Below are 288,358 nucleotides of genomic sequence, written 5' to 3'. Positions count from 1 at the left end.
ATTCCCGGGTCAGGAAGATCCCCTGGAGAAGGGAATGGCAACCCACTCCAGTATTCTTGCCGGGAGAATTCCACGGACAGAGGAACTTGGTGGGCTACAGTCCTTGGGGTCGAGAAGAGATGGACGTGACTGACTAACACTTTCACTTTTTTCGTCACTTACATGTGGAATCTAAAATATGAGACAAGTGAACATATCTATGACACAGAGACCCACAGACACAGAGAACAGACTTGTGCCAGGGGAGGAGGCATGGGGGAGAGAAGGATTCCAGATGCAAACTAGTATGTATAGGGTGGATAAACAAGATCCTACTGTACAGCATGGGGAACTAGGTTCAATATCCTGTGATAAATCGTAATGAAAAAGAATACAAAAAGTAATATATATGAGTGAGTTACTTTGTTGTGCAGCCAAAATTAACACGACATTGTAAATCAACTACACTTCAATAAAATTAAAAACATTTTTTTATGAGGTTATACTGGAGAAAAATGGGCCCCAATCCAACGTGACTGATGTCCTTATAGCAGCAGGAAACACAGAGACAGAGAGAGCTGCAGAGCAAATGTCATGTGACAATGGAGGTAGAGATTGCTGCTGTGAGCTAAGGGCCACCAAGGATTGCCACAAGCCCCCAGAAGCTAGGAGAGAGGCAAGAAGCCTCCCCTGAGGTTTCGGAGTGAACATGGCCCTGCTGACAGCTTAATTTCAGACTTGTAGCCTCCAGAATCATGAGGCATACACTGCTGTTGTTTCATTTTTGTTTTTTTAAATTTCTGTTGACTTCTCTTCCTGTTCTCCTAAAAACTAGCCTGACCCTCCTAAAGATTTTACCTTTTTTCCACTCTGGGAAAATGGACAGAGGTATAAAACAAAGGTACATTTGTAGAAGTTGTTGTTGTTAATTGCTCATTCATGTCTGCCTCTTTTGTGACCCCATGGACTGTAGCCCACTGCCAGGCTCCTCTGTCCATGGAATTCTCCAGGCAACACTGGAGTGGGTGGCCATCCCATTCTCCAGGGGATCTTTCCGATCCAGGGATGGAACCCAGGTCTCCTGCATGGCAGGCAGATTCTTTACTGTCTGAGCCTCCAGGTAGCCCAGAGATTTAAAAAGCTGTCTTCTCTGACCACTCAGAGTTAAGTAGCCATCTAGCTCTCTGACATAATTCCTGTTTTCTCATTTACTTTGTATCCTTCACTAGAATATAAACTGCATGACAGCAGGGACCCATTCTTTTTTCTTCACGACTATATCCTGAGGACACACTGGACACGTGAATGATCAATGCTCTTTGTACAATGATTGAATAAGATTCTTACAGAATTCTAGCTGATTACCAGCTGTGTCCTAGGGCATGTCATATAACTGTCCCAGCTCTCAGTGTTTTCATCTGTAAAATGGGGAGAAGTATATACGACAAGAGTTAGGAGGAAAAAGTGACCAGTGCTATGGGGCTGTGTGTGCTTAGTTGCTCAGTCGTGTCCGACTCTTTGTCACCCCGTGGACTGCAGCCTGCCAGGCTCCTCTGTCCATGGGGATTCTTCAGGCAAGAATACTGGAGTGGGTTGTCATGCCCTCCTCTAGGGGATCCTCGCAACCTAGGGATTGAACCCGGGTCTCCTGCATTGTGGGTGGATTTTGCGCTCTCTTTACCAGCTTCCCTGGTGGCTCAGAGGGTAAAGCAGCTGCCCACAATTTGGGAGACCCGGGTTCGATCCCTGGGTCAGGAAGATCCTCTGGAGAAGGAAATGGCAACCCACTCCTGTACTCTTGCCTGGAAAATCCTATGGACGGAGAAGCCTGGTAGGCTACCATCCATGGGGTCACGAAGAGTCGGACACGACTGAGCGACTTCACTTACCAGCTGAGCTACCAGGGGAGCCCAGGCCAGCTATGGGGAGGTGGCCTAGTTTTTTGGTTTAGTCGGGGAGGAATCAACCAGACTAGAAGCTCTCCTGGTTCTCCACTAGCCTCTTTTTAGTGCTGTACCCTCAGTCACTAGCAGATCATGGCACACAGTAGATGATCAATAAATTTGTTGAATAAATGAATGGAAAACAAGGGTTTTGAGAGAGATTTCACAGGTAAAACCTGGTAAAAAAACCAAAACTGGATACTGGGGAGAGGAAGAATATCTGAGATGAAAACAAATGTTTTGTTCATATAGGTGGGGCTCCTTTGACCTGGCCTTCATACTTTAAAACTTTTCTCTGGGAGGGCAATTCTAAAGTCTAGAGGCAGGCTTCTTAGGAGAAGAGTAATAGATCTGACCCTACCCCAATTTTTCATTTTTAATTTGGCTGTGCTGGGCCACATGCGAGATCTTAGTTCCCTAATCAGGGATTGAACCCATGCCTCCTACATGGGGAACACAGAGTCCTAACCGCTGGATCAGCAGGGAAGCCCCCCCCAGTTTTTTTAATTTAAAGGAGTAATTAACTTTTCCAATGCACTCTCCTCTTTCAGTATTTCTTTGGAATTAAGACCGAGTCATTTCTTGGGAAGGGACATCCCAGAGTGAACAGGGAAGAGAAAAGGTGAAGTCAGTGACTGTAAGCCAGCTAGAAATAAATAAAGATTACATGAGGGAAGATAGAGCATTGGTCAATAATATTCTTTGAAACTGAGAGTCACAAAGCCACAGATTCTTTGCCTTCCCCACTCTCAGATTTAAAATATCAACGAATTCAGTCCAGGACTTCCATTGATGTGGTCCTGCCTCCAGCGTCACCAAAAGCCACATCCTCTCCCCACCCTTGGGGACTGGCCACAGGCATCCACAGCTTTTATACGTGTGAAGAAAAGGAAGTAACACCCCTCCGGTTCTTTTGAACTGGTGGGCCATCCCCTCCTTTTTCCACCCCCCCTCCCACTCAGACCCTTAGAAAAGAAAAAGTAAACGTTCAAAGCTGGCAAAGTAACAAAGTTTGGTTTTTAAAATGGAAACAAAAACAAACATTTATAGCCCTTTTCCCACTTCTCAGCCTCCTCTAGGCAAAAATTTAATTAAAAAAAAATTACCCTTTGCCCTCTCCCATTTTTCTTTTTTTTAAAAAAATATTTATTTATTTTGTTATGCCCAAGTCTTGAAATCTCCCAATGACCACCAGGGAGCTGATATCCGATGCAAAAGCAAGAGAGTTTTTATTACCAAGCTGAGCTGGGGCTCCCACCGATACCGTCGAAGGGGCTATAGGAAGGAGCCTCGGGTTTTGGATTACATTGCTTATATAGGGAGTATACATGGAAAAAAGGATTTTTAGGTAGGGGGACGTCTCATTGGTCCCTTTCTTTCGAAGGGTTGTGTGTTGGTTTCTGATTGGTCCCTATTACCTAGGTAGACCACAAGTTCCTGAATCTTAAGTCAGGAGATTCTGGTCTGGGGTCCGATTGGCTCGTGGGTGGTGGGGTGAGGTCAGGGGATTTCCAAAGGCTCTTTTCCCGGAACCTTACAAAATGGAGTTTTTCTGTTAACAAAATGGAGTAGCTTAGGTTCTTCAATTTGACTGCACAGGGTCTTCGTTGCAGCATATGAGATCTTGTTTCCTGAGCAGGGATTAAACTTGGGGCCCCTGTATTGGAAGCTTAGCCACTGGACCACCAGGGAAGTTCCCCCATTTTTCAACAAGAAAAAACTCATTACTACTTTTCTCAATTAAATTATAAGACTGCCCTGGCTATCCAATGTTTAAGACTTTGCCTTCCAATTCAGGGGGTGCTGGTTCAATGCCTGGTTGGGGAGCTAAGATCCCACATTCCTCAGGGCCAAAAAATCAAAAGACATAAAACAGAAGCAATATTGTAACAAACTCAATAAAGACTTTAAAAATGGTCCACATCAAAATAAATCTTAAAATTAACTAATTTAATGTATATTTTTATATCTACACACAGATACATGATTTTAAATATATGATATGATTTAGGTCCTTCTTTAAACCTTCTTTAAATAGATTAATAAAACCTAGAAAAAATTTAAAAGTTATTTATTCATTCATATTATTTTAAAAACTTTTAAACTGGTTTTGGTAGAATTTGGTAGAATTTTTAAATAGTTTTGAATATATACCAAATAATAATGATGAACTAAATTTTCTGGGGCTCCAAAATCACTTCAGATGGTGACTGCAGCCATGAAATTAAAAGACGCTTACTCCTTGGAAGGAAAGTTATGACCAACTTAAATAGCATATTCAAAAGCAGAGACATTACTTTGTCAACAAAGGTCTGTCTAGTCAAGGCTATGGTTTTTCCAGTGGTCATGTATGGATGTGAGAGTTGGACTGTGAAGAAAGCTGAGTGCCGAAGAATTGATGCTTTTGAACTGTGGTGTTGGAGAAGACTCTTGAGAGTCCCTTGGACTGCAAGGAGATCCAGCCAGTCCATTCTGAAGGAGATCAGCCCTGGGTGTTCTTTGGAAGGAATGATGCTAAAGCTGAAACTCCAGTACTTTGGCCACCTCACACGAAGAGTTGACTCATTGGAAGAGACTCTGATGCTGGGAGGGATTGGGGGCAGGAGGAGAAGGGGATGACAGAGGATGAGATGGCTGGATGGCATCACCGACTCGATGGAAGTGAGTTTGAGTGAACTCCGGGAGTTGGTGATGGACAGGGAGGCCTGGCATGCTGCGATTCATGGGGTCGCAAGGAGTCAGACATGACTACGTGACTGAACTGAACTGAACTGAAGAAGATTTAAAATAGTTTAAATTAGATACAACCAATTTTGTGTTGCTAATTTGAGAAGGTCAATTTTTTTTGTTAGTATGGGGCTTCAATTATTTATAATGTTCATATAATTATCTCAGTTATCTCAATTATTTAACTTATATGCAGTGTACATCATGAGAAATGCTGGGCTGGAGGAAGCACAAGCTGGAATCAAGGTTGCCAGGAGAAATATCAATAACCTCAGCTATGCAGATGACACCACCCTTATGGCAGAAAGTGAAGAAGAATTAAAGGATCTCTTATTGAAAGTGAAAGAGGAGAGTGAAAAAGTTGGCTTAAAGCTCAACATTCACAAAAATAAGATCATGGCATCTGGTCCCATCACTTCATGGGAAATAGATGGGGAAACAGTGGAAACAGTGGCTGACTTTATTTTTCTGGGCTCCAAAATCACTGCAGATGGTGACTGCAGCCATGAAATTAAAAGATACTTACTCCTTGGAAGCAAAGTTATAACCAACGTAGACAGCATATTAAAAATCAGAGACATTACTTTGTCAACAAAGGTCCATCTAGTCAAGGCTATGGTTTTTCCAGTAGTCATGTATGGATATGACAGTTGGACTATAAAGAAAGCTGAGCACCAAATAATTGATGCTTTTGAACTGTGGTGTTGGAGAAAACTCTTGAGAGTCCCTGGACTGCAAGGAGATCCAACCAGTCCATCCTAAAGGAGATCAGTCCTGGGTGTTCATTGGAAGGACTGATGCTGAAGCTGAAACTCCAATATTTTGGCCACCTGATGTGAAGAGCTGACTCATTGGAAAAGACCCTGATGTTGGGAAAGTTTGAGGCAGGAGGAGAAGGGGACGACAGAGGATGAGATGGCTGGATGGCATCACCGACTCGATGGACATGAGTCTGGGTAAACTCTGGGAGTTGGTGATGGACAGTGAGGCCTGGCGTGCTGTGGTTCATGTGGTTGCAAAGAGTTGGACACGACTGAGCGACTGAACTGACCTGAATTATCTCAAAACTTAAATTCTTTTATCCTTTTGTCTTTAGTCAAAAGGCTTAAACTAAACTACAAACAAGGTAAAGGTTCAGTTCAGTAGTTCAGTCGCTCAGTCACGTCTGACTCTTTGCGACCCCATGAATTGCAGCACGCCAGGCCTCCCTGTCCATCACCAACTCCCAGAGTTCATTCAAACTCACGTCCATCGAGTCGGTGATGCCATCCCGCCATCTCATCCTCTGTCATCCCCTTCTCCTCCTGCCCCCAATCCCTCCCAGCATCAGAGTCTCTTCCAATGAGTCAACTCTTTGCATGAGGTGGCCAAAGTACTGGAGTTTCAGCTTCAGCATCATTCCCTCCAAAGAAATCCCAGGGCTGATCTCCTTCAGAATGGACTGGTTGGATCTTCTCGTAGTCCAAGGAACTCTCAAGAGTCTTCTCCAACACCACAGTTCAAAAGCATCAATTCTTTGGTGCTCAGCTTTCTTTATAGTCCAACTCTCACATCCATACATGACCACTGGGAAAACCATAGCCTTGACTAGACCGACCTTTGTTGGCAAAGTAATGTCTCTGCTTTTGAGTATGCTATCTAGGTTGGTCATAACTTTTCTTCCAAGGAGTAAAAGTCTTTTTCTTTCATGGCTGCAATCACCATCTGCAGTAATTTTGGAGCCCAGAAAAATAAAGTCAGCCACTGTTTCCACTGTTTCCCCATCTATTTCCCATGAAGTGATGGGACCAGATGCCATGAATAGCAAGAAGAGATAAGAAAGCCTTCTTCAGCGATCAATGCAAAGAAATAGAGGAAAACAACTGAATGAGAAAGACTAGAGATCTCTTCAAGAAAATTAGAGATACCAAGGGAACATTTCATGTATAGATGGGCTCGATAAAGGACAGAAATGGTCTGGACCTAACAGAAGCAGAAGATATTAAGAATAGGTGGCAAGAATACACAGAACTGTACAAAAAAGATCTTCATGACCAAGATAATCATGATGGTGTGATCACTCACCTAGAGCCGGACATCCTGGAATGTGAAGTCAAATGTGCCTTAGAAAGCATCACTACAAACAAAGCTAGTAGAGTGATGGAATTCCAGTTGAGCTCTTTCAAATCCTGAAAGATGATGCTGTGAAAGTGCTGCACTCAATATGCCAACAAATTTGGAAAACTCAGCAGTAGCCACAGGACTGGAAAATGTCAGTTTTCATTCCAATCCCAAAGAAAGGCAATGCCAAAGAATGCTCAAACTACCGCACAATTGCACTCATCTCACATGCTAGTAAAGCAATTCTCAAAATTCTCCAAGCCAGGCTTCAGCAATATGTGAACCGTGAACTTCCAAATGTTCAAGCTGGTTTTAGAAAAGGCAGAGGAACCAGAGATCAAATTGCCAACATCTGCTGGATCATGGAAAAAGCAAGAGAGTTCCAAAAAAACATCTATTTATGCTTTATTGACTATGCCAAAGCCTTTGACTGTGTGGACCACAACAAGCTGTGGAAAATTCTTCAAGAGATGGGAATACCAGACCACCTGACCTGCCTCTTGAGAAACCTATATGCAGGTCAGGAAGCAACAGTTAGAACTGGACATGGAACAACAGACTGGTTCCAAATAGGAAAAGGAGTACGTCAAGGCTGTATATTGTCACCCTGCTTATTTAACTTCTATGCAGAGTACATCATGAGAAACGCTGGGCTGGAAGAAGCACGAGCTGGAATCAAGATTGCCGGGAGAAATATCAATAACCTCGGATATGCAGATGACACTACCGTTATGGCAGAAAGTGAAGAGGAACTAAAGAGCCTCTTGGTGAAAGTGAAAGAGGAGAGTGAAAAAGTTGGCTTAAAGCTCAACATTCAGAAGGTAAAGGTTATAGCATGAAAATAAACATTTACATTGTCTTTTAAACTAAGTCTTGCCAGCTGCCTGTTGTGAAAGTGAAAGTTGCTTGGTCGTGTCCAACTCTTTGTGCCGCCATGTAGTCCATGGAATTCTCCGGGCCAGAATACTGGAGTGGGTAGCCTTCCCTTGTCTGGGGGATCCCAACCCAGGCATCGAACCCAGGTCTCCTGCATTGCAGGCAGATTCTTTACCAGCTGAGACACAAGGGAAGCCCAAGAATACTGGAGTTGGGTAGCCTATCTGTTCTCCAGCAGATCTTCCCAACCCAGGAATCGAACCAGGGTCTCTTGCATTGCAGGAGGATTCTTTACCTACTGAGCTATCAGGGAAGATTCAGCTTCCTGTTAAAGTAACTTTATTCCCATAAAATAATGTTTTTGAAACCACATCTGGGGATGAAAAGCATAATTGGGTGGTTAGTTTTAATTTTAAAATCCCGGCCCCAAATGCTTACTTCTGAATTAACTGCTTTCATATTCTCTCACTCACTATTGATATTTAATGCCCAATCTTTCAATGTCTCTGAAACTGCTCCCCCATAATGTACTTTTAATTTCATTTCTCTGTCTCACCAAGTATATATTCCACTTTCTTCACAATCTTTTGGCTTAGAAGTTCCTGAATGATTCACTCAAGTATTCCTTCCCTCACTACAAGCAAAACACACTTCAGAAATGTGTCCCCTCCACTTCCCACCAGTTCATGGACACTCAGACTGGAGGAGAAGGCAACAGCAGGCTTGGGTACCAGGTGACACAGCAAACATAGGAAGGAAAGGAGTCTTGGCTTTTGTTGTTTGACGTTCACTTTTTGGTGACCTAAAGAGTCGGACATGACTGAAGCGACTTTGAATGTTGTCTTTAAGATTACTGGCCAGCCCAGCCAACAGTCCAGAAGTAATGTTTGACCAATTTTTGTGTTAAGTTCTCTCCAACACCATTAAGTTCCCACCAGATTATATTATTTTTTATATTTTTCTTCTAAAGATAATCTAGTTAAGAATATTTTTTGGAGTCTATAAGTCTCCTGGTACACAGACAATTTAATCCAGTTCAAAATAAACCAAATCCAGGGTATATACAGATCTATAATTCAACAACAACAAAAAACACCCAATTAAAAATGGTCAAAGAACTTGAATAGATATTTCTCTACAGAAGATACAGCGAGGTAACACAGACGCTATTTGTCTTCCTTTAAACTCACTCTCCACCCTTCTCCACTCTGACCCCAGAGGCTGACCCAGGTACAGCACATCATCAGACTCCTTGCCTCTGCCTTCTGGTTGGGTGAGTGGGAGAAACCAGCAGGACATGGGAGGAAGAGAAACATCAAGCTGGAGTTTTTGCTCCCTGGGTCTCTGCCCTGGGTATCTCTCATAATACATACTAAGCACAAAAACACAACAAATACAAATCCTGGACCCAACTCTGGACCGGTCAGAAAATGCCAGAGAGGGAAGTAGGAACGCACACTAGTAACCGCATGCTGGGTGATTTGGATAATCAGACCAACCACTTCAAGCAGAGGCCCTCAGATGCTGGAGTCATGGTCCCCGTCTCTGGGAGGTGAAGTAACTTGCCTCAGGTTACACAGCTAGTAAGGGGTAGCGTCAGGTTTTGAGCCCAGCCTTCTGTTTCCAGAGTCAGCACACTTAAACAAACACACAAACATATTATTATGATTTTTAATCCTGGAAGGTCAGCGAGTCTTATTTATTCATTTATTTATTCGGTTGTGTCTGATCTTAGCTGCATCATGAGGGATCTTTCACTGTAGTGTGTGGACTCTCTGGTTGTGATGCACGGGTTTAGCTGCTCTGTGGCATGTTTTTAGTTCTCCAACCAGTGATTAAACCCTTGTACCCTGCATTGGAAGGCAGATTCTTCACCAGCGAAGTCCCCCAGAGCCAGGACTCTTAACCACTCTACAGCTTCTAGCATAGTTCATGGGCCTACGGTATATGCCAATGACTGCTATGAAAGGAAAAACCATGGTTAAGTCTCATGAGTAGCACTATAAGCAAAGCATCTGCTTTGTACAGGGAGAAGCTCAATTCCTGTTCAACTAACACCACAATATGGAGATGGGAAGACCCCGAAGGTGGCTCTTCCAGCCTAGAGGCACCAATTTCAGTACCAATTTCTCATCAAGGGAATAGGAGAAAACCAAGGAGCAGCCTGTGGGGAAACAGTGAAACTATGAAAGTGACTCATGAAGAGTTACTCACTGACACACGGCATGCTGACATCAGACACCTACCACAACATTCTTGCAGTACGTAATCTCTCTGTAGTCTCTGATTTCAAATGCTTAATCTCAAGGGTTTCTAAGAAAATCCTGGATATTACCAGTAATTATATGAAGAGCAGCAGCTTGTTTCCACCACCCTGTTGCATCTGGGTGGCTGAATCACACAACAGGCACCTCCAAATACTTAGATGGTGGTTGGGCATAACTTTGTCCCACGGTTTAAACTGCATTTGCCCTTCGGCAAAAACAATCCCCAGAGTACCCTTGAATATTAACAACATTGGCAGGTTTCCTGATCACAAACAAGGTTTAAATAGGGAAGGGCTGCATTTTTTCACACATTACTAACAAACAGTATTTTCCTTACCTGTCATATAACCATCAGCCTCCTGCCCTATGTACAAGAGAATTAATAATCATGAATTCAGTGTTAGAATGAAAGCATTGAAAACAGGTATAAATAATCTTCAGGTTCATTCATGTGTAGATTGTTTTTGGACAGCTCATAGAGGAAAAAAAGGAAGAAAATAGTTATAGTCTGCCACCTCTGATAGGAAGTTGGTTCAAAGTCTCAAACACACACAACCCTGGGTTTCAGATATAACTCATTATATCAATAGTTGTAAGACTGTTGTGTTGCCTTAGCTATAACTGTAGAGTTCTCCAAAGACCACTAGGACACTAGGCAGTTCACAATTTATGAATGGATTGTGTTCCCAAATTTATCTAGATTGTTTTAAACTGGGAATATGCTTTTCTTCAAATGTAAATTATTGTTAAAAATTGAGGTATTACATATGTGCAGTAAAAGGCATTAATTTTAAGTCTTCAGCTTGATTAATTTTTATGTAATTTATATACCCAGGTATATATCCTGATGCTGGGAGAGATTGAAGGCAAAAGGAGAAAGGGCAGCAGAGAATGAGATGGTTGGACAGCATCACCAACTCAATGGACATGAACTTGGGCAAACTTCAGGATATAGTGAGGGACAGGGAGGCCTGGCGTGCTGCAGTCCATGGGGTCGCCAAGAGTCGGACAGGACTTAGCACCTGAACAACAACAACTACATACCTCAGTAACCAACCAGATCAAGTAATAGCACCTGGAAGGCTCCCTCATGCCACCATTCCCAGCTAATAACCATCTTTCAGAGGTATCCTCTATTCTGACTTCTACCACCAGAGATTAGATTTTTATAACACAGTAGCTTTTTTATTGATATAGAACAGACATATGTTAAGTGTATAGAATAAACTCAAGGGCAAAGGGAAATTAATATTTAAATATGTATATAGCCTTGTAGGGGTTTCCCTGGTGACTCAACTGGTAAAGAATCTGCCTGCAGTGCAGAAGACCTGGGTTCGATCCCTGGGCTGGGAAGATCCCCTGAAGGAGGAACTGACGACCCATTCCAGTATCCTTGCCTGGGAAATCTTGTGGACAGGGGAGTCTGGCGGACTACAGTCCCTGGCTGCAAAGAGTTGGACATGACTTAGCAACTAAACAACAACAAATTCTATGACCATACCATAATTTCTCATTTCTATTACTCTCCTGTTGATGGACATTTGAGTTGTTGCCAGTTCAGGGCTTCTGTGAGCAATGTTGCTATAACATTCTTGTTTGGTAAACACTTGTGCTCATTTCAATAAGAGGTACAGATGTAATATAGTATTCAGTAGGAGGATGTGACCTACTCTGGAAAGGCCAGGAAATAACTTCACTATAGTACTCTCTGGCAATAATGTTTTTCTGAATCTCAAACCTGGAGGCCAGGGACTTCCCTGGTGGTCCTGTGGCAAAGACTCTAAGTCCCCAAAGCAGGGGGCCCAGATTCGATTCCTGGTTAGAGAACTAGATCCGGCATGCCACCGTCAAGAGTTCACTCTTTGCCTGTCCAACTCTTTGCAACCCCATGGACTGTGTAGTCCCTGGGATTCTCCAGGCCAGAATACTGGAGTGGGTAGCTGCTCCCTTCTCCAGGAGATCTTCCCAACCCAGGAATTGAACCCAGGTCTCCTGCATTGCAGGCAGATTCTTGACCAGCTGAGCTACCAGGGAAGCCCAAGTATTCACAGGCTGCAACTAAAGATCCTGTGTGCCGCACTAAGACTCGGCACAGCCAACTAAATAAATTTCCTGGCTTTACCAATAATGCAAAAAAAACCCACAAAAAACCTGGAGGCCAGGGATTCATCTCCTGTGTGTCCATAGTGGGGACACTTTCTGTCTTTTCCCTCAGCTCTGGAAGCATTAAGATTAAGGGTATTCTGGCATTGGCTATAATGTGTGTATCTGGCCTGTTCATATATGAGTAAGATAAATCCCTGACTATACTCCCAATGAGGAGAGCAATTAATCTGTAGGTAATATTTGTTTTGTTTTTTGGCTGTCAACATCCAAATCCCTTCATTCTTTGGGGAATTCTCTAAGTGATAAATCTCAGTAGGAGGCTGGATCTTCCTGCTGAAGCTCAAAAGGCCCTTCCCACCCCAGTCTTCTTTGCAATTAGAGCATGGCAAAGGACCTAGCTCCCACCAATTCGTTTCTCACTCTGAGTCATCTGAATCTGAGTCATGTATCCAAAGATGGCAGGGTTGGCAATGCATTTGCCACACAGAGGGCACCAGGAGCAGGAGAGCTGTTTGCACGAGATTGAATTTTAGGTGTGATTTCTTCCTGCTGTAGAGCCTCCAACTCAGTTCTCCATGTCTCCCAACAGCTCTGTAAGCTAGACAGTACATGCGTGCGTGCCAAGTTGCTTAAGTTGTGTCAGACTCTTAGCGACCCCGTGGCCCATAGCCCGCCAGGCTCCTCCGTCCATGGGATTCTCCAGGCAAGAATACTGGAGTGGGCTGCCATGCCCTCCTCCAGGAGATCTTCTTAACCCAGGGATCGAACCTGTGTCTCATGTCTCCTGCATTGGCAGATTGGTTCTTTACCACTAGTGCCACCTGGGAAGCCCAAGCTAGACAGTAGATGGTAATAAATCCCTCTTCTACTTCAACCGGCCAGCTTTGTTTTCTGTTGTTTATAACTAAGAACATTGACAGTTAAATCCTCCTACCAAAACTGCCCCATAAATAATGAGTATGACTATTCACTGTTTGAACTGGTAGAACAAAATGCTGCTTTATGTAAAAAGCAAAACCTTGTACACTACTTACAATTCAAACTGTCTTGATAAATGCCTTTTATGGGTCTAACATCTTATAATAACTTTAGTTTCTCCAAATCTATTAAATGGTAGAGTTATCCGTTAAACAAACCACAAGGCAAACAGAATTGTCTTTAAATACATATCCGGAGGTAGGGTGATGAGCCTCTTAGGTCTGAGGGCTCCTCTTCCCTCTCTATAAATAAAAAAGGAAGGTGCCAAATCTGTACTCTATTAATTGGAAAGTCAGCTCAGTTCAGTCGCTCAGTCATGTCCGACTCTTTGCGACCCTATGAATTGCAGCACACTGGGCCTCCCTGTCCATCACCAACTCCCGGAGTTTACCCAAACTCATGTCCATCGAGTTGGTGATACCATCCAGCTGTCTCATCCTGTCATGCCCTTCTCCTGCCCCCAATCCCTCCCAGCATCAGGGTCTTTTCCAATGAGTCAACTCTTCGCAGGAGGTGGCCAAAGTACTGGAGTTTCAGCTTTAGCATCAGTCCTTCCAATGAACAGTCCACTGGTCTCCTTCAGAATGGACTGGTTGGATCTCCTTGCACTCCAAGGGACTCTCAAGAGTCTTCTCCAACACCACAGTTCAAAAGTATCAATTCTTCGGCGTTCAGCTTTCTTCACAGTTCAACTCTCACATCCATACATGACCACCGGAAAAACCATAGCTTTGACTAGACGGACCTTTGTTGGTAAAGTAATATCTCTGCTTTTTAATATGCTATCTAGGTTGGTCATAACTTTCCTTCCAAGGAATAAGCGTCTTTTAATTTCATGGCTGCTATCACCATCTGCAGTGATTTTGGAGCCCCCCAAAATAAAGTCTGACACTGTTTCCCCATCTATTTCCCATGAAGTGATGGGACCAGATGCCATGATCTGTTTTCTGAATGTTGAGCTTTAAGCCAACCTTTTCACTTTCCTCTTTCACTTTCATCAAGAGGCTTTTCAGTTCCTCCTCACTTTTTAATTGGAAAATGCCTCCTCAATTCCCTACCTTTTGCCTACTCGGCATGCACTGTGGCTTCAAACAGTTGAAATGGAAATGTTCTTTGTATATGTGAAGGACATTCTGGCTGTACCAGAATATATAGATCTCCGAAGAAGTCCTGATTATATAATAAATATGGTTATCGGGCTTCCCAAGGTGGCTCCTGCCCATGCAGGGAGTGCAGGAGGCGTGGGTTCAATTCCTGGGCTGGGAAGATCCCCTGGAGAAGGGAATGGCAACCTACTCCAGTCTTCTTGCCTGGAGAACCCCACGGACAGAGGAGTCTAGTGGGCTACACGGTCCATGAGATTATGGAGTCTGACACGATCGAGCACGTGTGCACTGCAGACCACTAATGCAAAGCTCTTATTGATAACATTATCAGAACAAAAAATATAGGAAAATAAATTAAGGATTTTCACAGAGATCTATGGTTTACAAAATTATTTCAGGTACTTTTGTCTCATCTAATGCCATTGCTCAGAGTTTAGTGACTTGCCTGAGGCCACGCAGCTTGAATCTAGAACTAATGCCCATTCTTTATTTTCCCATATTTTCCCACATTTTCCCACAATATGAACATTAATCACTTTGAAACAATGATAACTGCATTGCATTAAAATAAAACAGAAAACACAAAACTCTAAATTCAGAAAAATTACGTTTTATTAAGTAAAATGCAAAACACAGCACGCTATTTGTAATAAACTTGTTTTGTAAATAGCACAATTCTTTCTTTACATGCTTATACATACACTTGTGTAAGATGAGAATGGAAGGATATGACCTCAAATGTAAACAGTGACTATCTTTAGGGGTCAAAATTATGGGCAGTTTTATTTGTGTGAGCTTGGGAGGAAGTGCATAAGCTTATTAAAATTTTCTAAATTTTCTACAGTTAACACATTACCTATACTTCCTGAAAAAACTTTTTATCATTATTATTAAATAGTCATTTTTGATATTCTATCTTTAAAACAGACAGCTCATTATCTAACTCCATGAAAAGTATAGTTTGAGTATCTAGCCACCACTAATTGAAGAAGCATCTTCTTGAAATTTTACAAACAGTATTTCATTAATTCTGATAGCAGTATCATCAGGTAGTAATATCCCATCACAGGTAAGGACGCTCATGTTCAGGTTCCTTCAGCGTGATCACACAGGAAATAACGGAGCCTTGGTTGCTGCCAGCTCGAAGCGCACCTTCCCCTTCTGCTGGGCTCTTCTTGCCTTCCTTCTGCCTCAGCATATCTTCTCTAGCTAGGAGAGCTGCTTTACCACACGCTGGTGCAGCCTTCCAGATTCACTTCTTTAAACACAGACTTAATATGGTATTAAAGGAGACCACTTAAAAGGATTATATGTATTATCAAAAGACTAGAAGAATATATTCCAAACAGCATGATAGGACTTCCATTTTCTAAGCTTTTGTATCTATTAGTTTTTTTCCTTTAAAATTTTTTAATTTTAAAAAATATGAGTCAGAAAAAACTATATTTTTTCCCTATATTATCTATCTTTTAAACAGTGGGGCATCTCAGTATCAGGCTATACAGACCATTTCTAGAAATGCACATAAGAAAAATGCATACTTCATCACCATCTCTTTGTCTTCTCATTCGTATCTCCTGTTAAGACAGGGTCCTCCTGTTTTACTGACTACCAAATCTTCAGTACTAGAACATCTGGCCACTGAAGGCACTTGGCATATAACTGGCAAATGAATGAGTGAAGGATATATACTTTTCTACTTCCAAATTTTAGATATACTGATACGCTCTCATACTGTTTCAAAATAGAATACATGTCAAAAGTCAGCTAAAATAAATAATAGGGAACTCTTTTTCTGAATCTCACAGCTTGCTCAAGGTGGCTGTTATGTGTTGAACTGTGTCCCCTCCAAAAAGGATAGGTTGATGTCCTAATCTCTGGGACCTCAGAATGTGACAGTATTTGGACACAGGGTCTTTGCAGGTATAATTAGTTAAGATGAGGAGACTAGAGAGTGTGGGTCCCTGATCCAATATGATGGCCGTGTGAAGACAGGCACAGGGAGAAGGACACGTGAAGACAGAGGATTGAGGGGATATGTACAAAGACAGCCAGCCAAAAGCATCCGAAGCTGGAAGGATTCCCCTACGCGCTTCACGGGAGCTTGGTCATGCTGACACCCTGAGTGCAACTTCTAGCCTGCAGAACTGTGAGACAACACACTTCTGTGGTTTTAAGCTTGTGGTACTTGGTTAAGGCAGGCAGTCTAAAGAAACCAACAGCGGCCTTGACTTTGAATTCCTGTAAGTAGTGGGGGAGAAGTAAATGGTCACCTGAGCGTTATGACCTACAAGCTTTCAATGACTTTCCAGTTTATTTTCTGATAATGGAAAATATTTTCAAGAACATGCCCAGTCAACTCAGGAATGCTAGCAAAGTAAACAATAAAGGGCACACACAAAACAACAGGTAACTGAAATTTTAATAAACCTACGTATTTACATAAAAACTGCAAAAATCAACATTACAACGTGGGTTTTCAAAGATTAACATTTATAATTATAGTAAAATATAGTTTCACAAAGTTAAATTTCCTTGACACTTCATTTCAGTATTAATCTAACTCTTTATAGTTTATCAAAGTGGTATTATTTCATCTTTTTTTTTTTAAGCATAGGTGTTTTTCTTACGTGAAATGTTAACATGGGACCCCAGTATATAACACAGAAAGTGAAGCTGTTCTAGTTCATGAGGAGGGTTGCAGAGGGGGCCTCACACTTCCCTCAGTATCACCTCTTAAGACTCGTAGCACCCTAAGCATTGTCTGAGAACTGAGGACTGAAAATATTAATAATATACACTAAATGAGATGTCACTGACAAAGAAGAACTAGAAAGCTTATTCGGTAACCAATTTGTTTTTTCACGTGCTCTTCTTTCATTTTATCACCTTAGAAAATCCCTCAAGTATTAATTATTTGAATGGCAGCTATATGAAGCAAACATTGTGTTTCTGATTTGCTGCATTCTCCCACCTGGTCTCCTTTTTTCTAAACATTTTTGCTGCTCCTTAATTTTATCTTTCCAAAGCATTGGTTTTCTGTCTTACAACTTCTTACTTCCTACTACTTCCTTCCTACTACTTCCTTACTTCTTTCTCACCAGGAGAAGAAAATGGCAACCCATTCCAGTATTCTTGGGGAGAATTCCATGGACAGAAGAGCCTGGTGGGCTACAGTCCATGGGGTCAAAAGAGTCAGGCACGACTCAGTGACTTGTACTTCTACACCTGGGCAATTATCTACAAGACAGATGCTGCTGAATAGGATCCAATAACAATGATTTTTTAAAAAACATTTTTAAGGCAGTCTCTTGTTCACATTAACAAAAATAAAACATTTCTCATGAATAAAGCCTTAAAGTCAAGCTAATTCTTGGGATGATGAAGCATTCCAATAAAGCGAAGGGAGATTCTAAGTAAGATGTAACATCACGGGGCCTTAGGATGGACGTCTAAACAGGACAGAAAAAGAAATAGTATACGCTCAGTCTTTCTATTTGAGGTTTAGAGGAATGGCTGGGCTGTGGGAACATGAAGGTGTGGACACAGTGATGTTGATTAAAGAAAGGTAAGGTTGCTTTGGACCCCAGTAGGCACAGGGCCACAGGGAAGCATCTATTTAAGGCAACGTGTGTAAGAGTTACTTACAGGCCACGGCCTTGGGTTAGCTGGCTGGACTTGTTCATTAAGGTCCTTTCTTTGAGACTTATTCTGGGTAGATTATTCACTCCACAAACACGTCTGTATTTCACAAACACTGGTGCAGTGCTTACAGTGTGCTCTAAGTGCTCACAAACAGTAACTCATTTAATCCGCATGACAACCCTGTGAGGTAGGTACTATAATTTGCCCCACTGTACAGACAAGGAAATGGACACAGGCAGGTTAAGCAACTTGCCCATGGTCATAAGGCTTGAAAATGCTGATCTCGGATTCAAACCCCTTTCCAGGGAAGAAATGACATCTTTGGCTAGGATGAGACATTTGTCCTAAAAAGTCCCAGGAACCGGCCTAAGTAAAAAAGGAAAGGGCAGCACCAGGACTGATGATTTCACTCGATCGTCACACCACAAAGACACAATATCTGAATCAATTTTAACAACATAAATATCACTTGCACACAGATGAATCCAGAATTTCTTCCACTCTCAGTAAAGGCCCTTAGTAAATTTGAATTTGTTTTGAAATGTATGAAAAGCAATTGCAAACTGTCTTAACGTGACATACCAGCTAAACCAACCAGAAGCCTATTCATGAGGCATTTGCTTCTCTATCACAGACATCAGCATAAAAAAGATAGTAAATAAATATTAAGCATGATATAAAAAAGTGGTTTCAAATAAGTTTTAAGAATAATCCTGTACATCCCAATTCATTACTTTATCATATTCTTGAATCCTTTGCTTTATGTGAGAAAGTTTATTCTTCAGATAATCACAGCGTTCTTTTTTTTCTAGAAATGTAGGATCCTGGAAAAGAAACATAGCTGTTATCCCAGCCACTGGCTTCCTCAGTGAAACCCTGAAAATGGCCTTTCATAGATTTCAAAATCTGCCCAACTAGAATAATAGGAAGTTCTCTACATGTACTTCAGTATATTTTATTTTTTAGAACAGCTTTTGGTTCACAGCAAAATTGAGTCAGTAGAGAGCTGACGTGCCCTTAACCTGAGTAGTTTAGAATACATTAAAGAGTAAACCATGGATTAATAAAAGCACTCCCCAGCCTCTACTGATTTGTGCAATTAAGTTAGGGATGGAATTAGAAACCTGTAGAAGAACTTAAATCTTTGTGAATGAATGTGGGTGGAGAGCTCCGTCCGGGGGCTCATTTCCTTGGGTTCCTAAAGCAGGACACAGCAGAATGTATCAGGACAGAGAGAACAGAGGGCACCCAGCAGCCATCTGCGGTTCCTAACAAGTAGCATCTTAAGAATCACAAAACGAGAATTACATTAGCTACAACAATCTGAAGTCTGTCAGTTGTCACCACTGTTCCTGGATAAGGCTACACCATAAGAACGAAATGGTTTTACTCACATTCTTTTTTTTCTTAAACTCTTGGTGGATTCTTGAAATTCTCTCGTGTTCCTAAAAGTAATATATCGTATACGTGAATGAAAATACTTGCAGTTACTCAGATCATATCTCAAGAGGACTTCCCTGGTGGTCTAGTGGTTAAGACTCTGCCTACCAAAGCAGGGGGACATGGGTTCAATCCCTGGTGTGGGAAGATCCCACATGCCGCAAAGAGCAACTAAGCCCATGTGCCACAACTACTGAGCCTGAGTGCTGTAACTACTGAAGCCCGGTGCCCTAGAGCCCAGGCTCTGCAACAAGAGAAGCCACTGAAATGAGAAGCCAGGGCATCGCAGCTAGAGAGGAAGCCCCCGCTCGCTGGAACTAGAGAAAGCCCGCAGGCAACAACCAAGATCCAGCACAGCGAGGGGAAAAAAAAAAGTATGTCTCAATAGTACACTGGCCACTGAGTTCTGAGTACACACTGGGAGATGAATAAGCCTGGCTGGCAGACTCCTGTCCATGCAAAATTCAGCCTGTGGACCAGAGGCTCACTTTTGTGATACAGTTAGTATCTCCACTTTGGATAAGGCCTGGAGGAGACTCCGAGACTAACGGCAGCTCTGTCGTTTGGCTACTTACTTGCCAAGCTGTGGTAAAAACCAGAGGAAATGACTCCTGTCGATACCCTGTGGGATTTTCATTGGAGGACTCAGTTTCTCTGTGCCTGCTGTAATGAGGACCCTCCCACCCCGCCAACTGCAGACCCACCTGCCTGAGCCCTGTTCACTCATACAAAGCCTACAAACCTGAGACCACCAGGCCTGGGCTTCGAGACTACACAAGACGGTCAGGTTTCTCGACATCTGTCTGTCAACCAGCCTGCTGTTCCCAACCTGCGCTGATCTAGATGCTCGGCGCCTGCTCCTCCCTTCCTCATCAAAACTTGGTCACCCTTCTTGGAACTGTGGACCTTGTCTGTTCACCAAATGGTACTAACTGATCCTGGACCTGCCTTACGTGCTGGACCCCTCCTGGTTCCTGGTACAGGTGTCTCTTAGCCAACACCTTTCTATCACTCCAAGACTGGGAAAATGTCACTACTACACATTTGGCTTGGAGAGCTCATAATTATAACTCATTTAAATGTATGTGTAAAAGTCTGGTCAAAACAAAGATGCCCAACTAACAGAGGTCTCAGGAGAAGAATATGCATATCTACATATAAAATATGCATGTGTGTGCCAAGTCGCTTCAGTCGTGTCCAGCTCTTTGCAAACCTACGGACTACAGCCCTCCAGGCTCCTCTGTCCATGGGATTCTCCAGGCAAGAATACTGGCGTGGGCTGCCATGCCCTCCTCCAGGGGATCTTCCGGACCCAGGGGTTGAAGCTGCGACTCTTATGTCTCCTCCTTTGGCAGGCAGGTTCTTTACCACTAGTGCCACCAGCGAAACCCCATATAATATGGATATATACTCTATACATACATACATTTGACATTTATTTAAAACTGCTGTATGAGTTTTAAAAATTTCAGTGACACAAGTGGTAGATTAAATCAATACATTCTTTTTATAAAGGATAAATGTTCCTTTACATGTGTGTGCTCCTTTACATACAAATGTTCATAGCAGCATTATTTATGATCGCCAAAACATGGAAACAATCCATTGTCCATTGTCGGATAAATGGATAAAGAAATTCATACCGAGGAATATTATTATTCTACCACAAAAAATAATGAAATATTGACTTCTGACACAACACTGATGAACCTTGAACACACGAGGCTAAACAAAAGAAGCCAGACATTCGAGGCCAATTCCCAGGTGCCGCACTGGTAAAGGACCTGCCAGTGCAGGAGCTGTGTATTTGATCCCTGGGTTGGGAAGAGCCCCTGGAGGAGGAAATGGCAACCCACTTCAGCAAAGCTGCCTGAAAAATTCTGCGGACAGAGGAGCCTGGTGGGCTACAGTCCATGGGGTTGCCAAGAGTTCGACACGACTGGGTGCCAGAGCATGCACACACATTATATTACCGCATTTACGTGAAGTGTTCAAAACAGGCAAATTCATACAGACAGAAAGCAGTAGTAGTTGTTGGTGGCTGGAGAGAGGGGAAATGGGGAATTAGTACTAAGGGGTACGGGTTATTTTTTTTGGAGGAGGTTGATAAAAATGTTCTGGAATTAGACTGGTAATGGTTATACAACTTTGTGAATATATTAAAGCCAACCAGGGAGTTTCCTGACAGTCCAGTGGTTAGGACTCTGGGCTTTCACTGCTGAGGGAGTGGGTTCAATCCCTGATCAGGGAAACTGGGATCTCGCAGGTTGTATGGCATAGCCGAAACACCCCACAAACACCCAAAACAAACAAACAAAAAACATGAAAAAAAAACAAACAACATAAAACCACTGAATTGACACTTAAAAGCAATGAATTTATGTTACGCGAATTATATTTCAATGAAAGAAATGCATGTCAGGTAAAAAAATGCCATTGATTATGAGGGCATCCAGATTTCCCAGATATTAAAATGTGAAAAAGACAAAACATTAGAGAAAAAGCATGAGTCTCCATGACTGCCGTCTCCACCTTGGTTTTCCTTTCTGCCATAACCACGGTCATTGGTCTGAAGCACAGGCCCTGCAGCTCACATGTGCAGCCTCAGACCCACTTTCCACCCTTACCCGCTGTGCTCTCTGGGTCTGGGGTGCTAGCTGCTCAGCTGTGACTTGCCCTGGAGAATGCATGGCCACTGGCGGCTCCTCCACACCCCGTCCACCATCTGTGAATAAACCCTCCTCAAATTATCTTAGTTTGAGTGTGCTGTCTGTCTCCTTTGGGACCCTAATTTACTCAGTGTGTACCTTAGGCAAATTTATATTTTGCTTAAGTAGGAAAATAAAATACTGTTTAACAATTAAAGCAAAAGACATTAAATGATATATTTTGAATTGTCACCCTGAAGATCTCAAGTGACTTGCCCAGACAGCAGATATATATGGTTATGCCTTCTCTACATTTCGGACAAAGTCAGAATTCATCCTTCCTCTATCAGAGCTCCTCCCCAACAGTGCAGGCCCTCACCTGCTGGTTTTCTGAACGACGAGGCAATCTGCTCATCACGGCATCCAGCTCATCAAACTTCCTCAGGACGGCCTGAACTTCTGCGGAGAGCTCTTTGTACTCAGCAAACTGGTCCTGGAACACAGCTTTATAGCGTTCTCGCTCATCACCTGTCTGAATCATAGGGTACTTCCTGATGAAAAAAAATAAACCAAAGTTGAAGTGCGGCCAAGATGGTGGAGTAGGAAGATCCTGAGCTCACCTCCTTCCATGGCCACAGCAAAATTACAACTATTTATAGAGCAACTATTGATGAGAGAGACCAGAAGACTAGCAGAAGATATCTTCTACAACTAAAGATGTTTACTAAAGGAGCAACCACAACAAGATGGGTAGGAGGGCAGAGATACAGTAAAGTCAAGACCTATACTCCTGGATGGGCAACCCACAAATGGGAGGATTAACTACAATTGCAGAAGGTCTGCTCAAGGAGTGAGGTGTCTGAGCCCCACACTGGCTCCTCAGCACTGGGAAGACAAGGCCCCAGAATATTTGGTGTTGAAGGTCAGGAAGCCTTACTTTCAGGAGACTCTGAGGACTGTGGCAAATAGACTCTACCCTTAAAAGACGCACACAAAATCTCACACACTCCAGGATCCAGAGCAGAAGCAGTTATTTGAAAGACGTCTGGGTCAGACCCACTGCTGATCCTGGAGAGCCTCCTAGAGAGGCAAGAGGCAACTGGAACTCGCCCTGAGGCCACAGACACTGACAGCAGCTATTCTGTGGAGCTCATTCTACCACGAGCGCCATTCTGGAGCCCTCCCTCTGGCTTACTGGCACAGGGACCAGGCCCTGCCCACCAGCCTGTGAGCACCAGTACTGGGATGCCTCAGGCCCAGTAGCTAGCCAGGTGGGGTCACAATACCACTCACAAGGGGGCCAGGTGGGCCCATCCATCAGAAGGCCAACACCAGCTCTGGGACCCCTAGACCCTGTAGCCAGAGACCCCAGGACCCAGCTCTGCCTACCTGTGGCCAGCACTAGCCCCAGCACCTCGCCCTACTAGTGGGCACACACCAACTCCAGGACCCCAGGACCTGGCACCACCCTGCCAGCTGACTGGCACTACCCTTGGGATTCCTTGGGTCCCAGCTTTCCCATCGACAGGCTGAAGTCACGGGACTAACCCTCCCCTCCACCCCTGCCGCAACCTTTCCCCTGGCCAGACCCTGGCATACCCACCAGCACCAGAAGACCAAGCTCAGCTCTGAGATACTTTGGGCCCCAAAGCAGCTGCCCTGGGACCAGATACAAGCTTTGAGACACCCTGGACCCCACAGCCAGCCATGCCAGGAACTGGCCTCACTCAAGCAGGCTAACCCTAGATCTGGGCTCCCCAGGCCTGCAACCACCAACGCTGGAAACCAGCTCTGCCCACCTGTGGAGCAACACTAGCCCCAGGACCCCCCGGGACTTCACAGGCATCGACCTTATGACCCAGCTCCACCCACCGTGGCCAGCAACCTCCACACACGGCCGGCCTGGCAGCAGGACTAGGAGGCAGCCACGCCTATCAGACATCCACGGTCGTCAGCCTGCCGTAACAGCAGGACCCGTGCAGCCCTCACAGGGGACACTGTTAGAGCACGCAGCTCTGGTGACGAGAAGGGAGTGTGCTGCAGGGACACACAGGACATCTTATACAAAAAGCCACTACTTCAAGGCCAAGAGACAAAACCAACCAACCAAATACACAGAAATAAAAACAGCAAATTAGGCAAAATTAAGCTACAGGAAATTATGTTCCAAATGAAGAAACAAGATAAAACTCCAGAAAACCAAGTAAACTGGAAATAAGCAAACTACCTGATTATACTCATAAAGATGTTCAAAGAACTCAGGAGAAGAGTGGATGGACAGGGTGAGAAGTTAGAACTTTTAAACAAAGAGTGAAAAAATAAAAAGGATGCCAAGCACAGCTGAAGAATACAAGAACTGAAATGAAAACTCTACCAAAAAGGAATCAACAGTAGATAAGATGATACACAGCAACAGATCAGCAAACTGGAGGACAGAGCAATGGAAATCGCTCACTTGAACTGAAAAAAGATTTAACAAAAAAATGTGAGAACAGTTTAGGAGACCTCTGGGGCAACATCATGAATACTAACAATCACATTATAGGGGTCCCAGAAGGAGAACAGACAGAGAAAGGGACAGAGAAAATATTTAGACACATTAATAGCTAAAAACCTCCCTAGCCTGGGCAACAAAGGAGAAGCAACAATTTATCACAAGGGAACTGGCATAAGGCTGTCACAGGACATTTCAGTAGAAACTCTATAGGCCAGGAGAGAGTGATAGAATATATTCCAAGCGATGACAGAGGAACATCTACAAAGAAATAGTCTACCTGGTAAGGCTTTCATTCAGATATGATGGAGAGATCAAAAATTTTACAGACAAAAACAAAAACCAAACAAAAAATTTTACAGACAAGCAGAAGGTAAGATTTAGTACCACCAAACTAGCTTTATAAGAAATGTTAAAGGAACTTCTTTAAGTAGAAAAGGCCATAACTAGAAACCTGAAAATTAAAAAAAGAAAAATCTTAAAGGTAGTAAATCAGCCCTGTATAAAGCTAGTCAAAGTGAAATCACTTAGTTGTGTCCGACTCTTTGCGACCCCATGGACTGTAGCCTACCAGGCTTCTCCGTCCAGGGGATTCTCCAGGCAAGAGTACTGGAGTGGGGTGCCATTGCCTTCTCCAGGAGATCTCCCCAACCCAGGAATTGAACCCGGGTCTCCTGCATTGCAGACAGACGCTTTAACCTGAGCCACCAGGGAAGCCCGTAGCAAGGTTAAAAGACAAAAGCTGTAAAACCATTTATGTCACCTATAAGTAGTGGTTGCCAGAGAGGAGAGAGGTGAGGGAAACAAAGAAACTGGTAAAGGAGATTAACAGGTAAAAACTTTCAGCTGCAAAATAAATGAGTCACAGGTACCACACGTCCAGTGCAGGGAATATAGTCAATAACTACGTAGTATCTTTGTATGATGACAGATGATAACAGACTTATCCTGGGGATGATTTTGAAAAGTATAGAAATATTGTATCATTATGTTGTGTACTAGCAACTAACATACTGTTGTAGGTCAATTATGCTTCAAAAACAAACTCACAGAAAAAGAGATCAGATTTGTGGTTACCAGAGGCGGGGGTAGGGGAAGACAAGTTTAGGGAGAGAAAATTGGATGAAGGTCATCAAAACCTACAAACTTCCAGCTATAAGTAAGTATTAGAGATGCAATGTACAACATGATAAACACAATTAACACCGCTGTATGTTATATATGAAAATTATTAAAAGAGTAAATCCTAAGAGTTCTTATCACAAGGAAAAATTTTTTTCCATTTCTTTAATTTTGTATCTATATGAGATGATGGCTGTTCACTAACCTACTGTGATAATCATTTTATGATGCATGTAAGTTCATGATTTCATTACACTGAACACACGAAACATAAACAGTGCTGTAGGTCACTTATATCTCAAAACTGGAAGAAAAGAAACACAAAGTGATAACTTTTTCATTAAAACAAGAGGAATAGGAAATCAGCTTATTACTTTATTCCTCAGTGAGCATACTGTACCTTCCATTCAATATACTACCTCTCAGGAAACAAACAACTGTTCAAATATAATTGACTTTAAGCAGAGCATTAACTTGAAGACGAACAGAAAAATGAAATTCCAAATGGAACCTCGCTATCTCTACCTTGAAGAAAGGTAGATACTCACGCCACGTAGTCTGGCATCACGATCGGCTTTGGGATGTGGCCTGGGGGAATATGTCCACTCAGAAGTTCAGGTTTCATTTTTGTTGCCCTCAGTTCTTTAAAATTAACTTCTTGGTCTCTCTGTCTCTCACAACTGGTGGCCATGTCACACTACAGTTAGAGGGAAAAGGAGGATTTATTTATAAACAAAAGCAAAAAACAAAGCAAAAAAACCTCAACTTTATTCTTAGAGGAATAAAGACCCAGCACAGTCAAAAATAAATAAATAATAATTTAAAAAAAATCTAGTCTCATTAAAAAAAAAAAAAAAGGAACAGAGTGCTTGGGGGCCCCACTGGGCAGTGCCCAGAATACGAAGCAGGCTGGAGAGGCTGGTGGATTCCAGGAGAGGGGTTTCCACATTACAAACAAAGGAGTAAGGTTCAGAGAGATTCAGTGAATTCAAGGTCTCACAGCTATGAAGTGAAAAGCAACGATGAAAACCCGGCCCTTTCTAGTTAAGACTGCGCTCTCACTGCTGAAAGCCTGGGTCCTGTGAGCTGCATGGCACAGCCAAGGAAAAAAAAAACCCAAAGCCCCTGAAAAACAGCACTTTTTGACTTTGGGGCTCTTTAAATGAATAACAGGAGGAAATCAGCTTACTTAAATGTATATCGCTCAATCCTGAAGTTCCCGAAGTTCTGGTTGCAGTGCTCTGCTTCGTTGCTCAGTTGTGTCCAACTCTGCGACCCCACGGACTGTAGCCCACCAGGCTCCTCTGCCCATGGGGATTCTCCAGGCAATAACACTGGAGTGGGTTGCCTTTTCCTACTCCAGAGGATCTTTCCAATCCAGGGATCGAACCCAGCTCTCCCACATCGTGGGCGTATTCTTTAATTACTGAGCCACCAGGGAAGGCCAAGTAGCACACTAGAAATGAGGCTGTGATGGGCAGAGGTGGGCAAAGGCATACTGCTTTCCGTGACGTGGAAGAAAGCTCCCTCCACTCCACCCTTGGGTCTTTAGCCTGTGCTTGCTGAATAAAACTCCATCAACTAATTGAGAGTGGCTGGGGAGAGACCCTAGTCTATTGCAAACAAAATATAAAACAGGAATTTAAAACCTTGCTCTTTACCTGGTCAGACAGCTTTGCAAATTCTTTGTTTCCTGATTTCTCTATCTCTCAGAGGCTGCCTTTGAGGTCTCATTTAGCATTAGCTCAGGCTAAAAACCTCCAATTGTTAACTCACCAAATAGTGCAACCCATGGATAAGCCCAGATTAGACGTGGAGGCTGCTGACTCGCCCTGGGGGAGGGCTACCGAGAGGGGAAGCCTGCACCCGGGCAGGCGGAAGGGGAACCAGGGCTCCTCCGCAGAAACGATGCCCAGCCACGGCCCCAAACAGCAGGAACGCGAGTGGAGAGCAGAAAACCCAGAGGAAACGAGATCAAACAAGAGTATTTTAGGAAATATATTCTGAGGTTAGCATCTATTGCGCTTTGTTCCTCACTGGTCAGAACCAGAATAGCTTCTTCATTCTATTGAATTCTTTAATGCTTAATCTTGAAAATCCAACATGGTATTAAAATCAGGGGAAATTTTTTGGCTTAAGTAAGTGAATTTCCATTTCACAGCATCCCTTCTTAGCTTCTAAATATTTAACAAACTGTTTTCCCCCACAGCTGCCTGAGAAGTGTCCAGGGAGCACACTGACCCTCTTGGTCAGCAGCCCTGGGGCAGGCTCAGATTGCATGGTCAAAATCACAAATTCTACCCAGGTAGTCACATTGGACAGGAGAGTCCATGTGAGGCTCCCCCCTCCGTCAGGGTCAGTTCAGTCGCTCAGTCGTTTCCGACTCTTTTCGACCCCATGAATCATAGCACGCCAGGCCTCCCTGTCCATCACCAACTGCCGGAGCTTGCTCAAACTCATGTCCATCGAGTCGGTGATGCCGTCCAGCCTTCTCATCCTCTGCCATCCCCTTCTCCTCCTGCCTTCAATCTTTCCCAGCATCAGGGTCTTTGGCAGTGAGTCGGTTCTTTGCATCAGGTGGCCAAAGTATTGGAGTTTCAATTTCACCATCAGTCCTTCCAATGAATATTCAGGACTGATTTCCTTTATGATGGACTGGTTGGATCTTCTTGCAGCCCAGTGGATTCTCAAGAATCTCCAACACCACAGTTCAAAAGCATCAGTTCTTCAGTGTTCAGCTTTCTTTATAGTCCAACTCTCACATCCATACATGACTACTGGAAAAACTTTGACTAGACAGACCTTTGTTGGCAAAGTTATGTCTCTGCTTTTTAATATGCTATCTAGGTTGGTCGTAGCTTTTCTTCCAAGGAGCAAGTGTCTCTTAATTTCATGGCTGCAGTCACCAAGTTTTTTTCAAGCCAAAGCTATTCATTTTCCTTCCTTGCCCATCCCTAATTCCAAGATTCACCTTTTAATATAAAAAGGAGTTCTAAGAAATCATAATATTTCCACACAGACTGTTTCACCTGCTTTACATTTTTCCCCCTGTCTTTATGCTCTTAACATTTTCTTTCACTTGTTTTGGGTGAACCATACTGATCATCAGTTCAGAAAATCTCCTGGGGAAAAAAATCTAGAACTAGACATGACACAAAAATGAAAACCTCTTCAGGCTTTCACAGGAAGGAAGTTAGTTGGGCTCCAGTGCTGGGACACACCACTCTCAAACAGTACTCCAGATTACAAACACAAGGCCCCAGATTTCATGACCTTCCTCTGCATCTAGCAAAAACTAGTCTTGTCACAGAAAAGCTTTGCTGTGAGGGAAGAGAAAGCGATTAAGCCTGGGGTAAGTAATGTTATGGATATAATTACTAAGCTTTTCAAATAAAAAATGGGCTGGAGGAATACATTGTCAAGTTAGAAATGGGGAGAGTCAGACATGTGTTTCAGGGTGCTTTTGTTCAATTTCTGACTGTCCCTCGCTATAAGTGTATTTGATGTTATGATGCACAGACCCCAATCCCAAACCCACACTATTACTTTCTATGCCCAGATTAGATCAGAACAAATTATTTATTTATTTGGCTGCATCAGATCTTAGTTGCAGCATGTGGGATCTAGTTCTCTGACCACAAATTGAACCCAGACCCCCTGCATTGGGAATATGGAGTCTTAGCCACTGGATCACCAGGGAACTTCTCCAGGTTAGATTTTGACTTTTCTAGTTTAGAAATCTGCTCAACACTTAAGGACTTAGAACTTCTTTCTGTAGAAAACTGATGATCCTATTTAGCTTACTCTGATTATTAGCCACTGAGTTGGTCATAAATCTAACTGAAATGTATATCCTGACGCAATTAATGTTGAACAAATAAACGAACATTTAAAATGAACACAAGGGAATCAGGAAGTTAAAACAAAGTACAATTAAAAAACAACCCAAATGCCGCCCACCACACACAAAGCAGTATTGCTCTAATTCTACGAACAATGTTTAAACTGTAGAGGTTTGTAACATTAGGTCCACACTGTCCTGTGAGAGAAAAACTCTTCAATATTCTTTAGATCAGCTATTAATACCAGTCTCACTTATCCCCATGCATGGTTAGTCAGGACTGGTCAGATATCCCTTGATTTCTAAAGATTTATGGATCTCCAAGAAACCCACAGCAAGGCTCAGCTGTAATTCAGATGACTTCATATACATGTCAATCATTTAATGCAACTGACTCTTTAAAAACCACGGCTAATTACAGATCCTCAAAGTTGCTTTGATCAATGAATAATGTTGAATTTGAGATATTATCATTCATAAATTGCTTTCCCGAGATGATACAGAAACACAAATCTGTAAGTGAGTTATTTAGTTTTGTACTTCTTGCTTGCTTGTTCTCACACTCACACACAATCACTCTACTAATCTTTTGTCTGTGTTTTTCACTAGATTTGTAAGCCCCTGAGAAATGGAGATAATGTTCCTTGTATCCATATCACTGGCCCACAACCTGTCACATGTTTGTTCAATGAATGAATTAATGATGACACCTATGTTTTAATCATGATTGCTAAGACAGGCTGTTGCTCATCCACTTAATAATGTCCTTATTTCAGCATGAACAAAATGTTTTCAAATAGTATTAATAATGGTATGTTACAACATAATTGAGAACAAAGTGAAAAAGAACCTCATCAAAGGTATTTTCAAGATGAATGCACTTAACAAAAAAGAACTTAAAGAAATTAGCAACCCAGTTAAAAAAAACTGGACAAGATATAAACAGACAGTTAATAGGGAAGAAAATGCAAACATATGAAAAAGGCTCAACCTCACTCCTGATACGAGAAATGCAAATTTCTACGTTAGTGATATTTTTCACCTACCAGGTTGACGGATGTTAACAAATTTCCTAACACTGTATGGTGAGGGTGTGAGGAAGCCTGTAGTGTGTTGGGGATAGAAATTGGTAGACCTTCTATTGGGCAATCTGGCAGTCAAAACAAAAATGTACATGCCTTTTGATCCAGAAACTCACTTCTCAGAATTTCAGTGTCCTTGTACATATATGAAAGGAAGTCTGTATAAGTATGTAGTCGTATGTACAAGGTTATTCACTGTAGCACTATTTTTAATAGTGAGAGGCTGGAAACAACTTACATGTTAATATCTGACTAAATGAATTACAGCCTAACCACAAAATGCAATACTCCGTAGTTAGAAACCAAGAACGCAGAAGTTTTCTATGTACTAATAAGGAAAAATCTTAGAAATACATTGTTAAGTGAAAAAATAAGGGATATAACAGTAGGTATGGTAATGCTACCATTTGTGTAAAAGAAGGAGTAAAGCAAATAGATATCTATCTAGCACACTTCTGAAAGGAAACACAGGATACTGGTAACACTGGTTGCCTCCACGGGAGAACTGGGGAGCCACCGTACAGGGACGAGAGAAGACTTCGTGAGAGATCCTTTCGCATTTTGAATTAACGGAATACACTTCCTTTCTAAAGAAACAAACAAATCCAAAGGTTGGATTCTTAACTTTTTGCTTAGAAATAATGCCCAGGGACTTTCCTAGTAGTCCAATGATTAGGACTCCATGCTTCCACTATAGGGGCATGGGTTCAGTTTCTAGTCCAGGAACTAAAATCCCGCACCCCATGTGGTACCCCCCCTCCAAAGAAAAGGAAAAGAAATAATGCCCAATATCTTAAGAACTTTTCAATGAGGTAAAATTATGATTAAAATATATTACATTATTCTATATATACAATAATTATAATAACAGCATCTCAGTTAATCCTCTCAAGCAAACTTGTGAGGTAGAAATTATTACTATCTCAATTTTACAGATGAAGAAACTGAGGCCTGGGAAGGTAAGTATCTTGTCTACCGTCACAGTAAATTGTGGAATAGGGATTTCTTTCCCAACACGACAAAATTTGGCATCTGAAAGCAACATGACAAGAATAGGAAAGAATGAGAAGAACTGAAGACAGTGAAAAAAAACTGGGGAGGATTGCCTTCATTAAAAAAAAAAAATTAAATATATAACTATGTTCACTTGCAGAAGCTTTCATCTAACAAAATTAAAAGATACTACAAATAGCCTTGTCTGATTTGGCCCTCTTAGTATTAGAAAAAAACTAAAAAGTCCTATTACAAACTTAATGCAATAGATACACTTTTACAGACAGGTGATCTACAAACAGACAAGAGAGAAAACTGGCAAATCCAGAGACAAAATATGCTGTGGACTTTGTTCTTACCATTTTCCTTTTCGATGCCAATGATGGCTCACTTCTCTGGAACAGAAAGAGTTAAAATGACTTTTTAGAGGTGTGTGAAGCTACTGAGCAAATAGTTTCATCCCTTTGTATTTATAGCCCAATTTCAATTTTATAGATACCGATTCTCTACAGATGCATTCCCAACTCTTCTGGCCACGTTTTGATGGACCAGTGGAGAATCAGAGGAGGAGGAATAATTGCGACTCCCTGTCAATCAGGAGCAGAGAGCAGAGCCAGCAATAAGGCGATGGTAGCGACAATTATGGAGTTGCCTTGAACTACCTAGAGACTTTATTTATTCTTGATTCCCACTACCCAACACAATTAAAGAGTTTGGGATGGTTACATTATTAATTTTATAATTCAAAAAGCTACACGCCAGTATGTCTTAACATTTAGGAAGTTACAGCAACGCAAACAGGAATCAGAAGTGATTCAAGTTTAATCAACCATTATGCAAAGTCTTATAAAAACAAGCTTCTGTTAAGAAAAGGAAAAGAAATAAAAGAATTATATGAATGATAGCCATTATAACGTAGAATTTGAAGTGATATTAAGAACGCCATTATTATTAAATTACATAAAATTATAAGGATGTGTCTCACTATCTGATTTCACACTGATTAGAATTTAAAATTCTGTACTTTGAATACACAGATGTAAAACTTAAAAATATGCTTACAATACTGAGATAAATTTATAAACTCCAAGAAAAGTGGGTTTCAGATTTCATTACAGATTTAAATGAACACTTTCCTCTTGCAACTGAACAATTATGCTTTTTATTAAGTCTTACCATACTAAGGAATCAAGATTGTTCTTAAACTTAATGATGGGCCATTTACTTTACTGAATATGTTATTATTCTTCTTTATAGAAATTCAGTAGCTGTGTCTTCTCTTACGTATTGGACAGACAATAGTGCAACCAATGAACTATATATTACATTACACATCTGGCGTCTACTTGCAATGTTACACAACAGTGACACGCCAGAGTGGGCTATCTGGTCAGAGCATGTCAGATACTGAGTGAGGCCTTTGGAACTTCAGACCATTAAAAACGACGACGATAGCTTTGTTTGGAGAACTACAGGTATTTAAGGAAGGAGCTAATAGCAGAAAGAACAAAGATGGTGAAATCCCTTACCTCCTGTTGCTCAACGTATTCCCTGTGTCTCCGAGCCGCCTCGTGCCTCCACAACTTTAGGCAAACCAAAGCACCAAGGAGATAAACAATCATGGTGACAAAGAGGAAGACCATGGCTGCTATCTGCCCTCCTTCCACCCGGCAGAATCCTGCGTTCATTGGTGTGTTAAATAATGGATAGTAGCAGAGTCCCCCTCGGTTGGTATCATTCACGTAGACTATGGCTGCGGCCATGTACAAAATGAACAAGGAGACATTGATTCCAAATTCAGTGAGGGGCCACCAATTTGAGTCTAAGAGGATGGTCCGATAATACATGGACATGCCAAGCACCAGGATGATGATGGTGGCCACCCAGGCCAAGCCACCAACCACAAGGACAAAAGCAGTTTTGGGGCCACTGTAGTAATAGCCCCCATAGGTACTGCCCAGGCCACCCACGCCTCCTATGCCGTAGGGCTGTGAATATCCAAACATGTTATACCACTCGCTGTCCTTGTGAATGTACGCTGTGACACAAGCCAAAACGCCGGCCCCCAGCAGCAGCTCGGCCACCCCCAGGATCCGCAGCAGGCCTGCCCACGACTTCATGTAGGAATACCTAAGGTGATACTCCTCTACCTTCTCGCTGTAGGTTCGGGCTGTGTGCGTCTGTTGGCCTAGGGATCCACAGGGATCGTGAGGAAACATGGCCTCAGTCTCTTTCTGGGAATGCCAGCTGCCTTTGGACCCGCCGTGAGGATCTTGGCAGGAGTTTGGGGGTGAACGATGGTTTGATCTTGTGGGCGAGGCTGGAGGTGAACACTCCACTCCATCGGAGATGTATCTGATGTCTGATACCGGCTTATCCCACTCCGGATCCTTTTTCTTCCCTCTGAAGAAGTTCTTCCAGGACTCTGGGACAAAGCGTCTTACAGGCTTGAGATCCGGCGCGACGGCCGGTTCCTCTGTGTCACTTGAGTAGAATTCCGGGCCGAAGGGCGGCTGTAATGGGAGAGGGGGTGGTGGCAATGGATCAGCGCTCACGGCCAGCTCACTGTCTCGAAGAGTCTGGAAGGTTCTTACGGTGCCATCTGGATAGTCTGAGTCCCTTGGGACCTCATCATAGTGTCTGTCCCGATTCCTGGATCTTCTGTCACTGGACGACATTTGTGATGTTCACACCTGGGGTCAGGATTAAAGTTATCTCTTATGCTTAGCTATGTATCCCTTCAATAATGCTGGTTTTAGTCACTTATTATCAAATGATCATATTCAGGAAACCAATATGATCACACCTAATCATTATGATATAGAAAATGACAAAGCATGTGTAACAATTACGTTAGCCAGGGATACAGAATCATTCTATGAGATTTTAAGGGCAATTAAAATCTTAAACCTTAGAGATTACCACATTTATAAGTCAAATTTACCTATGAACCCTATAAACAACAAAATGTAAAAAAAACAAAAATGAGACTAAATTTTAATGCAGGGTGCTAACACATTTCAAGCAGAGTCCTTTCCTCAAATATCTAAATAAACATATTTAAGAGTTTGAGCGTACCAAAATTTGATGGGTCAACAAATACTCTTCACTTTCATTAACTCAAGTCTGTTTTGGAACAGCCCACGAGAATCAGTCTGGTAAACACATGGAGTGGACAGCTCCTTTCCTTCCTAACTTGGGAAGTCATGTTTTGGGAGTCGCTTCTTCCACTCTAATGGGATAATGCTCTACACTAGAAAATTGACTTCTCAGAGCCATAGCAATGCCCATGGACATCACTCTTTCCAGAGCAGTTATTTAAAGATGATTTGCTGCAGCCATGGAAAGACTCATAAAGTATCTCAGAAGACTTGTCTGGTGGTCCAGTGATTAAGGATTTGCATGCCAGTGCAGGGGACATGCGTTCAATCCCTGGTCCGTGAAGATTCCATCTGCCTTGGGGCCACTAAGCCTGTGGACCACAACTATTGCACCCAAAGCTTTAACCCTGTGAGCCGCAACTACTGAGCCCAAGCGCCTAGAGGCCGTGCTCTGCAATAAGAAAAGTCACACACCATTAACTAGAGAGCAGCCCTGTTCACTGCAACCAGAGAAAGCCTGTGCGTAGCAACAAAGACCCAATGTAGCCATAAACAAATAAAAAATCTTTCTAGAAGGTGGTTTCTGACTCTTTGCGACCCTATGGACGATACAGTCCATGGAATTCTCCAGGCCAGAATACTGGAGTAGGTAGCCTTTCCCTTCTCCAGGGCATCTTCCCAACCCAGGGATCAAACCCAGGTTTCCTGCCATTGCAGGTGGATTATTTCCCAGCTGAGCCACAAAGGTAGCCCAAAAAGCTATCTTAGAGAGTATTTAATCCATCTGAAAAGTTGAAAATATACTTTTTAACTTGAGGATTTCCTTCAAGAAACCAATGACCTGAACACATATGCAAAAAGGAAACTATTTGCTATTATAACTACTACGTTTAAGGTACAATGCTTTTCTCCCTCAAACTGCTCATGAGTATTTATTGAAGGCTCACTGGGCACATGGTATTGTATTTGGCATTGTAAAGGGCTCAGAATTAAAGCTGGTAATCCCACCTTTACCATGTTGAACAATTTAGAAATTCCTAAGGTTTTGTTTTTACTTTGTCAAACAGAGATCTATCACTCAAAGAATTATTTACCAAGTACTCGTCATGCACAAGGTTTGCTGAAGATGTATCGGTGAAAACAGTTGATGGAAATCCTTGCCTTCATGCAGCTTAAATTCTGGGGGTGGGGAGCAGTGATGACAGATGATAGATAAGGCAAGTGAAATAGACGCCAACGAACAAAGTTAGGAAAGAGGGTAAGAAGTGCAGTGTGGATAGGATGCTATAATTTTAAAGAGTGGCCAGGGAATTCTTCAGAGAGAACAAGACATCTGAATATAGAAACGAAGGAGATGAGAAAAGATGCCAGGCAGGTATCAGGGGAAGTGCTTCGGGCAGCTGGAACAGCTAGTGTAAAAGCCTTAAAGTGGGAGTGCCTAGCATTGTTGAGGCATGGAGGCAGCAACAGCATGAGAGGGTGTGTAGTAGAATTGAGGCTGCCTGAATCCTTAGGACTTAAAAATCATTAGAAAGGATTCAGGCTTCTATTGAGAGTGACGTGAGAAGCCACTGGAAAATTTTCAGTAGAGGTCTGACATGATGTTACTATTTTTTTAAACAGGATCACTCTGGATGCTGTGTCAATAGTACATTCCAGGAGAAAAGAGTGAAAAGAGGGAGACTGGCTAGGAGGTCACTGAAATACAGTTGACCCTTGACCAACACAAGGAGTTGGTAATGTGTAGTTGTGATTCCAAATCCAGGGATTCAACCAACTGCAAACCACTCAGTACTGTATACATATTTATTGGAGAAAAAAAAAAAAAGTATCTCAGCAGACCCTCACAGTTCAAAGCTGTGTTGTTCAAGGGTCTACTGTACTCCAGTGGGCCATGGTGGTGGCAACAAAGATAGCAAGAAGAGGTCAAACTCTCTGTACAGGGAATTAAAATTTTTAATAAAGAAATTTCCAAACACCATAAAAAGTGGAAAGAATAGTATTACGAGCCCTTATGTGCCCATTAGCAACTTTCAATAATTATCACCTTATCAATTCTATTTCATCTATACCTTCCCTTTTATTTGTCAATAGATTAAAGCAAATCCCAGACATCAGATCTTTTTATCTACAACATTTCTACACTGCTCCAGCTTAGTCCTTGGAGGAGCAGCCTAAAGAGAGTCTGAGATACCTGTTAAGAGTTCAGGCAAAGCTAACATGTAGGTAGGCTGCCCACAGAAGGCTATATACTACCTCAGACTAAATACAATCACCTGGGTATTGAGTGGAGCTGGAGAGGTCTAAATTCTGGGGTTTTCTAAAGGGGCACCCCAATTTTAAAGAACTCACTGTGAGTCCCAACATGGTGCCCACTGAAAAGAAGGAGAAAAAATTTAGTATAGAAAATAATTTATATAAATGATAGCAATTAGCAGTATTTTTATGGTCTTTTGTCTCTTTATCTGTTGTCTAAAAGTACTTAAATTCTAAGAATGCGTAGTACTAGTATAATTCTTGAAATACATTTTCCTAAAAAAAGTAGAGGCAAAAGCACAACAAATAACTTTAACAAGTTTTACATATCGTTCAATATCTTTGATATACAGGCATTTAAGAGATACCAGTTTGGCAAACGGAGAAGGCAATGGCAACCCACTCCAGTACTCTTGCCTGGCAAATCTCATGCACGGAGAAGCCTGGTAGGCTGCAGTCCATGGGGTCCCTAGGAGTCAGACACGACTGAGCAACTTCACTTTTCACTTTCATGCACTGGAGAAGGCAATGGCAACCCATTCCAGTGTTCTTGCCTGGAGAATCCCAGGGACGGGGGAGCCTGGTGGGCTGCCGTCTCTGGGGTCGCACAGAGTTGGACACGACTGAAGTGACTCAGCAGCAGCAGCAGCAGCAGCAGCAATTTGGCAAAAGGAAACGGCAATCCACTCCAGTACTATTGCCTGGAAAATCCCATGGACAGAGGAGCCTGGTAGGCTACAGTCCATGGGGTCCCAAAGAGTTGGACTCAACTAAAGCTACTTCACTCACTCATAATGGATCTAATTTATGCTCACTTCTAATGGCATCACCGACTCAATGGACGTGAGTTTCAGCAAACTAAGAGATAGTGAGGAACAGGCAAGGCTACCTACATGGGGTTGCAAAGAGTGCGATGCGACTTAGGGACTGAACAACAGAAAGACTTGTGGAAAGTAGCTTATTTGAATTAGATCACCTTGGTGGTGGTTTGGTTAAGTCGCTAAGTCGTGTCTGACTCTTGTGGCCCTATGGACTGTAGCCCGCCAGGCTCCTCTGTTCCTGGGATTCTCCAGGCAAGAATACTAGAGTGGGTTGCCATTTCCTTCTCCAGGGGATCTTTCCGACCCAGGAATCGAACCCGGGTCTCCTGCATTGCAGGCATATTCTTTACTGATTGAGCTACAAGGGAAGCCTAAGATCACCTTAAAAAGTCAAAATTCCAAATTTGAAGAAATGTGTAATAGCAAATTATGTGATTTTAGAAGGGTCCAGTCAGTTGTATTTTTACATTTCAATATCTGGATACCCCTACCATCTTTCAAGGTCTCATAGAGCGTCCAGTTAGAATTAGCACGCTGAGGCAGAGTTCAAGGCAGAGGGTTTTGTTCAAGACCCCGGGCGGTGGCTCAGAGGTTAAAGCATCTGCCCGCAATGAAGGAGACCCGGGTTCGATCCCTGGGTCGGGAAGATTCCCCCGGAGAAGATGGTAATCCCCTCCAGTATTCTTGCCTGGAGAATCCCATGGACGGAGGAGCCTGGTAGGCTACAGTCCACGGGGTCGCAAGAGTCGGACACGACTGCGCGACTTCACCTTCCCGGGCCCTGACTTCATTCGGGCCCTGATTTCTTTCGGTCTGCACACACCATAGCGGTGATTAGAAGAAACGGTCTCCCCAGGAAAGTGTTACAGGAGTCCAGTTGGTCACCTTTACACCACAGAATCACCACTTAGCTGGCTTTTAAAGTTACGGTGGGCCCCAGACACAGGCAGATTTTACACACTACTGGTTTCCAAGCAAAGGGAACTGCGCTTTGAACCGGGAACAGTTGCACGCATCCTCGTCGGGGTCTCTGCCCAGGCCGCGGCTCGTCGCTCCGCCCCCGCCCCACCTATCTCGTTCGGTCTTTAGCTCTGCCCCCCCAGGTACGCGTCTCCGAGTCGGAGTGAAAAGGCATTTTCAGTCTTTCAAGATTCCGGCCCAAAGCGGCCGGAACTAAGTTGGGCTGGACGAGCCCAGGTCGGAATAACCCTGCGCCCGGAAGCGCCGCGGCTGCCCGGCCCGGGGTGGGGCGCGTCTCGCCCGGCACCTGTGTCCGCCGCGTGAAACCTGGCTGGCCGAGGGGCCCTCCTGCTCCCCAGGCCCCAGCTCTTCCCGGGGCCCGCACCCCTTACCGCGCCGGCGGCCGGCCTCGGCCGAAGGTACTGGCGGGCGGCGCAGCCAGCGCGCGCGCCCAGGACGCTCCGAGGGGCCTACCCACCCCACCGCGCACCTGCCTGGGGTCCGCCGGCCCCTCCCCGCCTGCGTCCCGGTCACGTGGGCCCCACCCCTTGGGCCCAGCTCACCTGAGCGGCCACCTGCCAAAGCGCCCTCGCCGCCCGCGGCTCTGAAACCCAGATCGGGCTCCAGGGGCGGGGCCGGGCCGCTCTCCGCCCCGCCCGGCTTTGTCAGGCCCGGACTCCCGCCTGGGGCTTGGGCGGGTCGGTGTCCCCCCACCCCCGCCAACCACACCTTATAGCAATAGCTTCGGATCAGGCTCCGCTGGGAGAGCTCTGGAAAGGTCTTTAAAAGAAAAAGAAAGTGAAGTCGCTCAGTCGTGTCCTACTCTTTGCGACCCCAAGGACTGTAGCCTACCAGGCTCCTCCGTCTATGAGATTTTCCAGGCAAGAATACTGGAGTGGGTTGCCACTGGATTAAACCCTCAGTAGAGTTTTCTTCGCAAGGCTGCCATTCCCTTCCTTCCCTATTGAAAAAGTTTGGCACTGGATGAAGGAGACTTGTGTCCTATGTCCAGTGATACATGGCAGACAGTGCATGTTAGGAAACATTGAAATACAAAAGAAACAAATTCAATATTTTAATTTTTATATAAATTATGTAAATAGTTTCCAGAGAGTTATCTAAAATATTCCACTGTACAACATATAAAAATGGCATCTGAGAAGCTAGAGACCAGAGAAAAATTGTGAATAAGGCACAAAGTTTATTTACACTCATAATTGCATCCTAAGCTGTTTTATAATTCTTATTTACAGCCCATAGAATTTCTGTGTTCTGAATTATTCCTTCACATTTTCTGGTATTTGGCATAACGTTCAAATGCACTTCATACACACTGACCTCCTCTCCCAACACTACTCACAAGACTAAATAAATACTAGATGAAAAAACAGATTATTTCAAGGTTTGAGCTTCTATTTACTTCAACATAACAGAGGTCAGCTCTCTGTGCTGAAATACTAGAAGAATTAAACTAATTCAGCTGAAGTCTATTATCACTGTTCAAGTGCCACTGAATGGCATGAGTGTGAATCTGTCAGTTAATCTCGTGGGTAGGCTGCTTTCTATGTCCCATCGCTCTCATAGTCTTCTATTATGATGTCTTCTTCGTCCACGTCTCCCTGGGCTGAAAAGGGCTGAGGCTGGCTGGCCGGGAGTTCATTCCCACTGTTCTGACTCAAAGGAAGAGACCAGGTTTCAGGTTCAGCGCTTTGAATGGGTTCACCCGATGCTTCCTCTGCAGACTGCCCTCCAGTAAGCTGGGCTTCATCTCCGCTGTCCGCCTCTATCATTCCATCCTCCCTGTCAGTCAGGGCTTCCATTTTCAACCTGCCAGATTCATAACACAGGCACTAATAATAATCAAAGGAGAGGATTCTTTTAAATTACATCAAGAGTTTGAAGATTATAAAGCCATCTCCCATGGACTCTCATTTACCTTCCTTGTGCTTTTTAACCAGGCACTCCAGTTTATTTAATAATATAAACAAAACTAAAAGGTAAATGACAAACTGAATAAATTATTACAACTTATAACACAAGTTAATGTCTTTAGTAAACAGTTCTTATGAAAAGAAAAAATTAAATGAAATAAAAAAACATATAAAACATGAACAGAGAGCTTATGGAGATGAATGGTTACTAAATAAATTGCTTAACCTAATTTGTAATTTAAAAATGGAAATTAAAATAACATTGTCATCTTTCAAACTGGAAAAGATCTTTTAAGATAATAAAACCCAGTGGTGGAAAGCATTAGGAGAAAAGAACATGCTGAAATGCTGTAAGTGGGCATTGCTACTGCTGCTGCTAAGTCACTTCAGTCGTGTCCGACTCTGTGCGACCCCAGAGACGGCAGCCCACCAGGCTCCCCTGTCCCTGGGATTCTCCAGGCAAGAACACTGGAGTGGGCTGCATTAAGAGTGGCAAAATATTCTTGGAAACAATCTGGCAATATAGAGCAAAGGTGTATATTCATTGATCCAGCAATTTTATTTCACAGAATTCATCTTACATAAATTGTATTTGATATACGTGACAATTTAGCTTCAAGGAAGGCTGTAATAATAAAAGCTGGAAACAAGCTAAATGTATTAATATAAAACAAGGTGTAGGTTCAATTAAAGGAAACTATGCAGCTATTAAATAGAAACATTAAATATCAAGTTTAAGTATCAGAATATTCAACATTATCAATATAAATCAGATAATGTTAAATATGGTCACTGTAAGTGAAAGACAACAGTACCAGTCATTGTGATAACTAGCACTGACAAATCCTGCCTCTCAATCAAGTACCTGAACCAATAATAAAATAGTGACTCTCGTTCTTTTAATAATATCTTAGGAGGAAAAAGACAACAGAAGACAACTGTCTTCCCTTGATTTTGATGTCATAATCTTGGAGGGAAGGGAGCCAGTGAGAATAGCTGGTCCTTCTTTGATTAAGAGAGAAGTGAGGAAAAAAGGGAAGTTTATAAAAGGTTTGAGCCCTGATCATATCCCACTGGGATGATGCTCTAAAATCCATCCATTACTATCTTTCCATAAAAGGAAAGATGCGCTCCCCATAGCTAAGTCACTGTACAGAAGAAACCATTAAACAGAGGCCTTTATTGAATCTATGGAGGTAGAGGGAAGAAAATCCCAGTTAAGCAAGTCTTCCATTTGGGACCAGGAATAGGAGAACTAGTAGAAGGGGTAATAGGTGCCATTTCTATCATTTACTTTTATCCTTAAAACCAGTATGCGACGACTTTCTAAACCTTTTTTAGAATGCCTGAATGCATAATTTGATCTTATAAATAAGCCAAGTAGAAATCAACTACAAGCACTGTGTTAATCACTGATATTAGCCTAGAAGCTATTTTGCAATAGAATGAACAGTAAAGATGGAGATTTATCCCTATATTTATATATTTTTTCACTTGTCTGAATTTTCAATGATAAAGAAATAAAAAGTTCCTGACAATCATACACTCCAAATATATGAAAGAACACATTAAGCAAAGGGGTTTTCAGTTATGCAAAATTTGCTGAACTCAAGGATTTTAAAGATTCCACTGACTTTGTAATCCAATGATTCTATCTAACCTGATTCTGAACTGATGAAAAATGCTGTTATATGTAATAAATATAACAGATAGGTCTACAGTGAGATCATATAGTCTTTGATCACTGGTACAACATATATTTCTTAACCTTTACAGATAACATTTATTGACTGTATAATGAATAAATAGATAAAGTATTTGGTCTTTATTTAGGTAACAGCTCTTTGAAAATGAAAACGATCAGCTTACCTTCCAAAATGTCGCTTTAGAGGAAGCCTTCCAATATCTTGGATAAATGAAATCTGAGCTAAAACAGAAATTTAAAAAAAGTTTTAAACAGACATTTCTCCAAAGAAGAATGGCCAGAAAGCACATGAAAAAATGCTTCAAGTCACAAATAGTTAGGAGAATGCAAATCAAAACCATGAGATACTACATCACACCCCTTAGGATGACTATTAACAAAAAAGACTCAGAAACCATCAAGGTGACAAGGATGTGGATGAAGCTGTAGGAATATAAAATGGTGTGACTACTGTGGAAAATGGTAAGGTAGTTCCTCAAAAACGTAAAAACAGAGTAACTATATGATCTAGCGATTCCACTTCTGGCTGTACGCCCAGGGAAGAAAGAAACTGAAAGCAAGGTCTTGAAGAAACACCTGTATACCCATTTTTATAACAGCAGCATTATTGGTGATAGTCAAAAAGTGGAAGCAACTTGTGTCCATCCAAGGTGAATGGATAAACAAAATGTGGTAAATATATATACAATGTCCTATTACCCAGCTTCAAAAAGGAAGGAAATTCTGACACATGCTATAATGTGGATAAACCCTGATGACATGCTAAGTGAAATAAGCCAGTCATAAAAAGACAAATATGGTATGATTGCACTACAGTGGGGTACTGAGGGTGGTCAAATTCATAGAGAGTAGGCAGTGTTTTCAGCAGGTAGCTAGCATGGGGGTGGAAGGGAGGTGGTTAGTGTTTTAATGTGGGTAGTTTCAATTTTTTCAAGATGAAAAAGTTCTGGAGATTGGCTGCCCAACAAAGTAAATATACTTAAGACTACTGAAAAGTGAAAGTCGCTCAGTCGTGTCCAACTCTTTGTGACCCCAGGGACTATACAGTTCACGGAATTCTCCAGGCCAGAATACTGGGTTGGGTAGCCTTTCCCTTCTCCAGGGGATGGTTATACTTAAAGATAGTTTAGGATGGGTGCTTCCCTACTAAGGGAATCCACCTGCCAGTGCAGGAGACAGGTTTGATCCCTGGTCCAGGACGATCATACATGCCATGGAACAACTAAGCCGGTGTGCCACAACTACTGAGCCTGTGCTCTAGAGCCCGGGAGCTCCAACTACTGAAGCCTGAACACTCCAGAGACTGTGCTCCACAACAAGAGAAGCCGCTGCAATGAGAAGCTTACGCACTGCAACAAGAGAGTAGCCCCTGCTTGCCACAGCTAGAGAAAAGCCTGTGCAGTCTTTACCCAGCACAGCCAAATCAATAAACAAATAAAATAGTTTAAGATGGTACATGTTATGTTACAAGGAACCATTTACTCAAGAAAATCTAACAGCAAAGAGTCTCGCATTTGAGTCATGATCTGCTCTTCCCCTCCCTCAACTTGAGAGATACTTCACTCCAGGTGGATGCAGCCAAGAAAAGAGAGCTTCCCCTAGAGAGTGTCGCCAGCCGAGAGTTTGGGGCTCCCTTTCTCCACGCAGCCCCGAGCAAAGGATGGAGGCTCTACCCCAGGGCACAGTAGTGCAAGAACACTGCCTCCTCTTTGAACTGCAGTCACCCTCGCGCCAACTCATTTGTAGGGCAGAATGTCCACACTGGGAGAGCCCAAGCCAAGATCATCAGCGGCTCCCTTCAGCTGAGCACACACGCAGAAGAGTGGCTCAGATTTTGCCCAGAGGCATTCTATAGGAAAACAGAGCTCTAAAGCTCTGCCCAAAGTAACTGGCTTTATAAGAAACAGAATGTTGGGAAGATCAAGCCAAGGGGCTCTCTTGAAACCAATAGCTCCTCTTAATTAAGACTAACAAGCTGAGCAAAAGCCGGCTAGTTTACCAGAAAAGAACCAGGAAAGAGACAAAGAAGAAGACCACCCCCTCCCCTGGGTCAGAACAAACCTGACCCTGGCTTCAAGGTCTACACCTGCCCACATTTAACTGGATCAGGCTGTGGAATAATTTATGCCCCTTGACACTACTTAAAACAATGGAGCAATCTGCCAGTAATGTGAAATGGAACAGGTGGGTGTGATATCAAGTAAGGCAGACAATTTAACAAAAATAAGGGAAAGAGACATTTGCAAAGAGCCCTCCTGAAACCACTTCATCTCATGGTGATTGTGGGCATGTCCAAAGCTGAGCTCACTCAGGAGTGACAGAAGCTTCATACTGTAGGGGGAAACAGACTTCATCAATAGTTTAGCCAAATCACTAAACAATTAATTGACAGACAACAGAAAAAACAAGCCCCAGAGAGTGGAGGTGACTCAGTATCTAGAGGAGCTACAATATATTACCCAAATTAGCCCAGTTTCAACAAAACATTGTGAGATGATACAAAGAAACAAGAAATTTGATCCATACACAGGAGAAGGGTAGGTAACAGAACCTCTGAGAGGGACCAGACATTAAACTCAACAGAAAAAGGCTGCATAGAAAGGAGCCATTATAAAGATTTTCAAAGAACAAAAGGAAGCCTTACTTAAAGAAGGGATGAGAGCTATGATGACAATGGTTCATAAGATAGGGACTATCAATGAAGAGAACTGTGTTAGTCACTCAACTGCGTCCAACTCTGCGACACCATAGGCTGTATCTCGCCAGGATCGTCTGTCCGTGGAATTCTCTAGGCAAGAATATTAGAGTGGGTTGCTATTCCCTTCTCCAGGGGATCTCCTGACCCAGGGATTGAACCCAGGTCTCAAGTACTGCAGGCAGATTCTTGACCAAGTGAGCCACCAAGGAAGCTCTTAATAGAGAAGGAAATTGCAAAAAGAACCAAATGGAAATCTGGACTTGAAGAGTACAATAATCAAAATGAAAAATCCATTAGAGGGGTTCAATAGTAAGTTTTGAATAAGGAGAAGAAACATTCTGTAACCTTGAACACAGACTGACAGAGATTATGCAATGAAAGAGAAAACAGAATGCTTTTTTAAGGCCTTCCAACAAACACTAACGGAGAACTAGAAAAGAGGATGGAGAGAAAGAAGAAACATAAAGTGATAATGTCTGAAATGACACAATAAATCAAGTGAAAGAAATGGGATAAAATTTGATGAATAAAAAGAAAAAAAATTGATGAATAAAAAGAAAAGCCAAAACATCCTATTTTTGACTACATTTTATGAACCTTCTAAAGTTTGCAAAATAAACTCTATGAGAGCTCTTGGAAACTTACCTTTTTAAAAATCCAATATACAACATCATTAGGATTTTCAAAAACAGCTTTTTGATATGGAAAACCTGAGTTGTGATCCTGGAATCTGAACTTGTAACTAGTGGATATAATGATTCTCCAGATGCTTCCAGCGAGTAATCCAAACCAATACTTCTCAAACATCTGCATAAGAATCACCTGGAGAATCTCATTAAAATGCAGGTCAATTCAGCAGGTCTTGACTGAGGCCTGAGATTCTGCATTTTTCTCAAGCTTCCAGGTGATGCTGACGAGTCTTGCCCAAGGGGACTCTTATTAAATCAAACCAATTCACTGTCCCACAGCTGGGAGTGGGACAAAGAATGTGGCCAGCTGAGCCAACATGAGTTGGTGGCAACAGGGCTGGAGCTGAAGGAACAGCCTGCATTGTTAGGAGATAGGTTATAGACAGAGGAATTAAGTAAATATATTTAGCAAAGTGGGAGACGGGTCCATATCCACTAAAAGGAACCAGAACTCCTGGAGATTCTAAGACCAAAAATAGGATTTTTTTTTGCAGCGAAGTATGAAATAATTCTGGAACATTTTGTATCAGAAACTACTCTAAGAGTAAAGGCAGAGTCACCCTAAAGCAGTTTGCATTGGCCAAATCTGGACCAAAATAAATAATGATAGTGAGAAACAACAGCTGACAAAATAAGAATCCAGACTCCATACTAATATAAACGAACGGGGAAGAGGGTGAAGCGATACTTTACAGCAGAATGTACTAACAGGAATGTAGAAGGAATAATGCCATTAGAAAATCATGACTTGCCAACTCTCACAGATTCAGGAAATAACTATCAAAAGATGCTGTGACCAGTGGGTGAAATTTTAATGAGAAACAGGATATTTACATAGTCTCAAAGTGTCTCCCCACAAAACACTTAATAACTTTACATTAAAGAACCTCAGAGATAATTACCTTACAAAATAATTAAAGTTAACTTTACCAGCATGGTATAAACAGACACTGTATTCTCCTGATGTGATGCACTGAGAAGAACATGGCATCACTTCTGTGATATTCCTGACAAAAATACATACCCTGTATCCACTCAGACAGATAAACCCAAATCCTCAGCTAAACCGAAACTGAGGGACAGTCCATTCTGTAACGATCTTACATGTTTCAAAAATGTAATGGACAGGGGTGGGCCAGTGGTTAAGAATCTGCCTTCCAATGCAGAGGACGTAAGTTTGATCCCTGGTCAAGACCTAGGGTCCTACATACCACGGAATAACTAAGTTCAGGCGCCACAATTACAGAAACCCATGTGCTGCAGCTACTGAGTCTGCGTGCCTAGAGCCAATGCTCCGCAGCCAGAAGCCAGAGTGCCCAGCACGAGCAGCCCGTGAGCCGCAACTAGAGAAGCCCCTGTGTGCCACAAGCAGGGAAAAGCCTGCACGCTGCAAGGCAGACCCAGTGCAGCCAAAAGAAAGACACAGTGGACAAAGAAACAACAAGGTACTATTCTAAATCAAGGAGACTAAAGAGATAGCAACTGAATAGCTAAGTGAATCATCTGATCTTGCACTGGATTTTTGGACAAGAAAGAGAACAAGTTTTTGTTGTTATTTTGCAAAGGGCATTATTAGGACAATTGGCAAAATTTGAATGGGGTCCATAAATTATAAATGGGGTCTAATAATTCAACTATGAATTAGCAGTAATGTATCAAAGTTAATTTCCTGATTTTGATGTATATATTGTTGTGATGTGGGAGAATATCCTTGGTTTCCAGAAGTACATGCTGTATGTTTAAGAATAATGGGCATCATGTCTGTACTATCCTCAAACATGGTTCAGAAAAAATACATATATTTGTGTACATGTGTGTATAAAGACAAAGAAAAAAAGGTAAATATGGTAAAAATGAAACACTAAGGAATCTTGGTGAAGGATATACAAGAATTTCCTTTGTACCATTCTTGTAATTTCTAAGTTTAAAAGCTACCGTAATCTGAGAATTCCCTGGTGATGCAGTGGTTAGGACTTCACATTTTCACTGCTAAAGGCCCAGGTCTAATCCCTGGTCAGGGAACTATGATCCCATAAGCCACACAGCACAGCCAAATAAATAAATATGAGTATAATCTAAAATTAATAGGCAAGCACAGAGAACTCTCTGGATTCTGACTCACAGATTAAACTTGCATACTATTCAAAAGTCATCTCACTTCTGCCTATAAATATAGAATATTTAATATTTTTAAGTATCGATATTCTTAAAAGATGAAACTCTTGTATGAAGGTAGACATTTACTCAATAATCCTCTCTTCTGATCATTCATAAGACAAACTATCTTTGAAATTTATGAGAAGTTTTGGGACTTCTAGCAGTCTAGTGGTTAAGATTCTGCCTTCCAATGCAGGGGGCGTGGGTTCATTTCTTGATCAGGGATCTAAGGTCCCACATACCATGGGATGTGCCAAACAATAAAAAGAAATAAAACTTATGAGAAGTTTGATGAGTTATGTAGTAGATTATATTTTCAATATTACACAAATTCTCTGTTCTACCTTGAAGATCAGCACCACAGACATGTGACCTAAGACTGTTAATGAAATATGGCCCTTAAGATACATGTTAAAAAAGAGAAACAACGGATGGAAAATTGGTCCTCCTCAAGAAAGGCAAACCTCAGTAGACACCTATCGGGCAAGTGGGTATCACACGGGTTTTGGCCACACCGAGTCTCTGTGCAGCGTGTAGGCTTTCTCGAGGTGCAGCGGGTGGGCTCAGTTGCTTCACAGTGGGTGAGATCTTTGAACCCACATCGCCTGCATTGGACGGTGGATTCTTAACCACTGGACCACCAGAGAAGTCTCTCACTTTTTTTTAAAGCATTACTTATAATTTCAAAATTAGGAAAAACAACGTAAATATACTATTAATGGACACTATTTGTAATACTGAATCAACCAAAATACATTATCAGCAAGGTTGAATGAGTTAGATCTGAATATACTTCAGCATTGCTGCTATTACGGACTAAATCTTTCTGTCACCTCAAAGTCATATTTTGAAATCCTAACCCCTTTAGGAGATGGGGCTTTGGGAGGTGCTTAGGTCATGAGGGTAGAGCCCTCATGAATGGGATTAGTGTCTTTATATAAGAGACCCCAGAGAGAGCTTTCTTCCTCCTCTCTTTACTATGTCAGAATACAACAGGATGGCCATCTGCAAGATACAAAGTAGGCCTCACCAGACACTGGATGTGCTGGCACCTGATTCTGGACTTCCCAGCCTCCAGAGCTCCTTTGTGCTAATTTATAAAATATGGAGCTCTTGTATGGTAAGCGACAAAAGCAAATTAAAGCTCACTTTCATTATTATATCTGCATAGAAAAAAGTCTAGAAGAATTTACACCAATCTGTGAAAAGGAATTACCCATGGTTTATAGGGGACTTTTGATTTTTACTTTATATACTTTTTTTCTTTTTTTAAATCAAAAAGCAGTATTAATTCTGATTCAAGAAACAAAGGGGAGAAAACTGAGTGTCAGTGGTACACAGAAATGACTTGATAAACAAAAATATAATGTTATAAAACACTACTTCTTGGGAATAATAAAAATCCGTTATTACCTTGATTTCTCATTGGAATGGTCAGCAAAGCAAGGTATGGCAATAGCTGAGTCTGGAGGCACAAAGCTGGTAAGCAGAAGTCAGAAAAAAGTGCTTTTGCTGCCAGGCAATTTTCCCGATACTGTAGAGAAGAAAAAAAAGGTGAAATGAAAAATTAAAATTTAAATATGGATATTTATTCCTACCCATAAGTTTATTGTGTCACAATATATGTGGGTTTCTACACTAGATACTGTAAGAGTTTATCTCATCAGTCTTCTTCTCTGGCCGCATCAAGCAGCTTGATTAGTCCTTTCTAACTGTCCTGCTGTTGTTGTTCAGCTGCTAAGTTGTGTCTGACTCTTTGTGACCTCATGGACCCCAGTCACTGTCTCCCAGAGTTTGCTCAAACTCGTGGCCATTGAGCAGGTGATGCCATCCAACCATCTCATCCTCTGTCTCCTCCTTCTCCTCCTGCCCTCAGTCTTTCCCAGCATCAGGGTCTTTTCAAGTAAGTCCTAGTATTATCTAACAAAGCACTTTATCCGTACAGCTAATTCACATTTGATATAATAGCAGAAAGAACAAGACCTTAGGTAGAAGGTCTTTAAAAAAATTAAAGGATTTCTGTTTATGAACATACACATATCACAAATTATGTGAAGATGCTGTTTCTCAATAAAAGAATGTATTTTCTTCAGTTAAGAGAGGTGCAGTGTTATGGTGATGGCAAGAGAAATATAATCTCCAGTGTTTCAGGAGCTCACAGTTGTAGATCACTTTTATGTAAGAAATGCAAAAATAATACACATGCTATAAAGAGCAAAGCAAGTCAATAAGGGACACAAATTGCTTAAAAATTGCTCCAAGAAATCCACTGAAAGATTTTTCTTAGGTAATGAATGATACTTTCATATTTTAGCTACATGAATTTAGAACTGGAAGACATCTTAGAGATGACCTAGTTCAGGGGTCACAAAGTCAGATGCTATAGGAGTCAGGCAGGTAATAGAAATCAGTGCAGCAGAACAGCTGGGGACAGCGGCACCGATCACTCCCACCACCAAGGGGCAGGTTATACTTGGCTTGAGCCAATTATGGCCATGTAAAATACGGACCAGTGTTGCCCTCTTTTTTTTTTTTTTCAGGACACTCAAGAAATTCTGAAGCCAGAATTTCTTATGAGCTTTAACTATTAAACTAGTTTTTAAACATGGGCAATTCATTACAAAAAATCTGTTTGTATTGTGTGTTGTATTCAAATTGTGAGCCACCTGTTTTTGACTTCTAAATAATCCAATCTTATACATTTATAGCTGTGGAATCAGAATCTAGAGGCATACTAGGTGAAATAACTTGTCCAGATGGTTAGAGGTAAAGCCAGGATTTATTTTCAACTGAAACAAAAATATAACTACAGGCATACTTTAGAGTATTGTGGGTTCAGTTCTAGACCACTTCAATCAAGTGAATATCACAATAAAGCAAGTCACACAAATGCTGTGGTTTTCCAGTGCATATAACAGTTATGCTCATACTAGACTACAGTCTATTAAAGTGTGCAACATACTTCAATGAAAAATTTCTGTTGCTGTTTAGTCGTTAAGTTGTGTCTGGTTCTTTGTGACCCTAAGGACTGTAGCCTACCAGGCTCCTCTGTTCATGGCATTTCTCAGGTAAGAATACTGGAGTGGGTTGCCATTTCCTTCTCCAGGGGATCTTCCCCACCTAGGGATTGACCCATGTCTCCTGCTTAGCAGGTGGATTCTTTACAACTGAGCCACCTGGGAAGCCCACTAATTAAAAAATTGATTGCTTAAAAAATGCTAACCATCACCTGAGCCTTCATCCAGTCATGATTTTTTTTTTTTTTTTGCTGGTGAAGAGTTTAAAATATTGCATCAAAGTATGACACTGAGACATAAAATAAGCAGTGCTACTGGGAAAATGGTTCTGACAGACTTGCGTGATGCAGGATTGTCACAAACCTTCAATTTGTAAGAAATGCATTATCTGCAAAGCACCTTAATAAAGTGCAATGAAACAAAGCAGGCCTGTATACTTTGATTCCAATAAAACAGGCATATGCTTTCAAATTTTGAGTGCTTTTTCTTGGAAAAAAAAAAAAAGCATTTAAGACTGTCCTTTTAATGCTTTATCATAATGCTAAGAAAACTATAAGCCTTAGCCACTATTTCTCATTAAGAATGAAAGATCATTTTTCTCTTAAATAAAAAAATATATTTATTGGGATATAAGTCACACATCATAAGGAGTTCACTTATTGAAAATGCACAATTCTCTTTTTTACCTTTTTATTTATTAGAAACCACTGGGGTTTGTGCAAGGGTCGAAAACTTGATCCCCCTCCTTGGCAATGAGCAAATCCTCGGGCTTTGTTGGAATGTATCACACCTCTTGTAGCTATAGATGTACTATATTCCCTGAGTGAAGAGCGTGTCTAAAAAAGGAGACAAGAGGTGAAATAAAGAAAATAAGAGATTTGTAAGATAGTACTTATCGGTACTATTGAGTCCCCAAAAAGGCTAACCATATTTATTTACTACATAGTCATTTTTTTCACATTCACCATAGCCCTAAACATAATAGTGCCACAAAATTATGTCAAGAAAATTCAGCAGAGACATAACCACCAAATGCTATGTGTGACTATTAACTGTGTATCAGATGCGGGTGGTAGGAATAACTTTAAATACATTTTTGAAGTAACTGGGAAACAGGAAGAAGGATAGTATCCTTATTGAATTTATGTTAATCATAATACACACTGATTATGTTAATTCTCTTTAGGTGTGATAATGCTATTGTGGTTGTAATAGAGCAATGTCCTTATACAAGCTTATGTAAGTGCTGTGATGCTCCAATTACTTTCCAAGTATTCAGCCAAAACAAGTGTGTAAAAATACAGACTAAGCAAATGTGGAAAAATGTGAAAACTGATGAACAAAAGTTAAAGGTATTCAGATATTCATTGTATGTTCTATTTGTCAATAGAGTTATAAAATTTCAAAATAAAAAAAAGCAATATAAAATAATTAAGCAAATGCAACTGCTAAATAATGAAACTCTAAGTATATAACAGAAACTGTATCATAAATGTTTAAATGCTGAAAATATGGCTAGCATGACCAGGGAACTGAATTTTTAATTTCACTTAAATAGCCATATGTGTCTAGTGACTACTATACCAGTCAGAGCAAAGTTAAAATGCTAAGAAAAATTACAACCTTTATAATGAATAATTTCAAATTTTAAATAAATAAATTTAAAAACTATCAGAAAGCAAAGAAAGTAGTACAGGGCATTCCCTGGTCAGGGGACTAAGATCCCACGTCACATGGTATGGCCAAAAGAAAAAATGAAAAGAAAGTAGCACATTCCTTCCCTTCGATCTACTTTTCAATTTGTCAAATTTTCCAACTATGTATTAATTTCATTATCAGAAAATAACTTTAGAAAACATTAGTGCTATATTAACATAGAAAAAGCAGATTCACTGCAGAAATTTCACTGCAAACACTGGTTATTAAAAAGTTAATTAAAATAATGTCACATAAGTATGAATAAAAGTAGACTTTCTTTCTCAGTTCTGAGGAAATAGTCATAAACAAAAACACTTAAGTCTTACACTCCAGTCACCACTGAGGATATCCGCAAAACTCAGAAATTCACTGGCTCTCACAAGATCATCCACTTCCGTGAAGAAATCTACATAGTTCTGGTGAAGATATAAATTAAATAACTCTCCTGGCATGTGTGACATTTCTACTACTTCCTATTAAAAAAAAAGTTTATATAATTTTAGTAAAAATTCACTGGTCAAATTTATATGGACACAAATGTAAATAGAATGTATTGTGTAAATAGTACTAGGTGTTATTAAAGTCTTTACCTCAGGTTGAACAAGCAGTGTATCCCGGTCATACTCTGATAAATGAGAAGGTAATCGAGGTGAGTCTACTTCTGTTACAGGTGCTCCTACAAAAAAAAGTCTGGAATTATTAAAAAATACCACCATCTTTATATAGCACCTCTCATTTGAAAATTTTTCAACAGCTGATTTTTTTTTCAATAGTTGATTTTTATGTTTAATTCCACTTATAATCCAAAAATACTGTAAGTACATTTTCCTGCTGTGTCTTTCTTACATCATGCCAAAATCTTAGCTCTTTCTTGAAACTGAACCAAATACATGACATTCTGAAAAATGGGGTTTTAAAATTTTAATTGTAAGATAATAAGATATTTTTAAAAAATGAATAATGTCTCCTTACGTTTACAATATAGTATTTTCCCCAAAGCTCTGAAGAGAAAGAGGGAAACATCTTTGCCACCAATAGCTTGGACCTCCTGATTTTCAAATATCCTATCAGTTTTTTGTCTTCGTTTTGATTTTGACAGCACAGCATCTGATTTTAAGGAAGACATTCCTTTTTTCCTTGGCCGTAAATTGTTCTTTCCTAAATAATATACACCAAAGAAACAATATTTAAAATAAAATTAAAACATGAAAAGTAAAACAGAACATTTCAGGTATAGTTACACTAAGTATTCTAGTTTAAATGCTTTTCTAATAATGAGGTATACGAACTGACTCAAGAGTCCTCTTTCAGTTACTAAACTACTAAAATGTCATCTAAAAGTATGTCATGAGCTAGATTTAATCTTCAGTGACTGAAATTATGTAGTCCCACCAGAACTATTTACTCGAGTAAGCTAGATCTATACAATTAATTTTTCTCCTTAGGTTTTGTGTATGTGTGTCAAATACATAATAAACATTGCAACAATTAAAATAAATATGACTTGACACATTTCAAATTTTCACATACATAAGGAAATGGCACCCCACTCCAGTACTCTTGCCTGGAAAATCCCATGGACGGAGGAGCCTGGAAGACTGCAGTCCATGGGGTCACTGAGGGTCGGACACAACTGAGAGACTTCACTTTCACTTTTCACTTTCATGCATTGGAGAAGGAAATGGCAACCCACTCCAGTGTTCTTGCCTGGAGAATCCCAGGGACGGGGGAGCCTGGTGGGCTGCCGTCTCTGGGGTCGCACAGAGTCGGACACGACTGAAGTGACTTAGCAGCAGCAATGACATACTCTCTAATATAGTTATATTACCTTGGTTTCTCACAAAGGCAAGGTACTATTCTTGGTGCATGGTATGTACTAGCCAATTCAGTCCTCACAATAACTCTATGAAGGGAAGAACGATTACTATATAGAGTAAAGAAATGAGAGTAAAGAAATGAGACGAAGAGGTTAAGTAAATGGCTAAGGTCATCAGCTAGCAAGTGATTTGAATCTGGGCAGGCTGGTTCTGCAAACCCTGCTTAACAATGATTCTATATTACTTCTTTACTGATTTGGGCAGTCTCCAACTTCTGAATATGCCCATGTTCAAATTTCATTGGGAAATCTACTTTTAAAAATTCAGAATGCATGATTTTAGAAAACCAGCCTGGAAGAGCAGAAACACAGGATCTGGGTTTGAATCCTAGTACTAACTCATTAGGCTGGTCTGAGAATTAGATGAAAAAACATACAACTGCTAATACAGTTTCTAACCCACCCCAAAATTATTATTTTCTTCCTTCTGAAATATTATAAATGGTAGTCAGGATCTCAAACTGACCCATCCCTAATTCTAGTAGTGAACCTAAGGATAATTTACATTTATGTTTCTATAGGAAGAAGCAGAATTTTGGTTTTGGTTGAGTTAAAATGTCTAATTCTTTACAGTTATTTTGAAAAACAAAGATGTAACTAAGTGAACAGGTTACACTTGTGGATAGAAACTAGATTTCAGGTGGATTTGAGAGCACCAAAGAGCTATTAATTTTTTAAGGTCAATTTCTCAATGTTAAGCATTGAGTAGGTTACCTGTTAAAAGTTTTCTGATGATGACTGTGTACAGTAAATTATGGTCATTAAGAATAAAAATTAATTCATTGCCATTAGTGGGGCTATCTCTTTACTTCAGCATGGCTAGGCATTCCTTTTGTATCTTAATAAGTGGAAATATATTTGTTATATGTATCATATATAAACCAATATTAAACTGATTAACAGCTGGCCATTTGAGAACTCAATATGTGTCAAGCCCTGGAATAAACACTCTGTATTACCTCAGTTACTCTTCACACAGTTTGATGAGACAGGTGCTCATATAAGAGGTGAAAAAATAAAGGCATGTAAAGACTAAGTAACTTGCATGATTAAGTCACTAAAAAGTGGCAGAGCCAGAATTTTTTCCCAGAAAGTCTCATTCCAAATTAACTTTGAAAGGTAAAGTGGCAAACTATGTAAATAAATAAGCTCTTATCTCAGGTATGCAAATATATGTGGTGACACCTTCATAGGGGTGTGTCTACGTACACATACATACATAATTATTTTGTCTCAATAAAAAATACAAGTGGGCTTTTTCGGCCGGAACCGCCATCTTCCAGTGATTCGCCAAGATGACCAACACAAAGGGAAAGAGGCGGACACCCGCTACATGTTCTCCAGGCCTTTCAGAAAACATGGAGTTGTTCCTTTGGCCACATACATGCGAATCTACAGGAAGGGTGATATTGTAGATATCAAGGGAATGGGTACTGTTCAAAAAGGAATGCCCCACAAATGTTACCATGGCAAAACTGGGAGAGTCTACAATGTTACCCAGCATGCTGTTGGCATCATTGTAAACAAACAAGTTAAGGGCAAGATTCTTGCCAAGAGAATTAATGTGCGTATCGAGCATATTAAGCACTCTAAGAGCCGAGATAGCTTCCTGAAACGTGTGAAGGAAAATGATCAGAAAAAAAAGGAATCCAAAGAGAAAGGGACTTGGGTTCAGCTGAAGCGCCAGCCTGCTCCACCTAGAGAAGCACACTTTGTGAGGACCAATGGAAAGGCACCCAAACTGTTGGAGCCCATCCCCTATGAATTCATGGCCTGATGGGTGTAAAAATAAAGACCTGGACTGTAAAAAACAAAACAAAACAAAAAATACAAGTGGGTATATATCAATTTCAAGTTAAAGTATGTTTAATTTAATTTAATTTCATGAACAAGAAAAAGTTAGTCACCTATATAATACTATGAGTGTATCTTTCCCAATTACCTGTTGAGGAAGAAAACTGGAGGCTATTTATTGCACTTCTGATATCACCAGAGCATCCTTGACAGAGAAACTCTAGAGAAGTTTTATCAGGGACAACAATTTTTCCTCCATTCTAAAATGAAATAATTAAAATTTTAAAAATATATGTTTTCTAAAACAAAAACCAAACCTATTTTCTAAATTTAATGGAAGTGTATCAGAATCTTTCAAATTTGCATGCCAAAAAGCCTACATGTTAAATAATAGTCTGCTTATGAAGGTACAAGTGTCAATGACACCATAAAGTAAAACCTCAAGATTATAAAACAGTTTTACTTTTTTACTTGGACTAGGCTATATAATATTTTGAAGTTCTCTCTCTCTTTCACTATATATATATATATATATATACACACACACACACATACACATATACACAGAGAGAGAGAGACACCTCAAAATATAATATAATGCAATAAAACTAAATACACTAGAAAAATTGAAATTTACATGAAAATCCCTACACTGGAGTCTTCACCATATTAGTACAGTCTGTTGAGTATTAAAAAACCACAACTGCATCAACTCATATTTAAAGCCTAAATTTCATAGTTCTTTAAGGTATATGATATATCACATTTCACATCCTTGGTAGATCAAGTATAAGGCAAGAGAAATTTATCCTCTCTTTTCCTTCAGAAATTCTTAGTTTACTGACAATATGACTTTAGCTGGATTCATGTTACTGGTCAAAGGTAAACCCATTTCAGGTCCTGTAAAAACTGCTTAAAACAGAAAAACAGTACTGTGCTATGATTTTCAATATATTTTTAACTGTATTAATGAAAGTTGTCTAAAAAGTTCTTTATGCAACTTAGTATATTTTTAGTCTTCACAATTTCAACTTTGTCACAACTGCTAACATTTTGGCAGGAACCTTTCCAGACCATTTTTTGTGCTCATATATCTGTAAGTATATATAGTATCTATAAGTATATACAAAGAGTTAATTTTTTAAACACAAGTGGGGATCATATGTAATATTCCATTCTTTATGATCTATGTTAGTTCCTTTAAATCTATATAATTAAAAAAAAATTATGGGTATACAGTAATTAAACTAATACTTCTATCAGTGGAGGGATTTACATGTTTCCTTTTTTTTTTTCAACCATTCCAGACCTCTATATATAGATACACACATACTATATATATAGTTGATCCTTGTATAGTGTGGGGTTAGTGACAGGAGCCCCTCTCAGAGATAAAAATCCAAGTATAACTTATAGTTGACCCTCTGCAGCTGTAGTTCTGATTCTTTGGATTCAACCAATCATGGGTCATGTAGTACTGTAGTATTCACTACTGAAAAAAATGCACATATATATGTGGACCCATGTAGTTCAAGAGTCAACTGTATATACCTTTGCCAACGTGCATGAATACTTCTGTAGAGTGTCGTGCAAAGTGTTTGTAACATTTACCAGTTTTATTTTTCCCAGCAATGGTAGGTGAAAGTGTCCATTTTTCCTTATCTTCGGCAACGCTGTTGATCAATCTTTTTCTCTAATTACTAGTAAGCCTGAATACCTCTCAGGTATTACTATCCATTTGTCTTTCATTCCCATGTTTATCTTTTATCTTTGTTTACCATGTCTTCCTAAGTTTTCCATTTTTTTGAAGTAAATCCATGGCTCTCAGGTTTTTTTGGTTTGTTTGTTTAGGAAGACTTTCCCCCAACTCAAAGTATTTTTTCCTAATACTCTTCTAATTTTTGTATTTAAATTTTAAATCAAGGTTTAAATTATTTTTCTGCATAGTATGAACCAAAGAGACAATCTTATGTTCTTCTCTTTGAATATGCAATCGTTCCAATACCACTTATTAACCATAACAGTCTACTCTCTTTCCCTCATGACGTAAAATGCCACTTTCCTTGTATTAAAAAAATTCCATTTACACATACTGATCTAGTTCTGTGCTGTCTTATTTTATTCTTCCATTTGTCTATTCCTACACTGATATCACACTGCTGTACTCTACAGTCTCATATTATGTTCCAATATTTAGACAGCAGGTCTCTATCACTCACAAAATTTTCTTGCTCATGCCTTCTCTTCCAGATTAACTCTAGCATTTTTATTGTGAACACATTTACTTTAAAAATTGTTTTGGGAGGAGTAGCTTGTTTTTGAAAAAATTTAGATAGGATTACTTGCCAGCAAGGAAATATAATTTGAAATCATGATTCTTAGAGCTGAAGAAACTACTACAGATATTAACTACAGTGAATATAGCAAATGTGGCTGACATGTGTGATCAGCAGTTCCTTCCACACTTTATATACCTAATGACATCAGAAAAGACTAAAGATCTTTTTTCCTATAAATACACAGAAACATTTATTTAAACTTAAACACTTAAGATAGTTAACACTCTTTATTGTAACTCATTCACATAAGATGTTTATACTCTTTCTTAAGATAATTAACTATTAAAGCTATGGAATAAAAGAGATTAAACTCACTTAAATCTTCTTATACTATTGTTATCATCCTTGGCGACCCTAGACAGTATCATAACATTTGATTTTATATTTACATTTGATTTATATTTAAATATTGGGCTTACTGCTGCTCCTGTGATGTAACATATCAATGATGATTTCAAAAGTATACCAGTTCTAACATTCTTAGATGTTACCTCAACTATTTAAGGTAAAGCACATTTACTATGGGCTTCCCTGGTAGCTCAGTAGGTAATAACTCCACGTGCAATGTAGGAGGCTCTGGTTTGATGCTGGGTCGAGAAGATTCACTGGAGAAGAGATAGCCTACCCATTCCAGTATTTTGGGGCTTCCCTGGTGGCTCAGATGGTAAAGAATGTGCATGCAATGCAGGAGACCTGGGTTCGATCCCTGGGTTGGGAAGATCCTGTGGAGTGGGGCATGGCAACCCACTCTAGTATTCTTGCCTGGAGAAGCCCATGGACAGAGGAGCCTGGTGGGTTGTAGTCCATGGGGTGGCAGAGAGTCCGACATGGCTCAGTGACTAAACACAGCACATTAAATAAGTAACAAAGACGTTACAGTAATCTTTTCACTAGTATAAAACAACTTGCTAGAGTAAATGCCATTTGCAGTTTAATGACTTAGTCTTAAAAAAAATTGTGAGTCACATGATAAAGTAACATGAGGCTGACTTTTTATTATTTCTTCAACTTTTTAATAAATATTTAAAACTATAGTTTATAGTTATCATGCTTATAATAGAGAATGTAGAAAAAAATCGTAAGTAATTCAACCACCCAGAATCACACTTAGCATTTTTATGTTATTTCTTTTAGTATATATAGGTTTATGTATATGTGTGCATTGGGCTGTCACTAACAAATCTATGTTTCATTTTAGCACAGTAATTTGGAGTCAGAACAAAACTTCCAACTCATCTGACACTTAATAGTCATGGAATATTATTCAAGTTATTTCCTTCCAAAGTTCAGTTTCTTTACCATAAAATGGAGATAATTTTGTATAGTTGTAGTAAGGGTTTAATAAGCTTAGGTATGTAAAAATACCTTGCATAGGGCCTGACATATATCAAAGGCTGAAACATCATTTCTATTAGCCTTATCATGTAACTTTGCATCCTGTTATTTTTAACTTGACATTAAACTGTATTTCCCTTTATCACCAAATGGGACTTCCCAGGTGGCGCTAGTGGTAAAGAACCTGCCTGCCAATGCAGGAGGCATAAGAGATCACATTCTTACAGGTCAGCTATTTAAGGTAAAGCACATTTACTATGGGCTTCCCTGGTAGCTCAGCAGGTAAAAACTCCACGGGTCATGGGTTCAATCACTGGGTCAGGAAGATCCCTTACAGGAGGACACAGCAACACTTCGGCATTCTAGCCTGGAGAATCCCATGGACAGAGGAGCCTGTGTGCTACTGTCCATAGGGTCACAAGGAGTCAGACACAACTGAGGCGACTTAGCACACACACATACCACTAAATATTTTCAAAATATGAATTAAGGACATAATAGTTCACCACAGCGGCTGCTCCCTCTATTACTGGATTCACTGTGCTTCTAATGTTTCACTAGTAATAGTTGTATTTATTCAGCTAAGTGCTCCACATACATGCGCTATTTTGTTTAATCCTCAACATAACCTCTCCCCTGGAGATTTCCCTCAGTTCCTGTGATCCAGCATTGCAAAACAAATTATGTTTTATGTAAAATCCAGTTGATTGATAGCAGTTGGTCCACCTAGAACCATGCTGCAGAGAGGAGAAGTTTTATCAATTTAACTTTAACACCATCTTGATTTGAAAGATTAAAAAAAAACGATGCATTAAACATAACAGCTATTTCAGAACAACGATAGTATACTCAACACTACTGAACTGGATGGCTAAAAATGGTTAAGATATTTCAAATATAAAATACAGTTAATAGTACTGTGTATATTATATATTTGAAAATTGCTAAGAGAAAAAAAATCTTAAATGTTCTCATCACAAAAAAGAAAAGGTAATTTACGTGACATGATAAAGGTATTAGAAAATGCTATGGTGGCGATCATTTTACATTATATAAGTTTTATCAAGTCAATGTGTCATACACTTTAAACTTATATGACATTATATGTCAGTTATATCTCAATAAAGCTGGAAAAAAAAAGTCTAAGATGGTAAATCTTATGATGTATTTTTTCCATAATTTAAAAAAATTATTAAATCTTTAAAAGTGACAGAGGACAAAAGTAGAGTTGGATTATAACTGATTAATGAACCAAGATGGCAGGAAATAGTTTCTTAACAATAGACACAAATTAGAACACTAAGCCAAGCAAAGGAAAATTAAAGGTTAAGGATGTTCACATTTTTTATTTTTTGGCCACGCTGCATGGTATGTAGGCTCTTGGTTCCCCAACCAGGGATCAAACCTGTACTCCCCGCATTGGAAGCATGGAGTCTTAACCACTGCACTGCCTGGAAAGTCCAGGTTAAGGGTTTTTAAAAGCAGTCTTTCCTACATTTTCTAAAATGACATGCTTTAGGAGTGTAATTAAATTTTTTTAATTTTAAAAACTGAGATAATTCATGTCTCTAATTCTTCAAGTTTATATAATACCACTTAAGTTTGGCTTTCTATAATGACAATGTAAAGTTCAAGAAAATCAGTTAAGAAACTTACCTTATTAGCTTCTACTGTCACTATTCGATTAAGAAACTTCATCATAATTGTTGGTGCCACAGGGTTGAAACTGTCAAAGTTTTATAAAGAAAGACAGTGGTTATGTGATTAAAAATACAGTATGTACGTGAAATTTTAAGCAGAAATTTCATTCTTACCTAATATTTGAAATAGCACACTCTTCTTGGATTTCTTTGGGAAACAGTAACCTTTGACTATTATCACCACTGAGACTGTCAGAGATTATAAATATTAGAGGACACCGACCAATCTGCACATACTTCCTAAAATAACAAAGATAGCAAGCAAGGCTGAAATTTAAACCTCCTGTCATTTAATTTGGAGTTTTAGAAGACTTCACTGAAACTCACCTCAGAACTTCATGTAAAGTATGAGAATCCCGATAAAACTGGTTAGGTAAGTCCTACCAAAAACAAAGGATAAACACTAGCTCAGTTTTATTCCCATGTAAATTTATTTTCAGACTTATATTTACCAAAATGGGGAAAAATGTTATGTATTCAATGTACTATAATCAGAACTTCTGTAGAAATTAAACATCAACTAGCTGATTCCCTAAATAGTAATAAGCTTCTATGGAACTTTCAGATCAAATTTCTTCAGGTCACTACAAGTTATAATATTCTAAGACATCATTTTCCAAATATTTTTTTGCCTTTCTACATTTAGGCCATTAAATTTTTAAAGTTCACTAACCTATAATATATATACACATGCAACCTATAGTTACTCTATCCAGGTTTAATGCAAGAAACTTTAGGTTTATTCTACTGCACAAAGACTTTATATTTTACCACTACTAGTACCATGGACAGAGCTAATGCCACTATCACATAAGATATACCTTGCGATTGTTTATTCAATAGTTACAGCAGAATTTCAAAAGTTATCCTTACTTCAACTAGAATTATCTTCTTATCAGTTCTCAGATCATCTCCAAGCATTTGTAGCTGGTTATATTTTGTTGCTCTTAGTAGAAACTCTTTAAAAACTGCTATCTGAGACTGGTAGGGAAATATATGGAAGCTTGATTCTGAAAAGAAACATACTTAACACTTATTTTCCACAAACTATGTATATATCAATATTACATATATGTACGTAACATTGGAGAAGGCAATGGCAACCCACTCCAGTACTCTTGCCTGGAAAATCCCATGGACGGAGGAGCCTGGTAGGCTGCAGTCCATGGGGTCGCTAGGAGCCAGACGTAACAGTGATTTCACTTTCACTTTTCACTTTCATGCATTGGAGAAGGAAATGGCAACCCACTCCAGTGTTCTTGCCTGGAGAATCCCAGGGACGGGGGAGCCTGGTGGGTTGCCGTCTATGGGGTCGCACAGAGTCGGACACGACTGAAGTGACTTAGCAGCAGCAGTACATAACATACATGAATATTACTAAATATATTTACATATACATAAAGATAATGTAGCACACAATACTGTAGACTGTTTTTTAATTTAAAACTGTTCAAATTTAAAACAGAATATTCATTTTAAAAGACAAACTCACTATGAACAACAGTATAATGCTTCTGTACCAAGAAATGTAATATGGAGTTAACTTGATTTCAGAACACAGCTGTTAGTATAAAAATCATTAAAGTGGTACAAAAATTTATGACTTTGTCTACACAAAGAAGACTCTCCCAGTAAGTGTGTGATCATAAATGAGCTATTTTCAATAATAGTAAGTTTTACCTTAATAAGTTTTAATGACAAAAACAGAATGACTGGTTAGTAAACTTATTAGGACTACAAGCAGTAATATTTTATACAGAAGATCGTAAATAAAGACTTTCCAGATTGTCAAAAGTCACATTACTACTAGAAAGTAGTAAAAATTCCAGGAGTAGCAGCAAAAGGGTGTGCATATACACAGATGTTATAAAAGAACCTAAAAATAGAATTTTAAAGAATACCCCACATTAAAATACTAATTGTCCTTCTACAGAAACCCTTGCACTTCGAAATGGCCTAGGTGATTTGTATATGCTTAGCCTAGTTACTCTAAAGCAGCAATAAAGAAAGCTATGCAAGTTAAAAATGATCATGCTGGAGTTTATGAGCATATATGTGAAGTTATATTACATTATATTACATTACACAGGGCTTTCCCTGGTGGCTTAGACGGTGAAGAATCTGCCTGCAATGTGGGAGACCTGGGTTCGATCCCTGGGTCAGGAAGATCCCCTGGAGGAGAGCATGGCAACCCACTCCAGTATTCTTATCTGGAGAATCCCCCTGGACAGAGGAGCCTGGCGGGCTACAGTCCATGGGGTCGCACTGAGTCAGACATGACTGGGCAACTGAGCACCACCTCTGTTATTGGAGGGGCGCTTTCCTTCCTTCTCCTCAAGTTACTTCTCTCTGAACCTAAATGCACGCCTACAGTTTCATGTGATTGCTTCTCTGACTGTGAAGCAGCTGGTAGTGGGCAGATGCTGATCAAGTACAGGAGGAGCAATACATACCTGCCTCTCAAAAACATACCCAGTAGGGTCTGAGGGGCTTGTTTCAAATCTTCTGTAAACATAGACTTTCCCACTATTTCCACTACCTTCACAACAAACCTTACCAGGATTCAGTATCTCCTTGAAATCATCTTTTTGGAATTCTGGTAAAACTGGATTAATCCATTCTTGTACTTGAATACCATGCTCCTTTGCTAGTATTTTTATAGTTGTTGTTTTTCCACATCCAGGAGGTCCTGTTATTAATAAAATAGATCCACCCTAAAACCAAATATAAACATCAATAAAAAATCAAAATCATTGGAATGTTAGAATATTGTTTTAATACTCTTCTTAAATATTATCTCTAGAAATATTTAGTCATAAAAGCAGACTTAACTGCACAATGTTAGCTGGAATTAACCAGCTATAGATAAAAGAATCTTATTTCCTGAACTTCTAAGCACAGCTTCTGATAATTTCTCATTCTTTTTTGGGGGGTAGGGGGACTTCATGTTTTCTTAACATCTCTATAAAAATTTTTTTAATTAGAGGACAATTGCTTGACAATATTCTGTTGGCTTCTGCCACATGTCAACATCAGTCAGCCATAGGTATACATATGCCCCCTCCCTGCTGCCCCTCCCTCCCACCTCCCAGCACCTTCTATCCTTCTAGGTTGTCTCAGAGCACTGGATTTGAACTCCTTGTGCCGTACAGCAAATTTCCACTGGCTATCTAATTTTACATATGGTACTGTTTATATGTCAATGCTATTCTCTCAGCTAGTCCCACGCTCTTCTTCCCCTGCTGTGCTCACAAGTCTGTTCTCTGTCTGCATCTCCACCGCTGTCCCTCAGATACATTCATCAGTACCATCTTTCTAGATCCTATAAATATGCACTAACATATGGTATTTTTCTCTGACTTACTTCACTGTGTGTAACAGGCTCTAGTTCATTCACCTCATTAGAACAGGAATGATTCAAATGCATCCGTTCTTACGGCTGAGTAATAGTCCACTATGTATATGTACCGCGGCTTCTTTATGCATATTCATCTGTCAATGGCCACCTGGGCTGCTTCCATGTCATAGCTATTGCAACTAGTGCTGTCATCAACAATGGGGTACATGTGTCTTTTCCAATTATGGTTTTCTCAGGGTGGGCTGCCGCCTATGGGGTCACACAGAGTCGGACACGACTGAAGTGACTTAGCAGCAGAGTATGTGCCTAGTAGTGGGACTGTTGGGTCATATGGTAGTTTATATGATCATAAAATCATATGGTCATACGGTACAGTTGGACACAACTGAGCAACTGAACAACGGTAGTTTTATTCCTAATTTTTTAAGCAGTCTCCATACTGTCCTAAATGGTGACTGTATCCTCAATTCTTGCACTATGTTCCTCCCAAGGACTATTCAGCAGCCAAATTAAAACACCTTCAGCTAGATTAAAGAGGTCATGTCTGACACAAGTATTTTTAAGAGGTTACCTGAACTCAGAATATTCAATCTTAATATCAACCTCTCTTTGGATTATATAGTTCAATATTATACAAGTATAATATTCTTATGGAATGACCTCAGTTTGGATATCAGATTTTTTAAGAAATGTATACTAAGAAATGTATTTACCAGAGACAGGACTCTAGAGATAGACTAAACGTTATAGGTCCCAGTAACATTCCCTCACACATTGAAAAAAAAGTTTAAAAATTTAAAACTGAAAAATTATCAGGGGAAGATATCTTACATGTAACAGTAGGCTGTAATCCTTGCTTGCTTGTTTACCTTTATTAACTATGATAAATAAGGGCATGTGTACTTGTACCCAGAGAAGAGCCAGTTACACTATTCATTTTAATTCTATTTCTTTTTTTTTTTTTGCCATGCCATGCAGCTTATTGAATTTTAGTTTCCCCACCAGTGACTGAACCTGGACACTGGCAGTGAAAACACTAAATCTTAACTTAGTGGACCACCAGGGGATTCCCCTGTTCCACTTTTTAAAATGAAAGACCTTATGAGTTAAAAAAAAAAAAAAAAAAAAAGACCTTATGAGTTATAGTTCTATAGGCCATGAGTTTAATGTTAATGATGTAATAATACATATTAAATAAGGTATCTTGAAGACTTCCCTGGCGGTCGAGTGGATAAGACTCTGTGTATCCACTGCAGGGGGATGGATGCTGATTGGATCCCTGGGCAGGGAACTAAGATCCTGCATGCCAAAAAATAAGTAAATAAATAAAATTTTCCAGTGGTCATGTATGGATGTGAGAGTTGGACTATACAGAAAGCTGAGTGCCGAAGAATTGATGCTTTTGAACTGTGGTGTTAGAGAAGACTCCTGAGAGTCCCTTGGACTGCAAGGACATCTAACCAGTCCATCCTAAAAGAGATCAGTCCTGGGTGTTCATTGAAAGGACTCATGCTGAAGCTGAAACTCCAATACTTTGGCCACCTGATGAGAAGAGCTGACTCATTGGAAAAGACCCTGATGCTGGGAAAGATTGAGGGCAGAAGGAGAAGGGGACGACAGAGGATGAGATGGTTGGATGGCATCACCAACTCAATGGACATGAGTTTGAGTAAACTCCGGGAGTTGGTGGTGGACAGAGAGGCCTGGTGTGCTGCAGTCCGTGGGGTCACAAAGAGTAGGACATGACTGAGCAACTGAACTGAACTGAAATAAACAAACAAGGTATTTTTACACAGAAACATATAAAACAAGGTTATGTATTGATGGAGAAGTGATGAAAATGTGACCAGAGCAATATTAGGTTTTTCGTTTTCTTTCAACATTAGGTTTTGAAGGAACCAATCTTGCATTTCCCATAGGAACAATGGTTCAGGACTTGCTAATTCTTTACTTGCAGCGACTTTAACATAACATAACTAATGCAATTAATGAGAACTGATTACTTCTAAGGAAACTACTTCTTTTCAAAAGAAGAGAAAGCTTAAACACAGGCAGCCCTGCATTTTTCTTATGGAACAAAGTTGCATATGTTTTCTGACACATGATACAGCCACACACCAGGTTTTGCTTCTAGCAACAGAATTGGGAGCTAGTCTCCTATCAGAACGCTAAATACTTTTTTAATCCCCCCAATGCCTACATTGTAATAGATTTACTATATTTTGAAGGAAAGAAGTCGACCTCCAAAATTAAACTCAGCAAATAAACAATTTTTTAGCTTTTCCATAGAGAAATCTAGAAATTATCCAGGATTTGAAAAATCAAAATGTCTTATAATTACTGACATTTGAAAGTTTTGTATAATAAAGAGTATATGGCTGGTTAAAGTACAACTTCTTAGAGGGAAGAAGCTTTTCAAACTGTAGAGGAAATACTTTCGCTAATACCTCTATACATGCACATATACCTAAGTCATCCTACTGGTAAAACAATAACAATAACACTTGTGCAGGTTTAAGACACAATAATGCTTATACTAAAAAAAAAAAAAAAAGGACTGATAAGTGATAAAACACAGTGGTCACTGAAAAATAAAGACTATTTAGTTGAGATGACCAAACCACACAATGAGAAAAAGCTTTCTGAGAAAGTACCCAAGAGTTGGTACTCGGAGAAACAAGAGATTTCTATGAGCCAGCAGAGGAATACCAATGCTGAAAATGAAGATTGATTTTGAGTACATTTTCTTAACTCTACACCAAAGGTTAGATCGACACACCAGACAGAAAGAATCTTGATTCAAAAAAGAACCTGTTTACCACTGGAGGTAATTAAAACACCAACTCTTCATCTCAAAGTAATTTATCCTGTCTTTCCAGTTGGAAATGTATTTAAAGGTATTAATAACTAAGCAAATCCAGTTAGTGATGAGGAAATCTATTTTTATAGAAAAATGCCAGCTAACAATTATAGAAATAACAATATGGAGAAGGAAATGGCAATCCACTCCAGCACTCTTGCCTGGAAAATTCCATGGACAGAAGAGCCTGATGGGCTACAGTCTATGGGGTCGCAAAGAGTCGGATACGACTGAGCAACTTCACTTCACTTAAAAAAACAAACAAACAAACAAACAAAAAGAAATAACAATAATAGAAGTAGAAAATACACCATTTCACAATCTTAACAAAATTACTAATCAGACAAGGACTGAAAATGGAAACTAAATCTCTTAGGCGAAAGACTGTCAGAAAATCCTATATGCTGCCAAAGCATCTTCCAATAGATTATGTGCCAAATGCAAAAGGAAGTTACAATGAAGAGTTTCGACTATCACCTCCGTAATCTGCCGATCAAATTTCACCTCAAACAGCAGGATCACAAGACCCTGGTCTCTTCAATAAGTCAATGTCAGGGAGAGAAAGAGAAGGTGAAGGGAACTGTTCTAGATTTTAAAGCCCTAAGAGATATAATAATCAAATGTAATGGATGGTCCTTGATCATGCACTGGTTGTAACAAACCAGATATAAAAGATATTTTGAGGACAACTGGAAAAATGTGAATATGAATGAATCACTAGATCATATTAGGGAATTAAATGTCAAATGTTTACATTTTATGTTAAAATACTCATGGGGGAAACTGATGGCTATATTACAGGTTTGTGAATATTCATTTACTATTCTATTTTTCTTTATGTTTGCAGAATCTCAAAATTTTAAAAGTTTAAAAAGAAAGAGAGAAAGAATATTCTAGCTTGGGAGTCAAGGGCAATTATGGAATTAGGAAGTGAAAGAAAAAACATTTTACTGGGTAAAATAAATGATGATTAATTTAGGTTATATTTAGTAAAAACTACAATGTAATTTGCCTACTTGCTTCAGTGTGAGATAACCTGATATGCTAAATACATTAGCAGCCAAATGGTTTACTATGCTTTATACATAAGAAGGAAAAAGAGATAAAAGTAAAGGAGAAAACTCAAAGTCTCTTGAGTCTTTTAATGAGGCAGAAGTAGTAGCTTTCTACCACAGGTGAGATGGACTCATGAGTACAAGTCAACATGAAAGTTTTTAACTTCCTACAGCCAACTATAAGGCAGAGAAACATCTGAGGTCAAGTATTTCTAACATTTCTTGGGGCTTCCCTGGTGGCTCAGTGGTAGAGAATCCACCTGCCAATGCAGGAGGCACAGATTTGATCCCTGGGTTGGGAAGACCCCATATGCTTCAGAGAAACCAAGCCCATGCACCACTACGACCGAGCTTGTGCTCTGTCTACAGCCTAGGAGCCACAACTACTGAGGTCTGAAGCCCACAGGCCCTACACATAGCCTGTGCTCTGCAACAAGAGGCGGCACTGCAATGAGAAGCCCTCTCACCACAACTAGAAAGCAGCCCTGCTCGCTGCAACTAGAGAAACACCCACACAGCCACAAAGACTCAGCATGGCCCCCCAAAACACTAATAAACATAGAAACAAAAATAAATAAACAAAAACTGCTTAAAGAAAACAAAAACATTTCTTATTTAGTTACCTGTTTTGGCTGCCTTTCTAAGACTTCAGCTTTTAACCAGGCTTCAACTTCTTCAATTTTCTTTTTATGCACAGCAAGTTCATGCTAAAATTTCCAAGTTTAAAATAAAAACACTTTAACTCAAAAATTTTTGATACATCGCACAGATTATTCTACACATTTTTAATGAAAAAATTAGCAAATGAGTAACATAATAAAAAAGTCTTTTTGATTATACTTAACTCTTTATATTCATATGGAAAAATTGTATTGTTAAAGTGACCACAACATATGAATATCTGAAGCACATCTGAAATTATAAAATATTTTAAAATCCTAAAATACATTTTAATAAGGTAATAAATAGGAAGGGACTTTACATTTTGCAAAAAATTAAATGGATTAAGTCAATGTTAGGGGTTGATTAAATTAAACTAAATCATAGGGTTAAATTAAATCAAAGACAAATAAGCAATGGTATTATCTTCAAAATAACTGTTGGGAAAATTCAAGACTGGAAATATAAAAAAACTTAGAAGTTATTATTTTTTTCTAATTAATTTAGGCAAAAAGGTTTTTATGAATAATAACAAAAATGCACATCCCTCTCCTTCCTGAAACTAAATTATGAAGACTTCTTTGTATGCTAATTATTACCTGAGTTTCTGGTTTGTATTTATCCACCCATGGTTCATTTTCTGACAGATATTCTTTTGAATTGTCTAGACCACAGATCTGTTTAGAGGAAGATAGGTTTCCTCCTTTGCTAGCCGGATTTCTGCTACTTTCTAATGTGGAAGGCACCTTTTTTCTTTGAAGACTTGCAGTATTCACACTTAATGATGTGGCAGTAATAGTAGAAATGCTTGTAGTCTCTGAAAAACCATCAAATGATGGGTCTACCCAGTTTGTCACCTGAAAAAAAGAAACCATATAAACACTGTTATATTTTTTTGCATCTATTCCCTATGTAACTAAACTACTCTATTAAAAACATTCTTGTATTAGCAACATTGACAATAAATCTCACAAATCAGCTCTTTAAATAAAACGGACTCTGTGTATGTCATTTTTCTACTTTACCGTAAGTATAAAGGCATGCTTATCTACTTGGGCCTGGCCGTGACAAATGCCATATAAATGAACACAGAGCACAAACAGTTATTTTTATAAACAATAATCTTTCCAGGGTAAAGATCGGTGGCTTCCCTGGTGGCTCAGACAGTAAAGAATCTGCCTGCAATGCAGGAGACCCAGGTTCAATCCCTGGGTTGGAAGAACCCTGGAGGAGGAAATGGCAATCTACTTCAGTATTTTTGCCTGGTGAATCCCATGGACAGAGAAGCCTGGTGGCTACAGTCCATGGGGTTGCAAAGAGCTGGATACAACTGAGTGACTTTTACTTTCAGGGTAAAGATGAGGCTGATTCTTTTAAAACTCATTTGTAGCCTTGAAACACAAATATTAAAATCACCTGTCGAAAAAGAAATAAAACAGAATAAAGAAAAAGGCAACCATGCAGAGCAGTAAGGAAAGTAACACTTCTGCCTTGACCAGATTAATATATTTACAAACTAAGAACCATTTCATACATTGAAATAATCCCTATCAACCTTAAGATTTGTAAGGATAAAGTCTAAGAATACCAATGCTATGAATAATCTGTATTTGTGACTTGATTATATTTTTCTTCAGCTCATGAAGCAACTTGTACGTTTCTGAAAGGAAAGCAGGCTTTCCAGAGAGTGATCTGTCACATTTGTTCAGGAAAAAGAATACTAGATTAACAGAGCAGGAAAGTCAGTAAGTTCTACTTCATGGTCCTCTGGTCTATAGAGACTCCTGACCTGTTTCCCTCCACCATTTCCTTTTCTTTAAAATCCTTCATAATGATACAAGAGGTGGCAAGAATACACAGAAGAACTGTCCAAAAAAGATCTTCACAACCCAGATAATCACGATGGTGTGATCACTCACCCAGAGCCAGATATCCTGGAATGTGAAGTCAAGTGGGCCTTAGAAAGTATCACTATGAACAAAACTAGTAGAGGTGATGGAATTCCAGTTGAGCTATTTCAAATCCTGAAAGATGATGCTGTGAAAGTGCTGCACTTAATATGCCAGCAAACTGGGAAAACTCAGCAGTGGCCACAGGACTGTAAAAGGTTAGTTTTCATTCCAATCCCAAAGAAAGGCAATGCCAAAAAATGCTCAAACTACCGCACAATTGCACTCATCTCACACGCTAGTAAAGTAATGCTCAAAATTCTCCAAGCCAGGCTTCAGCAATATGTGAACCATGAACTTCCAGGTGTTCAAGCTGGTTTTAGAAAAGCCAGAGGAACCAGAGATCAAATTGCCAACATCCGTTGGATCATCAAAAAAGCAAGAGAGTTCCAAAAAAACATCTATTTCTGCTTTATTGACTATGCCAAAGCCTTGGACTGTGTGGATCACAATAAACTGTGGAAAATTCTTCAAGAGATGGGAATACCAGACCACCTGACCTGCCTCTCGAGAAACCTATATGCAGGTCAGGAAGCAACAGTTAGAACTGGACACGGAACAACTGACTGATTCTAAATAGGAAAAGGAGTACGTCAAGGCTATATATTGTCACCCTGCTTATTTAACTTATATGCAGAGTACATCCTGAGAAACGCTGGGCTGGAAGAAACACAAGCTGGAATCAAGATTGCCAGGAGAAATATCAACAACCTCAGATATGCAGATGACACCACCCCTATGGCAGAAAGTGAAGAGGAACTAAAAAGCCTCTTGATCAAAGTGAAAGGGGAGAATGAAAAAGTTGGCTTAAAGCTCAACATTCAGAAAACGAAGATCATGGCATCTGGTCCCATCACTTCATGGGAAACAGTAGAAACAGCATCAGACTTTATTTTGGGGGGCTCCAAAATCACTGCAGATGGTGACTGCAGCCGTGAAATTAAAAGACGCTTACTCCTTGGAAGGAAAGTTATGACCAACCTAGATAGCATGTTCAAAAGCAGAGACATTACTTTTCCAACAAAGATCTGTCTAGTCAAGGCTATGGTTTTTTCAGTGGTCATGTATGGATGTGAGAGTTGGACTGTGAAGAAAGCTGAGCGCCGAAGAATTGATGCTTTTGAACTGTGGTGTTGGAGAAGACTCTTGAGAGTCCCTGGGACTGCAAGGAGATCCAACCAGTCCATTCTGAAGGAGATCAGCCCTGGGATTTCTTTAGAGGGAATGATGCTAAAGCTGAAACTCCAGTACTTTGGCCACCTCATGCGAAGAGTTGACTCACTGGAAAAGACTCGGATGCTGGGAGGGATTGGGGGTAGGAGGAGAAGGGGATGACAGAGGATGAGATGGCTAGATGGCATCACGGACTCGATGGACGTGAGTCTGAGTGAACCCTGGGAGTTGGTGATGGACAGGGAAGCCTGGCATGCTGCGATTCACGGGGTCGCAAAGAGTCGGACACGACTGAGCGACTGAACTGAACTGAATGTAAAAACAAAATGTTTTAACCTAAAAATATTTAGGAGTATTACGAATTCTCCCACGTTGTAGGCAGACACTTTACCGTCTGAGCCACCAGGGAAGTCTTTTTTAATTATTAAAAAATATTTAATAATTTTAATTTTAAAAGTGAACTTTTTCTTAACATTCCAACAATATAAATCTAGAAAAATCTAGTTCAGTGCCTGACTTTTGGAATTCCCTGCCTGGCTAACAAGGGGGAACCAAGATATATTTTCCGTGAAGAATGCTCAGCCACAGTTGTGAACCATTTACTACACAATGCTTCTTGCTGGGAAGGAAAGAAAACAAACAAACAAACAGAGATTGGCACCGCAAGTAGGCTCAGGAGAAGGAAGTTAGAGCTTACAGGTATTTTATGAATGCAAAATCACACTTCATTCCTCTTATAAAGGCAGAGGTTAGGATTATGATCAGCAGAGGGTAAAGGAAGGAATACCTCTGGGGAAAACAATTTCAGTCATAGCTACTCCTCTCATTTCGTCCTCTTTAAAAGACTGTCACTGGTAATATAATTTTGGCCCTTTTCCTTTATAAAAATAGAGTACATGAAAATATGAGTAGTAGTAAAACTCTTAATAGCAATTCTGATCTAGCAACTTCAATATGCATGTTACTCATACATTTTAAAGTTTTATTTCTTACATAAATGTGAATTTAACTTCCTCAAAAAAAAAAGAAAAAGAAACAGCAAAGTTAAATAATTTACTTACAGTCAGAGGACAATCAGATACACCACTAGAAAAATGGATAACTTCCAGTACACTGTCTGACACCCATCCCACCCACCCAACAGCTTTACTGAGAACTGGTACACTGAACCACATAACTTCTAAGAGGTGGGGCTTTTCAAGTTATAATACCATATACAACATATTTCTTTCTCTTCGATTGCTCTTTCATTCCCAATGTTCATCACAGCACTGTTTACAATAGCTAGGACTTGGAAGCAACCTAGATGTCCATCGGCAGATGAATGAATAAGAAAGCTCTGGGACATATACACAATGGAATATTACTCAGCTATTAAAAAGAATACATTTGAATTTGTTCTAATAAGGTGGATGAAACTGGAGCCTATTACACAGAGTGAAGTAAGTCAGAAAGAAAAACACCAATACAGTATATTAATGCATATATATGGATTTTAGAAAGATGGTAACGATGACCCTATATGTGAGACAGCAAAAGAGACACAGATATAAAGAACAGACTTTTGGACTCTGTGGGAGAAGGCGAGGGTAGGATGATCTGAGAGAAGAGCATTGAAATATGTATATTACCATATGTGAAATAGATCACCAGTCCAGGTTTAACGTGTGAAACAGGGCACTCAAAGCTGGTGTATTGGGACAACCCCGGGGGATGGGATGGGGAGGGAGGTGGGAGTGGGGTTCAGGATGGGGGACACATGTACACCCATGGCTGATTCATGTCAATGTATGGCAAAAACGACTACAAAATTGTAAAGTAATTAGCCTCCAATTTAAATAAATAAATTAAAAAAAAATTAAGGTTGTGTTTTCAGTGCACAGTTGTTTCACAATTTATTATTAAAGTCTTTAAATCACTAATTATAATAAATACAGGGCACTGTTACTTTGATTGCAGTAACAAGTCATTAGGAACATATTCAAAAATTCATAACTCCTTTTGGGCAACTATCACATGGCCATTTTAGTGTATCATACCTTTGTGGAAGATACCTTTGGTCTAAAAAAAGTTTTTGACATTATAAACTTCAATAGTTCCCATCCGTAGTATACAACCTGTAGTACATTAAAGTATAATTCACCTAGGGGCAAAAAAAGAAAAAAAATCTCAAATTCAGAAAATTGTAAAACAGAAATACAGTAATATATATTGCTAAAATCAAGAACATAATAAAGGCTCAAGAGTTAGTGAAAGAGAATACAGTAAATATACATGCAGTAAGAAATCAAAATGGTAAAGTGAATTTTATTTTTAATGACTATAATTATCTACATAGATACATTTTTCACATGAACTCGGTACTGCATTAGATAACAAAGAAAAATCAGACATTTGTGTACTTCTGTTTTGTTGTTAAGAAAAATTAAACAATTCTCTTTGTGCAGTTTTTATACTGAAAATTAAAATTTTCCACACTTCAGGGCTTCCCTGGTAGTCCAGTGGTTAAGAACTGTGCCCTGCAATGGAGGGGACATCAGTTCCACTCTTGGTCTGGAAAGATCCCCCATGCCAGAGCAACTAAGCCCCGGAACTGCAACTACTGAGCTCACACACTCTAAAGGAGGGGAGTACCCAACAAGAAGTTCACACACTGCCACCAGAGCGCAGCTCCTACTCACCGCAACTACAGAAAGCCTGCATGCAGCAAGGAAGACCCAGGGCAGCCAAAAATAAATAAACCAATTTTTTCCCCACACTTTAAATTTCAAAAATTTTCCTAAAATTTCAAATAACCAAAAAAGCACCTTACAATGAATTCAGACTTATCACTGACTTTAGACAAGGCTTGATATTTTACTGTAAAGTTTTTCTGTAACTGTTTGTTCATTTTTGAACACGTCATCAAGACATTTTTTTGGCAACACTCTTCTGAATTTCATAGTTCTTCAATGTTTATATAAACTGGCAAACTCAGCAATTTTAAGTTTGCCAGAAGGAAAGTTTTTTAAAGTCTAAAAACCTGTAAACTGAGCTTTATAGTTTGGAGACACACGTAATTTATGTGTAAACACTTCCACACACTAGAAAGCAAATCATACACTCACAAATTTTTCAAGACTGGGAACGTCTTTGCTCTGCAGTTTCAAAGAGGTAGATAGGTGGAAAAAGCACCTCTTTGAGTGAACATAAGAGGTCGAAATAAGAGAGACAGACTTGTTCTGGTCAGAATTCTAGTTGCTCTTTGAAAACAAGGCTGACAGTTACCTCCTTTAAAAATTAGGCAACTGTCCTTGAGGATACCAGGTTCCTGAAATGAGATGTCAGCGGCAGAAGAGACCTTGAAGAGTATTTCTAGCACACCCACCACCACCCTACACACTGCACTGGAGATAACTAAGCTGAAATATTTGTCCAAGGTCAGGCTGCTAGTCAGGCAAGAGTCCAGACGAACTCCCGTGCCTCTGCTCCAGGCCAGAGCTCAGCCCCCCCACCCTCTCACCCCCAGATGGGATGGGCAGCTCGGGAGGAGGAGCCACGAGAGCCCGGGAGGCGTGAAGGCAGACAGGGATTCGCGTCTCGAGGACATATATACACCACAGCCGCAGCAACGACAGCCTTACTTTCGGGTAGCTGCATCCCCTCGCGGGCCGAGGGGAGCGGTGGAGCCCAGGCTCTGCTCCAGGTGGAAGGCAAGCCACCCGGCCCTGCCCGAGCTCAGCGCGGAAGCCTCTCAGAGGCCCCGCCCCCCGGGGACCTTCCAGATCTGTCGGCGCTTCCGCGACCCAGTCCGGAGGGCGGGGCCGCCAACAGAGCGACTGTCTTAGGCATCCAGCGCATTGCCTGACTCGAAGCGCCGGCCCGACCGGTGCCGGTATCTCGGACCCTGCGATTGAAGCGTCTCCTCGAGGGCCGGGTAACCAACTGTGGGTGACGAGGCGACGGACGTGGTCTCGAGCGCCCCTCCAGGCCTCGAGTACCCCGGGCCGCTGGCGCTTGCCGTTGCCCGCCCCAGCCGACCCCTCCCAGGAGAGTGTAGGGCGCGTGTGCAGAGGCGTACGGAGCCAGCGCCGCGAGGACCATGTTGCTTCCGAACATCCTGCTCACCGGTCAGGGCGCGCGGTGGGGTGCTGTCGAGGGGCTGGGCTGGCCCGGCACGCCGAGTGCTCTGGGGCCTGGCCCGGAGGGGCTCGCTTAGTGTTCTGTGGCGAGGCTCGGCGAGGGTCGCGTGGCGGGGTTGTCGTCGTCAGGGCCTCTGGACCCGGCCCTCGCGGCGGTTTTGCGGGAGGCGGGGGGAGGGGACGACGAACGTTAATTCTGTTGGCGAGAGGTGGCCTTCTCGGTGAGGCGGAGAGAGGTAGATGGATCCAGCTCCCTTTTCTGGCAAGCTGCCTAGTCTTTCTTAATCACGTTTTTGTTTGTAAAATGGCGGTTGCTTTACTTGGTAGGGTTGTCTTTGGGTTGTTAGCTAAATAGCATAAAGCAGTATCTGGCCCCTAGTAGATCTGTTAATGGTGGATGCCATCATTAGGTCTTGAGGCTTCTTGAGCTGCCTCTCATTTTTCCTTTGTATCTGAGAGTCAGGTGAAAGGAGTCGGATGTTTGTGCTGTGGGTGATTCATTTGTCATACACGCTAGCTGAGGTTGCTTCAGGTGCTTTTTAAATTTTAAGAATAGAAGGCATCGACTGAGCATCTCTGGTCGTTTCTCGTCCAGAGATGCTGTAAAATTCCCGGGATGATGGTGGGGTTTCTTCTGGGTCTTTGGATCCATGCTCAAGGCGCCTGTTATATATGAGGGGCCCTAAAATGCCGCATAGTGACTTTAAGAATATTATTTCTAATTTGTTTAACTCTGAAAATGTTTAACTGTTAAATTGTAGTAGGTGATAGCACCACGGGACATTCATGTCAAAATCTAATGGGTGTAGATGCTGTTGCAATACAAAATTGAGGCGCTCTTTGTGGAAACAAAGCAGGTGTATCTTTTAACAAAACAAGCATACTGGCAGCACATAAGTCTTGTCTGTTTCTGAGAGCAGCAGATTAACGTCAACAAATTAACATTTAGCCTGCCCTTTAAGAGGAAGGTTTTACAACATTTTGTTTGTGTCAGACAGTATCTTAGTTTTTTAATATTAAACCATATCGTCAAAAATATAAACGTGAGCATTTTATTGAAAACATGGTGAATTTAGGATTCAAACTTGGTGTATTATAGTGGACTGGAGGTAAAATGTTATTTTCCTTACAGGTTGACCTGAATTTATTCCTTTTATCTTTAATTATAATAACCAGATTTTATAATTTCGGCGGCATTAAATCTGAACAGCTGAAAATTAAGGGTATGATTATTTGTCTTGAAGCAATATGAAAAAGGGAAGGTGAAGAACAATGTATAGTATTGCCATTTATGTAGGAGAAGGAAATACATGCTATGTGGATGTATTGATATATTTGCATGCAATGTGTATGTATGTATACACATTAAAACAAATAAATGGTGGCAGTTTATTTGAGGTGGCTAATTTTACTCTGGGAATTTCCATGATGGCAAACAGTCTGTGATTGGCATCAGATTCTCCCAAGCCCCACTTGCTCTGGTAAAATCAGATACACTGGGTGAAATTCTGATAGCCAGCAGGCTTTGGGTAGTTCATTAGATTATGGTGTGTGTTCGTATAGGATTGCTAATTAGGAAACTTTTCATTTCCGTTGTTGAGAACCTTAAGGGCAGATCAGTGGCTAAAGTCTAATGAGTATTTCATGAACAGTATTTTTCTGTGGCTTGTCTTACAGGTACACCAGGGGTTGGAAAAACTACATTAGGCAAAGAACTTGCATCAAGATCAGGACTGAAATACGTTAATGTGGGTGATTTAGCTCGAGAAGGTAAGGGATACTTTGGTGTTAGGTTTGTTTATTTAAAAAGTGAGAGACAAATAATGAAGTATTAGCACTGTATTTATTTGTGAGAAAGAGAAAATTTTCCATGAAGGAATTTATGCTCCGTTGGGGACATAGAAATAGAACATATTGTCTCATGCTGTGTCCTGGTTATTTTGACCGCTGCATCCCCTCTGCAATTGGCTAGCAGTTTTTGTGGACACTAATAACTGGAACAGCTTCCATGAAGATAGGACTGTTTGAATGTGAGGAAGAGAATTGTGAGTTGTGCTAAGCATATATGTATAGAGAGAAAGATAGCCTATGAGCTTACTGGAAGGACAGAATTTTGAATTCAGGCAGTAGGATACGGCTGTACTACGGTCTTAGATTAGTTTGATAGATGCATGCCTGCAAGCACCTGCACATATTTTTAAAGTATATGTTTTTACCTTTTTTCCCTGATTTTTCCCAGTCTTTGATTACTTCCATTATTTGTGTCTTCATCTTTTTATATTCTCTAATGGGTAGAAACTCCATAAATTTAAGTAAAGGGAACTTTAAATGTGCCTCATTAAAATTGAAAAGATGTAACATTTTTTAATTTCTATTTTTAAAAACTTGTATTTAAAATTTTTAAAGTTCCTGACAGTTGCTAGTATAGTAACTATTTCACATTTGATCTAATGTACATATTTTTTCCAAATGATGTAAAGTTTGATCACCGGATATCATGGAGTCTGGCAAGATGGCTTCTCCCAAGAGCATGCCGAAAGATGCACAGATGATGGCACAAATCCTGAAGGATATGGGGATTACAGAATATGAACCAAGAGTTATAAATCAGATGTTGGAGTTTGCCTTCCGATATGTGACCACAATTCTAGATGATGCAAAAATTTATTCAAGTCATGCTAAGAAAGCTACTGTTGATGCAGATGATGTGCGATTGGCAATCCAGTGTCGTGCTGACCAGGCTTTTACCTCTCCTCCCCCAAGAGATTTTTTATTAGATATTGCAAGGCAAAGAAATCAAACCCCTTTGCCATTGATCAAGCCATACTCAGGTCCTAGATTGCCGCCTGATAGATATTGCTTGACTGCTCCAAATTACAGACTTAAGTCTTTACAAAAAAAGGCATCTACTTCTGCAGGAAGAATAACAGTTCCACGGTTAAGTGTTGGTTCCGTTACTAGCAGACCAAGTACTCCCACGCTTGGCACACCAACCCCACAAGCTATGTCCGTTTCAACTAAAGTAGGGACTCCAGTGTCCCTCACAGGGCAAAGGTTCACAGTACAGATGCCCACTTCACAGTCCCCAGCTGTAAAAGCATCAATTCCTGCAACATCAGCAGTTCAGAATGTTCTAATTAACCCATCATTAATTGGGTCCAAAAATATTCTTATTACCACTAACATGGTCTCATCACAAAATACTGCCAATGAAGCATCAAATGCATTGAAAAGGAAACATGATGATGATGATGACGATGATGACGACGACGATGACTATGATAATTTGTAATCTAGCCTTGACGCATGTAACATGTATACTTGGTTTTGAATCTATTGTACTGAGATTAAACATGCATGCTAGATATTTCCATGTTGTGTTCTAGAAAGAATAGTATTTAATGAGTAAATATGCTTACCATACTTTTCGATTGAGCTGTTGTGTTAGATTTTGTTTAATAGGATTAGTAATGGTTTCTCGTCACCCTTTAAGTGTAAAAAATAAAGTTGCAATTCGTGCATTTAATTGTTGGTACTTTGGCAATTATGTTCTTAGTTTTTTTTTTTTTTTTTAATTTAAATGCAGTTTTCCACCTCATCACCAACAGAAATAGCAGTTGGAAAAACTTGAAGTTGTTGTAGTCTACTCCTTACCATTATAGACACTTCTAGTGTTTTCACATGTTTAGATCATAGTATGATCTCTGGTGTTGGGTCACTCTTACGGGCCATTCTTTCAGATTGCTGAGGTATAACCATGTCTGCTTTTTAGAGAGACCACTTGGTCAGGATTTTTATTTATAGTGAACCTTATCCATTTGGGCTTCCCTGGCGGCTCAGATGGTAAAGAATCTGCCTGCAGTGTAGGAGACCTGGGTTTGATCTCTGGGTCGGGAAGATCCCCTGGAGAAGGGAATGGGTACCCACTCCAGTGTGTTTGCCTGGAGAATGCCATGGACAGAGGAGCCTGCCCGGCTGCAGTCCACAGCGTTGCAAAAAGTCAGACATGACTGAGTGACTAACACTCATCCATTTTTCTATTCCTTTGCTTATATTCAAGGATCCTTGGTGTGTCTCTCAGTATCTCACTACTTAAAAATTTTAAGTTTTTTCCCAGCTTCCCTTTTTGCAGGTCAGTTATGTATCTTTGCTCATCGTATTCTTGATACTATAAGCTAGTATCATGCTTATATTTTTAACCCAGGTTTGGTGTTCCAATTATAGTTGATAAAACTTAGGTCTTTATTTGCTACTGTGTGTAGCTCGTCATTCTGCATTTTATAACCATATGAAATCTGGTTTGTTCCTTTGCCTGTGCAACTTTACTATTTTTGATAAGTGATTTCAGAGTCATACGTGTGCTTGTCGCTAAGTCATGTCTGACTTTTGTGACCCAATAGACTGTAGCCTGCCAGGCTCTTCTGTCCAGCACAAATACTGGAGTGGGTTGCCATTTCCTCCTCTCAGAGTTACATACAGTAGTCAGTTTCAGTCATGTCTTCCGGTTCTCACCCAATTTAATGTTCCTAAACTTAATGAAATTATAATCTGTCATGAATAACATTGAGAGCAAGGATAATCCACAATAAGACACTCTCCTCTTCATTGAGTCTCTGCTTACACGCAAACCATTTTAGTTGTGTGCCTTGATGGTGCATGGTCTTGACCATTCTGTTTGTATTTTATTGATGAGTTATTTAATGAGATGGAATCTTCCTTATAAATGGGGCATTTTTCCTCCTATTATGCCAGATAAAGGATTTCTGGTCTGATTTAACATTAGATGATGTGCTTTATTAGATTTTTCAAAATGTACAAGATTTTTTTCCCCCACAGATGCCATTTGAATATATCTGAAAATCTAACTAGGAGATAGTCTGAGACATTCAGCTGCCTCATTTTTTCCCAAATGGTAATATGTTTTAAGGGAAACCACTCAATCTTCTACAAAGCACTGTTTCTCAATGGGGTGATTTTGTCCTTTAGGGGATATTCTGAGACATTTTTGCTTGTCACAACTGGAGTGGGAGGTTTTCTTCTGATCTCTAATGGGTCGATGCCAAGGATTCTGCTGAACATCCTGCAATTCACAGGACAGTCCTCTGTCTGCATAACGAATTCAGTTCAGTCGCTCGTCGTGTCCAACTCTGCGACCCCATGGACTGCAACACCCCAGGCTTCCCTGTCCATCACCAACTCTAGGAGCTTACTCAAACTCATGTCCATTGAGTCAGTGACACCATCCACCCATCTCATCCTCTGTCGTCCCCTTCTCCTCCCTCCTTCAATCTTTACCAGCATCAGGGTCTTTTCCAATGAGTCAGTTCTTTGCATCAGGTGGCCAAAGTGTTGGACTTTGAGCTTCAGCATCAGTCCTTCCAATGAATATTCAGGACTGATTTCCTTTAGGATTGACTGGCTGGATCTCCTTGCATTCCAAGGGACTCTCAAGAGTCTTCTCCAATACCACTCTTCAAAAGCATCAGTTATTCTGCACTCAGCTTTCTTTATAGTCCAACTCTCACATCTGTATATGAATACTGGAAAAACCATAGCTTTGACTAGATGGACCTTTGTTGGCAAAGTAATGTCTCTGCTTTTTAATAGGCTGTCTAGGTTGGTCACAGCTTTTCTTCCAAGGAGCAAGTGTCTTAATTTCATGGCCAAGCTCAAAATGTCCCATAGTATTTCAGGTTTAGAAACCTGCTGTAAGTCATGAGACCAAAACAAAACTGGTTTAAAATGAATGTGCCTAAATGGAGTTTATTGCCATCCTGGTAATCATGTTAAATTTCTGTATTATTTATTTGTAAGAGACCATCTATGTTGCTTAGAACTAAAGCAGGAAAAATTAGGTGGGGAATTAAGCTTAATAAAACTAGAGAGAGTCCTGACTGTGGAGGGACCAAGGCTGCTTCTCTTATCCCTGTTCATTCAGTCTGCGTTCCTCACTGTCCTTTCCCATGTGCAGTCATTTAATTACACTTGTTATCAGCATCCTTACTTTTTCTGCCACTAGTTTATCAATCTTCAGCCTCTGTCCCTAAACCCAGCATGCTCATGGATCTAGACATTAGATGCATTTCAAATATCTGGCTCACAACACTTAAAATCTTGATGTGTTTCTAACCCAAGGGTTGGCAAGCTGCTCCTGGTTTTGTAGGAGCCACTAGCTAAAGAGTAAGCTGTAAATTCCGAAATATTTACTGTCTGGCCCTTTATAGAAAAAGCTTGCCGTTCCCACTTTAACCTTTGTGTATCTCATTTTTCCCCTCACTTTAATCACCTAGCACTAGAAGACTTTGAAACTAACTTATTCCTTGTCCTCTCACCAACACTGCTATCCCAATCCTTTCATCTGATTCTCACTTTCCCACCATGTATCTCTTTTCCTCTGTGGTCTTGTAATCCTGCCTCTCCATCTAGTGATCTCATTGACTCATACTGATCAGTTCTTTTTGCTGGTGACTCTTAGATTTATAATTAAAACTTAAGCCTAATTTCTAGACATCTACTAGATGTAACCATCTGGATAGTTCCTGGACATTTCCAAATTAATGTTTAGATGCTCTGTAGTCCTCCCTGACTGTTCACTCCTGATTCCTGTCCCACCACACTTAAAAATGCATTCACATGCTACCCAGATGCACTTGGCTTCTAATCTTGATAGTTTAAAAAATCCGTTTGAAACCCCTCTTCCATTCATAAGACCATTGATGCTGTGTCCCTGGTACCACTGAACTATCCTCAAGACCATTAGTGCTGAATCTGAGTATCTCATTGTTTAGTTGCCAAGTCGTGTCTGACTCTTTTTTGTGACCCTGCGGACTGGAGCCCACCAGGCTCCTCTGTCCTTAGGATTTTCCAGGCAAGAATACTAGAGTGAGTTGCCATTTCCTACTGCAGGGGATCTTCCCAACCCAGGGACTGAACCCGTGTCTCCTGAGTCTCCTGCATTGGCAGGCTGATTCTTTACATATTGAGCCACCTGGGAATGAAGGGTCATCTTACCTACCTTTTTTTCCTTAGCTTCAAGTTTCTATTTAGAAGTTACCTCCTCCAGGGAGCTTCCCCAAATATCCTGCTTATGTTCCTCACCTAAAAGATGCCCATCTTATTGCCCAAAGCACCATGATCCACAGCATTAAATATTACGATTTCCAGGTTACTTGTCTATCATCTCTCATATTACTGTAAACTGTTGACGGGAAGGACTATAAGTTGGTGTTCAATTTGTTCACTATTATATCTTCATTTCCTCTGTAATTACTAGACATGGTGTTTGATAAATGTTTTTTGAAATGAATGTTTGAAAGCTTGGGTTACACTATTAAAATGTATTAACATGATTTTAAGAAATCCTGCATTTCAGCATTGCAATACATAAAGACTTTTAATAATAAAGTTAATACTGCTATAGTTTTATTTTAGACAACATATATTAAAAGTTGTATATTAGACAACATATACTAGTTTGGACTTATATGAAGGAACATTTATCTACCCCAGATTCCCACATAGTACAAAATCAGCGGTAGGTATTCTTCATTTTGTGGCATTGTGAAATATATATATATATATATAGTAATGTAAAAATAATGGAGAAATTTAATAACCTAATTTACTTAAGTTTAATTACATACTTCAGCCAGTTAGTAAACAAGATTTAACTAATTCACTGTTGTTGAATATTTTAAAGCATCTTTTATACTTTTTTCTGGTTAGAAATTCAGAGGTCAAAGAAATCTCTGGACAGGACATTTTTCTTGAAAAAATTACAGATTTCCAGGGCCGGCCGGGTGTGGTGTTGCGGTAAGCCGGTTCCCGTGGGTGCAGCGGTGCAACGACCTGTTTTGCTTCAACAGCATTTAACTTGGATCCACTTAGAGAAACTTACGGGATTCCTTTTTACTTAGAGTGCCTGGCTAGAGTCCTTCGTCGTTGCAGAGGCCCCTGGTGGAGAGTTAATGGGTTATACCACGGGCAAAGCAGAGGCTCAGTGGCCAGGGAAGAATGGCGCGGGCACGTCACAGCTCTGCCGTTGCCCCGGAATTTCGGCGCCGTGGTTTGCCTGCTAAACTTATGGAGTTACTAGAGATTGCAGAAAGAAAGGGTGGGTTTTTTGTTGATCTCTTTGTAAGAGTGTCTAACCCAGTTGCTGTCAAGATGTACAAGCAGCTAGGCTACAGCATGTACACAAAATCGAGAGTACTATTCAGCGCGCAATGGGGAGCCAGATAAGAACTCTTTACAATATGAGGAAAGCACTATCCAAGGAAACTGAGAAATCCATCATACCATTACCTCTTCCTGTGAAGCCAGAAGGACAGTGAATAACCATGAACAGTGGTTCTTAGGCTGATGATGCTCCAGATAGTTTATGGACAATATTATTTTCATTAAGACGATCTTAGAGCTCTATTAGGAGAAAAGGGGGTCATTTAGCTCTTAAAGACTTCAAGAAAATACAGGTGGTTAACTTATTTTAAGTCTTCTTTTCTACTAGCAATATTACACCTTCTAAAGCTGTTCACTGTAATAAAATCCAATAAAAAAAGGCATTTAGGTCAGAAGGAAACATTCCACTGGCATGGCTCATAACATACTGTTCACAGTGTGCTCGGGAAAAAGCCTGCTCCAGTCTCCTAAATTCTGTGCCCGAGAGCCGCTGCTATATATACATTTTTTATCTTGTATTGAACTTAAGCTTTAAAAGCATATTTGAAATGTATGAATCTAAAATGTATAATAAAAATGCACTGTTCACTCTAAAAAATAATTACACATTTTCAGTCAATTTACTAAATACATAATATAACAGTTATAAAAAGACTCATTTAAATTTGCATCTCTTTAGTAGCTGGGAAAGTCCAACATTTTTTTCATGGATAGTTTACTGATTTTTCCATTATGTGTGAATTGTTTTCTTATTATTAGGTTACTGTTTTTTGAGAAATTTATATAATCTACATTTCAGTCCTTTGTCCTAGTATAAATATTTCTCCCTGCTATTTAAAAAAAAAAATTCTTCAGAGATTTAACATTTTATTTATTTGAATCAGTTATTTTTTCCACAAACTCAAATGAATCATTCCTTTGTAAAGTTTAGTTTAGTAATTAACTTTTTAATCCACCTAGAACTTGTGATGTAAAGTAAGGGTTTAGATTATTTTCTATATTGTTAACCAGTTTTCCCCATACCAAGACAGTTTAACTTTTTAGCAGGAAAGAGTCTCTGATAGCTGAACAGTAACCCAAGAAGTCAGAGGTCACACTAGGGTGCTAGAGAAGTGGTTCGTGTGCTCAGAATCAGTCCACAGACCCTGCAGAGAAGACAGTTAAAATTGCCTCTGCCTTCCACTGACCCTCGGGACTACCCTTTTGTCACTTCAGAACTTATGCTCATTTTAAGCTGATTTCAACCTGTGCCACATTGTTGAGGGGAAGAGGTAGAAGACTATAGCATGTGTTTTGAGATGGCTAAAAGGATGATCTAAGTCTGCCTCCTGGGGACATGCCTATTCAGGCTGAGGGTGGGATTGGTATGTCTCACCTCCTTACGACACACTTCATTTGAAAGAAAACGAATTTATTGGAAAGTTTTTATGTTAGATTTAAATTTGCCTTCTTTATGTCTGCCCCCATCATTCTTGTTTTATCTTCTGAAATTTAACCCTTGGCTTTTGGGGATGCTGGAAATCTAGACGTTCAGGAGCATCTGTATACTGACTTTCCTTCCCCAAACCCCATGAATGTGACCTCAGTGGCAAAGGGTTCATTCATGGAATCAAGCACCAGTTGTTGCTTTTAATAAGTTTCATATCCTTGGCCTAATAAGTTTGGAACTTAATCTGCTGTTAATGTATGTGAGTGTTTGTATCCCTCTCACCACCAATCTGAGACTCAACAAAACTAATGTTTTCTTCTTATAGCACCACAAATACTGAAGTTGGTTCTCTGTAGATGGTTTCAGTTTTGAAACTGTTATCCAAATTTCCTTCTAGACAAAATTCTAATTTATCAGCATTGCTCATTATATTTGGTGTCTGTGTGACACTGTTGTATTAGTGCCCTCTTTTATCTCTAAAAAAGTAATTGAAAATTACTGAAAGTTACCAAGAAGACTACTTTAATACTCCAATGTAAATCTCTTTTAGGGCAGTTATATGATGGCTATGATGAAGAGTATGACTGTCCCATTTTAGATGAAGATAGAGTAAGTACAATTTTTTAAATAAAGTATACATTAAAAAAAATTTTAATAGGAAAGTTGACCTTAGGTATTTTTTTTAATTGAATACTGAGGCGATAATATTTTTTTAGCTTATTTATTTATTTTTTTGACCTCAGTTTTTAAAAGAGTATTTATCTTTATTTTTTCCCTTTCTTACAGGTAGTTGATGAGCTAGAAAACCAAATGAGTGAAGGTGGAGTTATTGTTGATTACCATGGTTGTGATTTCTTCCCTGAACGCTGGTTTCATATAGTATTTGTCCTGAAAACAGATAACAGTATTTTGTACAAAAGACTTGAAAATAGGTAAGAAAGGAAAAACATTAAATTCTTGAAGTATTATATAAACTTTTATTCAGATTCCTGAAGTTGGCAACTACTAACATCAAAAAGGTTCTATTTGAAAATGTGACTACTTTATATTTTGTTCTCATTATAAGGGGCTTCCCTGGTGGCTCAGAGGTTAAAGCATCTGCCTGGAATGCTGGAGACCCGGCTTCGATCCCTGAGTCAGGAAGATCCCCTGGAGAAGGAAATGGCACCCCACTCCAGTACTCTTGCCTGGAGAATCCCATGGAGGGAGGAGCCTGGTGGGCTACAGTCCATGGGGTCGAAAAGAGTCCGACACAACTGAGCGACTTCACTCACTCACTCTCATTATAAACCAAGTCTGTATAGTACCAACATTCTGAACCTAAGAGAAAAAGATGCATTTATAAAACACAAGCAGTAGTTTCTGAGTAAATGAAGACCCTAACTGACAGTCTGATTCAGTAAAATGTACTATATAGCAACGGTGTTTAGTCATGCTTTTTCCCAAATGTAAAACTTCTCTAGGAAAACAGCCAAGACAATAGCATATTCTTTGCTATGGAATGAAAATTACCCACTTAAATCATCCTCACAACAGAAATGAGAAAACTTATGAAAAACTAACAAGATAAATTAACATTTCACAATATATTTGAGTTCATCCTTTCCAGGAGAGCATCAGGCTTAATCTAGAATAACCAAAAAAGCAAAGTTTTATGGAAAACATTTCCCCACTGTCTTTTGATTCAAGCTGTGGCAAAAGGGGAATTTTAAAGGAATTTAGAGAGAAGTTTCTGGAAGGAAAATTCCAGAAGTTTGCCTAACTAAGTTCAGGTTCAGAATTTGTGTTCTCAGTGATCATAGTCAGCTCTGACTAAACACCGTTGAATTGTGTGTGTGTGTGTGTGTGTGTGAGTCGCACTCTGCAACCCCATGGACTGTAGCCTGCCAGGCTCCCTCTGTCCATGGAATTCTCCAGAGAAGAAGACAGGAGTGGGTTGACATTTCCTTCTCCAGGGGATCTTCCCAACCCAGGGATCAAACCTGGGTCTCCTGCATTGCAGGCAGATTCTTTACCATCTGAGCTACAAGGGAAGTCAATCCTTGCACAAAAAAGTATAGTATGAAATATACAGAAACGTTAGGTGGGAATAATACCTGAAGCTTTCATCATCTTTCTTTAAGCAGGAAAAGCCATTAAAAATATTTGAACAGAGAAGTAACAGAGACAATATGGTACATATGCCTTTTCTCAAAAACCACTTAACATTTTTATTAAAAATTAAATTTTATGTAAATAAAGATTAAAGTATGAGGAAAGCAGTCTTTTTTTTTCAGTCTTGTTTTTAAACACTGAAAAAATTAATCACCTATTTAATTTTTTTTAATGAGTAATCACCTATTTAAAGAAAACTTACTGAAATAAATTTACATACCATATGAATTGTACAACCCATTTGAAGCATACACTTCAGTGGTTTTCAGTGTATTCACAGAGTTGTATATCCATCATTATAACCAATTTTTAAAAATGTTCACCACCTCCCCCCTCAAAAAAACCCATACCCATTAGCGGTCACTGCCCATCTCCCCTTAGTCCCCAGTCCCAGCTTTACTTTCTATCTCTGTGGATTTGCCTATTCAGGATTTTTTATATGAATGAAATCATATAAAATGTGATCTTTTGTGTTTGGCTTCTTTTATTTAACATAATGTTTTCAAGGTGCATCTGTGTTGTAGCATGTACCGGTACTTCTTTTCTTTTTATTGCCAAATAATATTCCATTATATGGATATACCATATTTTATTTACCTGTTTATCAGATTATAGACACTTGGGTTGTATAATGCTGCTATAAACATTCATGCATGTGTTTTTCTGTGAATATTATGCATTCATTTATTTATCTTGGGTATTGAAGTTTCTCTAGGAATAGGATTTCTGGGTCATGTGTTAAATAGCTATGTATAACCTTCTGAGAAACTGTCAGACATTTTCCACAGTGACTGCACTATATATTCCCGAGAGTAGTGTATGAAGCCTCCAGCATTTTCACATCCTTGCTATTGTCTTTTAGATTGTAGCCATCCTAGTGGATATGGAGTAGTATCGCATTGTACTTTTCATTTGCATTTCCTTAATGGCTAATGATACTGAGTGCCTTTTCATGTGCTTATGGGCCATTTGTATATCTTTTGGAAAAATATCTATTTAGACCTTTTGCCCAATTTTTAATTGGATTATTTGGCCTTGTTTATTAAGTTGTAAGATTTCTTTATGTATTTAAAAAAAAAGTTCCTTGTGAGATATAAGATTTGCAGAAATTTTCTCCCGTTCTGTGAGCTGTCTTTTCATAAAGTTAATCACTTTTTGAGTAGTTCAATCTAATTTTGATTGTTACAAAATTGAATTAATTTGAATCTGAATTTTCCTTACTCATTTCACTAACTAGCTGGCTAATTTACATCTTCCTAAAGATTATACAAGTTAATTTTTTCAGTGTCTTTGGAACTGGTAAACTACAGATATATCTGTGTGATCTAGTACCCAGTTAGTATATGATATTTTTTATCATGTACATTTTATTATATGCCATTTATTTATCTGTCTATATCTTAATTCCTCTAACTTTTAAAATTTAGAACCATAACTACAGACTGTGTAATCTCATAGCTGGGCATCTGGCTTGAAGTAAGTAGATGTTTGCTAATTGAATGACAAATTGTAGGAGGAATGCCAACCTATTATTTCTAGGTAAAGAGACTAAGAACTATTTTTGTGTGATTCTTCATGTGTTCAAAAAGTGTGTAGATTCTGAAGTGTCCAATTTCTAATTTGTTCCTAAAACTTTAGTTAATGCCATTCAGATTATTTCCTCTTTGCCTTCTAGGGGTTATAATGAGAAGAAACTAAAAGATAATGTTCAGTGTGAAATTTTTCAAGTTCTTCATGAAGAAGCCTTAGCATCCTACAAGGAGGAAATAGTGCATCAACTGCCGAGCAATAAACCAGAAGATCTAGAGGATAATATCAGTCAGATACTGAAATGGATTGAGCACTGGGTCAAAGATCACAGTTCTTAACAAGAATGGCCACTGCACAGTCACTCTTGACATCTCTCTGCCGATGTCACATAAATTATTGTTATCAAGAAAACTTTCTTATTGAAATTGTGCTGTTAGACTAGGAGGTGGATAGTATAAAGGTTTATATTTGGGTTTTTTTCTCTATGAGAAAGCTAAACTCAAATATAATGAATAGTACTATTAAGGATTGAGAGTTAAAACTTTAAAAGTTTATTACAGAAGAAAATCAAGATGATCTCTTAAAATAAAACACAGGTTAAAGATAAAACATCAATTTTCCATTTTTCTTTCTTTAAAAAAAAAAATGGTAATACTTGGACTCTGTATATAATTCAAAATGTACAAAAGCATATACATATGGTACCCAACTTAAAATGGTTCAGCTTAGGATGTTTTGACTTTATGATGGAGCAAAAGCGAGAACATACACACTAGAAATTGATAGCTTATGGTGAATGGTGTCTGATTTGTGACATCTGAAGAAGATTTAGCTTCGGGACCAGGAACCAGGCTTGATCACTCAAGAGCTTTTGTGTAGCAGAGTGTTATTAAAGTATAAAAAGGACAGAGAAAGCTTCTGACACGGACATCAGAAGGGGGACGGAGAGTGCCCCCCTTGCTAGTCTAAGCAAGGGAGTTATATCCTTTTTTTAATTAGTTATTACAATAAATCAAAGAATGTCTCAAGGTTGTAAAGATCTTACTAGACCCCTCCCATAATTTACATTTTAAGGTAACAGGATTAGCCAGAAGGTTTTCAAGAAGTAACTGTCCTCAAGCTGGATACATTGTTATTATATAATCCTTGCTAAGGAATGTAGAAAAAAAGTTTGTCCTTTCCTCCTCCTTGAGAATTCCAGACCCTTATCTCCTCTTTGAGAGCCCCAGATCCCTCTTTTCCTCAGGGACCCCGGGCTTGCTATCAACCTGCCTAGGAATCGACTCTCTCAAAATCATGCTTTGAATTTTGATCTTTTCCTGGGCTAGCGATCTGCATGCAGCATGTTACCTGTGATGGTGGGCAGCGAGGGTGGCTGCAGCTCCCAGTCAGCCAGGTGATAACAAGGGTAAACAGCCGATAAAACTCACCACCACTCTGTACCATGCAACCACTCTACTCTTAACTTTCAGTTCAGTGGTCAATAACTTACGAGACAGTTAACACATTATTATAAAATAGGCTTTATGTTAAGATGATTTTGCCCAATTGTAAATTAATGTAAGTATTCTTACATTTAAGGTAGCATATTTAAGGTAGGCTAGGATGGGAGCTTCCCTGGTCGTCCAGTGGTTAGGACTCCGAGCTTCCACTGCTAGGCGTGTTGGTTCATCCCTGGTAGCAGAACTAGGATCTCAAGTTCCACAGTGTGTGGGGGGGGGCGGGGGGGGAAGGTAGGCTAGGCTAAGCTGTGATGTTTGGTAGGTCAGGCCTATTAAGCACATTTTTGACTTAGGATATTTTCAACTTATGATGGATTCATCAGGCTGTAACCCCAACATAAGGAAGATCTGTACTGGAAAGGTAGGCTTCCCTTTCAGGCCACCTGTTCTTCAGTCACTGCTAGATTCCTTCCCTTTAGGAAAGAATGTTACTGGTTTAGATGTGTGTGTGCTTTTTTAAGCATATGGTAGCATGTGTGTGCTTCCTTTTTTTCTTTTAAGCATATGGTAGCATAACATGCAAACTGTTCTGTCATCTTTTTTTTTTCCATTTAATGTATTTTGGATATTATACCATCTTAGAACATACAGACCTTCCTATTCTGTATTAAGCTAAACTCACATATCATAAAATCCACTATTTTAAAGTGTACAGTCCATTTAAAATATGTTCACAAGATTGTGCAACTACCCCATTCTGTAACACTTTCATCACCCCAACCAAAAGACATCCCATACCTATTAGTAGTCACTGCCCATTCTTCCCTTCTCCTAGCCCCTTGCTATTACTAGTCTACTTTGTTGCTATAGATTTGCATATTCTGGAGATTTTCTATAAATAAATCATATAATATGTGGTTTTTCGTACCTGGCTTCTTTCACTTAGCATAGTGTTTTCATGATCATCCATGTTGAAGCCTTAATGAGTACCTCATTCCTTAATATGGTTGAATAATATTCCACTGTATGGCTGTTCCACATTTTGTTTATCCATTACATCAGCAGCATAGTTGGATTGTATCCATTTTGGGTATTAGGTTTTATGAACAGTGCACAAGTTTTTGTGTGGATGTATGTTTTTAACTCTCTTGGATAATAGCAAAGAGGGAGATTGCTAGGTCATATTGCAACTGAGTTTAGCATTTTGAGGATATGCAAAAATGGTTTCCAAAGTGGTTGCATTACTTTCTATTCTCACCATCCATGTATTGGGGATCTAATTCTCCATATCCTTGCCAACACTTGCTACTGTTCACCTAATAGCCATCCTGTAGACACATAGTCGTAGCTTCATTTTGGTTTTACACATTTCTCTAACGACCAATGATGTTGAGCATCTTCCATCTGTGTATCTTCTTTTGGATCCCTAATACTTTGTTGTTTGTTTGTTTTGGCCAATCCATGTGGCTTGTGGGATCTTAGTTCCCTGACCAGGGATCAAACCATGCTCATGCCCTGTGCAGTGGAAGCATGGAGTCCTAACCATTGGAGCACCAGGGAATTCCCACTAATCTGTTTTGAAAAGACTTTTTTTCACTAAGATTCACTAAATCCTCTTGTCAAGTGATTGCTACTACTTATCCATCCTAACACTGACATTGTCTCATAATGATGTTCCTTCAACAAAGGAAATAATGGAATCTAATACCAAACTGTATGCATTGTAAGACTCGTAAAAATATAAATATGCTAGTTAATTTTAGGCCAAGGTTTTCATGTAATGCTTTCATCACAATGCTTTAACATTTATAGTTGGGAAAAAAAAAGTCTTAAACCTACTTATTGTTTGTCTCAGTTTTATCCAAACCTACTTGTAAACTTTTTGTTTAAATAGGCAGTGTGATGTAAACCAAACTTAAGGAGATAAAAGTGTGGCAAATTTTTAATCATTTTGTATTTCTGTGAATGAGAGTTCTTAACATGATTTATTCAGTTTCTCAAAAGGGTCCTGGGACTTCCCTTGTGGTCCAGTAATTAAGACTCTGTGCTTCCACTGTAGGGAGCATAGGTTTGAAAGTGTCTTAATAAGCTTTGACATGTGCATAAACAGTCATTTTTCCCCCTTATGCCCTTCTTGGTATATTTTTATTTTTGTGGGCTTTGAAATAAGGTATTGGCCTTAGTGGGGCTATATTTCTTCTGCATTCTAAGCATGTCCTACCACCAGTGCCTAACAACATTTGAATTTGTGTTTATCTTTAACAAGAGTCAAATCTGCAGAGAACTATTTATTCTTTCCAGTTGAGCGGGGAGAGGGCAAGGTGGAAAAAACACTTGTCTTGGGGGACTTCCCTGCCAGTCCAGTGGTTAAAACTCTGAGCTGCCACCACAGGGGCCATGTGTTTGATCCTTGGTTGTGGAACTAAGATCCCACATGGCACAGCCAAAAAACAAAACCCTGTTCTTAATAACTCTGGTTGCTGCATATGTGAAAAACAAGATCATGGAAATTATACCTGTGCTTTTACTAAAGGTTTATTTTAGTTCCTTAATCCTTTCGATGATATAAATTCCTTTGACAGTCATGTAAGCTATGAACCCACTTCCTTCAAGGAAATACAGATCTAAATACTAACATAAAATGTTATATTTTAAAAAGATTTACAGATCCCTAAAATCCATCCAGAGGTTTATTTTTTAAGGAGTTTATTTTTATGGAAGGGGAGATTAGAAAACTATAATTTGTTAAGTGAGACTAGTGAATAAAAAGCAAGTTGGTCATCCTGGAAGTCCTAGGCCGTTCATTAAGCAAGAAAATAAAAGACGTACAGAGCTAAAAGAAATAAATCAGCTATTCTCAGTTAACATTGTTTATGCAGAAATTCCAAAGAGAATCCACACAGAAGCTACTTGAATAGGTCACATTAGTAAAGTCACAGGATACAAGGCCAATACAGAAAAGACAATGTATTTCCATACAGTAATGACAAATTAAAACAACAATACTATTTTAAATGGTACCAAAAATCTAACAAAATATGTGCAAACTGCATGAAGAAAAATGAGAAATCAAAAGATCCAAATAGGTGGATATACCACGTCTGTGGACTTCCCATGTGGTGTTAGTGGTAAAGAACCCACCTGCCAACGCAGGAGATGCGCCCAGATGTCCTGGAGGAGGTATGGAAACCCACTCTAGTATTCTTGCCTGGAGGATCCCATGAAGAGAGGAGCCTGGGAGGGCTATGGTCCACAGGGTTGTAAAGAGTTAGACACCACTAAACCAACTTAGCATGCACACACCGCGTTCATGAATTTCAAGACTCAATATTATTGTCAGCTTTCTCCAAATTGATGTATAAATTCCAACATACTCTTTTAAAATAAAAATGGATAAGTTGAATGTAACATTTATATTCTAGAAACTAGAATAACCAGACGATGAAGAAGAACCAAGTTAGAAGACTTAAAGTAACTGATTTCAAGATTTGCCGTAAAGAGTAAAGTCAGTCAGTGTGGTATTAGTGGAAGGATGAACACAAACAATGTGATCTCAGGTGGCCTGGGACTGCAGCAGCTTGACGCAGGATTTCGATTCCCTGGCCAGAGACGGAAAGTCAGGCTCTGGGATTGAGAGTACTGAATCCTAGTCACTAGGCCACCAGGAGCCTGTGACTAGTGACAAGGCCCTGGCCCCTCACCTGTGTAGAAATGAATTCCTACAGAGAGACGTAAAGTAGTGAAACAATTAAGTGTTTATAGGAGAAAGGTATGTGTGAATAGACACATGGGAGGGCTCAGAGAGAGTCTTGCCCTCCTGGTAGGGCCCTCCCACGTGTGCGCGTGCATCTCTTAACCAAGATGGATTCTGGGAGACAGGCCCATGGATAGGTCCACATCACCTGCTACAGGCAGGCATGCGTGTGTGCTCAGTCGTGTCTGATTCTTCGCGACTCTATGGAGCGTAGCCCGCCGGGCTCTTCTGTTCATGGGATTTCCCAGGCAAGAATACTGGAGTGGGTTGTCATTTCCTCCTCCAGGGGATTTTCCTGACCCAGAGATTGAACCCCCGTCTCTTGCGTTGACAGGCAGATTCTTTACCACTGAGCCACCTGGGAAGCCCTGTCGGGTATTCAGTTCAGTTCAGTCGCTCAGTCGTGCCCGACTCTTTGCGACCCCATGAATCGCAGCACGCCAGGCTTCCCTGTCCATCACCAATTCCCGGAATTCACTCAAACTCACGTCCATCGAGTCGGTGATGCCATCCAGCCATCTCATCCTCTGTCGTCCCCTTCTCCTCCTACCCCCAATCCCTCCCAGCATCAGAGTCTTTTCCAATGAGTCAACTCTTCGCGTGAGGTATTAGGAAATATCAAAATCATTGCACCAGGTGAGGAAGCTAATGACTGGCACGTTTTGGGTGGGGTTGAAGGGAGGTAGGGTCTTTCTCAGGAAATTCACAGGAATGGATCTCCTCAATAGCAGTTCTCCAGGCCTTGCCCTCTGGTTCCCTCCCACTGCCTAGCCTTCGCCCTGGCAGTTCCTTTGGCCTGCAACGCCTCCTCATTCCTCGGCTCTGAAATAAATCCTTCTTTTCAAAAGCCCCGCTACAGCTCAGCTCCATCCTTCTCTTAAGCGACTCCTAGAGGCTTAAGCACTTTTGCCTGGAAAATCCCACGGACGGAGGAGCCGGGTGGGCTGCAGTCCATGGGGTCTCAAAGAGTCAGACACGACTGAGCGACTTCACTTTCACTTTTCACTTTCATGCATTGGAGAAGGAAATGGCAACCCACTTCAGTGTTCTTGCCTGGAGAATCCCAAGGACGGGGACGCCTGGTGGGCTGCCGTCTCTGGGGTCGCACAGAGTCGGACACGACTGAAGCGACTTAGCAGCAGCAGCAGCAGAGGCTTAAGCTTTGAACCAGTTCATTTTACCTTCAGTGACGCACACACGGCCCTGTCGTTTCTCGAGGTCTCGAGCTATTATTTGTAACTCGGTTGCGCTGTATCTGGGGACATTATGGGTGTCCAAGTCGCACAGAGCTCCTAGTCCCCGCATCCTAACCGGGAGAGCTCAGACGGTGGCGCCGAGGTAGCAGGCGGGGCCAGGGACCCGGGCGCCGCGCCGCCTTCCCGGTTGCGGCCGCGCCGCGCGGTCACGTGGCGGGAGGGGCGGTGGCGCGCGCGGCAAGGAGGCTCGCGCCCGGTGACCGCGCTTAGGGCCCGTCGGGGCGAGACGGGGGCGGCGCGAGTCGGCCAGGGTGCCGCTCGCCGTGCCCCACTCTCAGTTCTTCACCCGCCAAGGATCCTGGGGAGGGTGTGGAGCCAGACCCCAAGAAGCAGCTGCGCAAATTCGAGAAACTCCGCAGGTTGTGGACAAGCTGGTAAACGGGCTCCTCCTTTCCCTCATGCTAGTTAATGGCCTTATCTGACGTTATAGAAATGAGAAATAGGTTTGAAAGACTCTATTTCTGCCCTTCTCCCCTCCTCCTTTATTACTTTTTCTATATTTTTTCTTCTAATTATGAACGTTAAATCTGTAGCTCACTAAATGAATTGTGGTATCCTGGATTGGATCCTCGAACAACAAAGAACTTAAGTAGGGAAACTGGAAAGGACCTTGATGCAGGAAAGACTAAGGGCAGGAGGAGAAGGGAGCGACAGGGGATGAGATGGTTGGACGGCATCATCGACTCAATGGACTTGAGTTTGAGCAAACTCCGGGAGACAGTGAAAGACAGGGGGGCCTGGCGTGCTGCAGTCCATGGGGGTGCAGAGTTGGACAGGCCTGAGGGACTGAAAATAACAAAGGGAAAGGGGAAATTCTGATAAAGTGTGTGGTTTAGTTAGGGCTTCCCCGGTAGCTCAGTCGGTAACGAATCTGCCTACAATGCAGGAGACCTGGGTTTAACCCCTGGGTCCGGAAGCTCCCCTGGAGAAGGGAATGGCAACCCACTCCAATATTCTTGCTTGGAGAATTCCATGGACAGAGAAGCTGGGAGGGCTATAGTCTATGGGGTCCCAAAGAGTCGGACATGACCGAGCAACTAACACACAACAGATACATGGTTTGGTTACGTGTGTGTATCATTGTTAATTTCTTATTTTTGATAAAGGTACCCTAATACTTCATTAAAAGAATTTGGGTAAAGGGTATACAGGAGTTCATGGTACTATCTTTGCAACTTACTGTATATCTAAAATTATTTTAACATAAAAATTAAAACAAAATTTCTACAGTGATATGCAGTAGACCATTGTTTACAGAAAGGGCTGAAATTACTTCCTTTTTTGCCAGGAATTAGGTGTCTGTTTGATCGACTTGTTTGCTAAGGAAAGAGTTGTCCGGCTAGTGGGTGTGAGTGTTTCTAGTTCAAGTTTTCCAAGCAAGAATCTGTTTTCTTTTTCCGTTCCATCTATGAAGTGTCTCTGGAACACCTGTTATGCACAAGTAAATGAGACACGCGCATTAGGGGCATGTACAATAAAAACACAAGTCGGGAAGGAAGGAAGGACTGTTAGAAAGGTACAACACTGAGCTAAGAGGGCTCAGAGGTGGGAGAAAACGCTTCTGGCCCGGGGGACTCAGGAGGGCTCCTGAAGGGAGTGGCTGTCGTGAGCTGAGGGGGTTCTGAGAGGAGAAGGGATCCCTGGGGTGGAGAACGGCTGCAGCAGAGACTTTAAGGAGATGAGGCTGCGGGGGCCTGGGAGCAGGTGAAATGCCTCTCACACGGAAGCGCAGAGCGTGCCCAGGGCGTTCACGTGGCACAGGAAGTGAAAGCTGCCGTCACCTGATAGAAAAGGGCGGCCCCTGCTTTCGTTGCATATGCCACGGGAGCTGTGGCATGTTTTAGGGCAGGAGGGGGGCATTATTGGATGTGTGCTTGGAGATGATTGACTTGGCAGCAGTTAGGGGAGTACTGGTTTAGCCCAGGAGAGAAATTCATCCAGGGCTATGATGCTGACGTGCAAAGAGGGACATATGCGTATGTGCGTGCCAAGTTGCTTCAGTCGTGTCGGACTCTTTATGACTCTATGGACTGTAGCACTCCAGGCTACTCTATCTGTGGAATTCTCCAGGCAAGAATACTGGAGTTTGTTGCCATTTCCTCCTCCGAGGGATCTTCCCATCCCAGGGACTGAAGCTGCTTCTCCTGTGGTTCCTGCGTTGCAGGCGGATTCTTTACCACTGAGCCACCCGGGCAGCCCAAAGAAGGACATGGCTTGGGGAAATTTTGTGGAAAACTTGGCAACCGAAGGCCAGAAAATAAGAAAAAGGGAAAAAGCCTAAATCCTGGAGTTTTTGTCCCTGAATGTTTTGGAGCATGGTTGATGGAGTTGCAGAAATGGGAGACTCAGGAGGAGACCTGGGGTGGAGGTGGGGAGCGCAATGAAAGTATTTTTGAACAACCTGTGTTTGAATTGCTAGCAGGATAACCAGCTGGAGATATATATTTAAAATATTTAGGAGAGGAAGCCAAATATATACAAAAGGGACAGAAAGAGGAAAAGGAGTCTGAGTGGGCAGGTAGGAGGCAGTCAGGGACCCCTGTGGGGTTGAGGAGCCAAGGGGGACTTGGACATGGCGAGTCAGTAGCATCATAGCTTGCGCAGAGGTAGAGGAGACAGAGGGATGAGGCTGTCTTAAATTTAGGGATTAGGAGGCTAGGTCTTAGATTTAGGAATTAGGAAGACCCATGTCCCATTCAAGGTTGTTTTAACAGAAGAGTAGGAGCTTGTCTGCTCACAGTCCGTCATCTGTTCATCCAGGGGCCATTCGCAAGTGGGCCGGGAGCCAGAGACGTGGTTTCTAGTTCTGGCTCTGCCACTGCCGTGGAATTTTCTGTATAATTTTTCTTGGACTGGCATAGAAAGATACCCTTAATAAAACCAAAAGGATCCTTTTATTCCTAGCAACACTCAATAGTCCAGAGAGCCAGGGTTCCCTGGGGCACACCTTGGAAGAATGCTGCAATAGAATCAGAATTTTAGAGGTCTAAAGAACAAAAGAGTCTTATCCAGTCCCCTGACTTGACAAATGAAGACACTAAAACTCAAATTCATATCAACCAACATTGATTTCAAGTATATTAATAGTGCCCAAAATCTGCCTGTAAAGTAGCTATGCTTAAACCCATTTTGGAAATTCTGACATAGGCTCTGAGAGGTTAAATGACTTGTCCAGAATCACAGAGCAGCAAGTGGTGGTGTGAGATTTGAACCCAGGCCTCCTGGATCAGGGCTTTCTCTGTCACACCTCCTGCTGCCTCCCTGGTCAATAACCTTGAATGCATTTAAAAGTGGTTGAATGGAATGTAACTTCAGTCTTTTCTCCTTTCTTATAAGAAATGTGTTCTAAAGGTCAAGTTTGACTGCATTACAGATTACTATTATCAATGGTTGCCTGGGGTGGGAAGGATAACTTCAAAGAGCAGGAGGGAACTTTTCTGGAGTGATGAAAAAGTCACTCTAGACTTAGTATATAAAAGTGTCCCAAAGTTACATTTTAAAAAACACTAGAGCATTAGACCATGTAAATCTCATATTCAACTCTGAACAGTGGCAAGGTATACCTGTGATACCTGAATATATGTGGCACTTTGAAAAATATTCTTAGTTGATCTTGTGATTGCTTACTCTTTCCTCTTACTGCTTTTTTCCTTTGTCTTGACCAATTCATTTTCTGCTGGCTGCCAGACCCTGACCACACCCTTCTTAACACAGGCAGGAGGTTGAATTTATAAGCAGAAATCTGCTCTAGTGCAGCAATGGCACCCCGCTCCAGGATTCTTGCCTGGCAGATCCCATGGACTGAAGAGCTTGGTGGGCTGCAGTCCATGGGGTCGCTAAGAGTCAGACACGACTGAGTGACTTCACTTTCAGTTTTCACTTTCATGCATTGGAGAAGGAAATGGCAACCCACTCCAGTGTTCTTGCCTGGAGAATCCCAGGGACGGGGGAGCCTGATGGGCATCTGTCTATGGGGTCACACAGAGTCGGACACGACTGGAAGTGACTTAGCTTAGCAGCCTCTTAGCGATTAGTCTCTGATTCAATAAGTAATTTCCTATCAACCTTGACAAATAAAAATAGACAGACTTATTTAGGAAATAAACATATAAAGGAACCAAGAGGATTTCATAAAAAATTTTGGGGGAAAATGGGTCCAATATACTGTGTTGAGTGTTGGCCAAACTAACTATCCTAGACTTTCACTCTCAGTTTTATTTGATGTCATAAGTAATAGAAACTTGGTTAACTCTGATATTAATCTCATTAAAATTCTCTGAAGGATAGAAAGCAATGGCTAAGAATCTAGCAGAATCTCTGACATGAGGAGTCTAGATTCAGAATCTGGCTGTACTCTAGCTATGTTATTTAACAGGGTAATGGTTCTGCTGCTGCTGCTGCTGCTAAGTCACTTCAGTCGTGTCTGACTCTGTGCTACCCCATAGACGGCAGCCCACTAGACTCCTCCATCCCTGGGATTCTCCAGGCAAGAACACTGGAGTGGGTTGCCATTTCCTTCTCTAATGCATGAAAGTGAAAAGTGAAAGTGAAGTCACTCAGTCGTGTCCCACTCCTAGCGACCCCATGGACTGCAGCCTACCAGGCTCCTCCGCCCATGGGATTTGCCAGGCAAGAGTACTGGAGTGGGGTGCCATTGCCTTCTCTAGGTAGACTTAAACAATAGTAGTATTGTCTTTTAAAGTGTTTGTGGAGATTAAATAGAATAAGTAGAGCACTTAGAATAGTGTCTAGTAAGCAACAAGTGCTGGCAATTATTAGATCATGGTTTAAAAGTTGTTACCAACGTAACACATCCAGTTTAATGATTTTCTTACCAAGGACTACAAAACCACTTAACGCACTTCTCATCTTTTCCCCTAGTCCAGTTTAAAGATCCCTTACTTAAAAAAAATTTTTAACAGCTTATTATTGAGGTATAATTTACGTATAATAAAAGGTGCCATTGTAAATGTATGGTTTAGTGCATTTGACAAACCGTCATCCAGCCAAGACACGAGACTTTTTCATCACTCCAGAAAAGTTCCCTCATCCTTCCCACCCCAGGAAACCATTGATCTGTTGTCTGTTGGTTCAGATTTCATACAGTATATGGTTCTTCTGTTAGCATAATGTAAGATTCATATTATCACATGCGTCTGAAGTTTGTTATTTATTACTGAGTATATTCTTTGTGTGGACTACCACAATATGTTCATTTTCCTGTTGATGAACATTTGGGTTGCTTTCAGGTTTTTTTTTGGCTAATTTGAATATTAGCCAAACTGAACGTTCATGTACACATCTTTGTATGAACAGTGTTTTCATTCTCTTGGGTGAATGCAGCTGATGGGTCACTTGTTTGAAAGAAGCCTTCAGACTCTTTCACAGCGGTTGCACTGTCTTACACTCCCACCTGCTGTGTATGTGGGGTCCGTATCCTCGGCAGCGCCTGGAATTGTCAGTGGTAGTGGTGGAATCAGTGGTAGGTGGTGGAATCTCGCTGTGGTTTAAATCTACAGTTCTTTCATGATGAATGATGCTGAGTCTCTTTCCATCCATGTACCTTCTTTTATGATGTATCTTTTCCAGTTTTCTAAGGGCCTTTTTTTGTTTTGTTTTAAAATTTTTTTAAGGGCCTTTGTTATTAAGCACTGAAAATATATGGTATCTTGGCCCTAAGGGCACCAGGATCCCCTTCAAACATGATAGATTTATTTGGCAACTGTGTGGGCTTTTAATAGCAGCAAACTAAGAGAGCAACTTCAGCAAAAACACAAGACTGAGATTTAACCATTTTGAATGTCCTGGTAAGCAGCTACTTAAACAGCAGGATCTTTAGAAAGGATGTCAGGTCTGTTTGTTTTCCTTTTTTAAAAAACATGAGTCTTGAGAAAAGGATGAAATGTTTCTAAACAACTTCAGCGCAGCAGCTGTTTTGAAATGCCTGGTGGTGAAAGGCCCTCTTAACTGCCCTGGTACTGGAGGGACAAGGCTGGGCATTTCTGGTGCTCTTCAGCCAACAGGTAGGCCATTGTCACCAGGCAGGCGGCCACGGTGGGCTCCCTGTGGGAGGGCTCAGTGATGGGCATTTCTCTGTATGGCATTTTCACCTGCAGTTAGTCCCAGGTTATCCAGTGGGGAGCCTTACCAAGGTGACTGTTCAGTTTTTTTTACCCCAGGCAAGTATTTCAGTTTTTTAATTTATCTGTTTATTTATCTATTTATCTGTCTTTTATTTATATATCTGTAGCTCCAATGGTAAAGAATCTGCCTACAATGCAGGAGACCTGGGGTCCACCCCCAGATCAGGAAGATCCCCTGGAGAAGGGAATGGCAACCTGCTCCAGTATTCTTCCCTGGAGAATCCCATGGACAGAGGAGCCTGGCAGGCTACAGTCCGTGGGGTCAGAAAGAGTCTGACCCGACTGAGTGACTAACACTACTCTATGTATACCTGTTTATGTATTTTGATTGTGCCGTTCGGCACGCAGGATCTTAGTTCACTGACCAGGATCGAACCCATGCCCCTGCAGTGGAAGCATGGAGTCTTAACCACTGCATCTCCAGGGAAGTCCCTCAGTTTGTTTGTCTATTCCTTCCTTCCTTTATCCATTTATTTAAAAGTATGTGTTAAGCACAGATCATGTCTCTGATAACTGTTTAGGCACTGGGCTTGCAGTGTGATTCAGACAAAAGTCTCTACCCTGTGGAGCTTGCATTCCACTTGGTGCCCTCAGGAGCAGGTTTGGGCTCTGGCAGAGGAAATGTTCAGGACACCCTGCTTTTTAAGAAGCATCATAGGCAAGCCAGAGTCACCTTCTGCTTCCCTTTTGTTGTTGTTCAGTTGCTAAGTCGTGTCCGAGTCTTTGTGACCCCGTGGACTGCAGCACACAGGCTTCCCTATCCTTCACTATCTCCTGGAGTTTGCTCAAACCCATGTCCATTGAGTCAGTGATGCCATCCAAACATCTCATCCTCTGTCACCCCCTTCTTCTCCTGCCTTCAGTCTTTCCCAGCATTAGCGTCTTTTCCAATGAGTTGGCTCCTTGCATCAAGTGGCCAAAGTACTGGAGCTTCAGCTTCAGCATCAGTCCTTCCAATATTCAGGGTTGATTTCCTTTCAGATTGACTGGTTTGATGTCCTTGCTGTCCTCGGGATTCTCAAGAGTCTTCTCTAACACCACAGTTCAGAAACATCAATTTTTGGAGCTCAGCCTTCTTTGTGGTCCAGCTCTTACATCCAGACATTACTACTGGAAAAACCATAGTCTTCCTGAGGCTCCCTTTTGTACCATCTTCCCCCTTTTGGTGGTGTGCTTTGAAAAATGAGTAATATATGGAGGGGCATGCTAGAAGGTCATAAATGCCAAAGAGAAAGATCAAGCAGAGAAGGAGGAGAGAGAGGAGGAGTTGGCAAATTTAGGTGGGGTACCAGGAAAGGCAGCACTGAGAAGGAGACACTGTAGGGAAGATCCAAATAGGCGAGGAACCAGCTGCGCATCCCCTGGGGAGAGAGTGTTCAGGGCATGGGGAACTTGAAGCTCTGGGGCACGAATGCCTGGCTGGGTCAACACCACCAGGGAGGTCAGGGCGGCTGGCCCAGGGTGAGGGTGCCAGGCAGAGAGGAACTGGGGCCCCTCACCATTGGAAGGCTTTGACATTTACTCTGTGCTGAGAAACAGTGGAGGGTTTTGATCACAGATGTGGCCTGGTTTGAGAAAAAAGAGAGGGAGGGATGATGTAGGGGCAGGAGAGGGAACCTTCTTCCCTCCCACCTGTCACAGACCCAGCAAAACCTCTCCTAATTGTGTCTGCACAGAAATAGACAATGAACCAAGGAGAGCCGAAGGAGAGAGTGTAAGAGTCCTAAGTATCTCAGGCAGATGAAGGACCATAAAGGACAGGGGTACGATGGTCTTAGTCATTGGAAACTGATTTTTCAGAGACTTTTTGGAATATATATATATATTGGCTCCACCTTGCGGCTTGTTGGATCTTATTCCCTGACCAGGGACTTAACTACTGGACTACCAGGGAACTCCCAAGACTGCTGAATTTTGTACAGCTCTTAGGCTTGTGAAAGCTGAATGCTTTCCTTTGGAAGCTCATTTGTCAAGACTGTTGTTTCCTTGGCAAAGCCTGATCTCTTCATCCTGATCAGTTATTATTGGATTCAGTAAAAGTCTGTCCCGTGTCCTCAGAAATACAGAGTCAGATTTTTCTTTTTCTTATTTAGAAAGTCCTGAAGTGTTAAATAGCTTCAGTTGGGTTGCCAGGGGCATCTGTGTGCTTGTGCGTCGCTGGCTCTGCCAGCATGATGCAGAAAGGACCTTTTCTTCCCTGGCAAACCCAACTCTGATTATACTGATTGGATTTTAACTGCTGTTTTTTCTTAACTACAGGTAACTAGGTAAGGAAGGCTTCAGGCGACCTTCCCGACCCAGGGACAGAACCCGCAGGGACAGTTTCCTGCACTGGCAGGCGGATTAGTCTTTACTGCTGAGCCAGCAGGGCAGCCCGTTGTAAAGAAGTCACGTGGCTGATGAGCGGCGGGGCGAGGCTGCCGAGTGGGGCGGAGGGGCAGGCCTGGGAAACAGAGGACGACGACACGGCAGAAGGCGACCTAGGGTATGGCCTCGGAAGAAGGCCTGGCGGCATTTGTGAAGTGCAAGTTTCACATTTTTTTAAATCTAGAAAAAGATCAGATGGAAAGAATCCTAGTCCTCCCCTTTTTTCAAGAAACGGGGACGAAAGAAACGGAGCCGTTTTTCAGTATTCCCGACAGAAGAGCTTTCAAGATACACAACTGGAAGGGCCCCGAATTCCCTGTCACAAGCGACACAGTAGCACCGGTAAGAATGCCTACTGTCCTCCTTTTCTCCCTTACGAGTGCGATCAAGGCTGTCACCCTTCCAGTGCGTGAAGATGGGTCACCCTCATGGGTTTTAGAAATTTATCTTTATTCACCTCTAGAGATTGTTTGGTGATGGTATAAAAGTAATTGATCTTTCTGTTTCCAAGTGTTACACAAATTGCGAAGTAGTTATTCTGTGTCATTACATACAAGCTCCAGGAGTTGGTGACAGACAGGGAAGCCTGGCTTGCTGCAGTCCATGGGGCCACAAAGAGACACGACTGAGCAACTGAACTGGCTAGCTGACATATATGTTAGTAATATCAATAAGTGATTACTTACTTTTCTTGCAAAGTAGTGGTATATTTCATTTTTAAATTTTTTGGGTCTTATTTGATAAACGTTTGCTGGGTACCTGTTAGGTGCCCACGACAGTACCAGGTTCTGGGAATAACATCAATGAACAAGATAGTCAAAGGCTCTAAGGTAATGGAGGTCACATTCATGGTAGAGGACACAGATAATAAACCTGCAGATTAACTGTATAACATTCAGTTCAGTTCAGTCGCTCAGTCGTGTCCGACTCTTTGCGACCCCATGAATCGCAGCACGCCAGGCCTCCCTGTCCATCACCAACTCCCGGAGTTCACTCAGACTCACGTCCATCGAGTCCGTGATGCCATCCAGCCATCTCATCCTGGGTTGTCCCCTTCTCCTCCTGCCCCCAATCCCTCCCAGCATCAGTCTTTTCCAATGAGTCAACTCTTCGCATGAGGTGGCCAAAGTACTGGAGTTTCAGCTTTAGCATCATTCCTTCCAAAGAAATCCCAGGGCTGATCTCCTTTAGAATGGACTGGTTGGATCTCCTTGCAGTCCAAGGGACTCTCAAGAGTCTTCTCCAACACCACAGTTCAAACGCATCAATTCTTCGGCGCTCAGCCTTCTTCACAGTCCAACTCTCACATCCATACATGATTACTGGAAAAACCATAGCCTTAGGCAGTAGTAAATGAAAGGACAGTAAGTGATTGGAGGGCAGAGGCAGTGCTGTTTCAGGCAGAGATCCAGGAGGGCCTCCCTGAGGAGGTGACATTTGAGTACTGCAAGCCCGGAGCTCATCTGGGGAAAGAGTGTTATAAGGCAGGACATAGGCTTCAGATTATTTTAGGGATATCATAAAATTCTCAAAATTAATCTTAATTTGTCATAACTAAACATAAATTCTGCTTGTACACTAAGGAGAGAATAACACTCAGAATCATCTTGTGATAGAATGTTAACATCCCTGAAGTGACTGGGAACTGGTGGACAAGCCCCTGCCTGCACTGTGGCACAGCTCTGGTGTGGCTGAATCTTTTGTAATCCACTCTTGTAAAACTTCCCCTCCAAAGTGGAACAGCATGAAAATAACTTAAGAAACATGGTTTCAGATGTACAAATCACATGTTGCAGCTAGGGATTGATCTCTATCCTTCAGAATCCTTCTTGAAATTAAGATGAGATTATTTACATATTTTTCTTCAAAGTCTTTATCATACATAGAGGATGGATACTGTTTTGCAAGAAAGATGTTGAAAACTGAGCATTAGAAACTTTAGGAAACTACTGGGATATAAATAAGAAATAATACTAATGGTGAAAGTGAAAGTGAAGTCCCTCAGTCGTGTCCAACTCTTTGCGACCCCATGGACTGTAGCCTCCCAAGTTTCTCTGTCCATGGGACTTTCCCGGCAAGGGTCCTGGAGTGGATTGCCATTTCCTTCTTCAGGGGATCTTCCCAACCCAGGAAAATAGTAATGGTATGAGCTCCTATTTTGTGAGTTTATGGACTTCTGTCTTTTCATCAGAGTTGACTTGATTCTAGGTAAGAATATGGTATTCATTTCCTCTTGCTAATAGGAAGTTTCCAAATTATCAGAAATGTAATGGTTTAAAACAACACAGATTTTATTCTGTTACAGTTCTGTAGGTCAGAAGCCCAAAGTAGGTTTCACTGGGCTAACACCATAGTGTTAGCGTGACTGCCTTCTTTCTGGAAGCTCCAGGGGAGAATCCTGTCCCTTGCCTTTTCCACCTTGTAGAGGCTGAGTCCCTGGTCCATGGTCCCCTTCCTCTATCTTTGAAGCCTGCAGTTGCTGGTCAAGTCTTTCTCCCGCTGCGTCATCACTCTAATTCTGACTCCCCTGCCTCCTCTTTTCATTTGTAAGGAGCCTTGTGATTATATCTGGCCCAGCTGGGTAATCCAGAATAATCTCCTGTCTCCAAGTTCTTAATCACCTCTGCAAAAGTCCCTTTTGCTAGGTATTCACAGGTTCTGGGATCAAGATTTATTCTGCCTACCACAAGTACTAACAGAATAGAACTTGTCACTGCCAGCGCAGAGTCACTTTGGTCCCTCCTTGGAATCCTGAATTATCAGAGTAAAAACATGACTTAGGTTTTGCCTTGAATACTGTCATGTTCATGAAAGTTCAGAATAGCAAAAAAAATTTTTGAGAAATTTTAATGTATTTCCAAATATTCTAATTGTTTTGCTTCTTTTTACTTCCCGTCCTCTTGCTCTAATTTACCAGTTCAGTGTTTTTCTGTTGCCAGTGAGAGTGCGATGAAAATGAGGTTCCTGGGAAACTCAGTTTAATGTCTCAATTGATCACATTAAGGAGAGAATAATTGAAGTTACTAGAGAATTCTCATCATTCCCCTTGGAAAGAAACTAAATTCAGGTTATTTCTTAAATATTTATATCATGATATTGAATAGGCTTAAGCCAAACACCAAAATTCATTTATTTCACTCATGAACATTCATGTTTTTTTTTGATACTGTATTTGGTTATAGTAGTTAACTAATTAACAAGAGTTTTATTTAAGAGTCCTTTTTTTAAAAAAGAATCTTTTGATTCAAAAGTATGTGTCTTTTCATTTGTGGAATGTTTTAAGCTACCTGTTTTTATTATCATTGTTTTATTACAATTACTTTCTCTTTTCAATTTAGGGAAAGTCTGTATTTGATATCTTGTAAACAAATGTCCTATATCTAACTAATTTAAGAAAATATTTAATAAATATTTAGTTTTTTCTCCCTCTAATAGATTCTAATTCAGAGTTGTCAAATGTGGAATTATGGCAACGTCTTCATGAAACTTTGGAGGTAGGTACTCAGGCTGATATACAAATTCTCATGTGAATGAAGACCACTGACATTTTGTTTAAGTGATACTAACATGGCATGGAAGGCAATTGTTGGCTTTCCAGACATTCTCGAGCCATGGTGGCAAGCTCCTAACTTCCAACTGGCCTCCTTATCTCTCAAAAGGGCTGTTTATGTAAACATGCCCTCCTGCCCTCCTTTCCACCTTACTTCTCTGATCTCCCAAAGAAAATAGTAGTCACTCCCTTTCATCTGTCTTCCCAGAATGTGTGGCTTGAAATAGCCTGACTTAATTTAACCTCTTTCAAGTCAGAGGCCCAGAAAGCACCCAGGTGGTCTGGGGAGGTCCTCCATCTTGCTTGGGAGCAGGAGTTCCAACGCGGGTGGCTGTCCTCTCAGGCACAGGAAAGCTGTCTTCATGTGATCTGAGAACTCTTCTGGTGAAAGCTGCTCTGCTGGTTTCCTAGAGCTGCTCTGACATACTGGTGGCTTAAAAGAGCAGATTGATGCTCTTTCAGTTATGGAGGCTCAGTTCAGTTCAGTTACTCAGTTGCGTCTGACTCTTTGCGACCCCATGGACTGCAGCACGCCAGGCCTCCCTGTCCATCACCAGCTCCTGGAGTTCACTCAAACCCATGTCCATTGAGTCAGTGATGCCATACAGCCATCTCATCTTCTGTCGTCCCCTTCTCCTCCTGCCCTCAATCTTTTCCAGCATCAGGGTCTTTTCGCATGAGTCAGCTCTTCACATCAGGTGGCCAAAGTATTGGAGTTTCAGTTTCAACATCAGTCCTTCCAATGAACAACCAGGGCTGATTTCCTTTAGGATGGACTGGTTGGATCTCCTTGCAGTCCAAGGGACTCTCAAGAGTCTTCTCCAACACCACAGTTCAAAAGCATCAATTCTTCAGTGCTCAGCTTTCTTTATAGTCCAACTCTCACATTCATATATGACTACTGGAAAAACCATAGCCTTGACTAGACAGACGTTTGTTGACAAAGTAATATCTCTACTTTTTAATATGCTGTCTAGGTTGGTCATAACTTTCCTTCCAAGGGGTAAGCGTCTTAATTTCAGAGGCCTGAAATCAAGGTGTGGTTGCACCATGTACCCTCTGAAGGGTCTAGAGGGACCTTTACACTTCCTAGCTTCTGGTGATTGCCACCAATAGTCTTCGGCTTGTAGCTGCATCACACCAGTCATTGGATTAAGGCCTACCCTAATCCAGTATGACTTTAATTACATCTGCAAAGACCTTATTTCCAAATAAGTTCGAATTTATGGTACCAGGGGTTAAAGCTTGAACATATCTTTTGGGATAGAGGGCACAGTCTAAGCTATAATATTAATAGCTCATGGAGCTATATGGATGAGCCTGTGCTTAATTTACATGGTCTAAAGATTTTTCTCCAAATTATTAACTGTGGAGCCTAGGGAATTCCCTGGTGGTTCAGTGGTTAGGACTCTGCACTCGCACTGCCAGCAGCTCAGGTTCAATCCCTGGTTGGGGAACTAACTACAATCCCACAAGCCTCACATGTGGCCAAAAAGCAGAAGCAAATACACACACACACACAAGCCTCATGTGTGGCCAAAAAGCAGAAGCAAACACACCCACACACCCACAAACTGTGTGGCCTAGGTAGGTAAAAGCAAAAGATTTGGGCTTTTAGACATAACTGATACCTGATAGTAATGATCTCAGTTTTAGCCTCTCTGGTCCACTTATATAGCCTGGAGGAATTTCCAACCTCATTTTGTAAGGTCAGAGTGCTTTGAGTCAAAGTGAATGTTGAGCTTAAATGTATGCCAAGTTGATTATTAGGGGTTGCATATATTACAGATAGGAAGACTGATTATATTTTTCTCCTCAGGAGGTAGAAATTTTGAAAACTGAACTTGAGGCATCTCAAAGACAACTTGAAGGTAAAGAGGAAGCATTGAAAATTCTTCAAAGCATGGTAAGAAGTTATTTTCAAACTTTCATCAGGTACACATTCCAGTGATAAGTAGTATGATTTTAGCTTTTGTTTTTCATTTATCTTTATTTTTATATCTTTGGCTGTGTTGCACAGCTTGCAGGATCTTAGCTCCCCAAGCAGGGACTGAACCCTGGGCCATGGCAGTGGAAGTGCTGAATCCTAACCAGTAGATCACCAAGGAACTCCCTGGTTTTAGCTTTTAAAATAAAAGCATCAATGCTTAATACAGTTTTTTTTTTTTTTTAGCTACAGATTTTAAAAACAGCTTTATTAAGATAAAACTTATGTGTCATAAATTTCACTTGTTTTAAGCATACAATTTATTTTTACTAAATTTAGACTTGTGTAACCATCATCACAACCTGATTTATACTATTTCCATCACCTGCCAAAAGGAACCTCTTAGCCATTAGCAGTTACTCCAATTCCTGTCCCCGAACAAGCACTATTTGCTGTCTATTCTACAGCTTAGCCTTTCCTGTTTCATAAACAGAATCATACAACATGTGTCTAGGTTCTTGTGCCTCTGGATTGTTTTAGTTAGTATATTTTTAAGGTTCATGCATGTTGTAGTATGTGTCAGTGCTTGCTTCCTTGTTTATTACCAAATAATATTCCATTGTATAGATATACCACATTTTGCTTATCCATTCACCTGTTGATAGGCATTTATGTGGTTTATATTAGTACATTTTGGCTGTTATAAATCATACTGCTGTGAATGTTCATGGATTCGTTTTTGTGTGGGAAATCCATTCATTCGTTCATTCTCACATTCATTGGGAAAGAAACAAACCAAGATCTTCTGATTTTGAACTATCAAACTCTATACAAAAGGTGGTCTCTGGGAATTCTCATCTCAAGGCAGTTTTCTGCTGTCTTAAAATAAAAATGTGAAGAATAAAGATGTGAACTTCACCTTGTATATAAGAGTGATCAGATATTTAATTTATACTGATATGTCTTTATTTTTCTTAGGCAATATTTGGCAAAGCCACAAGTCATACCCAGGCAGTGCTTCAAAAAACTATGGAACAAAAGAGATCCTTGGAGAAGGTATTTGACCACTTGTAGCATGGATTTGTTCAATTCAATAATCTTTCCAATAGAATTTCCTTAAAAATCACCATACCAATGGTGATATCATTTGTGCATACCTTCTTCCAGATGTGCTTCAGCTTCATACAGTCCCTTCCCTTTTGGATCTTATAATCCAAAACAGATTGTCACATGGGCTAACCCTGCCAAATTGACACTTCTATTTCTCTTCTTTTTCTATTTTTCTTCCTCTACTTGCCCTGCAGTGCTTGCCTCTATTTCATCTTCATTAAAAAAGGTAATTAGGCAGCAGCATGGAAGCAGCTAGAGATTATCATACTAAATGAGGTAAGTCAGAAGGAGGAAGACAGATACCCTGTGATATCACTTATATGTGAAATCTAAAATATGACACGAATGAACCTATCTACAAAACAGAAACAGACTCACAGACATGGAGAACAGGCTTGTGGTTGCCAAGGGGTGAGGAGTTTGAGAAGGACAGACTGGGAGTTTGGGCCTAGCAGATGTAAACTGTCATACACAGAATGGATAAACATCAAGGTCCTACTGTATAGCACAGGGAACTCAATGTCCTGTGATAAACCATCATGAAAAGGGATTTTCTTTTAAAGTGGTTAGGAATCACTCTAAGTGGTCACATTCCTGTGTCTGTTTCACTCTCCCTTGATGGGAGTGTCCTGGGCTCAGACTTCCAAGAGTGTATTTTGGGGTCTGCATGGATTGGAGGTGATGAAAAATCTAGGCTCAAGCCAGCAAAATTTGAAGCTAGACAATTTGAAATTTTTCTAATAAGTAACCTTCAGTAAAGCTTTTTGAGTGCTAAAGAGGCATGTTATATGTGTTTACAAATGTCACAGACTCTTTTTGAGCAATAATTAGTGTTTTCTCTTTAGCCTAGCTCTGTGAGATGACTAAATGATTTATTTCTGTTATTTGTTAAGTCATAAAATGATTTAATTGTAGTAATTTTCCTTGACAGTGCTATTTTTTTTCTATAGGAAATAAATGCTATGCAGTGGGAAATAGAATTTGATCAGAATAGATTTAAAAATATAGAGGAATCTTGGATCCAAAAATATGACAGGTTTGTATACTATTATTCCATAATTTTTCTTTGGAAATTTTTAAACTGTGTATAATTTAGGTGTAGCTTAGGCTTTCTTCTTCTTTGACCTAATTGTAAACATAAAATTCAGGGAATTCCTTGGCAGTCTGGTGGTTAGGACCCAGCGTTTTCATTGCTGGGGCCTCAGGTTCAATCCCTGCTCAGGGGACTAAGATCCTGCAAGCTGTGTGGTGTGGCCAAAAATAAAAAAATTAAAAATGAAATTCATGTTGCTTATCTGTTTACCAGTTCCATATTTTACTGTTACTGTTTTCTTTTTTAAAAAATACAGTATAAATTGTTATTAAAATACTGTTTAATAATTGTTTCTTAAGTTATTTTAGCATTGGCACTGATTTTTACAGTCTTCTGAACAACTTTTTTATCAATGTGAATTTATTTAATAACTCTATAGCATATTTACATGGTCAGTCATTGAGAAATTGATACCTGGGGGTATAGATGGCTTTAGTACCTAATTTTTTAACTTATTACTTCTTACTTTGAAATAATTGAAGACTTACAGAAAAGTTGTAAGAATAGTACAAATAATTCCTATATATCTTTCATCAAGATTCTCCAAATTTTAACTCTTTACCACATTTACTTTATCATTCTTTTTACCTTTCTTTCTCTCTCTTTGTAGTTAAATACATAAATATAAATAGAGGTAATATTTTTCTGCTTTGTTCAAGGGCTATAGACATTGCTTGAAAAAGTGATTTCACATTTTATTAATTTGTCAGGTAATTCATGGAAAGGGGATGCCTTAGATTTACATTTTTTTAGATGTAACCAACATATTACATTAGTTCAGGTGTACAACACAATGCACACAGCACCTGTTCATATTGCAAAATGTTCACCACAGTAAGTCTAGTCAATATCTGTCACCGTACATGGTTACTGAATTTTTTTTCTTGTGATGTGAATCACATTTCACTTTTTAATTGAGAAACTTGAACTTCATGATCTCTGTTCTAATGATATGAGGCCTATGGCCTATAGCATTTGGGATAAATGACATTATATCCCAAGCACAGGATATAATATTCCCTAGGAATATCACAACATGTCTTGATAGGTATTTTATTTAAAGTTACAAATTAGACCAGATGAATCTTGCTACTGTTTTTAATTACAAAAGCAATTTTTTTTAAACCTCTGGTGTTGGGCAATTTAAGAACTCCTGTAAGTAATTCCAACTTTCATTCAATAGATAAAGCTCCCTATGTCTCTTTTTCTTAAATTAAGGTATTCCTGACATATAAATAACAGTGTATTAATTCAGGTGTACAATATAATGATTCAGTATTTGCATATGTTGTAAAATGACCATTACAATAAATCTAGTTAACATTCATTGTCATACATCATTACATTTTTTTCTTACGTTGAGAACTTTTAAGATCTACTTTCTTAGTAACTTTCAAATACTGTACAGTAATTGTTGGCTATAGTCTCCACATAGGAAGTACAAATTTTCAGTTTTAAGTCCCCAAGCTACTTATGTAGCTTTTTATGTAAATTTTGGAAGGTGTCCTAAGCATGTAGTTGGTGTTCAAATGGTTATTAAGTTGACTGAAACTTTAGTAAAGAGATATGAGTGTTCAAGATAGATGCCTTACAGTTATTTCTGGTTCTGATTTTCTCAGGTAAATGTACAGAAGTGTTAAGAGTAAGTACAGAATCTTACCACATTCTTTTAAATTTTTGTTACACATATAAATTCTAGACAATTTTGAAGTAAGAAAAATTATATGTGGGTTTTAATGTTCTAACTATGGGATTAAATATTCAACTACAAAATGTTAATGTTTTACTGATTTGGAGGGTACTCTTTTCCAGGCTAAACTGTGAAAATGCAGCCCTCAAGGAAACTTTGAAACTAAAAACAGAAGAAATTAAAATGCTCAAGTCTGAAAATACAAGTAAGTAGAATGGTATTTTGAAAATTTTTTAAAAATATTATGTTAAAAGATCAGTTTTGTCCTATGTTAAGAATACACATATGAAAAGACAAAGTGCTAATATTTTGAAGTAATACATTTTAAGAATAAAAGAAGAAATGCATTAGTTTTTTTCTTTTTTAAAAATTTATTTTTGGCTGCAGGGGGTCTTTGTTTGCTACAGTAGGGCTTTCTCTAGCTGCCTTGAGCAGGGGCTACTCTGTTGCGGTGTGAGGCTCCTCATTGCAGTGGCTTCCCCTGTTGTGGAGCACGGGCGGGCTCTAGGCACAAGGGTTCAGCAGTTGTGGCGCATGGGCTTAGCTGTCCCGTGGCATGTGGGATCTTAGTTCCCTGACCAGGGATCAAACCTGAGTTCTTGGCACTGAGAGCCCGGAGTCCTAACCACTTGACTGCCAGGGAATTCCCAGCAGAAACTATTTTTTAAAGTGTTGGCTTGAAAGGGATGAGATGAGTGCTCAACTGGGCCACGGGCCCAAGAGCGGCACTTTCCACAGTGTAGTGAGTGAACTGCGGCGATGCCCCGGGTGAGGACTGCAGGCACAGACGTGCTTCTCCACACCAGTGAGCTGAGCAGAGAGTACTTTCCTTCTTGTTGGGTTTGTGCCAGGACAGAAACTGCTAACCACTAGCCCTGCGCTTCCTCCCCATCCTTCTACCCTGCAAGAAGAGAGGAAAAGTTACTGTTTTCTGCTCCACAGTAAATAGCAGGACCCCTCTTATTCTAAGTATTTGGGTTGAGAGCCTCTTATGAAAACTCTTAACTAAAACAAAAGTCTGATAGAATTTAGAGAGCTGGTACAGTACATTAATTCAATACAGACAGTACATTAATGTAGTATATGTGATCTCATTGTCTGATTGTCTCACAGTGTAGATACTGTATGTCTCTTTTTGAAAATCCTACAAATATTTTTTGGGCAAATGATGACCAGACTTCAGTTGCAGTTAAGATCCTTCCACATTAAAAATAACATGTTGGCCTTCCCTGGTGGCTCCGTGGTAAAGAATCTGCCTGCCAATGCAGGAGATGTGGGTTCCGTCTCTGGCCTGGGACTGATCCTACATACCTTGGAGCAGCTAAGCCGGTGCACCACAGCTCCTGAGCCTGTGCTCTCAAGCCTGGGAGGGGCAACTACTGAGGCCCGTGTGCCCTGGAGCCCATGCTCCGGAGCAAGAGAAGCTACCACAATGAGAAGCCTGTGAACCAAAACTAGAGAATAGTCCTCGCTTGCCACAACTAGAGGAAAGCCTGCACAGCAACAAAGACCCAGCCTGGCCGAAAATAAATTTTTTTTTAATTAACATTTTTATCTATTGTTACATATCCGTCTAGTCAAGGCTATGGTTTTTCCAGTAGTCATGTATGGATGTGAGTTGGACTGTGAAGAAAGCTGAGCGCCGAAGAATTGATGCTTTTGAACCATGGTGTTGGAGAAGACTCTTGAGAGTCCCTTGGGCTGCAAGGAGATCCAGCCAGTCCATTCTAAAGGAGATCAGTCCTGGGTGTTCATTGGAAGGACTGATGCTAAAGCTGAAACTCCAGTACTTTGGCCACCTCATGCGAAGAGTTGACTCATTGGAAAAGACTCTGATGCTGGGAGGGATTGGGGGCAGGAGAAGGGGATGACAGAGGATGAGATGGCTGGATGGCATCACCGACTCTATAGACATGGGTTTGGGTGAACTCTGGGAGTTGGTGATGGACACGGAGGCCTGGAGTGCTACGGTTCATGGGGTCGGAGAGTCGGACACGACTGAGCAACTGAACTGAACTGAACATGTGTATTTACATGACTCAGTGGTAAAGAAGGTGCCTGCCGATGCAGGAGACTGGAGTTCAGTCCCTGGCTCAGGAACATCCCCTGGAGGAGGAAATCACAACCTACTCCAGTATTCCTGCCTGGGAAATCCTGTGGAGAGAGGAGCCTGGTGGGCTACCGTCCATGAGGTCGCAAAGAGTCGGACACGACTAAGTACGCATGCACATATGTATTAATACCTACTTAATACCCACTGTTCTTTCAGGTAGATTTTCTGGCTGGAGGCAGATTTTGTGGATAACTGTATATCCCTTGCTTAAAGGAAATAAGTATATGATGTTAGTTTAAGTGGATTAGGTGAAGCTAGAGTTAGACCTCATGACTAACACTTTCTTACATGGCCCTTCCCAGTTTTGAATCAACAGTATTTAGAGGTGCTCGCCATGCTTGATATCAAACAGCAGCAGAAGATGGCTCAGGAAGACACCTGCCAGGATAGAAGTGGCTTTACAGAGGTTTCAGGTCTTGAGGTAGGTAAGCAGTTATGAAAATTTAGCAGGAGGGAATTTTTCACTTGTGTTATGTTTCTGTGATCGCCATCATCTCCATGTCTACAATAGCAACGTGCTTAGCACCTTAAGACTGAGGTTGAGAGGTCTGTGTCCCTTCTTCAGCCTTGCAGGTACTATACCCTTTGGGCATTAGGGGATGAGCTTGCTGCTTCCTGGTCCTTCTATTTCCTTTGTCTAGTTTCAGGAGAAACTAGTTGTATCTCCCCTGGGTAGAGGCTTACCATGGCAGAGTACTTTCCCACACATTTTAAAATTTGATCTTTGTAATGGTCTTGTGAAGGCTGCAAAGCAGGTATCAGCCCCATTTTACAGAGGAAACTCAGGCTCAGTTTCATTTACCTCCCTGAAGTGACGCAGGCAGTCTGGGGTTGAGCCAGGTCCAGAATAAAGATCTGCTGATGCCTTGTTATTTGCTTGCTGAGGTGTGAAATGTCTTACAAGGTAGAAGTTTGGCTGATAAGATAAAAAGGGTCCTGGGGACTCATGAGAAATAAACATCTGCGAGAGGGAGTAGCCACTTATTACAGAACTTCAAATAAAGTAACTACTACTCATAATAGCAAATACATAGTCCTTAGTAAGCACCAGATACTGTTCTGAATGCTTTGCATAGATTTATACATTTAATTCTCACAACTACCAAATAAAGTGAGTACTATTAAATCCTTATTTTACAAATGAGGTTAACAGAGGTACAGAAGGGTTCAGTAATTTGCTCAAAGTCACAGAGCTGGTAAGTGGTGGAACTGGGTTACACCCAGGTAGAGTTTAGAGTCTGTGCTTTTGATCACCATGCTCTACTGCCTGGGTGGAAAACTAGTGTATTAGCAAAAAATGAAACATAAAAGAAACTGAACTGAGAGAGAGTTCAAGATAAGTGTGCTTTATTATAATCCTGAGTAGGCTATCATCAGTTCAGTTCAGTTCAGTCGCTCAGTCGTGTCTGACTCTTTGCGACCCCATGAATTGCAGCACGGCAGGCCTCCCTGTCCATCACCAGCTCCTGGAGTTCACTCAGACTCACGTCCATTGAGTCAGTGATGCCATCCAGACATCTCATCCTCTGTCGTCCCCTTCTCCTCCTGCCCAGACTCCCAGCATCAGAGTCTTTTCCAATGAGTCAACTCTTCGCATGAGGTGGCCAAAAGTACTGGAGTTTCAGCTTTAGCATCATTCCTTCCAAAGAAAAGTAACCTTATAACAGGCAGGAACAAGGGCCCTGACCCAGCTGATGGAGGAGCACTGAGGTAAAGACAGAGAACTGAGATTGAGAGATCCTTTCAGAAACCTTGCATTCTGAAACTGGTTGCTGGCAACTTTCACAGGAACAATAATCAGCAGTTGGAGGTTGAAAAGGAAAGATACCAATCAGCCATATGACCACCCTGTGTGCACTCAAGTCAGCTGAAAGCTATGTACTTCAGTTATCTTCCATGCGAGAAGGAATTTTCTGAAATAGCCTTTACCCTAAGAGAGACAGTGGAATCTTCTTCCCTAAACAGTCTCTAAAATAAGATTCTATTTTAAGCCAGTCCATTCATATGAAATTTACAGCAGCAGGAAGCTTTGACAATAATTTGTAGTAAGTTTCACATGAAACTTTAAAAGACATGGCCCAATCTCTTACATAGACTGCCTCCATTAAATTGGAGTATGTTGGGAAAGCAACTTGGGGTTAGTTGTCAAAATGAATTTTAAGAAAAAGTACAACAGTTCTTACTTTTCTCATGGCAATAACAGTCAACCAGGAGTGACCCAGATGGACTAGTTTCTTCATTGTGATCCAAAGACAGGTTTTGAGGAATCCAGGCCTTATGCAATTCCAGAACATTGGATGAGCCAGGAAGTATTTAAGAATGTATTACATGACCACAGGGCGTCTTTTTGAGGAGTGGCAGGATGATCGATTTCTCATCAATGTTAAAAATCACCATTTCTGGGCATGCATCGTTCCTTGCAGGACCTGCCAGTAATCAATGCTGGGTGGCAGGGCCAACCCCAGCCACAGGAAATCCACTTACTTCGTTAGGTCAAGTTCCTGTCAAGACTCAGAGGTATAGGAAACTGATACCAAGTGAAAGGTTTTGGAGACTGAAAAGAATGTAGAATTCCTTTAGGTTTTTGTTCTTGTAATACCAGTCTCTGCTTGTTTGTAATTAATTTCCACTTGGGTTCTGAAATCATGGTCTCAGCTTCCTATTTTTGTTTTCCTTTGCAGTTTCTTTGAATCAGATGCTTGTCTGAAATGTGCAGTGGGTTTGTGTGTGCCGTGTGTGTGCCCTGTGTTTGTGTATGGCTCAGCAGTGTTACACTTGGTAATGGATAATTCTTTGGGGTCTGAAGCTTGCAGTGCTGGGAGCCTGCCTTTGTCACCGTCCCAGAGGGAGCCCCTGCGCTTGCGCCAAACTGGCCGCGTCCACTCGGAAAATGCTCCTGCAGCTCAAACGGGAGGTAAAAACAGTGAAAGCTTTGATTGTTTCTCTGTTCATACAGTAAGTTCCCTACATACGCGCCTTTAAGTTGCTAACTTTGAGAGATGCGAGTGTGCCTTCCCACATCCAATCACGTGATTTCACGTGTGGTGTACAGTCACATGCACGCATCCTCTACAAGGGGTTGTGCTTTTGTGTACATTACTGTACAGTGCTGTATAGAGTACACATCTTTATTTCAAGCCCAGGACTTCTGGAAGCAAGTGTAAAAGCAACAGTATATAGCCGATTGTATTATCTGGGTACCTAGGCTGACTTTGTTGCACTTAAGAATGAGATCTTGGAATGGAACTCATTTGTATGTAGGGCACTTACTGTATAAAGTTGAATAAATGGAAGTATATGCAGTAATTAGCTTTACTGGTAGTCACTGGCTGTGTAACTTATCCTTAGTTTTAAATGATATTAGTAACATTAATGTATAAAGAACAGGTTTACACAGTTCCAAAATACAAATAGTACTTGGCACGATATTGTAACCGTGAAGTTGTCTGCCAATGTTTTAGTTAGTATTTCCTAAGTTCTTCTTTCTTTTGTCTATACATGGAGGAAAAGTGCTTAAAACCATCAGGATGCACAACACTGATTAACAGATAAACATGAAGCTTCTCAGAAAAGCTGCAAGGTACAGTGGAAGGAACCTGTGTGCCAGCCAGATCTAGGTTTGAATCTCAGCTCCGTCACTTTCCACCTTTGTGGCTTTGGATGCGTATGTTAAATGGAGGGTAATAACTAGCTTGGAGGGTTGTTGTAAGAAATACAGTACATATAATGTTTAGCATATGGCTATGCCTGGCATTTACTCAAATGATAGCTGCCATTATGATTAGGCTTTAATAACAAATACAATGTGGACGGTAATTTTTAGAATATTTTTATTGAAGGTATGGAATTTAGTCTTCAGTATATATGTGAAAGCAAGCAGCTAAATATTATCAATTCATTAGGAAAAGCATATGATTACAAAGACCAGTGGGAGGTATCTGAAAGATGGTATTCATAATTATTTTAGTGGTATTGTCTGGAATGGCCCAAGGCAGAACTGAAATGTGGCACTTGGCATCCTCCCTGCTTCCTTGCTGGGAAGGGCACACACACAGCCTGTCTTGATAATGAAGTCTGAGAGTTGGATTACCACGGAGCTGACAGGCATAAGGAAAACTTCCAGTAATCTAGGTGGCAAGTACGAATTAGATTAAACAGATGCAATAGATCACGGATACGAACTCGACTCCACTTAGTGCCAAGACTGCATTTGCTAATCTGACTCAGCATTTGGTAAGTAATAAGGTAAAAAAATTGTTCTGGTTTTGCGTCCGACTCTTAGTGACCCCACTGCCTGGAGCCCGCTAGGCTGCATGGGGTTACCCCAGCTAGAACACTGGAGTGGGTGCCATTTCCCACCCCAGGGGATCTTCTGATTCTGGGGTTGGACCTGCTGACACAGGTCTCTTGTGGCTCCTGCATCGGTAGGCAGGTTCTTCACCAGTGAGCCACCGGGGAGGCCCGGGTTTTGCCTCTAACCCCTCTCAAACTTTCTTTCAAAACCAGCTGGAACTTCTGCAGAAGAGTAAAGAAGAAGCCTACATAATGGCAGATGCATTCAGAATTGCATTTGAGCAACAATTAATGAGGAAAAATGACCAGGCACTAAGATTGACACAAATGGATAAAATGTGTAAGAAAGCAACAAAATGGAGAAGTTGGAAGCACCTTAAAGAAGATGGTAAATATGAATTATAATGGTAATAATCAGGTGTAATTTCAGTTATTTTTAGTTATTATTAAGCATACTGTGGTGAATATAATTGAAATTTCAGATAGACTTATGATTTATCTAAGAATTTAGCAACTGTGGGGAAAAAGTGGGTCACTGAATGTTACTTGTGCAAATGAAATCATAAAATAACAGGAGACTCTACTTTAGTACTCTTCTATTTCATTTAAACAAGACCATGCTCAGTGCAAAGAATTTATAATGAGTGCTAGGTGATTAAAGGGAAAAATGAGAGTGAAACCCAACATTAAACTTACCTAAGTAAACTTCATTGAAATGTGTGTTTCTGGAAGGACACATTGAGCAGTAGAGGAAACTTAAATTGGACAAATCAATAAAATATTCTTATAAAAAGTGAAACAGAAATTAAGGTTTAGATTTTTGTTTACAAGCCTGTCAAAAAGTTCATGGCCATTTTTGAGTTATTATGGTATTAGTGTAAACAAAATATATAAAAATGCCATGAGAGAATCAAATTGTCATTGAAGTATGTAGACTGTCCAATATAAACAAATAGGTATTACTTTTTAGAAATTAGTTTCTTTTAATGGTCAATCTCAGTTTTCATTTATAAGTATTATTCAGTAGAACTCATTTTTTTCCATTTAAAATTCCAATTTGAAACCATTTATCAGTCATGATTAAAGTGAAGTTTATTAAGAAGTGTAAATTTTTATTATTAAAATTCTGAAATGACCCTATTTCTAAATCTTTTTTGTCAAAATCCATAATCCTAATTCCACTATCTCATTTTCAGATGAATTTAGGACCAATAAGAATCTTATAGTATTAACAAATGAAACTTTTAGTATGTAATACTTGTTTTAAATATTTCTTTTCAAACAGTGCATATTAGTGTATTAGTATATGGGTCAAGCGTTGTGAAGTTTAGCTTCATTAACTAAGCTTTACCAATCTCTTTGCTGAAGTGAAATAACTTAAGGGATAATAAAATAGAAGTTGTAAACAAGAACTGTGAAAGTGGGTGAAAGCAGATTATAAAAGCTATGTATTTAGAGTCAGGTGGAAGTCAGGGCAAAAGGGGGAAAATGATATTCTTCAACTCTCATTCTTCAACAGGCATTCCACTTTATCCTGAAACTAACTTTTAAAGGTGTTTCTTCTGAGATTTAGAGAGGCTGACAAGCAAGTATAATGGCTAAGTCCTCCACGGGGATAGGTTACCCAGGTGGCTTGGTGGTAAAGAATCCACCTGCCAATGCAGAAGACGCAAGGGACGCAAGTTCAATCCCTGGGTGGGGAAGATCCCTTGGAGGAGGAAATGGCTATACCCACTCCAGCATTCTTGCCTGGAAAGATGCCATGGACACAGGAGCCTGGCAGGCTACAGTCCATGGGGACAAAAAGAGTTGGACACAACTGAACATACATGCAGAGAGAAGAGTAGGGAGAAACAGAGAGGTAGATTCATATTCATTTCAACACTTGTATTCATTTTATATTCCAGAATTCCTGCCTTGCCTATTTACAGAATTCAGGAACTTTCCCATTGAAAACATGATTTGAGAGGTACAATCTTTGCTTTCCATAAGGTACTGAGACTGGAAGCAGAATTTAAAATAATTGGTTCGTCTCTGAAAAGTCTTCACAAGTCCATAAAAGCCTTACTAGCTCTGAGTTTCTTAGAGACAAGCATGTGTGCCAAGTCGCTTCAGTTGTGTCTGATTCTTTGTGGCCCTATGGACTGTAGCCCACCAGGCTCTGTCCATGGGATTCTCCAGGCAGGAATACTGGAGTGAGCTGCCATGCCCTTCTCCAGGGGAATCTTCCCCACCCACGGCCTGAAGCCACGCCTCCTTTGGCTCCTGCACTGCAGGCGGATTCTTTACTGCTGAGCCCCTGGGGAAGCCCTTTTTAGTGACAAGACTTTGATTCACTTTATTAATATTTCAATAATTTGTTGCAAAATGATTGTTACAGGTCATTTTTTTATTTGCAGTTAACATTATATTAACGTTTCTTGATTTGGCAGCTTAGACAAGTTCTGAGAGATAGCTTATAAACATATTTCTTTTTTTAGATTAAAAATAGAGACACATTTACTCACTCTCAGGATTGATAAGCCAGTCAACTTGTCTGGCTTTTCCCCTTTGCCATAGCTGCCACTGGCAAAAGTCAGGTGTGAGGCCCAGTCAATGTGGTTTATCAGTAATGGGTGGAAAGGGAATTGTCCCTTTGGAGTTCATCTGAAACTTTCTTGGCATATAAATCTGACTTAGTATTTTCTGCTACAAACCGCATCCTTTCGATGGATGAATATCAGCATAGATACTGCAGAAATGTGGACTTTTAAGCATTATGTCAGTACCCGGGCTAGATGCTTTCACAATTGTGTGGTTTAAGTGATAATTATACATAAATCTTAGCATTTTAACCATTTTAAAGTCTCATTAAGTCCATTCACATTGTTGTATAATCATCACCATCATCCATCTCCAGAACTTTTTCATCTTCCCAAACAGAAACCCTGTACTCTTTCAATACCACTCCCCTCTCCCAGCCCACGCTCTATTATTTAAATGCCACAGCAGCCCAGCAATAGAGCATAGGGACTATTATTCTCACTCTAGAGCTGAGGATGTGTAGCTTAGAGAACTTTAAAGTGATACCCTTCCGAAGTGGCTAAATGAGGATTCAAGTCCAGGTTTTTTCTGGCTCTAAAGCAGAGTTTGCATGGTTCAGAGGCCACCTGTCTGCAGGTATGTTTTGCTGGGAGTGTTCTCAATGTGGGTAGGTGGCTGACCTTTACATCAGATTTCACATACAAATGTGGATGGCTGGTTCCTCTGGAGGACTTGAGTTGGGTAGCAAGGGCTGCATTCTCCCATGGGCTGAGCAACGAGAGTGCAGGGCTCTGCTCTGGGTTCTCAAACTGTGGTCTCTCACCTGCGTTTGCTGCTGGCTCTAAAGTCCCTTTTTCCCACTGCACTGTGCTGCCTGCCTCACTCATGCTGGAGAGTCCCTGAAGAGGACAAGGTCCTGATTGATTTAGGAATGAATTAACCTTGGGTCACACTTACCTCTTTTCCTGGAAGCATGTCAGTGTGTATCTTTTTATGTCTCAACTGGATTTTCATGTTCTATTTTAGGGTCACTATCCCAAGGGAGTGAGAAGACCTTAGGGCAGAAATTGTTGGGTATGCTCCGTTCAGAAAACAGTTCTAAGAGTACCAATGACCAGGACGATCCTCAGGAAATCTTTAAGATGCTAATAGACTTGGTTAGTATCTTTGAGGTTGCGGATGAGCTAATCTTTTTGCTTCCTATTAATTCAACTCTTTATCGCAGGATACTTGAGTCTTTATGCTCTTTTCCCAGTTAAGGTACCACTTTCTGGAATTTTTATCTTCTTGAACACCCCACACATGCTTTCCAATTCCCCCTTCCAGGTTCTTCCTGTGCAACTTTAATAAAGTTCCACCTCTGAAAAAGAGGAGGCTCTCTGTAATTAGGTCCAGGCATCTCCATCATCAGCACTTACGTACAGTTCATGACAAGACTTTTATATATTCAGGATTTTTTTAAGTGTTCAAAGCACATCCTCATGCATTATATCCTGTAATCATTACCACAACACTATAATCAGTCCTGTTATCCTCAATTTCATAGATGACTAAACTAAGAAACTCATGTTATATGAACATACTTATCTAAAGAAGAGTATTATTAAAGTTATTTATTGCATATAAATATATAACAATTTTATAAATAACTTCATTCTTTCAGAAGTACATGTTAGCATTATATATACATATATACACACACCCCATGTAAATATATATTTCTCTCCAAACGACTTAAACATTTTTTTCAGCAGAAGGAATGCTATTTTCTACTCGTCCTTAAAAAAAAAATCTTCAACAACATGTAGCACAATGCTGAGGAATTAGTGGACACCAAAATTAATTTATTCATATTGACTGACTGGACAGACTGAAGACTAAATATTTTCATGAAATACTCCTGACTACAGCTCTGTATTCTGATTTACTAACTGGTACATTTTTAATTTCTCTGCATGCAGTTGAATGATAAAGAAGAAGCTTTGGCTCATCAAAGGAAAGTGAGTTACATGCTTGCTCGGGCTTTGGAAGACAAAGACACCACTTCAAAAGAGATTAAAGAAAGAAATTCTATGAAAGACAGTTTTACATTAAAAAACCCCTGGCAGAAAATTTTAGAATTCCCTGTTTCATGTGATCCTGTGCATTCAAGTGTTCAAATTTTTAATTCTGTGGGCTGCATTTGTTCAATTCAGCACTTTCAAACAGATCAAAAGTATACAAAAACTTTTAAAAGGTCCCATTCTTTGCCATCAAATATCATGTACTGAAGACAAATCAGATGAAATTAGAACTGAGAGATGTGTATATTGAGAAGGGCCTTGTAAATATTGCTACATTTTCAGAAGCTGTATGTTTTCTAGGTATTTCTAAATTTTGGGAGGCAACTTAATTAAATAAATGTTTTCTACAAGAAATTTATTAGTATTCTGTGTTGATGCATTTAATTTATAAATTATATTACTATGTTATATGAAATTTTCAGCATTTCCCAAAATCTTAAAAGAAATAGTGATTTTTCAGGAAAAAATATTTTAGATTGACTATACAGATTGTTGACTATAGGGATCTTTGGCTCAAGCAACAAAAGGAAAGACTCAGTGTTAATTTTTGGAATACATTTATCTTGTTTTAGTTGTTTTTTATTTCCCATATAAAGCTTAAAAATAATTTCCTTAACTGCAATAAAAAAGTTATTATGGTAGGAATTTGGCAGAAGTATATTCAAAGTCATTGCTAGCAACTTTCCTTTATAGCTGATTTGTCAGAGTGGTGACATATTATAGCCAGATCTACACAGAATTCTGGCACTTATAAATAACTCTAAATTAACTTCTTGGTCTTAATGCTGAATTTTAGGCCATTTAAAATGTTCTCTTTCTAAAAATATTACATAGTAATAATTTTCAATACCTTTTGGGAATATTACTATGTTAATCACAAAGCATCACAGTGATGGCACAGGAAATGCACTGCATTTTCAGCAGTGACGAAAAGATACTACTATTCAAATAGTTGAACTAACACAGTAGGGTAATAAGGTAACAATATAAACCATTTGTAGCTGTGTTACAGGAGCCACACTGGTAGTCATTACTAACAAAAGCTGAAAAACTGGCAAATACATTTTGAGAAAACGAAGAATAATGAGGCTCTACTGTTACCAGCTATCAAAGTATATTTATCAACTATACTCCAAAATAAAATAAAAATTACATTTAATTAAAAAATATATTGTCCTGACAGTAATACAATGCTACATTATTCAAAACAGTGTGGTAATAGCAGGTCAATGAGAATAAGATAAAGTCCATACACAGTCTAGTATATATAATAATTTTTAAGGTAGGGAAAGGAAGGATCTGGGATTATTTAATAATACCAAAAAGAGAAACATAAAAAAAAAATCAAACTGCAAACACTAGAAAGGTTCTTTTTAAATGTGTTTAAAACAAACACATAAATTGATAAAATTTGTAATATTCCAACTGATCAAGGACAAAGAAATTTCATCAAGTAAACAAAAGCAAAAATAAACAAATGGGGCCTAATTAAATGTAAAAGCTTTTGCAGAGCAAAGGAAACCATAGACAAAATGAAGAAACAACTTGCTGAATAGGAGAAAATACTTGCAAATGATATGACAAAGAATTTAATATCCAACATACATAAACAGCTCATATAACCCAACAGCAAAAAAAAAAAAATCCAATTTAAAAATGGGCAGAAGACCTAAACAGACATTTTTCCAAAGAAATGCAGATGGTCAACAGGCACATGAAAAGATGCTCAACATCACTAATCATCAGGGAAATGCCAAACCACGATGAGATATCACCTTACACCTGTCAGAAGGGCCATCATCAAAAATACACATAAACAGTGAGGATGTGGAGTAAAGGAACACCTGTACACTGCTGGTGAGAATGTAAATTTGTACAGCCACTGGGGAAAACAGTATTTAACTGTCTCAGAAAACCAATGAAATACTACTCAGCCATAAAAAAGAATCTCCCCATTTGAAGCAACATGGATAGACTCGGAGGGCATTATGCTAACTGAAATAAGTCAGAGAGAGACAAATACTGCAAGGTATCACTAATATGTGAAATAAACAAACTAGTGAACATAACAAAAAAGCAGACTTACAAATATAGAGAGAAAAATAGTGGTTATGGGGGTAGATACAAGGTTAGGGGAATAGGGGTACAAGGCATAAGGATATACTGTACAACATGGAAATACAACCAATACTTTGTAACACCTGGGCTTTCCTGGTGGCTCAGACAGTAAAGAATCTGCCTGCAATGTGGGAGACCTGGGTTTGATCCCTGGGTTGGGAAGATCCCCTGGAGGAGGGTGGGGCCACCCACTCCAGTATTCTTGCCTGGAGAATCTCCATGGACAGAGGAGCCTGGCGGGCTACAGTTCTTCAGGTCACAAAGAGTTGGACACAGCTGAGTAACTGAGCATGTATATAGCACACACATATATAAACGTGTAGTAACTAAATGGAAAGTAATCTTTAAAAATTGTATAAAATAATCTGAATCAACAGTTCACAAAGGCGGAATCATATATGACTAGCAACAAAGTAGAAATCAAAGAAAAGTAAATTAGAATGAGATATCAAATTAGCAAAGAACTCAAAGATTATGAGTGCTACATGGAACTCTGCTCAACGTTGGGTGGCAGCGTGGACAGGAGGGGAGTTTGGGGGAGAATGGATACATGTGTGAGTATGGCTGAGCCTCTTCGCTGTTCACCTAAAACTGTCACCATGTTGTTAATCAGCTATACTCCATTAAAAAATAAAGTTTTTAAAAAAGAAAGATTATGAGTGCTAGAGATGAGATGATGAGATGAACTAGATTCCTACATAAAAGTTAAGGAATGTACACATTTGGGATCCTGCATTCAACTTTTTGGAGTACATACTCAGAAGTGAAACTGCTGGACCATATGGTAATTCCACTTTAAACTTTTTGAGCAAACACTAGTTTCTGACAGCTGCTGTACTGTTTTTTATTAATTCTCACCAATGGTGTAGAAGGGTTTCCTGATTGCTCCACATGCTAACACTTGTTATCTTCTGAGTTGTTTATTTTTGGTGACCGCCATCTTAGTAAGTTTAAAGTGGTATCTCAGGGTGGTTTTAACTTGCATTTCCCTAACGATTAGTGATTTGGGAATCTTTTCATGTGCTTTTTAGTCATTTCTATATCATCTTTGGTGAAATGTCTATTTCAAGTTCTTTGCCCATTTTTAAATTGGATTTGTTGTTGTTGTTGTTGAGCTATAGCAACAGGCTTCCTAGGTGCCTGCCAATGCAAGAGATGCTAGAGATACAGGTTTGATCCCTGGTTTGGGAAGATCCTCCTGGAAAAGGAAATGGCAACCTGTTCCAGTACTCTTACCTGGAAAATCCCATGGACAGAGGAGCCTGGTGGGTTACAGTCCATGAGGTTGCAAAGAGTTGGACATGACTGAGCAACTGAACACACACAAGAACAACATATATTCTTCACATATTCTGGCTATGAACCTTATCAGATACATGATTTGCAAATATTTTCAATCCATAGGAGTTGCCTTTTCATTCCACTGATCATGTTCCTTTGAGGCATACAGGCTTTTAATTTTGATACAGTCCAAACTGTCCTTTTTTTTTTAACTTTTGTTGCCTCTGCTTTTGGGGTCATATCCAGGAAGCCCCTGCCAAACCTGATGTCATGAAGCTTTCCTATGTTATTTTCTAAGAATCTTTATAGTTCTAGGTCTCATGTTTAGGTCTTTTGATATATTTTTTTTTCAATCGCAGCATGTGCCTTTCAGGATCTTAGTTCCCCAACCAATGATTGAATCTGTGCCCTTGGAAGTGAAAGCAGAGTCTTAACCACTGGACCATAGGGAATTCCCAGAGTTAACTTTTGTATGGTAAGGGGCTTTTCCATTTTTAAGAACTACTGAACAGTTACTGGGAGTTTAAATTGATACAGCTACTTTGGAGAACTATGACAATATCAATGCTACTTGAAAATGTACAACTGTGTAACTATGACCTCACAATTACAATTCTAAATATGTACAACTCCTGCATGTACATATAAACATCTTTTTTTTTTTACAATTGTGAAAAAATTTAAATAACCTAAATGTCCACGTGACAGAATTCTAAAGATGGCCCTCTCAAGATTTCTGTCCTGATTATTCAAGCATTCAATCTAGGAACTGCTATGAAGGGAATTTTAAGACTTATAATTAAGCCTTTGGTGAGCTGACATTAGTTTATCAGGTGACTCCTTAAAAAAAAAAAAAAAGGAAGAATTTTCTCTATTGGCAGCAGATGAGGAATCCACAGATTTGACACTGTTGCTCGTTTGCAGATGGAGAGTGACACGCAACCAGTCAAGTGAACTGCCTTCAGCTAGCAAGGATAAGAGCCATGTGCATTAAAACGACATGAACTATATTAATTAGGAAGCAGATTCTACCTTACAGCCTCGAATAAGAGTGCAAAGTCCAACTGACATCCTGATATTGGCTTATGTAGAAGAAACAACAAAAAAAATTACAGTTGATTGATGAGAGGTATCTGACCTATAGGGCTGGGAGCTAATAAATTTGTGTTACTTTAAACTGCTACATTTATGGTAACTGTTATATAGCAAAAGAAAAATAACATGGTCTGTAAATAGAGCATGTGTAAGATATGATATCATAAGATGTGATATATGCTATAAATTATATGGCAGCTAAAACAGAAACTAGATTTATAGGGATTAACATAGAAGATACTTAAAAGTTCTGAGTAAAAATAAAAATGCTCTATGAGAGTTACAGTCTACTTACCACTCATAAAATTTTGAGACCAAAACCAATTTTCTATTTTTAAATACTATCCCCTTTATTATAAATTAGTAATGCTATATAGGCCAGATCATTAAAATAATTGATAATTATCTTTATTAAGGATTCCTTAATGCATTTTCAATTCTACATTTCAGAGAATTAAAGTTATTTTATTACTACTGCACTCTAACCAGAAAATCAGAATTAAGTTTGTTTAAAATACATTTAATAAAAATAACCCAGTCTTACATATTTTACACGTGCAGAATATTTACAAATGTCTTTTAAAGCATTTCCTTTATGTTTACTATTGTGCCTTTTTCACTGTTTCCTTCAGTAGTAGAATATTGTCCAGTTTTCTCTGTAACTAAAAAATTAGCTTCTTGGGTAATCCTCCTGGGGGGAAAAATGAGGTTATTTAATTTTATAGTAATTCTATAAAATTACATTTAATTTTAAAGTAATTCTAACCAGTCATTGCGTTCCAACTATATGTTTACTTGCTTTGATTTTCCAATAACACTTGCTAAACACTAAGCATAGAGTGTATTGTTAGGAATTTATGAAAAAAATAGGGTACACATGGATAGTTCTCATAACTCTGAGGGGTACTCAAAAGTGCCCATGTCCTAAAAATAAAATCATGATGTTAAATACTCATGACGTTACATATTCTCAAAGGAAGCAAATACAGGTAAAATATCACATTCTACTTGTAAAATTTAAATTGATAACAAGTAAAAACCTCACAGTCTACGTTTCTTAGCTGCCCAGTCACTAGCTATACATTAGCTATCTGGAGTTTTTGGAACTCATGTAAGAAAATGAGAGTTTCACCTGGTTCCAAGGCCTCTGCTCTCTTCCGTTTCGTTGCCATGGCGGGGTTGGACTGCTCCTTTAGAGCCTCCGCTGGACAGTTTGGTCTTGGCAGCTGACATCCAGGTGTTGGCCCTGGCCGATTACTGAAATACTTAGTTTTCAAAGCCTTTCCAAAGAAAAGAGACCAGAGATAGTGAGCTTTTATGTGAATGTCTGAACTGTGTTGTAAGGAGCATTAAATATACTAAGCAAATATACCCTCTCTCAAACTTAATTTTGAGTATTTGGATATGTACATTACTATAAATATCTAGCAGCCTAAGATTGATCACTAATTCCATTACTGTATTACTATAAGAATGGGATTTTTCCACGGTAGCCTATACAAAATATGAAATATCCTTAATAAGATATTGTAAAATTCATTTCTCTACACATTATAGGCTCTATAGCTGAAAATAGAGAAACTTGCTTAAAAACAACTTCCAAGTTTATTTGTCACAACATCTGTGTGTGTTCAAATTCCAAATCATATGAATTCTTAAAAATAAAGCTTTTAAAAAGATGCAATGGGTTGGAAACAACAGATTAAAGTCCAACAATCCACTAGAAATTAATTGAATTCTTACTTGGAAGGACTTGTCCAAGTTTATTTCTATTTGCCAGTAGTCCAATGTTCTATAATATTATATTTTTACCTAGGTCCAAAATTCCAATAAAAAATGCCACATGCGGGGTCTTTAGTTGTGGCATGTGGGATCTAGATCCCTCACCAGGGATCAAACTCGGGCTCCCTGCATTGGGAACACAGGGTCTCAGCCACCACACTATCAAGGAAGTCCCTCATTCCAACTTCTAAATATCCATAGGCCAAAACCCATTAAAAAATTAATTCTAAAAAAAAATCCATTCTATCAAAATACAACCCAAATAAGTTATCATAACTAATATTTTTCTATAACTTTTGAGCTTTACTATTAACGAAAACAACCTTCTTGACAATCTGACCTGGTCTCAAGGTTCTTATGACAGAGGTAAGATGTATACATACGTGGATAAAAGGTAAAAATGAGTTAACTGTTTGAAATTAGAAGAGTGATTCCAATGGTAAAATATCTGGTATATATGTACTAATGTGGCATGTACTGCTATGGAGTAGAGGATTATACAAGTAAATACATTAAACAAAGATCTGTTATAGTCTATAATAAGCCTATGTGAAAAAAAATCTACTTTTTACCCCTGTATTTTGTGCATTTATGTTTCGTCAGATATGAAGATGTGTGACATTTCAGTCTCTTCCTTTATGAAGCCCAATCACTGTAATGTGTTGCATTTTGGCACTGCATTTCCCTGCCCCAACTTCAAGCGTTTGTGACCACCCATCTATCTATATGTGCTTGTTTTTAAAATAAAGAAAAAAAGACTTTCAAGTCTATAGATCTTATATTTTTATATTTGATAATACTTCTCTCTTCTTCTGTAAGAGCAGATATTCTTGGTATTCCACATTTTTCTTGAGTTTGATTCTTATTTCCCTTAAGTAACTGTCAGTTTCAGTGTTTTTCTATTTAGAGTATCTTTCAATCTCTTGTAAGTAATACAGTTGTATCAGACTATACCATTTTCTACTCATTATCTCTTTCTGACTGTGACAATGACCAGAATGTATTATCTGGACTGCATTTCTTGGGCAAAAACACAAAACAAAACACTTTTGGCATTGGTTTTGGCACAAGATTTAAGTTACTTAAGAGTTTAACTGAACTATTCCAGTGTCTTAACAAACACAAAACATCATTTTTTTTATTCTCTAATTTACTTTCAAGTAGATGACCTAATTATGAAATAGAATCATCTTTATAATCTTCTGCACTTGTATGGGCATATAATGCTTATAGCTTAGGGAAAAGAAAAGTTATTTCTTAAAACAAAACAAACGCATCTTTTCAGTATTTAAAGAATGTTAGGAAATCTTAAGAAATTCGAAAAATACACTAACATACCTGTGTGGCTGTAATTCGAGTACATGGATTAAATAAGAATAAGCCTTGTATAAGATCTAGTAAGTCATCTCCTGCTGCAATGAAGATATGTTGTAATGGGATTCCAGGAAAACTCTTAAATGTCACGAAATCTGGAAGACTACACATGTCCTGTAAAAATATTTTTATAATTCAAACTTAAGTAATGGATTGAAAGGCATATAGATCTCAAATGAGTAAATAAAACTGTCATACCGATGATATGATGATCTATCCTAGCACTAGTGAGCAGACAAGGTTACAGGAAGATAAACACAAGTCAACTTTAGTTCTCCGTATTAGCAAAGAACATGTGGACACTGAAATGAAAAACAACGCCCTTTAGAAACTCTCAAAAACAACGATGAAAAGCTTTGGTGAAAATCTAACAAAACATGAGCAGGACTCATATACTGAAAGCTATACCACACTGATGAAATAAATCAAAGCTCTAAATCAACGGTGAGCCCTACCATGTTTTTGGATTGAAAGATTCAGCACTGTAAGGATGTCTGACAATTCTCCTCAAGTTGGTAAACAGGTTTAATGCAATTCTTACCACAATTCTGGCAAGATTATTAGATAGGCTATTTTAAAATTTATATGGAAAGGCTAAGGCACTAAAATAGTATACACAACTTGGAAAAAGACTTAATATATAGATAATTTATTAAGACTATGGTACTGGTAGAGGGAGAGGTATCATAAACAACAATCCCCACTCCTGCCATAAAGACACTTTTAGTCTCACATCTCATGCAAAAATTAACTCAAAAAGGATCACAGACTTAAACTATAAAACTTTAAGGAAAAAGAAAAAAGAGAATCATCAGGAATATCTCTGTGTTAGGCAGAGTTCTTTGACTTGCCATCAAAAGCATTATTCATAAAAAGAAAAACTGATCAGACAGACTTGATCAAAATTAAAAACTTTTATGCTGGGAAGACTCTGAAGAGGATGAAAAGACAAACTACAGAGTAACAGAAAATTTGCAAACCACATATACAATCAGAGGATGAGTACTTTATATAAGTGCTCAATACTCAGCCAAAGTACAAACAATCCAATTAAAAAACAAGACAAGAGACATTTCATTAAAGCTATATAGATGCCAAATAAGTACATGAAAAGATATTCAACATCGTAAGTCATCAGGGAAGAGAAACTTAAAGCCACAATGAGCTATCACTACACATCTCTCACAATGCTAACAATAAAAAAGCGACACCACCAAATGCTAGTGAGGATCCAGAGAAAACAGATTACTTCTGCACTGCTGGTGAGAATATAAAATAGTACAGGCCCCTCTGGAAAGCAGTTCAGCAGTTTCTGGGCTTCCCTGGTGGCTCAAATGGTAAAGAATCTGCCTTCAATACAGGAGACCTGTGTTTGATCCCTGGGTTGAGAAGATCCCCTAGAGAGGGAAATGGCAGCCCACTCCAGTATTCTTGCCTGGAGAATTCTATGGACAGAGGAGCTTGGCAGGCTTACAGTCCACAGGATTGCAAAGAGACAAGACTAAGCGAATTTCACCTTCTTTTTGGCAGTTTCTGGCTAAATATGCAACTATCACGACTTAACAACTACACTCCTGGTCATCTGTCCCAGAGAAATAAAGATGCATGCTTACCTAAAAGTCTGTACATAATTTTTTTTTCCTTTGCCCACGTAGCTTGCGGGATCTAAGTTCCCTAGGGATGGAAACTGGGCCCTTGGCAAGAGGAATAGAGTTCTAACCATCAGACCACCTTTGGATATGAAAGTGAAAGTCGTTCAGTCCTGTCAGACTCTTTGCAACCCCAAGGACTACACAGTCTATTCTCCAGGCCAGAATACTGGAGTTGGTAGCCATTCCCTTCTCCAGGGGATCTTCCCAACCCAGGCATCCCGCACTGCAGGCAGATTCTTTACCAGCTAAGCCACATGGGACGGGAAGCCCAAGAATACTGGAGTGGATAGCCTATCTCTTCTCTAGAGGATCTTCCCTACCCAGGAATTGAACAGGGGTCTCCAGCATTGCAGACGGATTCTTCACCAACTGAGCTATGAGGGAAGCCATGCTGTACTGTTATTACAAATACCAGTGTTATTTGTAATAGCCCCAAACTGGAAACAATGTAGACGTCCTTCAATGAGTCAACAGACACACTGTGGTACCTTCACACCACTCAGCAATACAGGGAAAGGAATGAATTACTGACAACCTGGATGAATCTCCAGAGAATTATATTGAAAAAGCTTACAAATCATATTCCAAAAGCTTACATTTTATATGATTCCACTTATAACATTCTTGATAAACAAAGTTATAAAAACGGAAATCATATTAGTGATTGCCAGGGGTTAAGGAATGGGTGAGAGTGAAAGGAAAGTGGGTGTGATGGTAAAAGGGCTCTTTGTGGTGATGTCCTGTATACTAATTGTATCAATGTCAGCATGCTGGCTGTGATATTATCCTTATTTTGCAAGATGTTACCCTTGTGAGAAGTAAAGGAAGTAAGGGATATCTCTGTATTATTTCCTTCTGCATGTAAAGCAAAATAAGAATTTTTAAAATTCCAAGGAAATCATCATAAGCAACTACTATTGAGAAAATCATGTCAAATGAAAAGTACTGGATAAATACTATGAATATGGCTCTGGAGTCAGACTCAAATTGGAGTCCTAGCTGACACTAGGTAGCTTCAGGTAAGCTACTTATCCTCACGCCACCTCAGCTGTCTCATCTATAAAGTGTGACTAACAGCACCTACCTTAACAGGATTGTTGGGAGAATTAAATATAATTTATGAAACCCTATCATTAATGTCATAGAGTAAGTTCAATAAATGAATGCTATTAGAGCATGTTTTACAATTAGAACATATAGCTAAACTTCAGTTAGAAAGTTGAGGAAATAATAACACAAAAGAAACTCCTTAATTTCAGTTTCAGATAATTTCATTACAGTTTTAACCAGAAAGTAAAGAGGCTGTTTAAAATCTCTTTTCTACGATTTATTTTTTCCCCAGGAGATGAGGCTATAAAAGAAAGGAAAATCAAAAGGTCTACAATTATAATGAACAAGTGAGAATTTCACTGAACTGTAATATATAAAATTAGCAACTTATACTGTAATAAAGTTTATCACAGATTTAGTAATTTTTTTGAGATAATGTTAATAGGTTAAAAATAAATAATGAGTTCCCTGGTGGCCCGAGATTCCAGGCTTTCTGGGAGGACCAACTTCAATCTCTTGTTGGGGAATAATGAAAAACAAGACCAAAAATAAACCTTCATTGTGTTAGTGAAAATGCAATAAATAAATCCATCAAGATGTTGATAAACATGAAAGAGCTACAAAATGAAATATTATATAACTTAAAAAGGAAAATGTGAACAATATTAAGAGCAAGTTGGTTGTGAAAAAATTACATGGTGTGATCACATTTTTTAAAGAATGAAAGAAAAAGCAAGTCATACGTATTTACGTATTTATGTGGGCGTGTGTCCTCACATCAAGGCTTTACAGCAAAATAATGATGATTAACGCTAGGGTAGAAATTACTGGGATGGGTGAGGGCTATATGTATACAGGAGGCAGGATGGTATATCACAATTTTAACTTTTACTTTGTATAAATTTTGCAAAGAGTAATCATTACTAGTAAATTAAGACAATACATTTGTTTAAGTAATATTCATGTTACAGCACTGTACACTACTCTAAATTTCAAAGAACATGTGTGAAAGCTTACAGGCCATTGCTCTTCGGTTGGTGTGCCCAAAGTTTCAAATATTCTTGTTAGCTGATCAAGGTCCGAATCTCCTGGCAAAAAAGGGACCTAAAAGAAAGAAAGAAGCAGATATTTCAAGATCTGTGATAGCTGTTACACAAATAATATGATAAATTTAATTTAATAAGAAACATTAAACAATAACAAAAATAAAAACTTAGTCTAAGGGCGGGACTTCCCCAGTGATCCCAGAAATACAGACGGTTATCCTAACCCTTTTAGTTACTTTAGAGATAGTACCACATTACAATCCAATAATTTTATTATGGTCAAATTTCAGAACACAGAATGAGCAATAATAAACCTTTATTGTCCTAAATGGTGTTAAAAAACAGGCTGTACTTGGTGGAGGTTTTTTTTATTGGCCTGTTTGTTGGTTTCTTATCTCAAGGATGGTAATTACCTCTGAGAAGATAATGTTTACACAAATTATAAGAACAAATACCTATAACAATACTGAAGAGTGTACATCAACTCAAGACTTACCCTTAGAAGCAACTCTGCTAATATACAGCCCACAGCCCACATGTCCACACCTACACCATACATTCTAGCTCCAAACAGTAGCTCAGGAGCCCGATACCACCTGCAGAACAAAAATAAATATTGTCATTTTAGAGTGCAATTAGTAAAGTACTTCTTGGAGAAAACTCCTCAGAGAAACATCATGCACTTTTATGGATATATTAACTCAAGAAAAATTGGCTATAAAATCAAAAGTTCCTTACTGCTGCCAGCAAATTCACCCTCAGTCCATTCATCCTCTCACTTTTAGACGATTAACATGTTCTTTCTCCCAAAACCCTAAACATCATCCTACTTCTTAGCTGATAACCTAATTCCTTCTTTACTAAAATAATGCAAGTAATGAAAAAAAAATTTCTACAGACTCACCAACAGTCATCTGCACACTCACAACCCACCTCCCATCCCTAACTACATAACTAGCCTTTAGTGTTTTTAAAGTCAGTCCCTCAACTTGGGCCCCGGATACACTCTTGCCTATTTCCAAGGATATTGCTCCTGCAGTTCTCTTTTTCCTACAACAGTCGGCTTTTTGTTCTTTACTAGATTTATTACTATCAATGTTAAACATACCATTGTTTTTACAGCCTTAAAAAATAAACTAAAAAACAAAGAAACAAACAACAAAAACTTCTCTGGACCCTGCTTCCCCTAACACCCCTCATTCTCTGGCTGTATGTTCTTACTGTCTCCATTTACTCTTCTCTTAACTCCATCAGTCAGGTTTTCATCCCACCACTCCACCAAAATTGCTCTTGCCTAGGTTATCAAGATATCCCTATCACTAATCTAAATTGTTAATTCTCAGTCCTCTATATTTGACCTATTAGTAGTGTCTGATTTCAAAGTAGAGAAAGTCAGAAATTGGTAGTTGAAACACAGTGAAACGCAATGCTCATGTATGTGGGTCCTTGTTTTCCTGAGTTCCCAGAGTTCCTGAATGATGGGTTTAATTTTTCCAGAAAGTACCTGAACAACTACTTACATCCCTTACTTTATCCTCAAGGATCAGGTGACTGACACTCAATGAGATCTATTTGGAAGAAGGTGACAAAGTAACTTAAAAGGATAGAAAATCTGAAGATCGTCTCAGATTCTTAAGAGTCAGGGAAGTTAACAAATGCCATCTGGACAAGAATGATAAAATCTACTGTCCCTATCTATATAATGTGATTTTTATGTATACATAAAAAGTATAAACAGAAAATAAAAGCAATGAATAATATGAAAAATCCAAATAAAAGCACTGCTTTGTTTAGGAAATTTTCATTCACACTGAATGATATAAAATGTGGAATCAGGACTGAGCAGTAAACACAGGCTCCCCAAATCAGGTGGTTATGTAAAAGAACAGCCACTATAGTTCCAACCTACCTAACTAAACTGTGTAAGAAGTACAAATTAGTCCCCCCAAATTACTAGATAAATCTCTGTGGACTGATTTAATTCAACTCCGTATGAAAGAAGGGCTGTATAGTTTTTCACTGTTTAATAAGATACCAACAATAACTCCTGAACTCAGCCAAAATTCAAAGAAGCCACATGAGGCTCATTTGTGATTAATATCCTACACAATACAAGCTTTAGTTAGTTAAGGAATCCTTACCTGGTTACAACCTGATGTGTATAAGCTCTACTGGGGCTCCCAAATGATTTGGCCAGACCAAAATCAGCCAGTTTTAGAACTCCATTTTCATCTAGCAACAAGTTGTTTGGTTTTAGGTCCTATACAATAAGAAATTTTAAACCAACAAATAAGCGGGGTGAAGGAGAGCATCATAGTAATACATTTAGTTAAATTTAAACTTAGCAGAAACAGGGTAACACTCCAAATTTAACCACCACCAAAATTTTTTTCATTGATGTAAAATCCTAAAAATCAAAATAAGATTAGCCATATTTCTTAGTGAGGCCTTGGGTCAAGGTACTTCCTTTCAATGAACTTCAATTTACATACTTCACAGGTTTGCTATGAGGATTAAATTTAATATTTCCTGTGAAAAGCCTAGAGTAATGACTGGTTCCTAGTAAGCATTCAAAAAACAGCTGCTGCTATTAATTCAATAACAATATATACAGGGAACTCCCTGGTGGTTCAGTGGTCAGGACTCTGTCACTGTTGAGGGCCCCAGTTCAATCCCTGGTTGGGGAACTAACAAGCCGTGAGGCCCAAAACAATAAACACAATATATGAACTTCAGTAAATAAAAACATTATGTGTTTATAAAGGATGAAGAATATAGTCTTCACCATCAATGCTGAAAAGATATTAGCCATAACCTAAAAGGAATTCCAAGCTTAAGTAGGATTACTATTATATATTTTTAGCTACTTCATCTACTAATAAATAGGATACCTAGGAACATCTACCTGTCTAAATCATCAGCCTTGTTCTAGTAGCTGAATGTTCCTAACAATGACTCAGCCATTTCAGAAATTTTACTTCATTACTTCCCAGAGTTTCAGAGCTACCCGAAATATTTTTCCAGATGTATTTTTGCACTGCATAATTTAATCCAGACTCCCTGTTGTTGTTTTTTATTATAACAGTATAGCACAAAGAACACTTAACTTCAAGCCAAAATATCTAGGTTCTAATACTCTTGTCAGTCACTATAGCTACTGACCTCAAAAAAAAAATGTAACTTTTAGGTCAGCAACTTAACTCTTCTATGTATGAAAAAAATGAAGGCATAGGCCTGTTGCATTTCTAAATTCCACCTAGTAACTCAGAGTTCTCACAGCGCCACCTGGTTTAACTGAAGGGAGCGCAGAGAGGAAGAAGGGTGGATAAAACGGTCCAGTTCTACTTTAATAATTTACATACTCAGGCCTTTTGTGTAATAAGCTGGCTACAGAAAGTCTGACTACAACATAAAGACTTGGTTAAAAACCTTACCCTATGCAGAATCCAATGTTGATGTAAATATTCTAATCCTTGAAGAGTCATCAACATATAGGCTTTGATGTGTGAAGGTGTCAGCACAAGACTGTTATCCTTTATTATAACCTGTAAGGTAGGCAGACAGGATACAGGTATGCTTTTATCATTCCAAATAAACTCTATCATATCATTTATAGACACAAGCTGGGTTTATTCATAACAGAGGTTCTCAAGAGAGGCTGCCTAGCTCTCCTCAGGAGGCTCTGTCAGAACCCCCAGTTACGTGGTCAGGCAAAGTCTCTCGAGTTTAGGAGGAAAGCAGTACTCTGTCCCCTACCGCTATGTTTTTAGGCATCCATGTAGCAAACATCTGCCATTTCCACTTGCCCCAGGATATACAGCCCCTCCTGATAACAGCATTCAACATTCCTTTCAGAAACCACGTGTTCCCAGCTTAGTCCACGTGGTTATATGTTGTGCACGACCTGTGGCCTCCAAAAGTAGCAGACACGTGATCCAGGCATGCTCCGTCACCACACTACAGCCTGCCTTCCAGACTAGCTCAGGGATGGAAATGTGAGCCAAGCCAAGCCAAGCCAAATACTTGAGCTAGAATCAAAGGCAACAGAATACTTTCTCTCCTCAGGCATTATTAAACTCTAAGGATAGAAGCCTACAAGCACCTGAGCCACTATATTGAGAAATTTTATCCATGAACGAGGCAACAAAGAACAAGTGAAAAATTGTGTTCTGCTAGCATTATTTGTGAACTATGATTCAAGTCAGTTTATTTCCAGACTTTTAGTTATATGAGCTAAAAATGCAATTTTCTTTTTTTCAAATAGGTGAAAGACACTTTTAATCTCAGTTTTTAACACATCAGTTGTGTTACCACAACCAAAAATAGTTTAACAGTTCCCAATAAATTCCCCAATGCCTCTCTACTCAATCTTCCCCTCAGTTCCTAACCCCAGCAACCAAAGATCTGATTTCTGTTCCTTTAGTTTTTCCTTTTCCAAAAAAAACATACATAGAATCATACAGCATCAGTAGCTTTTAAGCCTGGCTTCTTTCCTTTAGTACAACGTATCTAATAGTCACCTATACTACTGTATATATTAATAGTTTGTTTCTTTTTATTCTCAAATAGTATTCCACTTTATAAAAAATGTACCAGTTTATACATTCACTTGATGAAAGACATTTGGGTTGTTTTCAGTTTGGATAATTATGAAGAAAGCTAAACATCTGTGTGGACACGTTTTTTGTTTCTCTTGGATAAATAAATACACAGACGGATTTCTAGATCATACCCTAAGGGTATATTTAACTGTTTAAGAAACTGCCAAACTATTTTTTCTAAAGTGGCTGTATCTTTGCATTCTCATCAGCAGTGTATAAGAATTCCACTTGTTCCACATCTCCAGACTGTCCATTATTGAGATTCAATTGGTATTAATGAAAAGCCTAAAATCTTATTTTTTTAAAGATTTTTTGATGTGCATCATTTGTAAAGGCTTTATTGAATATGTTACAATACTGTTTCTGTTTTATGTTTTGGTTTTTCGGTTGCAAGCCATGTGGGATCTTAGCTCCCTGGCCAGGGATCGAACGTACACCCCTTGCATTGGAAGGTGAAGTTTTAACCACTGGACTGCCAGGGAAGTCCCTAAAATCTCATTCTTCTCAAATAGAAAGCTGGTTTTCAAAAGGACAGTCTGTGATAATATCACAAGGAAATTCCAAACCCTCCAAAGAGAAACACTTATTTTTCTAAAAAGTAATGTTAATAAGGTATCGGGAACTTGGCAGACACAAATGCTATCTAAATCCAAATCTTGAAAAAAAAAAAAAAAAAAAAGTCCAAATCTTGTATGTAACACTGGGAATATGGCTAAATGATTCAGAAGATCTTTGACTTAACACCACATCTAGATTTCAACAAAATTTAAGCATTCTTTTGACTACCTTCTTCAAAGGCAGAAAATAAACATTTAGATTCTCTTGATAAACAGGAAAATAAATTCCTCCAGAAATCTTGGTCTTACCTCTAGATCAGTTTCCATAAAATCAAAGACAAGACTTATGTTAGATTTATGTCCAAAAGCATCAAGGAGCTACAAAGCAAAATTTAAAAAAAAACATGTGATACTTTTATTAAATACTTGACAGTATTATACCTAAGTTTTTAATCTTTAAAAACTTAAGCATTAAATTTAATATTTATCAATTTTTGGCTAGGAATTAGTACTTTGAAGCACAAGATTATTAAGCCTTACTATTAAAAAAAAATCACCAATACTTAACCTCTCCCTCCAAATTTTAGGAATTATAATTAAGTAATGAATTAATGAGAACCTCACTGAAGTCTCTATAATCTAGAAAAAACTCCCAATCTTGGTACTTAAGAAAATCCAACAGACAGCAGCGGTAGCTATTATTCACTGAATGAGTGTGTTCCCTATGCCAGACACTATCCCAGGTAAGAAGGAGTTAGTTGCTCAGTCGTATTGGATTCTTTGCGACCCCGTGGACTGTAGCCCACCAGGCTTCTCTGTCCATGGGATTCTCCAGGCAAGAATACTGGAGTGAGTTACCATTACTAGATGTGTATTCAGTGAGCTAGTCTCATAACAACCCTATGAGGTACAGACTATGAGGCAGAGTTCAAGAGAACCTGCTCAAGGTCTTACACATGCTAGAGCTCTCTAGACTTCAAAATTTCTGATAAAATCAGCCTGTATGCCCATATTTAATTTATTTCATCAGCTGTATAGTTTTTAAAACACTGCCTATAAGAACACTTAGGATAAAAAATACATTTCAGCCTTTGTGTAAGGCTCACCTAGGACAACTCATCTTGCTGAGCCTTCAATCAACATCCACCACATTCGGAAAGGCAGGGTCCCAAATCCCAGAAACTTAGATCATACTCACACCAATTATATTTGGATGACTTAGCTCCTGTAATAATTTTATCTCTCTTAAGGCTGTTCTATTTATACCTAGACAAAAAGGCAGAGAAAACAGTGAAAAAGAACTCTGAAATCTCAAACCTTCTTATAAACATATTTTTTGGGGAAGGTCATTCTCTGATGAAATAGCAATGAATATTCCACAGGAAAAAAAAAAATTCTTATAACGTACCTGTTTCCAATTTATATTGCTTTGTTTTCAAAACAGTTTAGGACAAGACTATGATAAATGATGAAAAAAATATTCACTTCATCTACAGAATATGAGATCTGAAGACTCCTGGAATAATATGTACACAAGTATGTAGCCTAAAGGTGAGAAGTTAATAGCTTTTCTTCTCTTGTCTTATGAATATCAGGGGCAGATTCTTTAAACTAACAGAAAACTAGTGATTAAATACCATCCTTCCCAATGCAAAGGACAAAACCCAACATTTTAAAATAAGATCTGATGGGATTTCCCTGGTGGTCCATGCACCCAATGCAGGGGGCCCAGGTCTGACCCCTGGTCAGGAAACTAGATCCCACATGTCGCGAGTTAAGAGTTTGCTTCTCACAACTAAAAGATCCTGCATGCCGCAATGAAGATCAAAGATTCAGCATGCTGCAACTAAGACCCAATGTAGCCAAATAAATAAATACTAAGAAAAAAAGGAAAAAGATCTGGTACTAGTATTAGAGAGATGATGGATCCTTTATACAGAAACTTTCTTGATGACTAAATAGGACTTAGCACTCAAACAGAGCTTTAGCAGAAGAGATACAAAAATCTCCCCCATCCCTATACATTTATTCTATAGTGAGCTTTGTATACTTCCATGAATCCTGAATTATAAAGTAACCAGAAGCTCAGAAAAACAGTGGCTTGAAAACAACTAAAGCAGTAATGAAGACATTAAGACAAGTCACTAATAACCTTGCTGTCTTCCATCTGCCTAGGTGATCTGAATATCCTCTGAACACCCAAATGGTGAAAAGTACAAATATCCTATCTCTATCCTGAGTCTATTGTTACTCTTCTGGGACCTGCAATAACTCTACCCAGAACCACTGTTAACTGTAATACTTTGTATTGTTAACTGTAATACTTAATACTTTGTTCTTTTCCTCAGTGAGAAGAACCACCTTTTCTGTTCTGTCAGATTACACGAAATAAGTTACTTACCATCTTTAGCTTCTGATCTATGTCCAAGTTTGATCTGGCAGAGGAAAAAACAAGCACAATAAAAATATGTTAAACTGTTTAGACAAATGCGTAATACATAAACACTTCAAATGCTTAACTCAAGAATACATAACTACTTATATGTAGCTAGTATTAGCAGGTGAGGAGGGAGCAGGGATCATGAGTCAGAAAGGCAAAACTAACAGTATAGAAAGGATCTAATACCTACCATTCCTTTCCCCTCAAGTTTTGAGTTACACAACTCTGTACGATTAAATGTGCAATAAATTAAAGGCATACAAGCTAATAAACAAAAGAAGCATTTCAAGTTAGACTACTTGGGAGGAAATATGTAACATATAAAATAACATGCTTAATATGCCCAATAATATACTCCCAGGGGCCACATTTTCCAAGAAGAAAAATTATAGACTGTGATAGATACAGAACTTAGGGAGATAATCTAGGTGGGTGGTGGTGGTTTAGTCGCTAAGTCAGCATCTGACTCTTGCAACCCCATGAACTGCAGCCCACCAAACTCCTCTGTCCATGGACTCTTCCAGGCAAGAATACTGGAGTGGGTTGCCATTTCCTTCTCCAGGGGATCTTCCCAACACAGGGACTGAACCCAGGTCTCCTGTACTGCAGGCAGATTCTTTCCTGACTGAGCCACCAGGGAAGCCCAATAAACAAAACAAGCACTTCAAGTTACGACTACCTGGGAGGAGATATGTAACATATAAATAACATGCTTAATATGCCCAATAATATGCTTCCCAGGGACCACATTTTCCAAGAAGGAAAACTACAGTGTGATGGATACAGAAAATGATTAGACTTTTGCTACTGTATACAAGCACACTGAACTGCATTAATAGGTTCAATCTCACACAAACCCAACTACTAGGTTAAAGAATAAGAGCTAACTACTTTATGCAATGACAATGTAGCCAAGAATACAAAAAAAAAGAAAAAAATCCTACTTCAGAAAATCAGCTATTTTACCTTTTAAAATAGCCCCCACCTATATACTACAAACAACTTTTAACTTAAAGGTAGGCTATTTATTTTATCTTGGGCTTTCCTGGTGGCTCAGGCAGTAAAGAATCTGCTTGTTACAGTGGAGACCCAGGTTCAATTCCTGGGTCAGGAAGATCCCCTGGAGAAGGGAATGGCAATCCACTCCAATATTCTTGCCTGGGAGAATCCCATGGACAGAGGAGCCTGGTGGGCTACAGTCCATGGGGTCGACTAACACTTCCACAGGCCATTTATTATAGCACCAAAAAATATAAGGCATGTAGGAATTAAAGCCAACAAGAGATGTATGAAGCTTTCCAAGAACATTATAAAACACTCTTGAACATGTTTTAATGTTCAAGAAATGTGATCAAAATAAACATAGACAGCATGTTCATGGATAGAAAGATTCAAATCATAAATACATCAATTCTCTTTAATGAAACGATGTAAAGTATAACAGCATTTTTCATGGACACTGACAAACAGATTCTAAACTTTATACAGAAAAGTAAGGAGCTAAGAACAGATAAAACATTTTTTACTGTGTTTAGGAAATGTAATAAACTAGTTTCATGAAGCCATCTACATTATCACTCAGATTCAATAATTACATTTTGCCATATTTACTTCATCCATCCTCTTTTTTGTTGGCTACAACATACTTTTTTTTTAATGTTGTAGTTGGGCTTCATATTATTTCATCCCTATATACTTCAACAGGCATCTCTAAAACGTGGACATTTTCTTATATACCCATAATGCCATTCTCCTTCCTAATAAAATTAATAATAATGCCATACAGCATGTCATAACTAGTTCATATTCAAATTCTCTTGATTTGATTCAATTTCTCAACTGACTCATAGAGTAAGCCAAGATAATTTCGAAGAAGAGTAGCTGGGCTTCCCTGGAAGTCCAGTGGTTGAGAATCCCCAGCGCAGGGGACAGTGGTTCAATCCCTGGTCTGCAAAGATTCCACAACTAAGCCATGGGGCAACTAAACCCGTGCGCCACAACGACCAAGCCCACACACCCTGGAGACCAGGCTCTGCAACAAGAGAAGCTACTGTAATGAGAAGCCCCCAGACCTCAACTACAGAAAGCCCTTGAGAATTTACAAGGCAACAGTAATATAGACCCTAGAGCAGTGCAGCAGGAATGGGGGGAAAAAGAAAATCAACCAATAGAAGAATAGTATGCCCAGAAACAAATCCAAGTATAAATTGGAACTTGGCATTACAACTCACCAGGAAAAGGATGTACTAAAAAAATGATGAGAGCTGGGGAAAAAATATTAGATTTTCATACTACACAACAAAGAAAATTTAACTCCATATGGAACGTAGACCTAAATGTGAAAAGCGATACTTTAAAATTTTCAGATGAAAATATAGGAGAATTCTTTATAATTTGGAGGCAGGGAAGCATGCAAAAAAAGGGAACCAAAACAGGGGAAAAATAGACAAATTTAACCAGACTAAAATTTTAAATACCTGTACCTCGAAAGATACCATAAATAAACTAAAAGCCCAAAGTCTGAGAGATGATGATTGAAGAAATTTTCACATACTCAAGTACAAAGAAATCATTCTGGCTTATTCAACAAACTTTATGCTAACTAGAGCAGCCTGTTTTGTGGTCTATGAAACACATACTGTCTATCTGCCTTAAATATTGGAATAAAAGGGTCCACTACCAAAAGTGAAAATCGCACAGTTGTGTCTGACTGTTTGCAACCCCATGGAGCCTGACAGGCTCCTTTGTCCATGGGATTCTCCAGGCAATAATACTGGAGTAGACTGCCATTCCCTTCTCCAGGGGATCTTCCCAACCCAGGGATTAAACCCAAGTCTCCCACATTGCAGGAGGATTCTTAACCATCTGAGCCACTGTAAAGAATGCCTATTTTGAAGATAAGGATAAATACCTCCCTTTCAGGGACTTCAAAGGTAGTCCTCCTTTGATAAGGTCCCCTTCCCAGGAGCCAAGATCATACTGACTCACTATATACAGTGACCTTTTTTTTTTTTTTAACCTTGAAGGAATGTACCCCAGTCATGTTTAATGTTTTCTGTTCTGACAAGATATAAACTATGCTGAAAACCATACTTCTTCAGAACTCAGAGCTATCTGAGAGACTGCCTTCTGGGCTATAATCCAGACTGGCTCAAATAACACTCTTCTATTCTTATTATAGATTTACATTGACAATGGTATCTGTCGTGCATATTTCTGACTAAGGTTCAGTATCCAAAATATATAAGAAATTCCACCAAGTCAACAGGAAAGGAAAAAAATGTAGGCAACCTAACAGAAAAAGTATAAAAAGCCAATAAATCTAGGAAAATATGATCAAACTCACCGGTCATCAGAGAAATATTAATTGAAAAAACATCCATATACCACTTTTGATCCATTTGATTGACAACTGTTGTAAAATCTGATGATACAAACATGGTGAAAATGTGGGGGGAGGTTAAACTGATCCAACCATTTTGGAAAGCAGTTTGATAGTATCTGGGGATGTTGATGCGTATTCTCTTGCTGTTGTTCAGTTGCTCAGTCGTGTCCAACTCTTTGTAACCCCATGGACTGCAGCATGGCAAGCTTCCCTGTCCTTCACCATCTCCCAGAGTTTGTTTAAACTAATGACCATTGAGCTGGTGATGCCATCCAACCATTTTGTTCTGTTATCCCCTTCCCCTCCTGCCTTCAATCTTTCTCAACATCAGGGTATTCTCTATGTGGCAACAACTGGCAATTAAGTTTCAACTATAGATACATTTTCTAGAGAAATGCACAAATGCATGTCTGTAGAACGAGTGTATTAGAGTAAAACATTAAAAAAAAGCAGCTTAAATGTTTATCAACAAGAGTTTGGATAGACCAATTTTAGTGTAGTCATAGAACAGAATCTAATCATCAGAGTATGAATAAACAGATCCACATGTATCCATCTGGAAGATTTCAGAAATGATAACTGATTCAGAAAAACAAGTTGCAGAAGTGTGTGTGTGTGATGGAAGAGAGAAAGAGCTTAGAAGTATACAATAATGTGTAGGAGATCAGCCCTGGGATTTCTCTGGAAGGAATGATGCTAAAGCTGAAACTCCAGTACTCTGGCCACCTCATGAGAAGAGTTGACTCACTGGAAAAGACTCTGATGCTGGGAGGGATTGAGGGCAGGAGGAGAAGGGGACGACAGAGGATGAGATGGCTGGATGGCATCACTGTGAAAACTGCTCCAAAAAGTTACCACAGAGGACTGGTTAAACTGGGAAACGTAAATTCAGTACAACTGTTTAAAAAGGATAAGGTAGATTAATGATATTTTAAAGGTCCAAAATACAACAGATGAAATAATACATAGCTTATTACTCCTTTTCTGTTAAATTCAAGAAAAGAAAGAAAGAAAGTGAAGTCTCTCAGTCATGTCGACTCTGCGACCCCATAGACTGTAGCCTACCACGATCCTCCGTCCATGGGATTCTCCAGGCAAGAGTACTGGAGTGGGGTGCCATTCCCTTCTCCAGAGGATCTTCCCGACCCAGGGATCAAACCCAGGTCTCCTGCATTGTAGGCAAATGCTCTACTGTCTGAGCCACCAGGGAAGCCAGTAAATGAGTGTGAGCAGAAATTGAGTGTTGGGAGGGGAAGATGCACAAGCACCAAATCTCTAGGGTTTCTAGAACTAAGGAAGGAGGCCACTCAGGGAATCATAAGCATACTATCTAAAAAAATGGATGTAAATACCAGAGAAAACAATTTTGGAGTTGAAAGGCATTGCTCCAATGAGTGAAAACCTAGGGTAGAGGAGAGAGGCATGCTTGGCCTAGTAACTGACTTTAAAAAAAAAAAAAATGCTTTGAGAATTAATGGGGTTTGGTAAAAGGAGAAATATTCCTGGTTTTTTTTTTTTTTTGAGGTACAGTTGACATACAATATTATGTAAGTTTCAGGTGTACAACACAGTGATTTAAAGGTTATATATTCCATTTATATAAAAGTTACATTCCATAAAACTACAAAGATGTACTATCTGAAATAAAAATTAAATGTAAAAGAATATTCCAAAATGTCACTTTCAAGGGGTAGCAGTCTATCACTGAGAAATATACTGCTAAGTTGCTTCAGTCATGTCTGACTCTTTGTGACCTTATGGACCAGAGCCCACCAGGCTCCTCTGTTCACAGAATTCTCCAGGCAACACTCAAGTGGGTTGCCATGCCCTTCTCCAGGGAATCTTCCCGACTCAGGGATCGAACCCACGTCTCTTATGTCTTCTGCACTGGCAGGCAAGTTCTTTACCACTAGCATCACCTGGGAAGCCCATCACTGAGAAACAGGATTAATTCTAAATCCTAATTTATGATAAAAGCAAGCAAGTAAACCAACTGGGATTTTCAGAAAAACCACAGAACTCAATATGCCAACAGTTTGAAGAGACAGTATCAGTTAGTCAAGCCAATACATTTTTAAGAGTGTCTGCAAATGTACTAGCCACAGTCCTAAATGTAATTCAAGTGGTAGTAAATAGAAAATAAACTCAAAGATAAAAGATTTTGATAAATGCTATGAAGATAACAAATATGGAAAAGAACACTAGGGAAGAAGGCAGGTACACCTGTTTTAGCTAGAATGACCAGCAGAAGTCTGTATATACAGGAGATATCTGACTGAGATCTAAATGATAAGGAACCAGCCAGGCCAAGTTTTAGAGGAAAAATACACTAACCGGAAGCCAGAGCAAATGCAATGAATCTGGGACTGGGATGCATTTAATATAATCAAGGGATAGAAAGGTCAGTGTGGCTAGAATAAAGTGAACCAGGGGCAGAATCAGAAAAATAACTTAAAAAGGATTAGGAAAGTTAAGGGTTTTACAAGGGAGTAGCTATAAATAGCACTGGCTTATAGAACACAAACTGAAAAAGGAGATTAGACACATCAGAAAAAGTAAAAAAGATAACAACGGCAGGAATAATTCTAGAAAAGAAGAATGGGGAGCAGGTGTTAAGAATATGAGAGGGACGTGCTTAAGCCACCAATAGGCCTTGTGTGTGTACTCAGTCACTCAGCCATGTCTGACTCTTTGCAACTCCACAGACCCACCAGGTTCCTCTATGAGGTGTGAAGAAACCAGCCTCTCCTGAGAGGGTTACTGATTTCAGAAGTTTGGGGAAAGGCAATCAGCCTGGAAGCAGTACACCTGGATCTAGAGTCTGGCTCCATCAACTACTACCTGTGCCCTCTTGACCAGTCACCTCATCTCCCATAGCTTCAGGCACCTCAAGTAAAAGACAGAGATACTGCATCACCTGGCTCTTAGAAGGGTTAAATGAAAAATACAAGGGTGAGAGTGCTTGGCATATAGAAAGCCAAATATGACCTAAATTTCTTGAATGAAATGCAAGTAAAAAAGGTACTTAAACCATTAAAAAAAAAAAAAAAGCACTTCAACGTTATTAATGCTGGCAAAAGCCTTTAATGGTAAATATGTATTCAGAAAATACAGATATAGAGTGGATGCTGGTGAGGAAGAAATAGGGACCTGGAAAGATGAGTAGTTCTGAGGGCCCAACAGACAAACAGTATTTGTCCCCTTTGCCAATGTTTGCGTTTATAAAACAAACAAGATACAGCCTCTCTTCATCTCAATTCACACACCCCTTCAAGAAGACACACACCCCTTCAAGACACACACACACACACACACACCCCTTCAAGAAGACACACACACACACACCATTCAAGAAGACACGAGGAAAAACAAACTGCAACTCACTTTCTTAATGGCGACAATTTGGTTGGTGTTCTTGTCTCTGGCCTTGTAAACCGTGGCAAACTAGACAGAAAAACAGGAGTAATGTTAAATTTGTGAGAACGTCTTGGTTTGTGTTGGCCTTTTCACTTTTTTTACACTTGGGGAAGCAAGGAATCCAGGGTTCTCAGAGCAAATTCGCGGCGGCTGGCAACGTGGTGAGGCCGTCCACGTCCCGTTCCAGTCCACTGAGCGGAGAGGGCCGCTCAGGGACTCAGGTCCAGGGTGGACAAAGGGGCGGCAGGGGCGTCTGGGCAGCCTCCTCCTCCGAGGAGAACGAGGAGCGTGCCCCGTCCTCTGGCTTCCACGAGAAAACTTTGGACAGTGTGAGGCGGCCCGGCGCTCCCTGCTCAGGGCCCTCCGAGCCCCGCCCGAGAGCCTCACCTGTCCCTCCCCGAGGAAGTCCAGTTTTTCATAACGCTTCGCTCGCGACTTCACGTCCACTGCCATCCGTCGCGAGGAGCCCGTCTGCAGCTGAAAGGGGTGAGCTGCCAAGACAGCAGAGCAGGAATTTAAAGCTACCTTAAAGCTTCAACAGCCACTTCCGCCCACTGAGCGCCGACGCTTCACTCGCTCCGCCCCCACTTCCGGGGTGGGCGGGGATGCTGTGGGGTAGGTCCGGCCAGAGCCCTCCCTACGGAAACTGAGCGAGGCGAGGCGGGACTCCCGGGCTTCCCGAACCGGGCCGCGTCTGCTCACGTGACCGCAGATAGTGCCGGAGGCGTGGTGCTCTTGCAGGTAGCTAGTGTGTCGCCCTGTTACCGTTTTAACAGGTGTTTTCTTCACTACTGAGGACCGATCAGCGCTCTGAGTTCAGAATTTAATAGGTGTGTATGGGTCTGGAAGGCTTGGCCTTGTCTCTGATCTCTGGTTTTTGCTCAAGGCTGTCCTGTCACCATGGACGCCTAAGCCGACAATTTCAAGTTACTTAAGCGGAGTTGGATGGTATCACCGACTGGATGGATATGAGTTTGAGCAGCCTCCCGGAGTTGCTAGTGGACAGGGAAGCCTGGCGTGCTGCAGTCCATGTGGTCACAGAGTCAGACAAGACTGAGTGACTGAACTGAACTGAAGCGAGTGCTAGTTCTTAAGGTCTGGTCAAGAGGCATTCTTAGTCCTTTATGAAGAAGCACAGTCAGGCAAATAAATTCCTAGTAAGCTCAACAGTTTCGTGCTGTGGAACAGACTCTGACCATCAGTTTTTCACCCTGTAACGTGGAAGGAACTAATAGATTTCATCGTAGGCGAGGATTAAATGATACTTGCAAGAAGTTTTAGGCATAGTGCTCAATGGTTAACTGTAATCAGTACCCAACTTTATTCGCTTTTCATACAAATCAACAAACACATTAATTCATATATTTAACGAATATATATTGAGTGCTTACTGTATGCTGGGCTCTGTTGCAGACTCTAAGAAATCGGCAAGCTAAAAACAAAGATCCCTGCCTTCCAATGGGAGGAGCTAACAAAACAATTAAAATACGCTATAATACATAGTGACCAGTGCTACTGAGATAGTAAAGCAGGGAAAGGGAATAGATAGTAGGGTTTGTGATTTTAAATAGGGTGTTACCAGAAAGATATTACTGAAAAGCCACTGCAAAGTTTTGAGCAGATAAATGATATCTGACTTAATGTTTTAAAAGTCTCCCTTTGTTGTGAGAGATTACATTATAAACTTAGAGGGGCAAGGAGAAGCAAGAAGGCCAGTTAATTTTTGCAGTGATCCAGATAGTTGTATTCAGAGTACCAGTTTAGCTTCTAGAGAATAGATTTGCTGACATTTAATATGGGTTATAGAAAAGAAAAGGATAATTCTAAGGTTTTGAGCTGGAGCATTTAATGTTTTAAGAATTTAACATTCTTAGAGAGATGGAAATATCAGACCACTTTACCTGCCTCCTGAGAAATCTGTGTCCAGGTCACAAAGCAACAGTTAGAAATGGACATGAAAAAACGGACTGGTTCCAAACTGGGAAAGGAGTACGTCAAGGCTGTATATTGTCACCCTGCTTATTTAACTTATATGCAGAGTACATCATGAGAAACACTGGGCTGGATGAAGCACAAGCTGGAATCAAGATCGCCAGGAGAAATATCAACAACCTCGGATATGCAGATGACAACACCCTTATGGCCAGAAGCGAAGAACTAAAGAGCCTCTTGATGCAAGTAAAAGAGGAAAGTGAAAAAGCTGGCTTAAAACTCAGCATTCAAAAAAACAAAGATGATGGCATCCGGTCCCATCACCTCATGGTGAATAGATGGTGAAACAATGGAAACAGTGACAGACTATTTTCTTGGGCTCCAAAATCACTGAAGATGGTGACTGCAGCCATGAAATTAAAAGATGCTTGCTCCTTGAAAGAAAAGCTATGACCTACGTAGACAGCATATTAAAAAGCAGAGACATTACTTTACCAACAAAGGTCCGTCTAGTCAAAGCTGTGATTCTTCCAGAAGTCATGTATGGATGTGAGAGTTGGACCATAAAGAAAGCTGAGCACTGAAGAATTGATGCTTTTGAACTGTGGTTTTAGGGAAGACTCTTGAGAGTTCCTTGGACGGCACAGAGATCAAAACAGTCAATCTTAAAGGAAATCAGTCCTGGATATTCATTGGAAGGACTGATGCTGAAGCTGAAACTCCAAAACCTTGGCCACCTGACGCGAAGACCTGACTCATTGGAAAAGACACTGATGCAGGGAAAGACTGAAGGCAGGAGGAGAAGGGGATGACAGAGGATGAAATGATTGGATGGCATCATTGATTTGATGGACATGAGTTTGAGCTGGCTCCGGAGTTGGTGATGGACAGGGAAGCCTGCGTCCATAAGGTCGCAGAGTCGGACTCGACTGATCGACTGAACTGATTTAATGTTTCTGAGCGTTGAGAATCCTGATTTTCAGAGTTATATAGAAGGCAGCAGAATACAAAAGCTGATAACTTACTCAAGGTAATATAGTGTAAAAGTTGAGTCCTTGCTCTGGATCTAGACTACCTGCATATGAATAGTGGACCCACAAATATTCATTTACTAGATTTATGATTTAGGTACATCATTTAACCTTTCTGTTGCTAGTCTCCTCCTGTGTAATAGGACCTACTCACTGGGCTGCCACAAGGCTTAAATGACTGCACACTTCAAAAACCCTTAGGATACTGTCCAACAGTGCTCAGTTTATGTTAGCAATAACTGTTATTGGTCACCTTCCAGCTCTTTGTCACTACTTGGGTCTTTATTGAGCGCTGATATATTCATTAAGCAAAATTCTCCTACATCACAGAAAACACACCATTTCTATCACTCTCTTAATTGTGGCAAGTCATAGCTAGTGATATATGGTATGTGACTTAGGTCACAGTTCCTTCTAAAAGACATCACTGTAACAGTAATCTATTCTCACCTGTAGAAACAAGCTAAATAGTGAACTAAATTTGAGGCTTGAGGTTCCCAAGTGTGCTATGGCATATGAATTGATAAGTCCACTATACCATAGACAAGTGAATTCCTATATTGAAACTTTTTAAATAGGGTAACAAAGGCAATGTTTAAGTGATATTCTGGGCCCATTGGGTCATTATATAAATATAAAATACCATTAAGCATGTGTATAGTATTTTACAGTTAACAAGGCACTTTTACACACCAGTGGAAACCAGCTTCCAAGACGGTCCTAATGATTCTTGCCTTCTGGTATGAATGCACTTGGGTAGTTTCCTTAATGAAACAGACTCTTTTCTGTAACAGAGTATACCAGAAATGAATTTGTATAATGGGTGTAGATCAGAGGGATTGCTGTTTCTGCTTGTTAACTTAGATCACCTCCTCTGGAGATGTCAGCCATCATGTTGTGAATTCATCTGGGCAGACCTGTGGAGAGGCCTAGGTAGAGAATTGCGGCCTCCTATCAACAGCCAGCATCAACCTGCCAGCAAAGTGAGTTAGCTATCTTGTTGGAGCTAGATGGTCCAGCCCCAGGTGGCATTGACTGCAACCTTAAGAGAAACACTGAGCAGAATTGCCCAGGCAAGCTGTTCCGGAATTCCTGACCCAGAGAAACCATGAGCTGTGAAGTGAATATTGTTTTTAGCCACTAAGTTTTGGGGTGCTTTGTTACAGAGTAATAGACAATACATGAACCAAGCACTTCCAGACGTACAAGCTCAGTTTCGAAGAGGCAGAGGAACCAGAGATCAAATTGCCAACATTTGTTGAATCACAGAGAAAGCAAGGGAGTTCTAGAAAAACATCTATTTCTGCTACATTAAGTACACTGAAGCCTTTGACTGTGTGGATCACAACAAACAGTGGAAAATTCTTAAAAAGAGAAGAGAGTACCAGACCACCTTCCCTGTCTCTTGAGAAAGTCTATATATGGGTCAGGAAGCAACAGTTAGAACTGTTGGACATGGAATAACAGACTGGTTCCAAATATGAAAAGGAGTACGTCAAGGCTGTATATTGTCACCCTGCTTATTTAACTTATATGCAGAGGACATCATGAGAAACGCTGGGCTGGATGACTCACAAGCTGGAATCAAGATTGCTGGGAGAAATATCAACAACCTCAGATATACAGATGACACCACTCTAACGGCAGAAAGTGAAGAGGAACTAAAGAACCTCTTGATGAAGGTGGGAGTGAAAAAGCTGGCTTAAAACTCAACATTTAAAAAACAAAGATCATAGCATCTGGTCCCGTCACTTCATGGCAAATAAAAGGGGGAAAGTAGAAGCAGTGACAGATTTTATTTTCTTGGGCTCCCAAATCACTGGGAACGGTGACTACAGCCATGAAATTAAAACATACTTTGTTGGAAGAAAAGTTATGACACACCTAGACAGAGTATTAAAAAGCAGAGACATCACTTTGCCAACAAAGGTGTGTTATAGTCAAAGCTGTGGTTTTTCCAGTAGTCACATATGGATGTGAGTTGGACCATAAATAAGGATAAGCACTGAAGAATTGATGCTTTTGAATTGTGATGCTCTAGAAGACCTGAGTGTTCCTTAGACAGCAAGGAGATCAAACAAGTCAGTCTAAAAGAAAATCAACCCTGAATATCCATTGGAAGGACTGCTGCTGAAGCTGAAGCGCCAATACTTTGGCCACCTTATGTGACGCACCAACTCATTGGAAAAGACTGTGATTGAAGAAAGACTGGGAGAGATTGAAGGCAAAAGGAGAAAGGGGTAGCAGAAGGTGTTAGCATCACCAACTCAATGCACATGAACTTGAGCAAACTGTGGGAGATGGTGGAGGACAGAGGAGCCTGGCGTGCTGTGTTTCATGAGGTCACAGAGTAGGACATAACTAAGGGACTGAACAGCAACAGCAACAGTCAATACACTAATTTGATCCTGCCTGTCAAACTGTATAGTACTGGAGAAAAAACCGCAAGTTGGACAAACTTAGCAATTCACTAACGGTTACAGATACTTAAGTGTTTAACTCCTAAATGAATACACAAGCTATTAAAGCTAAACCCAAATTCTTTCTATGACACTATCCTCCTTGGGAGCTCACCCTATGACAGCGGTCCCCACTAATATCTTTTGTCATGCCTTTAGTCATAAATTATATAAAAGTGATATATTTTTTCATTGGAACTTTCATGGTAGCAGCTGTAGTAAATGTGGTCCTCAGTTCCAGTACTGGGGTTTCTAACAGCTGGCCCACAGTATTATTTAAGCCACTCTTAATCTCCTGAACTTACTCTGTTTCTGAAAGAAGAAAAAACCTGCCATGAGCTTCTTTTTACTGAAATAAAAAAGCTAAGGAGAAAAAAGAGAATAGTACTGGTTTTTAAGAAATTTTTCCAAATACATTTTTTAAATAATAAAAAAGAAATCCTGAGTCATGTGTTTCTCAGGCATTACCAGAGTAGCTTATTGCTAGCATCAAATTCCTATCTCACATTTGACTTGGGCAACATTTATAATAGGCCAATACAGAATTTACACACAAAGCAGATCAACTCTGAAACAGTAGAAAAAACAAGTATAAAGATTAATCCATATGTAACTGGGCAAACACAAAAATGTCCTCAACAATTCTACTCTATTACTCATGAATTACCCTTACTATTAGGGATGACTTCTTTAAAGCATATTCTACAAGTCATTAAAGGTATGGAAGAGAATTTATTTCACTTTGTGAGGCTTTACTTTCACAATTATACATACCCTTGGCACAGGAAGACCCTATCAAAAGTCTATTAATTGACTTAAGGTAAATAGGTTGGTTTTATGAGACTTTCAGACAATTAAGTTTGATAAAGTTTATGATTATCAGGATTTGTATACATGATCACAATCAAAAGAAAGAGATAAACCAAAGAACAAGACTTTCTTAACCCCTCTGAAAACATAAATTACAATTTCTGGTCAAATGTTATTCCTATGCTATATTCATTTTTATCTCATTTTCCATTTTATACTCTGGCATTTCTTTTCTGAATACAGGTTACATATAATATTATGTGTTAACTCCCTCGTCTTAATACCATAAAGTCACCTGTTTTACCATGGGTATATTTTTATCATTTAGAGTAGATATGCTTATTAATAAGCCAGTAATACTCCAGTAACTTTGTGAATGCAAAACACTGAGAAGTAAGAACAAATAATGGAGTTATTATTTCATGGATCCTCACTCAAGTTCAGGAAAATTACTTCTAGAAAGCTGCAATTCTGCCAAATATATTCTATGTTTAAAAAGAAACTGAAAGAAAAGTGAAATTACTGGAAACCTTTGACAGTTCACTAGACATTGTATGCTTTCAATAGTTCAACACTGTTATGCTTGATAATCAAGAGTAAATTAATAGGCTAACATCTTTAAATGTATACTTTAATTAAGGTATAAAGTATATAAACAATCAGGTAAGCTTATAGAGAAGCTGACCAAGATACATAAATTAGGAGATATAAGTGTCCATCTAAATTTTCTATACTTCATCTTTTTTTCTTTTTACAGAATATTTATTAAAGTTGTTTAATATACAGTTTTTCATTTGTCATTCTGGAAGTCCTTTTTTAGAAAGACTCTTCTTTATCTGATGACAAATAGGAGCCACGTTATCAGTGATTATTCTGGACCTCCACGCTGAAAAGGAAGAAATAAAGCAATAAGATTAGGTGTTTCATTTACAAAGAAAAATTTCATGGCAACTATACAAATCTGAGACATTTTAAAGCAATGATCTTTAGGTCTTAAAACCAATTTCGGATTTTTCATTGCTTTTGGGCTCTCATATCAATATTATAAAGAATTTCAGATCTGAAAGGGACTCAAGGTTGATCAAGGTCAATGGTCCTCAAATTTCTTGGTCCTTTACGCTATAAAAAAATTAACGAGGACCCTGGTCAGGAACTAGATCCCACACGCCACAACTTAAGAGTCTGCATGCTGGAACTAAAGAGCTCACATGCCTCAATGATCAAAGATCCAGAATGCCTACAAGTAAAACAATAACAACAAAAATCAAACAGATGCAGTCAAATAAAGAATTTAAAATAAACTAAATATTTTTTAAAAATTAATGAGGACCATAAAGAACTTTTTTTCATGGGGTATATGTATTTTGCTATTTATCATACTATATACTTGTACACATATATCCTTTCAAGCACATTTACCAAGGGCTCAAACATCATTTATTTCTCATAGTCCTGGCCTACTTGACTATCCCTGTCTTAGGTATGGACACACCTTGACAAGACAATTGGAAGAACATGTAAATCAGCATCTGAAACTCCAAAGCTAATAATGTTAAGGTGTCTTCCACAGTATTAGGATAAAGAGCAACAACGTACTTGGATAAATTCAATTTCTTCTTGAGACACAAGTTTCCTTCTGTATTTCTGAGGTAAAGTTTTTATCATCTCTGCAGTGTCTGGTGGACCCTGATGCATGAGCCAGTCTGGTGATTTACTTCCCTTAGAATGCTGTGAAATTGAAGAAGTATGAGATGGTAGTCCTGCTGATCGTAGAACTTCTGATACTGAAATTAAAATAAAAAGCCAACTTAGAGGGATTGTTCAGGGTCTTAAAATACTATTTTGAGTTATTATTGAATAATCAAGTTATTCTTAAAATGATTAAGTATTACAATTCCAAGAGGTAAGTATTATAGAGTAACTTGGTTGGGTAGCTATATAGTTTCATAAGTTTAAAGCAAATGAGGTAGTTTTAAGTGAGTGAACTACTAAATTGAGTAAGTTCATAAAATAATGAAATTTTTAGGTAGTGGAGTTCAATCCATGTGGATAACTGACATTACTTAAGTTTTGCCCTATGGTAGAGATTACAGGTACAATGGAGAATGAAAAAGGTGGAAAATGGAGATGAGATTTGTTTTCTCCAGACTTGTCTGTCACCTGTAAATTCTTCAAGAGTTACAATAAGTTAAAAATATCCATATAAAATTTGTTAAAATTCTCGCTGAATTAAAGTTTGAGTATCGTATACTAAAGACAGTGACAGACGAGTAAAAGAAAAACAGAACTTGTTCAGAATCTTCAATTACTTTTAATGGGTAATGACTACTAAGTTCTAAGGCAATCCAAGAAACATTTACTGATTGAATGAACAGATATATCAGTGAATGAGAAAGAGAAGGTTAGCTGGGAGAAAGAGATTGGAATGGTGGTTATTCATCATAATGTCTGCAGATATAAACATGGGAGATTCTTCTGAAGGACAGAGAAAAGGTAGAACAAAAATTCCCATATATAAACTCAGTATCACCAAAAATTCAGAAATACCTACTGTTAAGTTACTACTTTTTAAAAGTAAGTAACAAGTTAGTTAACACAACCTAACATACCACTGTGACCTAAGCTACAATTGTTAACCTGATTTTAAAATGAAAAATAGTCTATAATAAAATATTCATGTATGGATCTGATTGTACATATTTTTTTAGTCTAAATAAACTGCAGCTTACCATTTGGTTTAGGATTGTCTCTTCTGTCAGGGAACCTTATTAATGGAGTATGTGGCTTGACTACCTAAAAGAAAAATGTAATGCATGAGAAAGAAATGAAGTACTAAGATAACCTCATTAACTACGTAAGAAAGAATCTATTGAATCCCACAAGCAGATACCTTTGTTAAAATAACTTAGTACTTGACAGCAACTTTAAATTTTCTATTAAAAAATTACTTTAAAATTTTATTCTTGTATTTCCCTGGTGGCACAATGGATTGAGTATCCACCTGCCAATGCAGGGGACACAGTTCACTCTCTGGTCCAGGCAATTTCCACATGACGCAGAACAACTAAGCCTAAGCGCCAGAAGCTGGCGCTTTGTACAGGAGCTGTACAAAGCCTGTGCTCTAGAGCCCATCAGCTGCAACGACCGAGCCCACATGCTGCAGCGACTGAAGCCCACATGCCTAGAGCCTGTGGTCCACAACCAGAGAAGCCGCTCCAATGAGAAGCCCACGCACCTCAAGGAAGAGCAGCCCCCGCTTGCCGCAACTAGAGAAAGACTGTGCTGCAACGAAGAACCAGTACAGCCACAAAGGAATACATAATTTTACTCTTCCCCAGCAAGGATAGCTAGTCTATGAACTACTGTTTATCTTATTTGATATTCATAATAAATTTGTACTTTATACATCACAAAACATTGTACTGCACTGCCAACTGACCTCAAAACAACCCTATAAGGTGACATGGATTTTACGTTGCGTGACTTCCAAATCATCCTGCTGACTGGTAAGAACTGGAAGTTTCCTTGACTTGTACTGACTATTGTTTCTGTACTATGTTTTAATACTTAGCAGTTTAGAATAGGATAAAAAGCATACCGAAAATCAGGTAACCAAAAACACTTTTTCTGACAACAAAAGTAACACATGTTCTGTGTACAAAAAACTGGTAAAAACACAGAAAAGCACAAAGGAAAAAAACATTATCTATAAGCTCAAAACACACATGAAATATATTTAAACATCTGATAACTCTTGACTTTATTCTTTTTCCTATACCCATAGAAATACATGTATTTAGATAACTTTTTAATAAGCTATTTGAAGAGTATTAATTTTTTATCCCTAAAATTCCAGATAATGCTATAGAGGAACTTAAGCAGAACTTTCAGTATGAAATCATCTGAATATATATAAAATGTTAAGACTTAATAAACAGAACCCTAAAAATAACTTCTCACTGTGTCTAGTAACTGTTTCTTTTCATAGCCAAGCTTCTTGAAAGAGTGTTCTATCCATCGTCCAGGCTGATGTTTTTTCAGGATAAACTTCAAACTGGCATTTGGCACCTACAGGTCCATCATGATCTGGCCTCTCCCTTCCTCTCCAGTCTCATTCTCCACCATGGTACCATTCACTCCAGGTACTCTGAAGTACTTTTTATTTCCCTAATTCATCATACCATTTCCACCCTCATTCAACTGAGAGCTCATGTGCTCTGCCAGGAAACCTCTCCCTGGTTCCACCCTACGTCCGTGTCTCTGCTTTTGCCTGACTATCTTGTAAAACAGCCCGACTGTCACTCTTCTCTTGAGAAGATTCCCCATCCCTAAATCCCATTTAAAAAGGACTCCTATGTTTCCAGAGCAACCTGAACATCTTAAGAATACTGTGTAGAGGACACCTAAATGAGCCAATGACTACAGGACAGCAAAGTTCCTGGAAGGGCAGAGACGGAAAACGAAGAACTTCTGCAGCAGTACCCAGGACCCAGTACATGTTCAGCAAACATCAGACAAACGAGTGAACAGACTATGTGTCACTCAGGGTTAACTGTACAGGCAGATGAGTATCTATACACACACTTAAACATACGTACATATACCAGAGAGAAAGAGCCCATTTCAACATAGTTTTTGTACACTTCAAAGCACAGTAATATGCCCTTACAGGTCAGTTGGCTATCCTTTTATTTGTACCTTTCTAAGTCTCGTAGTTTCAGCTGTGCCTCTTACATAACATATAACATTGACTATTCATTTGCTGGCCAACCTGAGAACACTTTTAAAAGGGGAGTGAGACCACTTACATTTATAACTCATAAATTTGGTATATTTTCTGTCATATCATTATTGAACATCCTTTGTCCTATGATCTTTTCCTTTGCTTTCATTTGTGGGGCTGGTTGGCTGGTTGTTGGTTTTTTGGTATTTAGAAAAGACCTGTACTTTTGTATAATGTTTATGTTATGCTGTTACCTTTATATAATACTCTCAATTGCCTGTTTCTGAGATACTATCTATTGGTTCACTATCACTAGAAAGAATGAAGGTAATTGACGGTAATCTCTTCTCTGCCACCCCTCCCCATCTTTTACTACCAGTTAATAACTAGAGGCAATTACAAGTTTATTCTACTTTCTGTATACTCTTCCTCTTATTCCTCCATTTAAAAAGTCTTACTAGATATATACTGTCAGAGCAAATACTACCAACAAGTCTTTCTCCCTTCTCTGCATTATCTAGCCTTAATTCTACAGTTAAATACACTCAGTGATTATATCCAGCTCCTGTGTTAAAACAGCTACAAGTACAACCAAGTATTCCTTAGTTGTCTGATGCTCATTCCCTGGGAGAGCTAGTAGGAAGAGCTTTGGGGAACAGTATTCCCTGAGTTATTAAAGGTTTAGAAGAGTTTGTGGCCTTTATACTTGAAGGTCAGTGCAGCTAGATAAAGCTTAGGTTTATATTTTCTTTCCTTAACTACCTTAAATATGCTATCCACGTTTTCCTTTAAGAAGTATTATTGTTGAAAACTGATAACTTAGTAAGTGGTTGGTCTTGTTGCTTGGATCACCAAATAATTCTTTTCTTTAAAAGTCAATGATTTTACTAGAATATACCTGTTAGTCAACAAACTAGGTCAAATCTCTCAACTACAAGGTATAACTTTAAGTCTCTTTTTGTATCAGGAAAGTTCTATTAAATTATAGGTATTGAGACTTGGTCAACTCTACTTTCACTTTTTCAGAGACTTATTATACAAAAGTTGCATCATCTTGTCTTTATCTACTTCTGTAACATTCTCTGAATCCCTTTAATCTTTTTTCATTATCTTTGATTTTTTGGGGAAACTTATTTTATGAAGGAATCCACTTCTACAATTCATGAAGCCCAGGCTAAGTTAAAAGTGATGCGTTCTGGAGGAAATGACACTCCACTCTGGACCTTCTGGTTAGAACTACTATCTTCTCTTTCCACCTCAACTGAAAACCCAGCCTCATGCTGCCTCAATCCCTGTCCTACGATTCTTGGAAGATGCCAAAGTCGACTTTGTTAGAGGCTTTTTCAGAGGAGAAGACAACTCTTGCCTTCTCAGAAGAACAACCCTCTACTTACTTTATGAGGCAGATAGCAACTCCAAACCACGGACAGGTTGGGACCTGCGCAGGCCTCAATCGTTATCTGCATTTTTAAAATCCCTTTTCTCCTTTCCTCTACTATTTACTTTAGGAAAACATCTAAGTTGCCCATTGACCTTTGTGTTCTTTCTAGTTTAGTGTCTATTCCTGAAAGGTTCTTTTCTTTTATTCTTAATTCTTTACTGAGTTCAGAGCTGTACCATCCCTAAAATCTTAACCTAAAATCCAAACTCAACTACAGCCTTTTAACTCTCTTCTTTGTTATTTCCCACTATCAATTTCAGCCAGCCCTTCATTTCCTTGATCTCTCCCTTTTCTCCCAGTCAAGTGGTTCCATCTTGACTTGACTTCCTTTTTCATCTAGCCTAGACCCACAGTCCACTGAGCAACCTCTTAGCACTTTCAACTGCCTTGCTGTAAATCTCAAACCCTGAATTAACCCAACTACCTACCTTCTTCCCCTGTGTCTTATACAGTTAAATGATTTCCAACATGATTACCTCTTCCCTACTCCTGCATCATCCCAAACATATCAAATATACATTGCTTGGCATTCAGGAGGCATTTATAACTTACTCTTCTAAAATTATTTTTAAATACTCTGCATCCAGCCAAATTCCTCTACTTAATGGGGACACCATGCTTTGTGAATTCCTATCAGTTTGTGCCAGTCTGCTGAAATACTACTCTCTCTTTAAGATACCGATCAACAAGTTCTAAGCTCTGTGAAAGCACCATGTATTATCCTGTTGGCACTGTGGTCCCAGCACTGAGTACAGGCCTGGCACAGAAGTACCCAACACATTTTGCTAACGTTAACATGTTATCAGCACATACTGCTTTGTATTATGAATGTGAATATAAGTCTTCGCAGCTCTGTTAGAAGCAGACAAAGTGAAAGTGAGGTCACTCAGTCGTGTTCAATTCTTTGCGACCCTGTGGACTATAGCCTACCAGGCTTCTCCGTCCATGGGATTCTCCAGGCAAGAATACTGGAGTGCGTTACCATTTCCTTCTCCAGGGGATCTTCCCGACCCAGGGATCAAACCCGGGTCTCCCGCATTGGAGGCAGACGCTTTAACCTCTGAGCCACCAGGTAGAAGTAGACAGGCCATTCCTTATTCTGTATCTCACAGCATCTTTTTTGTTGCATGTATTAATAGTTCTTTATTATTGCTGTGTGCTGTTCCACTTTAACAAGTCTCCCACACTTTTTATTGCTAATGGGTATTTGGATATTTTCTGGTTTAGGTGTTATCATGAATAAAGCAACTATGAACATTTTTATCTTGTTTTTTAAATAGGTATATGCACTCATTTCTCTGGGGTATAAACCTATGAGAAGACTGCTGGGACATAGGGTAGGTATGTCTAACTAGTAGTAAAGGCCCACCAAACTTTTCCAAAGCGGCTATACTTTTTTAGATTCCCACCAGCAATGTATGAGAGTTTCGGATGCTTCGTGTTCTCATCACCACGTGGCAGTGTCAGTCTTAATAATTTTGGTGGTTTCCTGGTTTTAATTTGCATTTACCTAGCAAGTAATGATGTTGAACATCTTTTCACTGGCTTAGTGCTCATTCAAATATCTTGCTTTGTGCAATATCAAGGTTTTTTTTTACCCATTTTTTAAAAACTAGGCTATATATTATTGATATATATAATTATCTATTAAGGATACCAGTCCTTTGTCGAGTGTTCTCTTGTCCTCATAAAATCTTTAATTAAAGCTTAATAACTACGCACTGAATGAATAAGTGTGGATCATTCATTGCAATGGGAGCAAAGACTGGGATCTAAGACTATACTGCAGAGCGAAATAACTAAAAAAAAAAAGTCTTTCAAGAGATGTACTTGTGAAAAGGGAAATGCACTTCTCATATCAGTTAAAAGTTAACTGTACAATAACGCAATTTGAGTTGGAAAAAAACTTGAGTAAAACAACCACAAAGTGGAGATTGTAGCCCTTTATAGCCCAAGTTTAATTTTCCTACGTAAGCTAAAGACCACAGTTGGAGAAGCAAAAACAAAAGCTGTCAGGAGTTAGTAACTGATGAGTGGATTGATAAAGTCCCTCTAGCGCCAATCTAAATTCAGGGAAAAAACATTACAGAAAAACTTAAATATATATTTTTTCCATTCTCCCCTATCAGGCCTATAACCAGACGCTGGTTGGTGGAGGAGAGTATCCGGCGAGGACGCAGCTCGCAGTTCTCTGGCCATTCCCAAGACCTTGAAGGGACACTGGGTCAGAGCGAAGGTTCGCTTCCTTTCACTCCTCTACCGCCTTCCTTCCGATTGGCTGATTCGCGACAACCTAGAAAATACCGGTCGCTGATTGGCCAGCATATTGCCAAGGCAGCCAAGCCTGCAGCCTGCTAAGAGGCTAAGGAGGTCTCGGTGGAGGGCAGTCCAGGGACTTTGCAACAGCTAAGTGCCTACCTGCGGAGATGCACTCCCTCGGCCTGGCTCGAATCGTCAGCTCCGTCCCAGGCTTCACTGCCCGTCCCAACAAGCGCAAGGTCCAATTCTCACATACACCCGGGGAAGTAGCTGCTGGCCCTAGGCAGGGCCGCGGTCACGGCACCGCCTCCACCACCGCCTTTCCTCCCCAGCGCGGTGCTACAGTCAGCACCTTCCATATAGCCTACGGAGCGGAAAGGCGACCGAGTCTCCTTACCTGAACGACCCTGCTGGCAGACGCCATCTTGCTGCCCATCATGACCCCCGAGAAGGGGCAGCTTCCGGGGCGCTGGCGAGCCGCAGTTTTAACAGGCGTCCCGCGCGGCTCAGGGCGGGCCCTGCCTGTGGCGTCACGGAGGAGGAGCGGGCGCCGGGGCAGGACCCTCCTCCACTGTGGAGCTAGCCCCACCCCCTGGTGCCTGACACCGCCCCGCCTCTCTTCCCGCTGGGGAGCTGACCCACGTGTTTCCCGTTGTTTTCGTTTTGCAGGTAAAGATTTGTGATGTTGGATTTATTTTGTTCATCAGACTATGAGTGACCTAGGACCATTTCTTCTCCGGATAGTCAGTTTTTAATTTCAGCGTAGTCCAAAATGTAATATGAAACCAAATAAATAATATAAATTCTTTTGTTCTAAAATGAACAATCTTGTTAAAATTTGGGAGTAAGAAGCAAACTCAGAGTGGTGGCCAATTCTGACTCTATAGGTTCTATGGGTTTCATATTCCGTTGCTTTTTAGAAATTTGTTTAATTTTTTTTTACTGAAGTATAGTTGTTTTACAATGTGTTCATTCCCGTTGCTTATTAACATTACTTGATTTGGTTTTCTGATTCCTTTCTCTACCATTACTCCTGATATTAAACTGCTGCCTGCTTCGAGTTCGAGAAAACTCAGAAGTTCTAGTTTTTTTTTTTGAAACATGAGCCATCCATCATTCCCCCAAGTTGTATTAATGTTAAATTCTATGGTAAATATTAGTGTTTACAATGTTAAAAAATTAATACACAGTACAATATGTTGCAGCTATTTTGTAGGTAATGTAACACATTACATTATTGTAAATATTTAGAGCAACAAATTTGTTTTGATGATCTAAGTCAATGTTTTCTAAATCTAGGAGAGTTATTTAACCTAAATATGGGCCCTTCTGATTCAGAATTTCTGGAGGAGACCAGGAATCCTTTTTTTTTTTTTTTTTTTTATGCTTTCAAAGCTTGTTTTAGCAGCACATAGCATAGTCTAAAATCAGACTGAAAAAGTGTTTAGGTGGGCAAACCACATGAACTGGCAAACTAAAAAAGAAAAACAAATTTCCCTTAAAAATATTAAAAGACATTCAACCTCTCTTATTCTAAGAAAAATGTAAACTACACTGAAACACTATTTTTAATCCATCAAATTGGCCAACAGCCATAGTTTGGACAATATGATCTGGGGAGGCTGTGGGGAAAGAGGCACTGATGTATATCATTTAAATTTTAGTTTAAGGCAGGACAAGAAAAATTAAACAAAATTCTCTCTGTGGGTCCGTTTGGGCCTCCTCCCTCCCTAAGATGCAGTGTGCAGCTCCATTACACATTAACCACAGCTCCTCAAAGATGGAAGCACCTGCTCAACCATAAAGATCCTTTTCTTTCTTTCTTCTGAGGCTGGCAATGTAAGTTCCTCAAACAATAAGGTTCTTTTCCAGTTCTGTAAGGGGTCACAGTGACTGGTCGCTCAATTTGTACCTGCTTACCTGAACTAAGTATGCTTTGTGGACTTTATGTGAAGTATCAGTTTGTCATTTAGATACACAGTCCTTTGTCTCAAAAATGTACATGACTGTGCTTTCTGAGAATCTGCTTCCTGGATTATAGTCTTCACTTTGGTTTATATAAAATTCCTTCCCCAAACCCCCACACCCCTTAACTATTCAGTAGTTCGTTGAATTTTCATCAACAGTGGGAGTAAAAGATGGTACTCAAAAAAAAAAGTACATACTGAATGACTCCAATTATATGACATTCTGGAAAAGGCAAACTATGAAAACAATAAAAATAACGTGGTCAACGGTTGGGGGGAGGGAGGGACAAATAGGCAGAGCACAGGGAATTTTTAGGACAGTGAAACTATTCTGTATGATAGTATCAATATAATGGTGGGTACATGTCATTATATTTATCAAAATTCATAGAATATGCAACCTTTGGATGATAACGACACGTTAATGTTAAGGTTCAGTTAGTGGATGGTGACAGTGGGGGAGGTTGTGCATGTGTCTGAGCAGTAGGTATATGGGAACTCTCTGAACTTTCTGCTCCATTTTGCTGTGAACCTAAAACTGCTTTAAAAAAATAAAGGATATTAAAATTTTTTTTAAAGTCACCATTGCTGTAACCAGAACAACTAATGTGTTCTTGAAGTTCAAAAATGGTGACTAACCTGGAGTCTACTATACAGAGTGGAGTAAGTCAGGAAGAGAAAGTCAAATACTGTATATTAATGCATATATATGAAATTTAGAAAGATAATACCGATGACCCTACATGCAGGGCAGCAAAGGAGACATAGATGTAAAGAACAGACTTTTAGATTCAATGGGAGGAGAGGGTGGGATGATTTGAGAATAGCACTGAAACATGCATATAACCAGGCATAAAATAGGTGACCAGTCCAAGTTCAATGCGTGAAGCAGGGCACCCAAAGCCCCTGGGTTTTGACAAAAACCCAGTAAATTTTCAACCAAGGAAAGGAAATTTACTAAGGAAAGGAAAGGTAAATATTTGAGGTGCTGGATGTGTTAACTAGATTGTGGGAATCCTTTGATGTACACATACATCAAGTCATCACATTGTAAACTTTAAATATTTTGCATTTTATTTGTCAGTGACAAACGGCAACCCACTCCAGTATTCTTGCCTGGAGAACCACTTGGTCAGAGGAGCCTGGCAGGCCACAGTCCATGAGGTCCCAAAGAGTCTGCCGCCCATATCTTCAGTAAGGGAAGAAAGCTCAAAAGCAACAGCAGCTTAGATTTCTAGTACACAGACACTTCGTTTACATTTAGAGAAACAGCAACTTTCTATGTGAAAATCTACAATTCTAGATTCTCATTCTGAAGTCATTCGAGAGACACAGGTAGACTTTTTGGCTACTTTTCTACTAATATTTTTCATTTTCCTTTATGATTATATTTAAGAAAGAAATGAAGAAAATGGACAAAGAATTCCAAGAAGTTTCCCCAGAATACCTGATGATGAGATTAGAAAATGTCAAATGCAGGATAAATTACTGGTCCTGTTGGTATGAATTTTGTTTGGGGAGGACTACCAGGAAAATGCTCTGACTTTTCTCTACTTGTGGATTTCTTAAATAAGTGTTGGCATTCATACTCCACAGAATTCTCATCCAGGCCCCTTCTTGATTAGTTCTTTCTAGGATGGAAATGATGAAAGGAGCTGAACCTGAGACAGCAAACTGCCTCAATTCCCAAATTCTATTTTATTTTCCTGCTCAATTTTAATCACCCTCCTGTCATCATACCATTTGATTACTCATTCCATTCCTTTTTTTTTTTTTTTTTTTTTGACATGTATACACTGCTTTATTTATTTTTGGCTGCATTGGGTCTTCCTTGCTGCGTGAGCTCTACCTTTCTCTGGTTGTGGCGAGTGGAGGGCTGCTCTCTAGCTCTGGTGCACGGGCTTCTGTGTGGTGGTTTCTCTTGCTGCGGGGCACAGGCTCCAGGGGCATAGGTTTCAGTAGTTGCGACTGGCGGGCTCTGGGCACTTGGGCTTTGGTAGTTAGTTGTGGCTCATGGGCTCTAGAGCATGAAGGCCTCAGTAGTTGCGGTGCACAGGTCAGTTGCTCTGAGGCATGTAGAATCTTCTCCTGTCAGGGATGGAACCACTGTCCCCTGCGTTGGCAGGCGGATTCTTACACACTATGCCACCAGGGAGGTCCAGGTCCCATGATTTTTGTCTTGTATTAATAAAACAATGAATGTTGTCTCTCCTCCAGTTCTACAAAGATCAAGTCATTGATTGCTAACCTCTAGGACACTGTGTAAGAACTCAGGACAAAGAACAGGAGCACTCAGTGCTTTGGGAGAACAGGCAAACAAAAACGGCCCTTATACTTTAGGAAATGTTTTATGAATCTGGATTCTTGCATCCTCCAATAGTTAGAGAAGCACTAAAATATCATTAACTGGTGTATCTATTCTGCTTAACTAAAAGTAAACTGCTACTAAGATATATGCTGGATTGCACATACTTTGTAGCCAAAATCTCATATATACTGGCCTCTTCCTCCCTACCTCTTCAGAGCAATCTGAGAGGCTATTAGTGCTCAGTAAGACTCAACTCTCAGCTGTTACACTGTACATCTTTCTTTAGTCAACAGTCTATACCCTGAATGCTATTTTTTGGCTGTTTTCACGGACCTGGGGAGCACAGCACCCAGTTTTACCTCATCTATTGTTTCTTCTTAATATCCTTATCTTAACTAGCCTTTGACTCCGTTCTTGTCCCATGTACCTTGTTCCTGACATTGGCTGTACATCTGTGAGGCAAAACTCAGTATACATGACAGCTTCCTGATGTGATGCAATACAAAGTGCCCAGAACAACTTGTGTATTTTTTTGATTTAAAAAAAAATCTGAAACTACATTTAATAAAGCACTTAGATCTAACTTCTGGTTTCCCGGGAAACAGAGGTGAAACAAGCTATGTAAACTACTAGGAAGCAATCGGACAAGTCAGAAGAGACCTTTCTCCAGGGCAATCGCTTCCTTTGACAATGATTGTTAAGAACTTGTAGGGGGTGGTTGGGGGGAAGGAGGATATAATCTGTTGCAGCTACTCAGTTCAGTTCAGCTACAGATCTTATGAGGGGGTTACATCCCAATAAAGTTGAAAATATCCTAAGTCAAAATGCATTAAATATACCTAATCTTAAATGTGCTCAGAACATTTACGTTAACCAACAGTTAGGCAAAATCATCTAACACAGCCTGTTTTATAATATAATAAAGTACTGCATATGTCATGTAACTTAGTGAAAAATAGAATAGTTCTAAGTATATTGGTATTAGCCTCTGTAACTGTGTGGCTGACAGATGTGGCTTGCTGCTGCTGCCCAGTATTACTATAGATCATGAGAGAGTGTTAGCCCAGGAAAAGATCAAAATTTGAAGTATGGTCTCTACCGAATGCATATAGTTTTACACCATCATACAGTTGAAAAATCCTAAGTTGAACCATCATAAGCAGGGGACCAACGTATGCTATTGTAGAAGAAAGGCAGCCATAGATAATATGTAAACCTGTGGGTGTGGCTTTGTTCCAATAAAACTTTATTTACAAATTCCGGCAGCTGGTAAATCAGTTTGATATGAGGAAATAGCCAACCAAAACAACCATCACTCCCACATTTTTGAGAAAAAGTATGTTAGGAAAGACACCACTAGCCTGGATTTTAAGACTGAGATGTAAAATATTTCGGTCCCCAGTTGAGAAAGCTGTTCAGATGGGCATAATCTCTGATGCCCCCTTCAGATATGGTCAGTTAGTAATGGACAGGGAGAACCTCCCAAAGGGCAGAGTGAAGGACCACAGATAAAGAACTGCTTCCTGACAGCAGAACAAGAGCCAAATCCAAAGGTGTTCCCTGTCCCCTTAGAAGGGGCACTTCCTTTCATTTGCCAACCAGTATTTCAGAATTGCCCCAGTTACCACTATTTGCTGACTGTGTGAAGCAACACCATTTGTCTTTTCAGGTCATAGGGTCTCTAGATCAGGAAGAGTCCATCTGAACATAACTGGAGACTCTTGGAAACTGGTATGCCTGGGTGACATTGTTAGCTTACCGTCTTTGGGGAAAGGCGCATCTTTTACATGCAGAAGGGAAATTAATATTTAAGACCAAGGTAGCAGGCTGTGGTAGACTATTCTTTTCAGCAAATATCCATTTGCTTTCCCCTACTCTGAAACTCAGCACTTCCTGCTGTGAGAGAAGTGTATACTTTCCTGCCCCAGTGTTGAGCTTGGTCAGTGGAACCTGGGTGGATATAATGTACACTTGCTCTAAGTAGAAATCAGAAGTGCTTGCGTAACTTGACTTGGCCTCATAAGCCATGAGCATGTGTTTCAGACAGTGGCTGCTCCCTCAGCCTGGGTCCTAGGATAATCAGCCAAACCATGGATCCAACAGAGAATGTATTTCTTATAAGCCACTGAGATTTGAGGTTGTTATTCAGCACGATTTCCAAGAAAGATAACTAATACAATTTCTTTCTCAGAGCTGGGATTTAAGAGGGAGGACACAACAGGACAATAAAATCTTAGGAAAATGCAGGAAGTTTTTCTGAGGATGGTGATAATCCTTTGAGTTGGGATTCACTAATAAAGTGTGCATCTATGATAACATTTAATGCTATAGCTTTGGATCAGGAAAGTATTTTCCAGAAAGGTTTTCTATGAGAAAAATATAACTTGTTTTATAATTCACATTGACAATTTCCAAAAATACACTGTGGAAAAAAGAGTAACTACATGTAGAATAAAAAGCTACACATAAATTATGATTTATCAAAACAAATGAAGCCAAACTATAAATATTCCAAAGAAAAGCTTTCAGAATTCAAATTTAGGCAAATATCATTTTTGTTACTGATCTAAAGAACAGATTTCTAATACTGTTGTCCATTGCAGTGCATCTTTCCAAACTTAAAGTCTTTCTTAAAATAATGTTGAAAAGACTACAGTGTCTATAAAAATTATCAACAGCTCCAAATTAATAAAGAGCTCAAATCAAGAGTTTTCAAAAAATGAAATTGGATACTATAAAAGGTTTCAAGTTCTATTTTTTTAATAAGATAGAATAACATTTACTTTTTAAATAAAAGCAATACATAATAAACCTAAAAATACAAAATAAAGTCACAATTTTTCTATAATCAGAGTATGTTTTTATTTTTCTTTTTTCATGATTGAGGTGTTTTATTTGGGTTTAAAAATGTGGATGGAGGGGTGAGAACTGAGAAAAGGTGGTCAAAGGATACAAACTTGCAGTTAGAAGATGAATAACTTTTGGAGATCTAATGTACAACACTGTGATTCTAGTTAACAATACTACATTACACACTTCAAAGTTACTAAGAAAGTGAAAGTGAAGTTGCTCAGTCATGTCCAACTCTTTGCGACCCCCGTGGACTGTAGCTCTCCAGGCTCCTCCGTCCATGGGATTCTCCAGGCAAGAATACTGCAGTGGGTTGCCATTTCCTTCTCCAGGGAAATCTTCCCGACCCAGGGATCGAACCCAGGTCTCCTGCACTGCAGGCAGACGCTTTAACCTCTGAGCCCCAAGAAGATAATGATAAAGAAATGATAATTATGTGACATGATAAAGATGTTAGCTAATGGTGGTCAGATCAACAATGTTGTACATCTTAAACTTACACAGTGTTATGTATCAATTATATCTCAAGTTTTAAATTTTTTTTACAAAATCTGCTTATTTGGCTGCACCTGGTCTTAGTTGCCACATGTGGGATTTTCAGCTGTGGCATGCACATTCTTCACTGCAGCTATGTGGGATGTAGTTCCCTGACCAGGAACTGAACTCGGCCCCCTGCACTGGGAGCATGGAGTCTCAGCCACTGGATCACCAGGGAAGTCCTCTCAATTTTTTTTAAAAGGCAAAAAAAAAAAAATCTGTAGTGCATTGAACTAAAATGAGATTTATCTGAATAAAATACAATTGACAGTTGAAAAAAAAAACCAAAGATGTGTGTGGATATGCTGTTCTAACTTTCTAATATTTTGTTGACAAACAAATACACAGAAGTATTGCAAATGAGAGCTGGGATTTCCAGGAATGTTGTAGAAAAAATGTCCATATTCAGTAGAATGCTGGACTAGATGTCTTTTGGGACCCTTCCAAGGCTGATTTTCAGATTTAGACTATCCCAGTCACTTTATTATATTTAAAACAATAGATTCCATGTAACACTTAACTCAAGCTAAAAAAAAAAATCGTAGTATTAGAATCGTTCCAAAAACACTGAAAAGCATTTCACTTGACATTTCTATTTAAATGACATTAAAAACAGAAACAAAAAATGTCAAACTAGAATTCCTATTAGATCATTGTGAGATTCTTCTCAAGCTGCAGAACAGTTTCCTTGAGGGCAGGATCCTCTGCCCAGTTGACTTTACTCCCCAAAATGAGGTTCTGTAATTAAAAAAAAAAAGTTTTAAAATTAAAAGTTCTCAGCAGTTTTAAAAATTTATCAATTTTTTAAAAATTGTCTTTCACTTATCAAATATTTACAGAACTAGGTGTGAACATTTACTCTGTGATGATGGGAAAAAATAGTAAATGCATTCTTGTATCTTTATTTCTGTTTTCAATAAGGCTTCAACCTTGATTGCCATAACACTAGGGAAATATTGACAATGTTTATAACAATTTTTCTGCTTTGCCAGGTTTTGTAGATAGTTTTTACCTCTTAAGGAAGGATATTTGCAGTATTTCCTAAAGGAAAAAGATGACAGTTATGGTTCAGAGTTCATTTTGCATTTCTACAGTGAAAAGCAATTAAATTGTAAGTAATATGCATTTTGACAAGAGGTAAAAGAGCTTAATTCTCAGCTCTTGCAAAGTTCCAAGACTTTGACAAAGGTGAAGATTATTTTTATGGTAGGCAATGGAGGACTGATTAAGGTTATAATTAATGAAAATTCTGGACATTATTCTTTGAAAAACTGCAGCTCAATGATACTGAGTTAATTCAGTTATATATATAAAAATATGAAGCCTGAAAATAATAGAATTAATCACTTTTAAAAAGTTATTTACCCCCCTTTCTACTTTATATAAATATTACCTGGAACACATGTTGAATAACTGTAGTAATCTGTATCTCTGTCTCCAGTTTTTGTTGTATGGTCTTTATTTTGTCTGAATTTTCCATACTATCCAAATCATCTTTCTGTTTGTTCTTTTCAGTCTGTATTTCTGAAAGCTTTCTTTCTGAAGCTTGTTTTAATTCTGTTCGGTTAAAAATAAAGCAATATACTATATATAACAACTCCTATAAACAAGAATCTTGAAAACTTCTGAAGCAGAATAGTTCCTGATTATTTCAGTCAAGGGAAAATTTTTAATATGCATTTTAGGTTGCAGTTCCATTCTGACATGAAAATGATTCCTCTGGTGCAAAACACCAGCATTCTAACTGCACCCCTAGCAAGGCCTCTGTGAGACGCCCAAGTGTGCATGCGTGGCAGTGACACTGTCTATGAATGTCTGCCGAGGCATCATCTCAGAGGGCTTCCTCTGGGTTGCCGAAAAAATAAGTGACATACGCAAGGAAACACTCTCCCCCTTAATCTACAATAATTACATTTTAATAAATTTTCTCCAGGGATAAATATCATCAACCATTTTTTTGTTGTTGTTCCTGAAATATTTTGAGAATTATACTAGAGATCTTCCTTTCATCTTCAGTTGAAAATATCCTAAGTCAAAAATGTACCTAATCCACCAAACATCACAGCCTAGTCTAGCCTGCCTTAAACATGCTCAGAACACTTACATTAGCCTGCAATTGGGCAAAACCTCCTAACACAAAGCCTACTTTATAACAATGTATTAAATATCTCATGTAATTTATTGAATACTAAAAGTGAAAAATATAATAGTTGTATTGGTGGTTTACTCTCATGATCACGTGGCTGCCGCTGCCTGGCATCACATGAAAGACTATAATGAGCCCAGGAAAAAAGCAAAATTCAAAATCTGAATTCAGTTTCTACTGAATGCATATCATCGTAAAGTAAAAAAATTGTAAGCTGAAACATCATAAGTTGGGGACAGACAGTATTTAAAAATATAAATGGGTATATCTCAGGAGCTCAGTTCTTTGACACTGATGTATCAAAAGCAGGTTGGAATGCAATGGAAAAAAAGCCAAAGGGAGATTAGACAGGTGACAGGACTACTTCTGACCCTGAGATTACTTACAAAAGGCAAATCTAGGGGCTTCCCTCGTAGCTCAGTGGTAAAGAATCCACCTGCCAATGCAGGAGACAAGAGTTCGATCCCTGATGCAGGAAGATCCCACGTGCCGTGGAAGAAAATAAGTCCATGTGCCACAACTATTGAATCTGTGCTCTAGAGCCCAAGTGCCAAAGCCCCTGGGGCCCCTGTGCCCTAGAGGCTCTGCGCCACAAAAGAGGCCACTGCAGTGAGAACCGGCACAGCAACCAAGAGTAGCCCTCGCTTGCTGCAACTCGGGAAAAGCCCGTGCAGCGGTGAAGACCCAGCACAGCCAAAAATAATAAAAATAGATGAATAACTTTTAAAAAGCAAATATACATAGTATTTTAAAATAATAAATCATGCCTGTAACTGTTAAACGAAAAAAGGAATAATACAGAATAAAATTATGCCAATTTTATAAATAAAAAGCACTGAAGATCATCTCTTGATAAAATAAAAAAATTTTAATGTATATTTTTGTTTTCAAATTCTTTATAGAGAATATGTAGAACTAGCCTTAGTTCTCTCTGAAATAGATTTCAATAAAACATTTCAATAATTTCAATGCAAAAAGCTATCTCATGTTAAGTTAAACTATAGAACCATACGTATCAAGTGATCATTTAAAAATTATGTACCAAAAAAAAATAAAATTATATATGGACTTCCCCAGGAATCTGCTTGCCATGGAGCGGACATGGGTTCGACCCCAGGTCTGGGAGGATTCCACATGTCATGGAGCCCCAGTGCCACAAGTACTGAGCCTGTGTGCTACAGCTCCTGAAGCGTTCACACCTAGAGCCTGTGCTCCACCACAAGAGAAGCCACCACAATAAGAAGTGAAGTGCTGCAACAAAGTGTATAGCCTCTGCTCACCACAGTTAGTGAAAACTCACAAAGCAGCCAAAAAATAAAATAAATAAGTAAAAAAATTATATATATAAATGTTTATGTGGGTGTGGAAAAAGGCTTGAAATGATGTATATCTAATTGTGGTCACACAAGAAGGAGGTATGGCTTTCACATTATACTTTTCTGTATTACTTGATATTTTCCCCCCACTGAGAATGTATTAATCTTTGTGATTCAAAGTTCTAAAACAATAGATCAAGCAAATTGCACTCTATATACTACTCTTTAAATTGCCAGGTCCAAAGTTTTAAGAAAATCTGAAAATTAAAAAAATTTTCAGTGATTGGGAGATCTTCGTATTAAGTGAAAAATGTGTTCTCGAAAAAAAGAGCCAAAAAGTGTTCTACATACGCAATCTCTTCTTTCTAACATCAAGCAATTTTTCCTCCAAATCCCAAGTTTCCTGTTATTAGAAATAAAAAGATTAAGGCACATAACCTAAGAACACACCTATAATATTTAAATCATTGAATTTTATCTATTCATATTTTCTAGAGCTTCAGTTTTCAATTCCTCTATTTTTACACAACAAAAGGGAAAGAAAGAGTAGCTTAAATGATAAGTAGATAATTAGTCAGAAATAATGGAACTATGAAAAGAGAGAAAACTTAAGGATACTGAATTCCAAACATACCAGTCTTTGGGCAATCCTATTTAGTCACATACAGTTACCAGCAAGAATGTGTTACTGAAATCATGAGAATGCATAAGCAGCTTTATGTTCAAAATTACCTGCTGTGATTTCATTATTAGTTTATTCAAATTTAATATTTGTTTCATGTTATTCACGAGCACACTGAAAAGGAATAAAAAATATGATTTATTAAGTTTAAAAATTTTCATTGATTAAGAAATCAGTTAGTATATATATTTTTTCATTATATCCAATGTACACTTCAGTATAGTCATTGTTTAACAAAATAAGTCTAGAAAAGTTTGGGGTAAACTAAATTTCTGATGCATTTCCCTAGAAAACTTTTTGTTCATAGATAATAAAGAATATCAAATTTAAGCATGTAGGAACATTTCTTTTTTTTCTTGGCCATACCCCCATAGCATGCAGGAGCTTAGTTCCCTGACCAAGGATCGAACCAATGTCTTCTGCAGTGAAAACACAGAGTCTTAACTACTGGATCACAAAGGAAGTCCCCAGAACATTTCTAAAAATCTCATACTTAGGGAGAAAAATACCCTAACTTGCTAATACATAGTTTTTTTTTGGAAACGGACTTTAGGATTTTTTAAAAATTCATTAATTTGGCTGTGCTGGGTCTTAGTTTCAGTACACAGGATCTTCCATCCTCATTGCAGCATGTGGGACCTTTAGCACATGGGATCTAGGTCCCTGACCAAAGATCAAACCCGGGCCCCTGCATTGGGAGTGCAAATTCTTAGTCACTGTTCTACTAGGGAAGTCCCTAGATGTTAGTTTTTAGACCAGTTTTAGGTTCTGGGCAAAACCAAGTGGAAGGGAAACCTGTACACCCTGTGGCCCCACACTTGCACAGCCTCCCCCACCAGAGTAGCCCATCTGTTATAAATGATGAACCTACACTGACACATTATCATCATCCGAAGCCCATAGTTTGTATTAGGGTTCACTCTTGGTGGTGTACATCCTATGCATTTTGACAAATGTATAATGATATGTATCTAACTATATCAGACACAACAGTTTCACTGAATCAACTGCTCTTATTCCCCATTTCTTCAACAAGTATTTCTGAGAGACTACCTCATGTCAAGATTGTGCCACGCACCAAAATTATAAAATAGAATAAAACACAGTACCTGTTTTCAAAGAGGAAAGAATCTTATGGGGGAGAAAAATAAATCCACAACCATCGTTATGACTTCATTAGAATCAGTAATGGATGGTATAAGAGTTGTGGAAAGGGTATAGAACAAGGAAACCCTGAGTCTTAAAGGATGTTAAAGTACACCTGATCCTTGAACAGTGCAGGTAGAGTGGGTGGTTAAGAGTTACCAACTGTCCACACAGTCCACAGCACTGCCTCAAAAACAGGAATTAAATGGCTCACCCAAGGACAGAAACCTGAAACAGTCTGGATCAAACCCTAGTTCATTGATTCCACATACTGTGACCTCTAAATAAATACAAACTTTCCCCCATACTTGAAGATCTGTAAAATGAAAATACAGGTACTATATTTATTGAAAAAAAAACACACAAAACACCTGCATAGAAGTGGACTCAAACAGTTCAAACCCATGCTGTTCCAGGGTCAAGTGTAATTACGAAGAATACCTAACAAGCAGTTTGGTACAGCCGGAGTAAAAGGGCAGAAATAAGACTGGGCAAGAAGAGTGGTTCTCATATTTCTTAGTGCCACCATCCTTTGGGAGGCTTGTTATATGTGGGTTGCCAGCTTCCTGTCTTAGGATCGGATTACAGGTGACCTTGAATGCCAGAGTCTTTATTTTATATTCCTTGGCAAGTTATATAAGTTACTCATTTCTGCCCATGAAAAATGAGGAGTATATTTCCTATCTCATTGGGTTATTGTTGGCTTAAATGAGATAGCATTGTTCTTGTCTTACAGTAAGTATCAAACAAAAGTTAACTTTCAAAAGCTTCCTTCAAAATTCTAGATCATCGGGGTAAAACCTCAGGGTCCCATCCATTTGGAACAGGATGTCAGTAGGACTATAAAGTTTGGAAGGATGAGACGAGCCTACTTTTCTTATTTCCCAGATAAAGGTGGTCAACAGTGATAGATAATTAAAAAAAAAAAATTCATGGAACTAATCATTATGCGATCTCCCTTACTGCCATCCTTACCAAATCCAGAAAACATAAAACAAAAAAAACATACCTAGTCTTGATATCAACCTTCTCCAGGTGTTTTTTAAGTGCAGTTGAAAGTTGCATCCTATAGAGGAAAAAACTCCATTATAAAACATGGATAACATTTATGGTACAGTGAAAAGAATATTTAAAAATACAGCAAAGATTCATTTCTGTTTAAATGTAACATAAAACAAAAGTAAGTTTTTAAACAGTATTATATGGGAAATAATTTGATAAGTCAGTCATAGAAACACGAAGTACCACCAAGAGGGATGGGGCTGTTACATGTGATTGTGCATGGCCAGGCAGAGGGGCTAAGCTGACCTGACACCCTGCCTGAACTTGCTCTCCAAACCATCCACCTAGGTGCAGGGCTGGGAAGAAGCAATAAGGCACTACAAAATGTGATGTACAATATGATAAAATACAATTAACACTGCTATAAGCTACATATGAAAGTTAAGAGATTAAGAATTCTCACCACAAGAAAAAATTTTTTTTTCTATTTTTTAAATTTTGTATCTATATGATATAGTTGATGTTCACTAAACCTCCTATGATGATCATTTCAGGATGCATGTAAGTCAAAACATGCTCTACACCTTAAACTTAGACAGTTATTGTTTAGCCGCTAAGTTGTGTCCGACTCTTTTGTGACCCCATAGACTGTAGCCTGCCAGGCTCCTCTGTCTATGAGATTTTCCAGGCAAGAATACTGGAGTGGGTTACCATTTCCTTTCTCCAGGGGATCTTCCTGACCCAGGGATCAAACCCATGTCTCCTGCATTGGCTGGCGGATTCTTTGCCACTGAGCTGCCAGGGAGGCCCAAACTTATACACTGCTGTATTTCAATTATATCTCAATAAAACTGGAAGAAGAAAAAAAGGCATACAGATCAGCAGGCTCAAATTAGGTAGAGTTAGGGAATACAAGGCCATACTCAACTATAAACTTTAAAATATGTCTATGTATAAGCAAGCACTATAATTTGTTTTTAAATTCAATAGCTAGTAAATAAGGGATAATAGAAAGGTAATAAGCTCAGCAATATTAGTCATTTCATTAAAGAGGATATCTTAATAGCTCTGATCTTAGTCAAAAAATATCATCTATATACTGAGCCAGCACATTAAATGAGGGAAAAAATTTCACTGCCAGAAGTAATTAAAAGGACTTTAACTATTTTCAATTAAATGTAAGTAAATGTATCTGGGAAGGTCAGAAATACAAGGGAAAAACTATTAGAGTCATTCATTGGATTGAGATTATTAATTCAGATCATAAATCTATAATAGAGACTACGTTTGTCTTACTGACAGCTGTATACCAGCATCCAGCACAAAGCTCTGACACAGTAAGCACTCAAATATTTGGTGAATGAATTCTAAAATATAGATGCAAAGTCTAAAATTAAAAATACATTTAAACTCAATGACAATTCCTTTACTCCATTAAGAGTTACCGGAATAAATATGAGACTTCCCTGGTGGCCCAGTAGCTAAGATTCCAAGCTCGCAATGCAGGGGCCTGGGTTCAATTCCTGGCTGGGGAACTAAATCCCACATGCTGCAACTAAAGATTCCTCGTGCCACGACTAAGACCTAGCACAACCAAAAATAAATCGTATAATCCTTTCCAACACCAAATGTGATTTAACCTCACACTTCTATTGTCTTCATTGACATTTTCTTATTAACACTGTCTTATGTAACTTCTTCAAATGAAAACATTAATGATGTAACTTTTCTCTCAGGGCTCAAAATTTGTGGGACCATCAACTAATCATCATTTTGATTAATTCAGACTAGTGGTAAAGAACCCACCTGCCAAAGCAGGAGACATAAGAGACTCCAGTTCAATCTCTGGCTCAAGAAGATCCCCTGAAGGAGGGCATGGCAACCTGCTCCAGTGTTCTTGCCTGGAGAATCCCATGGACAGAGGAGCCTGGTGGGCTACAGTCCATAGGGTTGCAAAGAGCTGGACATGACTGAAGCGACTTAGCACACACACAGCCCACCTTGAGCATACTTAAAATGTAATAATTACCTGTCTAACGCAAGCTTTTTCATTTCAAAAGCCATTTTTGCCTCTTCAACTTCATTTTCTAGTTCTTCAATTTTACTGCCAAAGAAGCATGAACCAAAGAGTGTCAGCAATGTCAGATAAAGTAACTACTGGAATAAAGGTATAAAGTAAATCTTTGAAGAAAGTAAAATGCCTGTTATCTAAATAATAGTATTCTACAGGATCCCACACTGACATTTCCAGATTTGGTAACTTGACTGTCACTGAGTTACTTTGATAAATATCTTGTTAAAGTGGGGCAGATGCCGAGAGTGCTAATGTGATAGCTCACTCGTGCATGTAAGTCGACATCCCACATCAGTAACTTCTCAACATGTGCATGACAAATTACGTGGAAAAACAAAGAAAGGAAAAAGAAAGAAAATATTATAAGATGGATAATATTATTAAATCTGTACAAACCACAACTAAAATTTTAAAATATGACATACGCTTCAATTTGCTTTTCCTGCATGATTTGTTCTGGAGTCTTTTTTTCATCTACAAATAAATAAATTTTTGAAGTTAGTAATATTTCATAAAAGCGTTGTCCAACAAAAATATAATGTGAGCCACAAATGCAAACCAAATATGTAATTTTAAATTTCTAGTTTCCACATTACAAAAGTAAAGAAACAAGTGAAATTAATTTTAGTATAGCTTATTTACCCCAGTAGATCCAAAATATTGTCACTTTAAGCAATTTGGAATTACTGTTGAAATAGTTCACAATCTTTTCTTCTGTTTGTATTTTACATTTAGTCCTTCTCAATGAGGAATGACCATATTTCAAGTGTTCAGTGGTCACATGGAGCTAGTGACTAACATATTAGACAGCACAGATTAGAATGATAGAAAAAGAGAGTAAAAAAATCAAGATCAATGTAAAAAAATAGAAACTATGTCTATATATAAAAAATTTTAAATATATGTAGAATTACATCCAAAAACACAAAATAATTAAGGATAAATTTAACAAAATACATGTATATATGACCTCTATACTAAACACTATCAAACAGTAAAACAGAAAGATATACTACCTACATGTACTGGGAGAATCATGGCTAATGTAACAAATTCACCCATACTGATCTATATGCTGTGTTGTGCTTAGTTGCTCAGTCGGGTTTGACTCTTTGTGACCCCATGGACCATAGCCCACCAGGCTCCTCCATGGGGATTCTCCAGGCAAAAATACTAGAGTGTGTTGTCATGCCCTTCTCCAGGGGATCTTCCTGACCCAGGGATCGAACTGGGGTCTCCTGCAGTGCAGGTGGATTCTTTACCAGCTGAGCTACCATAGTCCCACTCAAAATTCCAGAAATTGACAAGTTGATTTTAAAATGCATATAGAAAAATAAAGGACCAAGAATAGTCAAAACAATTTTGACAAAGAATGAACTTGAAGGACTTATAGTAGCTGATAATCAAGACTTACTATAAAGCTACAGTAATCCAAACAGTGTGGCACCATTGTAAAGATAGACAAGTTCCTCAAAGGAACAGAAGAAAAAGTCCAGAAATAGACCTACACATATACAATGGGTTACACATGAAAAAAAATGAACCTTGACCCTTCCTTAGCTTACACTATACCCAAAACTTAACCCCAAAAGAATCACAGTACTGAATGTTAAACTTAAAATTTTAAGACTTCTAGAACAAACATAGGAGAAAACCTTTGCAACCTTGAAATAGTCGGTTTCTTAGACAGAACTCAAAAACCGCAAACCACAAAAGAAAAACAGTGAAAAACAACACTTCATAATAATGTATGCCTTCTGCTCCTGAAAAGATGCTGTTAAGAAAATAAAAAAGCAACAAACTAGGAGAAAATTTCTGCCATATATATATACATATATATATGTACACACACATATATATATTTACTCATCTGAAACAGGACTGTATTTTTTGAAAGAAGTGAATGTTTAAGAAAATATATATTTTCATTTTTAATTAAAACTCAAACTCAGTAAGACTAACAATCTAACTAAAAATGGGCAAAGATTTGAAAGGACACTTCAAAAAGTAAACTACCAATAAGACATGAAAAGATGATCACAATATCAGTTATTAGGGAAATAAAAATTAAAACCACATAAAATATATCACTACATACTTACTAAAATGGCTAAAATTTAAAAAGACTGACAGTATGAAGTTTTGGAGAAGATACTGAGCAACTGGAAACCTCATACACTGCTGGGGAGGAATCTGCCATAATGGTATAATTATTTTAGCAGTTTGGTAGTTTCTTAAAAAGTTAAACATACACTTATCACCTTGAAATTTCACTTTTAGGTATTTAACCAAGAGAAATGAAAGTAAATGTCCACAAAAAGATATACAAATGACAACTGGCCATAGCAGCTTTATTTATGAGGGGCAAACACTGGAAACAATTCAAATGTTCATCAACAGGTAAATGGATTAACAAATTGTGGTACAGTCATCATAAAAAGTACTTCACAATAAAAAGGAATGAATTACTGAAACAAAAGAGCATGGATGAATCACAAAATTGCTGCACTGTACAAAAAGTAGCCAGACCCTTTGGGAGTGACTGCTGACAGGTTTGGGGTTTCTTTACAGAGTAATGCAAATGTTCTGCAATTAGATAGTGGTAATGGTTACACAACATTGTAAATAATACTAAAAGTTACTGAACTGTAAGTTTTAAAATGGTGAATTCTGTTGCATGAATTAAGTCACAAAAGAAAGATGTTGAAAAAAAAAAAACCTACCATATAAATACATTTACATCAAATGCTGTTCAAAAGCACTGTTCTATGATAAATGAAATGCTTACTATCTGCACTGTTCAATATGGTAGCCACCAGCCACATTGTGGCTGAACCATTTGACATGTGAGTAGTACAACTAAAGTAAAACTAAAGTGAAATTAGTTAGTTGTACTAGTCACATATCAAATAAGTTCATCTTCTGTGAGTTTCTGTAGAAATGTTTACATCTTTGATTTTAGTGGTGAGCTTGATTAAAGAGATGTATACATTTGTCAAAACTCATCAAATTGGGCTTCCCAGGTGATCCAGTGGTTAAGAATCCACCTTGTAAGGCAAGGGATACCGGTCTGAACCCTGGTTCGAGAGGATCCCACATGTGGAGCAACTAAACCTGTGTGCCACAATTATTTAGCCTACGCTCTAGAGCCCAGGAGCCACAACTACCGAGCCCACGCGCTGCAACGACTGAAGCCCGTGCACCTAGAATCCATGCTTTGAAACAAGAAAAGCTGCTGCAATGAGAAGCTTGCACACCACAACTAGAGATGAGCCCCCACTTGCTGCAACTTGAGAAAGCCAGCATGCAGCGATGAAGACTCACCACAGCCAAAAAATAAATAAATCTTTACAACATCTACAATAAAAAACTCATCAAATCATACCCTTAAAATAGATGTACTTATTGTAAAAAAAAAAAAAAAAAAAAGCCTTCAAGCAATAAAGTCTTAGTATTTTTTAGTGGTAAACACTAATCAATTTTAGGTACCTATCTTCTCTTCAAAACTAAAACCTAACTTCTTATGTGTGTGTTAGTGGCTCACTCATGTCCCATTCTTTTTGACCCCATGGACTAAGCCCTCTGTCCATGGAATGCTCCAGTCAAGAACACTGGAGTGGGTTGCCATTCCCTTCTCCATGGCATCTTCCCAATCTAGGGTTCGAACCCAGGTCTCCTGCACTGCAGGCAGATTCTTTACCATCTGAACCACCAGGAAGCCATAACAATCGGTCCTCTCCTTTAGCTGCAGAAATTCTGAAGTGCAGACTATTAACTCTACTCAAGTTTTTAGATGTCATAACTCCTTCAAAATTAGCTATACAGGGCAAACAAGAACTGCATGAGGAGGCAGATTCTTATCACTTGAATTTTAGCTCTAAGGTCATCTTCTTGAAGAATCCATCTCTGATTACTGTATCTAAAGTAGTCCTTCCCTCTTATCATACCATTATTTCCTTCATCACATTTACCTCACCTCATAATTATCTCACATCTCTTTGCTTACCAGTTTTGCTACACAGAATTTAAGCTCCATGAGGATAAAGTCAGCCTTGTTCAACACCATATCTCTATTCCTAGCATCCACCATTCATTCAACTATGATTGCATGATTACCACTAGAGATAATTCCTCAATGGTTCAAGTTTTGAATAGCTTTTCCCCTACACCTCATTGTCTAAGATCAGTTATACTTTTTTATATAATATGTGGGCTCTCATGCCAGTAAAAGGATTAGACAAGTCCTACTTCTCATCTCTAAGATAAATGTAATTTGTTTAATACAAGGAACATAGGCTTTGGAAAGAAGGACACCATTAATTCCTCCAGGGGAAGGACAGTGACCTACTGATCATCTTTGAGGTAAGCATTTTTTAATTGAATTATAGTTGATTTACAATGTTGTGTTAGTTTCAGGTATACAGCAAAGTGATTGTTATATACATATATATATATATATAAATATAAGTACTTTATAGATAATATATACTCTTATATAGGCATTATTGATATTACAAAAGGGACATGACTTTAGAGCCAGTAAGGTCTGATTCACTTCCTAACTCCTATGTTTACCAGCTATAGTAAGTAGAAGAGAGGCTGGGGGCCATCTTTTTTTAAGGTTTTGTTTTCTTTTGTTCTGTTTTTTGCATAAGATGATTTTAGAAACCCTAGAATGGGGTTGGAAAACACACCAGAAATGCCTTCTGATCTGTGGCCTTAAAGTGAGCTTGAACAGAGCGCAAAAATTATTGAGGTTCAAACATGGACTCAGGGAAGTAACTAAAACATCTATGAGGTGCCTAGGCTTCTCCACAATTCTTGATTCAACACAGTGTACTATTTGGTTTTATTCTATAAGTTTATTTCATAGAGAAAGAAAAAGTAACCAAAATCTATCTTTGTGACCCACGGGCTTATAATAAATCAGGTGGTGTTAGGTGGTTATTACTTAAGATGACTAAACCCATCATTTAACTACTCTCTTGGCCCTGAGATTTTTGGATTAATAATTGTAAAAGATAAGTTAAAATTTTTTATATAGAATTGAAAATTGTCAATCACACTTTTATGCCTGTCTCCCTTCTGCTCTCATGTCATTAATCCAGTGTTTCTCAAAGTATAGGTCTCAGATCACTTGTTCAACAATCATCTAATCTCCTAACTTAATGTTCAAGTTGTTGATGGTAGCTAAGCCCACAGGAATTTCCAATCAATAGAACTTAATTTTCCTGAATTCCTAACACCCCTTCTTCCCTCGATAAATAATTGTAAAATTGATCTTTTCCCTGGAGTACTGTTCATCATCAAACTCACAAAACCTTATTTGAAAATGGAAATCCTTACGTGCATCAACCATTGACTTATATTCCAAGAGTTGTTGTTTCGTCTGTGCTCTTAGCCTGAAAACAGATAAGAGGAGAGTTATATAATTACTGAGGTTTTATTCATTACTATATAATAAATCAACTCATCTTTTTTGGAATCTGATGCAACAAAATGAGTATAAATAAACAGCATTGAAATCTTACAGGGACTTTCCTGGTGGTCCAGCGGTTAAGACTCAGTGCTCCCAATGCAAGGGGCCCAGGTTCAATCCCTGGTTGGGAAACTAGATCCCACATGCTGCAATGAAAGCTCCCTCCCACACACGGCAACTAAACTTGGCACAGCTAAATAAGTAAATATATATTTTAAAAAAAGATCTTCCAAGTTGGCCTCATTTTATTTAAAATAGGCATACAAGATGTTATGCCTCAGAAAAATACACAAAATGAAATACAGTAGGGAAACAGCATCTGTAAGGAAAAGTTAAAAATTTGATTTTTAAATTTATTTTTAATGGCCCACACTGAAATACAGCTTAAAGAGAACACTACACAAAGAAATAGATTAAAGTGGTAAACTCTCAAACACAGTAATGCATTACAGATTGACACATTCTTAAGAGATACAGAAAAATATCAAAGGTACTAATCCTTGGATAAATAAGTAATTTATATAGTTTCTTAGTCATCCTATGACTCTACTTACTTAAAAATCACACAAAAAATGGGTAGAAGAGCTGTGGGTAAAATGATAACTACTTACTAGATGTTTTACATTTACCTGGTAATCCTCCAGTTCTGAGTTTGTTTTGTGACTCTGAGATCTAGTTAAGTAGCTAAGGAACATTAGACAAAATTTTAAAGCTTCGCAGCATTAAGTTCCCTATTTTAAAATTCCAAATGAAAAGAGCAATTTCTTAAGAGTTTAAGACAGCATTTTATGACACACAAACAATAATTCACTTTTAGCTGAGATGGAAAAGGAGATGTTATATCTTTAATATTTTATTATTTCATATTGTAGGTAGAAAGGGATTTTTAATTTATTCATTCAAGTGTCTCAAAGACTTTTACACAAAAGATTGTCTTTCCATGTCAGCGAGTAGTGTTCATCAGCATTTTCTGAGAACAAAAAGATGAAGGCAAGCCCATACACTTGGTCAAAGGTCAAGGAATGGGAAGTGGGCTATTATGTCACCCCTAGAGTTCCTGCTGCCTTTTTTTTTTTTTTACTAAATGCTGTTCACCGGTTGAGTCAGGTGGCCTTTTGTGAGAGAATAGCGTTTGGTGGCCAGGACCTCTTGGGGCATTTATTCCTAAGTGCGTGTATTAACACGCAGCTTCTGGATTGAAAAGGGTCATAGCTATAACAAAGAAGGGCAGAGAAACCTCCCTCCAGTATAAATCTGGGCTTGGATGCAACCCACAAAGGGGTTGAAAATCAGGACCGCAGGGCATGAGTGGGTAAGAAAGGCGATGTTAATTATAGCTCCGTAGGCCCTTTGCCAAACGCTGACCCCATAATATCTCTTTTAATTCCCACAGCAACTTAGCTAGGAAGCTGTCATTTTCCCTCTCTTTTCCAAGACGAAGAAAGGGGCGTAAAGAGCTTATGTGAACGCTCTAGTCACCAGCCATTAAGCGATCGACAACGAATTCGAACCCTAGACATTTTCGGCAAAGAGGGGAGCTCTTGGCCAAGACTCCCACTTGGCTCCTGCCCAGTGGGTCAGAGGGTACAACCTGAGCAGCAGGGTCATGCGGTCCTCCGGACGCGCCGCCTCCGCGCCGGCGACCTGCGGCGGCCCGCCTTCCCCTCCGGAGTCCTCAGGCTTGGTGACGGCTTGCTCCTCGGACTGCGTCTCCATTCCGGGCGCGAAGAGCTACGATTCAGGACTAGCGGACCTACCACAGAACGGGCCGCTTTTCCCGCCACAAAATTGATACCCGGAACCAGCCGGAGGGTCTTCGCGTGCGGCCACACCCCTTCCGCCTCATGGCCCCGCCCCTTCCTCCCCGTCTCTGGTTGCCATGGTTGCGGCTGTGCCTTCTTTTATTCCCGCTCTAGTAATTTAAAATTGTTGTTCAGTCGCCCAGTCGTGTCCGACTCTTTGCGACCCCATGGACTGCAGCACGCCAGGCCTCCCTGTCCCCCACCGTCTCCTAGAGTTGGCCCAAATTCAAGTTCATTGCCTGGGTGATGCCATCCAGCTTTCTCATCCTCTGACGCCCTCTTCTTCTGCCCTCAGCCTTTCCCAGCATCAGGGAGTTTTCCAATGAGTCTTCTGGTCGCATCAGATGGCCTTGGGCTTTCCTTATGGCTCAGCCGGTAAAGAATCCGCCCGCAATGCGGGATTCCCTGGATCTCTGGGTTAGGAAGGGAAAGGCTACCCACTCCAGTATTCTGGCCTGGAGAATTCCATGGAATGTTTAGTCCGTGGGGTCGCAAAGTGTCGGACACTACTGAGAGACTTTCACTTTCCACTTTCAGCTTCAGCATCAGTATTTCCAGTGAATATTCAGGGTTGATCGCTCTTAAAGTTGATTGGTTTGATCTCCTTCCTGTCCAAGAGAATTTCATGAGTCTTCTCCAACACCACAGTTTGAAGGCATCAATTAATTAATTTGAAGGCAATAAGTTAAGCGTCACCTCTGTCGAACTGGGCTAAGCGCTACGCTGCAGCCATTTGGGGGCACTCTCAGGCTTGTGGCACTGCGACCTGGAGGGGAGAACCCCGACATCAACGGTCTTCCAGCCTTTGAGCTGGGATAGTGATTCTTGATTCATTTTAGAATTCTCTTCCATCTACTGCCCTGAAAGATGGGTGTGGAGGGCAGGCTGGCAGAGAAAAGCATTTGAGAGTTTTGTTCTGAGCTCGTTAAGTCCAGGCCCCTCATTTGGCAGAGAAACCAGAGGCCCAAGTTCAGAGATACCCACTGCCCTCTAGGAGGCAGTGCAGACTTTCAGTGTGAAATTCAGTTGTTAAGACTCGAACTTTTTATTTCACTTTTTTGAGGGCGGAGGCGGTTGATCCCTGGTTAGATAACTAAGATCCCACGTGCTGCAACAGGCTTGCGTGCCCCCGAGTGTCAGTTTTTCGATCCGACAGATTACAATCGACCTTTCTCAGCTGAATTTAATGCTCCAGTGCTTAGCTGACCAGTGACCAGGTAATGGAGAAAATGCAGGGCGTAAATGCCTGATTGGTTTGTAGTTTTTCACTATGAGCAGTCCCATAAGTGACACGATCTTTGTGGCATAAGCAGCTCAGGCCTCTTTGAACAGGAGAGTTTCTAGTTTCTCCTGAGTTATACTCGTCACACAATAGTACTCTCTTTTTCCTATTATCAAAGTAATTCGGCTCCTGGTAAAAGATTCAAAAGGCATGGTAGGATGTAAAATGTTAAGTTCGCCACTGCTGCTCCCAAATTCCTGGAAGAACATTTTGCTTCATTTTTTCTTTTACAAGAAAGTTACTGTTTTCTTTTTTCACTTACTTTGTCGGGGATGTCTTACAGTGTTTCAGAACTAATTTATCTTGGATGTCTTCCGGTATCTCACATCAACCTCATCCTTTTAAGCAGCTGCCCATCAGGAGTCCACAGGCCAAATTTGGGCGAAAGGTTATGGAATGCATTTCCTCATGAACATGCATGAGGATCATGGAAAGGACTGGTTAAACAGATAGCTAGGTGCCTCTCCACGTTACTGATTCTGATTTGCATTTCATGTCCCCAAGTGATATTGCTATTGCTGGTTGAGGATGACACTTTAAGAACCACTGCAGTGGTGGATTATAACAATAAAAATAAAAAGAGAAACAGGGAATTCCCTGGTGGTCCAGTGGTTAAGACTCTACTCCTAATGCAAGGGGCCCGGGGTTGATCCCTGGTTAGGGAACTAAGAGCCCACATGCTGCAACTAAGATTGGGTGCAGCCCTCCCCTGGAAAAAAAGTCAAAGAGGGCATGCCTGTGGGTGGGGACCCAATTTTTAGAGAATGTCCAATACAGAAGGGATGATAAAATTGAATAATTACCATCATCTCACTCCCAGTGAGACAAATTATTCAAAACAAGTATCATTAATGTCAGAATTAGAAAAAGAATTCCCTAGTGCTCAAGTGGTTGAGGCTCTGCTTTCACTGCCAAGGGCATGGTTCAGAGAACCAGTAGATCCCCACAAGCCATGCAGCATGACTAAATAAAAATAAAGTAAAAGACAAAAAAAGCTATGGACTCCCCTGTCGGTCCAGTAGCTAAGACTCCACACTTCCAATGTGGGGGCTCAAGTCCAATCTTTGGTCAGGGAACTAGACCCCATAGGCTTTAACAGGAAGAGACTTACAGATTTAGACAATGAATTTTACAGTAATGGGGGGGTGGTGGTGAGGAAGGATAATTAAGGATGGTTAGGTACACACTGCTATATTTAAAATGGATATTCAACAAGGACCTATTGTATAGTACATGTTATACATTAGTTAGTTCAGTCACTCAGTCATGTCCAACTCTTTGCGACCCCGTGAACCAAAGCACGCCAAGCCATCACCAACTCCCAGAGTTCACCCAAACTCATGTCCATTGAGTCGGTGATGCCATCTAGCCATCTCATCCTCTGTCGTCCCCTTCTCCTCCTGCCTCCAATCCCTCCCAGCATCAGGGTCTTTTCAAATGAGTCAGCTCTTTGCATCAGGTGGCCAAAGTATTGGAGTTTCAGCTTCAGCATCAGTCCTTTCATGAACACTCAGGACTGATCTCCTTTAGGATGGACTGATTGGATCTCCTTGCAGTCCAAGGGACTTAAAAGAGTCTTCTCCAGCACCACAGTTCAAAAGCAATTCTTCGGCACTCAGCTTTCTTCACAGTCCAACTCTCACAGCCATACATGACCACTGGAAATACCATAGCCTTGACTAGACCGACCTTTGTTGACAAAGTAGTGTCTGTTTTTTAATATGCTGTCTAGGTTGGTCCTTCCAGAGTGTCTTTTAAGTTTCATGGCTGGAGTCACCATCTGCAGTGATTTTGGAGCCCCCCAAAATAACATCAGCCACTGTTTCCTCATCTATTTGCCATGAAGTGATGGGACCAGATGCCATGATCTTCATTTTCTGAATGTTGAACTTTAAGCCAACTTTTTCACTCTCTTTCACTTTCATCAAGAGGCTCTTTAGTTCCTCTTCACTTTCTGCCATAAGGGTGGTGTCATCTGCATATCTGAGGTTATTGATATTTCTCTCGGCAATCTTGATTCCAGCTGTGCTTCATCCAGTCCAGCGTTTTCTCTTGATGTACTCTGCATAGAAGTTAAATAAGCAGGGTGACAATATACAGCCTTGATGTACTCCTTTCCCGATTTGGAACCAGTCTGTTGTTCCATGTCCAGCTCTAACTGTTGCTTCCTGACCTGCATACAGGTTTCTCAAAAGCACATGCTCAGTTTTATGTGGCAGCCTGGGTGGGAGGGGGCTTCGGGGAAGAATGGCTGAGTCCCTCCCTGTTCACCTGAAACTATCAAAACTGTTAATCAGTTATATCCTAATACAAAACAAAAAATTCAGTGTTGGGAAAAAATGCTTCTGCATTAAGAAAAAAGCTCACGTGCTTTATTTGCAACTAAAGAGCCCACATGTGGCAACTAAGACCAGGTACAGCCAAATAAATAAACAGTTAACTTTAGTGTGACAAAAAGATTACAGCTCTGGAGGATCCTAATTCTTAGGACATTAGACACATGATGGAATTATTTTAAGGGAATATTATCCTCAATCACTAAAACTTTATTAGGAAATAAAACCCTTTCTTTTGTCCATGGACTATCTACATAAGTCAATCATATACTTAATCCACACAGAAGTTTCAAAAGGCTTTTTACAGACCATCTCTGGGTGGCGCAATGGTAAAGAATCTGCCTGCAATGCAGGAGACACAGGAAACATGGGTTCAGATCCCTGGTTCAGGAAGATCCCCTGGAGAAGGGCAATGCAACCCACTCCAGTATTCTTGCCTGGAGAATCCCATGGACAGAGGAGCCTGGTGGGGTACAGTCCATGGGGTCACAAAGAGCTGGACACGACTGAATACACAGACTTCTCCAGTGAAATAAGAAAACACCAACACATAGGTGTCTGACAAAAAACAACAAACTTAAGAAAATAAGCAGTAAAATAATCTCTAGATCAAAAAGGATTATGAAAGAAATTATAACAACCAGACTGATGAAAAAGAGAACTTTAGAAATGAGTTATCTCAGAGGAAAATGTATATACAAAGGCTTTTATTCCTAAAAATACATTAAGTATTTAACTAGAAAATAACCGAGAAAAGCAGACAGTGAGAATTAACATAAAAGCTAAAACTACCAAACAGAGGTGGTAGAAATGCTAACACCAAAAACTGATTCTTTCAAAACACCAATAATACTCTTTAGGCAAGCATGATTAGAAAACACAAGTATTCAACATCAGAACTACGAAGATGTAATACAGAAGAGGTTAACTAATATCCTATACCTCTACAGCTATAATTAAGAAAATCTAGAATGGATGATTTTCTTTTAAAGTGGTGGTGATAGAGGAGGGGAATTCATAAAAAACACCAAACAACCATGGAAAGCTACCACTATAAGCACAGGCCAGGTGACTTTACATATTGATTTAGCTAGTTTTCAAGAAATGAATAAAAGATTTCAAGTTATAACACTTGAATATGAAAACCTCTTTAATTCACCTTAAAGCTGGTAAATGAGACAAAAATCAGAAAATGCTAACAAAAACTGAGCCAATTACCCACAAAATGCAAAACTTCCTAAATGAAATACTAGCAGATTAAATCTGTATACCGTAAGCAAGAATTCATTAACCTCAAATTAATGTGGTAATATTTTTTAAAGTTATCAAAAGCTGAAAGAGTAAATAAAATCCCACAGCCTTTCTCAACAGTAAGAGAAAAATACCTAAAAATAATCCAAAAACCATGTAGTTGAAAAAATAAATTTTGGGGATTTAAAACCTAGAAAACCACTAAAATAAAGAAAATTGACTATCAACTGGGTAAGAAAAAATACAAAAAGCAACAAAAAATAGGGGTGGGTAACAGAGCCTAAACCCAGCAATTAACTTGACAAGAAAAGTGTAGCAATTACATAATTAAATTCTAACATTGCAGTGAAGGGCATGCAACAAGCCTTACTGGAGAAGTTTCTGAATGGAAGACAATGTCAGTCTATCCAGAGCTAACACATATGTATGTATACAACATTCAGTCAAAATCTAAAGGCGCTTATCAGTAACTGGTAAGTTCCTCTTTGAAATTTTCCCCGCAAATATTTGAAAAATAGTGGCAGCCTCATCTTTCCAGATAAACTTAATGTAAAACTATATTAAATCACAGGGAAAAAGTAGATCAGGGAATGATAAACTAGTGTTTCAACTGTGCAAGGTGGGGTTTAAACATACGGTACTGGCACAAATGGGTATCCATCTGCAAGTTAAGAATCCTACCTCATACCACAGACAAAAAGTTTAACTGAGGGCTTATACACCTAACAGGAAAAAATTTAGAAATTTAAGAGATGTTAATGGTTTGGGGATGGAGCTGACCTTAACACTGAAAATCTAAAAGCAACTAAGAAAAAATATATATCTGATAATACCAAAGTTTAAAACTGTCTGCAAGGTAAAAGACAGCATAATCAGATTTAGGGCAAATGACAAAGTGGGAAAGCTTTTACACATTGTTAACTGGACAACAAAAATTGATTCAACTCGTCATGAGAAGGATAAATTAAGACAGTAAACAAAATAGGATTTTTTTTGCCACAAAAAGTCACAGAAACTAAAGCGAATGATTAGCTTCAGTTCAGGCACAGATGATGAGAAAACCAGAACTTTTGTACATTTATTGCTGATGAACATTGAGAACGTCTGCTGGCTACACCTGCCAGAAATTAGAACACATTCTTTGGAGAACTCAGTCAATGTACATAAAGGAAAGTATGGGCTATAATGACATTTAAACAGCATTGTCTATAGGAACAAAGAGAAAAAGCAATCTGAATGTAAACAGAGGAACGGTTAAATACATTATAATATATCCATACAATGGACTGTAATGCCCAAATACAGGTAAGGCCTGTCCATGTTGAAATGAATTGCTAAGTATACAAAATGACACCATTTTTAATATGTCCCATATTACACACGCAGGTCTGTACACAATCTATATTCATGGATCGATACACTCCAAACTCCTTATATCCTTCAGATGGGACTGAGACAGGACAGTAAGAAGGGGTGGGTAAATAGAGTTTTTAAGATACTTTCATATTTAAGGATTGTTTTATTTTCTTAACATATTTAAGGATTGTTTTATTTTCTTAACATATTTAAGGATTGTTTTATTTTCTTAACTAATAAACAAAAACTAGGCTTTGAATATAAATTAAAATTCTTATTTTTCCAAGTGAAAATGCTGACACTAGCTAAAGTTGATAATTTAAGAAAGTGGTACTAGTAGATTACTTAGAATTATGGCAGCAACCACCACAGTAAATAGGAATCAGGAGGACTAGGAATGAGATGGCAGACTTTTCCTTATGTAGAACTAGGCAGCAGAATCTCTTAGGGTGACTTGGGCTTACATACAGTATGACATAAAGTACATCTAGATTTTAAATGCCTTCAAGAGCTTAGTAAGTCGTCTTAAGTAAAGCCAGGCATATAAAACAAAAGCCAAGAAGAACCAATTGTATGTATTAGTTGGGTCCCCAGGTAACTGAAAACTGTTTTTAGGTAATCCCCACCATACCTTTAAAACAACTTTTATCCTCAAGTGGAAAGTAGCCACATTCAAATGAGTTAAAGGATAAGTAAAAAGAACTACAACTTTATTAAAAGTAAATAAATGTAACATATAATATGTACAGATGGCACATGGTGCCAATTTTATTTGCAGATAGTATTCCAAAGTTCACAAGTTACACCTTTGCCACAGCCTTGGCTAAATCTTGAACTAGTGCAGAATTCAGCTGTGCTAGAGTGCTGATCTTAGCATGCTTAGATGTGGCATACTTGTTCTTGATAGTCTGGAAGAGAAAAGTACAGAAATTAATGATGTTAAAGAGGAAAACATAAGAATCAATGATTCAGTTAAAAATCAACTCCTTAAAAAAGTAAGCTCTGAATTTGCAGGCAGGCATAAAGTCTGAATGACTCCCACTTTCCCCAACACCCTAGAGTACCAGTGACTGACTCACCATGTGCTTTGAAAGCCCACGGTTCACCATGACCACATTCTTTGCCAGGTGTTGCATAACAACAAGAAGGGATTCTTCAGTGTATGACAGGTAATGCTGTAGAGTTGGTGTCTAAGACAACAAAAGTTAATGTTGGAAATGCTCATCACCAAGGGTTTTCATAAAATTTCTAGATGTTCTTCAAAAGCAGGTAGAGAAATAGAGACTCTATATGATTATAATTGAAATTTAAGACAAGCTTAAAACCCTTTCTTCCCCAATTACTCTTCTTTCGTGGCTTCTCTAGGATCCTGTGCTCAAACTTAATTACTTTTGTAATTGCTGAATTCTCCACCCCAAAGCTAGACCAAGTTATTTGGAGCTGACTTTCTCATTTACAACTCTATTTCTAGGGCCTAGAGTATTATCACATGACATAAGAGAAATACTCATTAACTCAACGAATATGAATGAACTTCTGGTATGTTATTTGACCTGCTTGAGCTACTCTCTCTATAAGCAGCAGCAGCTGCTCTACCTTTCTCAAAGGGGTATAGCAAGATGAGATTAGGCAATGAAATGGAAGCATTCTAAGAAAATATTTCAAGATAGTATAATCATTGCCTCAGAAGATGCCCTATGTAGGAGCTATATGAATTGTCCTTTAATGACAACAGCTCTATCCTGAGCAAACAGTGAAATGTCAAAGCTCAGGATAATCTCAGTTTGTGGGACAGAGCTTACCCATTCACCATTATCAAGAATTTTCAGTGCTAAGCAAAAAGCTCCCGCTGCAATCTGAGAAGGAGGAAAGTGCACCATATCGTAGTCCAGCATAGTTAGTTCCATCAAATATTTGGCCAGAGTATGTAGCTCAACATCAACCTGAAATAAAACCCACAGGTTCTGTCAGAGAATTCTGCACTGGCAGTAACTAGTATGCCCATCACTGTACCTACAATTGTTTGCCTATAAATTCTCAAATTCAATTGTCCATGAAAGGCTTTAATAATAATATTAACACAGAGACTGACTGGAAATAAAGACCACCTTTATGCCTTCTTCAGGCAGTTAGGTATAAATATAATGCACTTCAATCAGATCTCAATGGCCAGCAGTTCTCCCTAATGTACCATACCAGAGGTTTCAAGAAATCTGTACCTCTCCAATCTTAGATGCTCTCCGAAGGAAATGCAGGGGTAGAGGGCGACCCAGACTAAAATTTAAAGCTCTTAGAATCTTCATTTCCATCTGTCTGATTTGAAACTTGGTGTAGGTGTTGTCAGTCACAAAGGCAAAGTCCCCGATTTCTGGAGGGTACATTTCCTCATATTTGCTTGCAACGAACATGGCAGTGACCCCGACCAGCTGCAGCATCTTCTTGGGCACACAGTTGTCCTGCAGTGGGGATATCAGGTCGGTGAATACGTAATAGGGATTTGAAAAAGGAAGCACAGAACTGTGAGAGAGAGATAGGAAAGACACATTCCCACAACAAAATCTCAAAGACACTCCATGCCTCAAGACAGATTTTAGCTGAAAAGGTCTGTTTCTTAGGACTCAGAGAGGACCCTTAGAGGAAGAACCCTCAACTGCTGAATCACACTCACCTGCATGAACCGGTCAATTATGGAAACAGTCATGTACATGGTCTCCTGCAGTAACCTGAATTTCATTTGAACTTGCACTAGCCAGTCAATTAGGATGGCTCTCATGTTTCCAGTGACTTCACGACCCATTAAGTATTTTGGTTTGACTGCTTGCTCTTCCTGCAAAAGAAATGCTGATTATGCTAAGAAGTAAGATTCCACGGTACATTTCTGACCAGAAATAACTGGTCACCTCAGAATAGCTCTGGAACATTTAGAATCTTTAATAGCTCTAAGCTCTATTATCATTTGGTCACTGCAAACAGCTCCATCACCGAGAAACAAAGAAAGCACATATCAAACAGGACAGTGTGACAGGTTTTCACATCGGCAAATCTTACTATGTCCAATTCACCATCACTGCTACTGGCCCACATCCTGTCTCTCCTTCGCAAATAAAGATACCGTACTATCACCGCAGATCTTTTTAGGACTCTAAACCCAGAACCTTGAGCTTTATGTGTGTGCACTCAGTTGTGTCAGACTCTTTGCAACCCCACGGACTGTAACTCACCAGGGTCCTCTGTCCATGGGATCTTCTAGCCAAGAATACTGGGGCAGGTTGCCATTTCCTAGTCCAAGGGATCCTCCCAACCTAGGGATCGAACCTGTATCTCTTGTGCCTCCTGCATTGGCAGGCAGATTTGTTACCATTGCACCACCTGGGAAGCCCCTGAGCTTCAAGAAAGTTAAGAGAAAATAATAGTAGCAGCTCCCAGGTGAGCTGGAACGAATATGCTACCACACGTGCTTCGAGGTTTAAACCCCCGAAACAGCATGGGTAAGAAAAGTCAACCATCAAAATCCAGCACACACATGTGCTAAGTTAGACCACCAACTAAAAACAAGGGAGAAAGGACTTCCATGGTGGTCGAGAGGGTGGGACTCTGTGCTTCCAATGCAGGGGGCCCAGGTTTGATCCCTGGTTGGGAAACTAGGTCCTGAGCGCTATAAATAATACCTAGTGCAGCCAAATAAATAAACAACAAAAACAAAGGAGGAAAAAATTCAGAGAAGGCTGGTTCTGGCGAAAGCCTTACAGGACAATCCTGTAGAAGATGGAGATGCCCAAAATAACCAAGCAACACCCTGCTGAAGATGTTAATGATGCCACTACAATCGAATGCATTATAAACAAGCAACTGAGTAAATTTGGTAACTGTATTGCTTATGTTGTTAACATACAGAATGCCTCCTTGTTTGGGCGAACAGGCAAAGGACACCAATAGAAAGTTTCAGAAATGAGATGAAATGGAAGAAGACCAAAAGTTTTAGTTTTTGAGTATATTCTTATTGGACAAAAACAATTTCCCAGATATCACATGTTCATAAGCCACACTGACCCAAAATGCCTTGTTTTGGCTATGGTTTCTTACCACCTTCTCCATACACATATATTAATTTATAACCAACCCTATGATATGAGCACAGAGGTGAACTGAAGGTTCCAGTTAATACAAACCAGTAGCACTTAACAGTTTTTGTTGGAGAGCCTAGTGATTAGAGAATGCTGTTAGGATTTACAATGAGCTACCAAAGTAAAACAAAGTGTGTGTTTATAAGCCATTTCGGAGAAGGCAATGGGAAAATCCCATGGGTGGAGGAGCCTGGTAGGCTGCAGTCCATGGGGTCGCAAAGAGTTGGACACAACTGAGTGACTTACTTTCACTTTTCAATTTCATGCACTGGAGGAGGAAATGACAACCCACTCCAGTGTTCTTGTCTGGAGAATCCCAGGGACGGGGGAGCCTGTTGGGCTGCTGTCTACGGGGTCGTATAGAGTTGGACACGACTGAAGCGACTTAGCAGCAGCATAAGCCATTTAATGATTCATGGTGGCTTATAAATGCATGATCAAAATAAAGCCATTTAAAAGTAAGGAAGAATTATGAGAATGGGAAGTAAGAGTAATGAAATAAGATGGAGGCCAGAGTAAGACTATGCAAAATTAACATCAGACACTTGACGCAAGGCAGTGCATGAATTTGATTTCTAAGATTACTGACCTGCCTGCCTGAGAGAAACACTATCACTGTGCCTATAAAATTAAAATAGACTATTGCCAAATTCAGACTTAAATTGAAGAAAGTAGAGAAAACCACTAGACCATTCAGGTATGACCTAAATCAAATCCATTATGATTATACAGTGGAAGTGACAAATAAATTCAAGGGATTAGATCTGATAGAGTGCCTGAAGAACTAATGGATGGAGGTTCGTGACACTGTACAGGAGACAGGGATCAAGACCATCTCCAAGAAAAAGAAATTAAAAAACGCAAAATGGTTGTCTGAGGAAGCCTTACAAATAGCTGTGAAAAGAAGAGAAGCAAAAGGCAAAGGAGAAAAGGAAAGATAGATATACCCACTTGAATGCAGAGTTCCAAAGAATAGCAAGAAGAGATAAGAAAGCCTTTCCTCAGTGATCAATGCAAACCAAGAGAAAAACAATAGAATGGGAAAGACTAGAGATCTCTTCAAGAAAATTAGAGACACCGAGGGAACATTTCATGCAAAGATGGGCATAATAAAGGACAGAAATGGTATGGACCTAACAGAGGCAGAAGATATTAAGAAGAGGTGGCAAGAATACAAAGAACTGTACAAAAAAGATCTTCACACGATGGTGTGATCACTCACCTAGAGCCAGACATTCTGGAATGTGAAATTAAATGGGCCTTAGGAAGCATCACTATGAACAAAACTAGTGGAGGTGATGGAATTCCAGTTGAGCTATTTCAAATCCTGAAAGATGATGCTGTGAAAGTGCTGCACTCAATATGCCAGCAAATTTGGAAAACTGAGCAGTGGCCACAGGACTGGAAAAGGTCAGTTTTCATTCCAATCCCAAAGAATGTTCAAACTACCACATAATTGCACTCATCTCATTCACTAGCAAAGTAATGCTCAAAATTCTCCAAGCAAGGCTACACCAGTACATGAACAGAGAACGTCCAGATGTTCAAGCTGGATTTAGGAAAGGCAGAGGAACGAGAGATGAAATTGCCAACATCTGCTGGATCATAGAAAAAGGTAATTCCAGAAAAACATCAACTTCTGCTTTGACTATGCCAAAGCCTTTGACTGTGTGGATCATAACTAACTGTGGAATATTCTTCAAGAGATGGGAATACCAGACCATCTGACCTGCCTCCTGAGAAACCTATATGCAGGTCAGAAAGCAACAGTTAGAACTGGACATGGAACAACAGACTGGTTGCAAATAGGAAAAGGAGTACGTCAAGGCTGTATATTGTCATCCTGCTTATTTAACTTCTATGCAGAGTACATCATGAGAAATGCTGGGCTGGATGAAGCACAAGCTGGAATCAAGATTGCCAGGAAAAATATCAATAACCTCAGATATGCAGATGATACCACCCTATGGCAGAAAATGAAGAACTAAAGAGCCTCTGGATGAAAGTGAAAGAGGAGAGTGAAAAAGTTGGCTTAAAGCTCAGCATTGAGAAAACTAAGATCATGGCATCCGGTCCCATCACTTCATGGCAAATAGATGGGGAAACAGTGAAAACAATGACAGACTTTATTTTGGGGGGCCCCCAAATCACTGCAGATGGTGACTGCGGCCATGAAATTAAAAGATGCTTGTTCCTTGGAAGAAAAGTTATGACCAACCTAGACAGCATATTAAAAAGCAGACATTATTTTGCCAACAAAGGTCCGTCTAGTCAAAGCTATGATTTATCCAGTGGTCATTTAAGGATGTGAGAGTTGGACTATAAAGAAAACTGAGCACCAAAGAATTGATGCTTTTGAACTGTGGTGTTGGAGAAGACTCTTGTGAGTCCCTCGGACTGCAAGGAGATCCAACCAGTCCATCCCAAAGGAGATCAGTCCTGAATATTCATTGGAAGGACTGATACTGAAGCTGAAACTCCAATACTTTGGCCACCTGATGCCAAGAGCTGACTCATTTGAAAAGACCCTGATGCTGGGAAAGATTGAGGGCGAGACAAGGGGACAACAGAGGAGGAGATGGTTGGATGGCATCACTGACTCAATGAACATGAGTTTGGGTAAACTTCAGGAGTTGGTGATGGACAGGGAGGCCTGGCATGCTGCAGTCCCCGGGGGCACAAAGAGTCGGACATGACTGAGCTGAAATGAACACTCCTAATTATGATGGATATAAAATATCTTTCAATTTGTGGACTTTCCTTTAGAAAAGCCATGGTAATATCTTTCACTTTGAATTTCCCTCATTCAAAATGGCAAATAAAGCTGTCGTTGGGAATTCCCTGGCAGTCCAGCGGTTAGGACTTTCACCAAAAAAAAAAAAAAACCCACAAAAAACCCACCTTCTTGGCATTTTGTGCCACTTTTGACATTTTGCGAAGAACTTCAAAGTGGAATCTACTGTTAAGAAACGCTGCTTGTATCCTGCTTAAAACTGTTAATGGAAAATCTCCAAGCTAGATGCAGTTTAGAAAAAAACAATGGTTTAATACTACTACTGACCTCAAGTTGTCTTAGATAAGCATAGATATCTTTTACATATTCGCTACAAAGGTTTGGATCCGCTCCGTCTTCTGCATCCACATCACTCACTGCAAGAATTACATCTGAGAAAGCCTGACACAGATCTTCTTCTGCAGGGGCACAGCCAGATGTTTCCATGGGGCTTGGAGAGGGAGTATCGACCTGGAAACAGAGACTTTTTGAAATAATAGCAAAAACAGTATACTGTCTGAGAATGGTCAGATTATTGGTATCAACTCAAGAGACTATCTGTCGAATAGACATGCAGTTTATTTTCATCTTCTCAAATCTATTCAATTTGTCTCCAGGAAGTGAATAATATGAAAAGTGAGATGCCAACTTAGACTGAACCAATTTAGAATCAGGAGCATGCTAACAGGTAAAACAGAGAGGAAGCAAGTTCATATCTAGACTTTCCTCCAAAGGGAACTAATTAGTAATATGTTGTTTAGCAAAGTCATGTAAAGCTAATCCAAGTGAATGACAAGTTAGCTTTCAGTCTTTATTTCAAAATAGGGACTGCTTCCCACTGCACATTGACTGAGTTATCATGAAATCATTTTCTTCAAGTTCCAGTTACCTTGCTGTCCAAAAAGTTATTGAGCACTTTCATCAAGTCAGGCTTTGTGTTAAGTACTGGCTTTATGGTGTCCTCAAGGGGATTTGAATTTAGAAGAAATAAGTAAATGAAGTAAAAGAAATTGATTCTAGGAACAAAAGTAGGGGTGAGGAGAGTTAGGGTGGCATTTGGAAAATTAGGGAAAGCTTTAAATGTTGATGCATGAGCTGTTTTGAAGGATGAAAAGCGTATCAGTTAAAGAGGGTGGGAAAGCAAAGGCAAGAATCAGTATGGGATTTTGATGAAAAGCTCAGTATGGCCAATTAAAGACTGTGCACGCTACAGGTTTCTGTGCTATGTTCACAAGGTCAATAATCATACCCACTTCCCTTAGATGTAAAGAACTAGGCAAAATGACGTTGATTATTTGCCCAACCAGCTTTAATAAAGTTTTAAAAATTAAAACTTAAGAATGGAGTCATTGCAATTTCAGGAAAGCAGCCTTTTCAAAGATGGTGTAGTCTCCCTTCACAGAAGTAGATACATTTACATGCCTGATATTTAATTAAAAAGTTCTTGGTTTTGAGGCTAAGTGTTAACTCATCTTCTTGCCTACTCTGAAGAGCTCCGTTTTCTGCTTTACATCCTGATATAAATCCCAAAGTTACAGGCTTATTGTTTGAAGGCCACGTTATGGTGGTTTTTTTTTTTTTTTTAAGAAAAAAAAAAAGGACTCAAGGGAACAATCTGTTTCAATCAATAAATTCCAGACAGAGATGGCTTGTACCAAAAGACAGTCAAATCTTTAGTCCAGGCAGCTCAATACAGTAAACAAAGGAGGGGCAGTATGACAATTAAAAGCAATTAAAATCACAGATCCTGAAGCCAGATAGTCTGTGTTTGAATCTAATTTTGTGCCACTGATGAAAAGTGACTCTAGAAAAGAGTTTGTTATTCAGTGGCTAAGTCCTGTCTGATCCTTTTACGACCCTATGAATTGTTTTGTTCAAACTTAATGCTTCTCTACACCATTATCTACAAAGCTAGAGATGACAATACCAGTGCTGAGAGTAAGATTTTGTGAGCTAATTCATGCAAAGTGTTTAGCAGAGCCTACCTCCTAAGCACTCTATAACTATTACTATTATCTGTATTTATTCAAATACTGCGCCATCCATTAGTAAAATGAAGGAAAAGAAACAACAGGTTCTCAAATAGTAGAGTCAAGTTTACCAAAATAGGCTCGGGGGAAAGTTTCTCTTCCTTAACAGGCTCGGGTTCCAGCTCTGGCTCCGCCTGGGGCTCCGGCACAGGTACAGGAGCCTTTTCCAGAGGTTTTGGTACTTTTTTAGCAGTAACTTTTCCAGCAGGTAAAGTTTTTGCTTCCTGTGGATGAAAAGGAGAAAATGGAACGTTTCTCCATCACGGGTCACAGCTGGAAGGCATACTCACAGAGTAGTTGATTCAGGGAGACAGTTATACCTTTTTCAGAGGCAGTTTGGCCTGCGGTTGTTCACTGACTTTGTTACCGATGTCTCCAAGAGCTGTTCGGGGCCTCAGCCCGGGCTTAGAGGTTGCAACACCGGCCACAGGCACGCGCTTGGCCCCTGCCATACTGATCTTCGCCTTATTTTCAGCATTAATCTTCGTGTTCTGTAAGAATGAAGACCACTTTGAAAGCAGGTTAGTGTAATCAAGGGTTAAGATGGGGGCCAAACAGAAGCTTTCAGGAGTAAAGCCAGCTGTAAATGGGTTCCCGGAGAAAACCAGGGTTCCAGGGGCTACGCTAAGGCTGTGACAAGCCAATTTCCTTCCCGAACCTCTTTACTTCACCTATTGAGGGATCGCCTGCTTAGTCCCTGCCGGACCTAAAATACCATGAATTTACATTTGAAAGGAAAGGAAATCTAAAAAGCCTTCAGTTGCAGGCACCTTCCCCTGGGTGGTTGCGCAGTTGGTGGGAGCTCGCTCAGGGGTCCTCCATTACCTTTTTACAAAATGTTTCGCGTCTACCCTCCATCTGCCCCTCCCCCCTTATCTACTACCCTTTTTCATCTTCCTCTCTCCGTCCGTCCGCCCCCCAAACTCTCCCACCACTTTAGGGGCCCGCCGACGCCCATCCTCCACACCCTCCCCCCAATCTCGGTCCCGGTCCGCTCCTGCCAGGGGAACTCCGGTAGGAGAGACAGGGAGAGGAGGCGCAGCCAGTTACGAGAGCCGCGTTTGTTCACCATCCGCAGCTCACCCTGGTGATCCGGAGCGCCATGGCTTCTTCTGCACCAGGCAGCAGCGAGGCGAGGAGGAGAGCACTGGAGCCCCCGACCAGCCGGGAGCTTGAGTCAACCACAGGCCAACAGCCGTTCCTCCGCAGCACGCCGGGAGGAATCGGGCTCCGCCTCAGGTTTAAACCCCGCACCGCTCCCTCCTTATTGGCCTGTTCGTGGCACTCGCTCGCTTCCCATTGGCGGCGGCTGGTTCCTCTCAGAATGCATTTCCAGGGAGATCCCGCGAAGACGTTCGGGCGGGGGCGGGGCCAGACCGTCACGTGGTGTGACTCGGCGCCTGCGCCTTCGGACCGCGGCTGTACCCACCTGAAGAGGGAAGTGGTGCGTTCACCGCCCACATGAAGAGGTGAGACTGTTAAACCCCGTAGTTGGCCTCAGGGCCTTGGAAAAGACTTGGTGAAGCAGGTGCTTTGCCGTAAGAGGCAGTTATGGCTTTAGTCCTGCCTGTTGTTAAACAAATTTTCCTCTTCTGCAGTGGCATGTAGCAGGAAAGGATTTTATATACGAGTGCTTTCGTTTGATCATCCCATCAGCTCTCTGAAGTGGAGGAACTGAAGCTCAGAGAGGCTTTGGGTGACTTTCTCTGGATCATAAGTTAGTAACACGGGACTAAACATAGATTTCTTTAGATCCGTGATATTTCCACAACACTAATAGTCTCTTAAGAATATTGCCAGCCTCTTAACCTGCCAGATTATTTCAGATTGTTTCCCAAAGCCAATTTTTTTATTTGAAAATAATGTTTTGCTTTTTGATTTGAAAATCATTTCAAACAAAAAAGTTGCGTGCAAAAATATCGCAAGGAACGCACACGTATACTCTTTACCCAGATTCAAACATCCTTAACCTTTTATCCCATTTGCTTTCTCATTTACTTAATCTCTTTCTTATGTATGTAACTACCCATCTATGTATCAGTTCAGTTCTGTCGCTCAGTTGTGTCCGACTCTACCACCCCATGAACCGCAGCATGCCAGGCCTCCCTGTCCATCACCAACTCCTGAAGTTTACCCAAACTCATGTCCATTGAGTCGGTGATGCCATCCAATCACCTCATCCTCCGTCGTCCCCTTCTCCTCCCGCCCTCAATCTTTCCCAGCATCAGGGTCTTTTCAAATGAGTCAGCTCTTGGCATCAGGTGGCCAAAGTATTGGAGTTTCAGCTTCAAAATTAGTCCTTCCAATGAACACCCAGGACTGATCTTTAGGATGGACTGGTGAGATCTTGCAGTCCAAGGGACTCTCAAGAGTCTTCACCAACACTACAGTTCAAAAGCATCAATTCTTTGGCGCTCAACTTTCTTTATAGTCCAACTCTCACATCCATACATGACTACTGGATAAACCATAGCCTTGACTAAAGGGACCTTTGTTGGCAAAGTAATGTGTCTGCTTTTTAATATGCTAAGTTGGTCATAACTTTTCTTCCAAGGAGCAAGCGTCTTTTAATCTCATGGCTGCAATCACCATCTGCAGTGATTTTGGAGCCCCCCAAAATGAAGTCTGACACTGTTTCCACTGTTTCCCCATCTATTTGCCATGAAGTGATGGGACAGGATGCCATGATCTTAGTTTTCTGAATGTTGAGCTTTAAGCCAACTTTTTCATTCTCCTCTTTTACTTTCATCAAGAGGCTCTTTAGTTCTTCTTCACTTTCTGCCGTAAGGGTGGTGTCATCTGCATATCTGAGGTTATTGATATTTCTTCCTTATATAATTGTATATACATTTTTTTTCCTGAAATACTTGAGGGTAAGTTACAGTTATCATGGCCCTTTATCCCTCAGTTCTTAAGTGTGTATTTCCTAACAGTTATCAACTTTATACATTTACTTTATCACAACATTGTATTCAACCTAGTTTGTATTCTAGTTTTATCAGTTGGCCTAATAATGTCCTTTCCAGCATTTTCTTTTCTCCAGTACAGGACCCAGCTAGGGGCAGTGTTGCATGTAGTCTCCTTTGGTCCGGAACAATTCTTGCAGCTTTTCTTTTTCTTTTATAACACTGATGGTTTTGAAGAATACAATACTCCCTGCCACTTTTTTAGAAAAGAGAAGTTTCTTATTTTTGTGTTTGTATAATTGTTGGCTGTTAAACCACGTAGGTGACATCATATTCTTCTCAGGGAATCAACTCTGCAGACACATGGTGTTCACCTGTTCCCCATAAATGAGATTAATTTTGATCACATGGTTACGCTTTTACCTCCTTTCTCCACTGTATTTAGTTGTTTGTTTCTTACAACTAATAAAGTGTCTATGGGAAGACACTTTAGAACCATGCTTTTCATCAGTTTTTCCCCTAGGTTTCACCTCCCTGAGCAGTAGCACTTGCTTAGGAAATGTTGACACTGTTGTTCTAGTGCCATGGGCTCTCTCCCACTAGCTGAAGCTGATTTAAAAAAAAAAAAAGCATACACTTTGAATGATCCTAGGATGCCAGGCCTTTAGCAGACCTAAAGGACAACCCCTTTGTGAACATTGCACAGTGGAACTTCTTTTAATACAGTAGTTCTTAACTGGTGAACATTTTGTGCCAGGGTGGGAGAGGCTGTGGGGAGAGGGAGATTTGCATTTCTAATTGTCACAACTGGCAAGGTGCTACTGCCATCTAATAGGTGAAGATCAGAGAGGTTTCTAAACATCCTACAATGTATAAAACAGCCTTGCCCCCTAAACACACACACACATAAATAATTATCCAGCCCCAAATGTCAGTTGGGTTTCCCTGGTGGCTCAAATCAGTAAAGAATCTGCCTGCAATGCAGGAGACCTGGCTTTGATCCCTGGGTTGGGAAGATCCTCTGGAGGAGGGCATGGCAACCACTCCAGTATTCTTGCCTGGAGAATCCCCATGGACAGAGGAACCTGGCGGGCTGCAGTACCTGGGGTGGCAAAGAGTGGGACCCAACTGAGTGACTAAGCACAGCAAATGTACATAGTTTAGGAGTGCAGGCTTGAGAAATTTTGCAAATTGTGTTCATACTTTATGAGTCATTTCTATTTAGAATGTTGTCTGTTTTTAGGAGCTGTGTTTGTTTTTTGTTTATTTAGCTGCATTAGTTGCAGCATTCGGGATCTTTGTTGCATCATGCAGGATCTTTTTCGGCGAACAGTCTTTCTAGTTGTGGCACTCAGGCTTATTTGCCCCAAGGCATGTGGGATCTTAGGTCTCTGACCAGGAATTGAACCCCTTCGTTGCAGGGCAGATTCTTGATTGGATCACCAGAATGTTAACTTTGATGCTTAATTAACACAAGTTCCATGGATCATCTCCTTTCTTTATAACACTTAAAAAGTTGATTTTTCTCCTGGGTGAACTACTCCATGTTCTCTCCCCTGGCCTGGTTTTTAGTGCCAGCCACATACCAGGCAATGTTCTAGGTGCTAGGAAAACAGCTCTGAACAAAACAGATGAGATCCCTGCTCTCATTAAGTGTATATTCCAGGAGAGTGTATATTCTAGGAGAGAAACTAAGTAAATAAGTACATTAGGAAAAAATCAGATAGTACTAAGTGCAAAGCAGAGACTAAAAAGAAAGTGATTCAAATAGAGCCATTTGGTAGCTGGCTTAGACTTGGTGGGTCAGAGATAGTCTGAGAAGTTGGCATTTAAGCTGAGGCTTAAATGACAAGAAGGAAAACATTCCAGAGAGAGGAAATAGTCTGTGAAAACCCAATGAGAGTGTTGACCTAAAATAGACTGCCAGTTATTTCTCCAGCAAAAATGTGTTTATTCACAATCAACAAAGACTTGCAATTTGGGATCTGTAACCATGGCAAGCCATACAAGTTCTATGCCACTAGAGGACTCTTACAGAGAGGGGAAAAGGAAGTTGGAAGGGCTATAGTAAACAGAGTCCATTGAAGGAACTTAGAATTTGAGGTATTGTGGCTTTTTATTGACTGCATTCTTGCCCGGTAAGAAGTCCCTCTTCTTCTTGTTGGGCCTGCTATAGCTGGGCTTTCCAGGTGGCTCAGTGGTAAAGAATCTGCCTGCCAGTGTAGGAGACTCTGGTTCAGTCCCTGGGTCGGATGATCCCCTGGAGGAGGAAATGGCAACCCATTCCAGTATTCTTGCCTGGAAAATTCCAGGGACGGAGGAGCCTGGCCATGGACAGAGGAGTCCAAATGGTCACAAAAGAGTCGGACACGACTTAGCAGCTAAATAACAACAGTCACAGGGCGTGAAATGTCCCCTTTCTGACTTCCCATTCTGTTTTAATTAAGGTTTCTGTTTATTAATTTTTTAAATATGCATGAGCTTGTCGTGTTAAGAAAAGCCCATATGGCTAGAGCATGGGGAGAGGTAGGAGTAGAGATGAGATTAAAGAAATTGGAAAGGGTAAAATTACATAAGGCCTTGTTAAGCCAAGCTATGATAGGTACAGTGGAAGGCTTTGAGGGTTTTAAGCCAAGGCGTGGCATAATCTATCCTTTTGAAAGATAGTGACTGTGGAGAGATTACACAGTGTAGGTTGGGGAGGAGGCATAGGGGGAAGCAGGAAGAGGGGAAGAGAAGCAGGGGAGCCATTAAGAGGCTACTGTAGGAGGCCAGATAAAAGATGATGACTTTGATGGTGTTAGTAGTGTTAGAGAGAGATTCTGGATATATTTTGGAGGTAGACTTGCTGAGTCTTGATGGTTTACATTCTTGGAGTGAAGGAAAAGGAGTCAAGGATGACGCTTAGGTTTGGACTTGAGTAAATGAAACAGAAGACTAAGAGATGAACATTTTTTAGGGAGTAGCAGCTTTGGGGTAGGAGATCAGGAATTCTGCCACATTTGGAATGCCTGGAGATATACAAGAGAAGTCCATTAGGCAAAGATCAGGGTGGGAGCTAAAGCCTCTTTTCCTGTAGATAGTATTGTAAGTGTGAGGCAGGTGAGATCATCTAGAGAATGTAAAGCAGAGCAGATGCTGAGGGGCAAGCCCCAGGGCCCTCCATTTTAAAGACTGAACAGAGACGGGGAGCCCATCTCCGTCAGGAAGTGAGGAAGACTGGGGAAGAACACCAGAGAGGTAGGACACCAAACAGTGGTTTCTCATGAAAGAGAAGGTGGTGTTTCACAGAGGGCAGATTGAACGTGCATTTTTCTTCCTGAAGGCAATAAAGGGAGTTTTTTTTTTTTTTTAATGCATAAACTGTCAAAGATGGGTGAGGAAACAATAATGACATCATTTCGGAAGCAGGAAACACATTGAAGAATGGTAATGGAAGCACCAGACCAAAGAAGTTAGAACCTAGGCTGGCAATGGAGATTAGAGAAGCAAACTGATTCGTACTGTGGATTCCAGCTAGTCTTGGAAATCTATGAAACTGGTGACACAGGTAGAGTTGAGAGCAGGATTGCTTGATAACCTCCTGCACTTGGGAGCATGGGTAGAGTGAAACATCTTCTTGGTCCTGGCAGATGATTAGAGGCTGAACTAATGGAACTTGGGATTTCAGACTCCAGGCAAGCTGCAAGGGGATGAAGTGAAATTCTTCATCCCAATTAGTGAGACCTCCTGCTCCCTCTTCTACTTAGTCCCCTAAATGCAGGCAGCTGGACTTAAACCCTCCTACGTGAGATCAAAGTGTGTTTCTCTGAGAAGTGAAGAGCCTGAAAGAGAAGTCTTAAAAATACAGAAGGTTAGGAAGGATGATCAATGAAATGGATGCGACATGTTTAAAGTGATACCATTTGACCTATTTGTATGCTGACAAAAGGTTTCTAATCAATATATTAATTTCTTACTCCTAACTGTTAACAGCTGGTCAAGGAGCACTGGACAATTCAAGGAAATCCTCCAACTTGAAAGAGACCTAACAAGAATACATAAAAAGAAACTCCTAGAACTTTCCTGGTGGTCTAGTAGCTAAGACTTCACACTCCCAGTGCAGGGAGCCTGGGTTCCATTCCTGGTCAGGGAACTAGACCCTGCGTGCCTCACTAAGACCTGGCACAGCAAATAAATAAATATTTTTTTAAAAAAGAACTCCCAAGTGGACAGAAAATTCAGGGAGAAGAAAGCTAAAAAATAAGTATAAAAGTTATTTATATAATCAGAGAAAGGAAAGATAATAATGCACCCACAAACAGGTTTTAGAAAGAACTCTAGGGAATTAAAAATATGATAACAAACATTAAAATGCAATAGCAGGTTTGTAGAAGAAAGTCAAGAAAATTTACCCCAGAAAGGGCAAAAAGACAAAAAGATAAACTATAGCAAATATAAGAAATTTATTTATATAAGAAATTCATTTCATAAGATCTGACAACAGATGGAGGAGTTCTAGAAAAAAAAAAGACAAAAGAAAACGAAAGGAGGAAATTTTTAGAGATAATACAAGAAAACCTCTCAGGACTAAAGGACATGAGTTTCATGGGTCCATGTCTGAAAGTTGCACAATTAGTGAACCAAAGGCTCATCTCATGGCAGACTGTGCTGGCATATGATATGTAAAACAAAGGGGAGCCCTTAAGGAAACAAAATCAGATAGCATACAAAGGATCTAGAGTCAGAATGGAATGAGGCTTTCGATAACAATGTTGAAAGCTACAAGATTTTGTAGGAAAATTATTTTCAGTCTATAATTCTGTACCCAGTCAGACCATTAAACAGTCATGAAGTAGAATAAAGACATTTTTAGATTGGCAAAGTCTAAAAATTATTTTCCACATGTGCATTTGTAGAAAGTTATTGGAGTGTGTAGTCTTCTAACAAGGATGAAAATTTTAAAAGGTGAAGGGGACTTCCCTGATGGTTCAGTGGTCAGGACTCTGCGCTTCTACCGCATAGGCGTGGGTTAGTTCCCTGGGTCCCTGATTGGGGAACTAAGAGCCTGCATGGTGTGGCAAGGCCAAAATAAGAGAGGAAGGTGTGGGATCAAACAAAACAAAACAGTAGTTCCACCATAGGACAAAGGCAAAGAGAATTCCCAAGACTTTAGGTAACCCTCAGCTGACTCTTTTTAGTAGGCCTGGAGAGCAGTCAGTGTACGTTTGAATAGAATGACAAGGATGATGGGGGTTCTAAGTGGGACATCTCCAAGTAGAAAATTAAATCAATACCTTACTTGAAGTATTTGAATATACTGAGAAGAGATTTACACTTCTGGTGGAATTGGAGATGAATGAGTAATAGGTACAGAAAAACTAGGCAAATGAAAATAAATAAGACACTATTAAATCTGTAACAAGCTAGTTAAAAGAAAAATTGGAGATGTAATCATAATATGGGACTTAGTACAGATTGGTAAATTATATGGTCATAAAATAATTAAAACACTGAAGATTGATTTAACCCCAAAGTATGGTTCAACTCTATTGGGAGGTTGGGGAGGGGAGTGTTATGTGTGAGTATGTATGTGTGCTGATAGTATAAAAGAGCTGAACCCTTGTCTTCCGTTGTTAGACGTGGATGATTTTTAAAACTGGTAAAAAACTACAAAAAAATAACAATATAAGGACATTATTGAGAATTATGACTGTAAATAGCAAATCACACAGTTACAAAAATAGAAAATGGTTCTTTTTAGAGAGCAGGAATGGTAGAAAGGGGTATAATGATTTTGTTATCAGTTTTAAAGAACTATTTGACTTTCTAAAACAATACACTGTATAGCTGAAAAAAAAATTAAGGTTAGAGTGGTTGATGTATTGACTGAAAATCAGGGACATTCACACTAAAATGCTGATAGAAATAGGAGTTGAAAAAGATGACAGTCTAGGGAATCCCCTGGCAGTCCAGTGGTTAGGACTCGGCATTGTCACTACCAAGGGCTGGGGTTCAATCCCTCATCAGGGAACTAAGATCTCACGAGCTATGTGGCCAAAAAAAAAAAAAAAGACAGTATAGAGAAAAACACCATAAAATAATTTCTTCAGCTGTATATTGACCACAGATTTGTAAAGCTGACGTATACTTTAACCCCTTGCCGTTGTCCCTTAAATTTGTTATTTTAGGTTTTGGATACTGTGTTTAATAGTCATGGAGGTTATACAATAAAGAGTCGTTCCACCTCCACAAAGGAAAATATATTAAACGGTTCTTGCGTATCCTTCAGGAATATTCTATGCACATATAAGAGCACATAGGTTTCTTGGGAAATCTTAGCTCTCCGACCAGAGATTGAACCTCTGCCCTCTGCAGGGGCAACACAGAGTCCTAACCACCCAGACCATCAGGTAAGTCCCATGTAAAAGTACATAGACTTTAAAGCTGCAAGATACTTCTGCTCCTACTTCTACCCCATAGTGGATATGTGGGTGTGTGAGCGTGGGGAACACAAAAATTGGTTTACAGAAGTAAGGGTGTTTATGAATTGGTACTTGAGAAGAAAGTGAAAAACTTGTTTTTGTTTTATTTAGAATATAATTTGTTATATTTAGAATATGGTCTGTATGTATTTTTTGAATTGCTCTCATGCAAAAACATCTTACAGTTGAAGCTCTGTTTATTGTGATGAAATAGAGTTTACATTTTACGGCAGGGAAAGAAAACTTAAACATAAAAGTCTCCCTTCCTGTCTGTCTGGGTCTCCCCCTTCCCTCCCTAATATCCAGTGTTCGTCTGCATTACACATTAACTAGACCTTTTTAAATATGGAAGTGTCTGCTTAACTGTGAAGATCAATTTGTTCTTTCTTCTGATGCTAGCAATGTACCATCAAAAAGGAACAGCATTCTTTCCCAACTCTGTAGGGGGTCACGGTGACTTGCTGTTCAATTTGTACGAGTTTGTATGCGTGTGTACTTAGTCACTCAGTCGTGTCCGACTCTTTATGACCCTATGGACTGTAGCCCACGAGGTCCCTATGTCAGGGGCTTCTCCAGGCAAGAATACTGGAGTGGGTTGCTATGCCTTCCTCTAGGGGGTCTTCCTAACCCAGGGATTGAACCCAGGCCTCCCGTATTGTGGGCGGATTCTTTACCAGCTGAGCCACCAGGGAAGCCATTGTACAGGCTTATCTAGTCCATGTGTCTTTGGTGAACTTTATACCAAATATCTGTGTGTCATTTTGATGTATAATCTGTTGTCCTGAAAATGTACATGACTGTGCCTTCAACTTCTAACTTTGAAACAGTTCTAGGAGCTGAGAGTCTATCTCCCAGGGTATGATCCTTAGTTTGACTTGAATAACATTCCCTTTTTTCTTCTTGATTATTAATTGAATTTTTGTTGACACTTGTGATTAATTATAGCAGTGTCCAGTAAAGGAAATATTAATACGTTTGTTTTTTCCTACAGACATTACTCTGGGAATAAGTTATGCCTATGTGGTGGTTTAATTGCTAAGTTGTGTCTGTCTCTTGTGACCCTGTGAACTGTAGCCTGCCAGGCTCCTTTGTCCATGGGACTCTCTAGGCAAGAATACTGGAGTGGGGTGCCATTTCCTTCTTCAGGGCATCTTCCCGACCCAGGAATCAAACCCAAGTTTCCTGCATTCCAGGCAGATTCTTTACCATCTGAGCTACAGGGGAAGAGCTAGCAAAGTGAGGTGAAGTATTTTACAACTAAATGTCTCACACATTTGAGAAATCTATTGTAAAGAAAGGTCCCACACCTTGTAGGACCTGCAGTTTGTTGGGTTAAGTCATGGTAAGGAGATGGGCTTCCCTGGTAGCTCAGTTGGTAAAGAATCTACTTGCAATGCAGGAGACCCTGGTTGAATTCCTGGGTCGGCAAGATCCCCTGGAGAAGGGATAGTCTACTCACTCCAGTATTCTTGGGCTTCCCTTGTGGCCCAGCTGGTAAAGAATCCACCTGCAATGTGGGAGGCCTGGGTTTGATCCCTGGGATGGGGAGATCCCCTGGAGAAGGAAAAGGCTACCCACTCCAGTATTCTGGCCTGGAGAATTTCATGGACTGTATAGTCCATGGGGTCACAAAAAGTCGGACATGACTGAGCGACTTTTACTTACACGGAGATGGAGAGAAATAAAAGGGAATGAAGAAGAAAGGCAAGTAATAAAAGAAGCCCAAGAAAAAATGAATAGAGAATGAGAGGACAGTCTACTGGTCCTGGAAACTGAAGAAAGGATTCTCTTCTGCAAACCACTCCTGCTTTATCTGTCCTTATTCTGTTTGCACAGTAATGAGTCTGCACAGTGAGTAGTCTTTCTAGAAGGCTGAGTAGCCTGAGACTCTTAAGATTGGGGCTGAGTAACATGGGGTACAGTACAGAGCTAAATTAAAGCACAATTTAATAGTCTTTTGTTGGTGCCCAGCTATACTTTACAGTGACTGTTTGATGAGGTCAGAAGTGAGAGTAGGTGAATGGTGCCGCTGATCACCCCAGAACTCACTGGTGATCCTAGCTGATGAACCTGAGGCTCAGAGTTTAAGCAGATTCAGTTTTTTACATAGCCAAGATATGGACAAGTCAAACTTCAAAATCATAATGAAGTACACTGATCTTCCCTGATTATTGAAAATGTATGCCCTCTCCTCCATAACTGTTTTTGCAGTCTTCCAAGAGGAAGGGTTCTCTTCTGAACTCAGAGCAGTATTACGCTTGCCTTTCTCTCAGAATGTATCTCTTTCATGCTTTTACATATTTTTATATTTTTAGTAACTGTTTTGTTCCTATGAGGGCAGAGACTGTATTAGACTTCTTTGTATCATGCACTCTGCTTTGTACACTTTAGGCTTTTAATGCATCTGTTGCCTTTAACAAAAATGGTTCCTGTAGACGAATTTAAGACTCTTGCCTTGATTGCACAGGACTGCAAGGGCTTGATCACCTTATATTCACTGGATCCAAACCCGACAGACACTTAGATCACAGCTATGGGCAAAGTCTGATTCCTAGGCCTGCCAGTGTCCAGCCCACTATCAGTGTGCAGTCTTTCATATTTGGCATTCCTATCCTGCTCCTGTGAAAAACCAAGGCAACCAACAATGGAAAACCCTACCTGAAATAAGGCATAAGTCACTGTAACTTAGCTGATGCTTTTTATAGAGCTAGAGATGAACGCCTATATGATTACCTTATCCTGGAGGAGGGCATGACAACCCACTCTAGTACTCTTGCCTGGAGAATCCCATGGACAGAGGAGCCTGGTGAGCTACAATCCATGTGGTTGGAGTCAGACATGATTGAAGCGACTTATCATGCATGCATGCGTGATCACCTAACAGGTCAGTGGTTAGCTATAACCTGGTTTTCAGATATCCTCAATGCTCTGCTCCTAACCTTCCTAATCATAGGACTGCTAACCCCACACCCACACCCACAAGCTGTGATTGTGCAAAAGGGAACCCCTAATGGGTTTATACACTTTACTCCAAAGGAAATTAATCCCCTTGCCTTCTGTCTCCAACCCCATAGGTCCTTTCGATCTATCAAATGCCACCTCCTTTGTGAAGACTCACCCTTGTCCCTTCAGCTAAAAGTAACTTCCATTTTCCGAACTTTGCCACTCCCTCATGGCACCAAATCTCTCTAAATCTTGAATTAGTTATGTACACCTTATCTTCCTTATGTAACAAGCATAGTGAAGGCAGGGTTTGTGTCTGATTTATTTTTATTTAAACAGCGAGCTTATAAATAAGAGGCAATGGACATGCTGTTTAGTCCACCCAAATCTCTCATTTGGGCTTTGGCAAAGGCCTTCTCACTGTTCCCTGGATTCCACTCTGGTTTTCCTGTCCTGATGCTTTTGAAACTAATCAGCTCAAGTTGCCCCTTACTTAAAGCCCTCCACAGATTTTCCATGTCCTCACTACACCATCTGCCTAATTTTGCTGTTATCACACTGGCCTTCTTTTCTTCTATCATGCTAACCACTGCCTGCCTCAAATGCCATGCATTTGATGTTATTTCAGGGTAGAATAGAGGCTATTAATAGAATATGGTTTAGGATACTAATATTGTTTGCTTCCTTATTCAAATCTGGTTCTGTTCCCCGCCATGGAGATCCTCTTTGGCTATCTCTGGCACCTCCCTTGAGTAAAACCAAACTGCCTGGTTTGGAAAGTTGGCTTTACAACTTATTAGGTGTATGATTTGGGGCAATTAACCTTTTGTTTCCTGTTTCCTCATCAGTGAAATGTGGATAATAACTAGACATATTGATTGCTTAGAATAGTGCCCACATAGTACATAAGAAGGGTTCAATAAGTTTTTGCTCTTCCTCATAGTGCTTATCACAAACTGGTATTTTTACATATTGGTCTGTCTTCTACATTTAGAAGTAAGCTCCTCTAGGGCAGGACTGTTTTATTGGTGATTTTACCCCTAGCTCCTAGAGCAGTGTCTTGCTATAAAGAACTTTCGTGAATTTTGTTAAGAATGAATGGATTTATTCAGTGTTTAAAAAACCATAAATAAACTGAATTGTATTATTTCTTAAATGGGCTTTCCATAACTGTGTGAATATTGACAGATCTATGTACTGTACTTTGTTTTGGGGGAAACCTCCTTGGCCTTTATATTCAAGAGGAACATAGCCACAAAGAGGAACAGTGTACCTGGAAAAAAATCTAGTCCATTATACTGTGTTATTGAACTAGATCAGTTAAAGCTAACTTATTATATGGTAACACTAGAGTACTAAGAGAAAAAATGGATAATTGTGTGCCTACCATATAGATGCTTTGAGTAATTACTAGCAAATTAGTAATATAAAAGCACTTGAAAAAAATGCAGTAACAGAAGTTAAGATTCTGACTACTGTATATACCTGTGTAACCACCACTGTGCTCTAGGTATAGAATGCTGCCACCACTCCAAAAAGCTCTCTCTGCCCTTTTGGAACAATTCCTTGTCTTCCCAAGGCAACCATGTGGCAGGCAAAATAACAGCTCCCCGAAAGATGTCCTTGTCCTCACGCTCAGAACCTGTGAATATGAACACACCTGTGACCACGTTACATAGCAAAAAGGACTTTGAGAAAGGGGATTATTTTGGATTACCTGGGTGGGCCCAATTAACCACAAGAGTCCTTAAAAATAGAAGAGGAAGACAGAAGAGTGGGTCAGAGAAAGATGCTACAGTGACAAAAGAGGCAGGAGAGATCTGAAGTGTAAGAAGCACATGACCCACTCCTGTTGGCTTTGAGGATGGAGGAAGGGGGTGGTCAAAAAATATAGGTGGTCTCTAGAATTTGGGAACAGCAGCAAAGAAACAGTGACCTCAATCACAACTATAGGACTGAATTCAGCCAGCAACTTGAAATGAATGAGGTAATGGATTCTGAGAGCCTCCAGAAAGAAATGCAGCCTTATGGCAACTTGATTTTAGCCCAGTAAGTCCTATCCTCAGCTTCTGACTGCAGAAGTATAAGGTAAGTTTGTGTTAAGTAATCTTCTGTTTTGGGACTTTATATGCATGGAACCATACAGACCTCTTTTGTGCTGTGCTTAGTCGCCCAGTCGTGTCTGACTCTTTGCAACCCCAAGGACTGTAGCCCACCAGGCCCATGGGGATTCTCCAGGCAAGAATACTGGAGCAGGTTGCCATGCCCTCCTTCAGGGGATCTTCCCAACCCAGGGATCGAACCCAGGTCTCCTGCACTGCAGGCGGATTCTTTACCATCTGAGCCACCAGGGAAGCCAGACCTCTTTTGTAGCTGCTTTCTTTCACTTATTCTTTTTTTGGCCGCACCCTGTGGCATGTAGGAATCTAAGTTTCTGGAGGAGGGATTGAAACCTCACCCCCTGCACTGAGAGCACAGTCATAACCACTGGACTTTCAGGGAAGTCCCTCACTTATGTTTTTGAGGTTCACCTATATTGTTTATAACAGTAATTTAAAAAACTGCTGAGTAGGAGTCCATTGTAAATATACCATAATATACTTATCTATTGAGGATGGACATTTAGATTCTTTTAGTTTCTGGCTCTCACGAACATGCACATTCTTGTTCCACTCTGTTTATAGACATGTTTCCATTTCTCTTGGGTGAAGACCCAGGAGTGCAACTGCTGAGTCACAGGACAGATGTCTGTTCAACATTAAAAGAAACTGTTGAACAGTTCTCCAAAGTGGCTGCACCATTTCATATTCCTACTAGTAGTGTCTGGGTTCCAGTTGCTCCATATCTGTGAATTTGAGCAGACTGTATTCTGATTTATGTATGAGAAAAAAAAATACCAGAAGCTGATTTGCCTAAAGTCCTATCTTCATGCTGCCTTCTCTTTCATCTTGATAGTTGTCAATCACATTAGCTTAATTTTCTTGCTATTTTTATGCCTTCTAAGGGAGATGACAATTTTATTTTTAAAGGGAAATAATAATTTTAAAAAATGATGTAATATTTATTGTACCTACTTCTTAAAAATTTTTAATGTATAAAAATGATATTAAAACATCCATATGCAATTATTTTCCCACCATTCCAAAATTTTAATATGTATTGAAGATTCTGGACCAGAAAATGTGTAAAGAGAAGACAAGGAATATCAAAATAACTTATAACAAATTTCTAAAACCTCTCTCTCACATATTAAAATTTGTAAGACAAAAATGTGATTTACAATACATGTTTGCCATTATGGCATAGATAAGAAAATAGTACCCATACTAAAATTAATTCATCCTACTTGTCAAAATTCCTAGTATAAGAGTGAAAATATTCAGATGCTTATAAATAGGTATTCAAAAGTTTCTTTTGGACAACATTCTTTGGTGTTCATAGAACTGCATATATTATTATGTATCTATTTATCATACAGTCTTTTCAGACTATACATTCAGTTTAAATCGGAAATGAAAAAATATAAATTAGGTATTACTACAGAAAGTACTTATAGGGTATTTTGATTTCAGAGTGCCCAAGGGTTTATGAACAAGATTTACTTATTAAACTTTAAAATAACCACCTAATTCTTTGATATTTCTTTTATAGCGACATGTTTCAGAATTTTTTTAAGTTACATTTTTAGGCAGAAAATTCAACTCTGAGTTGACAGTTACCTATGACTCTCTCCACTGGCTCTTCCACAGTATATGGAGCTAAATGAAAAGACGAAAAGCCTAGCATTGCTTGGATACCAGCTTAATAAGCAACTTGGAATGCCAGATGCATAACAAGAAGTGGAATATTCTACTTTAGAAGACAAGTGAGTGAATAACATGGACACAACTTAGTCTAAGTTCTTTACCCCAATAAAGCAATTATCCATTTGCAAATATTACCAAAAGTAAAAAAAAATGTATTTCACAGAGTGGTTGGCTTCTGTACTGCATCAGAATCTGTCACGCTGTCCTTCACGCCCCCACTGCTGCCTCCCCTCAGTGGCTGAGGCCTCTCCCAAGTAATTCAGTTTACCTTTAAAGTGGCAAAAAAGGTTTTACTTAATGGATTTAAGTTATAATTAGAAACCATTTTTATATACAGAAAGTCCATAAATATAGATCTTTTATTCCTGTTTTATCCTAGGGCTATGCAAAAAAGTGACTAAATTTTTTTCATTTGGGTCTTCGTAATAAACATGTTACATACATTATTTACAGTGGAGATGCTTTCTGGCGGAAAGTAAACACACAGAAGTAATCTTGGTCTTCACTTGAATCCATCATTGTATGTTCATTTTTGAAGATGATGTGATATTACATCACATTCACTCAAATTTCAAGTTTGCTATTTTACACATAATTTCAACAATTATTTCACTTGTACAATTAATGCTTCATTCTGTATTTAAATTTCCTTTAAGAAAGATTCCTTGATCCAACTTTAGGGAGCTTTAAAAATTTTTTCAAAAGCAACAAAATGTTTCTGTACAATTATGTGCAATTTTCTTCCTTCCGGTGGTATTATAAATACCTGGCCTTTTAATCTTCATTGTTCAAATCCCAGCAGTAATTCCCAAGTTATCTCACATGATGTAAGTACCATCTTTGTAGTATTTCATGGACTCCATTTGTTTTGTCATAGTCAGAACATCATGAAATCCAGTACTCAAGCCAGACATATGTTGGAAGTATGCTTCTTTTTCTACTTGAATCGTTAAATTGTTTACTCCAGCATCTTTAAGTATTCCTGTAACCTGTTATAAAAATCCATACATTGAAAAGCATTTAGATTAATGCATTTAGTGCACATGGATTAAATAATGAATATCACATTTTAAAAAACAGCCAGACAGTCAGTGATATGTCCTTAAAGTAACATTTATTACTTAGCTGGTCAAATATTACATATGATCTGTTAGGAGGCCAGTAGCTCACTGAATTGACATTCAGAAGTGTAAAGGAAAACAGCTATTGTTTTCAATTCAGTAGGTCCAGAATAGGGATACAGGAACTGTTTTCATCTTTATTGCCACCCTGCCAACTTTATTATTATTAACTTAGGACTATTTATAATAACTTATTTCTTGACCATCTGTTGGTAATCACGGTGGATTACAAATGAACTTTTTTTTACATTACCTTAAGCTTGTCCTCCACATAATAAAGATTGACTTTATTTTTACTATTTTGGGATATAAAACAAATCTAAATATAAAAAAGAAAGCTATCCCTGGACAGCTGTAAGGCTGATATTTTTAAAAAATTAAGTGACTGTCGAGCTGTAGAACTTATAATGTGTACAATTGTACTTATGAATTACCTCAACCAAAATTATTTTTAAAACTTAAGAGGATTACCTGCTGTACTATTCTTTGTTCCAGCACATCAGATGTCACCTGTATATGAATTGTTCCTGCCACAATACTGGCAGAATGACGCCAAAAATGTGGGTCTCGGTATGATATCAATCCTTCAATTTTCTGTAGCTGTCAGATAAAAGGAAAGGGGATATAAATGGACCTGAAAGGCTAATTTACTGAACACACAGCAGTATTTCTGGTCCAGGAACCATTATTAAGCTGATTAAAAATAATAATAACAATAATAAGGAGAGCCTAGAATTTAGAAGGGAATAGGAGGGACAACTACAAGTAAAGGTGTCTACAATACTGACCTGGCAGTGATGCCAGGGAAGGAAGTTTGGAATCGGAAGTGAACAGGGTTACACAGGCGCCTTTATACACAATGGGTGCACACCTATTTTTACCTATATAACATGCACTTCACCTGTTTTAAACATCGGATATGTTTAGTGAACTACCTGTTTTCCTTTATACTGATACAAACATTCAAGTCTTATTTTATATTTGAGATAACACATTCAAAAGATAGCCTTCATGTTCAACAATACAGGCTGGTTAAATTCAATGGGAAAAAATTTACAAAGCAGTACAAAACATTTTTTTGGCCATTTTTATTTTTAAAGTATTTTTACATAGACAAATAACTCTTCAAAAGTATTTCTCTCCAGGTGGTCAAACTAACTATATATATTTTTCCTTTTTTATACTTTAAAACTTTCTGTAATGGACGTATTTTAGTTTTGAAGTAAAATACTTTTTTTAGTAGGACACAGTAAAAACTTTTTTTTAGTAGATACCAATTATGAGAAAGTGAGAAAACTTTACTAATTTTATTTATGAAACCAGTGTGGTTAAAATGTTATACCTTATATATTCAACATGCCAACTGTTCATCAGCAGATAATATTAAATGGCAAACTACAAGTTGAAATATATTCTGTGTCTGGTTTTTCTATGAATTGCCTGTCCATATTTTCAGTTCATTTTCTACAAGACTGTTGTTTTCATTTTCATCTCATTAGGCCAACTTAATTTCAAAGACTATTTTAAAAGGAAGAAGAACAGTAAGGAAATTATACACAGTACCTTTTCTAAGGCAATATGTAGCTCTTTTTCATATTCTGGTGGCAGCCTCAGAAGTAGAACCTGACAGGCATCTTTAATCAGTGGGACAACACTGAGAAATATTAATACAGCAATAAAAAGAGAACAGAGGGGATCAGCAATGAACCATCCAAACTGCTCTATAAGAATGGTGGATACGATCACACCAATGCTGCCGAGCGTGTCTGCCAAAACGTGTAGAAATACACCTACAAGTAAGGTATATAAAATATTAAAAATTAAAGCACATCTAATTTAGATTTTTATTCATTATACAAATATCACAGGATATCTATTATCCACCAGGTACTCTGCCAGGGGCTGGTACTTCCAAATGATTAAACCTCACTTCATCAAGGAATTCATGGCATAGAGGTGAAAATAAAGATTTGGGCAACTATTCACAATGTGGTGAGTTTTACGACGGTGTAGTTTGTCTGGGAAGGATTCCTAGAAATCATACATGTGCCAACTTTTGACTTACTCAAATTATTTATATTAAACTACCAGAATGGGGAATTCTCTGGGAGTCCAGAAGTTAGGACTCTGCACTTTCACTGTCAAGGGCACAGATCCAATCACCTGTTGGGGAACTAAGATCCCATAAGCTGCACAGCACATCCAAACAAATAAATATCAGAATAAATATCACATAAATGATAAATACTTCCCCCGTATTTTTTTTTACAGTACAATAAACATTTCCTAATTCTTTTACATGAAAATGCATAACAGTTTCCCTTGCAACTAATATTTATTCAAGTGTTACTATGAAAGAGACTCTATAATTACAATATTTCATTTAAAAAAATTGACATTTATGAACATTTGTGGGCATTTTCTATAACAGATGATTTTAGATCTCTTAGCTACAGATTGTTTTGTTTTTTTTTTTTTAAATAAAATTGTACCAGAAGCCCAATTCTTAATACAGTATCAACTCAGAACAGTTGAAAGGTAGGACAGTTTTTGGCCAGGACTCACCCCTCATGTTAGCGTTCATGCCTCTGCCTGCAGATCCGTGGCTGTGGCTGTGGCCGTGCCCATGGTCACTGTGTCCGTGCACATGGTGTGAATGGCTGTGATCAGACGAGTGACAGCTTCCTTGAGAAGCTCCATGGCTATGGTTATGGGCATGGCTAAAGGCACAGATACCAATAAGGTTTACTATCAGCCCTCCAACTGAGACTGGCTAGCAAAAAAGAGGAAAGAAACCTTTAAATTTGTAATTAAAAAAAAAAATTTGTTATCTAAAACTTACTATACAGCTATACGTTTTTTTTGGTTTACAGTTTTGAAAATATAGTAAAACCTCATTAATTCAATAAGAAAAAATTTTAGTGTGAATTTTAGAATATTTTAGAAGCAGCAAGTTTCAAATACTAAAGTGCTGACAAGTAAAAGGATTTAGGTTTGCTTTAATTAAATGATTAAGAATAAAAGTGTACTTGATTCAGGGTTTGCTAAGTCGCTTCAGTCGTGTCCGACTCTGTGCGACCCCGTAGACGGCAGGCAGCCCACCAGGCTCCGCCGTCCCTGGGATTCTCCAGGCACTGGAGATTCTCCAGAACACTGGAGTAGGTTGCCATTTCCTTCTCCAATGCATGAAAGTGAAAAGTGAAAGTGAATTCGCTCAGTTGTGTCCGACTCTCAGCAACCCCATGGACTGCAGCTCACCAGGCTCCTCTGTCCATGGGATTTTTCAGGCAAGAGTACTGGAGTCGGGTGCCATTGCCTTCTCCGGATTCAGGGTTTATGAATAAGTAAATGATGCTCAAGTTTTGTCTTGTTTATTTAAATAAGAGTTTGAAAGTATTGCTTAACTAGAGCATGTATACACTGTACCTGAAATCTCATTTATATTACTAGGTAAATGTCAATACTTTAAAAGACAATGACTGTAATTTACTAACGAGTGGACTCCAAATAAACATAGTCTTATTGTGTCTTAACTACAATAAGATTTCCCAAAATAAAAAAAAAGCATTTTTTCAAAAACAAAGTAAGTGGGATTATCTTAATGGTGCCACAATAACACCTCAGAGATAAACAAAGTTACTTACCTTCATTAACACCTCTTACAAGGTGATTTGAAATAGTAGCTCAAGGCATTATTTAATTTACATATATCTACAATTTCTCCTTTAGAGAAATCCATTTGTTTTATAAAAAGAACATATAAAATTAAGGGCACAGAATATTTTAATTAATTTTCAAAGCTAGTAAGAGACCAGCTTTGTAGTCTGTAGTAAACATGTATAGAACTTATTTAATTTTTCTCATGACTCAGACCATCTGTTTGTCAGATTTTAAAACTTCAGTCAGCTTTATGATCCTGAAGAGTGTTAATGAATTTTGAATGAAGTAAAATACTGCTTGCAGAGACTTCATTAGATCATAAATACTCTACTCTGTTGAGAAATACTTCATGTTTCTGTATTTCATCAGAATGAAAAAAAATAACAAAGTGAAAGACCCCTCTAATTCTGCCCTCTAAGAGTAGTCTCTCCTAAGAGGATGGTGTATATTCTATGCACAATACTAATATACATATATACCTTTTAAAAATCAGTAACAGGATCATATTCAATACTATTTTATATATTTTTTCACTTAGTACATACTGTAAATATTTTTCATGCCAGCATATATTGATATACCTTTCTTTTTAGTATGTGTGTAGTATTCTATTGTATGAGTGCTGTTTATTTAACTAGTCCTTTCATTGGTGAACACTGTTTTTCTTTTTTCCCTGCCATTGTACCATTGTAGTGATACAATGAATGGTGCACCCCTACACCCTTGTATGAATATTTCTGTAGCAAATATTAAAGGTCAAAGATATAAGCATTTAAAAATCCAAAATATATATCCAAACTACAATTCAAAAACATTTAATATATGCTTCCATCAACAAGATTCATAATTGTTTTTAGTCATTTAATGATTAACAGCAGACTGTAAAAAAAGAATATATATATATATATATAAAACTGAATCACTTTGTGGTAGATCTAAAACTAACATAACATTATAATAAAAATTCTACTATATTACAAAAAAAAAATCCCTACCAATTAATAGTTGGCTTTCAATTATAAGCCAGGTGCTAAAACTTAAGAGTTAATATACACAATTCAGGTCCTGAAAATACATCTTAATTGTGGAAGAATGACAAACTAAACAACAGCTTTAAGTCAGTGTTGCTATAAGAAGACTGCACAGATATAATGGGAATATTCAGAAAGGGAAATCTAACATACTTTGTGGTGGGAAGAGAGGGATGAAGGGAAGGTATCCCACCAGAGGTGACATTGGAAGTAAAGGCTAAAAGGGCAGAATGTGGGAAAGGTAAGAGAACTATAAGGAGAAGCACATGTAAAGGTTAAGGGGCACTGGGAGAGCATTAAGTTACCACAGCACTCATTTAGAGTAATAAAGTCTTTGCAAATCTCCTCAGGTACCTAAAAACACATCTTCAAACAAAAGCATTTAATAAGGCAGAAAAACCAATCTATGTTTTAGAATGTCATCTAATATTCTGACTACCAATGTATTGGAGAAAGGTGTATTAATTAATTTCTAAGAGTCAGCAGTGTAAATGTAAATAGCAAGATAGGAAGTTATGTTGAGTAAAAAAAAATAAAAATAAAAACCTTGTTAGGTCAATAATTACAAGTAGTTAAACATTAGTAGGGAAATAGCTGTATGAGTATGAGTAGAAATTCAAATAGTAAAATGAAAAGACTTACTGTTAACATGTGTGTGTCTAATTCTGGAGGATCAATTAACCTAGCCACCGACTCCATAAACACAAAGAAAGCTATTACCACTAGAAAAAGCCCGTTAATAAATCCAGAGAGAATTTCTATTCGGCCATACCTAAAAATGGAGAATATATTTTTAGAAAAGGAAATTGACAAATGAAGTATTTTTAAAATATAAACATTATTATGTTATAAATGAGGAAATGAGCCCAGATTTTCAACTACACAAACAGTAAGACTTGAAAATTACCAACATTTTAAATATCATACTATTGCTGGAAGGTTTATATGTTTGTTGAGATTTTATGTGTTTATCAGAGTCCTTCTTCAGTGTCCCCTCTTATACAACGCCTGTCCTAATTTCTTAGCAAGAAATTACTTTTCTCTCTTTCAAGACTTTGATGTTCTCTGTATCTGTCACAACACACAGATTCAGCTTGTATCAAGATTTTTTGTATCTTTGGCTCATCCATCTTTCAAAATATAAACAGCTGAAAATAAGCTGAATTTATTAACCTATTTACAGTAGGTCTTTATCAAAATACTCTGCACAAATCATGGATTCTAATATTCACTGAATGATTCACTTAGTGAAAGGATACTGCATGCATAGTCACTTCAAAGTTTGAATTCTCTAACAGCAAAGAAGTGAATGAACATGCACATTCCATGACCTCAAAGAAACACCGTTGGCCAAACAGCTCACTATTTAACTGATTTTTGCTATCTATGAGGAGGATTTGTTAGGGAATATGGTCTTAAGCTTACTGCCATTCAGTATTTATCAAATGCTTGGTTTATTTCCTCTTATCTACTTTAAAGAAAAATTAGGCTCTGAAAAATTAAATTTGTATTAAAGGTAGTAAAATTTTATCCCATGAGATGGAATTTGCTATTAACAAGCCTTGAAGTCAGTGTACCTACCCATAGGAGAAAATCCGAGTTGCTTTCCATCTGCTCATCAGGGCTGCAAAAAGTCCCATGACCAAAGCAGAGCAGTCAAAGAGCATGTGAAATCCATCTGAGATCAGACCCAGACTATTGGTCAACACGCCATAGAATAATTCCACAAAGGTAAAAAGCTAAAACATGTTCCAAAAAAAAAAACACACAACAACAACAGGGGAATAGTTTTTATTTCTCAAAAAAAACAATTGGGAAATGCTGTTTTAAGATAAACTTATCAGAATTTGATCATAAGGAATTTAATGCTTAATTACCCAAAGCTTACTTGAAGATATACTGCCTCTTTCATTACTTAACTGATTCTCATACAAGAAATCTCATTTCATATAAATGGTAAGAAATCATGCTAAATCAGGTATGTCCATCTTATAAATTATTTAAAAGGAGACAGCTTTATCTACATGTCTGTAGAACTCAATAAACTAGATTAGAAAATGTCAGCAATCTGGTTGGGAGTGAGATCCCATAGGAGTACATAAGAATCTTTATAAGCTACTCTTGAATGGCACACTAAACCAATGTCTCTAAAATACCTCAAAAGTGTTTAAGCAGTATGAATAAGCTCCTGTAATCTTTCTACTAGAGAAAATATTTTAGCCCACCTCTAACTATTAACAATATTTGGGAATAACAAAAATTACACCAGAACTGTCAAAAGATTAAGCCTTCAAAAAGAAAGAAAAGAAAAAAGATTAAGCTTTCAAGATATGCCATTAATATTTAAAACTCTTACCAGATTCAAACACAAGAAGTAAAAGATCTGCCTAGAGTCATTTTCCTCAAGAATTTGTTTTAGTGATTCCTTAATAAACCTAGGGATGGACTGGGAACTATGCTGAAAAGCGTCACCCATGAAGTTATAAAGAGGTGTTCCTTCAGGAGAATATCCAATGAGGGTACCTTTCTGTCCTCTCTTAGAAGGAGATGATAAGATGTTGGCAGCTAAAAGAAGGAAAAAAAAAATATATATATATATACATATATTACAAAAATTTTAAAAGTTTAACCTACAGAACCCAACAGTATCTCTCAGCACTATGTAAGCACTGAACACACTCCCCAGTTGAGTGAATGAGCCGCAGAATCCACAGGAAGGAACTTGCTAGGGGAAATGCTCACATAAGGTGAAGAACACAGCGCTGACCACCACTCCTCCAGAAAGCACGTGCTCTGTGCCCTCCTGGCGTGCTGCTCTGTCCACAGGCCGGAGCTGGCCTGCTATCGGATGTGTCCATAACTTTCCAAACAGTAGAGCGCTGATAAAAATGGGAAAGGATCCATAGCGGGCACATTTGGAAACTTCCATTTTGACTGAACAAATGGACTCGACATAGAAATCCAGGATCATGACAAAAAAAATAACCGTTGAGAAAGGCATAATGAGAGAAAACCAAGAATCGACTTTACTCTAGAAATTAAAAAAAAAAAAAAATGTTAATACCATATGGGTATAAAGTTCACATCTTATATTTTAGTTAATCTGTTTATGTGTAAACAAGTTTTCCCATGATTCAATACAACTTGTAAAATGCCAAAATATGAGTTATTGTTACATTTTCCTCGTATTCCCCAAAGTATTAAAAAAAGAAGCATTATGGTTTAATAATTTTATAAATACTTGGTGATGTGCAATCCTTGGGTTTTTGGGTAAGTATTAAATTATTTGGGGTAGTATTTAACTGAAGGGATCAGTTAAATACTACCACAGGGACGAGAGAGGTATATAAATGTAATAGTACTTGATTTGTATTTTCTATAAACAATAAAGTTAACTCTAAACAAGTTTCAAAACCTATAAAGAAAATGGCAAAGAAATTTAAGCCACTTGCAACATCAAACTGAAATAAAATATAATGTACTGAACTAAAATCTATAAGTAATAGTAATTTATTTTACTTATTACCAATAAATTCCTGCTCTTACCTCAGTTGTCACAGAAAGAACAATGACCCATGGGCATAAGAGAAGTACAGAAACAATTTGGGATAAAGCTTGAAGACGTTTGGCTCCACCAACATCTATAGAGAGTTTTCTGGAAGCTGTATGAAAACCCACTTTACAACACAAAGCCAGTACTAGCAACAATACTCCACCCTGTGAGTAAAAGTAGATAAGTCTTATTAGAAACACAAGAGTTCAATACTTAAGCCTTAAATATATAATATTTAAAGAAATGGAGCTAGCATGTTTTTTTCATAACCCAAATTACTGAACTACTTAAATGGTTGGCAGTATTGTAAAACATTTTAAATGCACTTTTAAAGTTATTGTTGCTTTAACTTTTCAGAATCTCTCATGTTAAGAACAAAGAAAAGAAAACATACCTTGTGATCTGCCACACCTAAGAAGGCAATGGCTGTGTAAAGCATGTGGGTTAGAGCACTGTCATGATGTCCTTCAGCTAAGTGAGTTGGAGTAAAGGAAAAAAAATTTAACTCTTTGAATCCTGAAGTCCTCCTGGAATTTACCTACTATTTTGGGTTCACTATTTATTAGTCTGAGGGCCCCAAACCTGACTATCCTCAATTATGTTTCCCTTAAAAACAAAAGAAGATAATGAAAAAATTAATTTAGGGAACATGATTTGTAAATTAGAATGGCTTGTATATACTTCTTTTGTTGTCTCCAAGACAAGTATAATAGTGCTTAAGGCACAGTTGTTAAATTTTAGTACATAACCTCCAAAAGACATATGCATACCTACTAGAACAAAGTGACGAGAACAAGGAACCTCCTTGGACCACTCCTATCTGATTCAATTAAGGTTGATTTTTTGGAATGCCATGTAAAACTCAGTCCTAAATCTGCTTCTTAGTCATTGATAACATAAACCTCAGCAAAATAAGCAGCAATCAAAAGAGGGTAGGATGGGCAACAGTTGTTTAACAGTCAACCTGAAGTTTTGCAAAAGTCATACCATTCTCTTTCACTGTAACACAGTAAACTGGTCTTAGTTAATGAATAGGTTTTAGGGCAGTATCAATCACCAGAAGATTCAAAACTGGTGTTCTGAGCCCTGCTAAAAGGAAAGGGCTAAGGGTATGTGGTAGAGAAGGCAATGGTATCCCTCTCCAGTACTCTTGCCTGGAAAATCCCATGGATGGAGGAGCCTGGTGGGCTGCAGTCCATGGGGTCGCTAAGAGTTGGACATGACTGAGAGACTTCACTTTCACTTTTCACTTTCATGCATTGGAGAAGGAAATGGCAACCCACTCCAGTGTTCTTGCCTGGAGAATCCCAGGGATGGGGGAGCCTGGTGGGCTGCCATCTCTGGGGTCGCACAGAGTCGGACACGACTGAAGCGACTTAGCAGCAGCAAGGGTATGTGGATAGGAAAGAACAAGCCATGTCTGCAGAGGAAAATGAGTAGATATATTTGATTGGAAGCTGGGTTTAGTCAATATAAGAGAGGAGTGGGGGGCTGAGTTGGAAATAATTTAGAGCAAGGGAGTGAATACCAGATTAAGGAATTTAAACTTCTTTCAGGTAAGAAGATGCCAAAGGTTTTTTCATTTAATTTCAAAAAAGTTTATATTTAATAACTGCCACTGCCTTCTAAAGAGAGCATTTATTTAAATCATTAAATTACAAGGGAGCAAACAGGTTGATTTTATTGAGTGAGTAAATCATACATATATATGTATACACATACATACATTAGCGCCACAACATTCTAAAATATTCTTTCATTGTCCCAAAATTGCTGAAAATTTAGGGTGCTTTATAAGATGTCTAACTTAGAATGAATTTATTCACTATTTGAATAGTGATTTAGAATACCTACATTAATCTATGAAAGTTTCATTCACGATTGATTAGTTTAATTCAGTTACTCCTTCCTTCCCATTCTGCCAGTCTTCTGTTTTCCCGTAAGACTAAAAAACTCCCATCTTCTGCAAAAGGATACGGTGCTCAGCCATTTTAGCCATGAGGTCATCATTGTCAAAAAGCAACAGGCAAATCACAGCAATAATGAAAAAAGCAGCCCCCCTTGTCTGAAAATGAAGAGAATAATACCAAGAGTGGCTTTTTCAAGTGTTGATTTTTAAGATCATGACTATACAAATGCTAAAGAAAAATTTTTCAAATACCTATTTAAAGAAAATAACATTTGACATTAAAATCTTTATACTATACATGTAAATTTATAGTATTAACAGTAAGATGCAAAAGTAAAGAGCTCCCATAAATTCTGCAGTATGTTTTCAGGGCACTTTAAGACACTTAATAATGACAACTTCAATTGTGTCTTTGCTACTATGAATAGGGATATTACCATGCACAAACTATTAAATGTTCAAAGAACCAATCTTCTTAAATGTTACTTTGCTTCTGTTTGAAAAGCTCAAGTAGCTAAGGAATAATTAGTAGTGACATTTTATTCTCTAACATGCAAGTAATAGTGAAGACAGTTGATTTACAATAATGTCAGTACTCTAGTTATCATTCTTCTAGGAAAAGAACTGAGGGCATGTTAAGAAAATCAGTAGTCATCTCTAATATCTAGTAAAGGTATAATGCACTTAAAAGCTGACATACTTCTTAAGTTCTCATTCCAGGAAAGGATTTTGACAAAAAAAAATTAAAGGAAGGACATACTATCCAGGTTTATGCAAATACTTCAGAATTTTTCATACAGAAGCAATCTAAATAGCACTATTATACATTCTCTAGTTACAAATTTACAGGTGTAATACCAGATACTTTCAGAAAATAAAAATTTTAAGTGCAAAATGAGGATTTTTATTCATTACAAGATAACCACTATACTTGATAAATTTCCTATCAGTGTGGTAGGTATTTTGACAAAGTCAGTATCCATAAGCCATACAATTTAAAATTTCCTAATTTTCATTGAATCAGGACATGGTAAATTAACAATACCCAAACATGGAGACTATAACTTAAGACAGTTCTGGTTAGATGCCCAGATTCATTACCCACTCTAATGAGAGGATATGTAAGATCTATACTCTCATTTTAGTACAGTAAAATGTCTAATGTTTTAAAGTCATTTGTATTTATTTTATGAGTTGTCTTTGTCCTTAGCTCGTTTATGTTGAAGATCTTCAGCATTTTTTAAAACTATTTGAGAGATCTGAGTATATATATATTTTGAATGTAAAATTTTGTGGCAATTTGTTACCATTGTTAGTTTGCACAATTATTTTCCAAATATTTTTATTTATTTATTCTTTTGGGTGTACCACGTAGGATCCTAGTTCCCCTCCCGGGGAAGCGTTCCTTGCAGTGGAAGCTCAGAGTTTAACCAGTCCTGCCAGGGAAGTCCCTGCACAATGGTATCTGTTACGTAGACGTTTGTAATCATTATGAAGTCACATGTACTGGTTTTCTCTTTTGTAATTTTTTGACATTGATTTTGGAGTATGCTGTGAGTACACTTAACGTTTATTTTGGAATACTCTGTGAGTAAAGGAAAAAGATTAAATAGTAGCATATACTTTAATACTCATAGATCCAATCTGAAATGTACAAGTTGGGCAGACTCACTTTGCTCTACTTGGCATATTGCTTTGGTTACTTTATTTTATTCACTACTGAGCCTGAAAGTCCCTTTCAGAAAAGAGACTATTATACCTTATTTGCCTTTATTTCTCCTTTCCTCTGTAACACAGGAAGCATTTAATTTGGTAAGTAAAAGTGTTGTAGTTGTAAGAACTTTTAATTGCATACTGATGATAAATTTACTAAAAGTAGGTTAATACTTAAATTATATAAGATGAATAGGGTTGCCTACTTGGCAAATGTTCATCAAACTTTAAATATAACAAGTTTTTAGGGACATATTTTCCAAAAATGATGTACAGGAGTTAAGAATGAAATAGGGGAGGGCTCAGGTAAAGCATGAAGGAGATGTTTGCAGTGATTGATCAGTTCTGTATCTTTGACTATGGTGATGGTTAAACAAATCTAAACACACACACACACACACAAACATATACACATGAGTGTATGTAAAACTGGTGAAATCTGAATACTGTCTATGGGTTGTACCGATGTCAGTTTCCTGGTTTCGACAGTGTACTTGAGCTGCTAAGAAGCTACTGCTGACACTGAGTGAAGCCACAAGGACCTCTCTGTACTGTATTTGCAGCTTCCTAGGCTTCCCAGGTGGCTCAGTGGTAAAGAATCTGCCTGCAGTGCAGAAGACACAGGAGATATGGGTTCAATTCCTGGGTCAGGAAGATCCCTTGGAGGAGGAAGTGGCAACCCACTCTAGTATTCTCGCCTGGAAAATTCCATGGACAGAGCAGCCTGGCAGGCTGCAGCCCATGGGGTCTTGAAGAGTCAGACACGACTGAGTACACACACACATATGCAGGAATTTATAATGATTTAAAAATAAACAGTAAAAAATAGAACACTTATGAGAAAAATTTATAATTAGCAAAAAGTCTCTGCATTCTTCTAAATGCGAAAGGATATACTATTTTATTGCCTTCCAATATTTTACTTGTATACTTTCAATTTTCAAATAATGGAAAATTCTACCTTTGCTGGTCCTCCTCCAGAACTAGTGAACAAAACACTGAGCAGTGAGATGACAACAATATCACTGTGCTCGAATAGCAGCAAGGTCCTACAAAAATAAAACACCGTAATTCATGAAGTATGTCTGATCTTTATCAGGAAGCAGGAATTCAACTGGATTAAGGGAGAAGAAAATACATCTTCCCCCTTGATTTCATAAACTGTTATGGAAAAAATAAACATGCACAGCTGCCTTGGAAAACATTCTGGCATTTTCTATCTCAGAAAGCTGTAACTACAAATATCTAATAATGCTACTTGTAGGATTATATCATACATATTTCTTATATACATGTACCAGGAAACACTTATAAGATACCAGCATTGTTTGTAATATCCCTAAGCTGGAAACAACCTAACTGCTCACTGATGAGAGAATGGGTAATATAATATAGAGTGTATCCATTCAAAGGACTATTATACAGTGGTAAAAATGAAGGAAATTCTACAAATATACACAAATTCTAAGAAATACAGAATTGTATACTTTACAAGTGCTGCAGACTGAATGTTTGTGTCCCTCCCTGCCTGGTAGGCTACAGTCTATGGGGTTGCAAAGAGTCAGACATGACTGAGCGACTTCACTTCACTTCCCTGCCCCAAGGTTAAACTCAATCCCCAACATGACGGTATTAGGAGGTAAGGAACACCTTTGAGAGGTGCTTAAGGTTATGAGGGTGAAACTCTCATAAATGAGATTAAAGCTTTATAAAAGAGACCAAAGGGAGCGCCCTTGCCCCTTCTGCTATGTCAGGTTACAGTGAAGAAACAAGATGGCTTTCTATGAACCAGGAAGAGGTCTCTCATCACACATCGAATCACCTGTACCTGGATCCTGGCCTTCCTGGCCTCCAGAATCGTAAGAAACAAATGTGCATTTTTTTAAAGTCACCCAGCCCATGGTATTTCTGTTACAGCAGCCCAAATGGACTGAGACAAAAAGAGTGAATTTTATGGTATATGAATTATATTTCAAAAAACCAACATAAAACAGAAAGAACTATAATACATATGTATATATATATACACACACACTACATGCATCAAAATGAGCAAATCTCAAACATATCACTGCATGTAAAAAGTATGCTGCACAAAAGTACATGCAATGTAATTCTATTCATATCAAGTAAAAAATCTGCAAAAAAGAAATACTGGTTACATCCAATGGTAGCCAGAGACAGGGATTTAATCAGGAGGGGGATTCATAAGGCACCAGAGGAACTGGTAAGGTTTTATTTGGGGGAACACATGAATGTTCATATTAATTTAGATTTATTGTTTTATATGTATGAAATATTAAAAAATTATTGCCAGCTGAAGGGAGCTTATAGGATCTACAGATCTTGGGCTTCTCATTAAGAAAATTTTCATTTTTCCTCTTTACTCAAAATCTGTAATGAAAACATGGCAGTGATTATTTTAGTTCTGTTAACATTTGGGAAATTACAATAAAAAAAAAATCAGCAGAATGACAGTAACTTGAAATAAGACAGGCTATGAAACACCAAAGAAGTCTATGACCAAGAAGCTGAATGACGATTTTAGTAAAAGAATGAGAGGGGCAGCATTGGCAGAGGAGCTGGTAGTACTGAGGGTTGTAAGGGCAGAAACAGATGACTAAATGAGGAGCCAAATAAGAATTAACAACTTTCCCCCTTCCTTCCCTGACACTCAGTGATGGTGATTTAGTAACAAACAGACCAAAGGATCACTTTAGGAGGAAGAAATGATCAGTCAGTCATATTTAAGCATAAACTGAAAAGGCTTTCCCCAAGCTGCAAAATTCCAGCCAGCTTTCCCACCACTCCAGGATCCTACTGCTGTCACGGACCGGGATGTGACGTTGGAGTTCTATATATTCCTCTTTCAAAAAGTACAGGGTAAACAAGCTACAGGGAGACAAACCCAGAGCTCGTTTATTCATGGGAGAGAAGAAAAGCCTTTTCACAAAGCAGGTCCCATTAATCACTTTCTACTCTGTCCACTCCATCACCCTGAGTGCATTTGTTTAGAATACCCTTCAGCTTACTCCTTGCTTCTTGTCCCCATATTCTTCCCTCATCAATGGCAGGGTACTTTTTCTTATAATTTTGAGAGAGAGAAACATTAAGACTTATACACAGTTGCACCTGTCATAATTCTTATTAAATTAAGTGGCCCTAAAGCATTTTGCCCCCTGAACTGACCAATTTATATAAAAGAATCTATATAGACTTAGGGGAATATGAAATCAGAGTTAACTCATCTTAAATCTGATGACTGGTGCACTATTTCCAAGACATTTTTTATAACCATACCTTTCACACATCTTCTGTGGATACTACAGGACTTTCAGAGTTGGAGGAGGGAGCATTTTTAAAAGATTTTGCTCTTCTCCTTATTGGCTGATTTTATTTACCATTTTAGACTTTTTATTTCTAAAATCAGCTGCTAAAAGGGATATAATCAATGAATAACAAAAAAGCCATTTATGCTAAAATTTTTCTGAAACTGTTTGGTGGACTCTAGTAAAATATCTATGACAGATCATGAACAATACATTAATGCTATTCAACATAGTCCATAGACTAAACAGGTCCTCAATATATATGTATACTTACTTAGTTGTACCCAATGCTGTCGAAGTGAAAGAAGCATTTGTATAAAACTGACAAAAATATTTGACATTAAAACATAATGGCAGAAAACTAATATTCCAAATGAAGAAATAAGAACACTCAAAACATGCCTTTCTATTTACCTTAGTGGTCCACAAAGCGTGAGGCCAAAAAACCACAAGAGTGAAATGATACACCCAGCAATTGCATGTTTAAATATTTTGATCCACTAAAAATGGAAACAAAAAATTATGTTAGCCAGATATCTCAAAATCTGAAACAAAACACATAGGGGAAGATAATGGTAACACAAATATTTTAAAGGCCAAATAATTACATATTTTGAAATCAAGCAGAAATTATTAAGATGTCTTGACTAAATCTAGATTTGCAAGATACTATACTGTTTTGCATTTTCTATATTCTTCTCTGGTGCTAAATCTTTTTCTATAGAGTACAATTTTCTCCATTTTTTACATTAGTTCTCACCAGTTTGCCAGGAACATAAAATGTTTTAGTCTTTAAATTCTTCTCCAGCAGGAATAGTCAATTCTCCAATTATTTGAAAAGGGAGGTGGGGAAATTAAGATGGGGTTTAAAAATTAATCCTATTTTAAAAAATGTTCTTGGTCCTCTAAAACAGAGGTACTTAAATTTCTTTCTAATAAAAAAATCACAGCACAGGTTTCTAAGTTGTGGCATAAAGCAAACATGTAGTAGGATATAAGTGCTGTCCAAAGAGGTGGTAATGTGAGATGATTATGCAGAATGTAGGACACTTCTGGGTATGCATCCTGAATCTCAGATGCTTAAAGAAAATAATAATGATGACGAGGGAGACAGCCAGTATGCACTGCACACTCACTACGTGGGTTTTCCCAGGTGGCACTAGTGGTAAAGAATCCGCCTGCCAATGCAGGAGACGTAAGAAATGCAGGCTTGCTCCCTGGGTTGGGAAGATCCCCTGGAGGAGGGCATGGCAACCCACTCCAGTATTCTTCCCTGGAGAATCCCCATGGGCAGAGGAGCCTGGCTGGCTACAGTCCACTCGTTGCAGAGTCTGAAGCGACTTAACACTTACAACATGTCCAGCACTATTTAAAGAACTTCACATGTATTAATCCATTTATTCCTCATAGCTTCATTAGGAAAGCATTATCACCTGCATTTTCAGGTGAGAAACTGAAGGTAAAGAAATTAAGTAACTTACTTTAAGTAAGAGTTAGTAACTAGAACAGCCATGAATCTGTCTGACTCCAGATGCCTTGTTTTTAACCCTTATGCTTCACCTGTTTCCCAGTGACATCTATCCTAGTTTTGTGGGCATATCTATATGCCTGATTTGTAAATCTTTTCAAAATATGGACCGTGTATTAAAGGAAATAATTATATGCATGTTTGAGACATCTTCTACCCTATACTACATTTTTAAATACTTCATTATCTTAGCACTTTATAGTTTACTCTTAAAGCCTCAGTTCTGAAAAGCTAAGTCAAGAGCAAGTTAACTCTAGAAATGTTCTGTTGTGCACTTAAAATCATTCAATAAGTAACCCTAATCAAGGAAAGAACAGTGCCTCCTGGTCTACTGCTAGGACAAAAGGATTCTGCAAAAGACTTACCTGGCGTTTGGTAATACTTTTCCCAGAAGAAAAAGGCTTTTGAAACAAAACCATAAGAAATGCAGTCCTGTGAATATTGAAATATTAACAAATTAGTATTAATTAATCTTATATACAAGGTATGGTTTAAAGTAAAGACACTTAAATATACGAGAACTTGAAGGGTATGTTAGCCTCTAAAGAAATTATACTAGAGAACACTTATTTTAATAAGGCTTCTGCCACGATGTCTTGGGAACTCTTCTTTCTTTTGTAATGGCCTTCAAAACCCAGTTTACAAGCCATAAAAGAACTCTCGATATTTTTTTATACTCTGAAATACCAAAGAAAATAATTCCTACCTTCTCAAAAATTTAGTAATAACAAGTCTTGAAATAGAACTGAAAAAGTACTAATTATATACCCTACCTTTCACATATCCAAAATAGTTTTTAAAAATACATGTAACTGGTGCTTAAAATTTCCTAGTCAAGAATCACTTTTCATTATTACTAAAATTATACTGCCAGGAGTGTAACAAACTCTTATTAATACAGAGGTTGGTCACCATCAGTCCCAAGGTCCTGAGAACTTTTAGAGAGAATTTCTTACTACATGCAGACTAATGTAAAAGGTATACTGTAAGCAGGCCCTTCCCTGGTGGCTCAGATAGTAAGGAGTCTGCCTGCAATGAAGGAGACCCAGGTTAGACTGCTGGGTCAGGAAGATCCTCTGGAGAAGGAAATGGCAACCCACTGCAGTATTCTTGCCTGGAAAATCTCATAGACGGAGGAGCCTGGCAGGCTACAGTCCATGAGGTTGCAGAGTAGACATGACTGAGTGACTAGCACTTTTACTTTCTTTTCAAGCCTACCCTATATTACGAAGGGACATATAGTGAACACAGACCAGTGTGGTTCAACTTGGAAAATGAGGAACATCTGTGCCCAGACAAGGCTCAGGTGACATTCCATGCCAGCTGGAAGGTTACACTACCCCAGTGGGATGGTCTGGGAATCCCTAGGGCCCCTGAGGCCCTTTTAGGGAGCTGTGAGATCACACTATTTTTAAAGAACTATTTAGATATTATTTACTCTTTTGACTCTTATTCTCTCAGGGCTGTACAGGAGAGCTTTTCAGAAGCTAGTTCATGTGGGTTACTGCAACTGTAAGCAGTTGAATGCTGACGGTAACCGACTGAATGCTGACTCAGATGTGGGAATCCAGCTGTGTTCTATTAAGCCAGACATGAAATTTGCAAAAACTGCATTCAGTTCAGTTCAGTTGCTCAGTCGTGTCCAACTCTTTGTGACCGCATGGACTGCACCATGCCAGGCCTCCCTGTCCATCACCAACTCCCAGAGTTTACCCAAACTCATGTCCATTGAGTTGGTGATGCCATCCAACAATCTCATTCTCTGTCATCCACCTCTCCTCCTGCCCTCAATCTTTCCTAGCATCAAGGTTTTTTCAAACGAGTCAGCTTTTTGCATCAGGTGGCCAAAGTACTGGAGTTTCAGCTTCAACACCAGTCCTTCCAGTGAACACCCAGGACTGATCTCCTTTAGGATAGACTGGTTGGATCTCCTTGCACGCCAAGGGACTCTAAAGAGTCTTCTCCAACACCATAGTTCAAAACCATCAATTCTTTGGCACTCAGCTTTCTTTACAGTCCAACTCTAATGTCCATACATGACTACTGGAAAAACCATAGCTTTGACTAGAAGGACCTTTGTTGGGAAAGTAATGTCTCTGCTTTTCAATATGCTATCTAGGTTGGTCATAACTTTTCTTCCAAGGAGTGTCTTTTAATTTCATGGTTGCAGTCACCATCTGCAGTGATTCTGGAGCCCCCAAAAATAAAGTCTGACAGTGTTCCCACTGTTGCCCCATTCATTTCCCATGAAATGATGGGACCAGATGCCATGATGTTAGTTTTCTGAATGTTGAGCTTTAAGCCAACGTTTTTACTCTACCGTTTCATTTTCATCAAGAGGGTCTTTAGTTCTTATTCACTTTCTGCCGTATGGGTGGTGTCATCTGCATATCTGAGGTTATTGATATTTCTCCCAGCAATCTTGATTTCAGCTTGTGCTTCTTCCAGTCCAGCGTTTCTCATGATGTACTCTGCACAGAAGTTAAATAAGCAGGGTGACAATATACAGCCTTGCTGTACTCCTTTTCCTATTTGGAACCAGTCTGTTGTTCCATGTCCAGTTCTAACTGGACAGTTGCTTCCTGATCTGCATACAGATTTCTCAAGAGGCAGGTCAGGTGGTCTGGTATCTCTTTCAGAATTTTCCACAGTTTATTGTGATCCACACAGTCAAAGGCTTTGGCATAGTCAATGAAGCAGAAGTAGATGTTTTTCTGGAACTCTCTTGTTTTTTCCATGATCCAGCGGATGTTGGCAATTTGATCTCTGGTTCCTCTGCCTTTCCTAAATCCAGCTTGAACATCTGGAACTTCATGGTTCACGTATTGCTGAAGCCTGGCTTGGAGAATTTTGAGCATTACTTTACTAGCATGTGAGATGAGTGCAATTATGCGGTAGTTTGAGCATTTTTTGGCATTGCCTTTCTTTGGGATTGGAATGAAAACTGACCTTTTTCAGTCCCGTGGCCACTGCTAAGTTTTCCAAATTTGCTGGCATATTGAGTGCAGCCCTTTCACAGCATCATCTTTCAGGATTTGAAATAGCTCAACTGGAATTCCATCACCTCCACTAGCTTTGTTTGTACTGTTGCTTTCTAAGGCCCACTTGACTTCACATTCCAGGATGTCTGGCTCTAGGTGAGTGATCACACCATCATGATTATCTGGGTTGTGAAGACCTTTTTTGTACAGTTCTTCTGTGTATTCTTGCCACCTCTTCTTAATATATTCTGTTTCTGTTAGGTCCATACCATTTCTGTCCTTTATTGAGCCCATCTCTGCATGAAATATTCCCTTGGTATCTTTAATTTTCCTGAAGAGATCTCTAGTCTTTCCCATTCTATTATTTTCCTCTATTTCTTTGCACTGATCACTGAAGAAGGCTTTCTTATCTCTCCTTGCTATTCTTTGGAACTCTGTGTTCAAATGGATATATATTTCCTTTTCTCCTTTGCCTTTTGCTTCTCTTCTTTTCATAACTGTTTGTAAGGCCTCCTCAGCCAGCCATTTTGCTTTTTTGCATTTCTTTTTCTTGGGGATGGTCTTGTTCCCTGTCTCCTGTACAATGTCACGAATCTCGGTCCATAGCTCTATCTCGGTCCCAGGCACTCTATCAGGTCTATTCCCTTAAATCTATTTGTCACTTCCACTCTTCATAAAGGATTTGAATTAGGTCATACCTGAATGGTCTAGTGGTTTTCCCTACATTCTTCAATTTAAGTCTGAATTTGGCAATAAGGAGTTCATGATCTGATCCACAGTCAGCTCCTGGTCTTGTTTTTGCTGACTGTATAGAGTCCATCTTTGGCTGCAAAGAATATAATCAGTCGGATTTCCGTGTTGGCCATCTGGTGATTTCTACGTGTAGAGTCTTCTCTTGTGTTGTTGGAAGAGGGTGTTTGCTATGACCAGTGTGTTCTCTTGGCAAAACTCTATTAGCCTTTGCCCTGCTTCATTCTGTACTCCAAGGCCTTGCCTGTTACTTCCGGTGTTCCTTGACTTCCTACTTTTGCATTCCAGTCCCCTATAATGAAAAGGACATCTTTTTGGGGTGTTAGTTGTAGAAGGTCTTGTAAGTCTTTATAGAACTGTTCAACTTCAGCTTCTTCAACGTTACTGGGTGGGGCATAGACTTGGATTACTGTGATATTGAATGGTTTGCCTTGGAAACAAACAGAGATCATTCTGTCGTTTTTGAGATTGCATCCAAGTGTACATTTGGGACTCTTTTGTTGACAATGATGGCTACTCCATTTCTTCTAAGGGATTCCTGCCCACAGTAGTAGGTATAATGGTCATCTGAGTTAAATTCACCCATTCCAGTCCATTTTAGTTCGCTGATTCCTAGAATGTTGACGTTCAGTCTTGCCATCTCCTGTTTGACCACTTCCAATTTGCCTTGATTCATGGACCTAACATTCCAGGTTCCTATGCAACATTGCTCTTTACAGTATCGGACCTTGCTTCTATCACCAGTCACATCCACAACTGGGTGTTTTTGCTTTGGCTCCGTCCCTTCATTCTTTCTGGAGTTATTTCTCCACTGATCTCCAGTAGCATACTGGGCACTTACCAACTTGGGGAGTTCATCTTTCAGTGTCCTATCTTTCTTCCTTTTCATACTGTTCATGGGGTTCTCAAGACAAGAATACTGAAGTGGCTTGTCCAGTGGACCACATTTTGTCAGTGCTCTCCACCATGACCCGTCTGTCTTAGGTGGCCCTACATGGCATGGCTTAGTTTCATTGAGTTAGACAAGGCTGTGGTCTATGTAATCAGATTGGCTAGTTGTCTGTGATTGTGGTTTCAGTCTGTCTGCCCTCTGATGCCCTCTCTCAGTGCCTACTGTCTTACTGGGGTTTCTCTTACCTTGGTTGTGGGGTATCTCTTCACACATTAACACAAACTAAAGTAAAAGCTGATGTTTTGGCAAGCTAATAGAGTGTGACAATTCTTTTTTTTTTTTTTTTTTAATCCAGCCTGTTATCTCTAACCTTAGGTAGTCTATCTTTAAAATACATATATATATATATATATATATCTCAAATACTTTTCAGGAGGAATAAAATGCACAAAATATTTTATGTAAAACTTCCTAAAGATACTCAGTTAACACAGAATTTTCAAAGACATTAAAAAACATTAAGGAAAAAAAGAACTGTACACACTCACCCAAGTTTTAATATAAAAATGAACTGAACAATGTGAACTACTTTTAGGAGATCATATGATTCAAAAAGTCCAACAGCCTTCAGAAATTTAGTGAAACACAATAACACAATATATTTCGTTAATCTGAAAAGTAAAAACAGAAACAAGTTTCAGTTATCAGTGAAATCACAAGGAACTCTGAAATCTTTTTATTATACAATAGAGGTCATTATGAAAACCATAAATATAAACAAAAGATGAAACAAACAAAAACTCAACTCACCCCCCATGTGATAACTACTACTAACCTGGTATATATACTTTCAGATTCTTTTCATGTACATGAATGTATTATGTATAGGTACAGTCTATTAAAAAAAAAAGGCAAACTAAAAATAAACATTTTTGATTTCCTGAGTCACCTTGACTACTTTACAATGCACTTTTTAAAGAATTACTCCAAACAAAGAGAATAAAAACAGAAACCAAACTCTGTCATGAAATGAGACCATGATACAGGAAGGGAGAGGATGACAAACGCCTGAAGTTTTCCTCTCCTCTGCTTCGTTAAGTGGCTGCAGCAGTCACAGTTGAAGTCAAGTGACCTGACCTACAGTCTTGAAAAGGCTTAGGAATGTGAAGCACCTCAGAAAGGGTGTGGAGAAGGGAATGGAAACCCACTCCAGTATTCTTGCCTGGAGAATCCCATGGACTGGGGATTTATAGTCCACGGGGTTGCAAAGAGTTGGACACAACTGAGTGACTAACACACACACACACAAGACATGTGCCAAGTAGTTTGGTCTCCAGAATCCCACCCAGCACAGCCAGACAAACATTTTCCCTCAATGAGGACAGAACGAGTGAAGTTTAGCCTCTGGAGAGGTCTAGATAAAAGGCAAATGGGAAAAAAAAGGATGAGGTATTGGACTAAAACCACAGAGATTAAAATGAAGTTTCCCTTCTTTATCCCAACACACCTGTCTTCCCTCATTTAGCTCTAACATCCTAACTGTCAGACTTCAATCTCCCAGCAGGAGAACCCTTCTCTGGGAAGCCCATCAGGGGACAAGCCCTACACAAGTCTTCTAACTAGATTTTTAGGCCTCACTCAAATACGAAAAGCCAAATCTGGATAATTGATCATTTACGATAAGTCTATAACGACAGACCAAACTAACAAAGAAATTTAAAAGATACAGAGAGCATAGAGAATAGTCGAGAACATCAAAGAACTATATATTCTTGGACAAGAAAGAACAGTGCATCCAATGAAAACCTGGTGCTGCCATAAAAGAGGGAAAAGGAACTCCTGAAAGAGCAATGAGAAAACAGTGAAGAAATTATCTGTTCTCCAGCTTAGTAGAAGAACTGACTCATGTGAAAAGACCCTGATGCTGGGAAAGACTGAAGGCGGGAGGAGAAGAGGACGACAGAGGATGAGATGGTTGGATGGCATCACTGACTCAAGGGACATGAGTTTGAGTAAACTCCAGGAGTTGGTGATGGATAGGGAGGCCAGTCCATGGGGTTGAAAAGAGTCGGACACAACTTAGCAGCTAAACTGAACTGAACTGAGTCTTCTTTGATCATATACCTAGTATTTAAAAAAAAAAAAGTGCCTGAAACCCATTATTTAGATATTACAAACATGTACTACTACACTGATATTATTATATGTTATAAAATACACACAAATTAGAAATGAAAAAGAATGAGATAAAAATTTGAGAAATTCTAACAGATCATCTTCACAAGTCACCCAGGAGACTATCTGCCAAGTTTACGTCTAACAGGAGTTAATACATTAAAAAGGAGGTACAGGGGATGTGCAAAGCAGCACAGCAGAGGAAGAAGTCTCTACTCATGGGAGAAAAATACAAAAAAGCAGACACAGAAGTTTAAAGGAAACCTTAGTCATTCAAATAGTAGAGCTAAAACAGTTTGATCTGCAATGATACCAATGTACATAGGATGGTCTAAAAAATCATTGAGTGTGAATCATTAAGTCTCATGGTACTAAATCAACAAACAGTAATCTGCTTAAGAAGACATCAAAATATATACTTTGGAAGTTTTAATGCAACTGTGAAAATATATTTCAGTCCTTGAAAGAATGAATCTCAACAATTCTACCATCTTCACTGTCTGACAGCTCATTTTCTGTTTTAAACCAAATAACATTAAAGAAAATCATATTTAGAACAAAATGGTTTTTCTTTTCATGAACATAATCTGCAGGACCTTTTATTGTTGCCATTTGGGAATTTTAACTATGTGATAATTATCACCAATAAGCTAATAAAAACATTATGCAGAATGATGTAACTCAAATCTTAAAGCACAGAGAGGTTCCTACTTAATCTACCTATGAAAGTGAAGTCGCTCAGTCGTGTCCAACTCTTTGCGACCCACGGACTGTAGCCCACCAAGGCAAGAATACTGGAGTGGGTTGCCATTTCCTTCTCCAGGGGATCTTCCCAACCCAGGGATCGAACCCAGGTCTCCCACATCGCAGGCAGACGCTTTAACCTCTGCACCACCAGGGAAGCCAAATCTACTAATCTATAGAATAGTATAAATATTAAATTTTCTGTTTAAAAGATCAAGCAGATTTTCTGGGGTGATAAAAACGGCCTACAGCCTGATTGTGCTCAAAAGATGAATAGGCATTTTCGAAAAATGCAAACTGGTACCTTTAAAATCTACGCATTTTACAGTAATTTATATCTCAATGAGAAAAGGAGTATTGGAGAAAATAATAAAATTAGTGGCTATAACAGCTACAAAAAACTGAGTGTATTTTGTTTTTGGATTGTTTGCAGACTGACTGAAAACACAGTACGACATGAAAAATCCATCACATTTCTAGCAGTTATGTAGGTATGAAAGTAAATGTATATGTGCTAGAAAAAACAAAACACTAACATGTAAGAGCTGAAAAACACCTTGGAGATTCTCTAGTCCAATTCCTCCCCGTCGCCGATTGGGAACTTGAAGTCCACAGAGTTTGCGAGGGCCCAGCCCTTGACTCTTAAGTATGCGCTTTTCCTAGGTCACACAGAAAACCCAAGTTCATCCAGAAGGCTTTGGGGATTCCCATCTTCTAAACCAATTATATATTCAGTGGCCCTCGCAAAGGGTAAAATCATTAAATATTACCAACAAAATGCATATTAAAACCCAAGATTAATGCAGATTTTCTCTATTTAAGCTAGGGCTTCCCTGGTGGCTCAGAGGGGAAAGAGTCTGCCTGCAATGTGGGACACACACAGGTTTGATCCCTGGGTTGGGAAGAACACCTGGAGAAGGAAATGGCAACCCACTCCAGTATTCCTGCCTAGAGAATCCCACGGACAGAGGAGCCCAGCAGACTACAGTCTACCTGGTTGCAGAGTCGGATACGACTGAGCAACTTCACTTAAGCTAGAGAAAAAAGTCAGATTGAAAAAAAAGAAAAAAGTCAGATAGACTGAAGTAGATTAACTATATTAATGCTAATGATCATGGCAGCAATTTGTAATTAGTCAATAAAAATACTACTTTTGTATATTCAGTTATTTGTTCTTCTGTTTATTCAGTTCTTAATAAGGGGACTTACATAATATGTACTCAGCAAATGCTTCCTAAATGAAAGAATGCTAACTCTACTGTTAACATTTGTGTAATACAGCGATGTCTAGCATAGCAATACAGATAGCACGGTAATACAGTACATAACTGGCTGTCAAGCTTCTGGCAATTTAAACTGTCATCCACTCAGGCATGAATTCACAATGAGGGAAGAGAGAGGGAAGCTCAAAGCCTCAAGCACTTCACTCCTTCAGCTCTTAACGATATGTAAAAATAAGGCAGCAGGATAGAAGCAAGAGCACAAAGAACGACACTGTCAACAAGACAGGGAGGATAAACAAGAGACCAGAAAACACTGACGGACGTACATTAAAAACCCTGGCAATCTGGGGATTCCTGATGCCAGCAAAGAGCCTTGTACAGCCCTCAGGGAGCTGTGAAGCCATTTTTCAAATATTCCCTGCTCACTTACTATTTGCCAGGTGTCACTGGAGTCCAATGAGACCAGTCTGACAGGTTGGTTTCAGGTACGACAGCCTTCCCTCCTCCTGATAAAAGGGCCTGATGCACCTGGAACTAGTTCTGCATTCTTTCTGACTTCAAAGGAGGACTGTTATCTAAAATTTATCTTAAAATGTTATCAAAGTCTTAACATTCTTTAAAAAATGACATCCGTTTGATAATAAGCCTGAATATGAGGGCCATACTTGGAATGACAGAGAACGAAGGCCAAGAATCTGCTCCTAGATGGTGCTGCTGAGGGGCTGAACCAACATTGGCAGCCTCTGGCATCTTTTATGTGAGAAGAATATATCCGTCTTTGTTTAAAGCTCTCTTAGTTTGGTTACTTACAATTAAATGCATTTCTAGGTGCTATCCAAGAAACTTGTAATAGAGGCCCTCCCTTCAAGGAGTTTGAGGTCTAAAGAAGACAGGCAAGAAACAAGTGTTTATGTGACCCAGGTTAATTAGCAGAGATCTAAAGGAATAGATGTGGAAGCAACTAATTGCAACTAGGGAAACAAAAATAGTCTTCAGAGTCTCAGGTGTGTGTGTGTGTATTAAAGACTAAGTAGAAAAAATAAACAACCCAATCAAAAAATGTGGGTTTGACCCCTGGTGGGGGAACTAAGATCCCACATCCCGTGGAACAACTAAGCCCAGAGCCACAACTAGAGAGTCTGTGCTGCAACGGGGCTTCCCAGGTGGCACTGTGGCAAAGAATGCAGGCGACACAAGAGACTTGAGTTCCATCCCTGGGCTGGGAAGATCCCCTGGAGCAGGAAATGGTAACCCACTCCAATGTTCTTTCCTGAAAAATTCCATGGACAGAGGAGCCTGATGGGCTATAATCCATGCAGTCACAGTCAGATACAAATCAAGTCTTGTCATCAAGAAAAAGGTAAACTATACTTAATAGACTTGTTTTAAGATGAGGGAATAAGTAAACTTATTTCTAAATAATTTTTCTTTAAATTGCTAATAAAACTTAAAAATGTGGCACTTTAATGACAAGATTCAGTCATATGGAACATTAAACACAGTATTTCTTTTGGAAAATATCTGGCTGCATGCATCTTAGTTTCAGCATGAGGGATCTTTCGTTGCAGCGCATGGACTCTTTAGTTGTGCCACACAGTCTTAGTTGCTCCCAGGCATGTGGGATCTTAGTTCCCCGACCAGGGACTGAACCCACATCCCTGCACTGCAAGGTGGATTCTTACCCACTGGACCACCAGGGAAGTCCCTATAGTACTTGCTACTCTCTAGTTGTGGTGCGTGGGCTTCTAATTGCAGTGGTTTCTCTTGTTGTGGAGCTTGGGCTCTAGGGTGAGTGGGCTTCAGTACTTGCGGTTCCCCAGCTCTGGAGCACAGGCTCAACAGTTGTGGCTCAAGGGCTTAGTTGCTCTGGAGCATGTGAGATCTTCCTGGATCAGGGATTGAACCTGTGTCCCCTGCACGGGCAGGCAAATTTTTATCACTGAACGAACAGGGATGCTTTTCCTTATTAAAAAAAAAACAAACCCAAAAAACAGATTGTGAAAGTAATTCCTGAGTAGTTGCTTGTTATGAACGTTTTAAATAAAACCATTCCTAATTTTCTGCTCACAGGTGCCCAACTGGGTACATCCTTCCAAACCTTTTCCTTTGCATCTCTACGTATGGACAAGCATGTATTTTAGATACATTCATGTATTTACCACTGTACACATATTTTGAAATTTTTATGATTTTTCATGTAATATATATTGAAGATTTTTTGTCATTATTAATTAGGAAAACTATTTTAGTATTTAGCTGAAAGGTAGATACTTTGATTTTTAAAGTGTCAACTAATGACTTCCTGTGGGGCTAACAACAAAACACTAGCTAAGGCCAGGTAACCATATACTATTAATAATAAGCACATTATCCCTAGTTCACGTTGCAAAGGGAAACATACCAAGAGGGAAAATTTTCAGGGGTGAGGAAGGGAGGCTTTTAAATGGGGGCAGTGGCTTCTGAGCCACTCACTGATCCTTCAGGCAACTTATCGGGATCCAATCCACCTTCAGTTCAATTCAGTCGCTCAGTTGTGTCCAACTCTTTGCGACTCCATGAATCACAGCACGCCAGGCTTCCCTGTCCATCACCAACTCCTGGAGTTCACTCAAACTCATGTCCATCGAGTTGGTGATGCCATCCAGCCATCTCATCCTCTGTCGTCCCCTTCTCCTCCTGCCCCCAATCCCTCCCATCATCAGAGTCTTTTCCAATGAGTCAACTCTTCGCATGAGGTGGCCAAAGTACTGGAGTTTCAGCTTTAGCATCAGTCCTTCCAAAGAACACCCAGGACTGATCTCCTTTAGAATGGACTGGTTGGATCTCCTTGCAGTCTGAGGGACTCTCAAGAGTCTTCTCCAACACCACAGTTCAAAAGCATCAATTCTTCGGCACTCAGCTTCTTCACAGTCCAACTCTCACCTCCATACATGACCACTGGAAAAACCATAGCCTTGACTAGACGGACCTTTGTTGGCAAAGTAATGTCTCTGCTTTTGAATATGCTATCTAGGTTGGTCATAACTTTTCTTCCAAGGAGTAAGCGTCTTTGAATTTCATGGCTGCAGTCACCATCTGCAGTGATTTTGGAGCCCCCCAAAATAAAGTCTGACACTGTTTCTACTGTTTTCCCATCTATTTCCCATGAAGTGATGGGACCAGATGCCATGATCTTCGTTTTCTGAATGTTGAGCTTTAAGCCAACTTTTTTCACTCTCCTCTTTCACTTTCATCAAGAGGCTTTTTAGTTCCTCTTCACTTTCTGCCATAAGGGTGGTATCATCTGCATATCTGAGGTTATTGATATTTCTCCTGCCAATCTTGATTCCAGCTTGTGTTTCTTCCAGTCCAGCGTTTCTCATGATGTACTCTGCATATAAGTTAAATAAGCAGGGTGACAACATACAGCCTTGACGTACTCCTTTTCCTATTTGGAACCAATCTGTTGTCCCATGTCCAGTTCTAACTGTTGCTTCCTGACCTGCATATAGGTTTCTCAAGAGGCAGGTCAGGTTCCTGACTTGTAAATCATTATCTGCCATTAACTAGCCTCATCAAAGGTATCACTGGTATTTTCTGTGAAGGGTTAGGAAAAAACTCATTATTCAAATCTGAAATTACTGAAATCCAAGTTTGGATTCAAACATGCCTTTCAGGCTTTGCCCACTTGGAGCAGCTCACAGTTAAAATGACAGAATCAGTGTATGTAATTCTATTTTGATTCATTCAATAAATATTTAAGTGTCTACTATGTAGAGGGCAGTATAAATGAAGTTTGGGGACTTCACTGGTGGCTCAGTGGTAAAGAATTTGCCTGCAATGCAGGAGACATTCAATAATTATCAATCAATGCAATAATTATAAATTGATTCAATAATTATTAGTCTGTGCAGGAGACATGGGTTTGAACCATTATTGAATTACTGAATCCAATAATTATCAATCAATCCAATAATTATCAATTGATGCAGGAGACACGGGTATGAACCCTGGTCTGGGAAGATCCCATATGCTGGGGACCAACTAAGCAGCTCACTCAGCGGCTGTGCCACAACAGTACTGAGTCTGTGCTCTAGAGCCAGGGAGTCACCACTACTGAAGCCCGCGCAGCCCCTGCAGCCTGAGCTCCACAAGAGAAGCCACCACAATAAGCCTTCACACTGAAACTAGTGAGTAGTCCCTGCTCTCTGCAACTAGAGAAAAGTCTGCACAGCAAAGAGGACCCAGCACAGCCAAAAATAAATAAATAAAAAGGAAGCTTCTAGCTTAAAAAAAAAAAAAAAAAAAAATGAAGTCTGAGGGAACTGACTCCCAGTTCAGTTACTAGGTGTGTGACCTTATAAAAATTATTTTTCTATGTCCCAGTTTCCTGATCTGTGAGACAAGGACATAACTAATGAGTCTGCAGTGCTGTTGTAAGACTTAAGTGAAATGCTGCATGCAAAGTCCCTGGAACATAGGAAGTGCTTAACAAATGTTGGCTGTCACCCTCTGCTCTTTCCTGCCAAGAGGATTTATTGAAGCCAACATAGAAACATGTAAAACAATTCATATTTGTGAATTCAGGCATAAAAACATCCACAAAGAATCTGTCAATTAGCTTTTGTTGCAGATTATAATCAGAATTTGATTTTCAGTCTATATAAAGAAAAATTCTTTCAACCAGGAATCAACCAGTCCTGATTTGAATTTGATTCTGTAATGATCTATTTTTTTAAAAAAATATTTATTTTTATGTACTTGGCTGCTCCAGGTCTCCGTTATGGCACTCATGATCTCCAGTCTTCCTGACAGCATGTAGGGTCTTTTAGTTGTGGCATCTGGGCATCTAGTTCCCTGATTAGGGATCAGACCTGGGCCTCCTGCCCTTGGGAGCAAGAATACTGGAGTGGGTTGCCATTTCCTTCTCCAGGGGATCTTTCTCACCTGGGGACTGAACCCACATTTCCCGCAATGGCAGGTGCAAACTTTTTTTTCTGAACTACTTAAGAGTAAGTTACATGTATTATGCTCCTCTACCCGTAATTACTTGTATTCCTAAACCCACGAACATTCTCTTCTGAAATCAGAGTTATAAACTATAGGAAATTTAACATGAATATACTTTTATCTATCATCTACAGTCCACTTTTATCAACTGACCCAGTACTATCCTTTACTACATTTTCTCCCGTATTAAATCTACACCAGAATTGCCTATTGCATTTAGCTGTCACAGCTCAGTAAATAATACTTGATATGATGGTTTTTTTTGAGCTTCCCTGGTGGCTCAGTCAGTAAAGAATCCACCTGCAATGCTGGAGACCCAGGTTTGATCCCTGGATCAGGAAGACCTTTTGGAAAAGGAACTGGCAATCCACTACAGTATCCTTGCCTGGGAAATCCCATGGACAGAGGAGCCTGGAGCCGGTTACAGTCCATGGGGTTGCAAAAGAGTTGGACACGACTTACCACCACAGCCATGTTTTCATTTTACAAAAACGAGCTGTTCAAAATAGATCAGAAAATTAAACTTGTACTACAAAAAATGCAGCTGATTTAAGTTGCTCAGCATTTCACACACACACACAAGTTATTTTAGTAATGCTATTTATACAGTTCCAAAGAATTCAGCAAAACAATCTTCCAGTCTCAAAGGAGATATCCAAGAACAAGAAAGACCTAACTTCATTAACCTTATTAAATATAAAGGCGATGAAAATCAGGTTCAATCAAACTGTTGAGCCGTATTTCGTGCATCCTGCGACACTACCGCAGATAATTGGCACAGGTCCATAAAGACGAGCTGGAAAGTGGTCACTGTACTGACTTACCTTTCTGGCGTTCGTGGGAACATTACGGGGAGGGAGGGAAAGGGAAATCTTTCCTTTTCACTCGATGAATTTCTGTACTGTTTGGACTTTTTGACAGTGCGCACGCATTTCTTATTTAATGATAAAACAAAATAGGGGAAGAAAGGAAAAGAAAAACTAGAGGGCGGGCTGGATTCTTAATGTGCGGGGTTATAACCTGAACCTCAAAGTTCATCTGTTTGTACTTTGATTTCCTCGCCTGAAGAGATGATGGTGACCCTTCCTTTAAAAGGTCAGAAAGGTTAAATATCACCAAACTACTATTTGAGGGAGGAACAGCCAACAGAAATTCTTCTGACAGGTGAGAAAAAGCTCTCATGTGAACTGGCCAGCAGTTCTAAAGTTAACGGACCGCTCTGAACACCAGAAACTCAGGCGGAACCTTCCCGGGTCCTAGAGCATTTATCCCGCAGCGGGGAACGGCGGAGCCAATGAGAGCTGCCGCGGGAGCGCGGACTGCACCGAGGCGGGCGTTCCGGGCTGTCGGCCGCCGGGCCCCGCGCGCACCGGGGAGGATCCGGGCACCGGCCGGGCGGGCGCAGGGAGAGAGCGGCTCCGGAAGCGGGAGCCCGATCGGTCCCTTACCGAGCGCTGGGCACATCCACCGGCCCGAGGCCGCTGCCGCCGTGGCCGGCTAGCACGTCCCCGCCGTATTTCTCCTCCATCCCGGGCATCAGGAGCCGCCGCCGCCGCTGCCGCCGCCGCTACCCCCGCGGCGGGGTCTCCTCATGTCTCTCCGCTCCGCGGAACAGCGGGCGCGGGCGCGTCACTCCCCCATGGCAACGGCCCCGTCAGGTCTCCGCAGGCCAGATGGCCGCCGCCGCCGCTATCCCCGGCTCACAAGCACGCGTGCGTGGGGACTAGGCCACGGACAGTTCCGGGGGCGCCAGCTTTCCCGGAGGCTCACCGGAGCGGACGGCACCAGGCCACGTCATCAGGCCCAGCAGCCCTCACTCTCGGGGCGGGAGGGCCCGGTCCTGCGCCTGCGCACTGCAAAACACTCGCCACCCCCCCTCCCCTCCCCAAGGCTCCTCCTACCGCGGGGCTTTGAATGGAGTTCTCGCCCCCCCGCATCTGCCCCTCCCGTTGATGAAGCCTGAGCACATGCCTGTCCCTGCAGCGCCACCTATGGGCCGTAAGAACTACAACGAGTTCTGCAGCGGAGAGAGGAGACAGAAAATGCCCCTCTTGTGATGAAATATTAATAGACTAGAATTTCTTTTAAATTCTGGTTTTAAAACTTGTTTCCTGGCACATCAGTAAACCTGGGCAGGTAGGACAAGGCTTTATTAGGGTTATTTTTCTGTTGCTAAAAAGTTAAGAAAATGGGCTTCAGTGCCTGTCTTTGAATGTCAACTCTGCCACTTACTGTCACTTGGCCTCTCTATACCTCAGTTTTCTTATCTGCAAAGCAAGAATAGTAATATCTATGTCATAGGGTTGTTGGGAGGATTGTAAGTGTTAATACGTGGTGTCTATAACAGTGAATGGTATATAGTAATCAAACATTAGCTATTATTTATAGGGAAATTTGAAGACTGGGATATGGAGATAAAAATGGGGTTTTTGAGCAGTGTAAATTATGGTTAGTTTACAATGTTCCAATTAATTCAAATATATTGATACATAGAGTCTTAGAAACCTTTTAGAGAATGAGGAGTCATAGTCTCTGCCTCCCGGGACTTCATAATCTATTGTGGAAAATATTTAGCAATTTGAGAGCAAGACCTGGTTGGCAACATTACACCTTAAACGCACAAATTCTAAGGGTTCCCAAAAAAAGTGTAATAGGGGTGTAACCAGAGAAGACTCACAGATAGAAGCTAATCTGGAACCTAAGCTTTGGATATATGAGGAAAACATTGTGGGAAGATATGTCCTAAGTGTAGAACAAAGAAGAAGGCGTGAACGTTACTTTAAATTTTTATTTATTTGTTTGTTTGTTTATTTATGGCTGTGCTGGGTCTTCACTGCTGCGCAGACTTTTCTCTCGTTGGGGAGAGCAGGGGCTGTTCTCTGGTTGCAGTGAACCGGCTTCTCATTGCAGTGGCCTCTCATTGCGTAGCATGGGCTCTAGGGTGCGAGGGGAAGGCAGGAACTTTAAAAGCTAAGGATGCATATTTTCCCATTTGAGGCAAAGAAGAGAGCAAAGATACAAGACTCCATCAGTGAATTGGGTTTTAAATTCAGGATGTTTGTTTATTGAATTTGTACAAAAACATCCATATCTTTTACCTGGGTTAGGTGATAGTCATTGACTCAGAGTGGAGTAGATCAGGTAAAGCTGAACAAAGAATGACTTTCTTGCTTCACTTTCTTGAAGTGACTTTTTTGTAGCATTTTTTTTTCTTGTAGCAATTTCTTTGCAGAATTGTTATTTTCTAATCCAGATGGCGGTGGTAACAACTAGCTATCTTGTTTTTCTAGAACTGATTCCATTCCTTTGGAGTTCAGAGAACTAGGTAAAATGACATGTATACATTAAGATTAATTTCTATCCCAAGCTGAGCTTGAATTCAGTTGATATTTGATTTGGTTAGAACTAGGACACTTTTCTTTTAGGCTGATGTGTTTCCCGCTTTTTTTTTTTTTTTTTTCTGTAGTGGAAGGAAAAGCGACTCTTTTCTTTCCTCCTACTCACTTCTCAGCCCAGTCCAACCTGGCTTCTACGTTCACCATTCCTTTGAAGCAGCTCTCTCATGGGTATTTTTGAGCTACATATTACCTTACCTCTCTCTAACTTTCATCATAGTTGATCTCTCCCTCTTCTGCAAACAGTCTCTTTCCTTGGTTTCCAGAGCCCCACATTTGATTGTCAACAGAAGTTCATGTTCTCCCAAACTCATGATCTCTCCACTAAACCTGATCCTCTGTTGATGTTTCTCCCTCATTGAATGGCGCCATTTACTTAGTTTAGTAAACCAAAAAACTCAGGTATCATCCTTAACACCTCCCCTTCCTTACGGTCTGTATCCAACATCGAAGTCGTGTCATTTTTTTACCTTCTCAGTATTTCTTGAATCAATCCAAAATTTTCCATCCTCATAGCCACCTTCTAGTCTAATTACCATGGTGTTTTATTTAGACGGCTACAATAACCCCCTTACTAGTCTTTCCAAGTTCTCCCTTTTCTGCAGTCTTGTTTTCCACATTCTGCCACAGTAATAACAATCTCTTCCAGCTGCAAATCTCATGCACTGTCTGCCCCACCCGACTCTGTTCTCCAGCCTTCCAGTGGCTTCCCATTACTCTTTTCTTAAAGATTTTATTTATTTATTTTGACTGTGCTGTGTCTTTGCTGCATCGTGCAGGCTTTCTCTGGTTGCGGTGAGTGGGGGCTACTCTGCTGCAGTACACAGGCTTCTCGTTGCAGTGGCTTCTCTTGTTGTGGAGCACAGGCTCCAGGCACCTAAGCTTCAGTAGTTATGGAACATGGGCTTAGTTGCCCCGAGGTATGCGGGGTCTTCCTGGACCAGGGGTGGAACTAATGTCCTCTGCGTTGGCAGACGGATTCCTATCCATTGTGACTTTCCATCCCTCTTAACACAAGCTCAGTGGTAAAGAATCTATCTGCCTGCCAATGCAGGAGACCCAGGTTCGGGTTCAGTCTCTGGGTCGGGAAGATCCTCTGGGGGAGGAAATGGCAATCCTCTCCAGTATTCTTGCCTGGAAAATTCCAAGGACAGAGGAGCCTGGTGGGCTACAGTCCATGGGGTCTCAAAGAATTGGACACAACTGAGCACACAGGGTTTAAGACAAAATCAAACCATTAACGTGGCCAGCAACATCCTGTATGGGCTTGCCCTAATCTATCTTTTCAGCTTTATCTCATTTCAAGCTGCCCTCTACTCTCAGGATCCCAGTCATCAGTTGTGCTGTTTATTTTCTAATATAAGACTTTTCTCAGACCAATTTTCATGTGTAGAATGCACCCCATCTCAACCTTTGATTGCTAAGATCCTACTCATTCCTTTTGCTTCAGGTTGAGTTTCTCTAGGAAACAGACTCTGAGAGATGGAGTTTAGTGTGCAAGATACTTTTTAAGGAGTGCTTTTGGGACCAACAGCTGCAAAGGGGAGGGAAAAGAAACAGCTGGGTAGGAGAAGTTGCGAAGTGGTGCACACCAGCAAAAGCCACAGTAAACCTCACAGATGCATCTGGAGCTAAAATGGTTCTTGAGAAATACGTTACAGTTTTTTTTTTTTCCCCGAATAAAGTCTTTTATAGGTTCAAGATTCATCCAAGATCATGAATTGCATTTAATTGTCATGTCTCATTAGTTTTATTTTATCTGGAACAGTTCCTGGTCTCTCCTTTTTTTCATGACCTTGACATTTTTGAAGTGAATGGGACAATTGCTTTGCAGAATGTCTGTCAGTTTGTGTTTGCCTGATGTTTCCTCATGACTGGATTTTAGGTATGCATTTTTGGCAGGAATAGCACAGAAGTGATTCTGTATTCCTCTTGTTGCATTACATCAGAAGGGACATGATGTTGATTTGTCTCATTAACTGGTAAAAAGTTAGCTTTTATCATTTGATAAGAAGACATCTGCTAGATTTTTCAGTGTAATGTTATTGAGTGAGTGTTTTGTCTGGAGATACTTTGAGACCATGTTAAAATTCTGTTTTTGATCACACTTTCAGTCATTTGTATTAGTATTCATTTTGTTCCTCGATCAAAACAGTTTTTACTATAAAGTTTGCTACATGCTAACCATCTGTTCCATCATCTTGTCTACATTTATTATTTGACCTTCTACTGTAAGGTAAAAATTTCCTGTACTGCCCCCAATATATCTGTCTTAGTATTGTTAAGTTCATGGGTTCCTGTTTTATTAAATGGATTATAATCCATTGCTGTGACTCTTTTGATGCTAAATTGTCCCAAATTAAGCCACTGGTTTTTGTACTGTTCTGAAATATTCCTATCAATCTTTCAGAATTTCCATATTTTTTGGTATAAGAGGTTCCAAATTTATTATATACTTTCCCTAATTTAGCTCTGGAATTAGCCATTCCTCCAAGGAGCTCTGGTTCCTTTTGAGGAGAGTGGTATTTAGAAACCGAGGTCTGTATGGGGCTTCCCTGGCAGTCCCATAGACTCAGTGCTTCTACTGCAGGGGGCCTGGGTTCCATCCCTGGTTGGGTAACTAAGATTGGGTATGTCATGGCCAAAAAAAGAAACCAAGGCGTGAAGTGATTCCAAAGAGAGAGATAAATGCCGTATGATATCACTTACATGTTGAATCTAAAATACAACACAAACGAACCTATCCGTGAAACAGAAACAGAATCACGTGGTGAATACATCTGTAGTCACCACGGGGGATGAGGGAGGGAGAGGGATGGATCAGGAGTTTGGGATTAGCGGATGCAAAGTAGTATATATAGAATGGATAAACATAAGGTCCTACTGTACAGCACACAGAACTGTATTCAAAATCCTGCAATAAACTATAATGAAAAAGAATATATATTTTATATATTCTTTCTACATAGACTATATGGGCTTCCCAGGGGGTGCGGTGGTAAAGAATCCACCTACAATGCAAGAAACCCAGGTTTGATCCCTGGGTTGGAAAGATACCCTGGAAGAGGAAATGGCAACCCACTCCAGTATTCCTGCCTGGGAAATCTCATGGACAGAGAAACTTGGTGGACTACAGTCCATGGGGTTGGAAAGAGTCAGACATGACTAAGCGTGCATGCAAAAATAGAATATATGTGTGTATATATACATATATCTGAGTCATTTTACAATAGTAATTAACACAATATTATAAATCCACTATACTTCAATAAAACAAAGACCAAGGTCTAGGTGTTGGGTATCGCGTTGCTGCTGGTGCACTCATTGCTGGTTTGACTTCTCAGTGGACAGAGTTAGGAATTATGTATGTACATATATACACAACTAGGTGTGTGTTTTTGTACCTAAGTATATTTTTCTATTTATCATACACCAGAAACCAAAAGTTCATACTGATACTTCCAAGTGCAAGCCAATTTTAGATGTTTTTATCCTAGACTTTCCCCTTTCTATGTCTGTATCTCTCTTCCCTGAGGGTAAAAAACCTGGCTCCCAAAAAAGATTATGTAAACTGTCCAAAATTATGTAACAGGTAAGGCAAGACTCCCGACTAACTGGGCAAAGTGCACCCTAGGGTCAGTTGTTTGGCTCCTCTCTTCTGCTTGCACGAGTGACGACTGTTCCCGTGATGTAAGCGAGCCTGATGCGGGGAGGGCCTCTTTTGTAAGCCACCTCTAGGAATCTGGATCAAAGAATATGGCGGCCATCGTCCTGCGGAGCAAATTAGTGGCTGCTTTCTTCCTTCTAATGGTACTTGTTGAGTGCTTACTTTGTGTAGGTCCAATTCTAGGTACTTGTTGGTTTCCCTGAAGCAAACTCTGAAATGAGGATTTGTGAAAGTGTTCCCAGGAAAAACTGGTAGGAGTGTGGGAAGGTGGGACAGGAAAGAAAGATGAGCAGGAAGTGAGAGCAGGTTCACTTCCACTGGGGAGCTTGGATATTGTGAAGGCCCCACTTCAGAGAGTCCTGGTTGGGGTAAGGTGTCTTGGTCCACCTGCACCGCGGTAACAAAACACTGTAAACTCAGTGGTTTTATAAATAAACAATGGAATTTACTTCTCACAGTTCTGGAGGCTGGGATTTTCACGATCAAGGTGCTGGCAGATTCGGTATCTGGTGAAAGCCATCCTCCCAGTTTATAGGCAGTGCGTTTTCACTGTGCCCTCAAGTGGTAGAAGGAGAGAGTAATTCTCTAGGGTCCTTTTTTACAAGGATATTAATCCAAATCATGGCCTAATAACTTCCCTAAAGCCCACCTCTCAATTCCATCACCTTGGGGTTTAGGATTTCAGTGTGTGCATTCTGAGGGAGACACAACATTGAGACCATAGTATATAGGAATGAGGATATTTCAGGAGTAGTTCACCGACAAAGAGAGGAAGGTGCTGGCTGGCTGTTAGGAGTGCTCCTGGCGTGTGTAAGGATAGGAAGGGGATCAAGGGGGCATGGGCAAGGGACTTATTGATGATAATGTCCACTGCAAGACTACAAATATTTTGATCATTTCCCACATTATATGGTCTACCTTTTCAAGGTTGAAATCAGAAACCTCACATTCCCAGACTTCCTTCCACCTGGGGTTTGGGAATGTGACCTGGGTTTTTCACCACTCAGACTATCCAGGCATAACTTGACCTCAGCTGAGGAGGCAGTAAGTTGAGAGTTGATGTTCTACTTGGGAAAAAGGACCCAGTACTTTGGAAGAGTGGCAGCTGAGCGTCTGGTGTGTGTCTGGTGTGTGTCCATTTCTGAGTGTCCTTGGTGCCAAGTGGCCATGGCATTGGTGTTTTGGGCAGAATGGCCTTCATGATATGGTTGGACCTTGTTTTTGGCTGCCTAGCTTCAGAGCGTGGCTCTCTGGTCCTCCAAGAAGTTCTGTGATTTACCCAATACCCCTCAATAAATTCCTGCCTAAACTAGTCAGAATGGAGGTTGCTGTTGGTAATTAGATCACTGAATGGTACAGGTGATATGGCAGCAACCCTTTAAGAACAGTAATCAGCTCATAGATTTTGTGAGTGCATTTTATTTCACTCACAGTGTGAGTGGGGAACACTATGATGCTTATAAAAATCAACTCCTAAAATGTTGCACCATAGTCGAGAAAGCTGCCCCAAACTCATCAGATGACTTCATTGATGTCAAACATATTCTTGTCGTCTATTTGAAAGTGGGAAAAGGAAACGAGACAATGCTCAGTAATTCCTTATCCTTCCTGACCAGGTAGGAAGAAGAAGGAAAGTGTGTGTGTGCCCTGGAATTGTAAGGGAGGTACTGAATTTGCAATACAAATGCTAAGCTATAATAGGAAGCACTGGATATTTTTAAGGTCTGAGGTTCTATCAGTTAGGCACATTAGTGTGTAATCTCTTTAGCAGACATTAACAGTGGGCAGCTAAAAATGAAAAACACTGTAGGAATGATTGGGAGGATGCAAATGAGGAGAAGGAGGGAAATAATTGCTATTTTGACATTTTCAACTAGCAGAACAGTGGATCTAGAAGTTTCATCATAATTATGTCCCAAGTTTTTCAAGAATTTATCCTGCCATTCATCCACACATATACCCGGTAATCATAAAGGAAATATTCACTCAAGGCCTCCTATGTGCCGGTACCAATTATATCCCAGAATGGAGAAAAATACGGTGTTACCCCTCTTCTCAAACTGATTGGAAATTTAACTGGGAGAAACACACTGTGGAAAGAAAACTTACACAAAGAAATTTGTTGGAAGGCAATTCTTTAGGGGTCTGTTGTGGTTTGCATGTCTTCTCAGCAGGAGCACGGATAGCTCTTGCCCCAGACTGTTTTCAAGCATGTTTGTATAGCAAACAACCTTGGGAGATAGAGATGATATCTCCCTCTGAAACAGAGGGAAGATTTGTTTGCTGCCTGGTGGCTCAGATAGTAAAGAATCTGCTTGCAATGCAAGAGAGCTGCATTTGATCCCTGGGTCGGAAAGATCCCTGGAGAATGGAATGGCAATTCACTCCAGTATTCTTGCCTGGAGAATTCCATGGATAGAGGAGCCTGGCGGGCTACAGTCCATGGGGTCACATAGAGTTGGACATGACTGAATGACTAACACATAACAAAGATACCGCTTCCCTCTAGGACAAGGTTGGGCTAGCAGCTCTATTAAAATATGGGGGTTTCCCAAACCCTCACTTGCATGTGAGCATCCATCTAGGCTAACATGCATCATCTCCATGGGATTTGGGAGTGGAGGAGACAAGACAACGTGATGCAAACCTGAGGTCCATGCTCCCTGCATTTTTGGATACCCCCAAAGAAAAATAAAAGGACAAAGATTTTGGACAATTTTATGAGTTAAAATATTGTATATCACTGGTATTTTAATTAAAGCAAAACTTTTTTTCACCATTGAGTTTGAACATCTGTTGACATATTTCTTGACTCTTCTGCTTCATTTTCAAGTGCATGGAAATTGTTTTCTGACCTTTCTCATTTTTCTCTTAAGGGACTTATCTAAAGAAATTCCTTTGACTCTAATTCCAGTTTGGATTCTTTGCCTGGGCCATGTTGAGGTATAATTTCTACACTGTCTTCTGTATTTTCTGAACCACCACTTGTTGATGCCACATTAGTCTTTGATCTTACCTTATTCATGATGGCTGGGTGGTTGGCCAGTGGAAACTAGACGAGGAAGAAGTCAGAAAGGTCAAACTCGAAAGATGGCTGGAGAAAGCTCATCTGTTGTCAGCTGTGCTGACATATTCTGGTAGAATCCCTGTGCTAGATGACCATGTCATCACACAATTCCCCTATTCCGGAACAGTCAGCGACTGACTCCTGTGTTCCCAGACTATGTAAAGTTTCAACCTCCCTTTTCTCTCCTTAATTTGGTTCTGTCTTTCCTTTCCCATCCAACTTCATCCCTGTCTTTTCCATTCCACTGCATCTGGGCTCAAAGTTGCTTCAAGACCCCAAAGCCTTTAGTGGCTCCTTATTTGGAGACTCGATTGTACATTAGATTGGAAATGTCTTAGAGCATGGTTAGATTTGGACTTTAATCCACTTTAAAAAGTGTCATTAATTATGAAAGAAGTGCAAATTAAAACAGGAAATATGCTGTGGCGGGCATAGACATGTGTGTCCCAGATCCCACTTCAAGGTGGGACTTGCTGTCCAGCTGGCTGCTTGCAGTCCTCAATTGTGACTCCTTTTGGGTGCCCTCATTCTACGGGTGGTCTGCAATCATGCTGACCGAGGCCGGGTTCCAGGGCTTTGCCATTGTGTCTCAATGCTCTTTAACTCTGATCGATCATATGCACCCCAGAGCACATCCTGGGGTTGAGGTTCCGAGCAGGTTAGATTGAAGTTCCACTTTTCTCTCTGCCCAGTCCTGCTTCCCTCCCACTCTATCCCATAGGTGTCGACGCTTCATAAATACTTTGGTGCAAATTCCAAACCAGTGTCTGCACCTGGAGAACCCAACCTGCGTCAGACCCTTTTAAAACATTCACATCAGCAATTAAAATGGGCAAATCTAGGCCTTTCCTAAATTCTTCAGCATGTTTATTATTATTTAAAAATTTTCTGTTTATTTATGCCTGTGCTGAGTCTTTGCTATTGTGTGTGGACTTTCTCTTGCCTGAAAAATCCCATGGACAGAGGAGCCTGGTGGGCTGCAGTCCATGGGGTCGCTAGGAGTCGGACATGACTGAGCGACTTCATTTTCACTTTTCCTTTCATGCATTGGAGAAGGAAATGGCAAGCCACTCCAGTGTTCTTGCCTGGAGAATTCCAGGGACGGGGGCGCCTGGTGGGCTGCCGTCTACAGGGTCGCACAGAGTCGGACACAACTAAGCGACTTAGCAGTGGACTTTCTCTAATTGTGGCAGGTGGGGGCCTCTCATTTGCCATGGCTTCTGTAGTTGTGGAGCACAGGCTCTGGGATGCATGGGCTCAGTAGTTTTGGCTAATGGGCTTAGCTGCCTCATGGCATGTACGATCTTCCCAGGCCAGGGGCTGAACCTGTGTCCCCTCCGTTGCAAAGTGAATTCTTAACCACTGGATCACCAGGGAAGCCCAGCATGCTTATTGTCAACTAAAGTTCAATATTTGCTTACCAGTTTTTTCTTTTGATATAAAATTTACGTACAATGAAATACACACATATTAACTGTACATTTGCTGAGTTTTGACAAATATTTGTAACCCACACCTCTATGGAGCTATGGGCTGTTCCCATCACCCCTCAAAGTTCCTTCATGTCTCTTCTCAATCAATCTGACTTCCAACAGAGGAAAAAGCTACTTTCATTTTATCCCCCACCATACAGTAGATTAGCCTATTCTAGAACTATACATAAGTGTAATCCTGCCACAGTTCTCTTTTGAGAAAGGCTTCTTCACTCAGCATAATGTTTTTAAGAGTCTTCATAGTTGCTTCATAGATTGGTAGTTTATTATTTTTTCTTGCTGTGTGTTTTGGTACTTTTGGTTCAGTGTATGAATTAACAGTTTATTCATTCTCTTACTGATGGATACCTGGGTTGCTCCAGTTTTGGGTATTGTGAATAAAACTGCTTTAAACATACTTGTACAGGTCTTTGTGTAGAAAGGTGTTTTTTCTTGGGAGTAGAATTGCCAAGTCACAGAGTAGGTGTATGTTCTAGTTTATTAAGAACATGCCAGCCTTTGTTCCAAAGTAGCTGTTTTGTTTTACAGGCTTACTGCACCTTATGAGTTCTGGTTGCTACACATCATCTGGTTGGTGGTATCAATCATTCAATTGTAACTGTTTACAATTCTGATAGGTATATAGTGATATCTCATTTAATTTACGTTTCCCCAAAGACTAATAAGAAGTTGAGTGCTTTTTCATTTGCTTATTGGCCATTTTTCTGCTGAGAAGTATCTATTTGAGTATTTCACCCAATTTTTCATTGGGTGATTTGTATTTTTAAACTGAGTTGTAGGAATTTTTTTTTGTATTCTGATTATATCATTCCTTTGTCAATAAATGTTTTGCAGTATTTTCTTCCAGCAAAAAAGATAAGCTTAAAAAAAAAAAAACAATCTCAGTTCTAACCCCTGGATAGGTATAAAATGTTTTTATATTTTTATTTATTTGATTTTTTATATACAAAATATTTTGACAGAACAAAGGAAAAAAGAGCTGAGCTTTAATTTGAGAGTCATTCAGAGGATCTCTGCTCTGACACACTGTGTAACTGTTAATCCTGAGCAGGTTTCCCACGATGTGGTGAATTCTCTCAGGGCAGAGTCAATATCTTAACTATTTTTAATTTTCATTTTGGTACCTGGTAAGGTATTTTAAAGCTGGACATTTCTGAGTGAATATTTTCTCCTGGGTTGAAATCCAGTGGTATTTTTGTTATCTGAAGAACAGGAGTGGGATTTTTTTGTCCTTAGTCACAGTTTCAATATAGATGATAATATCAGCTCTTGGTCATTATTGATTTGCTGTGGTTTGTTTGCTGTTGAGCGGTCTTCAATCAGGATTGAAAGATATGTGCCAGACATTCAGAAAGAATTATTTCAGAGGGAACCTCGTCCTTCTTCGAACTCCTAAAACTCCTTTTCTATCTCTCTCAGTGTGTACTCTGCTTTCTCTCTACAGGGGAAGCAGTTTGAAAGCAAGGGTGAATCTCATTTGTATCTCTAGCTCCTCCCGGAACTAACATCAGGATGTGTTGCACATAGCAGAACAACAAACACCTACTGAATGGATAAATAAAGTACAAACAAAACAAAATAAACCCAAACACACAATATAGCAAGCTGACACAAAAGAAAGACTAAGGAGGGACTAGTCTATGGTTTGCATGTTGCAAATTGCAATTTCTCTGCTATTTCCAAACAAATTCATTTTGCTGGCTTAAAAAAGTTAATAAGCCATAAACTTATATGGTTTCCTTATTCAGTGAGGTGTTATTTAGATATGACTGAGAACTGAAGCCTCACTACAAAGTGCCTTTTGGTCACAATATTCTGGAATGGAGACCAACTTCTAACACTTTCCTTGTAGTTATCATTTTGGGAATTTTTGTACTCTCAGGCTGTCATACTCCCCAAAGTTACATTGGAATTTCTTGAAACTATGCAAGCATTATGTACTTTAAAGGAAAGCCTGGGATGGCATAAGTGACCTGAACCTGAAATACTCCTGCTTGGGAGAATACTCACTCTCCCAGGGATGCTGAGGTAGGTTGTCTTATTTGTTTGCAGTCATCTGTAGGATCTCTGTTAGTCATTTTCATCCAACTTAACAGACATATGTTAAGCATCATGTATGTGTATGGCCCTGTGATAAATACTGTTCTTAAAAATGGGAGATAAGAAATTTTTGAAACCACTAGAGGACGATATAACACAACACAATCTATGGTGAATTTAGGCAGTGAATGCTTGAGAAAAGTTAGAGAAGGGCAGAGACAGCACTGCAACCTGGACTAGAGGAGACAAGTTTGTTGCCTGATCTGGGGTTCTCCTGTCAGGGAAAAATAGTATAAACTATTCTTCACAGCACCCACTTTTCAGGCTGGTTAAATGTGACCTTTTCTAAAACCTGTATATATGTGGCTTTTTCCTGCCCCAAGCAGATCTGCTGGACATCTCCTCCTTAGAATGGACTAGTTGGATCTCCTTGCAGTCCAAGGAACTCTCAAGAGTCTTCTCCAACACCACAGTTCAAAAGCTTCAATTCTTCAGTGCTCAGCTTTCTTCACAGTCCAACTCTCACACCTATACATGACCACTGGAAAAACCATAGCCTTGACTAGACGGACTTTTGTTGGCAAAGTAACGTCTCTGCTTTTTAATATGGTGTCTAGGTTGGTCATAACTTTCCTTCCAAGGAGTAAGCGACTTTTAATTTCATGGCTACAATCACTATCTGCTTACTTGACTCTTTTGCATGCAACTTGGATTTGAAAGCACAGAGCCTAATTATAATTTCCATTATAATATACTTCAAAAATTATTTACAATTTATCTGTTTGGATGCTGTTCTAGGTCTTAGTTGTGACACGAGGGATCTAGTTCCCTGACTAGGGATTGAACTCTGGGCCCCCTTTGTTGGGAGCTCAGAGTCTTAGTCATTGGACCACTCAAGTCCCCATCAAAATATACTTTGGTTTTACTCAGAGTTAGAAATTGAGTCACTTGTAACTTACTCTTTCTTTCTTTTTAAAAAAGATTTATTTATTTTTGGCTGTGCTGGCTTTTCCAGTTGTGGTGATCAGGGGCTTTGTGGTGTGTGGGCTTCTCACTGCAGTGGCTGCTTCTGCTGCAGAGATCAGGCTCTAGGCGAGGGGGCTTCGGTATTTGCAGCATGCAGGCTCAGTAGTTGCAGCTCTCCAGTTCTAGTTGTGGCTCATGGGTTTAGTCACTCCAGGGCATGGGGATCTTCCCAAAGCAGGGACTGAACCCGCGTCCCCTGCATTGGCAGGGTTCTCAACTACTGTACTAACAGGGAAACCCCCTATCTTTTTTTTTTTTAATAAGTCTTGTTTATTTATTTTTGGCTGTGCTGCGTCTTTGTTGCTGTGCTGGCTTTTCTCTAGTTACAGCGAGTGGGGGCTACTCTTCATTGCATTCACAGCCTGCTTATTGCAGTGGCTTCTTCTGTTGCCGAGCACCGGCTCCAGGGCGCCGAGCTTCAGGAGTTGCGGCATGTGGGCTCTATAGTTGCGGTTCCTGAGCTCTAGAGCCCAGGCTCGATAGTTGTAGCCAATGGGCTGAGTTGCTCCACAGCATGTGGGATCTTCCTGGATCAGGGATCGAACTCCAGTCTCCTGCACTGTGGGCAGATTCTTTACCACTGATCTACCAGGGAAGCCCCCTATCTTAATTAACTTTTTTGAATGTGCTTTTCTTGCTTATGCACTTTTTCTGTTTCTCTCACAACGTGATTGGAAAGGAAACGAGGATTTCTCTAGCTTTTTTTTGATGTGTCTTTATATCCCAAAGGGAATGCAAACATTTATCTTGATTTTTATGTTATTAAAATGCTTTAGCTGAGTCCCTGGTGATAATTTAATATCATCTAGTTTGGTATTTCCAATACTTAGTACGTTAAAGGTGTGGCACATAAAAGACACTCATTGAACGCTGCAGAACCTCACTTAGAAGAAGTGTAGACAGGGAACATGTCAGAGCTTGCCTATCCATGGACCATATGAAAGCTTTTCTGTCCAGAGTCTCCTGCTGAGGAAACTGGCACTGGTAAGGTCCTTATTTATAGGTGGCCATATATTCTAAATCACACCACTTGTCCCCTGCTGACACATGAAGGACCATCAACCTGTAGCTACAGCAGAGACTTTTAATTAAAGTGTAATCTCTAGATCAGAAGCATCAGAGTCACTTGGGGGCTCTGTTAGAAACATAAATTATTGGATCCCACTAGAGAGCTACTGAATCAGAAACTCTGGGGGCGGGCCATCTGTGTTTAATAAATCTTCCTGGTGATTTTATGCCCTAATTTGAGAACCGCTGGGCTAGAGGCCGATGAGGTGACCTATGTTGTTGCTTGATGTTGTTTAGTTGCTTTGTCATGTCCAACTCTTCTGTGACCCCATGGATTGTAGCCTGCCAGGCTCCTCTGTCCATGGGATTCTCCAAGCAAGAACACTGGAGTGGGTTGCCATTTTCTTCGGAAGGGGATCTTCCCGACCCAGGGATTGAAACTGTGTCTCCCGTATTGGCGGGCGGATTTTTTTTTTGTTTTTTTTTGAACTACTGAGCCACCAGGGAAGCCCTGAGGTAGCCTATAGTTAGGAAGTCAAGCAGTTTTCTCTTTCAAGAATTTGTGCTGGCAAAAGAGACAGCCAAGTGATAATGGAAGCGGGTGTGGATTCCCGACGGAAGGCAGTACATCGATGCCAAGAGGACACAGAACCATGAACTCGCAAGAAGCCATGAGTGACGTAAGCCCGACGGAAGGCAGCACATCGATGCCAAGAGGACACAGAACCATGAACTAGCAAGAAGCCATGAGTGACGTAAGCCCTGAGGGAGAGAAAAGATATTTGCAGTGGGGTGGTTGGTTCTAGCAGTGAGGGGGTTGTCTCAGCCTGACAAACTGAAGAGAGTTGCTGAGTCACCATGAGGATGGAGAGGCAGAGAGCCCAGCTGCCAAGGCTGGCAGCCTGGGTCCCTTGTTACTACCACTGCACCAGTGTCTTTTAGATCTGGGAACTGCCCTTTAGGCCCTGTAGCACCTACTGTCCTGCTCCACCGAGCCCCACGATGCCTGGCCATGTAGCCCAGATTCCTATTTTATTAATCCTGTGTGCAACTCACAGTAAATCCCCTAGTACTCAAACTGAAGCATTGGAAATACTTCATCAAATACTTGACATCAAAAACCCTAACATACACAAACATACAGACATTCTCGTACACTTTGCATGTTCGAACTTTATGTACCATTCATAAGTCAGTTCCTTCTCATGATGGGTATGAACATGGAAAAGCTTCTATAAATTGAAGTAAAGCAAGCTGAATTTTGGCTTCTCATAGAAATGAGAGTGAAATAGGGAGGTGATATTCTTGCTTTGCAGCTTGATTTCTTTTTAGAGAGGTGACTTGAAGAACTGATTTTGCACAGTATTAAGCTTTCCAGGGATTTCCCTGGTGGTCCAGTGGCTAAGACTCCGCACTCCCAGTGCTGGGGTCACAGGTTCTATCCCTGGTAGGGGTGGGGGGTGGGGAACTAGATCTCACATGCCGCAACTGAAGATTCTGCATGTCACAACTAAGACTAGTGCAATCAAACAAATAAATATTAAAAGATGCTTTCCAAATTATTTCTTAATTGGTCAAGCAGGCCAAGTGTATATAAAATTACACTTCACATGAGATAATCTTATAAAACCCTAGTCAAAAGCTCTTATCTTCATATTTCTAGCCTTATTTTTGCTATAAACATCAGGAGACAAACACCAGAACAGCCACAGAGTGGAGAAACTTTGTTGGCTTTTTTGAGTAGACTTTTAGAGACTTATTACCCCTCCACGTGCCCTAATGAGAAACTAATTCTGGAGCATTTATTAAGCTGTTTTTATTTGTTATTTATTTGTTTTAATTTTCACTGCAGACTTTCCTGAAGCAAGTATAGGCTCAAGTTGTTGATTTTTTTTTTTTTTGCCTTTGAAACTAAGACCTTTTATGTTTTCTTGAGCAGCTCTTTCATCAGCTTTAGAAGCTTCTCCCACATCCTGGTTTGATGCAAGCCACAGCTATATTTAAAATGCATGAATTACACACAGAGATGCTGGTTTGTTTCATCCTTAGGGTCTCCCAGCACACAGTTTTAACACAGCATTAATGAATTTGGCTCAAATGGGGACTTGAATGCTTAATTTGAATCCACAAAGTTTAAATCTTCTCTTTTCAATACACTGTAATTTGCCTTATAGCAGTAGATTACAAGGTGCAATAGATGACAAGGATCACTAGAGCACTCCCCCCCATTTCACAAGCCATTTAAGGGCTTAAGTATGAGCTATGAACATGACAAGATCATAAGAAATTTAAAACAAATTTGTATGCCTTGGACGTCCCTGGTGGTCTAGTGGTTAAGAGTCTGCCTATCAGTGAAGGGGACACAGGTTCGATCCCTGGTCTGGGAAGATCCCACATGCAATTAAGTCCTGTGCGCCACAACTGCTGAGCCTGCATGCCTATAGCCCACACTCCACAAGAAGCCACACAATGAGAAGCCCAGTCACCACAGCTAGAGAGTAGCCCCTGCTCTCCACAACCAGAGAAAGCCCATGCACAGCACCGAGGACCCAGTGCTGCCAAAATATAATAAATAATTTTTAAAAGTATGCCCCAATGCACAGTGCTCCATTGAAAGTTTTCCATTTTGTGATATAGAGGTGGAGAGATACTCACTTGCACAAATGATGCTGGCAATGCTAAGAATATTTTTGAAACAATAGAAATGATTTAGTTGGAGGACTAACTAACCAGGTGCTACCCTTCCTTCTGTGAGACAAACAATTCACAGATGTTTCTGTAAGTCCTTATTAATTGCTCTAAATAGGACATAAATTATTTCTGTTCTCTCCAGAGAAAGAAAGATAAAGTCTAGAAAGTTGGTATAAAAATTAGGGCAGATGGAGAATGTCATGAGCTACTACATCATAATCTTAGGTTTAGATCAAATTAGTAGAAAGGACAGTTCAGAAAACAAACAGAACAACCTGGGTCAATCAGATATTGACGGCCTGGGCCTATAAAGGACCAAGGTAATTAGGATAAATACTTGGAATAGGTGATAAGGATGCCATTACAATGAAAAATTTAGTCATAAAAGAATGAGTATGAGGTTTCTTTTTTTTTTTTTTGCATTTGGTGATCACATATCTTTTTTGTTAATTGAAATATAGTTGGATAAAACATTATACAATTTACAGGTGTACAGTATAGTAATTGTTGTAAAATTTATTTTACTTATTTATTTTCGGCTGTGCTGGTTCTTTGTTGCTGGAAGCGGACTTTTCTCTAGTTGCAGTAAATGGGGGCTACTCTCTAGTTGTGGTGTGTGGGCTGCTCATTGTGTGGCTTCTCTTGTTGTGGAGCACACACCCTAGGCGTATGGGCTCAGTAGTTGCGGCACGTGGGCTTAGTTGCTCTGAGGCTAGGATGTAGGATCTTCCTGGACCAGGGATCAAACCTGTGTCTCCTACATTGGCAGAAAGCTTCTTTACCACTGAGCCACCAGGGAAGCCCCAATAGTGATTACTTTTAAAGGTTATACTCCATTTATGTTAATAGTTATTATAAAATACTGGCTATATTCCCTGTGTTGTACAATATGTTCTCATAGCTTATATCATATGTAATAGTTTGTACTGCTTACCCCCTTACCCCTATCACTTATACCTGGAATCTGAAAAAAGACAACAAACTAGTGAAGATAACAAAAAAGAAGCATGAGATTTTTTTTTTCTCACTCAACTAGACTAGATTCAACATAAAAAAGGAAGGCAGTCTGGGCTTTTGGTTAGACTGATGACATTTGGCACTCCCCTACACTACTTAGTGACTAAACAACAACAACAATAACCCCCATCAGTGGGTTAGAAGAGGCTAGTTTCGCCAAAAGTGAGTGGATTTAACAGTTTTATAGATTCCAAATGGGAAGAAGTTTTCCTGGAATTGAGACCTGAATGGAGGAGCCTTTTGAATCTATGGAACTGATGGAGTTGTTGGAGACGTTCCTTGGTGAGAAGCAGAAATTCCCCAAAGACCCTGTAAATCTGAAGCTGATAAGAGAAATAAACCAAATTATACAGTATTGATGAGTGGCAAAATTTGTCAGGAAGAGCTGGATATTAAGTAAATAGCTTTTAGAAAGCAGAGCATAAATCTTTAGCTATGGAAAAGGGAAGAAGAGCAGAGACATCATATTTGAGTTACTGGCCTAAACTTAAACTTGAAAAAATACAGTGTTTGTTTTGTTCTTCTTGTTTTTTAAAACAAGGGGGATAAAGCTTGTAGAGTCCCACATTCCTAGGAGCCCTGAGATAAAGGGCAGGACAGATAGTGAAGCAGGACATTTGGGATGTGAAAGAACAGTTGCTTTGGTGTATGACTTACTTTGTTGTCCCTGAATGACAAATATGGTGAAGTGTCACAACTGCGATATGAATGAGGCAGAAGGCTTGAACCGAGAAGGGTGACCAAACTAATACACTCAAAGTCTTATGAGTCACTAGAACTATTGCTTCAGCATCAGTCCTTCCGATGAATATTCAGGCTTGATTTCCTTTAGGATTGATTGGTTTGATCTTGTAGTCCAAGGGACTCTCAAGAATTTTCTCCAGCACCACAGTTAAAAAGCATCCATTCTTCAGGCGTAGCCTTCTTTATGATCCAACTCTCACATCCATACATGACTACTGGAAAAACCAAAGCTTTGACTATATGGACCTGCTTTTTTCCTTAGTCAATAGAATAGCCCAGAAGAATCAGGTAGGAGCCATTGCCGATTCTCGTCTTAAACCACACTGCCACCTATAGAACTGTTGTCGGAACTACATGTATAAAGTTACCAAATCCGTTGGAGTCCTGTCTACAGTTCAGTTCCGCCGCTCAGTCTAGTCGGACTCTTTGTGACCCCATGGACTGCAGCACACCAGGCTTCCCTGTCCATCACCAATTCCTGGAGCTTGCTCAAACTCATGTCCATCCAGTTGGTGATGCCATCCTACCATCTCACCCTCTGTTGTCCCCTTCTCCTCCTGCCTCCAATCTTTCCCAGCATCAGGGTCTTTTCCAATGAGTCAGTTCTTCGGATCAGGTGGCCAAAGTGTTGGAGCTTTTGCTTCAGCATCAGTCCTTCCAATGAATATTCAGGGCTGATTTCCTTAGGATTGACTGTTTTGATCTTGCAGTCCAAGGGACTTTAAAGAGTCTTCCTCAACATCACAGTTCACAGGATTAGAATCACAGGATTTCAGAGGTCATGGGAATTTAAAGGTTGTCAGAGACATGTTTCTATCCAAATCTTGAATCACTTTTATAGTGTATTTGATTAGCGGCTGTCTAAATTCTGCTTGAACCTCCTCAGTGAGTGGAAACACACTTTCACGGAGCAGCTCATTCTCTTCATATGTTCAGTACTTTTACTTCTCACTCTGGGCTTCACCAGTCTCTCCTGCACTATTGGGCCTCCTGGTCCGAGGCCTTTCCAGGGTTCTTCATGTAGAACTGGCTGCTTTCTCACTGGCATCCCTCTTTGCAGGTACTTTGGTGGTGAAAGTGAAAGAAAGTGAAGGCGCTCAGTCGTGTCCAACTCTCTGCGACCCCATGGACTGTAGCCCACCAAACTCCTCAGTCCATGGAATTCTCCAGGCAAGAATATGGAAGTGGGTTGCCATTTCCTTCTCCAGGGGATCTTCCCCACCCAGGAATCGAACCCAGGTCTCCTGCATTGTAGGCAGATTCTTTACCAACTGAGCTATCTGGTGGTGGGTTCTGCCAAATCAGTTACTGTAGGCTTTCCGTCTTTTGAATTATTGCTCACATCTCCTTCCTTCTAAGAGTTTTGCTTTTTCTAAGAGTTTTGTGGCATGGGGGAATCTTAGTTTCTTGACCAGGGGTCAAACTTGTGCGCCCTACATTGGAAGTACAGGATTGTAAATCACTGGACCATCAGGGAAGTCCCACATCTCATGTCCTCTATTTATCCCCTCTCATTCTTTTTGTTCTTATGATTTATAATTTTATTAAAAAATTCTCTACTGTCATTTTGTTCGGCTTTGGAAGAGAAAAGTAAGAAGTAAAACATGACTGTTTTTATATGGAAGCCTAGTCATGTTTTTCTGATTCTGTTCTTATGCATCAAACAGTGTAAGTGTAGGCTTTTGCATTTATTCCAATTAAGAGTTTTATTGTTGAATTTTGTTTTTTTTTTATGGCCTTTGGATCCACACTGTCATTCAATATATTTGGCTATCTTTCCAGCCATTGAAGAAGAAGAAAGGCAAGCTGACTGTACACTCAGCTATTTGCTCAAGGTACAGGTCAAGGCTAAAGACAGAATTCTGTGGCACCAGAGACTCTGCGCTGACATTGATTCATAATTATTATTTATCTTTGTGATCATCCGAGCCACATTCGTCTATCTTGTTCACAAGGTGAGGGTCTTTATCAAATTCTGATCTCAAATGCTGAAGTGGAGTGTCGACAGATTTCTCTGATTTACTAATCTGGCACAGTCTGGAGAAGGAGGGAAGTGCTGTGAATTCATTAAATCATGACTTGGCCTTTCTTGACACCTAGGCATGTTTGAATGTCCCCCGTTTCTCTGTGTTCAGGATTGTGTTTGATAACTTGTTTGAGAATTTTATCATCCATCCCTGCCCCAGTTTCTAAGATTCTTTTGAGATAACAAACAGTAGCTCGTTTTATTGCCAAGTTCTTCCAGTATTAGGCTGGCATGTAGTTTGTCAGAACCAGAAGGTTTGCATGGATGTAGTGAATCCAGGTGCTCTCCTAGAATCTCTAAACCAGTTTGGACTTTTGGGTCTCTCGTTTGAATGCTTGTTCTATTTTCTGTCCAATAAACTTTCTCCTTGGCAGAGATGAAAGATGGAAAATAGAAGAAATGTTCCACGAACTATGTATGCCCCTATTACCATTCTTTTGCTTTCCTTGTCCTTATAACTCCTATGTAATCTCTAAAAAAGTCATCCGTAACATTTGAAAGTTTATAGGAGGGCACTTGGGTTTACTAAGAACTGTGAGTTATTCAACATTTCTGATCTTTATTAAATGTCTTTTTTATTGGGTTGGCATTATTATAGTCTGTGCTCTGTAGGGTTTAGAATAGAGGTTTTGGCTTAGCAACTCATGATTTAAACTCATATTCAGGAAGAAAGAAAACTGTTTCAAAATTCCTTACAGCATTTTGCCTTTCCTACACATGGGATAGAATCTGAGCTTGTTTAGCTGGGCAAAGGGGTTGAATTTCTTCACTGTGCCCTTCTAGGTCCATTCTCCCCCTTTCTCCATACTCTTCTCTCTCCGTGAATTACATCAAAGTCACCAATGGTCTGTGGCTTTCTGCAGGAGGTGGGAAGGAGAGCTAGTGGAGCCTGGGGTCAGGCTCCACTGGTTCATTTCTCTGGATCTTGCCTGGGAGGTTGCCGGAGGCTGCTGCTTTCCTCAGCAGATGATCATTACTCCTGTCTAGGTGGCTCACTCTGAACTACTCTCTTTCTGAAACGGATCAGGACCCCGTGGGGCCCTCCTGAGTACAGATCCTATCCATGTTCCCTGTTTCCTGTTTGTAGGAAAAAGGCTTTATTTACTCTCCTTGACCTTCCCTGAGTTCCAAAGGGCAGATTCAAACAGTTGCTTATCGGGGGAAGGAGGGAATGAAGAAACAGAGGAAAAGCGGTCAGGAAACAAGTGTACCCTTGGAGCAGGGTTCTGGTTCTTCCTCAAGGAAGATACATAAACAGTTGCTGTTGTTCAGTTGCTAAGTTGTGTCCAGCTCTTTGGAACCCCATGGATTGTGGCCTGCCAGGCTCCTCTGTCCTCCACTATCGCCTGGAGTTTGCTCCATCAAGCGGTGAGCAGCTGAGCCTGAGTTTAGCAACATCTCTAGCTTCAGGCAAGCTTTCCTTCCCCTTATTCCTTTGCAGTTGGTGACCGCTCCACTGTTACTATCTCTTACGGCTCCCCTATGAGAAAGCAAGTGACAGATTTTGTCTTCTTGGGCTCTAAAATCACCACAGACAGTGACTGCGGCCATAAACTCAAAACATGCTTGCTCTTTGGAAGGAAAGCTGGACAGTGTATTAAAACATAGGACATCACTTTGTTGAAAAAGGTCCATATGGTCAAAGCTATGGTCTTTCCACTGGTCATGTATGGATGTGAGAGTTGGACCATAAAGACGGTAGAATACTGAAGAATTGATGCTTTTGAATTGTGGTGCTGGAGAAGACTCTTGAGAGTCCCTTGGGCAGCAAGGAGATCAAACCAGTCACTCCTCAAGAAATCAATCCTGAATATTCATTGGAAGAACTGATGCTGAAGCTAAAGACCCAATACTCTGGCCACCTGATGCAAAGAACTTACTCATTGGAAAAGACCCTGATGCTGGGAAAGATTGAAGACGAAAGGAGAAGGGGGCAACAGAAGATGAGACGGTTGGATGGCATCATTGACTCAATGGACATGAGTTTGAGCAAACTCCAGGAGATAGTGGAGGACAGAGGGGCCTGGCGGGTTGCAGTCCTGGAGCACCTGTTGTTCTAATAGACTTCTGGATGGGGGCTGGTTGCCAGAGAGGCCAAGCCACGATTAAATCTTAGAATTTTCAGCCCTACTCCCATTCTCTAGACAAGAGAGAGGGGCTAGAAATGAAGTTAGTAATTGTTCATGCCTATCAATCCACCTGCCAATGCAGGAGACACAAGTGACGCAGGTTCGATCCCTGGGTCGGGAAGATCCCCTGGAGAAGGAAATGGCAACTTGCTTCACTGTTCTTGCCTGGAGAATTGCATTGACAGAGGAGCCTGAAGGGCTATAGTCCAGGGGGTTGCAAAGAGTCGGACACGACTGAGTGCATGCACACACACACACACAATGGATGAAACATCCATGAAATCCCCATAGTGTGGAGTTTGGGGGGTTTCCAGGTGGGTTGAACACATCCACTTACTGGGAGAATGAGGCCTGCCAGCTCCACAGGGACAGAAGTTCCTGTGCTCAGACCCCTTCCTGACCTTGCCTTGACGATGAACCTCTTCATCTGGTTGTTCATCTGTATCTTTTATCATGTCCTTTAATACACTGGTAAACATAAGCAAGTGTTCCTGAGTTCTGCGAGCTGTTCTAGGAAATAACTGAATCTAAAGGAGAAGAGGTCATGGTAGTATTAGTTGCTCATTCATGTCGTACTCTTTGCAACCCCAAGGACTGTAGCCTACCAGACTCCTCTGTCCATGGAATTCTCCAGGCAAGAATACTGGATTCGGTAGCCATTTCCTTTCTCCAGGGCATCTTCCCCATCCAGGGGTCAAAACCAAGTGTCCTGCATTGCAGGCAGATTCTTTACAGTCTGAGCTACCAGGGAAGAGGTCATGGAAAGCTCCAACTTATAGCCAAGTGAGATAGAAGTTTTAGTGGAAACCCACAGGACCCTGAGTGGTCCTCCCAGGTACAAAGCACCTCTGTGTGCCTCTCCCTGTATTTCTTATTTATAGGGGAAAAAAGTCTCCTCCAGTTTTAACGGGCAGGCTCAAACAGTTAATGAATAGGATGATAGTGACAGGACCCCTATTTCCTCCTGAAAGGGTATTGATAACAATCTGATGCATTTCTTTGAGCTGTTTTGTAGGAACTAAGATCTTCACCCAGGTGGTGGGTGGTGACTACATGCTGACCACAAACACACGGACGGCAGCTGGAAGCAGAAGGTTGAGATTCTGAAAATATCACCCTGTTAGGTCATCACCAACCAATCAGAAGAAGTTCCACGAGCTGAGCATGCATCCTAGGACCTTCTCCCCTAATGTTGTCTTTAAAAACCCTTGTCTGAAAGCCCAGTTTGGGTCTTTACAGCATGAATCACCTGTTCTCCTTGGCTTGGCCTTTGTGATAAACCTTTCTCTACTCCAAACAGATTTCTTTCCTCTCTTCTATTTTATTTTGAGCTCCATGAAAATTATTTAAAGTACTTGTAAGTATCATAGGGTCACCAGACATAATTCTCATTTGCATGATGACATTTCTGATAACTGAACAGAAAATAAAATATGGTCATTGTAAAAAACACAGATAATCCATAAGAAGAAAAAAAACTCGCATAGTTTCACTTATTATTAATATGTTGATACACTTCTATTTAGTACATTTACTGAGCATAGGCATGTATCTATCTTATTCTTTCCTTCTATCCTTCCTTCCCACCCTTCCTGCATGTGTGTGTGTTCATTTGCTCAGTCATGTTTGATTCTTTGTGACCTTATGGACTGTAGCCCACCAGGCTCCTCTGTCCATGGGATTCTCCAGGCAAAAATACTGGAGTGGGTTGCCATTCCCTCCTCCAGGGGATCTTTCTGACCCAGGGATTGAATGCATGTCTCCTGTATCGTAGGTGAATTCTTTACCACTGAGACACCTGGAAAGTGCCCCCCTTCTCCTCTCTTTTGAAAAGTTATTAAAATAATTTATTTATTTGTTTATTATTGACATATAATTGATTTACAATGTTGTATTCATATCCCTGTACAGCAAAGTGATCAATATATGCATTCTTTTTTATATTCTTTTCCATCATGGTTTATCCCAGGATATTGAATAGAGTTCCCTTTGTACATAGGAGGACCTTATTATTTACCCATTCTATATATAATACTTGCATCCACCAATCCTAAACCTGTCCATCCCTCCCCTACCTGTTCTCCCCCATGGCAACCAGAAGTCTGCTCTCCATGTCTGTGAGTCTGTCTGTTTCTTTCTGTTTCATAAATACGTTCATTTGCTCCATCCTATTTCTAGTTGCTCCATAGCCCAAATTTTTAGCAAAACCTTATGTCCTGCATCTTTTATGTAATAACATTTCCTCCCACCTCTCATACAGATAGTGCAATCCTGGGACTTCCCTGGTGGTTCAGTGGTTAGGGCTCCAGGCTTCCACTCCTGGGGCTGCTGGTTTGATCCCTGGTCCAGATGCCACGTGCCCAGAGAGACAGAGAAAGTGCAATCCTTCAACTCAAATTTGAAATCCCACTCTCTTTTTCCTCTGATGCCTTAAGGCCCATATTCCTTCTCTCTTGTCTCAGACCATCATTTTGGGGGATGTATCCCTACCAGGTTCTGTGCATGCCCAGGTAGAGTCTGTGATTTGTTGAAATGCCTTAAATCGGGTTGGCTGCCTTGGTTCTAAGATTGAGAGGACAAACATGGTTTATTCAAGAGTAAAACATTCTTTGGAGCCAAAGACATGAAGAGCCTTTTCAAAGTGGCTAGGTAGTTATCCCAAGCCCGTGGAAATGAGGAGGGACAGGAAAAGAGTCTTCCACCCACTGAGATGGTGTTGAGCACTCTGCTCCTTATTGCATCAGCACACTCTCATCCAGTTGAACTTTTCTGAAAATGAATTTCACAACATTTTCGACCTTATAACTCAACATGTGTGTTACACCCTGTCAGTTTAACGTCTCCAAACTCTTGTTTAACAATAACCAGAAATTATCAGAAATAGGATAGTGCAATGGTGCTCTTCTTTGTTGCCACCCTGTCATCTCCTTGGAGCTCCTGAAACAACACAAATGATAACTCTTAGTGGAAGATGGAAGTTAGGATGGGCCTCCCTCCACGGCCCCTCCATTTCTTTGTCAGCCCTCAGGAGTCTATCATTTGACATTATTAATATGTCCACCCCTCTTTATGAGTGACATTTTCTAACTGTTTTTTCCCAATAGGGCTTCTTTTGTACTCAGTGGTAGGTAGAAAAAAAAGTTGCCTGGCTGACAACCGCTGGGTTGGCTGGATCAAGGAAAGAAGAGCTGGTGTCCTTGGTAAAAGGAGCCCTTTCCCACCTCCGAGATCTCTAAGTCTAAACATGTATCTTATTTTCTTTTTTGGACTTGGAGGTCACTCTCTTGAGATAAGTAAAATGAGATCTTTACCTGCTTGCCAAGTCCATGATTCTGCCTGAATTCTTGTAAATGACAACTTTGTTTAATAACAGAATAATAATGTTAGAGGCTCATTTTGTCCAACTTTCCGATTTTGCAGATTAGGAAAGAGGCCCAGAGACATTAAGAGAGTTCTCCAATAAGAATAACACTATTTTGTATTATGTAGCTCGCAAGTACTATTGTGTCCGTTTTACCGATGAGGAAAGAGATGATCAGAGAGTTGAGGTGACTTGTCCAGGGCAGCACAGGGAGTTGGTCAGCCCAAGTCTGATTCCCCCTGGGATGCTCTTTGAGGGACACCACGCAGACTTGGGCTTCCCTGGTGGCTCAGCTGGTAAAGAATCCACCTGCAATGTGGGAGACCTGGGTTTGATCCCTGGGTTGGGAAGATCCCCTGGAGAAGGGAAAGGCTACCCATTCCAGTATTCTGGCCTGGAGAATTCCATGGATTGCAAAGAGTTGGACATGACTGAGTGACTTGCACTTTCACTTTCTTTTCATGCAGCCTCTGGGTACTGGAGGGGACTTTGGAAATAGCTAGGTCTGCTATGTGGAGCCCTGTTTTACTTTTCTGTCTGTACTTGATGATTCAAAATACTACTGAAAAAGCACTTGCATTAAAAAAATTTAATTGTATTTATCCGTCCTTCATTAGTGGGGCTTCCCTGGTAGCTCAGTTGGTAAAGAATCTGCCTGCAATGCAGGAGACCCCAGATTGATTCCTGGGTTGGGAAGATCTGCTGGAGAAGGGAGGGGCTGCCCACTCCAGTATTCTTGGGATTCATTCAGTGAAGGACAGTATTCAGTCCTTCACTGGTAAAGCACACGGTATGAAATTCAAAGAGCACAAAAGGGCATATGGTGAAAAAAGGTCTCCCTCATGCTCCTGTTCCCCAGCCATCTAGTTTCCCTCCTCATTCTCTTTCATGTTCATCACATATGTGCTATTCCTGGATAAGCAAATATATATATATATGTATATGTATATAATTTTTATAAAAATTGGAAGTGTATTGTACCTTGCTCCCCACTTAAAAATTTTTTTTAAAAATTGGAGGGGAGGAACAATATGGGGGTCGAGGAGTAAGAGGTATGAACCATTAGGTATAAAGTAATTAACAAGGATGTATCGTACAACATGGGGAACATAGTCAATACTTTATAATAACTTATAGGATAACCTTTAAAAATTGTGAGTCACTATGGTATACACCTGTAACTCATATAATATTGTACAACAACTATACTTCAATTGTACAAAAAGAGCAAGCAGATTCTGGGATTAAAGATATTCAGTGTGGTATCATCCAATAAACTCAATGTAATGAAATATAAAAAAAATTGTTTTAATATATTAAAAATTGTGAGGACTTCCCTGGTGGTCTAGTGAATAGGAATCTGCCTGCCAATGTAGGGTACACCAGTTCGATTCCTGGGCTGGGAGGATCCTGTGTGCCTTAGGGCAACTGAGACCGTGTTCACAACTACTGAGCCAGAGCTCCAGAGCCTCCGCGTCCCAACAAGAGAAGCCACAGCAACGAGAAAGCCATGCACTGCAATGAAGAGGAGCCCCTTGCTTGCTGCAACTAGAGAAAATCCCCTGCAGCAACGAAGACCCAGTGCAGCCAAAATAAGTAAATAAATTAATAGAATTTTTCTGATACATTTTGGATATTAACCCTTATCAGGGCACATAGAGCTGCCACCTTCTCTTTAATGGCTGCAAGTATTCTATTGAATGGATGTACTATAATTTACTTATCAGTCCTCTCTTGACGGATATCAAAGTGGTTTCCATTCTTAGCCATATTGCTATGAAGAATATAGTACATATGTTTTTGTTTTTTTTTTGTGCAAGTGTACCTAGCAGGGGTTGGCAAGCCACAGCCTGTGAGCCAAATTCAAAGTGCCATTTGTTTTTGTAAATAAAGTTTTATTGGAACACAGCCATGCCCATTTGTTTTCAAAAGGTCTGTGGCTGCTTTCATGATACAAGAGCTGAGTGATAGCAGCAGTGATACCTGGCCCAGAGGCCTAAACCACTTCCTACCTGGTCCTTGAAAGACAAAGTCTTTTCACCTCTGATCTGTAAGATAAATTCCCATTGGTGAAATTGCTGGATCGAGGGTTTTGTGTTCACACTTGATAGTTCATAATCCACATAAAGGTTGTTCTGGTTTACCCTCCACCATCAGCATGCTTTCCCACGTTCACACCAAGGTTCAGTTCAGTTCAGTTGCTCAGTCGTGTCCAACTCTTTGCGACCCCATGAATCGCAGCACGCCAGGCCTCCCTGTCCATCACCAACTCCTGGAGTTCACTTAAACTCATGTCCATCGAGTCGGTGATGCCATCCAGCCATCTCATCCTCGGTCGTCCCCTTCTCCTCCTGCCCGCAATCCCTCCCAACATCAGAGTCTTTTCCAATGAGTCAACTCTTCCCATGAGGTGGCCAAAGTACTGGAGTTTCAGCTTTAGCATCATTCCTTCCAAAGAACACCCAGGACTGATCTCCTTTAGAATGGACTGGTTGGATCTCCTTGCAGTCCCAGGGACTCTCAAGAGTCTTCTCCAACACCACAGTTCAAAATCATCAATTCTTCGGTGCTCAGCTTTCTTCACAGTCCAACTCTCACATCTGTACATGACCAGTGGAAAAACCATAGCCGTGACTAGAGAGACCTTTGTTGGCAAAGTAATGTCTCTGCTTTTTAATATGCTATCGAGGTGGTAGTTCATTGAATTTTTTCATCTTTGCCAATCTGGTAGGTAGAAAACAATATTTCTTTTGATTTGTTTTGCACTTCTCCGATTTTGAGTGAAATTAAGCATCTTTTTATGGTTGGAGGAGGGAGGAGCTTATAAGGGAAAGAGAAACCCATGTGAAGTAAATGATCAGCCTCAATTCTTACGTGAGCAACAGAACTTACTCCACTGAATGAATCCAGCAGAGATCCTACTGCCACTGCCCTCCTGGGAGTCTCCACGGCTCTCAGATACTCGCTTTCATTCTGACCAGAAGTAATCATTTTGAGCAGCACCTGCTTCTTAGCATTGCTCTGTTCTGGGTTTATTACCACATACACTCTGAGCAGGTGCTAGGCAGGAAAAGCAAGTTCTGGTTTCTGCCTTGGGATAGTGGAATTTACACTGTAGGAAATTCCTACCTGCAGTAAGGTGAGGGTCTTTGAAAGGTGCCGGTCAGCTGCAAATAAACACCCCCAACAAGTGCTACCCTGGGGGCAGGGACGGGTACCCTATCAACAGGAGGGGCAGAGAGGAAATGCTTCTCTTCTCCTTGGTGGTTTAGGCTGTGCTGTCCTTGGGAATGTGTGAATATTGCTACTTCCATGTGGCACAGTGATAAAGAATTCACCTGCAATGCAGGAGACGTGGGTTTGATCCCTAGGTTGGGAAAATCTCCTGGAGGAAAAAATGGCAACCCACTCCAGTACTCTTGCTGGGAAATCCCATGGACAGAGAAGCCTGGCCAGCTACAGTCCATGGAGTTGCAAAGAGTCAGACATGACCAAGCATGAGCACAGGTCTGTGAGAGCATGGGATCCAGCAGCTTCTTACCAGATTCCTGAGTAGCATCTACTCGTGTTGGTGAGGAGGCAAGTCGTGAAGTCCAGAGATTCGAGGGTTCAAGTGAGGTGTTTGTAGGCCCTGGTTTTTCTTCTGTTTACAATGGAGATTTTTTTCTTGATCTGGTATTAAAGAGGCTGGTGCTGTGGGGTTTGAGGGATGGATGGGTTAGGAGCCAGCTGAGTCTTTATAGTTTGTCAAATTGAAATATAAATTGTTTTGAGAATAAAACTTTCTTCTCCAAAGATAGCAAGGTTCTAAAGTTTTGTAGCTAATGAAGTTGAAGAAAGACTCCTCAGCAACTAATTAGAAACGGATCGTCCTCAACTTCCAGTGGGGTTATGTTCCAGTGAACCCATCGTAAGTTGAAAATGTCATTTGTTGACAATGCATTTTCAACAGTACAGCTTATTCTAGCCTACCTTAAATGAGTTTAGAACACTTCCATCAGCCTATAGTTGGGCAAAATCCTCTAATCTCTCTTAGGTGTGTATGCATGCTCCATCGCTTCAGCTGTGTCTGACTCTTTGTGACCCTATGGACTATAGCCCTGCAGGCTCCTATGTCCATGGACATTGTCCAGGCAAGAATACTGGAGTGGGTCAGCATGCCCCACTCCAGGTGATCTTCCCCAGCGGGGGATCGAACCCGAGTCTCTTACGTCTCCTGCATGGGCGGGTGGGTTCTTCACTACTAGTGCCACCTGGGAAGCCCAACCTCTCTTATGATAAAGTATTAAATATCTGATGTAATTTATTGAATAAAATAGTGTACTGAAAGTGGGAAATGGAATGGTTTTATGGGTACAGAAGGATTGTAAGTGTGTTGATTCTGATCAGGTGGCTGACGGGAAGCTGAGTTTGCTGCCACTGTCCGGCATCAGAGAGAGCACTGGGGCATATATAGCTAGCCTGGGAAAAGATTAAAATTAAAAACTCCAAGCACGATTTCTACTGAATGGTGTATCACTTTCTCACCATTGTAAAGTGGAAAAATCTTAAGTCAGGGACCATTTGTGCTTAAAATGTGGTAAGTTGGTAATTGCATTTAAACATGTAAAAATTAGATTTTTAAGTTCTGAGAGAGTAACTGCTGGAAATGACTGCTGGAAATGTGCTATGTTAATTATGGTGAATCCATTGAATGGATTAGCATGTGGCTGTTAAAAGAATGGAGCAGATTCATATGTACAGGTGTGGAATCTCCTTCAAGAAATTGATAAATGGAAAAGTCAAAGTAAGGGATGGTGAGTGAGTGCCTTGAGTCTGGATTTTTGAAAGTAAAGACTGAGACAGGGATTTTTGGGTTTTTAGGGTGCATTGCTCCCAGGGGCAGGAGGGATGGGGTAGGGCAGGAAAAAATGGGGATGGTCTCAGTGGGCATCAGCTTTAGCTTGATCCCATGTGGGGCCCTGGAGCATGAATTGCACCACAGAATCAACCAGTCATTTGTTCCCCTGTGTTGGCTGGGTATGCCAAAGTGTGGGGGTGGGGGGGGGTGGGGAGATTCCCTGTAGAAGGGCGAAATTGTGTCACTGACAGCAGGTGGGGAATGGATGCACCGGCGGTGCAGGGAATCTGGGCAGAGCTCCAGCAGCACCCACTGCAGAAGGCCCGCTGCCATCTGAGGGAAAGCATAGATACACACATACACACCACTGGACATGCTTGGGAACCATAAGAGCAGAGGCTCTTGTCCTGGAGCCTAGAGATGCCTAAAGGCTTCCTGGATAGAATCACATTTCATTGTGATTGGTTTCCTCTGTAATTGTCTGCACTTCATTTTACTTACTTTCAAACATTACTCTGAAATGGTCATCCATAGTGTTGAGTAGATAGCTGAGGAGTCTATGGCAGTATTTGCCCTCTTGAGGTGGTAGAGAGGCAGATACTAGGGAGCTGGAATCAGGAGTGGGAGAGAGACGTCCTATTCTTCTTTTTAATTATTGGCCATGCTGCATGGCATGCGGGAATTTAGTTCCCCAACCAGGGATCAAACCTGAGCCCTCGGCAGTGGAAGCATGGAGTCCCAACCACTGGACCACCACCGAAGTCCCAGAGATTTCCTATTCTTTGTATCTCTTTATGTACTATTGGAATTTTTGTGATGTGTGTGGATTATATTTTAATAAGACAAAACAGAAAATGTAGCTTAAAAAATTACCTATTGCTCTAAAGAATCGGGGAAGAAAGAAAAAGAGCAGATATGGGAGAAAGTACCTCTCAAATGAAGCCAGTTTATTCTAGGTTCTCTTTACTCTCATTTTCTGGGTTGCTTTTTTGGTTTTATACTGTCTCTCTGATTGCTAGATTTCCTCTTCAAAAAGTCATGTCATTCCTTTATCTCTAACGCCTGCATTTGATCTTGAAGCTGTTTCTGTGGACTTGATGGAACCCTGCGTATTTATCTTTAACTAATTTTTGCCCAACTCTTAATCAAATGATAACTAAAATGGAAAATCATGTCTTAGCATCTATGCATATGTTTACAAAAGAGACTAGTCTGCACGATATTTTCGTGGGTCAAAAGCATGCTTTTAGGTGAAAATATTTCTGTAACGAGAAAAAACCCCGGGGGGTTGTTTCATACTTAAGATTCGTTGAGGTTTTTCAATAATCAGAAGAGACTGAAGGCCATTAGATGACTTCTTTTCACAATATATTTCTCAAATCTCAAGATTTACTAAATTCTGCCTCTCAGGATTTGAAAATGAATGTGCACTCTCCACCACTTTTGTTGCCGAGGGAGCTCGCATCTGCCCTGGAAAACCTTCCCGTGGAGCGTTGTCGGCAGAGATAAATGGGTGAGAGCGGTCCTGAAATAACAGTGCAATTTGGCTAAAGGGTGACATCATCTTTTTGTTGTCCTGTCAGCAGCAGTAAGTTCAGCTTAGCTGGAGAATGAATTACAAGGAGCGTGCACCAGCAAGGCGGAGGAATAAAACATAAAAAAAGAGAAAATAAAATTAAAAAGTCGGTAGCTTTGAATATACCAGTCCAGAGATATTTTTTTCTTGTGTGAGGTTTTGATGTAATTACCACATTATAATTTGCCCTCATTTTGGATTATGTAGAAAGATGCAAAGCTGCTTCTTTTCTTTTTGGCTGCGCTGGGTCCTCGTGGCGTCGTGAGGGCTTTCTCCAGTTGTGGCGAGCTGGGGCCGCTCTTCCTTGCGGTGCTTGGGGACTCTCTTTGCGGGGCGGCCTCTTCCGTTGCGGATGCGAAGTAGAAACTCTAGAGGGCGGGCTCAGTAGTTGTGACGCGCAGGCAGAGCTGCACCCGCCCTCGCCCCCATACATGTGGAATCTTTGCCAATCTGGGATAGAATTCTGTCCCCTCCATTGGCAGGCAGACTCCCATCCGCTGCGCCACCAGGGAAGTCCGAAAGCTGCTTTCTTAATGGCTGGTTTGCTCTGTATACACAGGTAGCGCCAGAGTATAAAGAGGGACACTGGAATGGATTTCAGTCTTGAAAGGGCACGTTAAGTGCTAGTTGATGAAGTGCCTTCATCAGTTCAGTCCATTCACTGTGATCCACATGCCTCACCGTAACACTTGAAGGGGAGTTTGCTGGGTTTTATTTGAGCACCGAGAGAAGAATGTCACCATCCTTGATGGTGAACCCCAGGCACAGTTTGTTTCTGGGGAGAAGCAGTCAGTATGTGATGGTGTATGGGTTCTTTGCCGGGGGCTGGGTGAGGATTAACTCATTGCTGTTTTGTTTCTTTTTAAGTAACAGCGTTGCTGCTGCTGCTAAGTCGCTTCAGTCGTGTCCGACTCTGTGCGACCCCATAGATGGCAGCCCACCAGGCTCCCCCGTCCCTGGGATGCTCAAGGCAAGAACACTGGAGTGGGTCGCCATTTCCTTCTCCAATGCATGAGAGTGAAAAGTGAAAGTGAAGTCGCTCAGTCATGTCCGACTCTTAGCGACCCCATGGACTGTAGCCCACCAGGCTCCTCCGTCCATGGAATTTTCCAGGCAAGAGTACTGGAGTGGGGTGCCACTGAGATAGAATTCAAATACCAAAATATTGTTTCTGTTCTTGAAATTTTAAAGTCTCCCTATCGTCTAATATCTTTTTGTCCTCTGGGGGCGACAGAGAATGAGATGGCTGGATGGCATCACTGACTCGATGGACGTGAGTCTGAGTGAACTCTGGGAGTTGGTGATGGACAGGGAGGCCTGGCGTGCTGCGATTCATGGGGTCGCAAAGAGTTGGACACGACTGAGCGACTGAACTGAACTGAATGTTCAGGGGCATCAGATGTGTTTCGACAAAAGCATTGATGATGGCTTTGAGGAATAAATATTGGAGACGGATCAAATCAAAAAATGAAATTTCAGTGTTGGATTAAGAGTCATGGAAATAAAGGAGAAGCAGAAATGAAGGAAAAAGAGAATTACAGAATTAAAACGAGCAGTTGATTATTGAAAGGAAAATCTGTTGTTTGAGTAAAGACCAAACAGTTTTTATTGTTGGTTTCTCACGTGGCTGTGTCTTTTTTGAGCAGCATGTCCCAAGATCTAGAAACTAGAAGGAACTTAAACTTTAATTAGCAGTAATGAAAATTTATTAAATATCAGGAACAAATTTACTAGGCAATTTCATTTCCAAAGTGTGTTGGCATATATCACAGGTAAAATGTTTTAAGAAATATCATTTTAACATAGGACCTTGTTTGCAGAAGCTATTTTTGTGGCTTAGGGAACAAACAGTTCACTGAAACAGAACGTTGCTTATATGGTTTCAAAGAATTCTATGATATGAAAAATCCTGTGGAACAGATGGGGATCAGAAGTCCCTGAACACAGAACAGGCATATTTGGTAATGAAAATATTCTTTTGGTATAGCATTGTATATTATGTTCTCCTGCAAGGAACTCAGGCAGGAGGAAAAAGAGGAATTAGGAATAATATATCATAGGTGAATAGGCTGTATGCTTTCCAAAATACTCAGACTCCACCAAAGCCCGGTAGCAGGTACTATTTTCATTTTGTTGGTGAGAAACATGCTTTTAAGAAAGATGTGTTATTGAGAATTCCCTGGCAGTTCAGTGGTTAGGATGCCAAACTTTCATTGCTATGGGCCTGGGTTTGATCTCTGGTTGGGAAACTAGATCCCACAAATGCATGCATGGCCACCCCCCAAAAAACAAACAAACAAACAAACAAAAAAACACAAAAACAGTTACAAAGTGACAGAAACTCCAACTCAAGCTGGCTTAAACAATGAAAGATATATGTCTCTCTCTCTCTCCCTGTGTCTGTGTTTTGGATCACAGAATTGAAAAGTCCA

The 288,358-nt window shown here is 39.8% G+C and overlaps 10 protein-coding genes, 2 long non-coding RNA genes and 1 pseudogene across 22 annotated transcripts; 5 read left to right on the top strand and 8 right to left on the bottom strand.

Annotated features, from left to right (window-relative positions):
• Nucleotides 1-3,646: 3,646 nt before the first annotated feature.
• MARVELD2 (MARVEL domain containing 2) lies at nucleotides 3,647-39,128 on the bottom strand. Of its 3 annotated transcripts, XR_005724838.1 has the most exons (8): nucleotides 39,049-39,128; nucleotides 32,877-34,040; nucleotides 31,707-31,742; nucleotides 25,980-26,128; nucleotides 22,195-22,366; nucleotides 19,122-19,172; nucleotides 17,162-18,551; nucleotides 3,647-3,657 (listed from the first exon to the last, which is right to left on the bottom strand). XR_005724838.1 is itself a non-coding variant. In XM_040262661.1 (7 exons), exons 2-7 carry the CDS (start codon nucleotides 34,023-34,025, stop codon nucleotides 18,429-18,431), a joined length of 1,680 nt encoding a protein of 559 aa, XP_040118595.1. In that variant the 5' UTR covers nucleotides 34,026-34,040; nucleotides 39,049-39,128; the 3' UTR covers nucleotides 14,677-18,428. The 3 variants fall into 3 exon arrangements, 2 of the variants coding, with proteins under 2 accessions (XP_040118595.1, XP_040118596.1); XM_040262661.1 differs by lacking the exon at nucleotides 3,647-3,657 and having other exon boundaries at nucleotides 14,677-18,551; XM_040262662.1 differs by lacking the exons at nucleotides 3,647-3,657; nucleotides 39,049-39,128 and adding an exon at nucleotides 38,411-38,670 and having other exon boundaries at nucleotides 16,628-18,551.
• A 648-nt stretch (nucleotides 39,129-39,776) lies between these two features.
• On the bottom strand, nucleotides 39,777-76,241 carry RAD17 (RAD17 checkpoint clamp loader component). Of its 5 annotated transcripts, none has more exons than XM_040262659.1 (17): nucleotides 75,747-76,210; nucleotides 74,519-74,622; nucleotides 69,957-70,214; nucleotides 69,321-69,404; nucleotides 63,982-64,138; nucleotides 62,298-62,434; nucleotides 61,752-61,804; nucleotides 61,539-61,664; nucleotides 61,381-61,450; nucleotides 56,199-56,310; nucleotides 53,353-53,538; nucleotides 52,971-53,056; nucleotides 52,707-52,853; nucleotides 51,369-51,518; nucleotides 49,079-49,199; nucleotides 42,286-42,343; nucleotides 39,777-40,312 (listed from the first exon to the last, which is right to left on the bottom strand). In XM_040262659.1, the coding sequence occupies exons 2-17, from the start codon at nucleotides 74,558-74,560 to the stop codon at nucleotides 40,048-40,050; spliced, it is 2,052 nt and encodes a 683-aa protein (XP_040118593.1). In that variant the 5' UTR covers nucleotides 74,561-74,622; nucleotides 75,747-76,210; the 3' UTR covers nucleotides 39,777-40,047. The 5 variants fall into 5 exon arrangements, with proteins under 5 accessions (XP_040118593.1, XP_040118592.1, XP_040118590.1 ...); XM_040262658.1 differs by having other exon boundaries at nucleotides 75,587-76,042; XM_040262656.1 differs by having other exon boundaries at nucleotides 39,778-40,312; nucleotides 76,103-76,241.
• On the top strand, nucleotides 55,519-56,067 carry LOC120879621 (annotated as a pseudogene).
• Nucleotides 65,652-66,109, bottom strand: LOC120879624. The gene is made up of 2 exons (XR_005724839.1): nucleotides 65,915-66,109; nucleotides 65,652-65,880 (listed from the first exon to the last, which is right to left on the bottom strand). It is a non-coding gene; the product is annotated as an uncharacterized LOC120879624 (long non-coding RNA).
• On the top strand, nucleotides 76,101-90,500 carry AK6 (adenylate kinase 6). Its single transcript, XM_040262682.1, has 5 exons — nucleotides 76,101-76,588; nucleotides 78,278-78,370; nucleotides 86,758-86,816; nucleotides 86,994-87,139; nucleotides 90,037-90,500. Exons 1-5 carry the CDS (start codon nucleotides 76,561-76,563, stop codon nucleotides 90,227-90,229), a joined length of 519 nt encoding a protein of 172 aa, XP_040118616.1. The 5' UTR covers nucleotides 76,101-76,560; the 3' UTR covers nucleotides 90,230-90,500.
• Nucleotides 76,325-80,126, top strand: TAF9 (TATA-box binding protein associated factor 9). 3 transcript variants are annotated; one of them, XM_040262678.1, is made up of 3 exons: nucleotides 76,325-76,588; nucleotides 78,278-78,370; nucleotides 79,081-80,126. In XM_040262678.1, the coding sequence occupies exon 3, from the start codon at nucleotides 79,098-79,100 to the stop codon at nucleotides 79,890-79,892; it is 795 nt and encodes a 264-aa protein (XP_040118612.1). In that variant the 5' UTR covers nucleotides 76,325-76,588; nucleotides 78,278-78,370; nucleotides 79,081-79,097; the 3' UTR covers nucleotides 79,893-80,126. The 3 variants fall into 3 exon arrangements, with proteins under 3 accessions (XP_040118612.1, XP_040118613.1, XP_040118614.1); XM_040262679.1 differs by having other exon boundaries at nucleotides 76,549-76,836; XM_040262680.1 differs by having other exon boundaries at nucleotides 76,566-77,709.
• Nucleotides 90,501-96,525: 6,025 nt separating the features above from the next.
• On the top strand, nucleotides 96,526-126,859 carry CCDC125 (coiled-coil domain containing 125). Of its 2 annotated transcripts, XM_040262668.1 has the most exons (12): nucleotides 96,526-96,717; nucleotides 104,746-105,195; nucleotides 108,289-108,347; nucleotides 110,223-110,309; nucleotides 111,309-111,386; nucleotides 112,391-112,476; nucleotides 114,346-114,428; nucleotides 116,639-116,757; nucleotides 119,143-119,250; nucleotides 120,843-121,017; nucleotides 124,179-124,309; nucleotides 125,114-126,859. In XM_040262668.1, exons 2-12 carry the CDS (start codon nucleotides 104,886-104,888, stop codon nucleotides 125,420-125,422), a joined length of 1,545 nt encoding a protein of 514 aa, XP_040118602.1. In that variant the 5' UTR covers nucleotides 96,526-96,717; nucleotides 104,746-104,885; the 3' UTR covers nucleotides 125,423-126,859. The 2 variants fall into 2 exon arrangements, with proteins under 2 accessions (XP_040118602.1, XP_040118603.1); XM_040262669.1 differs by lacking the exon at nucleotides 119,143-119,250.
• A 1,966-nt stretch (nucleotides 126,860-128,825) lies between these two features.
• On the bottom strand, nucleotides 128,826-151,603 carry CDK7 (cyclin dependent kinase 7). 2 transcript variants are annotated; one of them, XM_040262674.1, is made up of 12 exons: nucleotides 151,401-151,603; nucleotides 150,981-151,040; nucleotides 144,173-144,206; nucleotides 142,970-143,037; nucleotides 142,081-142,149; nucleotides 140,048-140,158; nucleotides 138,755-138,873; nucleotides 137,110-137,209; nucleotides 136,585-136,671; nucleotides 132,830-132,979; nucleotides 130,842-130,989; nucleotides 128,826-130,400 (listed from the first exon to the last, which is right to left on the bottom strand). In XM_040262674.1, exons 1-12 carry the CDS (start codon nucleotides 151,464-151,466, stop codon nucleotides 130,372-130,374), a joined length of 1,041 nt encoding a protein of 346 aa, XP_040118608.1. In that variant the 5' UTR covers nucleotides 151,467-151,603; the 3' UTR covers nucleotides 128,826-130,371. The 2 variants fall into 2 exon arrangements, with proteins under 2 accessions (XP_040118608.1, XP_040118609.1); XM_040262675.1 differs by having other exon boundaries at nucleotides 142,878-143,037; nucleotides 151,401-151,576.
• Nucleotides 151,604-157,147: 5,544 nt separating this feature from the next.
• On the bottom strand, nucleotides 157,148-166,188 carry MRPS36 (mitochondrial ribosomal protein S36). The gene is made up of 4 exons (XM_040262653.1): nucleotides 166,066-166,188; nucleotides 159,975-160,038; nucleotides 158,842-159,029; nucleotides 157,148-158,131 (listed from the first exon to the last, which is right to left on the bottom strand). Exons 1-4 carry the CDS (start codon nucleotides 166,105-166,107, stop codon nucleotides 158,114-158,116), a joined length of 312 nt encoding a protein of 103 aa, XP_040118587.1. The 5' UTR covers nucleotides 166,108-166,188; the 3' UTR covers nucleotides 157,148-158,113.
• A 7,163-nt stretch (nucleotides 166,189-173,351) lies between these two features.
• CENPH (centromere protein H) lies at nucleotides 173,352-189,014 on the bottom strand. The gene is made up of 9 exons (XM_040262652.1): nucleotides 188,767-189,014; nucleotides 187,043-187,098; nucleotides 182,122-182,170; nucleotides 181,652-181,726; nucleotides 179,630-179,686; nucleotides 177,525-177,588; nucleotides 177,144-177,195; nucleotides 174,724-174,887; nucleotides 173,352-174,068 (listed from the first exon to the last, which is right to left on the bottom strand). The coding sequence occupies exons 1-9, from the start codon at nucleotides 188,889-188,891 to the stop codon at nucleotides 173,976-173,978; spliced, it is 735 nt and encodes a 244-aa protein (XP_040118586.1). The 5' UTR covers nucleotides 188,892-189,014; the 3' UTR covers nucleotides 173,352-173,975.
• A 6,877-nt stretch (nucleotides 189,015-195,891) lies between these two features.
• Nucleotides 195,892-205,480, bottom strand: CCNB1 (cyclin B1). The gene is made up of 9 exons (XM_040262651.1): nucleotides 205,213-205,480; nucleotides 204,450-204,620; nucleotides 204,201-204,353; nucleotides 202,388-202,570; nucleotides 197,871-198,029; nucleotides 197,422-197,658; nucleotides 197,005-197,145; nucleotides 196,282-196,392; nucleotides 195,892-196,110 (listed from the first exon to the last, which is right to left on the bottom strand). Exons 1-9 carry the CDS (start codon nucleotides 205,231-205,233, stop codon nucleotides 196,003-196,005), a joined length of 1,284 nt encoding a protein of 427 aa, XP_040118585.1. The 5' UTR covers nucleotides 205,234-205,480; the 3' UTR covers nucleotides 195,892-196,002.
• Nucleotides 205,481-205,519: 39 nt separating this feature from the next.
• Nucleotides 205,520-252,417, top strand: LOC120879606. Its single transcript, XR_005724837.1, has 3 exons — nucleotides 205,520-205,598; nucleotides 229,612-229,779; nucleotides 252,114-252,417. It is a non-coding gene; the product is annotated as an uncharacterized LOC120879606 (long non-coding RNA).
• On the bottom strand, nucleotides 219,568-253,665 carry SLC30A5 (solute carrier family 30 member 5). Its single transcript, XM_040262650.1, has 16 exons — nucleotides 253,295-253,665; nucleotides 243,264-243,386; nucleotides 238,458-238,524; nucleotides 236,979-237,064; nucleotides 234,197-234,284; nucleotides 231,591-231,678; nucleotides 230,008-230,084; nucleotides 229,607-229,777; nucleotides 228,803-229,091; nucleotides 228,417-228,625; nucleotides 227,642-227,799; nucleotides 226,703-226,832; nucleotides 223,935-224,142; nucleotides 222,933-223,159; nucleotides 221,841-221,969; nucleotides 219,568-221,237 (listed from the first exon to the last, which is right to left on the bottom strand). Exons 1-16 carry the CDS (start codon nucleotides 253,381-253,383, stop codon nucleotides 221,067-221,069), a joined length of 2,310 nt encoding a protein of 769 aa, XP_040118584.1. The 5' UTR covers nucleotides 253,384-253,665; the 3' UTR covers nucleotides 219,568-221,066.
• Nucleotides 253,666-288,358: the final 34,693 nt, after the last annotated feature.

The sequence above is a fragment of the Oryx dammah genome, unplaced genomic scaffold (genome assembly GCF_014754425.2).
Source record: "Oryx dammah isolate SB20612 unplaced genomic scaffold, SCBI_Odam_1.1 HiC_scaffold_20, whole genome shotgun sequence".
Lineage (NCBI taxonomy): Eukaryota > Metazoa > Chordata > Mammalia > Artiodactyla > Bovidae > Oryx > Oryx dammah.
This window is presented reverse-complemented; position numbering and strand designations above follow the sequence as displayed.

Coding starts and splice junctions, on each gene's coding strand:
- MARVELD2 (XM_040262661.1), bottom strand. CDS start 34,025: ATGTCGTCCAGTGACAGAAGATCCAGGAATCGGGACAGACACTATGAT. Junction 26,129..31,706: donor TGGCATCGAAAAGGAAAATG/GTAAGAACAAAG, acceptor CTCTAACTGTAG/TGTGACATGGCCACCAGTTG. Junction 22,367..25,979: donor GTGATGCCAGACTACGTGGC/GTGAGTATCTAC, acceptor TTTTTTCATCAG/GAAGTACCCTATGATTCAGA.
- RAD17 (XM_040262656.1), bottom strand. Junction 53,057..53,352: donor GAAAATACTATATTGTAAAC/GTAAGGAGACAT, acceptor TTTTTTTTGTAG/GAGCACCTGTAACAGAAGTA. Junction 51,519..52,706: donor TCCTCAGTGGTGACTGGAGT/GTAAGACTTAAG, acceptor CTCCTTTTTTAG/ACACGCTCTTCACTCAGGGA.
- AK6 (XM_040262682.1), top strand. CDS start 76,561: ATGTTGCTTCCGAACATCCTGCTCACCG. Junction 76,589..78,277: donor TCCGAACATCCTGCTCACCG/GTCAGGGCGCGC, acceptor CTTGTCTTACAG/GTACACCAGGGGTTGGAAAA. Junction 86,817..86,993: donor CCATTTTAGATGAAGATAGA/GTAAGTACAATT, acceptor CCTTTCTTACAG/GTAGTTGATGAGCTAGAAAA.
- TAF9 (XM_040262678.1), top strand. CDS start 79,098: ATGGAGTCTGGCAAGATGGCTTCTCCCAAGAGCATGCCGAAAGATGCA.
- CCDC125 (XM_040262668.1), top strand. CDS start 104,886: ATGAGCGGCGGGGCGAGGCTGCCGAGTGGGGCGGAGGGGCAGGCCTGG. Junction 111,387..112,390: donor AAAAGAGATCCTTGGAGAAG/GTATTTGACCAC, acceptor TTTTTTCTATAG/GAAATAAATGCTATGCAGTG. Junction 124,310..125,113: donor TTAAGATGCTAATAGACTTG/GTTAGTATCTTT, acceptor CTCTGCATGCAG/TTGAATGATAAAGAAGAAGC.
- CDK7 (XM_040262674.1), bottom strand. CDS start 151,466: ATGGCAGTGGACGTGAAGTCGCGAGCGAAGCGTTATGAAAAACTGGAC. Junction 151,041..151,400: donor ACTTCCTCGGGGAGGGACAG/GTGAGGCTCTCG, acceptor TTTTCTGTCTAG/TTTGCCACGGTTTACAAGGC. Junction 138,874..140,047: donor AACATTGGATTCTGCATAGG/GTAAGGTTTTTA, acceptor CTTATTGTATAG/GACCTAAAACCAAACAACTT.
- MRPS36 (XM_040262653.1), bottom strand. CDS start 166,107: ATGATGGGCAGCAAGATGGCGTCTGCCAGCAGGGTCGTTCAG. Junction 160,039..166,065: donor CTGCCAGCAGGGTCGTTCAG/GTAAGGAGACTC, acceptor TTTTTCTTTTAG/GTAGTCAAGCCACATACTCC. Junction 159,030..159,974: donor AGACAATCCTAAACCAAATG/GTAAGCTGCAGT, acceptor TTTTAATTTCAG/TATCAGAAGTTCTACGATCA.
- CENPH (XM_040262652.1), bottom strand. CDS start 188,891: ATGGAGACGCAGTCCGAGGAGCAAGCCGTCACCAAGCCTGAGGACTCC. Junction 187,099..188,766: donor CGCATGACCCTGCTGCTCAG/GTTGTACCCTCT, acceptor ATCTGTTTTCAG/GCTAAGAGCACAGACGAAAC. Junction 174,069..174,723: donor TTATTCAACATGTGTTCCAG/GTAATATTTATA, acceptor TTTTAATTACAG/AACCTCATTTTGGGGAGTAA.
- CCNB1 (XM_040262651.1), bottom strand. CDS start 205,233: ATGGCGCTCCGGATCACCAGG. Junction 204,621..205,212: donor TGGCGCTCCGGATCACCAGG/GTGAGCTGCGGA, acceptor TCATTCTTACAG/AACACGAAGATTAATGCTGA. Junction 197,146..197,421: donor GAGCATCTAAGATTGGAGAG/GTACAGATTTCT, acceptor GTTTTATTTCAG/GTTGATGTTGAGCTACATAC.
- SLC30A5 (XM_040262650.1), bottom strand. CDS start 253,383: ATGCCCGGGATGGAGGAGAAATACGGCGGGGACGTGCTAGCCGGCCAC. Junction 237,065..238,457: donor AAAGTATTACCAAACGCCAG/GTAAGTCTTTTG, acceptor TTCCATTTTTAG/TGGATCAAAATATTTAAACA. Junction 221,238..221,840: donor AACAAAGAATAGTACAGCAG/GTAATCCTCTTA, acceptor TTTTTATAACAG/GTTACAGGAATACTTAAAGA.